The sequence below is a fragment of the Marmota flaviventris genome, chromosome 13, assembly GCF_047511675.1.
Source record: "Marmota flaviventris isolate mMarFla1 chromosome 13, mMarFla1.hap1, whole genome shotgun sequence".
Lineage (NCBI taxonomy): Eukaryota > Metazoa > Chordata > Mammalia > Rodentia > Sciuridae > Marmota > Marmota flaviventris.
In genome coordinates this window covers 41,165,018-41,408,810 of record NC_092510.1, presented here as the reverse complement: position 1 = coordinate 41,408,810, position 243,793 = coordinate 41,165,018, and the positions used below count along the sequence as shown (strand labels likewise).

The 243,793-nt window shown below is 37.3% G+C and overlaps 3 protein-coding genes, 1 long non-coding RNA gene and 1 other non-coding gene across 6 annotated transcripts; 3 read left to right on the top strand and 2 right to left on the bottom strand.

Annotated features, from left to right (window-relative positions):
* The first annotated feature begins 2,292 nt into the window (after positions 1-2,292).
* On the top strand, positions 2,293-113,914 carry LOC139701511 (uncharacterized). The gene is made up of 4 exons (XR_011704040.1): positions 2,293-2,404; positions 95,347-95,425; positions 106,832-106,895; positions 112,967-113,914. It is a non-coding gene; the product is annotated as an uncharacterized lncRNA (long non-coding RNA).
* Pdcd1lg2 (programmed cell death 1 ligand 2) lies at positions 57,287-125,427 on the bottom strand. The gene is made up of 6 exons (XM_027943076.2): positions 125,373-125,427; positions 109,153-109,221; positions 92,656-92,961; positions 83,075-83,344; positions 79,419-79,553; positions 57,287-57,746 (listed from the first exon to the last, which is right to left on the bottom strand). Exons 2-6 carry the CDS (start codon positions 109,205-109,207, stop codon positions 57,733-57,735), a joined length of 780 nt encoding a protein of 259 aa, XP_027798877.1. The 5' UTR covers positions 109,208-109,221; positions 125,373-125,427; the 3' UTR covers positions 57,287-57,732.
* Positions 125,428-142,461: 17,034 nt separating this feature from the next.
* Positions 142,462-142,539, top strand: Trnaa-agc (transfer RNA alanine (anticodon AGC)). The gene has a single exon. It is a non-coding gene; the product is annotated as a tRNA-Ala (tRNA).
* Positions 142,540-152,609: 10,070 nt separating this feature from the next.
* Cd274 (CD274 molecule) lies at positions 152,610-171,710 on the bottom strand. The gene is made up of 8 exons (XM_027943097.2): positions 171,652-171,710; positions 170,183-170,291; positions 166,756-166,821; positions 165,596-165,937; positions 159,872-160,156; positions 157,762-157,863; positions 156,062-156,121; positions 152,610-155,003 (listed from the first exon to the last, which is right to left on the bottom strand). The coding sequence occupies exons 3-8, from the start codon at positions 166,805-166,807 to the stop codon at positions 154,981-154,983; spliced, it is 864 nt and encodes a 287-aa protein (XP_027798898.1). The 5' UTR covers positions 166,808-166,821; positions 170,183-170,291; positions 171,652-171,710; the 3' UTR covers positions 152,610-154,980.
* Positions 171,711-185,997: 14,287 nt separating this feature from the next.
* On the top strand, positions 185,998-239,127 carry Plgrkt (plasminogen receptor with a C-terminal lysine). Of its 2 annotated transcripts, XM_027943105.2 has the most exons (5): positions 185,998-186,088; positions 189,075-189,161; positions 232,175-232,305; positions 233,069-233,178; positions 238,750-239,127. In XM_027943105.2, the coding sequence occupies exons 2-5, from the start codon at positions 189,081-189,083 to the stop codon at positions 238,869-238,871; spliced, it is 444 nt and encodes a 147-aa protein (XP_027798906.1). In that variant the 5' UTR covers positions 185,998-186,088; positions 189,075-189,080; the 3' UTR covers positions 238,872-239,127. The 2 variants fall into 2 exon arrangements, with proteins under 2 accessions (XP_027798906.1, XP_071456715.1); XM_071600614.1 differs by lacking the exons at positions 185,998-186,088; positions 189,075-189,161 and adding an exon at positions 207,994-208,102.
* Positions 239,128-243,793: the final 4,666 nt, after the last annotated feature.

The window sequence follows — 243,793 nt, the reverse complement described above, 5'->3', positions numbered from 1 at the left end:
TATTTGCAATGGAATGAGGAATTTCCTTTGGAGAATAATAAGTAGAATTATTACTGCAAAGCTCCCTAATCCCTCTTATGTATTATTACTGAAGGCAACAGGCACAAGCACATGAGCCAGGAAGATCCCTTGGAAAGGAAGCAGGCTTGAACCCAGATCTGAAATTACTAACATGCATTCCTTTGAGAAGAATTTCAGTTGCATAAGAATAAATTTTAAAAATGTGCTTCCAGGTTACAAGTCCCTTCACTTCTCTGGGCCTGGAGACTTCTTTTGTGAAAATAGAACATTTGAACTGCTAGAGACATTTTGTGCCTAACATGGAAAGTGGAAATAAAAAATGACGATATTTCTTTATACTCAGGAGGTCTGTGCAGGGCCCATGACTCCGCTGACTCCTTCTGGATCTTCATCTTTTCCAACTCTTGGGTCAGGTGTGTGTTTAACTCCCTGATAAATGGTAATACAGGCTGGGGATGTGGCTTGGTGGTAGAGAACTTGCCTAGCATGTTCAAAATCCTGAGTTCAATCATCAGCACTGAAAAAAATGGCAATAGAGGTTTGGAGGAGGTTAGGGACTAAGTATTCCATCTATACTCAAGGGTTCTAGTCTGTCTTCGATTTTCCACTCCACATTCTTATTGCTTGTCCTGTGGATGTAAGCTCCAGTGGCAGACACAGAAACAACAGCCTCACATATGCAGTATAACCAGCTCCTATAATTGCATAAGCTAAATTGCTATAATAAAAACCCCTTATTATGCCCGTTTCTCTTAATGATTCTGTAATTCTGAACCAAACCACATTGATACATTTGGGATATTTTTTAACTATTACAGGAAATGCTACTACAAATATTCTTGTGTGTTTTCCCGTACAAGAATTCCTCTATAATACATACCTGAGAGTATATATTGCTGGATTGTAAGATATGCAAATGTTCAATTTGGTAAGATACTGCCAAGTTATATTACAGGGTGATTGTGCCAATAGATACTCATACTAGCGTTGCTTAAGTTTTCCCCTTGATGGGTGTTTTTGCAGCTACTTAATATATTAAGCCATATATATATATATATATATATAGAGAGAGAGAGAGAGAGAGAGAGAGAGAGAGAGAGACAGAGAGACAGAGAGAGACAGAGAGAGAGAGAGAGAAACTAGGAATTGAACCCTGGGGTACTCTACCACTAAGCTACATCCTCCACCCTTTTTATTTTTCATTTTGAGGCAGGATCTGGCTAAATTGCCAGGCTGGCCTCAAACCTCAGCCAAATTGCTAGGATTACAGGTGTGTGCCTCCACAACCAGCACAATACCTCTTAATTTTCATCCATTTGAAGAGTATGATTTTTATTTTTAACATTAATTTACATTTATATGATGACCAATGAAATGAAGAAACTTTTAATATTTTCCTTATTAGTTCATATATTCTCTTCTGCAAAATAACTATTCATGCCCTTGATCCATTTTTCTGTGGCATTGTTGGCCATTTAATTATTGATATATAGAAACCATTCTTAATATATCCTGGAAACAAACCTTTTGGAATTTTGGGCCATGGTGTGTTGAGCTGGCTTGTAACAGTCTCCGCAGAGAGATTTTGTGTATCTCTTCCCAACTGTACCATCATGTTGGTGGCTTGGAATAAGTCTTTCCATTTTGGAAATCGTCAAATTCAGACAATAGCTCCCCACTCTGAAAAAGCTGTATTCTGTTTATATTTTTTATTTTTTAGTTTTAAATTATTTAATTATAAAGCATAGTACATGTCTATGTGTGTCATGCTGGACAGTGGCTAGAGGAGAAATGCAGATAGTATTTTTAATGTCTTATAGAAATTTTTAATACATATCTTTGAAATGATCTATACTTCCAATGAAAAACAAGAACAAAACCCAAACAAAAACAACAAAACACAACATTGCATTCTAGTAAGTTTCTTTCTTTCTTTTTTATTCTTCACATTTTTAAATTGGTACTTTATAGTTGTACATATGTTAGAATTTGTTGTTGCAGATTTGGACATGTACGCAAGGTAATAATATAATTTGGTCAACATCACTCCCCAGCACTCCGCCCCGCCCCCCGCCCCACCCCCTCCCCTGCTCCCACTCCCTGATTTCTTTCCACTATTCTACTGATCTGCCTTGGATTTTCATGAAACCCTTCCCCCACTAAACCCCGTTCTTGCCCCTCCCCCACCCCGCCACACACACACTTTCTTTTCCTTTTTCCTCTCTAGCAAAAGCTGAGTTGTAAACGTTTACCAGTGTACTGATAGTTACATAGGTTGTAAATATCTACTCCTGGTTTTTGGCATATCCACAAATTCTTTTTTGGATTCTCTTGAAGAACATAAACCCTTACTCTAGTCAAAATTGTCAATCTTCTGTTTTAGGTAAGTTGTGTACATATGTGCGTGTTTGTCTGTCGTCTTCTCTACCACAAGTCATAAAGGGATTGCTCTATATTTTCTTCTGGTTGTTTAAAATATCAGTTTTCACATCAAAGATTTGAATACATCTAGAAATGACTTTTTATGTAATTGTGTCAGCTAGGAGTTCATTTCCTTTTCCTGATGTTGTCTCAGCACCACTTACTAACTAATCCTTCTTTTCCACAATACAGACAATACCATCTCTGTTGCATATTATGTTCACATATGTGTGGGTTTGTTTCTCTCCCATTATCTATTAATGCACTTGTCTATTGCAGCATGAGTACCACATTCTCCTCATTATTATAAAGTCTTTAAGTAGCAAAAGGTAAATCTTCTTATTTTTCTCTAAAAGTCTTTGTTGTACTTTTTATCTTTGCTCATTCATACACGTTTTTGAATCAGCTTGTCAGTTTCTTAGGAAAAACATTCAGTGTGATGTGGAATTAAATTACATTCAATCTATTGAGCAAATAGGGAAGAACTTGTAACCTTACAATAGAAAGTCTTCCTATTGGACTGTCTTTTATTTATCTCTGGATTAGAACTTCTTTGATGTTTTAAATAGAGTTTTAGAATTTATTCCAAATAGGGCTTGTATAACTTCATTAGATTTGACTTGTACTTTTCTATTGTTATTATGAACTAAGAGCATTTTTTCCCAAAATCATAGTTTCTGATTATTTGTTGCCGATGCTTAGAAATATATTTGTGGGCTGGGGTTGTGGCTCAGCGTACAGTGCTTGTCTAGCACGTGGGAGGAACTGGGTTCCATCCCAGCACCACATAATAAATAAATAAATAAAATAAAGGCATTGTGTCCATCTACAGCTAAAAAAATATTTTAAAAAAGAAATATATTTGTGTATTGGTTTTCTATTCAGACATTGATAAGCTCTCTTATTAATTTTATTAATTAATAATAAATTAAATTTCTTATTAATTAATTATTTTATTAATAATAATTTATCTGTTGACTCTTTGGGAATTTCTATGTAGACAATTATATTTTAAAAAGTAAAGATACTTGATAACTTCTATCTTTTACTAATCTTTGTTATTTTTCTTGCCTTAAGGCACTTTCTAGAAAATCCAGAATAATACTGAATAGAAGTAGAACTTCTTTGTCTTGTTACTGATTTTATACAGTCTGCTTCTATTTTTTGCATCTCTTGAGATTATCATGCTTTTTCCCCCTTTAGTCTGTTAATGTGATGAATTTTATTTTTCTATTTTCTAATGTTTAACTGCACTTGCATTTCTGGATAAATTCAACATGTGGTGTATTATCTATTTGAAATAAACTCTTGGATTTGTTGTATTGGTATTTTATTTGAATTTTGCAGTTATATATATGATAAAGATTGGCCCTTAATCTATCTTTCTTCTTTCTTTCTTTATTTATTTTGCAGAACTGGGGACTGAACACAGAGCATCACACATGCTAGGCAAGCATTCTTCCACTAAGCTACACCCCAGTCCTTTTGTTATTAAATTTCTATTATGAAACACAGTCTCCCTATATTGCCCAGGCTGGCCTCCAATTTGTGATCCTCCTGCCCCAACCTCCCCAATAGCTGATACTATAGACATGAGCTACTGTACCTGGCCAAAATATTTCTTTATTACACAGTTCTTTGGTTTTGATATCAAGGATATGTTAATTTTATAGAATGAGTTATATCATAGTCCTTTCTTTCCCCTTTTTTCTGAGTTGGTTTTAAAGATTGGAAGAATCTCTTTCTTGGAAGCCTGGTATAAGTCATTTTTAAAAATAGCTGAACTAAATGTTTTCTTTGTGGGAATATTTTAAAGTGTTGATAGCATATCTTTAGTAGTTACAAGACAATTCTGGCTTTTATTTTTTAGTAAGTATTCATAAGTTTTATCTTTTCAGAAATTTTTTTCATTTCACTCAAGTTTTCAAGTATTTGGTCTAATTTGATTAAAAGTAGTTGATTAAAAATAAATCTTTGGTTGGGTGCAGTGGCACAAGCCTGCAATTCCAACTACATGGGAGACTGAGTCAGGAGGATTGCAAATTTGAAGCCAGTCTGGGCAATAATAAGAGAGGAAGAAAAGAAAAAAAAATCTTTGACTTGCCTTTAATTATGTTTCTTCAAATCCTAATATTGTCTGTCTGTGCTTTCTCTTTATTCCCCCTTTGGTTAATTTCAGCAAAAATTTCTGTATTTCCAAAAGAAAGCTTTTAATTTTTGTGGATTCTTTATTTACTTTGTGTGTGTGTGTGAATTTCTGTTTTTATCTATTTCTTTCTACTTTGATTTTTCTGTTTTTATTCTATTGTTTCCACCCTAATTTCTTAAGTTGAACATAGCTTACTAAAATTTTCAACCTTTCTCCTTGTCTAAAATAAGCATTTAAATTAATAAATTTCCCTTAAAGAACCCCTCAACTGTATCTTACAGAACATGGTAGATAGTATTTGCATTAGCATTTGGTTTTTACTATTTTAAAATTTCCAGAATTATTTTTTGACCCAAATTATATATTAAATAAGTTTGTTTCAATATTTTCAAATTATGGAGAAACTTACAAATATCTTTTATTATTGTTTTCTAACTTAATTGCTTTGTGAGCACAAAATGAGGTCTGTGTAATAATTTATTGAAACTTCCTATATGGAATGATAAATGAGCACTTTTTGTAATAGCTCAATGAATATTTGAGAAAATATGTGCATTTTTCAAGTATTAAATGTAGGATTTAAAAAAATCTATTCATTTAGTTGTGTTAATTGTTCCTTTTAAATCTTCTATATTTTTAATATTTTGCTTAGTATAATCACCAGTACTTGAGAAATATATTGGAATCTCTCATTTCAGTTTTTAGATTTTATAATTTCTCTTTGTAGTTCCATAAATTTTTCCTTCATATAACTGAAACCATTTTACTAGGGGTAAATTTAAAAATTATTTTGCTGTATCTCTCTGTTAAGTAGAACATTTTATTATTAAATGGTGGCTCCTCTTTAATGATACTTATTGTGCCAAACTCTATTTTTAAAATAAATTTGTTTATTTATTTTAATTAGATAATTATGACAGCAGAATGCATTTTGGTTCATTGTACACAATTGCAGTGCAACTTTTCATTTCTCTAATTGTACATGATGTAGTGTCAGACTGTATGTGCAGCCATACATATACCTAGGGTAATGATGTTCATCATATTTCACTATCTTTCCTGCCCCCATAACTCCTTCCCTCCTTCCCTGCCCTTTGCCCAAAGTTTCTCCATTTTTCCCATGCCCCACCCCATGGGAAAAACCTACTTATCAGAGAGAATATCTGGCCTTTGGTGTTTTGGGATTGGCTTATTTCACTTCGCATGATATTCTCCAACTCTATCCATTTACCTGAAAATGCCATAGTTTTACTCTCTTTTAATACTAAGTAATATTCCATTGTGTGTATATGCTACAGTTTCTTTATCCATTCATCTATTGAAGGGTATCTAGGTTTCTTCCACAGTTAAGCTACTGTGAATTGAGCTGCTATAAACATTGATGTGTCTGCATTACTATAGTATGTCCTTTGGGGATAGATGGAGAAGTGGGATAACTGGGTCAAATGGTGGTTCCATTACAAGTTTTCAAGCAATCTCCATACTTCTTTCCAGAGTGGTTGCACCAATTTAAAGTCCCACCAGCAATGGATGAGTGTGCCTTTTGCCCCACATCCTTGCCAACACTTTTTGTTGTTTGTATTCTTGATAACTGCCATTCTGACTGGAGTGAGATGAAATCTTAGAGTAGTTTTGATTTGCATTGTTCTAATTACCAGAGATGTTGAAAATTTTTTATATATTTGTTGATCAGTTGTATATCTTCTCCTGAGAAGTGTCTGTTCAATTCCTTAACCCATTAATTGATTGGGTTGTTGGTTTTTTGGTGTTAAATTTTTTGAATTCTTTATATATTCTGTGCCGCAGTCTGGCTGGGCACAAAATAACCGAGCCACCACACAGCCTTGTAGATTCAAACAGCAACTCTTTATTCCCGAACTCTCACCGACACTCTACCCACACTTCCTGTGAACACCCTGCCTCCACCCGGCTCCGAGCACCAATTCTCTCAGAACCCCGCGAGAACTCAATGGGAACTCCAAAGGAGCGGGCGCCTGAGGCAGCAGGATCCGCCCTAATCCTGGAGCCGCCCTAATCCCTGAGCAGGGTCACCTTACAACCCAAAATGCCATGCGTCATTCCTACTTGGCTATGGCTCTCAGCAATTCTGGAGATTAGTGCTCTATCTGATGTGTATATGGCAAAAATTTTCTCCCAAAATGTAGGCTCTCTCTTCACCTCATTGATTGTTTCTTTTGCTGAGAAGGAAGCTTTTTAGTTTGAATCCACCCCATTTATTGATTCTTGATTTTATTTTCTTATGCTTTAGGAGTCTTATTAAGGAAGTTGGGGCCTAATCTGATGTGATGAAGATTTGGGCCTACTTTTTCCTCTATTAGGTGCAGGATCCCTGGTCTAATTCCTAGGTCCTTGATCCACTTTCAGTTGAGTTTTGTGCATGGTGAAAGATAGAGGTTTAGTTTCATTTTGCTGTATATGGATTTTCAGTTCTCCCAGCACCATTTGTTGAAGAGGCTATCTTTTCTCCAGTGTATGTTTTTGGCTTCTTTGTCTATATAACTGTATTAATGTGGGTTTGTTTCTGTGTCTTCTATTCTGTACCAATGGTCTACATGTCTATTTGGTGCCAATACCATGCTGTTTTTGTTACTATAGCTTTGTAGTATAGTTTAAGGTCTGGTATTGTGATGCCTCCTGCTTCATTCTTCTTGCTAAGGATTGCTTTGGCTATTCTGGGTCTCTTATTTTTCCAGATGAATTTCATGATTGTCTTTTCTATTTCTATAAGGAATGATGTTGGTATTTTAATTGGAATCACATTGAATCTGTATAACACTTTGGGTAATATGGCCGTTTTGACAATATTAATTCTGCCTATCTCAGAACAGCAGAGATCTTTCCATCCTCTAAAGTCTTCTTCAATTTCTTTTTTTAGTGTTCTATAGTTTTCATTGTAGAGGTCTTTCACCTCTTTTGTTGATTCCCAAGTATTTTATTTTATTTTTTGAGGCTATTGTGAAAGAGTAATTTTCCTAATTTCTGTTTCAGTGGATTTATCACTGATGTACAGAAATGCATTTGATTTATGGGTATTTATATCCTGCTATTTTGCTGAATTCATTTATTAATTCTAGAAGTTTTCTGGTGGAGTTTTTTAGATCCTCTAAGTATAGAATTATGTTGTCAGCAAATAATGATAGTTTGAGTTCTTCTTTTCCTATCCATATCCCTTTAATTTCTTTCATCTGTCTAATTGCTCTGGCTAGTTTCAAGGACTATTTACTGCTTTTGGTGTTGGTTTCTTCCTCTTTTTCTAGGGCTTTGAGATGTAATGTCAGGTCGTTTATTTGTTGACTTTTACTTCTTTTAATGAATGAACTCCATGCAATGAACTTTTCTCTTAGCACTGCCTCCATCATGTCCCATAGATTTTGATAAGTTGTATCAAAGTTCTCATTTACTTCCAAGAATTTATCTCCTCCCTGATGTCTTCTGTTATCCATGCACCATTCAATAACATATTGTGTAGTCTCTAGGTGTTGGAGTAGCTTCTATTTTTTATTTTATCATTGATTTCTAATTTCATTCCATTATGGTCAGATAGAATGCAGGGTAGTAACTATTTTTTGTATTTACTAAGATTTGCTTTGTGGCATAACATATGGTCTATTTTGGAGAAGAATCCGTGTGCTACTGAGAAGAAAGTATATTTGCTCATTGCAGGATAGATTATATATATATATATATATATATATATATATATATATATATATATATATATATATAATCTGTTAAGTCTAATTTATTGATTGTATTATTGAGTTCTATAATTTTTTGTTTAGTTTTTGTTTGGAAGATCTATCCAGTGGTAAGAGAGGTGTGTTAAAGTCACCCAGTATTATTGTGTTGTGGTCTATTTTGTTCTTATAGTTGAAAGGGCTGGTTTGACATACATAAATGACCCATCATTTGGGGCATAGATATTTATAATTGTTATGTCTTGTTGATGTATAAATTCCATAAGAAGTATGAAATGTCCTTCTTTATCCCTTTTCACTACCTTTGGTTTGAAGTCCACTTTATCTGATATGAGGATGGAAACCCCTGCTTGGTCCATGTGATTGGCATATTTTTTCCCCACCATTTCACCTTCAGTTGTGGTTGTCTTTTCCTGTGAGATGAGTCTCTTGAAAGCAGCATATTGTTGGGTCTTTTTTTTTTTTAATCCAATCTGTCAATCTATGTCTTTTAATTGATGAGTTTATGCCATTCACATTCAGTGTTATTATTGAAATATGATTTGTATTCCTAGTCATTTTGGTTTATTTTTGGTTTTCAACTTGACTTGCTTTTTCCTTTGATTGGCCTTTCCTTTAGTGTAGTTCCTTGCTTTGCTGATTTTTGTTGTTGTTTTTCATTTCCTCCTCCTGGAATATTTTGCTGAGAATGCTCTGTGTTGTAGGCTTTCTTGCTGTGAATTCTTTTTAACTTTTTTTTTTTTTTTTAATCATGAAATGTTTGTATTTTGTAATCAAATGTGTAGCTTAATTTTGCTGGATATAAGATTCTTGGTTGGCATCCATTTTCTTTCAGAGCTTCGTATGTGTTGTTCTATGATCTCCTGGCTTTGAGGGTCTGGATTGAAAAATCCTTTGAGATACAAATTGGTCTCCCCCTATATGTGATCTGATTTGACTCTCTTGTGGCCTTTAAGATTCTATCCTTATTCTGTATGCTAGGCATTTTTATTATAATATGCTTTGGTGTAGATCTGTTTTAATTTTGTACATTTGGTGTCCTACAAGCCTCCTGTATTTGATTTTCTAATTCATTCTTCATGTTTGGGAAATTTTCTAATATTATTTTATTGAAGAAATTGTGCATTCCTTTGGTTTGAATCTCTGTGCCTTCCTCTATCCCAATAAATCCTAATATTTGGTCTTTTGATGCTATCTCATAATTCTTGGTTATTCTTTCTTTCATGATTTATTATTATCTTCACTGTGTGGTCAACTTTATTTTCAAGATTGAATATTTTGTCTTCATTATCTGATGTTCTATTTTCCAGGTGATCTCTTCTGTTGGTGATGCTTTCTATTGAGTGTTTTATTTCATTTATTGTTTCCTTCATTTCAAAGATTTCTGATTTTTTTTTCAGAATCCCTTTTTCTTGAAGTAATCTTTTGCTACCTATATTTGCTCCTTTACCTCTTTGTTGGTGTGATCAACAGCTGCCTGTATTTGCTCTCTTATCTCTTCATTGGAGTGATCAATTTTTGCCTGTATTTGCTTACTTAGGTCATTCTTTAATTAGCAGATCATTTTAATTATGTTAATTCTGAACTCCTTCTCTGACATTTCATCAACTGTGCTGTCCATGGATTCTATTATGGTTGTATCTTGTTTTGTTTGGGGCATTTTCCTCCCTTGTTTTTTCATGTTTTCTATGTGTCTCCTCCCTTTCCTGTAGTGCGGATCTGAGGTATTACAGTTTCTACCCTATAATCTTGTAATGTCCCTGCAGATTACCTGCACCTCACCTTGATGTTGGGCTTGTAGTCCCTGGCTGGTGTTCCAAGATAAATGGTACTGCAACTAAAGGTGGTGGAGGCAATAGCAAAGGTAACTCGATAGCAGTGGGAGTGTCCCAAGATTGCTGCAACCACTTTTAGATATGAGGCTGAAAGAGTGGGTTGCCTGTTTGAAGATGCAATAGCTACCAGGCCCTATCTGTTGTCCCAAGGTGAAAGCTACTTCGTGGGGAGGGCTATGGCAATGGCTGTAGTGTCCCAGATGGAGGTGGCTAGGCCTGGGCTCCGGTGTGAGTCTGCAGGTTGACAGGTTGGTCCTGGGCTGCAGGGTGGGTCTGCCAGTTGGCAGTGTGGTCCTGGGCCAAACCTTGGCCTTGGCTCCTGTGCAGGTCGGCCCCAAAGTCAATTGTGTGATTTTTAAGATATAATATTCCCCACCTTATTTTTTGGATAATATTTGCTTTTATAAAAAATATATTTCAGTTGTAGATGGACACATAACTTTATTTATTTTTATGTGGTGCTGAGGATGGAATTTAGTGCCTCACATGTGCTAGGCAAGAGCTCTACTACTGAGCCACAATCCCAGGCTTCCCCAGACCTTTTTTTTTTCTCCCCCAACTTTTATCTTTTTTCTGTCTTAAGTTTTGGGTCTTTCTTTTGAAAGACTATGTATTTGGAGATTTTTTTTTTAATTTGCTTTTTGGTCTAAGCTATATTATATCTTATCTTTATGGTTAAACCATAAAATTTAGTATTTTTTGCATTTTTATTATTTGCAATTATTAATATATTTATACTTTTTCTACTATTCCATTTTCAAGTTTCTATTTTATCTACTTTTATTTTGTTTCTTTTTCTCTTTTCTTGCTTTCTTTCTCACTGATAATGGTATTTCGCTTTTCCAGTTTTTTTTCTTTTCCAGTTTAGAAGTTATTTAAATTCTCTTTATCTGAAAATTCACTATAACACCTTAGAAAAAGCCTTACCCAAGTTTCCCTAGCCTAATAAAAAAATGTGCTACAGTGAATTTAAATCTATGTTCAGCTTTGTGTAAATCCAAGCTTAGAACAGAGAGTCTGCTGTAGTCATATCTTGGCTCTTCTCTCAATAATCTCACATCTTGTGTGCTCCCATTATTTAAATATGTAGGTTATACAACTATAATATTTCCTACATTACTAAAATAATTAACTGTCATAGAAAGCAGACATTTCCATAAAGAATGAAAATAAACCTGAAAGATTCAGGCAAGGATGAACACCAGATATTTACTATTATTATACTCACTTCTTTTCTAGCTCACTATGCCTTCATGTAACGCAACCATCCCTCATCAAATGAAAGCACGCCAACATTCTCTCTAATAGAAGATTCAAAGTTCCTGTCAGGTGTGGTAATCCCAGTGGCTCAGGAGGCTGAGGCAGGAGGATCACAAGTTCAAAGCCAGCCTCAGCAACTAAGTGAGGTGCTAAATAACTCAGTGAGACCCTATTTCTAAATAAAATACAAAAAAAGGACTGAGGATGTGGCCCAGTGGTTAAGTGCCCCTGGGTTCAATCCCTGTTACCAAATAAATAAATATAATAATAATAAAAGTTTCAAAGTTCCTTTATCTGTTGGGTTAGGTCATATTCACTTTCCACTTAGCTTAGTCACATTCACCCTTTGCTATTCTGTAATTGAATTATGAAATATAAGATTAATTCTACTATATTAAAATAACCACACAAAGGAATATTGTACAGCAGTGACAATGAACATATTACATACAACAATATTGATGTATCTTATAGACATAATTTTCAGTAAAAAAAAGATAAATTCCAGGAAAATATATATGGTAAAATTTCATTACACACATTTAAAAGCACAAAACTGTGGAAGAAAGGCATGAAAGAAACCCCATGCTCTGTTTGCCAAGCAATAAATCCTGGCTTAGGGTTGCATCCAACCCAAAGAAGAGGGGGAGGCTTTTTCCTAATTTTCGCAAAGGTTCTGGGTGGGCTAACTATGACTTTGGATAGATGTACAGGTGTTGGTAATGCTCTAATTCTTACATTTAGTGATGGGTTCATGGTTTTTATTTTAGAATTTTGCCACTTTCAACCTATCAATTGTAGTTTGATTCCCTAGAATCATCCTTTGTGAACTTGTATATCCTTCCATATATTTGAAGACTTGTAAGTGTTGATAAATACACATTTATTCTTTTGTAAAAATCACAATGAAAACATTCTATAATGTTGCATTGGATCATTTGTCTGTTTAACAATATATCTTGGAATTATTCTGTATCTACATATATAGATATACTTCATTTTAAAAATGACTGCTCAACATTCCATTGTATGATATACCATTAGTTATTTAGGCAGTCCTCTGTTACTGAGACATTTTGGTTGTTTTCTATATCTTGCTTTTATGAAAAATGCTGCAATAATTATTCCTTTACAGGTGTTTTTGCCCACATGTATGATTATATGCGTAGGATAAATTCCTATGAGTGGAATTGCTGGGTCAAACAGTATGTACTTTGGCCGACATTGCTGGATTGTTTTTAAAAGCTATGGCACCAATCTGTACTCTTATCAATACAGAAAGTGCTCATTTTCCTCACAGAAATATACTTTTTGATTGTTATAAAGTGATAAATTAAAAAGAAGATCATTGTTATATTGATTTTCTCTTAAGAAAAAGAGGTTATATCTTCAATGGAGCTGGGTGTGGTGGTACACGCCTGTAATCCCAGTGATTTGGGAGGCTGAGACAGGAGAATTGGAAGTTCAAGGCCAACCTCAACAACTCAGCAGGGCCCTAAGCAACTTAGTGAGACCCTGTCTCAAATTAAAAAATAAAAAGGGCTGGAGATGTGGTTCAGTGGTTAAGCACCTCTGAGTTCAATCCCTGGTACCAAAAATAAAGATAAAAACATCTGGGAATGCAGGGCAGAGAAATTCTCTTAGTGGGGAGTTCTTGAACAGGCCCTGTAATAATAGAATTATGACAGTTGAGACAGAGGCAAGGGAAGAAGCAGAGTATGGCAATGAGCAGGAGCGCAGAGGGTAGATGATTGCTCATAAGTAACCTAGTTTGTCTAAAGCAAAGTAAGCACAACCTGTATAGTGAGGGCAATAAGCCTTGCAGGCAGCAAGGAATCACTTAAGCAAGAAGTGCCAGACCCAGCTCTCCATCACAACCCCTATGGACTTTTAAAAAACATCAGTGCCAAGCCTCTCCTCAAACCAATTAAATTATAATCTCCAGTAGGAGCTTTCTTCACTGAGGATATTTTGTAGTCAGGTTTGAGAATCACTATATTAAGGACAAATGAAGAGGGGAGTGACAAGGTCAAAAGTGAAGTTGCAGAATATTTAGTCCTGCATTACATGTAGATTACCTTTAACAGTTTGAAATAGGTTGGGGAAAAAAAATCACAATTAGAAATTGTTGTTCGATTAATTTCCTCTGTCATTTTAAAAGAAAAAAACACCTATTCTACATCCAAAACAATATATATTTTTTCTTTTTAAGGGACAAGATCCTTCACCAACTGGGTGTAATTCACAGTGAAAACTACTCACATACCAAGTGATGTGAGGCAGAGACAGCCAGGCTGCCCCAGAATTCCCCTGCAAGAATGGGTCTCAGAGCTGGGTGAAGCATTGTCTTGACACTAGGTGGAGCCATGGATTGAAATTAGATGAAAAACTGGTGTTTCAAAGAAATATTGTTAGAATTTGAAAAAGGGAAAGAGAATTGGAAACCATATACTCTAATCCCTCGTATGTCTTTTAATTTTTGTGTGTGTACAAAAATCATCTACTTTCCTATAAGTTATGTATTCATAATAATTTGCAACTTACAAACTAATGAGGCAATACTGTCGGCATAGGGAATTCTCTGGATGCTTTCCACATCCACTCTACCCCACACATGAGAAGCTCATCTAAAAGGATGCACTGATGATCCCCTCTGCCCTTGAATTTAACAAATGTTTGTACACTGAGAAGCACTTAGCATGACAGCCAAGGGTTATAAATGCACAGGGACAGAGTATGTGGGTCAATAGTGGCTGGGTTCATCTAGGGGATCCTGTGGCTTCTATCCAGTAGCTTCTTCTACACCTAAAGTTCTTTCTAGATTCAGGTCTACTTATTCCTCTCATTCCCTAGGACCTAGGATGGCATTGATTTTTGTCCAGCTTGCTCAGTGGAGAGTGTGTGACCATCCTTTGTTGGGTGCCTTATCCCTGTCTACACCTTTGGAAATAATTCTGTAATTAAACCCTCCTCAGTTATGCTTTTGGAGTATGCCATGTTTTTCTTGTTGGGATCCTAACTGATGTAATCTCCTTCACTTCTCTCTTTCATACCTATCCAGTTGTCCTCCCAAAGCAACAAATTCTTTAGCTTTCCTATATTTGGGTACAGAAAAAGCAAAAAGGAATATATACATTCCTTTCACCCTTACTTACTCAATTATTAAATATCTTTCAGTTTCATTTTCCTCATACATGAACTAAGGAGAAATTATAGGATACTATACCCAGTTCTGTACCATAGTTTGGTTTCCACATAAAACATCCTATTAATCATTCTATGAGAAAATTTTCCTTATTTTTTTTATAGCTTCATTATATTCTATTTTACAGATATGCTCTCACTTTTTAGTCAGTCTCCTATCAATGGATATTTAGGTTATTTCCAGTTATTTGCTATTATAAACATTGTTATAAGGAATAACCTTATGCATAGGTAATTTTAAAAATACTCACTTTATGTCCCGAGCCTTATTCTCTGGGTCACTTCTAGAAGGACAGATAGGCTAGTTAATTTTTATTCTTTTTCTCTGTAAAATAAATTAAGCTAAAAGGAATAACTATTATGTTTTCAAGCTATAAGTTAGCTATCTGATCATGAACATTGCACATCAATTTTCCTTATTTGTAAAATCTAAAGGGATGATGTTAATTTCCATTCCAGCTCTATTATCCCAAGGTTTCATGTTGTCTCTTCCAAAGAACAGAATTTTTCATACAATGTCTTGAAGCTTTCTTTCTTTGCTTTAGTAATGTTGGTCACACGCCCAGCAGAGAAAATGCTAAGTCACGGAGTAGCAGTTGTTTTTTTTTTTTAATAATTCAAGATCATTTTGGTGAATTCCTGTATATGAAACATGCTATTAGCTGTAAAGTACACGCAAGGAACTTCTATATTGGGAGCACATGACCTGTCTTTGTTTGAGGCAGATCATGTGAAATCAATACCCAGAAGACCTTCTTTCCTGGGCTGGCTGCAGTAGAGAGCAGGGGAAGGAAATGCCACACCTAAGGGACTCTTCATGCAAAATGAAAAAGAAAACTCCCTTTCCTCCCTCTAGCAACAAGAATAAAGTATTAGTCTCCATCTCCTCAGATGGGGAGGAAACAAGGCTTCATGGGCAAAAAGCCAGTTTCTCCCATTGACCTCAGGAAAGGGAATTGTTAGTAGACTTTATTGAATTTAGCATTCAATGACTTAAGCAGCTGATTGGGGGAGGAGGGTGGGCAGAAGGAATCAATGTGATTTTTCAGTTGGGGAAATAGATTGCTAGAAGAGATGATCAAGTATGTTGGAGGTATGTTGGACTCTGTCTGGAGATAGACCTCCAGGTTCCAACTACAGCTTTGCTACTTGCTAGCTCTGTGACTTGGGGAAAAATTACTCTCCATGCTTCATATATAAAATGGGGACATAGTGGTTTCTAGCTCATAGGACAATTATGTTATGAAGATTAAATAAGCACATAGATTAGCACCTGACTTGCAGTAAGAACTTAATAAAAAATGTTTTTTTGCTACTATTTTTACATGTCAAGAATACAGAATACAGCTTCAAAGCAATTCCACGCCATACAGGAAGAAATTCAGCAGTCTATTATGTAGTCATCACTTCAGATTTCTTCTGAAAACTAGGTAAAGAAGCAAAAAAAGAGGAGCTACTTTATAAGGAAAATGTTACAACAATCAGAAGAAATATATCATAACTGGAATTATAAGTAATACATTTTCCACCCAATCTTCTTTGAAAGGATGAATCTGAATTACTTGTTAATAATGTTCTGGGGTTTCTTTAACTTTCCTGAATGGATGTGTGTGTGTGTGTGTGTGTGTGTGTGGTGTTTGCCCAATAGTATCTGAGAAGTTTCACTTGTCTCTTCTCCAAGATGTAGAAACAGCAAATAACTGTTAAACCTTTTTAATCTGCTAGAAAAAAATAAATCATATGACATAAGATTTGAACTCTCTTCCATTGTAAGTAAATATAAATATTGGCATATTTTTAAATTGTTTATTTTGCTATGTAAGATTTCTGTATTATTTTATTTACGCCATTCCACTGATCCTCAGAGTGATGAGAGAATGGGCTGCATTTGGTTCACTTAGTGAATATGGAGCATGGCTTTTTGTGTGTTGATTTTCTTTGTTACTTGAAAAGCTACAGCAAGATATTGGTGAGTTTGTGCCTAGCTGGTGGCATTTCCAGGATTACTTGTCTTTTGAATCCTCCTATTCTTTCTAAATTTTTCTAAAATAAACAAGCATTTTTAAGAACTGAAAACTTTTAAAAATTAATATTTGCTATTTGGCTTATTTTCTTAAAAAAGAAGAAAGGAAATGAACTAACTTGACTGCCTTCTAGAAATGACACAGAAAATAAGTACACAAAGTCAGCATTTATCATTGCCTTAAAAACAGGAAATTTTGCAATTGTCCAGTTCTTGATACCAGTATAGGTAGGTTCTTGGGAGGTCATCAGTGTTGAATTTCATAATGCTAATATCTCAAAAATACCTAATCTCTATTCTTTTCAATAATTCATTCATATTACCCCTAGAAAAGGGGACTAGAAAGTCTTTTAGATGTAAGGATTGAAGAGATAATATGAAGTCCCAAATGCTAAATAGACTGCTACACTTGTTTTGAAGCTATGGACACCTGGGATTAAATGTTGAAAAGAGAAAAATGGAAATTTTGATATTTTACCCTATTTTATTTTCTGTGTGTGGGAACTATTTAACTTGGGTTTTGTTTTGAATATTATTTTATCTTGAAGTCACATGATAATATACAGTATTCAGGATTCTCGGTTCCTCTTACTGCAGAACCACAGTTGTATCTTTAGTAAACAGCCTGAAGGAGAATGAGGTGATATAAAAAAGTCAAGCCCAGGTTGGGGTTTTGCAAGATGTCAGTTTGTTTCTCAGAGGTATCTTTTTCAGAGTTGCAAAGTAAAGTTCTGGATATTTTGGCCAAGGAGTATTAACCTTTTGCACTTCCTTATTTTATCAACGTCATTGATAGCTGTAAACTCCCTGCAAATCCAGTGCCTTCTGCATTTCACAGAGCACCACACAAGTCCCAGGTAGACACAAGATGACTAAGTCATGGTCCCAACTTCTGAGAGTCTACAGTCTTCTCGGAGAGACACTCACCTGGACACAACTGAGGAGCTCTTGCAAAACATATCAAATATAGACTATTTAAAGGTTGTATTAAGGTACTGATTCATCTGGGTTGTGCCTCAACAAAGCCAAGAACCTCAGCAGCTGGGGGAAACTCACTTATTATAATCTAACAAATTCTCAATTGTTGCCAAATTCAATCTAAAAGAAAAAGTATATAACACTATTGACAATAATTCTGATACCAAATGTGTCCAAATCTGTGGTTTTCTTTCCATGTCAACAACCAATTCCCCAACTCTGGGGACACAAACTGGGTATTCTACAGTTTAGTTCACTTCTTATATTACCTGAGATTAGTATCAGACCCCACAGGTTAAGAGTTCAGTCCTACAGGACTTCCCTCACTTCAAATGCCAATCCCAAGTCAGGCCTCCAATATTTCAGGCTAACTTCAGGCTACAAATCATGGGTCCCCATAACCCTCTCTTCAGGTTTAATTTCTTCCTATACTGGCTCCAAGAACCCAGGGAAAGAACTGCTTACATGTACTTGTTCACTATGAGGTATATGAGAAAGGATAGATAGAGATGAATCCCTAGATCAATAGATACATAGAGTAAGATCTCAAAGAATCCCAAGCATGGGAGTTTCTGCCCCGTAGAGTAGAGATGCAATATTCTCTCAGCTCATGGATGAGTTCACTAACTCAGAGCTCTTCAAATCCCACACTTAGGGATTTTTTATGATGTCGTCTTCACATAGTTATGATTGATTTTTGTGTGTGTGGGGGGAGGTACTGGGGATTTAACCCAGGGATGCTTTACCCCTGAGCCACATCCCCAGCTCTTTTTAAAAACTTGACACAGTTCTTGCTAAGTTGCTTAGAACTTCACTAAGTTGCTGAGGCTGGTCTCAAACTTGCAATGGGATTACAGGTATGTGCTACCATGCCCAGTTCATGGTTGATTATTAACTCTATTTCCAGCAGCTCTCCCTTCCTCAGAGGTGGGGTGGGGTTGAAAGTTCCAAGCTTCTAATTATGACTTGGTTTTTTGGGGAATCAGCCTCCATCCTGAAGCTACCTAGGTACCCACCAAGAGTCACCTCACAAGAACAAAAGATGCTCCTGGACTCAGGAAACTCTAAGGGACATAGGAGCACTATGTAAGATACTCCTGACACCTCCATCATTCAGAAAATTACAAGGGTTTTAGGAATTATGTATCAGGAACCTGGGGCAGAAACTAAATGTATATTTCTTGTGACATCACACAGCCCCTATAAATGAATAAAAATATAAATTTTCATTTCTAATGTAAAAAAGTCCATAGTTTTGTCATGATCACCTTTTCTAGTTCTGTGAATGCTTTACTGTAGAAAGTGCTTTCATTACACTCTAAATCCTATGACCAAAATAACATCCTCTGAATTTTTCATCTTTCCTTAGATCTGAAGAGATATGAAAATTTGGTGTCAATCCTGGGCAGCCTATTTCTATGCTGGTTCTGAGTCTTCTAGAGATTCTGACTTTGGTCTTTATACTTCTTTTTACTGATCTCCATGACAATCCTTTTCATAAAATGGAGCTTTGGTGACTTTGCCTTCTCGGTTGTACATTAGCATGTCCCTGACCTCTTACAATTTAGTTGGCATACCTTTAGGACCAAATGGAATTATTTTCTGAGAATTCTCTCAGTAGCTCTGTATTTCTTTAATCATTCATTCATTCAACAAATATTTCATTGAACACTTCACTGTGACAGGCACTATGCTTGGAGATGGAAACATAAAGATGGATGAGACTTGATTGCTTCCTCAAGGATCTAACATCTTGTGAGGAAAACCAAGTGTGAATTAGACAAAGTCATCCCTTCTTCTTGGAGGCATCTCTGTGACAGGGCTCAGACTTGGCAGGTGAAAAACAGGATGGATTTTAGTCCCTTCTTTCCTCTTTGGCCTGGAGCCCTTGTGTAGGGCATAATCTGAACAACACCATGCTAAGGACTCAGACATGGAAACAGTGTATTATAGTGTGGTGTGAAGAGCTCAGAAGATAGAGTCTAACTGATAGGATGGAGAGCCAGGGGAGGTTTCATGGCAGAGGTTACATGTGAGCTGAGACACAAAGGAGCTCATCCAGTGAAGGGGAAGGGAGCGAAGTACAGAGGATGTACAAAGCCTCACAGGTGTGAAAGCATTTAAAGGACTCTTTAAGTCATTGATGATGGCTAGAATGCCATCCCCAGGGCGGAAGGATGAAGGTGGGAGAGAGATGGTTACCAAATGAAGCCGGAAGACATTATAGCGATGATCTAGGACACAGACTCTAGGTCCTTGCTATTCAAAGTGTGGCACAGGGCAACACTAACATCACCAGGAAACCTATTAGAAATGCAGAATCTTAAAAATAATGCAGAATCTGGGACCCTGCCCAAATCCTACTGAATTAGCTTCTATATATTGATAAGGTCTCTGGGTAATTCATGTGCACATTAAAGTCTGAGTAGCACTGGTTTAGGTGAGAGCTTATGTAAACCAGAGGTTTTCTCTGAAGCATATTCTGCAGGTATTGCCAAACACTGAATTTCCCTTACTCTTTCACATGTCTTCTGTCAGTAGATTTACCTTCAGGTTATCTCAGTGACATTAAGTGTAAGTCCCAGTTATGAAAGACAGAGACATGAAGAAATTAACTTGATTTTAACAGTGAACAAGCAAATTAAAATAAATGAAAGAGAACATAGAATTTTATGCTTCTTCTTTCCTTTTCTCTCCATCTTTTTTTCTTACTGCCCAGCCTTGTTTAACCTGAATCTCTTCCTGGGTAGAATAGTAATCCTAGTCTAGAAATCACTCTGGTTGGAAGGAGGAATGATCAAGAAGTCTTCAGCTGGAGGAGGCAGTATCTGAGCATACCTGGGGCAGCTGGGGACAAAAAGAAAACAGAAACATCCCTAAAATATCCTAGGAAGAAGGAAAGGTGACTGTCATCTCTACTTAGCTCAGTTTCACTCTCATCTCTTCTGCTTTGTCCATTCATCCAGCCATTCATTATATAACATATGTATTGAACACCTCAGATTTTTCAGACAATGATACCTGCATTTTCCTAGTAAACACAGGACTTTCTACACTTTCAGATCTCCCAAGAGACCCTAGCCCTTCCTCAAAGCCCCTAAATGCACCTTTCACCCTGCCCTTCCTAGACCACACTTTTCTCCCTGGTTCCAGGTGGCTCATCAAAACACTAATCTAGAAAGATACAAGGTTTCTATTTTCTGCTAAATACTCTACCTGTGGACTTCCAGGATTCTTTTTCAACTGAAGTGGGAAAAAATTCAGGTTTAAGCAGAGCTTTAGCACCTGTGGGAGATTATTATTAGAGTTGATTGAGTGAGAGAGTAGTGTGGTTTTGGTAGGACACTGAGGTCATAGCTTAGGTATGTTCTACAAACCATTGATTAATTTCCCTCAAAAGAAGGCTGGGTAATCCTAATGACTTGGGAGGCTGAGGCAGGAGGATTACAAGTTCTAGGCCAGCTTTAGCAATTTAGACACCTTCTCGTAATAAAAAAAGGGCTGGGGAAAGTGTAGCTCAGTGATAAAGTACCCCTGAGTTTAATACCCAGTAACTTCCCCACTGTCCTCCCGCCAAAGAAATTTAAGTAAGTTTGAGGTGCACAAAGAAAGAGCAAAAGAGAAATAACACTAATTCCCTCTAAACAATTTCTGGAATATCAGCATAGAAAACTCATAAGGTTTTAATAGTGTCATTAGTCTGATAGAAAATCACGTTACCACAAAACAGGAACAAAGGAAAAGTATAGAGGAGAGGGTACAGTGGTATTTTTTTTTTTGACTTTTTACATCAAGTTCTTTAATAAAACTACAAAAAAACTACTTTGAATGCTTACCAGAAATTTGTAGTTTTGCTATGTTTCTCTTTCTCTCTTTCCCTCTGATATCTGGCTTCTCTAAAAAGTATGTGTGCAGGGCCGGGGAGAGGGAAAAATTAGGGGGAGAACATGCAAATAACAAGGTTCTACCCTAGTGCCACCAGAGTCAATTTTAATTCTTAAGATTAAAAATAACACTTACATAGCAATCATTAGACAGAAATATAATCTAGGCCTTCAAATCTCTCTTATTTCCCTTAGAATATTTTTTTATTGGTTGTTCAAAACATTACAAAGCTCTTGACATATCATATTTCATACATTAGATTCAAGTGGGTTATGAACTCCCATTTTTACCCCAAATACAGATTGCAGAATCACATCGGTTACACATCCACAATTTTACATAATGCCCTATTAGTAACTGTTGTATTCTGCTACCTTTCCTATCCTCTACTATCCCCCATCCCCTCCCCTCCCATCTTCTCTCTCTACCCCATCTACTGTAATTCATTTCTCTCCTTGTTTATTTTCCCATTCCCCTCACAACCTCTTATATGTAATTTTGTATAACAATGAGGGTCTCCCTCCATTACCATGCAATTTCCCTTTTCTCTCCCTTTCCCTCCCACCTCATGTCTCTGTTTAATGTTAATCTTTTCTTCCTGCTCTTCCTCCCTGCTCTGTTCTTAGTTGCTCTCATTATATCAAAGAAGACATTTGGTATTTGTTTTTTAGGGATTGGCTAGCTTCACTTAGCATAATCTGCTCTAGTGCCATCCATTTCCCTGCAAATTCCATGATTTTGTCATTTTTTAGTGCTGCGTAATACTCCATGGTGTATAAATGCCACATTTTTTTAATCCATTCATCTATTGAAGGGCATCTGGGTTGGTTCCACAGTCTAGCTATTGTGAATTGTGCTGCTATGAACATCGATGTGGCAGTATCCCTGTAGTACGCTCTTTTAAGGTCTTCAGGGAATAGTCCAAGAAGGGCAATAGCTGGGTCAAATGGTGGTTCCATTCCCAGCTTTCCCAGGAATCTCCATACTGCTTTCCAAATTGGCCGCACCAATTTGCAGTCCCACCAGCAATGTATAAGAGTACCCTTTTCCCCACATCCTCGCCAGCACTTGTTGTTGTTTGACTTCATAATGGCTGCCAATCTTACTGGAGTGAGATGGTATCTTAGGGTGGTTTTGATTTGCATTTCTCTGACTGCTAGAGATGGTGAGCATTTTTTCATGTACTTGATGATTGATTGTATGTCCTCCTCTGAGAAGTGTCTGTTCAGATCCTTGGCCCATTTGTTGATTGGGTTATTTGTTATCTTATTGTCTAATTTTTTGAGTTCTTTGTATACTCTGAATATTAGGGCTCTATCTGAAGTGTGAGGAGTAAAAATTTGTTCCCATGATGTAGGCTCCCTATTTACCTCTCTTATTGTTTCTTTTGCTGAGAAAAAACTTTTTAGTTTAAGTAAGTCCCATTTGTTGATTCTTGTTATTAACTCTTGTGCTATGGGTGTCCTATTAAGGAATTTGATGCCCGACCCCACAATATGTGGATCGGAGCCAACTTTTTCTTCTATCAGACGCAGAGTCTCTGATTTGATATCAAGCTCCTTGATCCTTTTTGAGTTAACTTTTGTGCATGGCGAGAGGAGGGGATTCAGTTTCATTTTGTTGCATATGGATTTCCAGTTTTCCCAACACCATTTGTTGAAGATGCTATCCTTCCTCCATTGCATGCTTTTAGCCCCTTTATCAAATAAAAGATAGTTGTAACTTTGTGGATTGGTTTCTGTGTCCTCTATTCTGTACCATTGGTCCACCCGCCTGTTTTGGTACCAGTACCATGCTGTTTTTGTTACTATTGCTCTGTAATATAGTTTGAAATCTGGTATCGCTATACCGCCTGATTCACACTTCCTGCTTAGAATTGCTTTTGCTATTCTGGGTCTTTTATTTTTCCATATGAATTTCATGATTGCTTTATCTATTTCTACAAGAAATGCCATTGGGATTTTGATTGGTATTGCATTAAACCTATAGAGAACTTTTGGTAATATCGCCATTTTGATGATGTTAGTTCTGCCTATCCATGAACAGGGTATATTTTTCCATCTTCTAAGATCTTCTTCTACTTCTCTCTTTAGGGTTCTGTAGTTTTCATTGTATAAATCTTTCACGTCTTTTGTTAGGTTGATTCCCAAGTATTTTATTTTTTTTGAGGATTTTGTGAATGGAGTGTTTTTCCTCATTTCCGTTTCAGAAGTTTTGCTGCTGATATACAGGAATGCCTTTGATTTATGCGTGTTGATTTTATATCCTGCCACTTTGCTGAATTCATTTATTAGTTCTAGTAATTTTTTTGTAGATCCTTTTGGGTCTTCTAGGTATAGAATCATGTCATCCGCAAATAGTTATAATTTAAGTTCTTCTTTTCCTATTTTTATGCCTTTAATTTCTTTCGTCTGTCTAATTGCTCTGGCCAGTGTTTCAAGAACTATATTGAATAGAAGTGGTGATAGAGGGCATCCCTGTCTTGTTCCAGATTTTAGAGGGAATGCCTTCAATTTTTCTCCATTCAGAATGATGCTAGCCTGAGGCTTAGCATAGATAGCTTTTACAATGTCGAGGTAAGTTCCTGTTATCCCTAGTTTTTCTAATGTTTTGAACATAAAGGGATGCTGTACTTTGTCGAATGCTTTTTCTGCGTCTATCGAGATGATCATATGGTTCTTATCTTTAAGTCTATTGATGTGGTGAATAACATTTATTGATTTCCGTATATTGAACCATTCTTGCATCCCAGGGATGAATCCCACTTGATCATGGTGCACAATTTTTTTGATGTGCCTTTGTATCCGATTCGCCAGAATTTTATTGAGGATTTTTGCATCTAGGTTCATCAGAGATATTGGCCTGTAGTTTTCTTTCTTTGAGGTGTCTTTGTCTGGTTTCGGAATCAGGGTGATGTTGGCCTCATAGAATGAATTTGGAAGAGCTCCCTCTTTTTCTATTTCCTGAAATAACTTGAAAAGTATTGGTATTAATTCTTCTTTATAGGTTTTGTAAAACTCCGCTCTATACCCATCTGGTCCTGGGCTTTTCTTGGTTGGTAGTCTTTTGATTGCTTCTTCTATTTCATCCATTGATATTGATCTGTTCAAATTGTGTGTATCCTCCTGACTCAGTCTGGGCAAATCATATGACTTAAGAAATTTATCGATGTCTTCACTATCTTCTATTTTATTGGAATATAGGTTTTCAAAATAATTTCTAATTGTCTTCTGTATTTCTGTAGCATCTGTTGTGATATTGCCTTTTTCATCCCGTATGTTAGTAATTTGAGTTCTCTCTCTTCTTCTCTTCGTTAGCATGGCTAAGGGTCTGTCGATCTTATTTATTTTTTCAAAGAACCAACTTTTAGTTTTGTTAATTTTTTCAATAGTTTCTTTTGTTTCAATTTCGTTGATTTCCGCTCTGATTTTAATTATTTCTTGCCTCTGCTCCATTTGCTGTTGTTTTGCTCTTCCTTTTCTAGGGCTTTGAGATGAAGTGTGAGCTCATATATTTGTTGGTTTTTCCTTTTTTTGAGGAATGACCTCCAGGCGATGAATTTCCCTCTTAAAACTGCTTTCATTGTGTCCCATAGATTCCGATATGTTGTGTCTGTGTTTTCATTTATCTCTAAGAATTTTTTGATTTCCTCCTTTATGTCTTCTGTAACCCATTTATCATTCAATAACATATTGTTCATTTTCCATGTGATGTAGGATTTTTCCTTTCTTTTTTTATCATTGATTTCCTGTTTCATTCCATTATGATCAGATAAAATGCATGGTATTATCTCCACTCATTTATATTTACTGAGGGTTGCCCTATGGCATAATATATGGTCTATTTTTGAGAAGGATCCATGTGCTGCTGAGAAAAAAGTATATCCACTTGATGATGGTTGATATATTCTATATATGTCAGTTAAGTCTAGGTTATTGATTGTGATATTGAGTTCTATAGTTTCTTTATTCAACTTTTGTTTGGAGGATCTGTCCACTGGTGAGAGAGGTGTGTTGAAGTCACCCATAATTATTGTGGTTGGTCTATTTGATTCTTGAACTTGAGGAGAATTTGTTTTATGAACGTCACAGCACCATTATTTGGTGTATAAATATTGATAATTGTTATGTCTTGTTGGTGAATGGTTCCTTTTAACAGTATATAATGTCCTTCCTTATCCCTTTTGATTAACTTAGTCTTGAAGTCGATTTTATTCGATATGAGGATGGCCACCCCTGCTTGCTTACGAGGACCGTGTGCATGGTATATTTTTTCCCAACCTTTCACCTTCAGCCTGTGTATGTCTTTTCCAATCAGATGTGTCTCCTGGAGGCAGCATATTGTTGGATTTGTTTTTTTAATCCATGTTACCAGCCTATGTCACTTTATTGGAGAGTTTAAGCCATTAACGTTTAGAGTTACTATTGATATATGGTTTGTACTTCCTGCCATGTTTGATTATTTATCTTTTTTTTTCTAATTTAGTTTGTTTCTTCATGATTAGCTTTCCCCCCCGCTCTCTGTCTTTACTGAGGCACTTCCCACTGATGGTTTTGGTTATTGTTTTTCATTTCTTCCTCGTGTAGTGTTTTGCTCAAGACGCTTTGCAATGCTGGTTTTCTGGCTGCAAATTCTTTTAGCTTTTGTTTATCATGAAAGATTTTTATTTCGTTGTCGTACCTGAAGCTTAATTTTGCTGGATACAGAATTCTTGGTTGGCATCCATTGTCTTTCAGTGTTTGAAAAATGTTGTTCCAGGATCTTCTTGCTTTCAGAGTCTGTGATGAAAAATCCGTTGTTAACCTTATTGGTTTACCCCTGAATGTAATCTGCCTCCTTTCTTTTGTAGCTTTTAATATTTTCTCTTTGTTTTGTATATTGGATATCTTCATAACAATGTGTCTTGGCGTTGGTCTACTGTGATTTTGTGTGCTCGGTGTCCTGTATGCATCTACAATTTGTATATCCGTTTCCTTTTTTATTTCTGGAAAGTTTTCTGTAATTATTTCATTCAGCAGGTTACTCATTCCCTTGGTTTGAATCTCTACACCTTCCTCTATCCCGATGACTCTTAAATTTGGTTTTTTTATGTTATCCCATATCTCTTGGATGTTTTTCTCATGATTTTTAACCAGCCTTTCTGAGGTGGCTAGACTCTTTTCAAGATGATATATTTTGTCTTCATTATCTGACGTTCTGGCTTCTACTTGCTCCACTCTGTTAGTGATACTCTCATTTGAGTTTTTAATTTGGTTTATAGTTTCTTTCATTTCTAGAATGATTGTTTGATTTTTTTTATAATCTCTATCTCCTGATAAAGATGCTTAACTTCTTCTTTTATCTGTTTATGTAATTCATTTTCAATGTATTCTTTCACTGTTTGAATTTGCTATTTCGTATCCTCTTTAAGGTTCCATTCCATCTGTCTAAGGTATTCCTTGAGTTCCTTATATGACCATTTTTCTGATGACTCTAGGTCCTCCTGAATATTTAGGCTGTCCTACATTGTTTGTAGTCCTTTTCTTCCTTGCTTTTTCATGCTGCTCATGTTACTTCTAGTTCTGTTTGACTGCTGAGTTACTGTTTACTCCTATAAATTTATTTGATGCTTGGGAGGAAAGGTATTAGAAGGGAAGGGAAGAAGTCACTAAAGAGAATGAGAGTAAGCAGGTAGAATTCAAGGAAGGGGGAATAAGAGAATTGAAAAGAAATGAAAAGACCAAAGAAAAAAAATAGAAAATAGAAAAGAAAAAGAAAAAAATTTTTAAAAAAAAAATAATAATAAAAAAATGAAAATTAAAATTAAGGCTGGTTCAATATACGGAAATCAATAAATGTTATTCACCACATCAATAGACTTAAAAATAAGAACCATATGATCATCTCGATAGATGCGGAAAAAGCATTCGACAAAGTACAGCATCCCTTTATGTTCAAAACTCTAGAAAAACTAGGGATAACAGGAACATACCTCAATATTGTAAAAGCAATCTATGGTAAGCCTCAGGCTAGCATCATTCTGAATGGAGAAAAACTGAAGGCATTCCCTCTAAATTCTGGAACAAGACAGGGATGCCCTCTCTCTCCACTTCTGTTCAACATAGTTCTCGAAACACTGGCCAGAGCAATTAGACAGACGAAAGAAATTAAAGGCATAAAAATAGGAAAAGAAGAACTTAAATTATCACTATTTGCAGATGATATGATTCTATACCTAGCAGACCCAAAAGGCTCTACAAAGAAACTATTAGAGCTAATAAATGAATTCAGCAAAGTGGCAGGATATAAAATCAACACGCATAAATCAAAGGCATTCCTGTATATCAGCAACAAATCCTCTGAAATGGAAATGAGGACAACCACTCCATTCACAATATCTTCAAAAAAAATAAAATACTTGGGAATCAAGTATTTTAACCTAACCTAACCTAACAAAAGAGGTAAAAGACTTATACAATGAAAACTACAGAACCCTAAAGAGAGAAATAGAAGAAGATCTTAGAAGATGGAAAAATATACCCTGTTCATGGATAGGCAGAACTAACATCATCAAAATGGCGATATTACCAAAAGTTCTCTATAGGTTTAATGCAATGCCAATCAAAATCCCAACGGCATTTCTTGTAGAAATAGAGAAAGCAATTATGAAATTCATATGGAAAAATAAAAGACCCAGAATAGCAAAAACAATGCTAAGCAGGAAGTGTGAATCAGGCGGTATAGTGATACCAGACTTCAAACTATACTACAAAGCAATAGTAACAAAAACGGCATGGTGCTGGTACCAAAACAGGTGGGTGGACCAATGGTACAGAATAGAGGACACAGAAACCAATCCACAAAACTACAACTATCTTATATTTGATAAAGGGGCTAAAAGCATGCAATGGAGGAAGGATAGCATCTTCAACAAATGGTGCTGGGAAAACTGGAAATCCATATGCAACAAAATGAAACTGAATCCCTTTCTCTCGCCGTGCACAAAAGTGAATTCAAAAAGGATCAAGGAGCTTGATATCAAATCAGAGACACGCCGTCTGATAGAAGAAAAAGTTGGCTACAATCTACATACGGTGGGGTCGGGCTCCAAATTCCTCAATAGGACACCCATAGCACAAAAGTTTATAACTAGAATCAACAAATGGGACTTACTCAAACTAAAAAGTTTTTTCTCAGCAAAAGAAACAATAAGAGAGGTAAATAGGGAGCCTACACCCTGGGAACAAATCTTTACTCCTCACACTTCAGATAGAGCCCTAATATTCAGAGTATACAAAGAACTCAAAAAATTAGACAATAAGAGAACAAACAACCCAATCAACAAATGGGCCAAGGACCTGAACAGACACTTCTCAGAGGAGGACATACAGTCAATCAACAAGTACATGAAAAAATGCTCACCATCTCTAGCTGTCAGAGAAATGCAAATCAAAACCACCCTAAGATACCATCTCACTCCAGTAAGATTGGCAGCCATTATGAAGTCAAACAACAACAAGTGCTGGCGAGGATGTGGGGAAAAGGGTACACTTGTACATTGCTGGTGGGACTGCAGATTGGTGCAGCCAATTTGGAAAGCAGTATGGAGATTTCTTGGAAAGCTGGGAATGGAGCCACCATTTGACCCAGCTATTCCCCTTCTTGGTCTATTCCCTAAAGACCTAAAAAGAGCATGCTACAGGGTCACTGCTACATCGATGTTCATAGCAGCACAATTCACAATAGCAAGACTGTGGAACCAACCTAGATGCCCTTTAATAGATGAATGGATAAAAAAATGTGGCATTTATACACAATGGAGTATTACTCTGCATTAAAAAATGACAAAATCATAGAATTTGCAGGGAAATGGATGGCATTAGAGCAGATTATGCTAAGTGAAGCTAGCCAATCCCTAAAAAACAAATGCCAAATGTCTTCTTTGATATAAGGAGAGTAACTAAGATCAGAGTAGGGACGAAGAGCAGGAGAAGAAGATTAACATTTAACAGGGATGAGAGCGGGAGGGAAAGGGAGAGAGAAGGGAAATTGCATGGAAATGGAAGGAGACCCTCAGGGTTATACAGCGGAGGGGGTAGAGAGAGAGGAGGGGAGGGGAGGGGAGAGGTGGGGAGGGGGGAGGGTGGAGGATGGGAAAGGCAGCAGAACACAACAGACACTAGTATGGCAATATGTAAATCAATGGATGTGTAACTGATGTGATTCTGCAATCTGTGTATGGGGTGAAGGTGGGAGTTCATAACCCACTTGAATCAAAGTGTGGAATATGATATGTCAAGAAATTTGTAATGTTTTGAACAACCAACAATAAAAAAAAATGAAAATTAAAATTAAAAAAATAAAATTAAATTAAAAAAAATTTAAAAATCAACAACAAAAAAATGAAAATGAAAAAAAAACCAAATTAAAAAAAATTAATAAATGCAGTCTTAGAGTTTGATTAACTTCTCTTCCAGTAGGTGGAGCTGTGCCCACTGGGCCAAGCTTCTCCTCTCAATAGGCGGGAACCAATCACTGTGCAGCAGCTCTTCCTCCCAGACTGGGTGGGTCTCCAATCCTGAGTGCCTAGGGCCTTCTCTTGTGTCTAGTCGCTTCCCCACTTTTCCTCAAGTCAGGCCCCTCTCACCGGTGCCGCTCACCACAGCACTGGCTACACGCCAGGTCTGCTGCTCCTGGGAGCTCTGTTTTCATGAACGCCTGGGCACACTCTCCCTGTTTGCCATTCCCTCAGACCCTAAGTTTGTGGAGCTTGGGGCTGAGAACCCCCAGCGAAATTGCTTGCCCTCCGGTAGCCACACCCCCGGTAGCTGGTGCAAGGGACCTCAGTTGTCAGCACTGGTGGGAGCTGTAGCCGGGAGTTCCAGCCGCGAGTCCCGCACCACTCCTGATTCCCTCGGTCTGGCTATCGTGCTCACGGGAGAGCTGGGAGGGGCCCTTAAGGTTTCCCCGCTGTGTGGAGAGGGATGGCTAGGGGATTACACACCTGTCGCCGCTGATTTCAATGAATTTATCTCCTCCGCTGCGTTTTGGTGTCGTCAGTTCTCTGCCATGGTGGTATCCCATGCAAATGGTGACAGTTCGTTCCCTTTGCCGGGTGACCAATGCAACGGGTGGGTCCTGACTGTCTCTCCCAAGCCCCGTTTCAATCCTGTGGCCATTGCCTATGAAGGTTCGGTTGGCAATTACCTCCGTAGGATCAGAAGGGCCGACCAGTTGTTTCGGCGGGATAGTTAGTGCTGAGTCTCAGCAGTTTGGCTGCAAGAAGCAGGTGAACGGGAGCTTGAATGCAGCAGATCTGGGCTAGGTGTGTGTTCTGAGAGGCCCAGGCTGTTCACCCCAGATGCACGTCAGCTCAGCATTGCCTAGTGATCCTGAGCAAACAGCATTTAGACAATTTACGACTTCCTATGCCCGCGCAGCTGAAGAGGTCAGAGACTTGATCTCTCTGCGCCTGCCGCCATGTTGGATCCCTTAGAATATTTTTAATAATTAGAGTTGTTTAAACAGGACTGAAGATTGCTTGAGTTAAAAAAAAAAAAAAGACAAAGCCGGAAGAAATAGTTGAAAACTAATTAGTAGAGGATGGAGACTACATTGAGGGTCAAGGGGCTCAGTTCGCCTTAGAAAGAAGCTGTGGGAAGGCTATTGTAACTGAAAATGTGTGTCCAAGTGTGATCCATGTGTATATGACTATCCACAACTTATTGGTCTACAAAGATGTAAGGGCAGAAACTGAACTGTTTAGATATTTTTGGAGAGATGTGACAGCAATTTTAGGTCTACTGAATCTAATGATAGAAAGTTTCTGTTTTATATGTGTTGGCTTATTTCTTTTCTCTGATAAATTATTTTTAGTGTGATTTATATAAACATTGGTCTATGAAGTATTGGTGATTGAGAAAATCCAGTACAGTTCTCTACCACAGTCCATTTGAGATGGCTAGTCTAGTTTGTGCTTTCAGGGCTATGTCACTATACAACACCAGAGGACACCATCCCCATGTCCAATGGCTCTGACTTCTTATCATGACAATGTTTCAAAAGAAGCCTATGAATTATCCACCTATGACAGCAAATGTAAACATAATTTTGAATGAGCGGAAGATATTTTGTAAGCGTAAGTTGTCAGGTCCAGATGTATAAAGCAACTTGTGTTTGAAACCTTGGTTTTAAATTAAGCTTTGGCAACTGTTTTGAGTCCCCAATACAGAAAGATATCACCTTTCTATGCCTATCACATAAGAAAGCCTACAAGGTCTTGCCATGATCTGGCTGAAACTGACTTTTTCCTTTGTGGAAGTTTTCTAGGCAGAGAGAAATTGTTTGAATGTGGGCACATTCAGTTAAAATTTGAGGTCAGTGTTTACTGACAGGTAACCATTTATGTTTGCTTAGAAATAGTAAGCATTTCTCTCAATGCATTTCTCTTCTTAATTATGATTTTTAAAATGGAACCGTCCCTCATTTTATTTTTAATAGCTCATTTTATATAACAATGTAAAGGAGAAACTCATCAAATTGCAAAAAAAAAGTTCAAAAGTAAATTAGAAAAACTATACTTTGAGCTATATGCACAGTGGAAGAAAATCAGTACTTTAACATTGAACCTTTCAGACAGGAAATAAAGGGTCTATAAGTAACTTAGCAGCCATGGTACATCAATCTAGCAACTTAAATATAAACTGGTATAGGATACAGATAAGAGAACAAACTGGATATATGTGGATGGGAAAAAAACATTTAAAGCAACCCAATTTATCAGGGAGTATAGTTAGGGACTGTATGTTTAGTGCCCTAGAGATAATGTGCACAGTGGTGGATAGATGATAGATAGTGACCTAAGTGTTCTATTCATGTCGTGTAATTTCTCGAAAGGTTTGGTGAAACCCTAGGCTTGTTAACTAGGGGAAATATTGTGATTCTGGTCCTCTTTGTTGACTTAATTATGTTTTGATTAGATTAATTCTAAAACACATTTTCCTTTGTGGGATGGTATCATGAACTTTGGAACTGGTTGTACCTGTGTTGGGCCCCCCAGATAATTACTTACCTACTGGTTGTATTACTTTTGAATAGACTCTCAGTTTCTATTTCTCATCAGCAGAACTGGGATAATTCCACTTGTCTTGCCAAGCTGTTGTAAGGGGGTTAAATGAAATAATTCATGCAGAACACCCTACTCTGTATTTAGCATAACACGCTTCCTTATGTGTTAATTTCTTATTCATTTCATCTGGGCACCATGGCCCAAAAGTTTGGGAGAAGGATGAATGGTAAAGAAGGGAGGCAAAGAGAGGATGAGAGCACATTGCCTGGGATTGGCCAACTGAGGTCCTTTCAAGTGAGCGGGTTCAGAACATTGTATCCTAGAATGTGTCACTTGTATTTTTAATGCCTAGGGTCCTAGTGTCATGGAAGTCTGCCCAGCTACTTTGTGAGTTTGATTCAAACCATTCACAAAACCCATGTGGCAATAGAGGTGTTCTGAGCTCTCTAGCCTTCAAGGGGCCACACTTCTAATTAATTCCCAAATAACTTTGAACCTCATCCCCTTCCATAACTGAAATAAGGTCAGTCTCTGACTTCTCCACGAGGAATTCCCAAGGAATGCTTACCACCAACTATTGGGACCCCATTGGTAGCTCAACTTGTAATGCCAGAGAACAGACTGTAACATTTAAAACAATTTTTTTTTTCCTTGAGGGAGATGTGGACTAGCATAAAGAAATAGCAGGGGGGCTGGGGATGTGGCTCAAGTAGTAATGCGCTCGCCTGGCATGGGGCGCTGGGTTCGATCCTCAGCACCACATAAAAATAAAATAAAGATGTTGTGTCCAAATCATAGAATTTGCAGGGAAATGGATGGCATTAGAGCAGATTATGCTAAGTGAAGCTAGCCAATCCCTAAAAAACAAATGCCAAATGTCTTCTTTGATATAAGGAGAGTAACTAAGAACAGAGTAGGGACGAAGAGCATGAGAAGAAGATTAACATTAAACAGGGATGAGAGGTGGGAAGGAAAGGGAGAGAGAAGGGAAATTGCATGGAAATGGAAGGAGACCCTCAGGGTTATACAAAATTACATACAAGAGGAAGTTAGGGGAAAGGGAAAAATAATACAAGGGGGAGAAATGAATGACAGTAGAGGGGGTAGAGAGAGAAGAGGGGAGGGGAGGGGAGGGGAGGGGAGGGGAGGGGAGGGGAGGGGAGGGGGGATAGTAGAGGATAGGAAAGGCAGCAGAATACAACAGACACTATTATGGCAATATGTAAATCAATGGATGTGTAACTGATGTGATTCTGCAATCTGTATATGGGGTAAAAATGGGAGTTCATAACCCGCTTGAATCAAAGTGTGAAATATGATATATCAAGAACTATGTAATGTTTTGAACAACCAACAATAAAAATTAAAAAAGAAAAAAAAATTAAAAAAAAAGATGTTGTGTCCACCGAAAACTGAAAAATAAATATTAAAATAAAAATTCTCTCTCTCTTAAAAAAAAGAAAGAAAGAAATAACAAGGGAGAAAAAAAATATCAAACATACGCCCTACCTCTACATCATAGGAAGCCCTGTCAGCTCCTGTCCCCTTCAGCTCTTGTCCCTCTATCATGTGGCAAGGATCAATGTTCCTATAGACAATAAGAATCTATTGACCATGCCTCCCCTTCCCTGAGTAAACAGTCTTAGTGTGGCAATTATACTCACAGTAAACACACCTTGTTTAAAAAAAATTTTTTTTTTTTTAGTTTTCAATGGACCTTTATTTTATTTATTTACATGCGGTGCTGAAAATCAAACCTAGTGCCTCACACATGCAAGGCAAGCACTCTACCACTGAGCCACCTCAGCCTAAGACAATTTTTTTTATATCATCAGTGCCTTTTATGTACAGTGTTTTATCTGATAAATGCAGCAGGAGCTCAATAAATTTTTGTTGAATAAATGAATGAATGTTCTGCCTATTCCAAATTAGGATCATGGCTTTATATTTATGTGATTAAAAACAACTTATATTGTTCCCTTCAATCATTCTCAAATGTAAATTTTAAATTACCCATTTATTGTACACTTAAAAATCTATTTAGTGGGTTAAAATTTTCCTTCTACATAAATAATTTAAATAATATAAAACTTGAAATAATATCTTTTCTTTACCCTCACACCCAACTTCTTAATTCTGCCAATTAAAATTTCATGAAATATTTGGCCTCAGTCTAAGCTGGTGTACTTCATTACATGGGGCATTTACTGTTGAGAGTGTATTTCTGAAAATTCTAGAATTTTCACTTTTACATAAAGTCTGAACAGATTCTATTATTCCACAATATAGTTTGTTTTAAACAAATTATTATACTAGTGGCTAATCGTTACATTGAGATCTGTCCATATGGCTATCCACTAACTGTAATAGATTCTTTAGTACATTATCTTTAATCTTCCCACTAATGCTGCCTAGTAAGTTTCATTATTTTATATATGAGGAAACTCAGGTTCAGAATGATTGGGCTGTCTCTGGTCATGGGACTGGTTAGTGGCAGACCCAGGTCTGAACTTTGAATTCTCAAGGCAGTGGGAAAGGATCATATTAGATTCAACCAGAAGCTTTATAAAATGATTCCCATTTCTCACTTCCTTGACATTACCTCTTAATGGTTATGAATCTTTGTAGAAGTCAGCTATTTTTTTTTTTTCTGGTGAGAGAGGGCAGAATTATCCTTTAGTGTTTTGGGTGGTAAAATGTCTAAGAACCACCACAACGTGCCACGTCTCTAATCTGCCTTCCTTTGTTTGAGGCTCCAAAAGAAAGTTCTGAGAAATTCTAGCTATTCACTCTTACTAACACTTCCCAGGATGAACCCCACTTAATTCTGTAAAAGTCCTGCAGAAATTACAGAATCCTATTGCAGAAATTCATGGCACTTGGCTGAACACAAGGTTCTGTTTGACTTACCTCCAGTCTTTGTAGGATCACTTTTCCTTCCTTGGTTCTGGTGTCTCCATTGATCACACTAGTCTCAGCGACAAAAGAGCCAGTATTTCACCAGGTTAAAGCCTCTGCCATGGGGCCCCAACTATACCCATATTCCCAGCTACTTTGCTCATTTTATTCATCCTATGACAACTATATGGTAAGACATCACCTATACAAAAGGTCAGAGAGGGAACTTTTGTGAGGTTATATTGAACTTTTGAGACTAAGAGATCTATGAAATAAAGGGTTTATTGAACTGTTAGAAATGCTAGCCAAAGGTGAAAGGACTGTACCGTGACTGATTCTCTAATCTCCTAGCAGTAAGGCCAGATAGCTCTTGGGAAAAAGTCCACTGGACATTAGTCAGAGTGTTTTATGATGAAATTTTGGGGAGAAGAAACATAAATCATTTATATTGAGCCTATATTGTCTATGGACAAGAGGAGCAGGACCACAAAAAGAGGGAAAACTCTGAGGATAGTCCAGAAGGAGAAGCTTTTGCTGCTTCTGGATTGGTTATTCTAAAGGCAGAATGTGGCTGCCTTCATGGTTGATCTCAGCTTACAGGAAAGGAACATAGAACAGTTTTTCTTTTTATGGGTTCATTTAGCTGAAGCTCCGAATTAAAAAGAAATTTTCATCTCTTCTCTTCTTCCATTCTCTGGCCTGTATCTTAACTTAGGACATCCCAGAATTCTTCCATCATCAGCGATCAGCAAGCCTGGAAGACAAGTGATGTTTATTATCTCTGCATTCCTGGTGTCTAGTACAATGCTTAGCACCAAATGAAAGGCAAAATATAAATGAAAATGGACGATTGGTTGGTTTTTGCATGAATGCAATTTTCCAGGATAGCTCTGGACTCTACTTCCCTAGAAATGGTCCTTTCCCCAAAGTCTTGATATACTGCTCTTGTGGGGCTAATAAATAGCAACTAAAGAGCTTCTTAAAGTCTAAAAAGACTTGGAATCCTAAAAGAAACTATCTCTGCAGCTGAGTGGTGAGGCATAACAATGGAAAAATGAGGGAAGAGACTGTACAGGGGAAGGTCAGGGGTGTCCCAGCATGCCTGCTACCATGCCCAGGTGTAGTCACTTATTTTAATGACTGATTCTGCCTGCAGGCAATTCATTGAACAGTACCACCCCTAGTTACTGCCTTAAAACCAAGCCTAGAATTACACATCATACTCTTCTAGCCCTGACATCATATAGTAAAAGACGAATACTTTCTATTCTTTATAAGTTTCTCATCCTGCTTCATCAGCCTCATTTTATCCTTAGATTACAAAGAAGGCTAAAATCAGGATATTTTGGGTTGAAAATGGAGTTGAAGAAAAAAAGAAGAATTATATTCAGAAAACAATATGGCTCTCACTGACTTCAGTTGATTGAGAAAATTTTATTTGGGGATAAGCTCTTAAGAGTCAAGTCGAAGATCAAAGATTTCTGTCTCTGTTATCTCTGTGATACATGAATAAGGCTACACCCAGGACCAGGTCTTCAGGGGAAGGTAGAGCTAGAAGGGCATTTACAGGCTATTTCATTTTATTCTTCTCTAGAAACTGAGTCTCAGAGAAGTAAAGTGACTTGTTTAAGAATCATATAAACTTAGGGTAAGAAAACCTTATAAATTCACCACCTAATAGAAGAATACCTTCTAGAACATCCTAGAAAATGTCAGTTTTAGGCCATGTGAATATTGCCAGGAGCCAGGAAATTAATCTTTGATGAACAGTAACAGTTGTTAGTGAGTTCTTTCCAGTTTTGGGGAAATTTTACTTTAATGTAACTTGCACCCATTAATCTTGATTCTTATGTCTTCCCTTGAGAATCCTTCTCCAGGAGAAGTACATCCAGTTTCTTCAGGTATTCCTAGTCAAAGGTGATTTATGGCCCCATTGTTGTATTGGGTGCCTATTTCCAGATCTACTCTGTTATGCCAGATTCGTGGGACCCCAAAAGACCTCCAGGAGCCGAATCTGATGCAATCACACAAGAGTCTTTATTGCAAGCTCGAGCCTGGACTCACAACCGTTCCCGACGCAGCAGTCCCAGGGAGTGAGTCCCGGTCCTTTGTCCAGTGAGATTTTATAGGTTTTGGGGGGATACTCTATGCGTCATAACCACACAGCAAATCACTCCATACCGGGGGAAAGTCAAACAACAACTCTTAACATTGATTAGCACATTCACTGGCGGGAACAAGTTAGGTAGGGGTGATTGGTTAGTACAAGAAGGGGATTTCTTTGAACTGATTGGTTTAGGCCATGAGGGGTGTACGTGCTAAACTACATGGTTTCCCAACATGTTATCAACCACCATAAACTACTGGGGGGTCATCTGGCATTCCAGGTATTTCCCTGTCTCATGCTGATTGGAAGTTGCTAGGGGGTTGCTATGGGTCCTCATCTAGGCTAACTGAGTCAGGGACACCTGGCGCCGTAGATCTCTCCTGTTATTTGTAGAGAAACAACTCAGCAGGGTATGTATGTGCCTAGGAGTGCTCTGTGGTTTTTTCCAAGGACAGGCCTTGAAGTAGAAGCTGCTATTATTTATTTTTTAAAATGGAGTCAAATCAGTTTCTCAACTCCAATTTATTAATGTTCCAATTAACAAGTGGGGCCAAAAGTGAACAAAATACCCCAGAGGCAGACTGGCCTAGATGTGCCAGGTACAGCACATATTCTTCCCAGTTCTGAACAATATTCTACTATGAGTGTTGCTGAAGTTCACCTTAGTTATTTTAGCATTTGGATTTCTACTCGACCTACACTTAGAGGTATGGAAAATTCAGAAGTAAGATACGTTTGTATTATTTTATATTAAGCCCTGAACTTTTCCATATTAGCTTATAGCAAACAAGCTTCTTCAATCTTAGGTGTGTGGATCAAAAGCAGGACTTTATATTCCACCTCCTTGGTTTTGGCCTAATGACTCAACCTGGTATTTTAAGTGAGAAACTATTCTGCCCAACTGACTATCCCTCCTTCTTCGTTAATCTTCAGAATTTATAAGCTCGTTTTCTGTGTCTTCATCCAAGTCACTGCTAATAGAGAGGTTAATAGAAGACAAATTTTTAATAGTTACTTTATCAGCCTGACCTCCTTTCTCAACTATATTAACTTATTTACAAGTGTATACATGCAATACTTAGCTCTGTGCTGAGGTATTTTGTGTCTATGACATCTTGCTAAGCTACCAAACTGGCAACTTCACTTAAAAAGAAACAGAGGGCTGGAGTTTTAGCTCAGTGGTAGAGTGCTTGTCTAGGATGGGTGAGGCCCTGGTTTTGATCCTCAGCATCACATAAAAACAAATAAACAACAACAATCAAATAAATAAAATAAAAGTTAAATTCTTAAAAAGAGAGAGAGAGAGAGAAATGAAATAAGTTGGGAAAGTTACTTAATTTCTTTAAACGTAAGTTTCCTCGTCCATGAAAGAAGAATATTTGCTCTACTCACTTTACCAGGTGAACCTAGTGAGGCTCAACAAGTGTTATAGTTGAAAATCTTTGTAAACTTCAATGTGCCACAGAAATCTAAATTTTATCTTTGTGATTTGTTACTAATGTTGAGTGAAATTAGTTGAGGTTTTCTGTGCTTCCTGCTTACTTCTGTTTGCAATGCCTGACAGCCTGTCAGTAACTGGGTTTCTGATCTACCCTGCCTCCTTCTCAGATCTGTTTCCTCTGATGCCCAACACATACCCAGATTCTGACTTAACTTGTTTCCTTCTATTGCCACTTGCAGTTTCTGACCTGGCCTGGCATCAGGACTTGTTGCTGGGAGGCACAATTGCCATGTAGTAATTCCATCTCTGGACTGACTTCTCCACTTGGAGCTTTGGAGGTGTCCAGCTGCATCCCCAGCACTCAGGGCACTGAATTTCTCCAAAGACAAACTGACCAAATGAAAAACAAGCCAAGGTTGCCTTCATTCCCACTTTCGTATCTTTGCCTGTTTTTGTACTGTTGTGGACAGACAGATGGCCACAGAGATAGCCAGATGAATAGTTAGAAAGATAAGTAGACAGAGAGACAGGCAGATCAAATAAAATACCATATGTGAAAGAGAGTTTGAAATGTTCTTGCTTTGCCATTGATCCTCATTTATGGCTGACTTTCAACAGGTATTCGCTGACATGGCTGCATTGTTGTAGCAGATAGAATTGGATGGGAAGTGCCGACCAACTCAAGCACCCTGAGTGTTCTCCATTGCCCTGGCCACCCCCTGGGACTTGTCCCTCCTCCAGGACCCTCAGATTTCCTTGAAGTCTAACAAACAAAGGAGTAACTCCTGCCTCAGTAATGAGCTTTCAGGATGCTTCTCTAATATAAGCCAGTGCTTGTGATTGGCCAGAGCCACTGCTGGGCAGGTTACTGAGTTTTTCAATTTCAGCCCAGCTCTCAACTACGTATCTATACCTTGCTCATCCTTGGAGATTTTTCCAGGCTCAGTACATCTTTCATTCCCTTCTCTGCTCTCTTGTGTTGCTCTTTCTCCTAGGGTCATCCCACCCATTATGAATTCCTCTAGGACTTAAAATTTCTTTCCATTTGTCAAACGTGGATGTGACTGGTCTTGTTTTTTACACAACCAAGTATGTGTGATGTATTTCTCCAGTTTAACTTTCAATTCCTCAAGATGGAACATATCAAATATATATTTTGTATACTTCACAACACACACCTGATTGGGGGCTCAAAAATCCCAAGACAGAATGTTATAGACCCTGGGGATTGGATGTTTGCCATACAGCACTGCTAGGGAGGAGTGCTGTTGAGGTATGTGGTGGAGGATTTAAACTTTTCATTTTGATTTCTGGGGATGCAGCTAAAGCCTGTCAGACTGGAATTTTTCACTAATAGATTTCAAACATCACATTCCACCAATTTAGCACTCATGCATTGAAGCTGTTCTTTCCTTTATGTCATTCTGAAAATATTTATAAGAGTTTTTGTGTTTTGGGAAGACCCCTCTCACCCCCTCCAGCCTGTGAATTTACTGCCTTTAGCATGGTGGTTCTTTAGGACTTCTCCCCAGAGCATTCACAGAAAGGACGCCTGCAGCTCCTCCTGTCACATGGGCCTCATATGCTCTGCTGCAGCCCAGTCACGCATTGTGTGCACAGCCCCCCCGCCCCACCCCCCACGCAATGCTGATGAGGCAGGCAGGATGCTGGCAACTCTAGTGCCTTTTCAAACTTTCACTTGGTCAACTTTTCTTTTAGTTTCTCTTTAGATTCTTGTGAAAATACGGGTGAAAGCTTGTGCCTGGCAGAAGGGAAAAAACACAAGTTGTGCATATAAAAACTTTGCCAAAAAACCCCATTATATCTGGCATTTGTGTGCCCTTTTGATTCTCAATAGGCAGACACTGAAATTCTAAAATGTCAGAATGTTCAATCCCCAGTCCCCACCAACACACAAAATAATAATAATAAAATGTCAGAATGTTTTTAAAAAATCACTTACTGTTTAAAGATTTCTTTCAGATTAAAAATGTTTGATGTTTTTTTTTATGCTTTTTGAAAAAAGAATATTAAGAAAATAAAAATTGCTCACAATCTCATGATGCTGACAAAGAGTCACAGTTCTTACCATTCTAATTTTATAGTTGAGAAAGCAAAGGAGAAGAAGGAAGGAGAAAAGGAAGGTAGATGAGCTTTTGACTTTCTTCCTAAACTTTTAAAACAGGACTCTCTGGAGGAATTTCCCCAAAATTTTACATTTTAAATAATTTAAAACAAAATTTTTAATAAAAATATTTTACTAAGGTATTATAACTATATTGCAAAAATATTATAATTCTTCTAAGGGAAATTCATACCCTACTACTTGAACAAAACTCTCTTGATATTTTAGTATGCTTCTTTCTGGCCTTTTGTCCCATTCTTAATTTTTTTCTTATTTGTTACTTATTTATTTGGAATTAACATTGTACTTGAAAGGATTCTAAAGCAATAATTATAAAATCAATCACATCATTGCTCCACTGATTCATTCTCCCTCCCTCCTTTTCTCTCTCTCCATATATATCTATATAAAAACCTTTGCTTATTATCTTCTGGGATCCTGTACTTTTATAATATGTTGGATAAGAGGATATGGCTTTTGTGCATGTGTGTGAGACTTGAAATTGAGCCCAGGAATGCTCTACCACTGAGCTATACCCTAGTTCTTTTCAATTTTTATTTTGAGATAGGTTATTTCTAAGTTTCCCAAGTTGGCCTTGAACTTGTTTTCCTCCTACCTGAGCCTCTTGAGTGGCTGGATTACAATTGTGTGCCATGGCTTTGGTCTTAGTTAGCTTAGATTTGAATCTGGCTCTACTAATAGTGTGAACTTGGGAAAATTTAAAGCAACTTTGTCTCACTTTTCTCATCTGTGCAGGGAGAATCACATCCTCTCTACCCAGAGTTGGGAGGATGAAAATAGATAATGTTTGTAATTTTGTGTTGATCTCAGTATGTGCTCAATATATAGAAACTATTTTTTTTTCACTTAAAAGTGATATAACACTTGTATTTCTATGTGATTTTTTATTACTATTGTTGTGGCTAGGTAGTAGTTTGTAATACAAATATCATATGCTATGACCAACTCACTTTCATTTCACTTGAGAGGTTATTTCCAGTTTGGGGAAATATAGATAGTACTGTAATTAATATATCTTTTCATATAATACTCCTTTCTATTTGGTCTACTTATTTTCTTTAGAAAAATCCTTGAAATGATGTTTCTGGGTATAGTTGGGTCTAAAACTTTGACATGGTCTTGCTACATATCAAAGTATATATTTTTTAGATCACTTTTTAAATATGTAGTTTAGGAGTAATCAAGGTAAGAGTTTTGTACCTTGCTCTTTTCATTTAATATTATGGCAAAGTGTGTGTGTGTGTGTGTGTGTGTGTGTGTGTACACACATATATATGCACAGAACCTGTCTGAGTTTGTTACTTTTTCTACATTTGTATTATTTTCTTAGATTAAAATATATCTGTAGGCATAAAATTATTTGAACAAATGGTATGGTATGTCAAATTGTATGGCCTCTATCTATAAATTGTTTTCCAAAAGAATTGTACTGATTCATATGGTTAACAATTTATGGTCTACCAATTTAACAACATATTCTAAATCATTTATTTGTTGTAATTTAAAAGGATTTACCAATAGAATGGTTGAAAGGACCTGTTTAAGTTTTTTCTCATTTAAATTTTAAATTGTCTGGGAAGTTAAGCATTTCATTTTTAAAATTTTAAAGCAAGGGGAACTGAGATATTGGAAAGTTGCCTGATTTAACCAACAGCCTGATTGCATTCTTCTTCAGTAGCTATAATTCAACATTCTGGTCATTATTTGCTTCCTCTGTACTTCTTGCAGCTGTTTTAACATGGAATTCTATTTTTATAGGATAAACAGAACTCAGCAGAAATCATGCTACTCTCTTTTAGTTTACTTCTCCTAAGAAGATCCTGGCTTTTGGGAATACACAGATATAGACAAGATATGTTATAGAGGCAACTGATGTCTACCATACCATCTTTATAGAATAACAGATTCTATAAAAATGGCATCTCAAGTTATTTTCTAAAAGGTAAAAAAATTTTGCTCTGTCAATAAACTCATAAATAGACAAAACAAACAAACAAACAAACTGGATTGTGTTGACCAAACTCCTAAAATATATTTTTATAATAACAAATGCCATTGGCATGCAGATGCAATGTTGCTTCAGAATCCTCTTCCTATAGAAAAGCCTATATTCCCCCCCTCCCCCGGTACTTGTGATTGAACCCAGGCTTTGCAAATGCTATGTAAGAATCTACCACTGAGATATATCCTCAGTCCCTTAGAAAAGTCTATATGAGAAGTCAAATTATAATCAGATTTTTCAGAAGTCATAGAATCAACAGGATGGTGTGAGAGGTGGTGGCAGCTGTGGCTGGAATGATTTTAATGGCTACATGAATACAATGCATTCATCAACACTGATAGGTGGTAGAACAAGTGGTCCTCATGTAGAGAGACATTTCTCCATTGGATATGCTCAAGATTCACTATTACATTTTTCCATCTTGGCCTCTTTCCCTAGACTCATGCGTATAGGCCTCAATTCAATTGCAAAATATTTGTTAAGTATCTTGTATGTGCTAATCATTTTACTGGGCTCTGGGACTTCAAAAATAAATAGAAATAATAATTCCTGCTCCTAGGTACCTCACAGGCTGTTGTAGAAAATAAAAGACAAATCTAATTACAAAATACTAACTGATGAGGGCTTAACTGTGTTACAGGTTGAGGATATCTGAACTCTTGGGCTGAGATACTTGGCTTGTAGGATCTTAAGATTTGGCTATGCTACTTACAAGTGTATGATGTGAGTAATTTAATGTTACCAGGCCTTAGTTAGCTTACATGTGCAATGTAGATGATAACAGTTCCTATCTCATGGAATTGTGAAGTTTGAATGATGACTTTTGTAAAGCTACTAGAACAATGTCTATCACATAGTATGAAAGTTAGTTATACAGGAACATACCTCAATATTGTAAAAGCAATTTATACTAAGCCTCAGGCTAGCATCATTCTGAATGGAGAAAAATTGAAGGCATTCCCTCTAAAATCTGGAACAAGACAGGGATGCCCTCTCTCTCCACTTCTGTTCAACATAGTTCTCGAAACACTGGCCAGAGCAATTAGACAGACGAAAGAAATTAAAGGCATAAAAATAGGAAAAGAAGAACTTAAATTATCACTATTTGCAGGTGACATGATTCTATACCTAGCAGACCCAAAAGGGTCTACAAAGAAACTATTAGAGCTAATAAATGAATTCAGCAAAGTGGCAGGATATAAAATCAACACGCATAAATCAAAGGCATTCCTGTATATCAGCGACAAGTCCTCTGAAATGGAAATGAGGACAACCACTCCATTCACAATATCTTCAAAAAAAATAAAATACTTGGGAATCAACCTAACAAAAGAGGTGAAAGACTTATACAATGAAAACTACAGAACCCTAAAGAGAGAAATAGAAGAAGATCTTAGAAGATGGAAAAATATACCCTGTTCATGGATAGGCAGAACTAACATCATCAAAATGGCGATATTACCAAAAGTTCTCTATAGGTTTAATGCAATGCCAATCAAAATCCCAACGGCATTTCTTGTAGAAATAGAGAAAGCAATCATGAAATTCATATGGAAAAATAAAAGACCCAGAATAGCAAAAACAATGCTAAGCAGGAAGTGTGAATCAGGCGGTATAGTGATACCAGACTTCAAACTATACTACAAAGCAATAGTAACAAAAACAGCATGGTGCTGGTACCAAAACAGGCGGGTGGACCAATGGTACAGAATAGAGGACACAGAAACCAATCCACAAAACTACAACTATCTTATATTTGATAAAGGGGCTAAAAGCATGCAATGGAGGAAGGATAGCATCTTCAACAAATGGTGCTGGGAAAACTGGAAATCCATATGCAACAAAATGAAACTGAATCCCTTTCTCTCGCCGTGCACAAAAGTGAATTCAAAATGGATCAAGGAGCTTGATATCAAATCAGAGACACGCCGTCTGATAGAAGAAAAAGTTGGCTACAATCTACATACGGTGGGGTCGGGCTCCAAATTCCTCAATAGGACACCCATAGCACAAAAGTTTATAACTAGAATCAACAAATGGGACTTACTCAAACTAAAAAGTTTTTTCTCAGCAAAAGAAACAATAAGAGAGGTAAATAGGGAGCCTACACCCTGGGAACAAATCTTTACTCCTCACACTTCAGATAGAGCCCTAATATCCAGAGTATACAAAGAACTCAAAAAATTAGACAATAAGAGAACAAACAACCCAATCAACAAATGGGCCAAGGACCTGAACAGACACTTCTCAGAGGAGGACATACAGTCAATCAACAAGTACATGAAAAAATGCTCACCATCTCTAGCTGTCAGAGAAATGCAAATCAAAACCACCCTAAGATACCATCTCACTCCAGTAAGATTGGCAGCCATTATGAAGTCAAACAACAACAAGTGCTGGCGAGGATGTGGGGAAAAGGGTACACTTGTACATTGCTGGTGGGACTGCAAATTGGTGCAGCCAATTTGGAAAGCAGTATGGAGATTTCTTGGAAAGCTGGGAATGGAGCCACCATTTGACCCAGCTATTCCCCTTCTCGGTCTATGCCCTAAAGACCTAAAAAGAGCATGCTACAGGGACACTGCTACATCGATGTTCATAGCAGCACAATTCACAATAGCAAGACTGTGGAACCAACCTAGATGCCCTTCAATAGATGAATGGATAAAAAAATGTGGCATTTATACACAATGGAGTATTACTCTGCATTAAAAAATGACAAAATCATAGAATTTGCAGGGAAATGGATGGCATTAGAGCAGATTATGCTTAGTGAAGCTAGCCAATCCCTAAAAAACAAATGCCAAATGTCTTCTTTGATATAAGGAGAGTAACTAAGAACAGAGTAGGGACGAAGAGCAGGAGAAGAAGATTAACATTAAACAGGGATGAGAGGTGGGAGGGAAAGGGAGAGAGAAGGGAAATTGCATGGAAATGGAAGGAGACTCTCAGGGTTATACAAAAGTACATACAAGAGGAAGTGAGGGGAAAGGGAAAAATAATACAAGGGGGAGAAATGAATGACAGTAGAGGGGATAGAGAGAGAAGAGGGGAGGGGAGGGGAGGGGAGGGGGGATAGTAGAGGATAGGAAAGGCAGCAGAACACAACAGACACTAGTATGGCAATATGTAAATCAATGGATGTGTAACTGATGTAATTCTGCAATCTGTATATGGGGTAAAAATGGGAGTTCATAACCCGCTTGAATCAAAGTGTGAAATATGATATATCAAGAACTATGTAATGTTTTGAACAACCAACAATAAAAAATTAAAAAAAAAGAAAGTTAGTTATAATGATAAACTTAATTAAAACTCATGATGGATACTGGAAATATAACATGGCAATCTAATGTTTTAATCCCAGAACAAGGAGAATGTGGTCCAAATCTTTCCTAGCACTTAAACACATCCACATCCCATGACATGTAGGAAGTACATTATCAGGAAAGATAGGATGATCACCTTCTGCAAATATGATAATTTGTCTCAAATATAGAAATATTTTCCTTAGGGTTATGGTATGATAGTGATGTTTTTCTTAGAGTAAGAAGAATACATCTTCTCATATATTCTGGCAGAAGTCCATAGAAGCATCTGGATACTTCCAGTATCTCAGCCCAAAGAATATTGCTTAGATTAATCCTTTCTTCCTTCCTTTCCTTCCTTCCTTCCTTCCTTCCTTCCTTCCTTCCTTCCTCCCTCCCTCCCTCCCTCCCTCCCTCTCTCTCTCTACAGGACATTGAACTCAGGGGTGCTTAACCACTGAACCACATCCTCAGCCATTTTTATACTTTATTTAGAGACAGGGTCTCACTAAGTTCCTTAGGACCTCGCTGAGTTGCTGAGGCTGGCTTTTGAACTCTTGATCCTCCTTGCCTCAGCCTCCTGAGCCACTGGTTTTACGGGCATTCATCACTCCCCTTTCTTTTCTGAAGATGCTAACCTTCCTTGCTTGGAAACCTGTTATAAGCACATATGAGACAATGGCCTTGGTGAGATCCTTATTCTTTTTAAGTTCCAATGGTCTTCAGGATTTTCCTAGAATTAGTTCCAGGGCATATTCTGGGGGACAAGAGCAGAGTTTGACTTGGGAGGAAAAGGCTTTTATTCCAAAAAACATCATAAGATTTAAAAAAGATTTGCAGTAACAATATATGTAGGGATGGACCCTACAGGTATTAGACCAATAATATTGGATTGGGACCAAATTTAGGTAGCCCTGACATAATAAACTTTCCAGAGATTTTTGGATTTAATGCTGTAGATGGTTAAAGTACTGACTCTGAAAAAAATCATACCATTTTGTGTATCATGCCTTCATGTCATCTCTTAACACACTGATTCTTGGCATGGCTATGTGCTTTCTTTGGCCAACGGAACATTAACAAATGTGATGTAGAGACTCGAAATGTACTTGCACACTGCAGCTTTCTTTTTATTTTCATTTTTGGACAAACTTCCATGATGAAAAAACCTGGACTAACCTACTGGAGACATAGAGCTCAACCAACAACTAGCACAAACTCTTAAGACAGAAGTGTGGTCACCATCCTTCAGTAGAACTGTCATTTAGCTGCAAATATGTCAGTGTGTCCATCTGACACCACGTAGAGCGGAAATGATTTGCTCCCACTAAGCCTAGCTCTAGTTCTTAACCTGAAGAATACATACATAATTGTTGTAAGTCACTAAGTTTCTGTGACTTAATTTGTTCTGCAACAAAATTAACTAAAAGAAATATACTAATTTGAAAAGAAATGGATGTATTTGCTGAAACTTGGACTCAGTGGTAGGCTACATTTGATGATATTGAGAGGGCAGAACTTTTCTGGAATAATGTACAGGAAGGATTGTGAAGGATTAAGAAATAGAAATAGTGGAATAATTTATGCATCTTTCTTCACTCTTTTGGGCCCTGGAGGAGCTTATGAGTAGTTGCTTCACTAAAGCACCAAGAAATGAATTACTGAGGGGAGTCCCTGGCAACCCAAACACTTTCATGTGTCTGTTTTCTATGGGCCAAGGATGATGCCAGGAAATGTCACCACTTAGATGGGCTTCCTGATTTCAGTGGAAATGATGAAATCCTAGAGTAATAATCAGAACTTATTTCTTAGGAACTCTGATAGTGGCTGGCTCTAAGAATTAAATAGATGAGCAAACTACTGAATCATTACTTCATCTATAGAAAACAAACCAGACCTGACATGCCACAGTTGAAAAGCAGAGCTTCTTCCTCAATTACAAAATTGGTATGAATCAAAATATATTTTAAAATTTAACCATTTCACATCTAATAAAAAAATTTTAAAATATGATTTTAGAGATTTATTCTAAGAGGATTAAAAATCTTCTAAAATCACATAATATAAAAACAAATATGAATAACCCTGAATTATCCAGATCATCTATACTAGTATTTCATAGGTAAGTTTCAACATAAACTTGAAAAATATTTTTTTTTGAGATGAGATCTGACTGTGTTGCCCAGGCTGGTCTTGTGGGTTTAAATGATTTTCCTGCCTTAACCTCCTTAGGGCTTGGATTACAGGCACATAACGCCAGCATAGCTGTATAAACTTGAAAGAAAGCTGTTATTATTTTGTGCAAAAATTGACATAATTTATTAACAGAGCTCAACATATATTTATTAAGGTGAAAGGAAATCATGTTTCTTGATGATTTTTAGGTACTAGATGCATTCAATAAAATAATTCTGTGAGAGAGGTATTATTATTAGGGTATCTATATACAAATAAAGATATTAGGCTTAAACAAGTTAAATAATCTGCTAAAATATTAAATTATTAAGTAAATAGATCACACAACTAGAGAATGAGTGGGGGAGGGGAGGAGTACATTAAGCATGAATTAACTTCAAATTTAAGAATGGGCACAGGAAAAAGTATGATTTAGAAAAAAACTTGAGAGTAACCCAAGACATGAAGACTTAAATTACCAGGAAGTATCAATGTTTTAACCTGTTTAAATAGTGAAATTATATTTGAAAAAAATCCATTGTTGGGACAATATGCCTATAGCAATGTAAATGGATACTTATCAAAAACACACTTTCTTCCTGCTAGCCCTGGGGTACTGCAGTATTCCTTGGAGTTCCCTGTATTCAGTCCATATCTTTGCAAAAGTCCCTTCAATTATTACTCAAATTATCCAGTTCAATACGCTCATTGATATATTATACTATTTCAGATAATATATGTCTTTTTACATCAAATTTCCTTAGAATGGATGCCAGAACACTTTTAAGTGTTCATACGCTAACCCCATAAATCCCTTTTTCTGGCATCCATTCTAAGGAAATTTGATGTAAAAAGACATATATTATCTGAAATAGTATAATATATCAATGAGCGTATTGAACTGGATAATTTGAGTAATAATTGAAGGGACTTTTGCAAAGATATGGACTGAATACAGGGAACTCCAAGGAATACTGCAGTACCCCAGGGCTAGCAGGAAGAAAGTGTGTGTGTGTGTGTGTGTGTGTATGTGTTTTTTTTTGTGTGTGTGTTACTTAGGCATCCAAGCCTGAAAAGGGGAGAGAAGGGAGCAGTTACTGAAAGATAACAGGAGTTATCCACATAGAGGAGGTCATTAGATAGGAGCTGTGACCGTTTGTTGGGAGATTTATCCAGCTAGGAGTGACCCTGGAGTAGAAGAGGAATAATCCTGGAGTAGAAGAAGAGCCTGGGTAATAAATACCCATCATCCCCTTTCTCTCATCCTCTGATCTCTTATCAGTGTTTCCATTGGCTGAACCTAATCAGAAGCCAAAGGGCAAGAGATCCTGTTGTTATAGTCCATAGTCCATGTAAGTCAGTCTCACGGGGCATAGAGCAGGGTGGAGAATGCTGGAGAGTGGAATCTGCAGGGGCTGATGGAAAATATCCAGTCCCAAAACTTTCAACTAAAGTGGCAAAAACATCAGCATCAACCATAACCTTCCATCAATAGTGAGATGGTTAAACTGTGTCGCAGATGCTCAGTAGAATACTAAGCAGCCATTAAAAATTATAATAAGGAAAACTAGCCAGCAACTTAAGTATAAACTTATTGTACAAGACAAAATTTTTATTTATTTATTTTTTTTAAATTTTTATTGTTGGTTGTTCAAAACATTACATAGTTCTTGACAAATCATATTTCACACTTTGATTCAAGTGGGTTATGAACTCCCATTTTTACCCCGTATACAGATTGCAGCATCACATCGGTTACACATCCACTGTTTTACATATTGCTATACTAGTGTCTGTTGTATTCTGCTGCCTTTCCTATCCTCTACTATCCCCCATCCCCTCCCCTCCCATCTTTTCTCTCTACCCCATCTACTGTAATTCATTTCTCCCCCTTGTTTTTTTCCCCCTTTCCCCTCAATTCCTCTTGTATGTAATTTTGTATAATCATGAGGGTCTCCTTCCATTTCCATGCAGTTTCCCTTCTCTTTCCTTTTCCCTCCCACCTCTCACCCCTGTTTAATGTTAATCTTCTTCTCATGCTCTTCCTCCCAACTCTGTTCTTACTCTCCTTATATCAAAGAAAACATTTGGCATTTGTTTTTTAGGGATTGGCTAGCTTCACTTAGCATAATCTGTTCTAATGAAGACAAAATTTTTAAAAGAATAAAAAATTATATGTTACAGTTTTATTGAAATTTATATTCATAGATGAACAAAGCAAAAATAAACAGCTAAAATGAAAATACTTGTGATTGGATGATGAGATCATAGGTGGTTTTTGTTGCTTGCTCTTTCACAATTCCTCAAACTCTCCCTAATACTATTTTTGCTCCCATTGTAAAAAGCACTTAAAAAAAGATGTAGAACTCATGTACCTTTTTAAAGAATTGCTATTATATACTTTTTAACCAATCATATTAAAGTCATTAAAAGTAAGAAAGTTAAGTATAGTTGCTCTCCTTAACATGTAACTAGTCTCAGAGCCAATCATGCAGGAGGCACTAAACACATACAGGGTACTGTGGGAGTGAGAAAACCCCACTCTCTCCCTTACCTTCCAGAGTGCAGGGGGAAGAGAAAGCATGTGCTCAAATCCCTCTGATCCCAAACTCAGAAAAAAAATGCTTTTCAGAGAGGGATAAAGAAAGCATTGCTGTGTCCAAAAGAAAGAGAGCTCATAGTTGAAGAAAACTGGAAAATATTCACTGACAGATAATGATGGACAAGATTTTTCCAGGGAGTATTGATGAAAGGAAGTATTCAGGCTAGAGAGGACAGTACAAGCATACTTACAGTCCAGTGAGCATTTTGACTTTGCTGGAAGTTGAGGCATGTATCAGAGAGCCTGGGAAACAAACCCCATGCTATATAGTTAGGCTAGAAATTTCCTGGAGAATATAGGTTCCCTTAGGATTAGGACTTAGAAGAAATTCCCTGCAGACAAATTAGCTTGATAATGTCATGAGCATTACCTATTGGCAAGGGATCATGGCTGATAAGTATGGGGATTACCAGTGATATTTGATATTTATCAGGCATTTACTATGCACCACACATGCTAAATGCCTGATAAAGAAAGGTGCTAAGTTCGTTCCTTCCTTCCTTCCTTCCTTTCTTTCTTCTTTTGTAGCCATCTTAATATCTTTGTCATCTTTATTTTTCTCCCATTTACTGTAGAATACAGAGTCCTGGATTTTTTGGTCACAGATTGGTAGCCTGGAACCCAGGAGAAGCCCCAGACTCCTAACAGTGAGGCATGGATATTTTGCTATTACATCTTTTTAAAATTAATTTTCTAAAATTTATATAGGACAGTGGAATGCATTACAATTCATATTACATATATAGAACACACTATTTCATATATCTGGTTGTATACAAAGTATATTCACACCAATTTGTGTCTTCATACATGTACTTTGGATAATGATGGCCATCATATTCCATCATCATTTCTAACCCCATACCCCCTCCCTGCCCCTTCCAACTCTCTGCCTTATCTAGAGTTCATCTATTCCTCCCATGCTCCTGCTCCCTATCCCATTGTGAATCAGCCTCCTTATATCAGAGAAAATATTCAGTATTTGGTTTTTTGAGATTGGCTAATTTCACTTAGCATTATTTCCTACATCTCCATCCATTTACTTGCAAATGCCATGGTTTTATTCTCTTTTATTGCTGAGTAATATTCCATTGTGTATATATGACACATTTTTTTTATCCATTCATCTACTGAAGGGCACGTAGGTTGGTTCCACAATTTAGCTACTGTGAATTGTGCTGCTATAAACATTGATATAGCTGTGTCCCTGTAGCATGCTGTTTTTAAGTCCTTTGGATATAGACTGAGGAGATGGATATCTGGGTCAAATGGTGGTTCCATTCCCAATTTTCCAAGGAATCAGTATTCCATACTGCTTTCCATATTGGCTGCACCAATTTGTAGTCTCACCAGCAGTGTATGAGTGTACCTTTTCCCCCACATCCTTGCCAACAGTTATTGTTTGTCTTCATAATAGCTGCCATTCTGACTGGAGTGAGATGAAATCTTAGAGTAGTTTTAATTTGCATTTCTCTAATTGCTAGCGATGATGAACATTTTTTCATATATTTGTTGATTGATTGTATATCATCTTCTGAGAAGTGTCTGTTCAGGTCCTTCGCCCATTTATTGATTGGGTTATTTGTTTTTTGGTGTTTAGCTTTTTGAGTTCTTCATATACCCTAGAGATTTGCTCTATCTGATGTGTGAAGGATAAAGATTTGCTCCCAGGATGTAGGCTCTTTGTTCACCTCACAGATTGTTCTTTTGCTGAGAAAAAACTTTTTAGTTTGATTTCAGCCCATTTATTGATTCTTGGTTTTAATTCTTGCACTATAGGTGTCTTATTAAGGAAGTTGGGGCCTAATCCCACATGATGAAGATTAGGGCCTACTTTTTCTTCTATTAGACACAGTCTCTGGTTTAATTCCTATGTCCTTGATCCATTTTGAGTTAAGTTTTGTGCATGGTGAGAGATAGGGGTTTACTTTCATTTTGTTGCGTATGGATTTCCAGTTTTCCCAGCACCATTTGTTGAAAATGTTATCTTTTGTCCAGTGAATGTTTTTGGCACCTTTATCTAATATAATTGGAATTTTGTGAGTCAGTCTCTGTGTCCTCTATTCTGTACCATTGGTCTACCAGTCTGTTTTGGTGTCAATACCATGTTGTTTTTGTTACTATTCCTCTGTAGTATAGTTTAAGGTCTGGTATAGAGATGCCACCTGCTTCACTCTTCCTGCTAAGGATTGCTTTAGCTATTCTGGGTCTCTTATTTTTCCAGATGAATTTCATGACTGCTTTTTCTATTTCTATGAGGAATGCTATTGGGTGGGATTTTGATCAGAATTGCATTAAATCTGTATATTGCTTTTGGTATGGTCATTTTGATAATATTAATTCTGCCTATCCAAGAACAAGGGAGGTCTTTCCATCCTCTAAGGTCTTCTTTGATTTCTTTTTTTAGGGTTCTGTAGTTTTTATTGTATAGGTCTTTCACCTCTATTGTTAAGTTGATTCCCAAGTATTTTATTGAGGCTATTGTAAATGGAGTAGTTTTCCTCATTTCCCTTTCTGAGGATTTGTCACTGATATACAGAAATGCCTTTGATTTATGGGTGTTGATTTTATATCCTGCTACTTTGCTGAACTCATTTACTAGATCTAGAAGTTTTCTGTGGATGCATTTAGATATAGAATTGTATCATCAACAAATAGTTCTAATTTGAGTTCTTCTTTTCCTATGTGTATCCCTTTAATTTCTTTGGTCTAATTGCTCTGGCCAGTGTTTCAAGAACTATGTTCAATAGAAGTGGTGAAAGAGGGCATGCCTGTCTTGTTCCAGTTTTTAGAGGGAATGACTTCAGTGTTTCTCCATTTAGAATGGTGTTGGCCTGGGGCTTAGCATAGATAGCCTCTATGATGTTGAGATATGTTCCTGTTATCCCTAATTTTTCTAGTGTTTTGAACATGAAGGGGTGCTGTATTTTGTCAAATGCTTTTTCTGCATCTATTGAGATGATCATATAATTCTTATCTTTAAGTCTATTGATGTGATGAATTACATTTATTAATTTCCGTATGTTGAACCAACCTTGCATCCCTGGGATGAATCCCACTTGGTCGTGGTGCATGATGTATTTGATATGTTTTTGTATTCAATTTGACAGAATTTTATTGACATCTTTTTGCATTTATGTTTATTAGAGATATTGGTCTGATTTTTTTATGTGTCTTTGCCTGGTTTTGGAATCAGGGTGATATTGGCCTCATAGACTGAGTTTGGTGCTGCCTCTTTTTCTATTTTCTGAAATAAATTGAAGAGCATTGGTATTAGTTCTTCTTTAAAGGTCTTGTAGAACTCAGCTGTGTATCCATCAGGTCCTGGGCTTTTCTTGGTTGGTAGGCTTCTGATGGCATCTTCTATTTCATTGCTTGAAATTGATCTGTTTAAATTGTGTATATCATCCTGATTCAATTTGGGCAAATCATATGACTCTAGAAATTTGTCGATGCCTTTGATATTTTCTATTTTATTGGAGTATAAGTTTTCAAAATAATTTCTAATTATCTCCTGTATTTCTGTAGTGTCTGTTGTGATATTTCCTTTTTTATCATGTATGTTTATGATTTGAGTTTTCTGTCTCCTTCTCTTGGTTAGCATGGCTAAAGGTCTGTCAATTTTATTTATTTTTTTTCCAAGAACAACTTTTTGTTCCAAGAACCAACAATTTTTTCAATTGTTTCTTTTGTTTCAATTTCATTGATTTCAGCTCTGATTTTAATTATTTCCTATCTTCTGCTGCTTTGGGTGTAGGATTTGTTCTTCTTTTTAGTACCTTTCTTATGCTGCTCATTTTTTAGATATGGAAATTGTTGCTTAGAAAGGACAACTGACACATCCGAAGTAGCATACCTCATGTATAGTGAATCTTAGGTTTGAATTTCTGATGCTAGAACCTGCACTCTAACCCATGCTTTGTATACCTTCTTAGAGAGAGTAAAAGTGAAATTAATACTGGACCAGTGAAGAGACCACAGGATGCATGAGACTTATAAAATCCCACCTTAGAGTCCAGTCTGGTAGGAAATTAGGGAACATTAAGGATTATAATAAATAGAGTTTCATTGTCCCAGCTCTATCCTATCCACTGAACAGGTAGCTTTAACTTATCTATAAAGTGGAGACATTAACAGTGCCTTTTCCAGCGGGGTTTGAAAGAATTCATTCCAATAGTATGTGTAAAGTGCTTAACAACACTGGTCACATAGTAAGTGCTTGATAAATATTGAATGTTAAGATAGCACACTACAGTATAGAACATTTCTTACATGGGGACACACACTGCCTTATGTTCTCCCATGACAATCCTGAATTTTAGGATACTGGATTGAGTACTCCTTTTGCTATTGTAGTATAGAAAATGGCCCCAGTGTAAGACCAAAGACTGCAGTATTTTGAATCCATTATGCAATTGGGTTCCTAGAGTAAAAGACAATCACCTAATCCTGATTTGTCAATCAGGATTCAACATGCCAAGCACATATCTGGGAGGTGTACGGATGTGCTTATTTCCCAGGGAGAAAACCTTGTCTGCCTGTCCTTTTCTCTGTGACACTGGAAAGTGCAGCAGGGTGGGCTCCCTGGGCTGCTTCCTAACCCCAAACAGGAAGCCTGGGAAGCAGCCCAGGAACCCTACTCTGCTGAAAAAGGTGCTGCTCAAGAGTGTCTCCAAGGCTTTCAAATCAATGGGAGCCAAATGGCCTGACAGAATATTAAATGTACTAACTTTAAAGGGGCCTCAGGAAGCTATGAAGCCCAAAGTAGAACATTTAAAACACTCTAAAGAATGAACAATTGAGCTGGGTGTGTTGGTGGTGCACCCTGGCAGTCCCAGAGGCTTGGGAAGCTGAGGCAGAAGGGATTGCAAGTTCAAAGCCAGCCTCAGCGATTTAGGGAGGCCCTGAGCAAATTAGCAAGACTGCCTCAAAATAGAAAATAAAAAGAGCTGGGGATGTTGTTCAGTGGTTAAGAGCCCCTGGGTTTAATCCCTGGTACAAAAAAAAAAAAAAATCCAAGTTTCGTTCTTCAGAGGCATTTTCTGACTTATATAGACAGACATTGAAGAAACTAGGAGGTTAATTTGTTACTCATTTCCACCTTCCTTCATTCATATTAACCCAAATTCTGCTCAGTCCATGTATCAGTTAAAGACTGTGTTTTAGACCTACTAACCTGAGACTGTTATACTAGTTCATGTACACATTTGGACAGTTCATGGATCAATTAATGCCCTGAGCTTTGTGGCTCCAGCATAAAGACCAAATATAAGACAAATAACCTGTTGTATAGACCAGTCACTCTTCCCTTCAAGAAACATGATGGGAACCCACAGGGTTTCCATACTACTAATCATCAAACGTCTTGACTAGAGAGCACCACTGTTTCAACAGCATGGAAACTGAGGCACTGAGTTTAACTGAGGTTAAGTTTAAAATTAGACAAAGGACCAGGAAAAGAGGCTTAGTTTGGGGCTTTGACTACTACTCATCTGAAGTCTCTGCCTGTTAAGTATTTTTACTTTATACCATTTATTTCTAAGGTTAAAGAAAATTTTTCTTAAGGGAAGATATAGTTAAAAAAACATTTTACATGGTACCATTTGGACTAAAAATATTTTGTGATTTAGACCTTAATAAAAAAAAGACTCAATTGCTTTTTTCTATAATTTATGTACTTAATGTATACTTAAATGCTTTCTAATCATTAGAACAACTTCAAATACTATCAAGATTCTCGGAAGCCATAAAGAATGCCAGTTATGGCTTGAGTTGGTACAAAGCCCTGTCTGTGAGCTTCCAGTCTCCAGAGGAAGTAATAGATAAAAATAACCACTGGCAATCTTTTTTTTTATATAACTGGAAATTTCCACATCTGCTTCTGACTTGCTTTGGAAAGTTAGGGGGAAGTGACTCTCTTTGCTTTCAGTCTAGTAGCAAGAAGGAGCCTCAGGACACTCACTAAGGGCCAGATTCCCATGGAGTAACTTTCTTTTTTTCATTTACATCTTTTGATTTATTTAGATTTTCTTAGATTATTTTCTTTTTTATTATTAGTTGTTCAAAACATTACAAAGCTCTTGACATATCATATTTCATACATTTGATTCAAGCGGATTATAAACTCCCATTTTTACCCCGTATACAGATTGTAGAATCACATCGGTTACACATCCACTTTTTTTACATACTGCCATACTAGTGTATGTTGTATTCTGCTGCCCTTCCTATCCTCCATGGAGCGACTTTCTAAAGTGCAGTAGTGTTTGTTCAGAGCCACAGGCTGCAGAGACAAGAGCCCCAAGCAGTGAAGGGCTGGGCTATTGAGTTCCTTCCTCTAAGTACACCATGGCTAGGTGCTGTCCAGTCTTGCTGCAGGCTCTTGATTAAAGTGTTGGGTGATCCAAAGATATTTGAAAAGTGCAAATGGCAAACTCTGCTTGCCAAGGGATCCTTGTTCAGTTTCTGGAAGACTCTTGAAGATGTGGTATCAGCATTCCAGCTCCTAAGACTATAGGTTCAGATCTAGGGAGAAGAGTCCACAATTAGGAAAAAAAACAAAACAAAACACATTCCTGAGTAGAAAAATATATCACCTCTCAATAATAGACTGAAGTAAGAAATTACTTTAGAAAACACACATCTGTCTGGAACCAGCATGGTTCAAAACCTTTCATCCCACCCTTTCTATTACTGCCGTAGTCCAAGTCTCCTCCCAGATCTATTGTAGGAGCTTGTCCCTCCATTCTAAGAGTCCCAGACACTTCAGTAATACTGGAGCACATTTCATGGAGCTTGCTCTTGAAAATCCTTTACAGTTCCTTATTGCACCAGATATTTTTATTAGTTCCTGCAGATCCATTCTTCACTCGCTCTCCCTGTTCATGCCCCAGGATGATGACATTGTAGATGGTTGCTAATGACTTCTGCTCCTCTTCCCTAGGTCTAAACAGAAAGGAAAGGGCACTTGAAGTCTCTTGATGTGTGTGTGTGTGTGGGGGGGGGGGGAATTCTGAGGATTATGAGGCTAAATAAGGTGGGCTTTGGAATAAAAGGGTAACATGAGGGCTACATGATTTTCCAAATATGTTCTGAGAAGCACAAGGTAGCTCAAGACCCTTGCAGAAAAATATAGTAGGGTATTTATATTCTACTCCAATTTCATCACTTTTTTAATTAAAATTTTTTTAGAAATTTTAATTGACTCATAATAATGACATATTTGTGGGGTACAGTGTGATTTTCAATACTGTATACAATGGACAATGATCAGATCAGGGTAATTAGTATACCCATTACCATTAATATATCCCAATATTTATCATCTCTTTGCTTTGGGAATATTCAACTCCTCTCTACTAGCTATTTCAAAACATACAATACTGTTGTCAACCATAGTTATATGGTTGTGTGTACCTGGTGTCGCCACATGAGCTTTGCCAGTACATGTCTGCTCACTTTCCTCATTCATAGAAGGAGAGACTGGTCTGCTGATCCCTTAAGGGTCCCTTTCAGTTTGCAATTCACCTGAGTGTATTTGTGCAGCCAGGCCTTGCATTTTTTTTTTTTTAATATTCTGAATTCTGCATGCTTGCCTGAATTAGTATTTCTGAATTGATCTTTTCTAAATGGTATGACTGTCTTCGTTTTCACTGAGACTAAATAGTTTTGTCACTACTGTGTAAATTAATCTGAAACTTAACTTTTTAAGTAACTGGAATGATCTGCTTGTAAGATGATTCCTTTTTTGCTTTTATCTTCAGTGTACCTCCTTAATTCTTCAGCTTGATTGTCTTGTGCGGTAAATGAAGTGTGATCTTGTGACTAAAGATTTGGGAAGACTGGGGCTGGTGGGACCTTTTATTTTCAAATAGTGGCATATTATCTGAGTCACAGACTCCATTATCAAAAAACGAACAAGGACCAGGTGTTTATCCACGATATCGTGGAGAAAGGCATCGGGCTCCATTGCCAAAAAATGGACAGGGGGGCCCAATGCTCCAGGGCCCAAAACCACAAATATACGGAGCACTGGAGGAACCCAGCAACTCCATCAGGGTAGTGCCCAGGACACATTGTCCATCAGATCCCTCATCAGACAAACCAGAGGGAGCGCAGGGTTGGACATCTGCGCCTCCGCCAGAGCAGTACTAACTCCAGAGATGGGAGTTCAAATCATTCCCACAGGGGTGAAAGGACCTCTTCCCAAAGGAACAGTAGGCTTATTATTGGGACGCAGCTCTTCTACTCTAAAAGGACTTATGGTAAGTCCTGGGGTAATTGATCCCGATTATGAAGGTGAAATAAAAATTATAGCCAGTTCTCCAAAGGGTATATCAGTAATTTCACCAGGAGATAGAATAGCACAGTTACTAATAATACCCAGCCTACATGATAAATTTTCCAGTCGTACTGTAGAAAGAGGTTCCAAGGGATTAGGCTCCACAGGTGTAGATTGGGCTATGCTTTCTTTAAATTTAGATTCTCGCCCCATGCTAAAACTAAATATTCAAGGACATGAATTTAATGGGCTACTGGATACAGGTGCAGACCTTAGCATCATCTCTCGTCAAGAATGGCCAAAACATTGGCCATTACAACAAGCCACTCAAACGCTTCGAGGCCTAGGAGTGGCAACTAATCCCCATAGAAGTGCAATGGAAAGGCAGCAGAATACAACAGACACTAGTATGGCAATATGTAAATCAATGGATGTGTAACTGATGTGGTTCTGCAATCTGTATATGGGGTAAAAATGGGAGCTCATAACCCACTTGAATCAAATTGTGAAATATGATATATCAAGAACTATGTAATGTTTTGAACAGCCAACAATAAAAAATTAAAAAAAAAAAAAAAAAAGAAGTGCAATGGTATTAGATTGGAAGGATCCTGAAGGATGTGAAGGAACTATACAGCCATATGTATTGGATCATCTTCCCGTAAATTTATGGGGACGAGATGTCCTAGATCAATTAGGTTTGACATTAACAAATAACATCAACCAAAATGCACCCACTATTATGACTAGACAAGGTTTTAGGAAAGGAAAAAGATTAGAAAAACAAGAACAAGGTATAGCAGCACCAATACAAATAGATCAAGGAACAGACAGACATGGGTTGGATTTTCAGAAAGGGCCACTGAGACAATAAAAATTACTTGGAAATCAGAAAGACCAGTATGGGTTCCTCAGTGGCCCCTGACTAAAGAAAAGATACAAGCAGCCCATGACCTGGTCAAACAACAATTAGCAGAAGGACATATACAACCTTCTGTATCTCCCCATAATACTCCCATTTTTGTCATCAAAAAGAAATCTGGTAAATGGAGATTATTGCAAGATTTAAGAGCCATTAATAATGAGATGGTTATTATGGGACCTGCTCAATCAGGGATTCCTCAGTTGTCTGCTTTGCCAAAAACCTGGTATGTTTTAGTTATAGATATTAAAGATTGTTTTTTTTTCAATTCCAATTCATCCTGAGGATAGTCCACGTTTTGCATTTACTATCCCTGCATTAAATCATGAAGGTCCTGATCAGAGATATGAATGGAAAGTACTCCCTCAAGGGATGGCTAACAGCCCAACTATGTGTCAAATTTATGTTAACAAAGTAATCCAGCCACTTAGAAATCAAAATCCTGAACTACAAATATTTCACTATATGGATGATGTATTATTAGCACACAAAGATAAAAACACATTGCTAGAATGTTATGCCACACTTACAAACTTATTAAAAAATTATAATCTAGAGATAGCAATAGATAAAGTACAATTAAATTTTCCAATTAATTATTTAGGAGTTCTATTATCCTCAACCATGGTCTGTCCACCAAAAATTCAAATACGAGTAGATCAACTCAAATCACTTAATGACTTTCAAAAGTTATTAGGAGACATAAATTGGATAAGGCCTTATTTAGGTATACCAACAGGAGAGTTGGGACCTTTATTTGATATCCTAAAAGGTCCATCAGATCCAAATTCACCCCGAATGTTAATGCCTGAAGCAAGAAAGGCATTAAAAATCATTGAAACATATATGGAAAATATGCATTTGGATAGAATTGATATAAGTTTGCCTTTATTATTTATTGTACTACCAACAAAAAATATTCCTACAGGAGTATTTTGGCAAGAATGTCCATTATTATGGATACATTTATCTTATTCTCCTAACACTATTCTTACTAGGTATCCTGAGGCTGTAGGTCAATTAATACTCAAAGGAATAAAAGCAGCAAAGGGAGTGTTTCGAATTTCTCCCAATAAAATTATTACTCCATATACTATGAATCAAATTGATGAGTTAGCTAATGAGTTAAATACTTGGGCAATAATCATGTGCAAATCTAATGTTTCATTTGATAACCACTTACCATCTAATCCTTTATTGTCTTTTTGGTCATTGCATCCTGTAATTTTTCCAAAAATGACAAGAAAAACACCTATCATGAATGCTCCAAATATATTCACTGATGGGTCAAATAATGGTACAGCAGCAGTAGTTACCCCTGATCAAACTTTTACATTTTTAGTACCCAAACAATCAGCTCAAAAGGTAGAGCTTAATGCAGTTTTACAAGCTTTTGTGATGTTTAAAGATTCTGTATTTAATTTATTTTCTGATAGTCAGTATGTAGTTAATGCTATAGTATCTCTTGAAGATGCTGGTAGGATTTCCCCTTCTTCTACTGTTTTCTCTTTGCTTTCCACTATACAAAGTCTAATCTGGGACAGAAAAGATCCATTCTTTATAGGACATATCAGGGCACATACAGGATTGCCTGGAGCCCTTAGTTTGGGCAATGATTTAGCAGATAAAACTACACCTGACATACATATTTTCTCTACACTAGAAGAAGCTATAAATTTTCATAAAAAGTTCCATGTCAATGCTAATACTTTACAAAAGTGCTTTAAAATAACTAAGGAACAAGCTAGACAAATAATAAAACAATGTCAAAATTGTGTGACCTTTTTACCACAAGTTAATCTTGGAGTCAATCCTAGAGGATTGATACCTAACCATATTTGGCAGATGGACGTCACACACTTGCCAGAATTTGGAAAATTAAAATATTTGCATGTTACAGTTGATACTTCTTCTGGATTTTTGATGGGCTCCCTTCATGCCGGAGAAAAAACTAAAGATGTTATAGCTCATTGCTTACAAAATTTTGCCACTGTGGGTGTTCCAAAACAGTTAAAAACAGATAATGCCCCTGGTTATTCTTCTACCTCTTTTAAACAATTTTGCTCAACATTTGGCATTACTCATATAACAGGAATCCCATACAATCCACAGGGACAAGGCATAGTTGAAAGAGCTCATCAAACTATTAAAATGTACTTATTAAAGCAAAAAGAAGGAATTGGGAAGGGGTATATATTCCCCAAAGATAAACTTAAAATAACCCTTTTTACTCTAAACTTTTAAAATTTGGATTCATCAGGACTTAGTGCTGCGTAAAGGCATATGTGTCCAAAAAATGTACATAAGCCCAAGGTACTTTGGAAGGATATTCTAATAGGACAATGGAAAGGTCCTGACCCAGTAATTGTCTGGAGTCGGGGGTCTGTTTGTGTGTTTCCACAGGGAGAACAGCAGCCGATTTGGATTCCAGAGAGATTAACCAAGGTCCTGACCCAGTGATTGTCTGGAGTGGGGGGTCTGTTTATGTGTTTCCACAGGGAGAACAGCAGCCGATTTGGATTCCAGAAAGATTAACTAAAGCGATTTCTACAGACCAAAAAGAAGATGATTTGGCTCAAATCCATAACAACTGATATCCAAAACTCCAGTTTGGCTATTCTTACATCTGCAACAGAACCAGGATGCTTTTTTCAATATCTATTTTATTATTGCCCTTTGCCATATCATGAAGTTGTATTTTGTTTTTTGAGCTCATACAGACCTAGGTTAATGTTTTGCTGATCAGTTCTATTTTTTGACTATAGAGTTTTTAAACATTGCAATGGAGATTTCACCTGTAAAAAGTTATAAGGCTTTTACTATAATGTTATGTGTTGTATGTATTATATTAAGTGTGCACACTTGTGTTTTGTGTTATATGTTTGAATGTATGTATGTCCATATATCATATATGATGAGCGCTCATGATAAAATGGATCCAAATATTTTTTTTTCACGTGATTTATATGGTTTAATTTAAATTGGGTAAACAACTGTTGAGGATTGTTTTAATATGTAAACAAAAAAGAAGGTTAACAGATCTGTTTGTTTACTTTCACCTTTCCTTTTCATTATATTTAATAATTCTCTTAAAGATAATGTAAATTGTTAAGAAAATTGTTTTCTTTTAGTGCCTTCTGTAATGTTACATAATTTTTTCTTTAGCCATTATTGCCAGAATTCCTATCTTCATCCCAGTGCCGGTGAAGACAATGTAAATTGTTAAGAAAATTGTTTTCTTTTAGTGCCTTCTGTAATGTTACATAATTTTTTCTTTAGCCATTATTGCCAGAATTCCTATCTTCATCCCAGTGCTGGTGAAGTCAAAGATAAAACCAATCTACAGCTTCTACAATAGCCATCACTGAACTGCTTGCAGAACTTGCCTGGACACATTGTGAGCTCACCTGTATGCATTGTGAACTATCTGTTGGTGCAGCGACTTGTGGTAGTGTTGGGGTATTTTTGCTGATGATGTCATTGGTGGTACAATTTTTCCAAAAGGAGCCGTCAATTGGCTTGGTGTATCTTCCTCCCTTCTGCTTGTCATGATCGTCCAGCTAAAATTTGGGGGCCAACAGAGGTGAGGCAAAGAACCTCATCACCCCCGCTGGTACAAAGACCTCTCCACAGGTGTGGCTGTATACTGGACCGGTAGTCAGTGATGGGTAAGATCCAATTGCAATGGTACCAACCTAAGGACCATATGTACTATTGGACAACCTAAGGCAGGCACGGTCCCTAAGCCACATGCTTGTTGTTTAAACAGAGAGGGGGAGATGTTGAGAGCCACAGCTGAAGGGGCCCCAGCAAACTTCCAGCTGCCAGCAAACTTCCAGCTGCCAGCTGATGATTGGCTCACAGCGGCCCCAGCAACATCTAGCTGATTGGCTCCTCTGCGGTGATGCTCATTGGGCTGTTTCCCTGCCCTTTCAGACCACGGAGCTGCTCATTGGGGGACTTTTTTGGCTCCGCCCACATGACCCAGCCAATCGGCCTCAAGAGCAGGAGGATTGTGGGAGGTGGAGAGAAGCTTGTGTGGGAGAGAGAGGCTTGTGGAAAGCCGGTGGTGGCAGTTGAGGCTCTGAGGGTTTTTCCTGAGAGGCTGTTTTGTTTGGCGTGTGTGGTTCTAAAAATAAAGTTAGTTTCTTTTGACAAGTGGCTCCTGATTGTGCCCAGCCAGACTGCGGCATTATCATCTCTTTGCTTTGGGAATATTCAACTCCTCTCTACTAGCTATTTCAAAACATATAATACTGTTGTCAACCATAGTTATATAACTGTGCTATAGAACAAATGATTTCTCCTATGCAACCATTAACCATTCTCTTTCCATCTCCCTGTATAATTATTAGTCTCTAATAACCACTATTCTACTCTCTACTTCTATGTGATGAACTATTTTAGCTTCCACATGTGAGAATATGCACTATTTGACTTTCTGTGCCTGACTTATTTTATGTAATATAATGTCTTCCAGTTCTAGCCATGTCCCTACAAATGACAAGATGCATTCATTATGGCTGTATAAGATTTCATTGCTTATTACAGCACATTTTCTTTATCCAGTCATCCATCAATGGAAAATTAATGGATTTCATACCTTAGCTATTGTGAATAGTGCTACAGTGAACATGGCAGTGCAGGTATCTCTTCACCATGCTCATTTCCTTTCCTTTAGCTATATACACAGTAGAGTAATTGATAGATCACAGGGTAGTTCTATTTCTAGATTTTTGAGGAACCTGAATACTATTTTCTATAATGGCTCTACTAATTGATATTCTCACCAACAGGGTGCAAGAGTTTCCCTTTCTCCACATCCTCGCCAGTATTTATACTTGGTCTTTTTTGTTAAGAGTCATTCATTTTTACTGTAGTGATGTGACATGTCATTGTGTTTTGATTTGCATTTTCCTGGAGGTAAGTGATGTTGAACATTTTTTCATATGTTTATTTGCCCATTTTTAAAGTCAGATTCTTCCCATTGTTGAGTTGTTTGAGTTCCTTATATATCCTCTATCACTGTTTAAATCTGCATTATCTATAAGACTTCTGCTCATAATTTACTTTGTAATGGAAAAAGAAAACAATTGGGAACCACTGGAGTAGGAAAGAGGAAAGGAAACACTGGTAGTAGAGTGCTGAGTTTGCAGTTAGTTCCAGGTGGAAGAACAAAACAAAAACAGAGAATGGGCCTTTTGCCAGGGATATATAGAAAGCTGGCTCCTTTTACTTGAATTTTAGCACAAATTATACCAATGAGAATAGTCTATTGAGTATCATCTCTAATATTTGATTGTAAGAATATTGGATGACTGATATTATGCTTAATTAATTCTTATAATTTCCATAAGAATTATCTGAAACAGAGTCTTACAAATAGTAGATGCTTAGTACAGGTTTGTGAGCAGAAGAATAAATGAAAGAATAGCACTATCCTGAGAATTGCAGCATCTATTTTTCCATCACTATGTTATTCACTTATTATTTCTTAGTTCCAATATCACTATTTCTAAAATAAGAAAGCCAGATTACAGGCTCTACAAGCTCTAACAAAGCATGGTTTAATGACCAGAATAATCTCTTTTTGAAAAGACCCATGATACATATTTATGGCATCAGGATTGACTCCTAAAGTATTACTGCTTGATAGCCTACTTGTCTGCATCAGAGCAAGAAGGCATAAGTCTAAGAGCAGCACAAGTGAGGTTAGATGAAAAATAACTTCTACAAATGCAAAGGTCATTGTACCACAGATGAGGACTCAGAGGGCCTGTGTGGCAGATCCAATTCTACCCCTTAAGTTTTGAGATAATTTTATACAAGTCACCTCATCTCTTATGTCCTTGCAGTATATTCATCTTTTTTAATGTAGCTGTGCTAGAAATCTTTGCAAGACAACTAAGACATGTTTTGTATCTTTAAAAGAAAGTATAACATTGCCTTCTTTAGAATTGATAGGGGACCTAAGGAACAGTCTTATACAATGCATTAACTACTGAGATATAGAGAGGTGAGTAGAAGATCTCTCTTTATTTAAGAGGCATCCCTGGGTATTTAAATAAAATATGTTGGGACATTTAAAAATGTATTAAACGTATTAAAGTATGAAGAAAATTCACAAAGTAGAAAACCATACAAGATTCTATATCCCAAAGACAATAATTCTTGACATTTTCATAGTTTTCCTTCTTCTTTTTGGAGAAAGTGGTAAGGTGAACATGTAAAAACTTTTAATAGAACACAAATGATATAGTAGATTTTTATATACTACCTTTTTCTACTTTTTGTTATATAGAAATAATTTTTCTACATTATTATTCTTCAGGAAGGAAATTTTAAATGACACCATATAGTTTATTGAGTAAAGGTTCTAGTTTTCCACTGTTGTGTCAGTCAGGATATATGAGGTTATGCTGCAGTAACAAACAACTCCAAAATCTCAATTTAATAAACAAAGTTTTATTTTTTTGCTCATGCTCCATGTCAACTGAAGGTCATCAAAGTTTTTCTTCTAATTTTTAGTTTCTAAGAGACTGAGACTGATATAGCAATTATTACCTCAAATATTTCAGGTTACTAAGTCAGATGGAAAACAAACAAACAAAAAAAAAACCCAGCAGAGCACATGGTGGCTCTTAGGTGCTTTCATTTAATTTACCAAAGCAAGTAACACGACCACATAACTACAATTGCAGGGAAGTTCAGTTCTATCATGTACACAGGCAAGAGATGCAGGAAATGATGAAATAGCACAAACAACCTCCATGCCCACCATGGAGGAGGATGAGAATGAATTATCTCTTTGGAAATCTCTAGTTTTATTTGAGACTTTTCCCTTTACAATATGAAAATAAAAGCCTTGAAGGTCCATCTGGGGAAATTGAGGAGAGTGGATTTCCATAAGAATAAGAACATGAAGCAATTTTTCCCAGAATTACCTAGAAAATTAGGGGTAGAACCACAGAGTGGAAAACACCACTGAGCAACTGAGCCCTGCTGGGCACTCTCACAATAACCAGATCTAGCTTCAGTTGCTGAACCTGTGACAGATCTGGCTTCAGTTGCTGACTTGTGAAGTAAAACTAGTAAACCCTTTCTTTCTTTAGTGGGAAGGGAGAATATTCACCTAAATAAAAGTCTGTCAGAAGTATGTGCGATGGACATGCCCAGGACAAATTCAAAGAACCCATCTCTCAAGATGATGCTGAGTCAGAATATGAGGGTAGAGGATGACTCTCAGGCAGCCTGGAAGTGGACACTTCCTCACAATGGAGGATTTAATGGTCAAGTTGAGCTGAGTTGGCAGAGAATGGGTATGGGAGATTGAGAGTCTACAGCTAGCAAGGCCTAAAAAATATCACAATATTAGCTGTGGCAATTTCTGGAAAATACATCATATATTATTTTAAATATTATTTTTAGTTGTTGATGAACCTTTAATTTTATTCATTTATTTATATGTGGTGCTGAGGATCGAAGCCAGTGCCTCATACATGCTAGGCAAGTGCTCTGCCACTGAGCCACAACTCCTGCCCTGTACATTATTTTAATATTCTTTATAATTTTTATTTTTTCTTTATTTTATTTTCCTTATTTTTATTTGTGCATTATAATTATATATAATTGTAGGATTCCTTGTAACATATTCATGCATGCACATGAATATAACATTAAAATTTGGTCAATATTGTTCCTCAGTATTTCCCCTTTCCCTCATTCTTTTTCATTTTTATACTCAGAAAAAATATATATAGTAGTGAGCCAAATTCGGTCAAAATCAATCATCTTTAAAATTTTTGCAGAATACACTATAAGATACACAGCAAAGGGATAATGGGAAAATATCAAACTTAGATAGCTGCATTAACACTACTATCTCACTTCATTACACTGGCCAAGTAAACATAAAATATAGAAACGTGGTTGTAGCCAGAAAATAATGCTGTAATCATGTGCTTCAGAGTGGGCTAGTCTGTGTGTTCAAGGTAGAGGCATGAGCTGGGAGACAGTCTTATAGATTAAGCAAGGGAGGATAATGTGGTAGGTAGGTGTGGTTTCTGCACTTGAGTACTTGGGTCAATTTGCTGGGCCTAGTATTTACTAGACCTTGGGCAAATTATCTAACTTCTTTGTGTTTAGTTTTGACATCTATAAAGTGGAGGTGGAGGAGTATGTACCTAAGCAATTGCCAAAAGGATTAAATGAGTTAGTATCTCCAAAGTAGTTAGAACAGTAGCCTGGCATTGTAAACATAAAGTTAATTATTATGGTATCTTAAAGTTGACCCTGCAAGAAGTTTGAATTTGGGTAAGCAAGAGGATCATGGAGGGCATTCCAGGCAGCAGAGCCAACATGGGCAAAAGCAGAGGTGGGAATGAGTTTGGCAAGGGAAGGAGTAAGGATGGCGATGGTAGAAGCGGTGGGGACAGCTTGAATTGAGGAAAGTTTTTGTTGAGGGGTATAGATGAAATTGACTTAGTAAAATGTGGCTGTCAAAAGGACGGAAAAATCTTGGGAAGAAATTTAGATCTGGTCCATCTAAATGGAGAAGAAACAGACATGATAACGAAAACAAGGTTTGGTGGGATTGGATCTGGCAGTGGTGTGCTGACTCTCCCTTAAGGGTTCTTCCCCAAACTTTCTATAAAAAATTAAAATCCTCATTAGGTGTTGTCAAAGAAAATAAAATATTAGATAAGTCAAACTATCTCATGATTCCATTTTATTGAGAAATAATTTTCAAAATTTTGGTTTTGATTTTGTCAAATCCTTTTGATTACAAGTTTTCTTCCCCTCTAGATTTACTCAGATGTTCATTTTTTGAAATACATAGTAGACTCTGGAATGACAGAGGTTTTCTTATTGCTGAGAGTCTGAGAGACAGTGAGAAAAAATTCTGCTGAATTAAATGAAACCCCAAACAATCTTCATGCAAATCTGGAGTGGCAGGTTCATGCATGAGCAGGTATTAGACAGTTGCTGTTAGACAATTACAGTGACCAGATAATAGATGGTTATTTAACTTCTGTTTTTAAAGGCTTGTGCAATTTTAAAGATCTAACAAGGCAACTTTCTCTAGCTAACGGCGAGGCCTAGATTGCCACCCCACAACTTTCCACCTCCCGTCTCTTGCCTAATTTTGGTGTCACAGAGTCCAGTTCTCTGGTCAAATGCTAGTCTAGAAGTCATTATGAAAGTTTGTAGCTGTGACTAACATTTACCAACAGCTAGTTTTTATTTTTAAACTCTTCTTAATTAACGTAGATTACATTCCACAACACAGGTGCTTCATTCAATCAGTTGAATGCCTTCACAGCAAAAACAGATTTCCTACAGAAGAAGGATTCTGCCTTAAGACTATATAACATGAAGATTTTGCCTGAGTTTCCAGCTTGCTGGCCCAGCCTACAGATTTCAAACTTGCCAACCTCCACAATCTGTGAACCAGTTTTTAAAAATGAATCAGTCAGAGACAGCTCTCTCCCTCTGTCCTTCTCTTTCCCATTGCCTCCCCCACTATTGACACCATTTCTATGGGGTGCCCTTGACTCCTAAAAACAGACACCAGTTTCCTGGCTATTCAAATACTAGGGTCCAGACTTAACCTCTTCTCAAAATCATTATCTTCATATCCTGTTCCTTTTCTTTCCCAGGAGATATTGGCCAAAATGCTAAATTAGTTCTTGCCAAAGAGTTAATGACTGGTGAATAATATAACAGGAACTTAAAAAGTATCTACTAAATCTAACACATTGGTATTTGTCTTGACAAAAACCTTAAAACATTACTCTGAATTAAAGCGAGCCATTTTTTTTCTATCATTGCTGATCATTAATCAATATATGAATTGTATGCAGATCTAAACAGGATTGCAAAGACTTAGGCTAATCAGAAAATAACTGAATGCAACTGAAACAATATAGAACACAAAATAATGTATTAGATAAGTGTTAAAATATGTATGTACACGACAAGAATGTAAATACACACATAGTTATCTTTGAAGAAAAGAATACCTACTCATTGCTATACCCCATGATTTATTCTGGTCCCAAACCTAAGGCAATGTCATTCATCCATCACCATACTCCTCACCTAGAAGTGGTCCATCACACCATCCTCATTTTTGTTTCAAGCATCCTTGGCCTGAGATAAGGTCTATTTACCTTTCTGGATTTGGTCCCGATTTCTCAATTTACAGATGACAAAACTAAAATCTGGAGAGGCAATAGATTTTACCTATGGTTCTGTAGCCAGCTCACAGAAAAATTCAAATCTAAATCTCCTGAATTTGAAGAGCACTTTTTATCCCTCTAGTACTGGGGATTAAACACAGGGTCACTCCATCATTGAACTACACCTCCAGTCCCTTTTTATTTTGTTTTGTGGCAGGGTCTTGCTAATTGTTCAGGTTGCTCTTAAACTTGTGAACCTTTTGCTTCAAACATCTCAGGTAGTGAGGATTACAGGTGTGCTCCACCATATTTGACTATAAACACTTTTAAAGATAAAAGTAAATATTTCAGGAATAAAACAAAAAGTATGGAGAATAATATAGTGGATATCTGTATACCCACCTGTATATGCAGTTTAAGAAATGAATTTCTTAAAACTACCAGATTCATAGTCAAGAGTCCTACGTTTTCTCTCATATGTGGAAGCTACAGAGAAAAGAGGGGTAAAAAGGTGGATCTCATGGAAATAGAAGGCAAACTGGTAGAGCAGAGGAAGGGAAACAGGGGGAAGAAGGAGGGGAGGGAAAGGGAAATACTGGGGAATGAAATTGACCAAATTATTTTATGTGCATGTATGACTATGTCTCAATGAACCCCCATTATATGTATAAATTACAATGCACCAATAAAAATTTTAAAATGAGGTTGAATTTGGTGTTCATCATTGCTATGCTGGTGTTTAACTTTTAATTCATATTAATATTTCCCATAAAAACTACTGAAGAATTATTTGTGTTTTTTTAAACTCTTTATATAATAGTGATTATACTATCTGTATCTTTCTGTGATCTGTCTTTCCTCTCAAAATTACATTGTTTAGGGGCCAGGATTATGGCTCAGTGGTAGAGCACTTGCCTAGCATGTGTGAGGCACTGGGTTTGATCCCCAGTATCATATAAAAATAAAAACAAATAAGATATTATGTCCATCTACAACTAATATATACTATATATAATATGTATTATATATTATATATATTAAAAATTATATCATTTAGACATATTTATCTAAAAATACACCTAGGTTTTGGTTCTTCCACTTCAATTACAGCTTAGTTAAGTAATCCTATTTATCTATTCTATTGATACATATTTGATTGTTTCCAATTTGCTGAAATTGTAAGCAATGGTACCAAGAACCTTTCTATTTGCATCTCCTTGGGCATACATGTGAACATTTTCTATGACATATATCTAAGTGGCCCTAACCTCCTAATCTAATGTCACATCTTCTTAGATAAATGCCAGGGAGAGGGAGAGGCAGAGAGGAGAACATCAATGTCTCATGTCCCTCATTTTCACTCTCTACCTCTGCCAGACGGGAGAGAGTATGACTGTATGTAATTGGGGAAAAGGGAAATATTCTCTTTTTTAAAAATTTAACTTTTAATCAAGATAGTTACCTTATTTTGAATTTCAGATGCCATTAAAAGAAGGTCTGAGATTTTTCTGTTTATAAGGAATAGTATTTGTTAAATATGCTTGGTAACCTGTTTACCCAATGAAGGTATTCTCTAATAGTGCAATATTTAGATCATGTGGTAGTCTATGGTTTAAGACATTTAGGATATTTAATATACCCTTGTGTGTTCCCTGATTCCTCAGATAGAGAAATTTCTTTCCTAATTGCTCAGATTTTAATCCCCTTTTCTGGTAGCATTCTCTCTTTAGGATTGAGGTTGCCAAGTGATCACCCATAAGCCATATTAATCTATGGGCATGTTTAATTTGGCTTGTTTGGTTTAAAATATTTTCAGCCAGCACTTAATGAATAACAGATTTTATGTAAACATCTGGATTTTCATCTTAGCAATGACAGGCTAGCTGATAGGCCATATGTTCTCCAGATGGCAGGAGTCCCCACTACTCCCTACCTGATTGTACCAGATCCTTTGCATTCATTTCATCACCTTCCCAGCCCCAATGGGCATCTGAGTTGACCATCTCCGCTCTCAGGCCTTTCAACATTTCTTCCCTATAATAAGCAGCTGAAGGAATTGCTTATACAAAGGTTCTGAGCCCACAAAACACAGACAAAAACTGTTGCCTTTCCTGGAAACTCATCTTTAGGCCAAGAAGACTTTTATAGGAGTCAACGGTTTCAGTTCTTAAGAAATGGATATTTGATCAGGCCTGTAAGTCCTAATTGGAAACTTTAATGAGTCAAGATCTCATTGCTGATTCAGAGAAGGTCAAAGTAAGGACCCAGGCCCACCTGACCCCAGAGCTCCTCTTCCACATGGTTTATATTTTCTGTTCAACCAGCCTGAATGACTTCAGCAGCGCCCCGCCTTCTGACCTCCACATTCATTCTTCTTCTTCCACAAATTCCAGCTCCAAGCCTGATAGCCTCATGAAGAGATTTCTGTTCACCCAGTATTGCTCTTGAATCATAGCCCTCAACAGTATTTCTCTTAATCATTGTTGTAAACATAAAGTTGTTGACTGTATCCAGATTGAGTATCTACTCTTTGTTGGCAAATTTTAACCATGCTAACTTTGTGAGCCCAGATCTCTTGTGCAGTACGGCCTAGGAGAGCTTAGGAATAAAGATTGAGCAAAAAATAGCATGCTTGCTTTGGGGCTGAAAATCAGACACCATCTTTGTTCTCCAAGAAATATATGGAGCAATGCAGGATAGCAAGATTGAGCTTCAGCGGAAATGCCACAGAACAGGGAGATTGTATATATGCTGAAACTATTCAGTTGCCTTTCATGAATTAATAGAAGAATGCTTGCAGTTGCCCCTCTGTACCCATGGGTGTTCATGTTAGTGAGTTCAACCAACTATGAATTGAAAATATATATTTTTAAAGATTGTGTTTATACTGAACACGTACAGACTTTTTTCTTATCATTATTCACTAAACATTATAGTATAACAACTATTTATATAGTGTTTACATTGCTTTAGGCATTACAAGTAATCTAGAGATGATTAAAAGTATATGGGGGATATATACAGGTTTATCTGCAAATATTATGCCATTTTATGAAAGAGACTTGCACATCTACTGATTTTGGTATCTGTGGGGTGTGGGGTCCTGGGAACCAATCCCTTATGAATTCAGAGGGGTGGTTGTATCTTTTAATTCACACTAAGAGAGAAAAGGGAGTGAAAAAGAAAAGCAAACTCATGCTTACTCACAGCTTTGTTCACTTCCCTCTTTACTGTGGTGACAGATCTTTTTGTTGTGACTGAATTAATAAAAATCCCAGAAATAGAATGAGCGTTGGGGTAAACATCAGTCAGTACTTAGGAAGGCTGTTGTTCCTAGCGATCAGATATGAAGGACTTCGAAGAATGTGATAAGGAAAGTACGGAGAAGGGAAACTGGCCACTTCCTGTCTCCAATCTTTAGGTGGGGATCAAAGAGGGCAACCTTGGTTGTAAAGAAAAAGAATGTCCTCATTAAACATCTGAAAAAATGCATCTGTGTAGTGGGCATGCAACCTACCCTACACCATCCCCTTGCTCTTAGGTGTGCTGTGGTCTCTGATTTTGTCCCAACCTGCTACTGCTGAGGAACACCATGTGATTAATAAAATATCTAAACCCTCTCCATTGAGTCCTCCAAGTTCTTTCTTTGAGATTAGTAAACATTATATTGGGCTTTTGCAGCCCTGGTGTTGAAAAATGAGAAAATTATTCTGTTTATAGATTAAACTATGGCAGAAGGAAAATAAATCCATATATAGAGTTCCAGATGTCCACTGTGGTTTGGGACCTCAGACTGGGTAATACATAATGTAAAATCTGGACTCTAGGCCAGGACTCTGAACAACAATAACAACAAAAAAGTAGTTCAGTTTCTATTCCTTTGTTTGCCCTTGGATTCCCCCAGGCACTTAGATGATGAGGGGCTGCAAATTTGGTATATAATCCAAGAAATGTTGGGTTCTAGAATATTCTCTCCCTTCCTTCTATCTTAACTGCCACTTCCCGCCTTCCTTCCCTGGCACAGAGCAGAATGTATGGTTGCTTAATTTGAAGTAAGATGTAAATGACTGATGATTTAAAGTGACTAATATAGCAAAAGCACAAGTTCGTTGCTCACCACTAAATCCCCTGCTTTCATTTCTTCCCCTGATTTTACATGTCGCTTCCATTCTGATTCCCTTCTAGGGCTTGATGCTCAACTCTTGCCCTTGCCTGGGTTCCTGAATTCCATCACTGTTTCTGCTTTTGCTCTGTTCACCAGGTTTTTAGTAATTCCATCATAACTATCCTGATCTTGCTCAGAATTTGAGGGACTCTACCCAGCATTGTAGCCTCCCTTAATGTTTGCATTTGAAAGGAGTTCAGTGGTTACCCCAGAAGAATTGATTTTGAATGCTGACATTTTCATTGGAGGCCTCTTTAATGCCACAGGTCAGTGCCACTATTCTCTGTGGGTCTATGGCAACCATAAACCAGCAGCTGTGGCTTTTGGTATAGATTCCTGTAAAGCTCTGGCTCAGTCTTCTAGGCGGTGCTACTCAGAGTCTGGTCTATAGGCTACTGTGGGCAAACTGTTATCAGCCTATGATAAACATAGAAATTGAGTGTAAACATTTAGAAACTTTTGGAATAATTCTCTTATTATTTTCTCTGATGGCATTTTTTGAAATTTAATATTTATTGCATCTAATAAAAAATAAAGTTTACTGTTTTATGCTTTTGTTCCTTCCATTACATTTTTAGTAAGTGCTTATTATAAAATATCAACATACTGGAAATTAAAACAAACTAATCCTTCAACAGTGTCAAATATGGTAGCCCCTGGCTGCAAGTGGCTCTTGAGCAGTAACAATGTGTGAGCAATTAAAATATAATTAATGAATTGAATTTTTATTTAAATTTAAATAGTCATTATATTGGATAGGACAGGTCTGGCATATTCATCAGCATATAGTAGGTTCAATGTTTACAATTTTATTAAAATATTAAATAAGTCAGATAATGCTTTTAACACTGGGCACATATTGGTGAATGAGAGGAATACAGTCCCTGTATTCATGAAACTTAAGGACTAGCTGAAAGCAGAACTTGACACTACTTTTGCAACAGAAATTGTTAGCTTCTTCTCTGGAACTCAGCAGATCACCTGGGGCCCTTAATGGTTATCTTAGGAGGAAATGGTAAATAGGATCTTTTATGGACCAAGAATTTCTGCCCTCCCAATCCACCTTAGTGTGCAGAGTTGGTGGTGAGGCATGGGTAGCTAAATCTGTTTAAGAGCCAAGGAGCCTCCTAGAAAGAAAGAAATTGAGACTACTACCTATCAACTTTAGTCTTCAAAGGATTAATAAGTTTAGGACAACAATGGCCCTAAGAGGAACTCAAGAGAAGGAAGTGAGGACAAGTGTCTCATGTTCAACACAACAAGTGTGGAAGAGGCTGGCTGTGCACAGCTGTGGTTAAGGCAGGAAGCCTCCCCTGCCTCTCTAGCCCATGAGGGTCTTGCTTTGGGACCAATGGTAAAGCATATGAGGGTGAGCCATAGGAATTGTAATCTGGTATCATCATGGTCTGCATGGGAATCTGGACCTGCAAGGGTACCTTTTTGCAGTGGATGGAGACACCAGAAGAGAATAAAAATTCTGTACAGCAAGAGTAGAGTCAGAAACAGCACAAAATTAGGGCTCTCTGGTGGACTGACCTAGCTCTCCAGTAGGCTTTCTGCCTCTTTGGAAAGAGCACTGGCCCTGTAAACTGAGAAGGCTTCCTGATAGTTTGTGGGAGGTGGAGAAATGCATGCTGTATGTGTGGGGTGAGACATTGATCTTCTTGCTAAGATGAGCAAGTGGGTGCTTGAGGGATTAATTAGAAAACTAAAAAGAATGCAATGCATTTGTAGCCAAAGCTATCAAAAGCAGGTTCTAGACATTTACTTCTGTGCTGAGTGTATTGAAAGAAGTAGTCAGTGCTGTGGAAGCATACGACAAGAGGATTTAATTTAATAGGTGTGGCAAGGGGGTAGAATTGGGAGACTGATGAAGTGACAGCTGAAATTTAAAGGATGATTATAACTGAGGTAGACAAGAAGAAGGCATTTTAATAACAGAGGACATCATAAAAGAAAGTTCAGAATTGACAGTGGGGTGCCTCTGGGGACTAGAAAATCCTCTATGGTGAGAGCTTGGGCAAGAAGGGTGGGTGATAGTGCTATAGTCAAAGCTGATATGAGTTAGATGCCCAGGGCTCATTGGGACTTCATCCAGTGAGCAAAGAGAAGTCACTGAAGAGGTTGAGCAAAGGAGAATGGTAGACTTTTATTAAAGCCTATTCTAGCCTATTCTCATCTAGAAAGGAAGAACAGATCATTAAGGAGGTGTCAGAATTAGATGCATGGAGATCACTTAGGAGAATTCTGCTGTGGTCCAGGTTGAACACATATGTGGCAGTGAGGTTGTGTTAAAAAGCTGTAAATGTTCCTTCTTTTGCTGTTTCCCATTTATACGTAGAGAGACCATCTCAAGCTAGTCGTGGTGGAGCGCACTTTTAATCATAATGATTTGGGAGGCTGAGGAAGGAGGATTGTCAGTTGCAGGTCAGCCTGTGCAACTTAGCAAGGCCCTGTCTCAAATAAATAAATAAATATTAAAAAAGTAAAAGTAAGTAAGTAAATAAATAACTGACTGGGAATTGTGGAACAAATTTAACAAAATTACACTGTGTATATGTATGCCACCGTGAATTACAACTTTATGTTTATAAAGCACCAACTTGAAAATAAATAAATTAAAAATAAAAGGAAGACCAGTAGAGTAGAGGAAAGGGAATAAGAGAGAGGGGAAGAGGAGGGAAAGAGAAAATATTGGGAACTAAAATGGGGCAAATTAAATTCCATGCATATGATTATGTCAAAGTGAACCCAATTATTATTTATAACTATAATGCACTAATAAAAGCATTTAAAAAAGGGTGAGAGATGTAACTCAGTGATAGAGCACCCTTGGGTGCAATTTCCAATACCAAAAGAAAAATAAATAAATAAAAGAAAGACCATCTCAAAGTTGAGTGATTTGCTTAAGGTCATAGGGCCAATAAATGGCAGTGCCAGATCCGCCTAGCTTTCTGACTCTGGTTAGAAAATCTGTCCACAGAACCTATAGTTCTTTGCTCTAGTCCATGGCACTCAAGGTTGTGTGCATGGCAGACACATTTCTACATGTGTCCATGTATCTTCCATACAAGAAAGCAGGTCTGAATGCAAATGAGCTAGATATGAAGGGGTGTTATTAGATGGACAACCATGATTTCCCTCTGGTTCATTAAAAAGAAATGTTAACAAATTTAGTCACTTAACTCTTACTAGTAACAAAACTTTCTCAATCACAGTTGAGTCTTATATTCCAGTAACTCTGAGCTACTGATATCCTCAGTAATTTTCAAGACAGAGGTGATACCATGCTCTGTCTTTGAGTGTGACTCTATTCCATTCTGTCAAAGATAGCCAGAATAGAAGTAACTAAAGGGTCCTCAGGTCTCAGGCCTGGAACCTTGTTTACAAGAGTCATGTATGTGGGAGCCAAAAGAAGAAAGGCAGAAGGTAAGACTTCAGTGAGTCGCATCTGCCACAGCCCTCTGAGAGCATAGATTTGTAAAATGATTTTATTTAAAAGTCAAACATATATTGAACAAACACTGGAATTCTTCCTCTTTTGCCATGAAGCACCCTTCCCTTCCACTTTCGTTGTCTGCCTTCTCCCTCTTTCCTTCCCTCTCCTCCTTCCTCCCTTGGTCCTTCTTTCTCTCCCCTCTCTTTTCTTTCTTCTCTCTCACTTTTTTCTTTCTTTCTTCTCTCTCTTTTGATAACAGTTTCTTGAATTCTATAGTTAGAGGGTTTTTATGGTCACATTCAAGCTAATATGCGTAGCAGAATGGACTAACAGAGCATGATATATGATAATATAGATGATGGTTTATATATTCTTCATAGCAGATGAGAATACAGAAGTAAATGTAGAATAACAGTCACTAAAAACATGCCCAACCACCTGCACTAGTGCTGCCCCAAATTCCTATCGAATCATTCTCGTATGTCACTTCTTTTTCTATAGACAAGGCCAGTGTAGATCTTGGGAGAAGTTCACTAGGTGCTGACGAAGGGATAGCCAGACAGGCCTGCGTACATCCTGGGATTTTTGCAGCCAGGACAAGGACACCAAGGAAACCAAGGTCAGACACACTAAGGACAGAAGCAGGAGTAACAAATGCTCTGTTCAGGGCTCAAAGAATACAAGCATGCCCTGTGCCAGCCAGCACAGCAGAATGGGAGTGGGCTGGTGAGAACACATTGGGTTAAGGAGGCATGCCAGGGGGAACTGCTGAGACTCCCCAGCCTCAAATAGCCTCACAATCAGTTCTCTTTTCCTTTACTCAGACAGGGGATTCAGATTCCTGGGGGACAGGGGACAGTTTTAACCTGGCTCAAGCCCAGGATGGGGAAAAGAGGTATAAAACTAAATGAATCTTCAGAAAGACTCCTGGACACCTCTCACCTGCATCTGATCACATTGCTGTCTCCATTGCCAAAATGACATTACTCTCATCAGTCTGATGAAAGTTTTTAGCTCCAAGAATAAAGCCTAGCATGTTAGCTATGGGAACAAAACTTTCTCTTTAAAAAGCTCAGTGTATGGAATTTACCTCACTGATGACTAGAGCTATTGTAGGGAAAATAATCATCAGGATGAGCTCAAAGCTCTGTCTTGATTGGATTTCGTGCAGACTTCCCAGCCCACTTGATTACTGTAAATAAAACTTACCTTTTCTAGAATACAGCTTTTGGCAGAGTGGTTTTCTCATGGCTATCATTGTGACTATGAAAATTAAAATAATGATGCAGGAAGGGATGAGAATGAACAGCAGAGAAGTAGTAGGGATGTTGGGTTTCATCTGACCTGGGTGAAGGAAAGAACCAGAATCTTATTACATGGCAGTTCAGAAATAGACACCAAGTTGGCCATATGAGTGGATTTTAACCAACACAGCCACTGTGTTGAACCTTTACTTAGTTACTGTAAATGCTCTGTACATCTCAGCTCACGTATCTTCATGAAAACACTATGAGGTAGGCTTAACTGTAATTTTACTAGTGATGAAAGGCTGAGAATTTTCCCAAAGGTAGACACCAAATGACTTAGCGGAGATACAACCTGGGCTGTCTGCTTCCAGACTCCATGCTTTCTGCCACTCTGATATACCTATTGTCTATCTATCAATCAGCCAACCACCAACTTTCTTTTTTTTCTTCCTCTCTTCCTTCTCTTTCCTCCTTTCCTTTCTCATCATCACCCTTCCTCCCTCTTTCTGGTGGGAAAGTCCCTCAGTCCAAAAATATCTCTACCCCCCCCCACCCCGCTTACACACACACTAACAAGCATTCAAGTGCTTAAGAATCTCTACCATTGCTCAATTTCAAGATCCTTTTGAAAGAGTAGAACATCCCAGGCAGTGGTAATTTAGTAAATTTGGTGATTCCTGCCTTAGTACAATGACTAGAAATGACCCTTGTCTTGGCTAATCAAGATCATGGAACCGAGGAAGACATCAACTTAGTAAAGGAGGGAGATGAGAAGAGCAGTGTTGGAGGCTGTGGAAAGCCTTGTGAGGGAGAGCTCTGGGTAGCTACAGGTTAGAACAGGGGTCTCAGATGGATAAAGGACAGGACTGTAGGGGTATTCACAGTAGGGAGATGAAAGGCTACCAGGTTAGGTTGTGTCATTTTCAAAAGTCTGAGTTTTGTCTCATGGAGCAACTTACACAGAATAAACATAACAGTTTCATCCAGGAGAAACTGGACAAAACTGTTCAGGAGAAAGGGCTCAGTCCTGCCACCTGCCTCCTTCCTACCTTTTCCTTCCCTCTCTTAACAAAGTGTCATCTGAAAACCATAGATTGTTTTAGCTGAGAAGGGATTAGACATTATTTAGTCCTAAGACTGTCATTTTAGTTGAAGGAGCCTCAGAGATGCCTAATAACCAACCCATCTGCGGTCTTCACTTTCAAGTCGGTAACAGAGCCAGGGTGGCATATCCAGCCATGTCTGACCCAGAGCTCAGGCCCCTCAGATACCATCCCCATCCAACATAGGACAGTGAGAGTTAAGAAAGAAAAGAATAAAGAACCTGTTTGGATAAGCAATGTTGGATAATGCATATTGACTACAATCTTCTTTACGTCTAGGAAGTGCTTATGAGGCACTTGCTGCATTTAACATTGCAAGTAAGAAGACCGGGCTCCTCATTGTCCCCACAATGGAAGGGGTCTCTGCTCATTGCCTGGGCAGGTTCCCTCAGAGTCCCTTGCACATGCATAAACTCTACTCATTCCTAAAGACTTTGCAAAATTGAACATGCTAGAACATCATCTACGTGGACTCTAAGTATTTGGAGGATAAAGGCCTTATCTAAGTCACCTCTGAATTTTCTGCACTACAGCACCAACCATGTATATTTACATGTCAATAAAATTTGTCATGCCAAATTGATGGGCTGTGTGTCTAGTCCACCTAGTTGATTTTCCTAGCTATTAGTTACCTTGTGGTAGACTGAGGGTTATCCCTTTAGACCATCCTATCTTTCTCCTTAGTATTAGTGCATTATCTGAACACATAGCTTCTCAGAGACAGCATTTCCGGTACCCACTGAAGTTAGTGTAAGATAAGTTCAAACAGAGAAGTGGTCTTCTGGATCTCAGCCTTAAAATATTGGATATATCTCCATTCTTTTTCCTTTTTGAGGATCAAAACACAGATTTGGCAGTGACTCTGCTTTGACAATTCAACATTCTTGAGAATGGAAGAGCAACAGAGTAGAAATAATCCGGAACATTGAATGGATTTATGGATGTAGTTGATTAGCTGCTCTGAACTACCTTCTATCTCAGAATATTGCATGGGGAGAAATATATTTCTGCCTTTTTTGAGTTACTGTATTTTTGGCTCTCTTCATTATAGCAGCTTAGGCTGTATCCTAAGATATATCCTTCTAGATTGTTTTATAATAATTGAAAGTTCTTTAGCAATGATATAATGATGCAGTGGCAAAAATGTTTGTCTTGTTTTACCCCAGTCCCATGCATTCATAAGGAAGTCATAATCTTGCTAGAGGTGCCATGTTTTTTTCCTGTTTCCTCCCTTTCTGAGTGCTAAGCCCTTTCCAAGATACTTCCTTAAATCATCATGATAACCTTTTGAGGTATCCACTATTATTTACCCTCATTCTACACCTGAGAAACTAATTTCTAGGGTGACTAAGTAGTATGTTAAAGTTCTCAACATTTGAAATTCTGTCTTTAGAGACCATGTTCTTGACCACTGCCTGGAGTTACCTCTAGGTGTCCTAGGAGGCCTTCACTTTTCTGCCAGTCCCACAAAGGTCTTTTTATAGTCATTTCCTGTGCTGTAGTCCAGTTACATTTCCAAGGAATATGCAATAACTGGCTAAGCACAAGAAATCCTATGAATTCATTCCTCCCTAACTTCTGATTGAAAGTTAGGATGTTCAGTCATTCGTGCTAGAGTTTCAGGCACACCTCACACGCTCTCATTTCTGTGTTTGTCTTATTCATTGACTTCTGGAGAAGCTTGTGGTGGTTCACAGCAACCATGAGTGAACAGCTTGATTTATAAGAATGAGTAGAAAGGGAACAGTCATAAGACAACTTGAAAATAGCTTTGAGAAAAAGAAGCAAGGCACCTGTTGGAGGATGTGTGAATTTTGGGTTTTGTTGCTGGTATTTGTGCCACAAATTGGGACATCATTTGGCTGCCTTGATCTGACTTCCAATATAGTCTGGTAGTTGAGATAATGGGACAAAAACCAAGTCTCGAACCCATCAACCCAACATTGATTGAACAATTATTATTAAAGGCAATGCACTCTGCTTTTCATTTAGTCTAGCTATGGGACGAGGTATTTTCTAATTCTTGTCCACATCCATTCTCTCCATTTTGATACTCTGCTCTGAGACCTGGTATGGCTGACCTTTATGGAAGCCATCAGTAGACTCCATTGTTCTCAATAGAGAACAATGGGTTCAGTCAATGGGAGGCACTGGCAGGAAATTGGAGGTGGGAGGAGAACAAGGTTGGAGTGACATTCTTCCAGCTTCTGCCCTTTGTAGTCGCTGCAGCTGGCAGTCTCCCTCTTCCGAAGAAGGTTATATCTCCTAAGTGATGCTGTTCCTACAGCTGTCTCCTCCTGGTTCCAGCAGCTTCTTCAACAGTGGTAACAGTTCCCTCAATATTGATGCCCTATGTCCTGCACTATCCTTTGTAGTTTTCCTAAATTCTGATCACACCTTCATAAACAGTCCTTTTATTACACCCTCCTCAAATGACTTACTTTGAGTGTGCCACCTTGCTCTTGCTTGAACTCTGTCTGGTAGAGCTAGGAGGTGGGGCCAGGGCAGCTCTTACCTTGAGGGTCAATGATGGCTGAAGTAAGTTCTTTCATCTTAGCATTCCAGAATATGCAGCTGAAGTTTCTGCCAGGCTGTGGCTTTAGGCGCAGAACACTAGTGACTTGGTAGAAGCCTTCAGGGGTCCTGGTATAGCTGGTATTGGCAGGAACACTGACATTTGACCAGGACACTTCTGCTAGGGGATAACCTCTGGCCTGGCATGTGAGTTCCACCTCATCTGTCCCTGTGACCTTGAGGATGCCAGTATCTATTTTCTTGTAGGAAGCTGGACAATAATGAAAAAGAAGTAAGTCTTTCATTTCTTATTTCGGTAGAGGTGTGTACCCAATACCATGTGAAATGAATAAAATTAACACTATTAATATTAACTAATAATATTTTCACTTTTATTCTTGGTACACTCACACACTATTGGTGGGACTGCAAATTGGTACAACCGCACTGGAAAGCAGGTTTTTTTTTTTTTCCCCTAAAAACCTAGGAATGGAACCATCATTTGACCTAGTTGTCCCACACCTCAGTATATATCCAAAGGACTTAAAATCAGCATATTACAGTGTACAGCCACATCAGTATTTATAGCAGCTCAATTCACAATAGCTAAATTATGGAGCCAATGTAGGTGCCCTTTGGCAGATGAATGGATAAAAAAAAGTGTGGCATATATACACAATGAAGTATTACTCATCCATTAAGAGGAATGACTTTATGACATTTTCCAGTAGATGGATGAAACTAGAGACTGTCATGCTAAGTGAAATAAGTCAGTCCCCAAAAATTCAAAGGTTGAATGTTTTCTGATATGTGGCAGCTAACCCACAATAAGGGGAGTGGGGTAGAGAATAGAAATTCAGTAGATTTTACAAAGGGGAATGAAGAGAAGGGAGAGGAGATGGGAATAGGAAAGACAGTATAATGAATTGGACATAGCTTTCCTATGTACATATCTGAATACACCACATTGAATCTCACCATCGTGTACATCCACAGAAATTAATTAAAAAAATAAACTATGAGTAAATGGCCAAAAGAACACTAGAGGGAAGAGAGTGGGGGTGGGAAAAGGGAAGGAGAAGGAGAGGTACTGGGGTCCTAATTAGAATAAGATGTGTTCCATGCTTGCATAATTATATAAAAATGGATTCTACTATCATATATAACTAAAAAGAATGAATAAAATAAAATAATAAAGTTTAAATTATAGAAATAAATAAAATAAAAACCCTTTCTCTGTCTTGGATATCATATTGGTTTACATACATTGAATTATTTAATCCTTACTATACAATAAAAATTTAAACTATATGCTGACCCTTGGAGGTAAATTAAATTCATATTCTTAGTGTGTAAACAGAGAAACATCAGGGGGACTTGAGTATATGCTTCCTGCCTTCTGCGTTAGAAACACCATTGCAGGACGATTCTTCATGTAATTACAGAAGCCTAGGGTGGAACAACATGAACAGGAATATTTTTTAAGGTTAACTGAAGATAGAGAGGTTGAGTATCATGCCCAGAATCATGGGGATAATAACTGGAGTAACCAATATTTGAATATTGGATGGTTGTGATTTGATCTGAGCAGCGCTCCAAGCTACCACACAATGTCACTTCATATAGTGCTATAACTTATCTCACAGCTGGGGGCTGGAGAGAGGCTAAGGGGCAGATAAACAAAATCACTATATAATCCCATATCTCATTTTATTCAGTGCTTTTTAAAATATTATCAATGGAAAATTTACTTTATAATTTGTCCCTTTCTCTATTCTATTTGAGATTAAGAGAAAACACAAATATATAGGTAATGTCTATAGTCAAGAGTTGGATTTATTTATTATGTACTTCTCAACACACATACACACACACACACATACACACACACTTTTGTACAGTTCATGCTAAGTGAATTAACCACGTATGGTTCCCTAACCTCTAAAAAACTAAGATCTAAAATGGACAAAGGTGATATGGAAAGGGACAGAAAGATATAAGGGCAAACTATTCAACAACTTAGGCCACTTCTGAAAATAAACAAATATTAACACCATTTAGAGATACCAGGGAATGTGGAAAGTAAACTGTTGATTTTGGGTGAGGGAGCCAGTATTGGCTTTTATTAGGTAGGAAATATTTCTTTAAGAAACAGATTTCAGGGGTTGAGGTTGTGGCTTAGTGGTAGAGTGCTTGCCTCACATGTGTGAGGCACTGGGTTCAATCCTCAGCACCACATAAAAATAAATAAATAAAAATAAAGGTATTGTATCCATCTACAACTAAAAAAAAAATAAAAAAGAAATATATTTAAATACAATCTCTGAAGTAAAGGTAACCTCAAAGTAAAAGCAGTGTGATAAAACTACTACTTTTTTCTTAAATTTTTGGGGATACACATAGGTAAAAAATTTGTGAAAAGTGATTCACATTACAATAATAACAACTATGTGGAAAACATAAATATGTATAATTTAGTTAATCTTTTCTATGTGTTGATCTTTGTGCCATACTACAGAAGAACATAAATATTTGCTCTCCATACATTTTGACCTCTGCTAACCTTCCTTTGTGTACTTCATTTAATGATGTGCTAATTTGATTCCTTATACTCAAAGACACCCACTGAACTGAGTTCTGCACCATGAAGAACTGTTCATAGCCTATAGGTCTTAGGTCTCTCTCTTGAAATTCTAATCTCCACGGGGCAAGCAAACCCTGCTGGGCCTACTGTGTGTGTATGTGTGTGTGTGTGTGTGTGTGTGAGAGAGAGAGAGAGAGAGAGAGAAAACAAAACCTCACAGGGGTGTGGTGGCTCTAACCTATAATCCCAATGGCTAGGGAGGCTGAGGTAGGAGGATAGCAAGTTCAAGGTAAAACAAACAACAAAAAGCAAAAGCCAAAACCAAACATCAAAAACTAAACCTTTGGCATTTTTTCAGCTTCCATCTGAGCTTGGAGCATTTTTTTGGTGGGGGGCGGAAGTTAAGCCAAGGGCCTCTTGCATGCTAGGTAAGAGCTCTACCACTAAGCTATACTTCTCCAACCCTGGGGCAGATGTTCTTATCCATGATGAGTGAATAGTGAATTTAGAGTCTGATCTGCAACTCTGGGTTCCTAGATTAAGATGAGGGAGCAAGAAAGAAGAGGTTTCCTATTCTAAGTCACATTCTCCAGTGTAAATTACCCCAGAGAAAACCCCAAGGGAGCAGAGGAGGGGGAAATCATGTGCTCATCAAACCAGACATGGTGTTCATTTCCCATTTGGTGTTGGATTCTCATGTGCATCACTTACTTATTCCAGAACTTAGAGAGGAGCTGGGGTTAGTGACTTTAATACCTGGATGCAGCCCCATAACACAGATGTTATCTCAGTTAAACTATACACTTACCCTTGGAGGTAAATTAAATTCATATTCTTAGTTTGTAAACAGAGAAACATCAGGGGGACTTGAGTATATGCTTCCTGCCTTCTGCGTTAGAAACACCATTGCAGGATGATTCTTCATGTAGTTACAGAAACGTAGGGTGGAGCAACATGAACAGGAAAAAGAATGTTTTCCTGAGAGATCTAGTAGGATCCAGGACTAGCAGCTGAAGAAAATTAGGTTCTGAAGCAAAGGACTTGACCTAGTTAGACTCATCAGTCTCCTTAGAGCCAAATTTTGGCTGATCTCTAGCAATCACACAGTATCTGAAGCATGCATTTAGAGTGTTCACTTTATCTCTTATGTTATTTATCTACATTTATTTTCCCTTGATTCTCTTATAATCACTTAATCCTATTCTATTGTATTTCTATAAACTCTTTGGTCTTTTGCAGAACAAAGTCAAGAAAATGGATAACTTAGAGCAGTGTGTTGTGTGTGAGGGTCCTGCTAACTTCTGTAGGGTGGCTTGGGACAAGCAGTTCATCTTAGCAGCTGAGGTGAGACCACCATTGAGTGGTGATTTCAAAACTAGGAGGGCCAGGAATTAGGAGCTTGTCTGAAGCTTTAATTGAGATATATAAATGATGGGGCAGATGGAAAAAAGGTTCAGCTAAAAGAATCAGCAAGGTTTGGAGAAAGAACAGAAGCCCACATCCTACATTACAACATCCAAGATTGCTCTACAGTCTCTATTTTATTTGGGAAGTGGCTGAAGAGGTATTATATCAGCAACACATGATGGGGAAGCTGGATGGCGGTTGATATTCTTCAGAAAAGATGAGTAAATTTTAGAATTTCAAAGATGGAAGTGGTCTTAAAATTCTAATTTCCTAATTCCTAATATCTTCTGCAGTAACTCTGCTAGATAACTATCTAGATGAATGTACCATGTGCATTTGAAAATAATGTATATTCTGCAGTTGCTGGGTGTAAATTTTATAATATCAATTAGTTCAAGTTTGCTAATTGTATTGTTTAAATCTTCTATGTTTTCTTTCTTTTATTTATTTTTTTGTGTGTGGTACTAGGGATTAAAATCAGAGGTGTTGTTCCACTGAGCTACATCATCAGCCTTTTAAAATTTTTATTTTGAGATAGGATTTTAATAAATTGCCAAGCTTGGCCTAAACTTGGGGATCCTCCTGCTTCAGGCTTTGGGGTAGCTGGAATTACAGGCATGTGGCTACCATTCCCAACTTCTTCTACTGTATTTTCTGGTTTGTTTGTTCTCTCAATTATAATAGAGATGAGTTGAAAGCTCAAATATGATTGTAGATTCGTCTCTTTCTCCTTTCAGTCAGCCAATTTTTGTTTGAAATTTTGATAGTAAGTTGATGGATGAACACACATTTAAGATTGTGTCTCCTTGTAGGATGGATTCTCTTTTTTTCCATATTTACTTCATTTATTTTCATAATTGTCATTTACATAGATATACCAGTTTGTTAAGTTGATCCTTGTTCCCAGTTAATACATAATTCTAGAACAAACGTATTTGAACATAAGTCTTTTTGCAAACCTGTAGTTTTGCAGTTTATTTTCAAAAAAGGAAAGAGAATGCCTTAAATATTTTTACCAAGACTTTGAGTGATTTACCTCAACACTCTTGCCAATGGCACTAAAATTTTAGTCACTTTACTGTTGAAAAATGGAATTGCATTATTGCAGGACCGATTCTTTTATCATTATGAAATACTTTTTATATTTAGTAGTACCTATTTTTTCTAATCCTAGTAATGAGATAGATAGTTAACTTTTAGTTAAGTACAACCTCAAATGGAAGCTCCTCCTTTATCTAGAAGCAGTCTTTGCCTGGATTAGGCAGTCTTGATCAGGACTAATAAGCAAGTTAAACTTTTATTGGGAAGATCATCCTTACACAAAGTCTCTTTGTAGCTTCAACCCATTGGTAATTGTTTGGTTTAGTATCACAACATAAGGTAAGCACAGTAATTGATAACATGGACTTCAGAATCTGAGGGGTTTTCTTCTTCTTCTTTTTTTGGTACCAGGGATTGAACCCAGAGATGCTTAACCACTGAGCCATATCCCCAGCCATATCTCCAGCCAGTTTTATTTTTTTCTCTTTAAGTTGCTTAGGGCCTCAATAAGTTGCTGAGGCTAGCTTTGAACTTTTGATCCTTGTCTCACTCTCTATCACATTGACGCAAATGAGAAGAAAAAATGTAGTTTTGCATGTCTTGGTCTTGAGGATCCAGGCAAATTTCTAGCAATCACTGAAATAAATCTTTTAGAATTGTTTTCCATTCGCTTGTTAAACAGCCCGAGAGAAGAATTTGATTAGTTTGCAATTCCCAGGAGCTTTTCTCCCTTTGAAATTCAGGACATTATTTTCTTAACTCCAAATTTCCTTATCATCTTGTTTCCCCAAGGGAAAATAGACATTGAGAACAGAGATATAGCTCTATGGTAAGTCATGTTAGCAAATGCTTTCCCTGGCCTTAGAGACTTAACAGTTGACCTTTTCACTTCTGCCTTGATTTTTCTTCCACTGCTAGTCCTGAGCCCTTGGTCTTCCTGTTCTTTAAATGGAAATCATGCTGTCTCTTCCTGTACCTGTTGAAGTTACCCTCTTGTCCATCTTGGGCTTTCTTTCTTTCTTTTTTTTTTTTTGGCTTAAAGTACTTCCAAAAACATCAGCAGATTCCTGGTGTTAGCTCTTTCCTGTACCAATCTCCACCTTACTCTGATCTGTGTGGGCTCCTTGGCATCATACCCCTCCTGGTCTGTTTGACCTTGTGTACTGTTTACTTCAGCCAGGCCCCCTGCCATAGATTGTTCCCAGTCAGAAAAATAAGCAGAAACCACAGCCCTTTATTATATTACCTCTTCTGGATGCTCTAGCCATTACACCTCACATTTCTCCTATCCCTTTGAAATCAACTCTCTCTTCACTATATTTAATGTGAATTGCTATATGGACATTAAAGAAGGTAACATAAACCTATTTTCAAGGTTTATGCCATGAATTTTAAGGCAAAAGTCCTCCAGTCCTATTTCATTTATGGGAACCCTCACTGGGGCACCAGATCTACCTTGCTTCCTTTAGAAGTCTCTGATCAGGAGAAGATACTCTTAGGTGCTGGTCCTAAATATTTATTTTGCTTGCATTACTCCTAAAAGAACTAAGAAACACTATGGTCCCTCATTAATTCTTAGAATTTTTTTATAAGTTTCTATATTGGAAAATTAGAATTTTAATAAATATTTATATTATATTTTTTTAGTAAAACAACTATTTCATTCTTATATATGCACATAATGGCATCTAAATATTAAAAAAACTGTCTTTTTTTACACACCACCATCCACTGAAAAATACAGAGAGAAATTGTTTTCTAATGATCAGAGCTTTATATTGTATCTTTTCTTGAATCTCACTTCTTATTTTAATTTCCCCATAGAAGTTATTTTTTTTTCCAGTGCTGTGATGGAATTCAGGGCCTTAAACGTGCTAGGCAAGCACTCTACACTGAGTCACACCCCTAGCTCCAGAAGTTTATCTTGCTGAGACAAATATTTATATTTGACAGCTTTTTGATTTATCGTCCTTATGCACCTTGCAATAAAATATGTATAGCTACTGAAGTTAATATTTTTCTTATAACTATGAGGCTTTAAGTACTCAAAAGTTTTCTTCTGCACTGAAATTTAATTTCCATTATCAGCATATATATGATTACAATGTAAAATGCTATGAATATTGGTAGTTATTCAACATGAAAGATACAAATTTCCTGGAAAAGTTTTGCTTATTTTTCAAATTATTTCTGAATCCGAGGATGCATATGTCTTAGGGTTGGACTGCTCCAACATGGTAGTATACAGCATTCTTTCTCTTTCTAATTTTTATTTTCTGTAGCTAGAAGATTTGTGGGATCTTGTTCATATGAGTAAGTTGATGGAAACTGGGAACAGTTTTGTTCTACTTATGTATGTCATTCTTTGAATGACATGATTTATATGGCAAAGATTACTCAATTTTGATTATATGATCATCATTCTATTTGTGCTTTCATCCATTTTGTTAAAAGCAGAAAATTTGACACCATCTGCTTTGCAAAACAACCAGTTAGTCATGATGGTTCCAAAAGGTGTGGGTATTTCTGTTCACTCTTGTTTGGTACTATGGAGGTTTAAACCCTGGGGCAATGGACTACATTTATGATGAGGTAGAAGTGAACTTTTTAGGAAGTGGAAGAAAGCAATAAAAAAAGGAAGTGTTTTATGGGAACCCCAACAGTCTTGCCTGGGAGACATATTCTGAGGTTCATCAATTTTGGGAAAGAGTACTTGGGGAAGATGAGAATCTAGAAACTTACTTCCTAAAACTGACTGTGCTCATGCATTGCTTAGAAAGTTTTCATGTTCTTCATGTGCTCCAACGTGCATTGCCTTAAGGAATAAATCTCTCCACACTGGAGAAATCCCTGATCTAGCTGAGGTAGTAGGCGAAATGCCTCCCCAGGAATGAGAGGCAGCCCTGTGTCTGAAAGAATGGTGTAGCCATCCCCCAACTTCTCAAAGACCCTAGACATTCCATAAATAGGGATCAATAAACATGGGGGTGGTGTCAGCGGTGCAGATACTCTAGGACTTTAGGGGATCCTGAGACTGCACGGCTTTCTTTCCTCATATGAATTGAATTCAGACTAACATCAGTGTTCTCAAGTTCCTCCATGTTGATGCCAAGTGGTAGGAAAAGCAATAAAGAGAAAGCGGGTATGTGGCTTTCCTCTTGACACACCGATGGTTGAAGGATGGGGAGGTCAAAAACGATTTGGGTTTTTAAAATAAATCTCTGGATACTTTCTCTATGCCAGCCACCATGTCCAGTTCTTTATGTTTATTCTCTTTTTGATGCTTACAACAATCCTATGTGGTAGGAGCTACTATTATCCTCTCACTGATAAGAAAAACACAAGGTTATGAAAGGTGACACAGGTGAAGTCAATGTTCATCCTTGTGCCTAATCTTTCTCTTATGTCCTTCTTTGTTCTGGATCATAGTCACATCATTGCTGCCCAGGTCAATAGTATTTGGGGGCCAAAACCCACAGAACATCCAGAAGGCAGATCCTCAGAGGCCTAATGAGTGGGGTGGGGAGGGCTAGAGAGCCACCGGCAGTTTAGCTCAGAAGTCTATCAATAAGCCAATCAACAAGCTGATTCCAATCTTTCATAGTTGTTAAGAGTCTTGCTCAATATGACCTTTCCTAGAATAAACAAGAACATGAAGAGTCTCTTCAGATTTAGGTTCCTGGCTCTTTTGGGGTAGAAAGAGATCCAAACCAGAGAAATGGGGACAACTATGGGCTTAGCCAGGCTCTCTTGGGCCACCCACTTTACTTCTCTGGACTTTGGTTGCCTCATCTGTGATAGATAGGAGTTGGGCTTGAACAATGTTTTCCAAACTTTTTATAACCCAAAGTGGGAAAGAGAGGGAAAGAAATCTTTAAGCCATGACTCAAAACACACACACACGTACACACACACCTGAAACAAGAGTTTGATTGTTTTTGTTTTCATACTGCTGGGGATTGAACCCAGGGGAATTCTACAACTAAACTACATCCGTACCTTATTATTATTATTATTAAGACAGGGGCTTGCTAAGGTGCTCAGCCAGAAACAAGAGTTTTTAAAACAACACTCAGCCCTGCTCCGTAATAATTTCTGACCTATTTATTTATTTATTTATTGGGTGAGGGGAGAGGAAACACCCATCTGGTTGCTTCTCACTAACTTGATATTTTATCACAATTATAGTTGGAGAACTATGGTTTCTGGACTATAGGAATAACTACAAAGAGTAGCTGACTAACTAAGCTGGGAATGTTCCCTGAAAGAACTGAGTTTGGCAAAGCTTATCTTTGGCATCTTCCCACCTTTTGGGATCTTGTTTTCCTGGCTTATTCTAGCCTCATTTTCTTTCTACAAATCCGACTCCTGTTTATCCTTACTTAGCTGCTTTATATTCAGGTGTCAGAAAATATTTCCAAGCAGGTACTTCCCTCCACCCCCTCTAAAAACAGCTGTCTCCTTAAAACCCTTAAAATAGGTTTCTGTTATTGGCAGCTAACACAACTGGAGAGGTGACTCCATGAATTCTAGCCCTTGAAAGCACTCACCTTTGACTTCCACAGTCAGGTACTTGTAGTCCAAGGCGAGCCCGCAGATGATCAGGCAGAGGTACTGCCCTGCGTCTCTCACTTGCACTTGGGGGATGTGGAACAAGGCCTTCCCCAGGGGCAGCTGCTCCTCCAGCAGAGTGGCTCTCTCGCTGGGTGAGGATGTACCATTCTCCACCCTTTGAAAACTGGCTTTTATTGCTTCAGGTTCCGTACAACCTTTAGTGTCAAAATCACACTCGAGGGTCACATTGCTGCCATGGTCTACTGTGTACAATTTCTTCGGGACTGTCACTGTGAATAAAGCTGAAAGGGAAAGACAGCTCACTGTTGCCTGCCTCTACTTGACGGTTCAGTTCTTCCAGAAAGGGATCTGAGCCCCATTCCACCCCCATTTTCTGGGAGATACCTATTGTCATCCGGGCCTTCTTTTGGGCTCCTCTTTCTCTTTTGCCCATTCCAGCAAAGCAAGGGTGGAATTCTTGGTCCATTGCTCTGAGTTGGTGAACATTCCACCCATGTACCCGATTGCCCTCCTGCTCTTTCCTGGGCACCCCAACATGAGCTTCTGATGGACAGCAGTGGTTGCTTTCCACAGCATCTCCCACCTACTCCTCCAGTACCCTGTGGTCATTCCAGATCGTCCCTCTTGGGAGAACAGAATCTCTCCTTCTCACTCCCTGGCCATCAAAGTCTGAGTCCATGTCCTTAACGGCCTTCACACCCTATTATCTGGGCTCATTTTCTTCAATCTATCTCATTTCTTCAAGAATGATCAATTCATGCCTTTCCCTGCTAAATATTACTTCCCTAGCCAGTGATAGTAATAAAAATTATCACTTGTAGAGTTCTTAAACATTTCTGCTGACACATTATCTCATTTAGACTTCCCAGGAAGTGAGGTAGGCAGTAGTGTTATCCTCTTTTTAGAAAATTAAATTGAGGCACATTAAAGTTAAGCATCTTGCCCAAGATTGCACAGCAAAGATCAGACCAGGGATTTCTTTAAGTCACAAATGCTGTTGAACACCACATCATACAAACCCACTGTGGATGCTATTTTCTATTAATAAAGGGAAGAAAAAAAATGAAACTAATTTTAATGTGTATCTACTATGTGCCAAGCACTGTTAGGCACTTTATGACTGTATCATTTAACCCTGAAAATATGACCATGAAAAACATATTATCATTAAGGTTGAATAGTTAAGGAAACTGGCTCAAAGAAATTGGCTCCTGAAATATTGTTAGTAAGATTAATATTCATAACCAGTCAGGATTTGACTTCAAATCTGTAGTTTCTGCTTAGATAGTATCTCCCAAAATGCAAAGCACATATCAATAGAAGTATATATAATTCTAGATGGGGTAGAATCAAAGCCTAAAGAAAGAATTATTTAGAGAGAAATTTATCCCCTTTCAGAATGCACTTCAATCCCTTAAGTACACTTAATTTATAACCAGACTCTTATACCTTTAATGATTGTTCTTTTTCCTTTTAATAAAACAGGAAGCTTCCAGGCAAATAAGTGTTATCAGGATGGAGTTTAACAACACTATTTTATTTTAATTGCATTTACTTTGTTTCTAGCCTACATTTTATTAGTACAAGCAAGACTGAATTTCCAAGTACAAAGGAGCATCCTGTCTAGCTAAAAAAAAGCTGAATTGATTTAAATAATTCTGTGAAAACCATAGTATAAAGAGTAACCAAACATGGCAAAACTAGTGAAGGCAGTGTTTGCAATCATAAAGCATGAGACACTGCCCCAAATTATTCTGCTTCCATCATTAATGAATAGGGATCATTATGATGGAGTATGGAAAGATCTGGAAGTAGTTTCCTAATCATCACAAATTAGATCAAATTATGTTCGGTAGAGTTTGCTTCATTCATTCATGAATTTATTCAATCAAATTGAAATCAATCAAATCAAATCATTCTCTCAAAAAAATATTGGGGGGCCTTCACCTAAGCATTTGCCATTTCTGTATAAAATGTGGTATGGGAAGAGCACAGCACTTAGTGTGTTCAAATTCTGCCTTTTTCAGGATTAGCAGTCTTTGATCAGGAACTCAACACTTCCATGAATCTCAGTCTCCTTTTTGTAAGATGAGGTTAATATTTACTTCTCAATATCATGGTGAAAACTGGACAAGATATCTCATGTGCAGGGCTCAGGTCTGGTAACTAGTAGGTACTTGGCAAACTTTGATACCATGTTTTAATTCTTGGGATAGTAGCAAACCATATATGGAAAACATGGCCATTCTTTATTAGTCAAAATTCTTTTTACTAACCAGGATAGTTTATTCCTGACAAGAGTTCACAGCACAGTAACTTTTGGGTTTCCTGCTTGAATGATTCACAGTACAATTTTCTTTGGATTCAAGTTTTTCCTCCCATTGAACTGAAAGTCTTGGATGGCAATAACCAAGTTGAGTTTGCTTTGATATCACTCAGTCCTTGACACGTGCTTAGTTCCATATAAGGGTTTAGCAAATAAATGGCAGAAAGAGAGAGAGAGAAAGAAAGGATGAATACCAGAGATGGTATGAACTGGCATTCTCAGTCTCCACACAGCACAACTGATAGTTATCTGCACCAATGGGCTTTATAAAAAAATGACAGATATGTTTATATTTTGTCTACACTCCCTGTTATAACCACAACTTCGACTCTTTCTACAGAGATCTATGGTACAGAGAGGAGGTTCACATGTGACCACTGTTCTTTTGTGCAAGATGGGATCAGGGCCAAGGTTATCAGGTGAGTGTTTTTATATACAACAATGCTAATCACATCTGGGCTTGCTGACCCAGAAGAGAAGACCTTGGGATAATATTTATGAAAAGGGACACTGTGCTTCAGGATTTCCTATATGATTCCACTTTGTAGAATCCCCTGCATACTGTAACCACAAGGCTTCACATAATGGGACCATAGTCTCCTTAATGGGGCCCTATTAAGGGTAGACCCCTTTATGATGGGTACCATCTCTACATCCTCAATTCCCTTATAATTAAGACACTCTGCTTGAAAGAATCATATTTATTTATCAAAGATATATTAACTATCTTCTGTTTGTCAGGTTCAGGAATTTTCTACTACTTTCACTCTTCTCAGTACTTCCTTCTTTTATTTTATATTACATGATAAAGCAAGAAAAATGGAAGGTGATAGGGGTATGCAGGGAAAGTTAGTTGCTGTGTCTTATTAACAAGAAGAATCAGAGATTTGGTTGTCGATTCTATTGACTGCATTTAGCAAATTTATTTATCACACAATGCTTTCTTTACCACACGAACAAGGGAACATCTGTAACTTCCTCTGGAATTCCCCTTAGAATACAGCAGAACTCCCCTCTTTACTGTCTGAGCTCTAGATAAATGTTTGTTTTCTTCTTGTTTTTCTCCTCTGCCTCGTACAGGGTATATGTTAAGGGTTGTAGACATAAAGTATGCTACCTTTCAGATAGGTGATATTTTTTGGCTAGTATTCACAAGAGAAAAGAGTAATGAATGAACATAAGTCATGTCTATGAGTACCTTGGAACAACTGAGGTTAATTTTTATTTGGTATAACTTTGTCTCAAAACTTCCAATTTGCAAAGCTTTGGGCTTGATTGCCTCCTATAAAATGAGGAGATTAGGAAATGCAACACACTTGAAATCCTAAAACATTCTTATTTTTTATAAATTGCATAGGAAATCAAAACACTTTTGCAGGCAATTCTGTGAAGAGGCTTTTCTCAAGCTTGGCTGCACATCAGAATCACTAAACAGAGGCCTCAACCTCAGCTGACCCTGGAATCACTGAGAAGCTGTCTTGGTCTGTTCAGTGTTTCTTTAACAGAATACCTAAGGCCATGTCTTTTATAAAAAAGCTCATGGTTCTGGTGACCTGAGGGTCCAAGCAGCTTGGCACCAGCCTCCTTGCAAGGGCCTCCTGGCCCTATCACAACGTGTAGGAGAAGCAGAAAGGGAACTGGCCGCATGCACAAGAGGCCGAGCACTCATGCACAATGATCAGGGTGGCTTCATTTTATAACAGCCCATTTTCATGACACAGGCTTAGCACATTCATGAGGGTGGAGCCCCCAGGACCTAATTACCTTCTACTAGGTCCTACCTTTTAAAGATTCTACCACCTTAACATTGCCACATGGAGGACCAAACCTGCTGGATGTGAGCTTCTGGGAGTAAACTATATCCAAACCATAGCAGAGGCTTCTAAAAAACACTAATGCCCAGACTCTGCTTTGGCTCCTTTAAAATTAAATTATTTCAGGGGTGAAACAAGCATTAATTTTTTAAGAACAATTTTCCTGGGAGTTTCTAATGTGCAGACAATAGTGAGTAACATTAGACTAATAAAATACATGTACTTGCAAACTCTTTTTACCATCTTTCTAAAGTGTTGTCCTCAGCTTTACCTGGAAACTAGTTAGAAGTGAAGAATCTCAGGATTTCTCCAGATCTAGAGAATCAGGATCTGCATCTAGTGATTTATATGCACATTAATAGTTGAGTAGCAGCATTATAAAACCTGTCTGCATCTGGACTGTTACCAAATTGGAGTAATAATTAACACTTTTTAAACACAATAAGCCAGCTGCTAAGCTAACCCTAATGTCATCATCTCATTTGATCTTGCCAACACTTCTGCAAAGTAGGAATTACTATTTATATTTTAAAGATGAGGAAACTGAGGCTTAAAGCAGTGATACAACTTATTCATTGTCAAAGAATAATGGCCATGTAATTAGAATTCAACATCATTTGTGTGTCCTCAATCACATCATCACTATGTTCCTAATGACTCTATAGATATATTTCCACTGGCAGTGTATGTTATACCCATGAGTGAGATAAATATACTTTTTAGCTTTATGTTAAAGAAAAGATATTGTTTTCTTTTCATGTCCCACACATGAGTTACTAAATTAAGCAAGTTTAACTTCTGAAGTTAACAAATGAGAACATTGGGAAGTTTCCACAACTGCATATTTAGTGGGCAACACAGGTTTTCTCATTCATTTGGGGCTCTTAAATCAATGAAAGGGCAAAGGACTTAGTGAAAGCATGAAAAATTCATATATTCAAGTCTCTTAGTCAGATTAAAGCAGCTAACTTGAATAATGCTGTAGTCTTTTTGAAAATTCTGAGGGAAACTTTGCATTTTATTTGCAACCAGTCATCAATGAGAGTCAGCACCTGTCCCATCTCCAGGAAACACAAAACAAATCATTTGCATTATTTCCCCAAATAGTTTTCTCTCCCAAGATAGCTTCCTCTTTAAGCTAATTATATATTTTTCATTTAACATCAGAAGCTTAATTTATTTTTCAGACTTCCTATATGATGTACTTGAAAGATGAGAGGGGGCTGGAGGGCTGCTTTACACAGCTATATTCTTCAGAAAATTCTGCAGTTTCTGGTTTAGGACAAAATCCTGCTCTGTGTACCTGACTTATGCTATATTCCATGTATTAGCACTGTATGGAGACACAATAATCCTGCTCTCTTAGAAATCCTCTCCCCAACTTGATTCTTCTCTTTTGTATCTCTCAGCAGTCAGTAAAAGTAGTGGAAGATAGGCCAAGTAGAACAACCCAGGATCTGATCTCAGCCCCAGAGTAACCTCCGTTACCCATGATAATGAATACTTCTTGTTTTCATTCTCTGAAGGATGAAAAGAGGGAAACATCAATTGAGAGAAGGATGACTAGGCTTTTTTCCCTTCAAGACATAATAAAATGTAAAAATAAATATTACCCTTTAATCATTTTTCGGTTACAAGATATAATTGGGTTTTGAACAAATGTGTAAGAATAAAAAGATTCAACTATAAAGTTACAATAATCAAAAGAGGGTGCTACTGGCAAAAGGCTAGATACAAATCAGTGGAGCAGAATAGACATTAGAAGTAGACCTACGTGTTGGGGCAACCATTATGGAAAGTGGTATGGAGATCCCTCAGAAAACTTGGAATGGAACCACCATTTGACCCAGTCTCTGACTTCTTGGTTTATACCCAAAGGTCTTAAAATCAGCATATTATAGTGATGCAGCCACATCAATGTTTATAGCAGTTCAATTCATGATAGCTAAACTATGGAACCAACCTACATGCTCTTCAACAGATGAATGGATAAGAAAAATGTGGTATATGTATGTGATGGAATATTACTCAGCCTTAAAGAAGAATGAAATCATAGCATTTGCTGGTAAATGGATGGAGCTGGAGAATATCATGCCAAGCAAAAGAAGCCAATCCCCAAAAAACAAAAGGCAAATGTTTTCTCTGATATGTGGATGCTAATTTACAACGGGGTGAGGCTAGGGAAGAATAAAGTTACTTTAGATAGAGGGGAGTGAAGGGATGGGAGGGAGTCTGGTGGTAGGAAGGACAGTAGAATGAATCAGACATTATTACCCTATGTAAATTTATAACTGTACGACTGGTATGATTCTACATCATGTACAATGAGAAAAATGAGAAATTATACTCCATTATATATGATGTATCAAAGTGCATTCTACTGTCATGTATAACTAATCAGAACAAATTAAAAAAAGAATAGATCCTCACAAATATGACCAAATGATTTTTGACAAAGATTCAATAGCACTTCTATGGAGAAAGGATAGACTTTTCAACAAAGACTGGAGCTACTGGATATCTATATGGAAAAAATAAACAAGTCTCAACTTATACCTCACACCCTATACAAACACTAACTCAAAATAGATTATAAACTTGAATGTAAAATATATAAACATAAAATGTTTAGAAGAAAATCTTTTAGATTTTAGTCCAGTGGCTAGCCAGAGTACTTAGATACGTCACCAAAAGCATGAAACATAAAACATTCATAAATTCAAGTCCATTACAATTAAAATGTTTGCAAAGACCCTGTAAAAGAATGAAAAGAAAACCCACAGGCTGTGAGAAAGTATTTACCAAGTACATATCTGATAAAGGATGTAGATCTGTAATATAGAAAACTCTCAAAACTTTTCCTGAAAATAAACAAACCAGATAAAATTTTTTCAGTGATTTGAACACACAATTTACCCAAGAAAATACATGGATTGCCAATAAGCACATGAAATTGTGCCTTACATTATTGGTTATTAGAAAAATGCAAATTAAAACAATAATGAGATATTTTTACACATCTATTAGAATGATGTAAAATAAGAAAACAATGTAAGTGAGAATGAGGAGAAATGAAAACTCTCGTGTAATGCTGCTGGGAATCTAAAAATCAAACCTATGGAAAGGTTTAATAATTTTCTATAAATTAAATTATACTTCTCATATGACCTAACAATCCCACTCCTAGTTGTTTATCCAACTGATTTGAAAATGTATGTTCACATAGAAATGTAGATGCAAGCATTTATAGCAACTTTATTTAAAATAACCCCAAATGGGAAACAACCCAAATGTCCCTCAATTAGGAATGGATTAACAAAATATGGTACCTGTATACAACAGACTACTACATACTTACAAAAAGAAATGAACTATTGATACATACATACAATGATATGAATAAATCTCAATTGCATTTTGCTAAGTGAAAGAAGACAGATACCAAAGCTAATATACAATACACACTGTACACATGTATGGAAATATCACAGCAAATTCCATAAATTTGTATAATTAATCTGTATTAATAATAAAAGATAATTATTTAAAAGCATATCAAATGAATGATCTCATTTATATGACATTCTAGAAAGATTCATATTTTGAGGACAAAGAATAGGTCAATGGTTTCTGGATTTAAGAATTGGGAGAGGAAAATATCAAATATCAGAGCATCAATGTATTGTGATTGGGGACTTTAACACCCCACTTTCAGCAATGGACAGATCCTCTAGACAGAAAATAATAATAAAAAAAAATAATAGAGTTAAACTTCACCCTAGACCAAATGGATCTAACAAACATCTACAGAATTGTTAGCTAAGTGCAGTGGTGCTTACCTGGAACTCCAGCAATTTAGGAGGCTGAGGCAGGAGAATCACAAGTTCAAGGCCAGCCTCAGTAACTGAAGCCTTAAGCAACTTAATTGGATCCTATCTCAAAAAATGAAAAGGGCTGGGGATGTAGCTCAGTGGTAAAGAGCCCCTAGGTTCAAACCCCAGTTCAAAAGAAAAACAACAAACAATTAAATAAACAAACAAAAAATGGAAACTACGGGCTGGGGATGTGGCTCAAGCGGTAACGCGCTCCCCTGGCATGCGTGGGGTGCTGGGTTCGATCCTCAGCACCACATAAAAATAAAATAAAGATGTTGTGTCCACCAAAAACTGAAAAATAAATATTAAAAAATTCTCTCTCTCTCTTTCTCTCTCTTCTCTCTAAAAAAAATGGAAACTACAAATCAAAATCGTTGATGAATATAGATACTAAAACCCTCAACAAAATACAGGCAAATCAAATTCAAGAGGAAATTAAAAATATTATTCACTGTGATCAAGTGGGATACATCCCAGGGATGCAAAAATAGTACAATATATGCAAATCAATAAACATGAACACAATTTCAATGGAATAAAGGACAGATGGACTTCCAAAATGATAGAGAAGATACATTCAATAAAATCTAACATCCCTTCTTGTAAAAACTCTGAACAAATTGGGCATACATATAAAGAACATGCCTCAACATAATAAAGGACATTTATAATAAGTCAACAGCTAATTATATCGAAAAGGAGATAAGCTAAAATCTTTCTAAGATCTGGAATAAGACAAAGATGATCACTTCCACCACTTTTATTCAACATAGTGCCAGAAGTTCTAGGCAGAACAATAAGGCAGGAGTAAGAAATAAGGGGCATCCAAATTGGAAAAGAAGAAGTCAAATCTTCACTGTTTGTGTATAGAAATACCTAGAACTCCACTACAAAATGATTAGAAGCAAGAAATGGATTCAGAAAAGTTACAGGATACAAAACCAAAATACAAAAATTAGTAACATATGACAATAGTGAAATATCTGAGGTAGAAATCAAGAATGCAATCCCATTTACAATAGCTGCAAAAAAAATCCCTAGGAATAAATTTAACTAAAGAGGTAAAATATTTCTTCAATGAAAATTATAAGCATTGATTAAAAAAATTGAAGATATACAAAAAGGGGGAAAGACATCCCATGTTAATGGAAGATTTGATGTTGTTAATAGTCTATACTATCCAAAGCAATTTAGAGACTTGATGTATTTCCTATCAAAATACCAATGGCATTCTTTTTTAAAATTAATTAATTAATTTCTTCTATTTTGTTATACATGCCAGCAGAATGAATTTTAATTCATTGTACACAAATGGAGCACAACTTTTCATTTCTCTGGTTGTACACAAAGTAGACTCACACCATTCATGTCTTCATAAATGTACCTAGGGTAATTATGTCCATCTCATTCCACCATCTTTCCTATCCTCACACCTCCTCCCTCCCCTTTGCCCTATCCAAAGTTTCTCTATTCCTCCCATGCTGTCCCCAATCCCTAATAGGATCAGTGTCCAATTATCAGAGAAAACACTGGACTTTGGTTTTTGGGAATTGACTTATTTCACTTAGCATTATATTCTCCAACTCCATCCATTTATCTGTAAATGCCATGATTTATTCTCTTTTAATGCTGAGTAATATTCCATTGTGTACATATACCACAGTTTCTTTATCCATTTATCTATTGAAGGGCATCTAGGTGGGTTCCACAATTTAGCTATTGTGAATTGTGCTGCTATAAACATTGATGTGGCTGCATCACTGTAGTATGCTGTTTTTAAGTTCTTTGGGTATAAACTGAGGAGTGGGATAGCTGGGTCAATGGTGGTTCCATTCCAAATGTTCTAAGGAATCTCCATACTGCTTTCCAGATTGGCTGCACTAATTTGCAGTCCCCAGCAATGTAAGAGTGTGCCTTTTTCCCCCACATCCTCGTCAACACTTATTGTTGTTTATATTCCTAGTAACTGCCATTCTAACTGGAGTGAGATGAAATCTTAGAGTAGTTTTGATTTGCATTTCTCTAATTGCTAGAGATGTTGAGCATTTTTTACATATTTGTTGATCAATTGTATATCTTCTTCTGAGAAGTGTTTGTTCAGTTCCTGAGCCCATTTTTTAATTGGGTTATTTGATTTTTTGGTGTTAAGTCCTTGAAATTTAACACTTTTGGTCCTTGAAACTCTAGCCAGAGCAAATAGACAGACAAAACTAATTAAAGGGATACAAATAGGAAAAGAAGAACTCAAACTATCACTATTTGCTAATGACATGATTCTATACTTAGAGGATCTGAAAAATTCCACCAGAAAACATCTAGAATTAATAAATGAATTCAGCAAAGTAGCAGGAAATATGAAATCAACAGCCATAAATCAAATACATTTCTGTACATCAGTGACAAATCCTCTGAAAGAGAAATTAGAAAAACTACCTCATTCACAATAGCCTCAAAAATATATATATTTGGGGATAAACTTGATGAAAGAGGTGAAAGACCATCTCTAATGAAAACTACAGAATACTAAACAAAGAAATTAAAGAAGACCTTAGAAGATGGAAAGATTTCCTCTGTTCTTGGATAGGTAGAATTAATATTGTCAAAATGACCATACTCCCAAAAGCACTATACAGATGTAATGCAATTTAAATCAAAATCCCAATGACATTTCTAGAAATAGAAAAAGCAATCATGAAATTCTTTTGAAAAAATAAGAAACTCATAATAGCCAAAGCAATCCTTAGCAAGAAGAGTGAAGCAGATGACATCACAATTCCATACCTTAAACTATACTATAGAGCAATAGTAACAAAAACAGCATACACCAAAATAGACTTGTAGAACATTGGTACAGAATAGAAGACACAGAGACAAACCTACATAAATACAGTTATCTCATACTAATCAAAGGTACCAAAAGCACATATTGGAGAAAAGATAGTCTCTTCAACAAATGGTGCTGGGAAAACTGGAAATCCATATACAGCAAAATGAAATTAAACCCTTATCTCTCATCATGCACAAAACTCAACTCAAAGTGGAACAAGGACCTAGGAATTAGTCCAGAGACACTATGTCTAATTGAAAAAAAAGTAGGCCCAAATCTTCATCATGTTGGATTAGGCCTCTATTTCTTTAACAAGACTCCTAAAACACAAGAAATAAAATCATGAATCAATAAATATGATGGATTCAAACTGAAAAGCTTCTTTTCAGCAAAATAAAACTAATGGCATTCTTTATGTAACTAGAAAAAATAATTCTAAAATTTACATGGAACCACAGAAAAAAACCCTAATAGCTGAAGTCATTTTTAGCAAAAAGAATGAAGCAGCTGACATTACACTACCTGAGTTCAAGTCTATTACAGATGTGTAGTAATCTAAACAGCACAGCATTGGCATAAAAACAGACACACAAACCAATGGAACTGAATAGAATGCCTAGAAGTAAATTCATGTATTTATAGCCAATGAATTTTTTACAAAAGTGCAAAGTCTTTTTTAATAAATGTTGTTGGGAGAATTGGGTATCCAATTTTATGCAGAAGAATGATGCAATCTCTATCTCTAATCAGTTACAAAGATCATCTCATGCTATATTAAAGATTTAAATATAAGACCTTCAATTATGAAACCACTAGAAGAAAGCAGAGGAAATGCTTTAGGACCTTGGACTGGGTAAGGATTTTTTGTCCTAGACCCTCAAAACACAGGAAATGAGAGCAAAAATAATCAAATGGGGTAACATAAAACTAAAAAGCTTCTGAACATCAAAGAAAACTCTCAAGAGAGTGCAGATGCAACCTATATAATGGGGAAGATGTTTGCAATGTATACAGCTGACAAGGGGTTTATATCTAGAACATACAAGGAACTCCAAAAACTCAAGAGCAAAGATCAGATAACTCAATTTTAAAAATGGACAGTAGATCTAAATAGACATTCCTCAAAAGAAGACATACAAATGGCCAACAAGTGCATGAAAATGACTCAACATCACTAAGCACTGGAGAAATGCAAATTAAAACCACAGTGAGGTATGACTAATACCTCAACCAGTAAGAATGGCTAATATCAAGAAGACAAAAGGTTAACAAGTACTGGCAGGGATGTGGAAAAAGGGGAATTCTCGAACACTTTTGGTGGGAATGTAAATTAGCTATTATGGAAAACAGTATGGAGTTGCTTAAAAAATTTAAAATAGAATAATCATATGATCCAACAGTTACCCTTTGGGTGTATAATCCAAAAGAAATGAAATCAGTATGTCAAAGAAAAATCTGTACTTCCATGTTTGCTGCAGAACTATTTACAGTAGCAAAGAAATGTAAACAACCTAAGTGTCTGTCAGCTGATGAACAGATAAAGCAAATGTGGTACACGCGCATGATAGAATACTATTCAGCCATAAAAAAATGAAATTCTGACATTTTCAACAACATGGATTGAACTGGAGATCATTACGATAAGTGACATAAAGCAAGCATAGAAAGACAAGTGTCACATATGTGGACTTGTCTTCATATGTGGAATCTAAAAAAATGTTGATTTCATAGAAGTTGAGAAGAGAATGATGTTTACCAGAGGCCAAGAATAGTAGGTAGGGCAGGGGGAGGGATTGTGAAGAGTTGATCAACATATCTAAGACTCAGATAGGACTCACTGGATTACTATTGCATGATATGGTGACTATAGGTGTAGTATACATTTCAAAAAGCTAGAAGAAAGGATTTTGAAAGTTTTCACTGCTAAGAAATGATAAATGTTTGAAGAAATAAATATGGTTAGCCTGATTTAAACATTATATGATGCATAATGTTTGATACTATACATAATATCTCATTAATATGTACATCTTTTATGTTTTTATGTATTAGTAATTTTTTTTAATTTGGAGGAGGATTTCTCATTTGGCCAATGATGGAACTGTTCTGGATCTTGATTGTGATGGGGGTTTATACGACTACACACATTTGTCAAAATTCACAGATGAATTTTATGTATGTAAACTTAAAAATTAAAAATATGAAAATGTTCCTAACATTTTACTTCAGACTTTATAGATAATTCAGTACAGCATGTTTGGAGCCTACAAGTAAGAAAAGAGTTAATGATTAGTAGTTTACTGGAATCATATTTCTAGTCAACCTTTGTTGCTGTCTTTGGGAGGCACATTTTTTTTTCGAGCATTAATCCAGGAAAAAATTGAAATTACTGCAGTGCCCATCAGTAGGGAATTGGTTAAGTGAATCACAGCATGTTTAATGAAATATATAGTCATTTAAAGTTTTTTTTTAAAGGGGGACAGAAAGGATAGTGCTATGGGGAGTGTTTGGATAGATTAATCAAGGCATGGGCAGATGAAGACATTCTGGGGAATTGGCAAAGATCCACTTCTTGATAAGGGTGGTGCTTATAAAAGGGTTCAGTAACATTAAGCTTTACATTTGTTTCATGTGTTTTTCTGCATCTATGGTATGTTTTACCACCAGAAAATTTTTAAAAAGAAAAATTATAAAAAACTATTTAATTAGGACTGGGTTTATGGTAGAGCACTTGCCTAGCATGTGTGAGGCACTGGGTTTGATCCTCAGCACCACATAAAAATAAATAAGTAAAGTTATTATGTCCATCTTCTGCTAAAAATATTTTTTAAAAAACTTATTTATTTAAGTAAAATGTACATCTGTGACCCTACCACCCATCCAAAGAACTGGAACATTACTAATAAGACATATCTACCAGAGGTAATTGACACTTGCACATTGTGCTTTGTCTTATATGTATATGTATGTTTTAAGTAATATATTATTTATAAAAATGATATTGTGCTATATACCATATTTCTGGGCTTGACTTTTTTTTTAGGCTCAACATTATGCAATTCACATAGATAGATGCAGTGGCATGTTTTGTAATTAATTTATTTGCTCACAGTATAATATTCTATTTTGTTCATAATCCATAATTTCTTTATCTATTTTCCAGAATGCCTGGGTTGTTTTTTTTATTTGAAATGATGAAATGCTGCTATAAGCATTATTTTTAAAATTTAAAAATAGAAATGTATGCAGAGAGTACTAAGGCATTATATTGACACAATTCAAATATGGTGTTTTTCCTTTTCAATGAAGAGTGCAGGTGGAAGGTTGCACAAGGAACAATGAAGTAATGGGGTCTTCAGTGTGGCCACCGAAGGTATGACTCTCCCAGGAGCAGGATGTGGTAGCCTGATTGCTCTCATATGCTTTTTTAAGGGTTTCTTTTATTTTCAAAATTATATTTTTACTATACAAATAATTCCTAAATTCAATTTTTTGTTTAAAAGTTTTAAAATGAGTAAACATGGTGGATAAAATTGTCCTTTCTACAGCATCCCAGATCTTTTTTCCCTTACCAGAAGTAAACACTCAGATTCTTTGATTTCTAGGTGTTTCAGTTTTCTTTCATCTTTGAAATGCAAACTCTTTAATTAGGGAGATGTGAAATGACAAGGTTTTAAACCACCTCCTGAGGAGAAGGCATTCTAAAAATAAGGCATTTAATGTTTGTCTGAACTGAAATTATCGGCAGTGTGGAAAGCAGAGTAAAATTCTGAGTTTGTGGAAAATCAAGGAAGTAATTATTTTAACTTCTTTTTGGTTAATTTTTCAACTATCATCCATATGTTTTATTTTTTGAAATGTTCAGAATGAACTTTCAATAGATATCTATATTCAGATCTATGTACAAAATCTATTCCCAAGTTGGAAGACTTATGAATTTGTCTTCCATATTTGCTTACTGCCATTGTTGTAGCCCAGTAAAGTAGAAAGGACAATAAATCTGTTGAAATCTTTCATGTACCACCAAACTATGTAATTTTAAGAAAATTAAATAACTTTCTCAAGTCTGTTTCTCCACCTTCCCAATGGTTATTGTGAAGATGAAATGACATATAACATTGGTAAATTGCCTAGCATAGTGTCAGGTATTTAGTTCATGTCCTTAGTAAATATGATCTCTATTCCCTATGCCCTTTAGTATACCTAATGGAGAGCTAGTGCCTTCTCATTGCCTTGTGCTGTTTACCTTAAAAAGAAAAATTCTTTCTCTTCAGAAAGATCAATGATGGATTAAAAATGTCTATCTCTCTTTTTTTTTTTTCTAGGAGAAAAGACCAAAACAAAACAAAACAAAAACAAAAACACCATTGAGCATTTAAACTACAAACCCACAGAGGTTGCACAATCCCCAAGGTTTCACCTGAAGCACTCAGTCCTCTCAGGGGACAGGGAACTCTAGTTTCAGACCCTTCTTTTGAACTTTGGTCACACTAATTACTTTATGAAACTTGAAGCCCTTCTGTATAAAGCGGGTGCTTGCACCTTTTGCATGTCTCTAAAATCCCAGCCAAGTAGGATTCCTTGCAAAGGAAACAAGGTGCTTCTTTAGCGCGTACTGCTGGCACAGGGTAGGAGGAGGCAGAATATTTGAGTCTTCCTTTGAGGAGGGTGCCAAATCTATGTTTCCAGGACCAGAAAAGGCTGGGCAGCCCAAGTAAGGGAGTGGAACATAGCTGAGAAAAGAACCATCTGGGGCCACCTGGACTGGGAAAGAAAGCTCTTCAAAAGGTTATCAAGTGCCAAAGGGTTATTTGTCAACCAAGAGCAGAATGTTAGGTGATTTCCATGGGATTAGGGCTGCTACCACCAAGGACTTTATCCCCCTTTCCACCTCTTTCTTTCTCTCTTACCTCCTGTCATTTGACCAAAATGATTCACTCCTGGTCCTTACTGCACACTCTAAGGGTCTGAAGTCTGTTTGCCAGGAAAACAATCAGTTCTTAAATGGCTCCTTTCCACTTGCCCACATCCTTCAGTAGATGACCCATCTTCAAGTCTAAAGGCAGAACCTTCAGATGCATTATTCACTGGGGCTTTAGGAAGACTCTGAGTTTTCAATTCAAGTAGTCCACATTAAGGTAAGAATGACCAAAGGCTGCTACTGTTGCATTTTAAAAGAGCAACTCACATGAAAGTATAATAATAGGTAGAATGTCTTCAAGAGACCCTGCACTAATAAAGTCCTCTAGATGTTTTGGACCTTGTCTACTCACTCTCCCTGCCACAAGGGAAGGGGAAAGCCCCTTGGCATTTCACCTTTAAGAAACTCGTTGCTGATCTCTAGTATCAGTTCAGATGCATGTGGCCTGAGTAGTCATGCCTTCTTGTCATTACTCTTATTGGATAATGCGGATGGATGGATCAATATCCTCAGTCCCCATTTTTATAAGAAAGGGACATTAGAATACACAAGCCACCCTGACACGATTCTTTTGCTTGAAGCAGCCAGTAATCATACTTCCCCTCAAAGAAAGCCTTCAGCCTGAGGACCACAGGCTCGTTATTGGCCTGAGTGAGGGGCCACTACCTACTCCCCTCCAGGACCCCTCCCTCCCTTTGTCTTTTCTTACCTGCTGCCTGATGAAGCTGCGATCCTAGGTTCAACACTAGCAGGAGGAAGAACATGTTCTGTATTTGATCTGAAATAGACAATTGAAAGTTTCAGAGCCTAACACAGCCTTCCTGGGCCTCATGATTTGGTGATTTGCTTACTCCTGAGAATAGGGTAAAGACTCATAAATAAATATTTTGGGGGAAGGCATAAATGGCAGGGGAGCAGAACTGCAAAGAGAAGTTGTAGTTTGACTGTCTGGAGGATAGGGGATGTAGCGTAGAAGGAAGTGAGACAGTCTTTCTCAGTCCAAACGAGAAGCTATTCTTCCTATTCTAATGGCTTTTTCTGAAGATGAACCAGTTTTCATGAGTTGCCCACACTGGTGGTTATCTGCACCTCTTTGTGTCTGCCACAAAACTTTACATCATACTCCCCATCCCCCCAATAGCAGGCCCTCAAATACCAGATGTGTCTTGTCAAATGGATAATGCACACCACCTTCTCTAGCTGGATTGGAAATCAGGGGATTGGATATTTGAGAACAGGGTTTGGTAGAAACAGAGCTGTGTTCTCAGTAAATACTTGCTAGTTGGCTGAGTAGAATAGTAGAGCTGTCTTGAGTGCTGCAATCCATGTGCCCATCATGTGACTTATCTCTTACCAAGAGGTTTAAATGGAGAAGATGGAGAGTAGGTTCTGATGGGGGTTGCCCCACCTTGGTCCTGCTCTACCTCCTGTGCTTCTACCTTTGATCCCAGGCTTTTTTCCATCCAAAGGATGGCCTTAGTTGAAGGGAAAAGAGACAGGGCACACACAGCTATTTTATCCTCAAAGGGACTTTACAACTTTTATTAGCAAAGGGACCATTTCTCAAGGAAAATCTGTTGGAGCCATACATCTGAGGCAATAATGGCAGAGATACTCTGAGTGTAATGGAAAGTCAGTTGAACATTTGGACCAGCAGAATGACATGACCTCATTTACATTTCTAAAAGAGGGCTCAGCTTTGGCTAGGGAGGAGAGGCAGTTGGTAACATTAGAAGCAGGAAGATCAGTTAGGAATATCTTTGCAGAAATGATGATAGCTTGGATTAGGTGTTGGGGCTAGTGAAGGTGACAAGTAGTCTGTTGAGGCATTTATGCATTTTTCTTTGTCTTTTAAGTTTATTCTAAAAATTTCAACAGCTTTATGAAAGTATAGCTGACATACAAAAGAAAGCAATTTCTTAAAAAAGAGAAAGTAATCTCTGTGTGTGTATGTGTTTAAAACAGACTTTTAAAATTCTACAATACAATTCAGTGGTCTTTAATATATTCACAGAGTTGTGCAACCAATACCACTATCTACTTTTGGAACATTTCAATTACCCTAAAAGGAGCCATACTATTAAAAGAAACTCCCCATTTCCCTGTCCCTCTCTCCATAACCTCTAACTACCCCTAATCTGCTTCCTGTCTCTGTCAATTGCTTATACTGGTCATTTCATATAAATGGAATCATACAATGCATGGCTTTTTGTGACTGGCTTCCTTTACTGAACATAATGTTGTCAAACTTTATCTGTGTTGTAACACATCAATACTTCTTTCTTTTTTTATGATTGAATAATATTAAATTGTATAATATAATGCATTTTGTTTATCCATTCATCTGTTGATTGATACTCAAATTTTTCCACTTGTTGACTATTTTGAATAACTCTTCTATGAATATTCATGTACAAGTTTTGTGGAGATATATATGTATGTGTATATATATATATATATTCTCTTGGATATATATATGTATATATATATACATATATATCTCCAAGAGAATATATATATATATGTGTGTGTGTGTGTGTGTGTGTGTATGTGTATGTCTAATAGTCATTTGAAATGCCTATTAGACTGGCAAGTGGAGGTGTTCAGGAGGCAGTTGGATAACAGGTCCAAATACATAGTGTGTGTGTGTGTGTGTCTATATATATATATAAATAAATTGCTGGCTCAAATGGTAACTCTGCGTTTAAGTCTTTGAGGAACTGCCAAACTCTTTATCAAACATATGTTTGAAAATATATTCTCCCATTTTGTAGATTGTCTTCAAAGCTTTTTGATAGCATTCTTCAAAGCATAAATGTTTTAATTTAAAATTAACTTCAAAGAACATATAAATTTAATTTTGATGAAGTTCAGATGATCTACTTTTTTCTTTTATTGTTTGTGCTTTTGGTGTCATATCAAGGAAACTGTTGCCTGATCTGAGGTTACAATAGATGTAAATCTATGTTTTCTCCTAAGAAATAAATATATTCTAGTTCTTATACTTAGGTTTCTGATTCATTTTGAATTAATTTTTGCATATGATATGAGGTAAGGCTCTAAACTCATTCTTTGGTACATAGACATCCAGTTGTTCCTGAATAATTTGTTGAAAAACTATACTTTCTCTATTGAGTTGGCTTGGCACCTTGCAAAAAATTGCTTGACCAGAGATGTGTGGGTTTATTTCTGGACCTCCAATTCCGTTTTCATCTCCATTTCTCCTATGGGAGTACCACACAGTAGTGAATACAATAGCTTTGCGGTAAGTTTTGAAAACAGGAAGTATGAGTCCTTCAACTTTGTTCTTCTTTTTCAAACTCCCCCCCACCCCCCACCCCCGCCCTGTCCCATTCTGGCTCCTTTGAATTTCCATATGAGTTAGAATGGGCTTGTTTATTTGTGGGGGAAAAAAAGTTGAAAATTTGGTAGGAATTGTATCAAATCTGTAGATCTGTCACAGGAGAAGAGATGTCTCTGGAGAAGGGTCCAAGGAGAGGGGAACTCAACTCAGGATAAGAAGGGTTCTTGGCATAAGTGATGGGAAAGAATTTCAGCACGAGCCATACAAAGGCATACACAGAAATTTATTTAGGAAGAAGATACACATTCAAGAGAGAATGTAGACTGTCTCGAGAGCAAAATGGAGAGGCCTGAAGGAAAAGCAGGTTTAAGAGAGGAAACTACAAGTTATATTTCATGTTTGTATGATTTGAAATGCCTATTAGACTGGCAAGTAGAGGTGTTCAGGAGGCAGTTGGATAACAGGTCTAAAGCTTGAGAAAGAGATAACTTAAGAGTCATCAACACATAAGTGTTCTTTAGATCCATAAGCTGCATGACATTGCCTATGGAGAGACAGGGAAGTGAAAGTAGACAAAACTGACATGTGCGGCATTTCAACATTTATAGATCTTGGTGAAGAGAGGGCATCAGCAAAGAAGACTGAGAAGAAGGGTAACGGGGCAAATGATAGTATATATTAACCGTATCCTTCGATCTCTGTATTCTAATGCTTGATTTCCTGGAGGCTTGCTGATCCTAAAGGGGTTGCCCTTCCCTAGGTTAGCCAGTTACAAGAAGTAGGAAACAATATGCACATGAACACACCTTTCAATTGCAAACCAACCAACCCAGAGTTCATACTCTCAACCACTTCCTTTATTGTGCCCTTCCACATTTACAGTTACCAATCACTTGCCCTAATCACCCCAACCCCAGAAAAGTAGAGAGAGCTCCTATGGTCCAGGGCCTACAGAAATCATTCATATTAGTCAACCATGAATCTGCTTTCCTTGTCTCACCTGCTCCTTCTTATGGAAACCACAGTAAAGGTGCCTGCCCATGTGTCCCACATACCTCCTTTGCCCCGTGACTGATCTTGGCGCTTCCCTATGTAGCCCCTGCACTTGCATCCTTTTTTCTTGGGATTTTGAGTATAACAAACTATCTTTCCAATGGCTGAGGGTTGGCCACATGGGACATAAATTCCTTAAGTAACAAATGCTTAAATTGTTTTTCAGGAAAGGCCTTCCGAATCCCCTCAAGGACAATGTGATCAGCTGTTCAAGAATGGACATGTGCAGAAGCAGCTAGCTCCTCTGGTCAATGACCTTTTGACGTCAAATGTTCCAAATTCCCTGCATAGCACATAACTCCCTCAGGAAAGAAAGATGTTCCTTCTGAGGCACAGTGACCATCTTTGCCTTGCAGAGGAATCTCAAACTCCCTCTTCTTGACAATCAATCAACAAGCAGTTTCTCCCTTCTCCCTCTCTGTAAATTTGCATTTACACAATTTACATCATTAAGGATGTAATTTGTGCATCAGGGAGACAGATTTGAGCCTTTCCCCCCTCTGCTCCTGACTTCCTTGCCAGGTGACCTTCCAAGAAAGTTATTTCTTTTTGCCATAATATCAGCTTTTATGTACACAGGCAATGAGACCTTGTTTGGTATCAATGACAGTTGCCTCCTGATCTGTTGGCCTCACCATATATAAATACTAATAAAACTTACATTTTAAAACACGGCACTACAAGGAAGGAGCGACTGATAGAGGTAAATGTTGCTGCAAGTTGGATTTAGTAGTATGGAAGTCATCCATGATCTTGACAAGTGCACATGAAAGTTCTAGTTACATTCAAGAGGTAAAGATGTAGAGATGATAGAATGTAGCCAACTCTTTAGAGAAGAGTGTTACAAAACCATGAAGAGAAATGAATCAGTAACTAGAGGGAAATGTGAGGTCCATAGTTGGTTGTACTCTTGGTTTTATTTTCAGAAATATGAGACAGGTAACAAATGGGAGCTTTCCACAGGGAAGTGCTCATGGCACACCTAGCTGAACTTGACAATAGTCTTCCTCATCAAAATGGAAGTATACCAGCTGGGCCCTCTGGTACATGCCCATAATACTAGTGACTTGGAAGGATGAGGTAGGAGGATTGAAAGTTCTAGGCCAGCCTGGGAAATTTTGTGAGACATTGTCTCAAAATAAAATAAAAAAGACTGTGGATGTAGCTCAGTGGTAGAGTGCCCCTGGATTGAATTCTTAGTACCCACCCCCGCTCCCCACACACTAAAGAAAATGTAATTTGAAAAGGTATCATCATAGGCACTTAGCAATTGTGAGCTGATTAGCACTTTTAAGCACTTTTGAGCAGCACTTACCAACTTCCTATTTTTAGAACATGAAAGAATGACATAACATAGTGCTAGTAACAGAAAGGACTCCTGGATGACCCATCTCTGGCTTTAACTTCTCCTTCTTCCTTGCCCATCCAACGGGACTTTCCTGACATACTGTGCCCTTGGCAAAACTGAGGGACAGACATTGTTACAAAAGTACTTTCCAACCACAATTCTCCTGTATTAAACTTTCTTCTAAGAAAAAAATGTGCTCCGTGAAATGGTTAAGAGCTCAGTCTCTAAAATCAGACACATCTAGTTTCAAAGTCTGGGCTTACAAATTATTAGCCTCTAACACCTTGGACAACTTGTGAAAACTGTGTTTTATTTTCCTGGAATACCAATAATAATAATAGCCACCTCAAGACAGAATCTTGAGGGTCATCTTCAACCTACTCATCTCTCATCTGCCAAATCCAGTCCATCCCTTAGTTCTGTTATTTCGGAGGCAGGAAGATAGATCTTCCATACATAGCCAGGATAAGGGTGTTGAAGAAGGACAGGGGACACCATGCCAACCTGAAAGAGACATTGGGTCTGAAGGACATCCTGTGACTTGCTCTCCATGCATTTAACCACAATATCTTCTTCTGACCTAGAATACCTGTTTCTATTCTTCACATCTTTAGTCACTGCATCCCTTCCTTAGTTATTCTTGCCCTTACCCCTAGCAACAGCCAACCAGAAGCAGACCTCTACCTGAAATGCTTCCTCTAATATATGTGTCAAAAACCACCAGGTGAGAACTGACCTCTTAATGATGTAAATAAAGGATTGAAATTATGCATTCCTGATTGGTTTATTAAGCCCAGACCTTGAAGAGCTTGATTGGTCCATGCTGATATCCCTCAACCCACCAATCACCTTTGCTGGGTCATCAGATATGCCTTTAAAAACCCCGAGTCAACAGATACCTGTTGGCATCCCTCTTGGGGCCCCTCCCTTTTGGGAACTCTGCTTCTTTCTATTACTTTAATAAATCCTATTATTTTGCTCTCATCCTTGTGTCCCTGGATTTCATTCCTTGAATTTGTGAGACGAAGAACCCAACTGCTTAACTTCCGGTTACATTTCTACCTCTTTGATGCTGCTTAGATGACCTCTGTTTTCTGCATCCCATTACCATAACCTCCATTCATCTTCTTGTCATTTTTCGTTATCTCATTGCAGAGGCTCCTCACTGCTGCTTTCCCTTCTTGTCTTGCTTCCCTCAGCTCTATTCTCCATTTACTGAAGTAGAGGCCAACACAATTGGAGTCATGCTCAACTCTTTTCTTCTTTCACCCTATATCTAATTCACTAACAAGTCCTGCGGACCCTTCCTTCGATTATATCCAGAACACGACCTCGTCTCACTGTCTTCTCTGCTTCCTTATCACTCAGTGCCATTATCATCTCTTATGGTGTTGCAACAGTCTGATAATTGGATGCTATGGTTCTAATCTCAGCTTTCTAAAGTTGATTTTTAACACAGCAGACAGAATGATTCTTCAAAAATATGAGTCAAATCGTGTGTGCTGATGGCTTAACATTTCACACAGAGGAAAGTCCAAAGTCCTTCCAATAGCCCAAGCAAGAAAGAGCTCTCTTTTGGGCTCCATCCTTTGGAAGCTTCCACTGTGGCCAATCCTCTCCCTGCAGTGTAAGGTGTTTGAAGAACCAAGAGGGCTCCTCTGGAAGCTTTTACCTTCCAACCCCATCTCTCACAATCGGGGTCTTTGGGACTTGGAATTCCCTGTCTGAATGGCTCTAAGCTTGCTCCCAGGCCTGTGTGTCTTCCTTCCAAGATCCAGCTCCCAAGGACAGATCTGGCAGTGTGCCAGGTTCCACAATCTGGACACCTTCATTGCTCTTTCTGGTAATGTTGTATTTTGCAAAATTGTAACAGCAACTCTACCCTCACTTCAGCATTTTTAACTTTCCTTACCCATCTCTTAATTCCCCAAAGCTTTCATTATCATCTAATATATCATATAATTTACATCTTTATGATATTGTCGCCTATCATACTTCATATGAATGTAAGTACAAAGAGAATAGTGATCTTTGCTTTGCTCATTGTTATGTATTCATCTCCTAGAACAGTAAGTAGGCCCTCAGCATTTGTTGAATGAATTACCCCTTTATACAGTAGGCAAAATAATGTCCAGAATAATCAAATCCAACGGTGTAATTTCTGCTTGAAGGACTTTAACAGCTCTCATTATTTAAAAAGTCAAGTCTTCCTTAGTATGGCCTGCAAAACCTTCCCTAATCTGGCCTTCTTGCTTCAAGCACATGGAAATATAAGCATTTTCTAAGAATAGGACCTCATGGCTGCTTTGAAAATTCTAATCTCATTTTACTTTTACTAATTTATTTTTCCTGTACCTCAGTTTTATCATAAACTTTAAAAAAAATTGTAGTGCATATTATACTTTTTGTTAAGAGGACTTACATCTTTCTACTTCCAACTACCTTAGAGGATCCCCTCCTCCTCAAATGTATCCTATTTCCTTCTAGTGTTAGTACCTTACTCTTTGCTGGTATAAGTTGCTATAGTTCTGTCTTCCTTGCTAAAACAAGAGCTCCTAATACTGAATTAGGTTCTCATAACTTTGTTGAATGAACAAAGAAATGAATGGTTGCATGTGAAGGATATAGAAAACAACAACTCCCCAGGGGAAAAGGGGAACCACTATCCCTAGGGAGAAAGGAGGACAATGGGTCCAAGGGAGAGAAGCAAAACAATATGCTTTGCACTTTTACCATTTCCCAGCAACAATGGGCTTTGAACTTTCACAACTGCTTCCCCTAACTTGGGCTTTGAACTTGCACAACTGTGACCCCTGCTTATCCAACTGATGCATTTTGCTATGATTCAAGTCTCACTTAAACCTTATAAAAATCAGACCCCTCTTGTAACCAGTTGCCATTTTCTCTCCTGAAAATGTGCCCTCTGATGCTTAACTTCACCACTTAATAAAAGTCATCACTGATCTGTTAAAATCTGGTTATTTTTGCTTTCAACAAGCACGACAACTTAGCATCATACTCAGGAGTTTGAGACTCACTTTTGGTTGGCTCCTTCCTCTTTAAGAGAAACCTTAATTTATTTACTTATTTTGGAAAAATCTTTCCATCAACTAGTGCCACTTGCAATGGAATGGGCCACTAATGGGATGGGAGATCACCATCCCTGGACTTTTAAAGAAAAGGGTCCATGTTGAAACAAGGGTTTCAAACTTAAGAAAACAGTCAATGTTGAATTTTAGGGATGGTGATCCTCTTTCAACAGGAAGATAACTTGCAACATTGTCACCAGTCCTAGGCCAGAGGCCTGACTCTGGGGATTCTAACAAATCAGGTCTGGCCACTTGTCCCCAAAACTGAATAGAAAAGGTAATGGTGAAAAGAAGGGAAGAAACTTTGATTAATATGTTCATATTGGGAAGGCAAAGCAAGATCTGGCACCTTAGCCCTGTCTTCAGGGTGCTGACAGGAGCTTTAAGTATAAGCAGAGGAAGAATTGGGGCAGGGAACAAGAGATATGCATAATTAAGAACGCTTGGTAAAACTGTGGTCTGGTGGATAATTATTTCAGTTTTGGTTCTGTTAGGTGGCTTTGGAAAAGTTTTTTTTTCTTTGTTTTTTAATTTATGAAATGGATTTATTGTTTGACTCCTTTTCTCTTCTTTTAAAAGAATTTTTAAGTTCTTTCTAGGTAGTTATACATGATGGTAGAATGCATTTTGACACATTGCACACAAATGGAGTATAAATTCTCATTCCTCTGGCTGAACAGGGTGCAGAGTCACATCAGTAGTGTAGTTATAAATGTATGTAGGGTAATAAAGCCCACTTCATTCCATCATCCTTCCCACCTCTAAACCCCCTCCGCTCCCCTCACTCCCCTCTGCCCAATCCAAAGTTCTTTCATTATTTCCTACTGCCCCCCACCCGCCATTATGGATCAGTATTCACTTATCAGAGAAAACATTTGGCCTTTGGTTTTTTGGGGTCTGGCTTATTTCACTTAGCATGATATTCTCCAGCTCCACCCATTTACCTGCAAATGTCATAATTTCATTCTTAATTAAGGCTGAGTATTCCATTGTGTATATATGCCACATTTTCTTTATCTATTCATCTGTTCAGGGGTACCTAGATTGGTTCCATTGTTTACTTATTGTGAATTGAGCTGCTATAAACATTAATGTAGCTGTGCCACTATAGTATACTGATTTTAAGTCCTTTGGGTGGGATACTTGGGTTAAATGGTTGTTCCAGTCCAAGTTTTTTTTAGAAATCTCCATACTGCTTTCCATAGTGGTTGCACCAATTTGCAGTCCCACCAGCAATGTATGAGTGTACCTTTTTCCCCACACCCTTGCCAACATTTATTGTTGCTTGTATTCTTGATAATTGCCATTCTGACTGGAGTGAGATGAAATCTTAGAGTAGTTTTTCTCTAATTGCTAGAGATGTTGAACATTTTTTCATATGTTTGTTGATCAATTGTATTTTTTCTTCTGTGAAGTCTCTGTTCATTTCCTTAGCCCAATTTATTGATTGGGTTATTGTGGGGTTTTTTTTTTTTTTGGTATTGTTTTTTGAGTTCTTTATATATCCTGGAGATTAATGCTCTATCTGAGGTGTGTGTGGTAAAGATTTTCTCCCATTCTGTAGGCTCTCTCTTCACATTATTGATTGTTTTCTTTGCTGACAAGAAGCTTTTTACTTTGAATACATCCCATTTATTATTTCTTGAGTTTACTTCTTGCACTTTAGGAGTCTTGTTAAGGAAGTCAGTTCCTAAGCTAACATGATAAAGATTTGGGCCTACTTTTTCTTCTATTAGGTACAGGGTCTCTGTTCTAGTGCCAAAGTATTTGATCCACTTTGAATTGATTTTTGTGCAATGTGAGAGATAGAGGTTTAATTTCATTTTGCTAAATATGGATTTCCAGTTTTCCCAGCACCATTTGTTAAACAGGCTATCTTTTCTCCAATGTATGTTTTTGGCACCTTTGTCTAGCACAAGGTAACCATATTTATGTGGGTTTGTCTCTGTGTCTTTTATTCTGTACCATTTGTCTACATGTCTGTTTTAGTGTCAATACCATTCCATTTTTGTTACTATTGCTGTGTAGTATAGTTTAAGGTCTGGTATTGTGATGCCACCTGCCTCACTCTTCTTGCTAAGGATTGCTTTGGATATTCTGGGTCTCTTATTTTTCCAAATGAATTACATGATTGCTTTTACTAGTTCTGTGAAGAATGTCATGGGGATTTCAACAGGAATTGCATTAAATTTTTATAATGCTTTTGATAGTATGGTCATTTTGACAATATTAATTCTGCCTATCCAAGAGCATGGGAGATCTTTCCATCTTCTAAGGTCTTCTTCAATTTCTTTCTTTAGTGTTATGTAGTTTTCATTGTAGAGGTCTTTCACCTCTTTTGTTGATTGATTCCCTGGTATTTTATTTTATTTTTTAAGGCTATTGTGAATGGGGTAGTTTTCCTAATTTCTCTTGCAGTGGATTCATCATTGATGTATAGAAATACATTTGATTTATAGGTATTGATTTTATATCCTGTTACCTTGCTGAACTTATTAAAGTATGTATTCTCAGCCGAGTTCTACAAAGGCTTCAAAGAAGAATTAACACCAATACTCCTTAAATTATTCCATGAAATAGGAAAGGGGGAACCATGCCAAACTCATTCTATGGGGTTAGTATCACCCTGATACCAAAATCAGACAAAGATGCATCAAGAAAAGAAAACTTCAGAATAATATCCCTGATGAACATAGATGCAAAAAATCTCAACAAAATTCTGTCAAATCGCATACAAAAACATGTTAAAGAGATAGTGCACCATAATCAAGTGGGGTTCATTCCAGGGATGCAAGATTGGTTCAATATACGGAAATCAATAAACATAATTCATCACATTAATAGACTTAAAGTCAAGAGTCATATGACCATCTCAATAGATGCAGAGAAAGCATTTGACAAAATACAACACCTCTTCATGTTCAAAACACTAGAAAAACTAGGAATAACAAGAACATACCTGAACATTGTAAAAGCTATCTATGCTAAGTCCAAGGCCAACATCATTGTAAATAGAGAAAAATTGGGAGCATTCTTTCTAAAAACTGGAACAAGTCAGGGATGCCCTCTTTCACCACTTCTATTCAACATAGTCCTTGAAACTCTAGTCAGAGCAATTAGACAGACAAAAGAAATTAAAGAGATACAAATAGAAAAAGAAGAACTATCACTATTTGCTGATGACATGGAAAAGTTCTTGTTTCTTAAGGAGGCAATTTGCACTTGCTACTCAGGATGATCTATGAGACCTGTGATTCTGAAAGGGGCAATTGAATTCCTATGAATTGACTGCTCCTGCTTGAGGGGGAAGTTCATCATGAGGATTTTCTAGAAGGTGTCAGACAACCACTGAAGACTCAAGGTAGCACTCCAGGGGTCTGATGTAAAAGCTGACAGTAGAATATTCCTGAAAATCTTGTCTCAATCTTGAAGGAAGATAGACAAAGTAAATTTAGGGCTAATAAACCTTGTACTAACAGTTTAGGTGAACACTCCTTAAATGATCAACATGCCTACATGCAGAGCTAAGCAGGTCACAAAGTTTAAGGTCATAAAGGAGAAATACAAATGAAGGCAGAGAGTTCAAGCTTTATCCTGTTTTCAGTAATTCATTGGGCAGCTGCAGGCCTAAATAAAGAGACACTGTTTTTGCAAAGTCAGCCTCTCTAATCCCTGTTACAGAATGTTTCCTCAGGTTTCTCAAGCCCCCTACCAAACTCTCTTAAAACCCTGGCCAATCTGGATAAAACCTTATCTCATCTAGATAAAATCTTTCCAGATTGTCCAGGGTTTCCAGTTTCCTTATGGGAGCCATGATTTCTGAAAGAGTAGTGTTTTAGAGCCTTTAAATTTAGGGAAGCAAAAATAAAATTAAAAAGTTATGGAAGCATGAACTCTTTAATACCTAGGCAGGCAATGCCTGAAAGAGTTTCTTTAGAGAACTTATCCGATACATGGTCAAAATTGATGACTTCATCACATAATTTGCAGAGCATGCACTCCTTCAGCTGCATGAGCACTGTGATGGTACTTCTCCAGGAGACAAAACAAACAAATTCAAACAACCACTCCACCTCCTAGGTCTTCCATTCTAAAATTCCCTTGTGTTTTATAAATAAGTCCTTTCTGTCCCTTCCTGTTTGGCTGTCCATTTTCATCTTAACTGTATGGGGGTGGGGGTAGAGACTGTAAATCAAAAAGTTGTCCAACATCTCTGTCTCTCAGCTAAACCATAGATATGGAACAGAAATTCTTGTGGATCCTTGGACAATACTTGGTAAACAGCAAAGCATTCTTCACATTCATTGTTATTATTAATTATAAAGGAGGGTGACCAGTGATCTTTGATCTAAAAATTACACTAATCCTATACGACCGACCACTGTTTTTCACTGGCCACATTAAGATCTTACCTAAGGAAAAAGACTACTTGGTTTTAAGACTCACAAGGCCCCACCTCCTTCATTAAACCTACTCTGATTCTCCTAAGCAAATATTTGCTAAACCATTGTACTTCCAGGGCATTTTTTAAAATCTACTTTATATTTATTGGTTTATATTCAACTTTCTCCCTAGTAGAATTTTAGCTGTTATTTTGCCTATTTCTATCCAAGAAATACTAATATCACTTTATTTAATTGCATTGGGAATTTTTATCTTTCCAGAGAATTCCAGAAAACTTTGGTACATTCTGATAAGAGGTTTGTAAACAGAACCTGAGAAAAACTTTTTCAAGCCCAATTTGCAAAGTACCAAAATCATAGTAGGTGCTGGCAGTTTCACTTCTTGCTTTCGGTAGGCCTTGCTTTGTTCTCTCTACTGTCTGCTGAAATCTATTTCCAATGAAATTTGTTGTGCTGCAGTAGAAAGTGTGAATTCTTTATTTTCTTCTTCGTTTCTTCTTCTCAAGAATCTCAAGAATCCTAGCAAAGCATTCCTTTGATTAATGATAGCCAGCATAAAGGATCGTATTTCACTTGGCATTAGTCAACAGGAGAAGTGATCAGATCATGTTTGCTTAATGCTTCATTCTTTACTGAATATTGCCAGGCTTATCTCATTTGGCTCCTCCCTCCCCATAAGTGTCCAGTACAGCCTTGGGTATTAATGGAGATTTATGTAAATACACACCAAACTGAACTGACCACTGTTTTTGAAGTCAAGTGTTTAAGGCATAAATTGCACAGCATGTTTTAAAATAATTTGATCTTGAATGCCTTTAGGCAAGTAATGCAGAATGGATCCCAGATTCTACCACTCCTCATTGTATTATACCTAGCTCTATTCAAATATTTTTTGTTACCTGCCAGTCCCTATAAGCATTTAAGTTTTTAGGAGTTCTTTGTTAGAGCCTGTGCTCTCCTCTCATAGATGTATGTGTAATTATTTGATCTTTAAACCACCTGTGGAATAGATAGACTACCTTTCGTGGTACACTTTTACGTTCAAATTGCATCTTAATTTTTTAGTCAATAAACACTGAGCTTCCAGTTTTTGCAAGCCTTAATATTAGATTGTGGAGAATTTACAGAGAGTTTCATCTAAGATAGAGTCCCTGCCCTAGAAGATATCATAACAGTTAGAAGGTTAAACCTTGCAAACATGAAGAATACAATTCTTACTAGAACTGGTGTAAAAAGAGTGATAGAAGTACAAAAATCCTGGAAGCTGTCTAGAGGAAGAGAGACTTCCCAGAGGGGTGGAATTTGAACTGGCCCTGGAAACACTTGTGAGATTTGGAGTTAAAGTTACTTCAGTGGTCACTGCAGATGCAAATGCACAGGTGAGTTGAGGGGACAATGAAATTTAGGTCGAGATGAGAATGTCAAGGGATTAATGCCAGGCACAACCTCCAATGGAGAGAGAGTGACAGTCACTCAAAAATGGAGTTACAATACCAAAGAAGTGTTTGGAAAAGATTAAATCTGATTATTTTTTTTTCCAAAATAAAAAGGAGCAAACCTTTAAGATTTTGGGGGGTGGGGATGGAACTGAAACCATGCACTCAATTAGGAGGTCACTGTATTCATCCACATGTTTGATAACCAAGCCCTGACACTGAGTCAGAAAAGCAAAGCAAAGGAAAGAAAAATGTATTATAAGACAACCGGCAGGACAACTGGCAACTAATCAGTCATATGAGAGAGACTGTGATTTTCATAAGAATGGGAAGTTTTACTCCATGTATGTATGATATGTCAAAATACATTCTACTGTCATGTATGACTAAAAAGAACGAATACAAAATATGAAAAAAACAAAAAACAGAGACTGGTTTTAAGGTAAGACTATGGAGACAATATTGGAGCCTTGGAAGGTAGGGGAAAGAAATATAAAATGAGGAGTTGGTTTTAGAAAGAAGGCAATGAGTTGGATGTGAGTCATGGATAATGCACAGCATTCAAATAAAATGTAGGTCTAGATTCTGGGAGATAATTTAGGAGATGAGATTGCAATTGCTTTATTACAGAGTAATCCTAGCATGGTACAATCAAGGCACATGGTATATTTTGACATTGGCATGTGGAATAAAAATGACACAAAATCTGTGGGTCAGTGTTTAATGCATTGTAAAACATGACCTATAATACTATCTCTGAGGACATTTCCACCATCTCCTTTTAACATCAACATCAAACACTGAATATTTTTATGTTGATGTGTATATTAAACAAACATTTTATTTTGGTAATTCGCCTGCTGTTAGACCAAATAAATTATTGCAGCAATTCAACAAGTTCCCAATGACTATGTATTGCTATGGGCCAGGTAGTTGGGACTCAGAAAATCTTAAAAGTGTGGTCCTTGTCTTTGAGGAGCTCCAGTTCATTGGAACATGGGGAGAAGACATCTGGAAGCAGCAGGCCAGGAAGAGCCTGCTGATGTGTGGGAAGCCAAGTAAGGAAGGCACGCAGACCAGATTCCTGTGGCCAGAGTGGCCAGAGCAATATTGTTCATCCATTTGTGGGATTACACGTTGTAAGAGAACTTGGAGGACATACAGGTCAATCAGTATTTGACTTCTGATGAAACAGAGAGCTCTGAACTTCTTCATGCTGAGAATATGTACTGTCCCCTGGCCCTCCTGGGCACCAGTGACATGTTCTCTGCCTGGCACGGCACAGCTAGATCTACATACTTACTTCACCTGGCTTTTGTTTCTATAAATTGTAACTGCTTCTGTAGGACCAGAAAAGAAGGAATCTTGGTATTTCTCTCCAGTTTGATTAAGTTGCATAAAATTTGCTTTTTCTTTTTATGTTATTTGCTTACTTCTTATGAGGTGGCTGAATCCAGCCAACCAAGATCTAGATAGGTTCCCTTAACTTAGATGCCAGTAACACTGATAAAACTATCTGATTATGGCTCACACTGAATGATTTTACTCTGCATTTTGGCAATTTGTGCCTGTGATTCCCTTCCACAGAGCCATAGAATTTCAGGGCTAGACGTACTGATTAGTAAGTAATCAAGTTTCACTTCTCCACCTCCACCCCCTCCCATGTGAATTTATTATTTCACTCTTCTACTATGTAAATCCAGAATAACAAGAGTTAAAATTATCTTTAATTTTTATATGAAAAAAATAAGTCTTTAAGTTGGCCCCAAATCATGCTTTTGTTATATAGTAGTTACCTCTATAAGTTAGTGAAATAATAGTTTCTATGTTTTGTTTTGTTTCCTAACAGCTTACTCTTAGAGCATTGCTTATAAACACAGGCCAGCCTAGAGAATGGCCTGTCTGCCAAAAGGATCATCACAAACAGATGTCAGTTGTAGAAAAACATTTTTAAATTCTTAACAATTAACCCTTCAAAACCTCTAATTTGAGAGATATATCAGGAATAAATTTTTCTAGAGTGCACATTTTCGGTATAGAAAATATTGTACCTCAAAAAAACTGTTCAACAAGAATAATAAGCATTGGGGCAAGTGAGAGAAATCCTACTATTTGGGGAACAGAAGGAAATTTGCTTGTTTATACCCCTGAGCATAATTTCTGAGGCAGAATTCCTCCTGCCTCTAACAATGGAGAGCAAAGAGATGCCCACACCTCCTCCGCCACAGCAGCCTCACTATAGTCTACAACACAAACTCAGAAAGTACAAGAAAACCTCAACCCACTCAGTACTCACATAGACACTGTGTACAGCTCCTCAGGAAAAGACACAAAAGAAAAGCAACATACAGTTGCTATCGGCATCAGATTTCTATTAAAGAAACCAACAAGCAGAGTAGACAAAACCAAAACCAAAGCAATCAGCAAGAAGTAGCATCAGCCCAGGATCCTCTTTTGCTGGGATATAGGAGGTGTAATAAAGATCTGTAAAAATTTGGGGTTAACATAGTAAGCAAGAAAAGATGCAATCAATCACGTCAGCCCTGCTCTGCTTTCCTGTAATATGAGGGTAATTAAAACCAGAACAGGTTCTGGGGAACTAACTGATGGGAGCCCAGACTAGGGACAAGGTTAGTTTTGCTTTCAGTATTGCTTCTCTGCAAGCAGATGGCCTTGAGCTGTGTCCCTGATGAAACTGGTATATCAGTTTCTCCACCAGGAATAGGGGAAAGGGAGGGGAAAAAGAACACCAGCAGGTCCCAACCATGTGCCAGGAACTTTGTATTGTTGTTTTTATCCATTTCCTAGGGATACTATAATAAATTATCACAAACTGGGTAGCTTAAAACATCACATGCTTATTTTCTCACAGTTCTGGAAGCTGGAGTCTGAGGTCTAGGTGTCACATGCTCCTTCTGAAGGATCTAGGTAAGAAGGCTTCCCTGCCTCTTCCTGGCTTCCTCTCTAAGTGGTGCTTGGCAGTCTTCACTTGGCAGTCCTTGGCGTCCCTTACTTCATAGGGGCATCACTCCAATCTCTGCCTCTCTCTTCACATAGCCTCTTCCCTGTGTATCTCTGTATGTCCTCTCCTCTTCTTACAAGGACACCAGCCATCGGATAATTGCCCACCCTAATCCAGTATGAGTTTACCTAAACTGATTATATTTGCAAACCCTCTATTTTCCTTCTGAAAAAGTAACACTTTTTTTCCCTCCTCTTTGTTCTGTATCCTCTTTTCACTCCATCCCTTGTGCAAGAAAAATGGTTTAAATGTTTCCTTAGCTTGTATTACTCAGTAATATAACTATACTCTTCATTGCTGCAATGACTGTAAATGGGAATGGCTGCCTTAACCACAAGAAAGGGGTCCCTGTTCTGGGAAGCTGTCCTTCCTTTGGGGACTCCACCCAGGGCTTATGTGTGGACCTGATTGGAGATCCCCACCCTCCTTTTCCAGCGGCAGTGACTGGCTGAAGAATAGACACACAGTCCCTGATTCTAAGAGTTTAGAGTTGTGGCGTCCACACCCCACTCCACCAGAGTGCCGATCCCTCTACACACCCCTCTCTCCTCTTCCTCTACTTCAAACTTCCTCCTAAGGGCCCATCTTACCTATAGTCGTTCCTTTGGGCAACGCAGCACTTTTTCTAAATGCTTATGTTTTAGGAAACTATTCATCTCGGAGCAATGGAAAGCCCAGGTACTTTCATATCAGGGCCAAACAAAACTCAAACTAATGTCTCAGCACACTGGCCTGCCTCAGAAAATCTATATGCCTAAAAAAACTACCAGAGGGGTAGATATTAAGTGTTGATGGCACTTATGAGTAGAGGCCTTGTATGTGATTTTGCAGTTGCTTTTAAAAATTGTCTTACATTTATTGCTTCCCAGGAACACAAGTTACATAGAAATAATGTTTAAAAAGCAGCAATGGAGAGTATAGTTAGATTACTGAATAATACAAGCTAAGAAAACATTTTAAGAGCTCACAAAGGGTTTATGTGTTTCTAATTAATTTTAATTACTTAATAAACTATCCATAAGTCCTTTGCTAAGTTCTTAAATTAGAAACACACATATGCTCTTTTCTTTGTTCGCTTTATAAATGAAGGTCACTGAGAGGCATAGCTATTGTATGTTGTGTGTAGAATCAGAACCTTCACACTACATTGATACTTGGTAATACAAATATTAGGATTTAGACCATAAAAACATCATATTATTAATATGCATAATAATGATCTCATTGGTGTATGCAACCAGACTACTAGGCCCCTTCCATTTATAGAAGTGAAAGTTGAGGCATGGAGAAATTACAGACCTTAACCAGGCTCACTCTGTTAGAGAGCAAGCTATGCCCTGGAGTCTAATGGTAGTGGGGGTCTGCCACGACCAGTGCTTGCAACCTTGCCTGAAGAATTTCAAGGCATTGATTGCCCTTTAGTTGTGGATAGGAGGTTATTAGAAAAGAAAGAGAAAGGGAAAAGAGGGGCACTCTCAAGGGAGAAAGAAGAGAATGGGTCCTCTCAGAGAGGTGAGGGGCAGCCCTCTTCCTATACTCCTGTTTATTGGGGGAAGATTCCAAGGACGTTTCCCAAAAGACTGGCTCAGGTCCACCTTTCGACTTTTGACTAATAGTAGGATTGTGTCAGACTTTCAGGTCCCCACTGTGAATTGTCTTACCACATGGAGAGGAGATTTTACTATTATAATGACATGCTAAAGATCCAGGCAACTCTGGGTCACTTTGGACTGTGCTGACCAGTAGTTGGAACTTGTTCTTACAGATTTCATGGTTGGGGGGTTTTGCTCTATTTATCCTATCTCCATGAATCTGCAATCTGGTCTGTGTAGTCACCAAAGTGCCCCCTTCAGGGTAACTTGTGCTCTTCTTATCAGTAGGGAGGAATGTTTTGGACTACATTTCTCCTAAAGATAACAAGTTGTTTACTGAGGAATATAGCATATCCTATTGACTTGAACCAGGCAGGACCAGAGTGGTCTCATGTAAATTGCCTTTTTTTCCCCCTGATACTGGGGATCAAACCTAGAGGTGCTCTACCACTGAACCACACCCCCAGTTCTTGTTTATTTATTTATTTGTTTGTTTATTTTTTGAGACAGGGTCTTGCTAAGTTGCTGAGGGTCTTGTTAAGTTGTTGAGGCTGGCCTTGAACTTGCGATTCTACTGCTTTAGCCTCTTGAGTTGCTGCAATTACAGGTGTGTGCCACCACACAGGACTGGTAAATTGCTTTTGTTTTGAACAACCAATTAAAAAGAAAGAAAGAAAGCATGCCTAGAGGCTTGGGAGGTTGAGGCAGGAGGATCGCAAGTTCAAACCTAGTCTTAGTAACTTAGTGAGACCCTAAGAAACTTAGAAAAACTCTGTCTCCAAAAAAAAAAGGACTGGGGATGTGGCTCAGTGAGTAAGTACTCTGGGTTCAATCACCAGTACCAAATAAAAAAAGAAAAAAAAGAAAGCATGTGAGTGTTAGAGCAGTAAGGTCGAGTCTATAGAATTACCTCCTTTAACTTCATGTTCCCTCTGCTCATATCTGTCTGCATATCTGTCTGGTACCTATTGAGTGTATTGTAGCAGGAGGAAGAAATGCTACAACAATTGTTTTTCTTTCTAAATTCAGTATCTGTTTTAAACACAGTGCAATACAAAGGATGCAATGCATGGAATGTGATGTGATGCATATGTTTCAGTGAAGCACCTAGAACAGTGCCTGCCACACAATAAGCACTAAATCAATGTCAATGAGTTTAAATCTGAAAAATAGTAAGTCCAGTCTTTCCCTTTTCACCTGAATATATGGGGTGAGGGGCGTGGAGCCTGATATACACAGACAAACTGACACAAACTGACGAGGATAAGAAAGAAATGCACTTAGATTTTTGGGAAAATGGGCAAATGAGACGTAAGGCAGAGGCAAGAGCTGAGAAGTCAGCAGTTTATTCAGAACTAGCATCAGCAACTTTTCCAAAGTCAAGAACCAAGGTTCTGATGATATTTCAATCTGAAATGTGATGAAAGGTCAGTGTCCTCTCTTGAAAACGGGGACCAGTGATTCATGACTGGGAGAAGATCATAAGCAGCTGGGGATAAAGAGAGGAGGAAGGAGGAATTCACTTGAGAGCCAGCCTGAAAATTGGCCTCTCTTGTGTCATAGCCCAGAAACTGGAGGTAGATCAGTCTCTTGAAGCACATAAGGCTTGGGATCCACCAGGTCTTTGCAACCTGTTGTCAAGGGAAAGGAAGGAAAGGTGTGAGTGGGAGTTCTGGTCAGAGCAATTGAGATGCTTGCTTTCAGAAGGACAGAAGTGTAGGTTTGGCTTATTCATTGAAGAGAACTTCAAAATAAAAGGAGGTTTATTGTAAGTGTAATAAGTTAGGGTGTGAGATGAGGCACTACTGAAGCACTCTTCCTGTCCCAGCTCCACCCCACCTCCAAGTCATTGAAAGTGAAGAAATACCCAGGGAGATAGTTCTTAGTTAAGAAAAAGTTTTCAGAGCTTACAAAGGCCAAATTTCAGTAAGTCAAATTTCATGATTTCTTGAGTCTTTCAGGTGCAGGGGTGGAGCAGGGAGTGATGGCAAGAGAAGAGAGGGGGAATGTGAGAGGAAAAACAGTTCCACTGGCCTTTAACAAGGAAATGAGTGGACTCTTGTGACAGGGAGAAGGTTCTAGGTGCTTGAAGACGCAAACTGTCCTCTTCCCCTCTCATTCTTGGAGAGAAAAAGGGGGTGCTATGCATATACCCCTAAAGTTTGAGAGCGCCTAACAAATATATTAATACTAACTTTTTACCCAAATTTTCTCATGGTAGGAAGTTCACTGTATCTGCCATGCCTGGGAGTGTGAAGGGATATGGGGTTATACTTAGGGATGAAGAAAATGGGAACAGCTCTCATCCCAGGCACCTGAAACCTAGGAACTACCAAGACACCAACAGTCAGTATGGCTCTGGGTTATGCAGAAGGGAGGGAAGCCAGTGGTACAGACAGCCAGGAGCTTATCAGAAGCCAATAACAGTAAATGGAGCCAGGCTGAGACTAGATATTTCCCTCTCTCACTCCAAGACCACAGGGCCACCAGTGTAGTTTGTTTTGGGAGGAAAGAGTTTTGGAAAAGATACGGGATTAGAATTTTAAATGGGACTCAGTTAAATGGGACTCTTCAAAATGTTAAACATGGAGTTACAGTATGGCCCAGCATTCTCCTCCTAGCTATATATACTCAAGAGAAGTGCAAATATATGTCCACACAAAAATGTCTACACAAATCTTCATAGCAGCATTATTCATAATAGGCAAAAAGTGGAAACAACCCAAATGTCCAGAAACTGATGAATAGGGAAAAATGAATTATGGCCATACAACAGAATATAACTCAGTCTTAAAAAGGAAAATGAAGTTCTGATACATGATGGGGATGAACATTTAAAACATTATGCTATGTGAAAGAAGCCAGTTGCAAAAGACCATATATTACATCATCCCATTTATCTACAGAGTAGATCTATCCATACAGGCAGAAAATAACTAATGGTTGCTTAATATTGGAAGATATGAGAGGAAGCAGGTAGGTGAGTGTGGGTGACTGTGAAAGGGTACCAGGTTTTATTTCAGGATGAAAATGTTTAAAATTTGATTGTAGTATTGGTTGTACAAAACTAAAAAACATTTAAATGGGTGAATTATGTGGTATGTGAATTATATTCCAAAAGCCATAGGAAACACGGGACTGGTCTGAGTCATAAGTGACCTGTACATTGTGAAGGTCACTCACTATCCTATAGGCTAGGAGGGTTTGACAGAATACTAGTGATAATAGTTATTAGAAAAATAAAATATTTCAATGAATTGAGTTCCTTCAGACCATTTGGTGACACAAGGATGGGCAGGACTTGAAACTGTCAGAAATAAGGTAATACCAATGCCATCTGCTTCCCTTGCTACCTCTCACAGTTCACGGAGTTTCTCTTCCCCTCTGCTCATCTCTACCTATGAGAGATGCTGAAAGCCAGGTGTGGTGGCACATGCTTGTAATCCCAGTAACTCAGGAGGCTGAAGCAGGAGGATTGCAAGTTTGAGGCCAGCCTTAGCAACCTAGCCAGGCCCTAGGGAACTTGGTGAGACCCTTTCTCAAAATGAAATGGGCTGAGGATGTAGCTCAAAGAGAGGCAGGGAGGGAGGGAGGGAGGGAGGGAGAGAGAGAGAGAGAGAGAGAGAGAGAGAGAGAGAGAGAGAGAGAGAGACCAAAGAAAGAAGCAGACAGAAAGAAAGCAGGCCTGACTAGCATCTTGGTTCCAGTCCCTTCTGCAGACTGGGTTGTGGTCCCAGCCTCAGGTTTGGCTGGATAACCATGTATCCTTAGCATTTTCTGCTCAAGTGGTTGGCTGTTACATCAGAGGGCTGTATGAGTAGTGGGGGCCATGCTGACCCAGGCCTAACTTAATTTGTAGAGCAGTGAGATCAAGGTAGACCCAAGGAATACATGATCTGGAGCCTTTCCTTTTCTTTCCTGATTTTTGCCTCAGGAAGGCCAGAGGGAGACAAAGTCATGGGACGGGACATCAACACCACACCACGGTATGCTGTAAGATGAGAGCCCAGCAACTGGGGGCTGATGAATTCCAGAGTTAGCCGCTTCCCCAAGGTATTGCCTTGACAGAGATAATCAGGACTACAAGTGGTCGCAGGATTAAAGTGAGGAAGAAATTCACCTCCTGAAGCTTGGACCGACATCCCTTGGCTTTTTGACCTGGGCAAGCCAGGTCGAAAGGTGAAGTGCTTGGGCCAAGGAGAATTCTAAACTTAAATTCAGGTAAAGGAAATCAGAGGTTCTCATAATGACTCATTGGTTTCAGATGAGATTAAAAAAAAATTTGTTTTTCAGTCAATTTTACAGTCAAAGGTGAAATGTAGCCAGTTGACTCGTGTTTTGAAATTAGGTCAGTGATTCCCAAACCTGATGGTTTCTGGCTGCACATCAGAACCCCCTAGGAAACTTCAAAAACAGAGTTACCTAGGCACTACCAAAATCTCCTAATTCAAAATATCCAGGGCTGAGTTCCACGAATCTGCATTTTCCAAAATGTCAGGTGGTTCTGAAATAATCAGCTCTGCTCTTGTTTGGGGATCAGCATTAGGTAATCCCTGGGCTTGATTTTGCTGGTAACAGCAATTCTTGAAGAGAAGTAAGTAAGATGGAGAAAAGGAAGGTGAACATCCAAAGACAAATTGTGCCTATTTCAAGATGTGGCTTATGTTTCTCTGTACATACTTAGAATTTCTTTTTCCAAGACAAGCTGGTATCATGATCTGCAATTTACCAATGGTAGTAAGGGGTTGAGGAGGGAAATATTCAGATATAAATGGATGCCCTCTAAAATGCCTGAATCAAGAGACAGAGCATTGTAATTATAAATTATATCTTATAATTTGTAAAGAATGCCTAGAATTACTTTCTCTCTCTCTCTCTCTCTCTCTCTCTCTCTCTCTCTCTCTCTCTCTCTCTCTCTCTCTTTCTTTCTTCTAGTACTGGGCAATGAATTCAGGCGTGCTTTACCACTGAGCTACATCGACCATCCATTTTATTTTTAATTTTGAGACAGGGTCTCACTAAGTTGCTGAGAGTTTTGGTAAGTTGCTGAGACTGACCTTGAACTTGTGATCTTCCTGCCTCAGCCTCCCTGAGTAGCTGGCATCACAGGCACTCGCCTCCATGACTGGCCAGCCTGCAAGTGCTGCTTTCCTTATTACTCTGTTATCACAAGGCCATGTGACTGTATTTCTGATTCACTCAATAGAGGATGTTTGTTTATTGAATGTTATATTCTAGAAGCTGGGAACACAAAACTTCTTGAGACATTGTCCCTGACTCCAGGGGACAGTGGGGAGAATGACAAATGAAGAGAATTTTCATTGAGGGTGGTGAATGCAGGGACAGAGAATACCTCTCTCAGCCTTCGCTGACAGCCAGCCTTCTGAGGGACACTGGGGCTTGTCTCATAGCCTGAAACAATGGGATGTTGATGGTATTGGGGGGGGGCAATAGATGTGTCTAATAGGTCCCTAGTTAGTATGTAAGGTGACTAATTCTAAAAGGAATGGCTTGGAAAAGTTTGCTTCATTATACAGAAGATGAATCTGAAACCCTGTGGAGTTAAGTAAACAGGTGGCTTGTGGGAGATTGAAGAGCAGCCACTTCTGCCTTTTCTGCTCCCTTATCACTCTGGCTCCTGCTCAGACCTGAGTACCTTCCTTTCATCTCCTGCAGATAGACCAGGTGAGCTGTATGCTGAGCAGCACAGGGATCATGATCGGACACATTGTTTTCTTGTTTTTGGTACTAGAGATGGAACACCAGTGGTGCTTAACCACTGAGCTACATCCCCAGCCTTTTTGTCTTTTAATTTTGAGAGAGTGTCTCGCTAAGTTGCTTAGGGCCTTGCTTAGTTGCTGAGGCTGAGTTCAAACTTGTGATCCTCCTGCCTCAGCCTCCCGAGTCACTGAAATCACAGGCATGCGCCACTATGCCTGGCTGTGATTAAACATTTTGGAAGCAGAGCTTTGTCCCATCTGTTTTATCCCTTACCAGTCCAGAGACCTTGAAAAAAGGACTTCTTCTCTTGGTACCTCTCTCATTATCTATAAAATGAGGATCATAAAAAACTTGCTTCATAGTGTTTTTGTGTAGATTAAATGAATGGATACAGAAAAAGTACCTAAAATAGGCCTGCTGCCACATTGTAAGTGTTCAAAATGTTAATTATTTTAGTTTTATGCTATTACCTGGTTGGTGTGGCTATCCCAAGATCATATTCCCCAACCATGATTAAATTAGCTCATTTTTTTTCATTAAGAATTTAAATGTAAAAGTTTCTTTATTCCCAAGAGCACAAAATAACACATTGTGCTATTATGAAATATTATTAAAATTTTAAAAAAAGTATAAAGAGAAAGTAAAGATGACCCAAATAACAAGCCCCAGAGGTAATTGCTATTAGTATTTTTATAAACATAACTCTCTATGACTCTTTGGACACATTCATAAAAATTTAATTTTAATAAGTGCCATTATATCAGAATCAATTCAATGAACAGCTTTTATCATTCAGCAAAGGTTCTATAGACACCTTTTCATGTCAATAGTTACAGATCCCATGCTTATTTGTGGAGATTAAGAAGTACTTCATTGTACGGTGTGCCATAATTTACTTAAGCTATTCTCTATTGGTGGCCATCTAGGCTGTTTCCAATACAGTACTGTTGCTACTACAAAACAATGACCACAAAAAACTCTGCACAGCCAGCTCTGGGAACTTGTCTGAGTATTTCCTTGGGGCAACTTGCTGTAAGTGGATCAAGGGTGGATACCTATGGACACATGTCCCAATAGAGGAACTTACATATTGGGAAAACAGTTCAGCTAGTCAGCTGGTTTGACAAGAACTGACATGGTGTGGCTTTTGCAACCACTCAGGGCCTGGCTGTGGGAACACACATGGGCTGATGGCCAATTTGTGGGAGGGCAATTTCTTACTATCTGTCCTTGCCTATAGGCTTCAGAGATGTCATTCCTGTGCTATCAGGTAAATTTTCAGACCTGAGAGGGAAGTCTATAGGAGAATTTATTGACTTCTTTGTCAGTCCAGTGCCCTACAATTTCTCTGAATTTCTGGCTTTTCTAGGAAATCAGGTTAGGGAAGTTCAATTGGTTGAAAAAATGTCACATAACTTTTGAGGAACCTTCTGTGGGTATAATGTCCATGGGTATTTTACTCCAATCAAGATTAGGGCAGATTTTTGCAGGCACCAAACTTCCTTATCCCTTGGGAGTAATCCTGAGCATCTTCCTCAGCACATGAAGCTGGAGTGTGAAGCAACACACAACAGTGGTGGCCAGGAAGCCCACCAGCTTCTACTGGCTGAAGATTAGCAAAGGGTGGACAGAAAGTGGGAGGAAAAGCCAGAGGAGGACTGCCTCAAGGCTTGGCCAGATCCTGATGGCTCCTCTCATAGGTGGGGGAGGGGAGGAAATGCCTGAGCCCCCAGTGGAAACCAGAAGTCCACCAGTCTACATATTTCTCTTCAGCCTCCCTTCCGGACCCCTCAGAGGGAGACCTAGGGTAGAGCATTGTGTCACACAGGCTTGGGGTGGTTGAGGGGTAATCAGAGAGGACCAGTGGGATGTGCTACCTGCCTTCACTTTCAGTTATTCCTAACTGAGACAAAAGCAGAAGTTCAGGCTAACTTCTACAGAGGTCTAAAAAAAAAATCACCAGGGCAATTCCAAGTGCCCTATATGTTTTAATCCATCTAACTCTCACAACAATCCTGGGAGGGAGATGCCCTCATCGATTCCCATTTTATGAATAGGAAAACTGAGGCAAGAGAGGGTAGACAATTTGCTGAAGGTCACACATCAAGTGAATGAGAGAACTGAGATTTAACCCCTATAATCTTGTTTCAGGTTCCTTTTACTTTCCATTGCTTCTCTCTATCATTATGTTAGTGTTGGTAATAATGGGCATGTGTCATTCTATCTTTGATCAAATACTCCCAAGAAAAACAGATTAGACATGCCAGTGACTCTAGAGAACTTAATGGGATCAATCTGGAGCCAGTTGATCAAAGTGAAGTCTCCTAAAAGTGATCAAAAACTGATCCAACAAAGATTTTATGGATCTACATCTGTTTGTGCTCCTCATCCCCTTGCTCACCACTCCCTAGCTTCCCAACAAGAGTACTGATTGGAGCCCTACCTGGCCTGCGACTGGGAAAGACAACAGCATCTTTAGAGAACAATGGAAATTCCAGCTAGAGGATTTGCACCAAAAGTAGAATGCATGGTCCATCTTTGCTTTTACTCTTTGTCAACTCTAGTTTCTTACCCTTTTCCTTCCTTTTTCTTGTGTCCTTTCTTCATAGGCTGCAACTATATTGTATACAATAGACACACCATGGATTTGTTTTGTATGTGCATGTTTTGTGTGTGTGTGTGTGTATGTGTGTGTGTGACATACAAAAATTTTCTCCATGGATTTTTAATGTTCTAGAAGTGTTAGTAAGTCATCTAATTTAATAAACATTTTACTTCCATACCATGTTTGAAATTATGACCTCACTGTCAAGACAGATAAATGATTGGGTCAAATGAGGTACCTAAAACTGTCAGGGGCCCCATCAGACTGGCTGAGCCATCACTGGATATACTAAGAATGAAGAGAGGCAGAAGTGACCAAAGAGTGGACAAGCCAGCAAGCCATTTTGCAATGTACAGGAAAGAGACTGGCATGCTGGGAGAGTTGGTCTTGAGAGGGACCACATTTTTATTATGAATAAAACAGCTTCTATATTCACTCCCAAGAAATTTTAAGGATAATCATGGTATTTTGATTTGACACAAGCCCACTCACAAAAGATGTTTGTCTTCTTTCTGATGTGTGTGCCTGTGGGTGGGGGTGGGGGTGCATGCATGAACACATGCATGTGTAATGATTCATTTCCAGTAACATTTTAAAGTTCAAACCAAAGCATTTTCATAATCACCCTGACCTTTGAAGGAGTAGCTTCCTATTTTACTTCACCCTGTCCACATTCATTCCTCAATTCTCTAGTTGTAGCCCTTCCCTTCATAGCAATAGAACTTGAGACTTTTTTTTTTAGGTACTGGGATTGAGCACAGGGGCAGTCTATCACTGAGCCACATCTCCAGCCCGAGACTTTCTTGATTCTGTCTACACATTTGTGTCCCTTTCACATAATCCAGGAAAAATGTCAAAGAGAAACTTCTTTTTGAGATCTATCATCTACAATCATCAATTATTCCTTGTGGCAATTTGCATTTTATGGATCTACTTTCTCTCAAGTCCCAACTATTTTCCCAACTTAATACTTTTAATTGAGAAACACCAACACACTGGAGACACAAGAGGGACATTTCTTTTCTTTCTCCCCCCACCCCCTTTTCTTTTTGGTAATGGAGATTAAACCCAGGAACACTTAACCACTAAGCCACATCACCAGCTCTTTTATTTTTTATTTTGAGATAAGGTCTCACTGAGTTAATTAGGGCCCTGCTAAATTGCTGAGGCTGGCTTTGAACTCAAGTGATCTTCCTGACTCAGCCTCACCAGCTGCTAGAATTCCAGGCTTGCATCACTATGCCTGGCAGGGCATTTCTTCTTTTCAGGTAATATAATGAAGTTATTTTGAGGACAAAGAAAGAATCTGTTCTAGGATTCTAGGACTGCCCAGGATATTCAGAAAGGATTTAAGGATATTGACAGTGGACTATAATATGCAGCAAAGGGCACAGATAAGAAGTGGGGCTAGAAAGAGGAGGGAAATAAGAACAGAACTTGAAGCCAGAGCCTGCTCCTTTCCCTGGGCACGAACCAAGAAGAGGGTGTGCTTGCTGCCAGGACCCACTGGCTTTCCAGGGCTGAACCACCGTCAGCCTTTTCCAAACTGTGACAACAAACCCCTAGTGTTCTCTCTGCTCCCATGCCCCTGTAGTGCACACCCCCACACATCACAGTGAAATAGTCTCCTAAGAGTCAGATCAACCATTCCTCTACTTAGCACCTTCAACCACTTCTCATCACCTTTAGAACAGAATTTGAACTCTTTATCATGGCCCTTGGGGGTCTACATGATGAGCTTTAACATCTGTTTGTGCTCCTCATCCCCTTGCTCACCAACTCCCTGGCTTCCCTGGTCTCCATTCGCTCCCTTAAACTTGCTGAACTCAACTCCACCTTAGTGCTTTGGTGTACATTGCACTTACCTGCTGGGGATATACTACCTTTAGTATGGCTAGCTCCATTTAAATGTCACCTTTTCAGAGATGCCCCTGTCCCACCCATGCTGTTTAAAGTTGGTTTCCAACTCTGTTATCCTTTAGGTTGGATCTTTATTGATTAATATTTTGCACTTACATAGCTACTCATTTGTTTATTTTGTATCTCCATACCTACCTGCTGACTAGAATGTGACTTTTATGAGGTAGGAGCCAGGTCTTCTTTTATTTGCTTTTGTATCCTTAGGGTCTTGTTCCAAGCTTGACATGTAGCAAGTGCTCAGTAAATATTACTTGAATGAAAGAATATCATCTCTAAGCTTTTTAAGCCAATCTTGGACAGCTAGCAATTAAAATTTCCAAGACTGGTGGTCAAAGCAAAGCAACTTATTACTTGATAAAACAACTATTTTGGTCTTAAGATGAAAGGGAGATTTTTCTTAATGTCCTCTGTCCACTATGTAGTAAAATGAAGGATTCCTCAAAATTATATTTATACTATACCCAATAACCAGTTTAAACAAGTTATTTTATTAAAATAACCTCAGTAGAGTCCAATAATGTTATAGACATTACAATTTAATGTATTCTCTGCATTAGAATACCAGGAACAAATGTGGTGTTGCTTAAATGCTCAGCTATAGCTAACTCTATTTCCTCTTTCCCCTATCTGTCTTTCTGTCTGTATATCTACATCTATAATATATATACATATATATATATATATTTTTTTTTTCTCGTTCTTTCCCTCTGGGAAGCTAGACTGCATCTCCCAGCCCCCCTTGCAATTAGATATGGTCATGTGACTAAATGCTAACTAATGGAATATGAGAGGAAACTGCACTATTTTCAAACCCAGCTTGTAAAATTCTCCCAGTGAGATTCTCTATGCCCTCCTAGTCCAACTAGTCACATGGAGCTTTCCAAGAAAAACATAAAAACCATGTGTTAAAGATAGCAGAGTCATTGTCCATCTCAGTCCTTGAATGGCTATATGGGGCAGACTGCTGCCTAAGTAAATTTTGATCCTTCCTTTTATATATATGAATTTTATCCCATGCGTAAAACAGAACATATGTATTCTTTTATCAACTTATATACATTCTTAACATATATTAACTCATGCAATTGTCCTAATATGGGAGATGTAGAAGGGTGCAGTTAGCCAGGGCAAGATGACAAATGAGATAGTCGGGGGCAATACCAGAACAAAGGATCATAGAAAAGTTTTCTAATGAGGTCAACTTTCTGGTTGACAAAAGTGCTTGTGGACACAAGTGGGGACCCAATTCGACAGACACTTTTGTATTCATGCCCCTAAGCAGGAAATCCAATAGAAAAAATAAAATAGACATGAGGACACAGGAGGCACCTATCAATAGTAAGAAGAGCCTAGACAGGGGAATAAATAAGGAAAGGAGGAAATTCCAGAGATCACAAAAAGAACAAGCCAAAATTCTCCCACCAGCCTCCTGGCTCTGGTGCCCCTTCTCCTTGGAGAAGCCTGTTACTGTTGCTTTTATAATAAACCTGCTCTTGCTTGCTGTCTCTGTGTCCTATTCTTCAATTCTTTGCTGAGCAGAGATGACAAATCCATCACCCCTAGACAGCAACATTAACAACTCTAGGAGTCAGATACTATTGTTGACTCCATTACATAGATGCAGAAATAGAGACACAGACAAGTTAAGTAACTTATCCACAGTGAGATAACCTAGGAAGTAGCAGAGCCAGAATTCAAACCAGACCAGATTAATGCTAAAGTACATGTTCTTAATCACTCTACTCTTTTATTTCTCTAATAGAGTTTTGTTAAACTCTTGGTTGACTCAGGTATAAAACAACTAGCTAAAGAAATAAACAAACCAAACTTTAGTCTTTCCAACATATTTATATTTCCTAGGATCATGGGAAATACTTTCACATTGGCCTGGATTATCTTGGGTCACTAAGACATTGTTTGTCCACAAGCTTGGTGTCTGTAAGTCTATGGGTGTAATATTGGGTGCATTAATATTGCATTTCTTCCTTTTGTTTCATCAGTCTTTTAATAAGGATGTGGAGTCAGAGAGATGATTCTATGAGTAGGGTATAGATCTGGGGATAAGGGTGGGAAGAAGAGTTTGAATTACTGACATGCCAAGATATTATTTGGGTAGTGGGAAAATAACCACTTATTTTTCTTAGTTAGAAAAACAAATCCATGTAACACAGCCTAAAAAAGATCAAGAAACAGCTCTAGAGGATTACTTGGCCTATGAATCAACTGAATGATTTAACTGAATAAATAAATTTACAAATAACCACAAACAGTGTCACGGCTATATTGAAATACAAACCTGCTTGACAGACTGTATGGGACTTCCCTACACCATTACCTTGTCATCTCTGTAGCTCCAGGAAGGTGTTGCTTTTACCTGTGTAGAGCCCAGTGGGGTAAGGAGTGGGATCTTATAAGGAAGGACTTGTTAAAGAGTGGCCTATGGGCCAAATCAGGTCTACTGCTTGTTTTTGTAAACAGAGCTTTATTGGAACACAGACACACTCTTTTGTCTTATCTTGTATGTATATGGCTGCTCTTGTACTACAAGGGTAGAGATAAGTAATTGTGACAGGACCACATGACTCTCAAAGCCTGAAACATTTACTATCTGGACTTCTACAGAAAACATTTGCCCACACCACTGTTATAAAGGACTAGGGAGAAGAAAGGATAAAGGTTAGTTTGGAGTCTGATTGTGGGAATCTCAAATGGGGAGGTCAAGGTTCAATCAGAATGAAGCCACCTGTGCTCCCTGACCAACAAATTACTGTAATGTCAGAAGTTGATGATATCAGAAGTTAGATGAGATGAGGTCTGCTGGGTGTAACCTGGAACCAGTGCAGCCATCTTGGTACCAGGTTGGGTACAGAGTCAACAGACCAGTAGGGTGGGACCAAGAGAACTTCAGAGAAGCAGAAATGGTCATTCTACCTGTATATTTCTTATTTTAAGAGATAATGACCTTTCTTATTGTTTAAGCCAATATGAAGAGTCTGATTAAAAATCAAACAAACCCAAGAGAAAATAGTAACAGTGAGTTCACAGGAAGCACTGGACACAAGATTCTGTGAAAAGGGCTTTTAAGTGTATATAAAGTTGCACCATGGGGAAAAGGGAGGAGTAAAAGATAGTCCTGAGGATTTTAGCTCTGGTAACTGGGAAATTGAATAATAATTAACAGAAATACAGAAATGTTGAGCATGACCCACAGTCTCTGCTTTGGGCAGGTTATTGTCCCATAAGTGAGCCAGACTGAGACAACTGACATTCCAACAAGGAATCTGCTTTTTATATTACTGCGTGACTCTATTCCCAACATGTGATAATATGATCTCTACACATTCTAGGAAGGCACAATTATATTTAATATGTGTTTTTATTATAAGGGTTTATATTACAATAGAAATGGAATGTAGTTTTATCATGATGGGAATAAAATTATCAGATGGGAATAAAATCTCCTTCTCATAGGAGGAAGAATAGTAAGAGTGTAGAATCTTTTTATAAAATCAAAAACCACTGAATTTATGGTAGAAAATATGCACTGAAAGCTATATGGGTAAGTGTAATTCAATTCCATTTTTTAAAATAATATGGTAAATTCTGTATTCAATTGCTTTTAAAATGATGCATAAGATATTCAACAGATTAATGATAAAAACATACTTTTATAATTATGGAGAGACAAACACATATAGAGAGAAGATGGAGACTGAATGAAGACTTGGGGTAAAGGTGAGAAAGAAAGAGCAGGAGAGAGTGATGGTGCTATTTTTTGTGTTGCATATATACGCACAGGATGGGTGCCTTGATAATTGCCATGGCATGGCGAGGGCTGCAGGTGAGAAATCATACCTCAAGTGTTGTCTTGGTTCCAGGAGGCAAAATTCAAACTCATAAATACTATTTAAAAAAATTTTTTTTGTAGTTGTATACAATAACTTTTATTTATTTATTTATTTTTATGTGGTGCTGAGGATCAAACCCAGGACCTTGCATGTGCGAGGCGAGCGCTCTACTGCTGAGCCATAACCCCAGGCCCAATACTATTTTAATGAAGTTTTCTAAACATAAAAATAAATAAGCTGATCAATGTAATAGAACAGAGTCCAAACACAGATAAAGTTAGATAGATAGAAAGACATAGATACAGACATAGTCACCTGGTTTTGTGATAAAGGTGACACTGCCATACAGTGGAGGAAACGATGATATTTTCAATACGGTAAATGGCACAGGGGAGTCATCCATATGAAAAAATATATTTTAACGCCTATCTCACATCATATGCAAACAACTGATTCCAGAAGGATTGCAGATCTAAATGTGAAAAATAAAACAACATAGAGTTTAAAAGAAAAACTGGAGAAATCTTCATGACTTTGGAGTAAGCAAAGTTCGCTTGAACCAGTACACACATAAAAAATGTGCTAGCCATAAGGAAAAAATTGGCAAATTGGACCACATAAAATTAACAACTGCCATTTGTCAAAAGACTCCATTAAGAGAAGAAATAGGCTGGGCTGGGGGTGTGGCTCAGTGACAGAGCACTTGCCTAGCAAGCAAGAGGTCCTGGGCTTGGGTTCAATTCCCAACACCTTCAGAGGGGAAGAAAAAGAGGGATCTTAAGAGAAAGGTAATAGGCACCCACAGAGTGGGAAAAGATATTTTCTTTTTTAAATTTTTTTATAGTTATAGATGGATAGTATGCCTTTATTTTATTTATTTTTTTATGTGGTGCTGAGGATCAAACCCAGTGCCTCACACATGCTAGGCATGTGCTCTGCCACTGAGCTACAGCCCCAGCCCAAGATATTTCCAACTCATGTATTGGAAAAAGGACTTGAATCTAAAATCTGTTAAGAATTTCTACAAAATAGAAAAGATAGTGACTCCTTATCCCTTATCATTTTTACCTGTAGGATACTTTCCAAGTCTCCCAGTGGATGCCCCAAACCACAGGTAGTAAGTACTAAACCCTATATATAATATGTGTTTCATATATATATATATATATATATATATATATATATGATGAAGTTTATAAATTTGGCATAGTAAGGTATTAAAACAATAAATAATAACATAGGAAAATTGTATCAATATACTGTAATAAGTCATATGAATGTAGTTTTTTTCTCTAAGTATCTTATTGTATTATAGATTTTAGCAACCTTAGCATACAATTCCTTTTCTTTCCTGAATCAAGAGCTTTTTACCCTTCTCTTAAGAAAGCATGTTATTCCTTCTCTTTGGCATAGTCAAATTTCCTGCTTTGGTGTTGTTATTAAGTAAAATCAGGGTTACTTGAACACTAACATTGCAATACTGTAATAGTCAGTCTGATAACCAAGATGACTGCTCAGTGACTAAAGAGTGTATATAGCAAGAGTACACTGGATAAATTCACATCCCAGGTGGAAAGAGAGAGATAGCATATGATTTCATGCTTCAGTGGTTTGTGTTTAGATTTTTGATGAACATTTATTTGTCTTTTGTTTTGCTTTTGGACAAGTAGGAACTGAACTCATAAATCAAGGTAGTGTGTTTCCATCTTCACGTCTGAGTCATTTTTGCATTTCCCATAATGCCTAGAGAATCCGGTAGGCACTCAATGAATGTTTAACAGAGAGGTTAACTTATCATGTAGGATTGTTGACATCTTTCTGTTAGAAACCAAACCAGGTCATTGTTTTTTTATGTTCTGTTTTCATTTTGACTAAAGAGTGGACAGAAATATTTAACTTGAGGTATAAAAACAGCAAATGCTTTCCATTAGAAAGCTGTTTGTTCTGAAATTAGCAAAGTGAGGCATCTTTTTTAAAACAAAACACAGTTTATTCAAAACAAACTTCTACTAAATTGCCCGTAGATTAAGTTATGTTATCCTGTATAAGTAACTTTGGCTTTGCCACAGCTCAGCACTTATGGATGATAGAGACCCAAATAATTCTAAAAGGAACTGATGCTGGAATTTTAAATGTGCAAATTGAAAAAGAAAAAAATAGTTAATTTTGACATTATGAAAGATTATAAAATTACTGTATATCAATTTAGATCTTCCACCTGGTGCATTTTAATGCAGTTGTTTTAATTTTTACTATAGATACAAGAGTTAAACACTTTAATTTTCAAAATATTTAAACATTTTAATAAATAAAAACATTCATTAAAAGCAGTTTTTAAGTCGCCCATAACAGTAACAATCTGGCTGGATTTATCATTCTTGGACCTTAAAATAATTTAATAAACCATTTCTTGGTATCAATAACATCAATATACAAATGAATTTCAGGCTTTCTAACTACTGGGCATTATGCTAAACTCTTTAGATATGCGGCCTTATTTAGTCCTTATTTTTTCCCAGAAGAAGAAAGTCTCAGTGAAATGACAAACACAAGGTCATACAGCTAAGAAAACTGGAGTTTGGGTCTGACTGACTTCAGGCTTTCAATGCGTTCTCCTCGTCTCAAATATGAATACATGCCTTAATACAGGTGAATTTTCTTTTTCTTTTTTTTAATTTTTTTTTTTTTATTATTTAATTTTTAGTTTTCGGCGGACACAACATCTTTGTTTGTATGTGGTGCTGAGGATCGAACCCGTGCTGCACGCATGCCAGGCGAGTGCGCTACCGCTTGAGCCACATCCCCAGCCCCTGAATTTTCTTTTCTGTCATTGTCACTTGGAATAAAACAAGTCTTAGATCAATGAGTTTCCTGGTATGTACAAATAGATTTTTTTTGTTGTTGTTTGTGGGGTTTGTTTTTTGCAGTTTTTTACTAGATACCTAAATAATGTTAATCAAGTTTTGAAGTCCGCAAAGTGTCTTAGAAAGAGATCATTATATTTGATTTCATACACTTTAACAGTCAGAACTTGCTTGACGCTTGCTAAGTCATCTCTGTCCAGAAAGAAGAGATAGATGATTGTTACAAGAAGCCTACTTTTGGCCATATGCCATTGTTGATGTAGTTTTTTTCCCCATTATTTAGCCCTGAAGTGGCATTTTTTCAATTTTCACAATAACAACAAAGTTTCTCTTAATCAGTTTAATTTATGCAAATTTTGTTGTCTGTTGCATCACTTCTCCTGATCTTCCTCTTTATTCTTCTCCATCACAGAGCATTGAGGTGAAAGCAGCTTTGTGTGTCTCTGGAAGGCTGGATACTTGATCTTAAGGGAGGCAGCCAAAATTTCCCATGAAGAAGCCAAGATGCTGAGACGGGAAGCCTAGGTTTGGAAGATTTTGATAGCTATGAATAGCCCCAAAATGCTGACCAAAAGCCTCATCTCTGTCATGCTGAAATTTCACTGGCAAAGGTGTATTAAATTTAGTTATCAGAATGCATGAATATAAATCAAGATCATTCTTGCAAGCTTTCCCAAGGTTCAACTCTCTTAATTTTTTTATGTCTATGGAAGCATAAATCTTGGGTTGATTTGGTTCATTTGTTCTTGTATAATATGATAATATCATTTATCAGCATGCAGATCTAAGCCTACAATTGCTTAATTGAAGGCCATAAATAAACTGATCATGCGTCCACAAATTAGAGGCTATGTTGGGTGTGAGACCAGCTTAACATAGGGAAAAATGAAAAAATTATTGATTCAGTTAAGTCCAGACTGAAATCCCAGGATGACTAAATTGAGCTTTTTAGACTCTCTCATCTCTAAAGTTTGTATTTGGCCTCATACACCACTAAGAGTTATAAGGCAAATAATTGAGCTTAGACTTTTAAAAAATTATAATTTATTTGGAATAGATAATATGTTCACTAGTTTCAAAAATCAAAAGGTACAAAAAGACATATAGTAAAATTCTCCCACTAGGAACCCAATTTGCCCCCCGCCCCAGGCAAGTAGTTTTATTTGCATATGGTTTTTGTGTATGCAAGCAAAAACACATATGACTTTTTTTTTTCCCCAAAGTGAAAAGTTTTTATCTGGAAAGATACATAAAGTACATAATATACAATCTCAGTGTACAAGTATTCATACTAGGACCCAGTATGCAAACTAATTTTCATAGTATGCTTATTTTATATATAATTAATATAGTGCACGGTACCCTTTGTTCTAGATCTTCCTTTTTTAATCAACAAAAAATATATGTTTAGAGATCTGCTTCATATTGGTACAGAAAGAATTTCTTACTTGTTTTTGTGGCTGTGTACTATGGGCTATGTACTTTGGATGTGCCACCACATTTATTTAACAAGTTCCCTATTAATGGACATTTGGGTTGTTTCCAGTGTTTTGTTATTATGAACGAAAATGCAAAGATGCAATGAATTTTCTTATATGTGTGTCATTTTAATACACATGAAAACAGATGTAGGATAAATTTTAGAAGTAGAATTGCTAGGTCATTTATACTTTTTTGTTTTGTTTTATTTCACAGTGCTGGGGCTTGAACCCAGGGCCTCATACATGCCCTGGGTTTAAGGCATACCACTGAGCCACATCCCCAGCCCTCAATTATACTTTAAAAAAATTTTTTTTTAGTTATACATGACAGTAGAATGTATTTTGGCAGAATATACATATATAAAGTATAACTTATTCTATTAGGTTCTCACTCTTGTGGTCGTACATGATGTGGAGCTACCCTTGTCATATATACAAATACAAGGCTAGGAAAGTTATGACCAATTAATTCTATTGTTTTTCCTATTTCTCTCCCACATCCTTCTCTTAATTATCCTTTGTCTAATCCAATCTATTTCTATTATCCCCCTCCTCAACCTCCTTTGCTTTGGGTTATGATCCACAAATCAGAGAGAACATTCAGCCTTTGGTTTTGGGGTACTGGCTTATTTCACATAGCATGATATTCTCCAGTTCCATCCATTTACTGGCAAATGCAATAATTTCATTGTTTTTTATGGCTGAGTAATATTCCATTGTGTGTGTGTGTGTGTGTGTGTATTTATCCATCCATCTGTTGAAGGACATCTAGGTTTTTCCATAGCTTGACTATTGTGAGGTGAGCTGCTATAAACATGAATGTGGCTGTAGTACGCTGTTTTTAAGTCCTTTGGGTATAGACCAAGGAATGGGATAATTGGGTCAAAAGGTGAGTCCATTCCAAGTTTTCTAAGGAATCTCTATATCGCTTTCTATAGTGGTTTCACCAATTTGCAGTCCCACCAACAACATATTGAGAGTATCTTTCTCCCCGCATTCTCACCAATGTTTATTTTTGCTTATATTCTTCATATCTGCCATTTATATACACCAATGATGTATCAGGTAAAAGAGAAATCAGGAAAACTATCCCTTTTACAATAGCCTCAAAAAAATATTTGGGAATCAACAAAAGAGGTAAATGAAAACTATAGAACACTAAAGAAAAAAATTGAAGAAGATCTCAGAAAATGGAAAGATCTCTCATGTTCCTGGATAGGCAGAATCAATACTATCAAATGGCCATACTACCCAAAATGCCATATAGACTTAATGCAATTCCTATAAAGATCCCAATGACATCCTTCACAGAAATAGGGAAAGCAATCATGAAATTCATTAGGAAAAAGAAAGGCCCAGAATAGCCAAAGCAATCCTTAGTGTGAAAAGTGATGCAGGAGGCATCACAATATCAGACCTTAAATTACACTACAGAGCTATAGTAATAAAACCAGCATGGTATTAGCACCAAAACAGACATGAAGACCAGTGGAACAGAATAGAAGACACAGAGATAACATCTACATAAATACAGTTATCTCATCCTAGACCTAGGCATCATAAATGTACATTGGAGAAGGGATAGTCTCTTTAACAAATGGTGCTGGTATAACTGGAAATCCATACATAATAGAATAAAATTGAACCCCTATACCTTACCTTGCACAAAACTCAACTCTAAGTGGATCATTAGACTAGAGAAGCTGCACTTACTAGAAGAAAAATTAGACCCAATTGTCCAACATGTCAGCTTGGGAACCAAATTCCTCAACAAGACTCCTAAGGCACAAGAAGTAAAATCAAGAATCAATAAATGGGATGGTATCAAACAACACAGGAAGCAATCAATATTGTGTACAGAGATCCTACAGTCGGGGAGAGAATCTTTACCACCAGTACCTCAGATAAGCATTAATTTTCAGGATATACAAAGAACTCAAAAAACTTAGCACCAGAAAAACAAATAAACCAATCAATAAATGGGCAAAGGAACTGAACCAACACTTCACAGAAGAAGAAATATGAATGGTCAAAAAATATATAAAAAAAATTTAACATTTCTAGCAATTGGAGAAATGCAAATTAAAACTACACTGAAATTCCATCTCACTCATTTATACTTTTGATAGTGCCAAATGATTCTTTCTAGATGTGGTACCAATTTACATTATGACTAGAAGTGTAAAGAGCACAGATTTTCTTTGTTATGTTTACCCTTAATGAAATGTGAAGCAGACTCTTTTGTGAAGGCTTCCTAGGCCCTAGGATTCTCTCTGCTTTAGTTTGTTTTGTGTTGCTGTACCCAAAGTGGAATCTGAGTACTTTATAAAGAAGAGAGTTTTTTATATTCAGCTTGTGGTTTTGGAGGCTGAAAAGTCCAAACTGGGTGGCTACAACTGGTGAGGGCTTCATGTGGTGTCACAACATAGAGGATGGCATCACAGGGTGGGAGCCTGTGTGACACCAGCCAGCAGCACATGCAGAACTAACACAGCCAGAGAAGAAGCAAGAGGACAAATAGAGGAAACTGAGCTCGCTTCAGGTAATTTATCCAGCCCCTGAGAACAAGAACCGAGAACAGCACTCCTGCACTCTCCTGAGACCTAACTCACTTTCTGAGAAAGGCATCAATCTCTCTTAAAGCCTAACTACCACCTTAAAGATCTTAAAAGTCCCACCACCACCAATGTTGGACTGGGGACCAAGCTTCAGCATATGAATCTTTGTGGTACAAACCACACACAAACTATAACATTTTCTCTCCTCTACTTCAGTATTGCTGTCCTCTCTTACTATTTGAGATGTTTTCTCAAAGTCTCATATTCTCTATTATTTGAACTATTACTTAATTGTTCATGAATTTATATATACCATCTCCTCAGTTAGACTGTAGACTCCATGAGGACCTAAATGTTTCTCTGAATCCCTCACAATACCCAGTAAGTGCTCAGCCTGTGGAAGACACCCAGTGAGTAACTGTTTCATTGAGATGTTTATAGTGGAATTGTGGAAAAGCCAAGTGGAAATTCAGGTATTAAATGGTAACTGTGTATGTCTCAGCTTTGTCATGGGGTAGGGAAGGGAAATGTTTATCTGATCCTCAGAGAAGGAGAACAGAGGTAGAAAGAAACAAAGAAAAATTCCATGTGTTGAGATATGCTGAAATTCTGCCACAAAACCTGCTGGTAAACCCATCTACTTCTTCAGCCTGGAGAAATTTAAATTTAAAGACTGGGTAGATCTTAGCCTCCCTTTCATCAAGAGATCTTAACATTCCTAACCTCTCCATCTCACCTTGGTAACCCTAGCCTGAAAAACTGATGTGGGATTAAGTCATGAGTGAGATTTCTGACTGCTGACCAAGTTCTGGACTGTACTCTCTTCTCTCTTCCTGGCAAGATAGGGTTAGCAGTTCTCATCTTGCTTTTTTTTTTTTTTTTTTTTAATACTGAAGATTGAACCCAGGGACATTTTATCACTGAGCTACATTTTCAGCCTTTTATTTTTTTACTTTGAGACAGGGTCTTGCTAAGTTGTTGAGGCTGGCTTTGAATTTGTATCCTCCTGCATTAGCAGGAGGTGTGTGTTACCATACCCAGCAGCTCTCATCCTATGCAAGAAACCTCCTAGAAAGGTCACACTGACTGGAAGGAGAAAGTTGGAAAGTTGTGTTTAGTGATAGCGCTTCCTTGGATTGAAATGGATTTATAAACTTCCTGCAATTTTCTACTTTAGAATTCACAATCAGACCTGAGATTGGTGACAACTGGATATTACATATGATAGTTTCACAACTATGAATCTCAGAACCATATATTTTAGCCATGGTGTGGCCACTTATTGCCCATTCAAAATTAATGTCTTATTTTTATATGCATTACTTATAAATGGCCATTTTATGTTCTTGTGTTGAGGAGAAAAGATGTAAGTAAATTTTTAGCAAGAATGATAATAAGAACTTTTGTTTTCCTTCTGTTCCTGCTGATGGGCAGAATCACAGTCTCTGGGACAGGAGTCCCCTGTGTTTCTCCTTTGCTAGCAAAACAATAAAACTTCTTTTTCCTTTTTTCTCAAAAAGAAAAAAAAAAGAACTTCTGTTTTTAAAACTTCCAAGTAATATCACTATACACTTTTTTGCTTTTTAAATATTCCAGTTTATTTAATGTTCCTGATTTGACTCTCCAGGCAAACACAGTGCCTTTATTTGGTACAACTCCCTGTCAGAACCTAGCATTAAATGAGATAATGTATGAAACACAGTGCCTGGAATACAGTATACATTCACCAAATGGTAATAATCATTGTAATTAATTAATGATAAGACCCTGCCACTTACACTTACTTCATTTGGTCAAAACTGACTTCCTTAAAAATGTAAATGATTCTGGGTATTTTAAATTACAACAGCGGGTAAGTTGGTTTATTATAAAAAATTTCTTGAAACTTTGGGAGCCTAGGGTAGGGAAAAGTTCTAAAAACAGGATAATCTGTCTTCACAAATTTGATCAGGGATATCAATAGTGCAAAGTCATTTCTGAATTCTCAGCTTTAAAATAGTAATAATCTTTCTGTGCATGGTGGTGCATGCCTATAATCTCAGAAGTTATAGACACTAATGCAGGAGCATTGTGAGTTCAAATACAGCCTTAGTAATTTAATAGGGCCCTAAGCAATTTAGCAAGATCCTGTCTCAAAGTAAAAAATGAAAAGATGCTGGGGAGGTGGGTGGCTCAGTGGTTATGTGTCCTTAGGTTCACTCCCTGGTTCCCCCCTACCCTGATAAAAAAAATAAAAATAGCAATAATCTGTAAATTTTCTAAAATATTTAGATAAAAATATATTTACCTGCTTATGGCAGACAGCCACAGCTTGAAAAGTGGCTGGAGGAAAGTTTAATGAAAGCTATGGCTCATTTTCAGTTTTTTTTTTTCACTAGAAGTTGAACCCAGAGTCTCCTATATGTCAGTCAATCACTGTACCACTGAGCTACATCTTCAGCTCTCAGGTTATCTTTCCTATGCACAAACCCTCCCAATGTCACAAAATTCCAGCTGTAACTATGATCACCAAAGCCAGCCAGGAAGATTGTTTCTTTATGTTTTTCCCAGATAAAAATGGTGAGATATTGCTGGGTGTACTAGGGAATGTGCATATAATTCCAGCTACACGGGAGGATAAGGCAGGAGGATTGCAAGTCTGAAGCCAGCCTGAGCAATTTAGTGAGAGCCTGTCTCAAAATAAAATAAAGGGCTGGAAATATAGCTCAGTGGTAAAGTGACCTCAGTTTCAATCCCCAGTACTGGAAAATAAACGAAGAATCTAATGTATATTTATTAGAAATAGCCAACATCATCCTTTAAAAACATCTGATTCAGAGAAATGATCAAAAGCCTCATTAAATTGAATTTGATGACTAAGTACTCAAACGAGATGACACATTAAAAGATCCATTCTTCCTTGAATGATATCTTGTTTTAAAATCTAGATGTTTTTCATGGTTCTACTCAATTCTTAGACCTTCATCCTCAATTTGGCCTAGTTCTAGGTTTCTCAGTTCCTTTTTAAAACCTGGAGATTGAAATACGTCTAGCTTTATGTGCCTTAGCTTGTACATCATGTTTACACATCTGAGAAGGGTGTACTCTGGGAGGAAAGCCCCTTGATTTCCATATGCCTCTTGAGTCTCCCTCCTTATCTCCTATCTTCTCTCCCTCAGATCTTCAATATGGATGACAGAATTTTTTTTTTTTTTTATTGTACTGGGAGTGGAAGCCAGGAACTCTTAATTTCTGAACCACATATCCAGCCCTATTTATTTATTTAAATTTTGAGGCAGGCTAAGTTGCTTAGGGCCTGGCTAAGTTGCTGACACTGGTTTTGAACTTGTGATCCTCCTGCCTCGGCCTCCTGAGTTCCTGGAATTACAGGTGTGTACCACTGCACCTGGCAGAGTGACAAAATTTGTATTTTGTCTTGGTATTGTCCTAAAAGAAACCAGAAAGAAAATAAAAATTTTCAGTTAATTATTTTAAAAAATGAATTATTTTGATTTCTTTCATTATGTAGGATTCAAGAACATGCTGTGTAAGCTGGGCATGGTGGCACATGCCTATAATCCCAGCAGCTCTGGAGGCTGAGGCAGGAGGATTGTGAGTTCAAAGCCAGCCTCAGCAATGGCAAGGTGCTAAGCAACTCAATGAGACCCTGTCTCTAAATAAAAAATGCAAAATAGGGCGGAGGATGTGGCTTAGTGGTAGAGTGCCTCTGAATTCAATCTCTGGTACCAAAAAAGAACATACTGTGTAAACCCAGAATCTATTATCTATCTATCAATCATCTATCCATCCATCCATTCAATATATCTATGAAGAGAGCTGCAGATATTCCAAGTAACTTTTCCTATTGGTAGGTAAAACTGGAAGTGCTTTATACAACACCAAGAAAATAAGACAGTGGACATATTGGCATAATGAGAAACAAAATAAATATTTTATTAAATTAATGCAGGTACAAACAATTACAATCAAATATAGAATTAGATGACATTTCTGCATATGTAATTTACAATGAAACACAAGACAACAGGGTTAAAGTGCTTATAAATCCAACACCACGAGGTGTTGAGACTTAGGAATGGAGTGAATGTATGGAACAAATGAATGTCTTGCTCATCCACAGTCTTTGTATCAAACAAAGGACATTGTCACACAAATTATTGTATAAATAAATAAAGTAGAAACACATAATATAAGGGGTTCTGTTGGAGACTTTGTTTCTTCAGTATTGACACGTGGCAACAAAGAAGATGCTAATAAATTGCCAGGAGTGAAGGAAAAGTTTTGAAAGGTCATCTGAATCTCAGTGCCTCTGGAAAAAAATATCTTATGAGGCCCATGTAGGGATAAAAGATGATGATATTATAGGGTTTAAGCAGAGAAAATGGTCCCTTTCTGGTACAGACAAGGGTCCAGGGTAGCCAGCAGCCAAGGTACTTTGCTGGAATTTCCAGAAATAACATGTAATTATGCAAGTGCAACATTCAAGGTGAAATTTATACTAAGGGTGTGGTGGGGCATGCCTGTAATCCCAGAGGCTGGGGAGGCTGAGGCAGGAGGATTGCAAGTACAAAGCCAGCCTCAGCAATTTAGGGAGGCCCTCAGCAACTTAGTGAGACACTGTCTCAAAGTAAAATATAAAAAAGGGCTGGTGATGTGGCTCAGTGGTTAAGCACTCCTGATTTCAATCCTTGGTATAAAAAAAAAAAGAAAATATATTTAAAAAGTTTTTGACATGTTTCTTGCATAAAGAGTTAATAATAAGGCCATTGCTAGGTACAATGGTACATACCTGTAATTCCACCACAGGTAGCAAACACAGGAGGATTGCAAGTTGGAGGCCATTCTCTGCAACTTAGCAAGACCCTGTTTCAAAATAAAAAGGGCTGAGGGTGCAGATCAGATCAGAGATAGAGAGTTTATAGGGCCCTGGGTTCAATCCTCAGTAGAAAACCAAACCAAACCAAACCAAACAACAACAACAACAACAAAACATCTCTGCCCTTCAATGCTGAATTGACTCTGGATTGACTCACTGTAACCTGAGAACCCATGGGCATCACTGTGCAAACATAAAATAAGCATAAATGGAGAAAAAATAAAAAGAAGGTGCTAAAAATACCACACACTACATAGAGAAGTATGGTAAAGACATATCAGGGATAAATATAATGCTAGAAAAGGAATTCCAGAGTTATTTTCCACAGTTTTTAAAAAAATACTGACTTCCTATAATCTAAAAATTGCTTTGATTATTATCATGTTTATGCAACTGATATTTTGTCTTGCTCACTTCTGTAGACTCAATGCCTGGCCCAATGCAAGGCACATGTATCATACAAAGATATTTAAACACTTTTTAAATAAACACATTTCTTAAAATAGAGATATTAATTGTATTCCAAAAGGACAGCAGATAAATTGAGGAAATCTGAAGACTGCTATTTACTGCTGTGTACAAGCTACTTAATCTCTCTGTTTCCTCAGCTGTTAAATGGGTATAATAGTGGTTGTGATGACAGGAATACATGAGATCATGTGTGTATAGTACCACACAGTTATAAATCTGATATTTAAAGGGAACAGATTTTGCAGCAGACCCCTGAGGTCTGAGAATAGGATTAGTCAAGTCAAACAAAGTATCAATAAGTTATATAAGGTCAAATCCTATACAAACCAATGGCTTATTTTCTATGCTTCCAATTTGTAATGTCAGTTACAGAGAATACTAGTATCTAACAAATACTAGATGTTTCACTGAACACAAACAAGCAGTTAAGTATAGAGTTTGGTGACAAAATTTTAACTTCTACTATAGTATGTCTTCAAAAGAAATCATTCATAGCCACAGTCATATGACAAGACCCCTCAGACTGGAAATAAATAGAAACAACTCATTCTTCAACACTGTTGCAACACGAGGAGGTGGAGAAGACAAGGAGAGGCAAAGGGCACTTCTGCAAGAACATCCATGAAATCAGGGATCCTCAACCCACTTTCCTAGCATGAGTGATGGATGGTTTGCTTGGAGACGCCTCATTCAGAAGTGTTCTTTGTCCCTTTTACATGCACCAACAAGTCTCTCAGCTTATGTTGAAGTGCCCAGGTTTCCTTCCAGGCTCCCCTTTCTACTCCCATCTTTCTTTGTTCTCCTCTTCTTTCCCCAGGTTCTATTTTCAATATTTGGGCCTTTTAATTCCAACATCATCAGCAGCATCCCATGGGCCCTTTCATCCGTGAACTCCCAAACAACAGGAAAAGAATCCCTGCTTGAAAAATGTAATTTTCAATGCTGGTTACGTCTCTTCAAACTGTGTATCTGAAGAATGATAACAGTATATTAATTGCATGGGGTCAGGGTTCTGGAAAAACAAGAAATTGACAAGAAACAAAACTCATATTTTCTAACCATTTGATCAGTTTTCAATAAGAGAAAGAGGCAGATTATATTTATGCTCAATTACCCTTGAATGATAAAAGATGACTAACTTCTGGTTTGCTCGGGAATGTCCTGGTTTTAAAACTGAAAGTCTGATGTCCCGAGAAACCCCCAAGTTTTGAGCAAACTGGGAGGGTCAGTTCCCTAGGATGACCCACATGTAGGCTAATTAGCTTTACAGAGCAAATTAACCACCTGATGAAACCTACCTGGGCTTTTTAAACTGGGGCTCATTGTTAAATTTTGTTTCTAACTACATTAAAATGAATTAGAAGATTTGATATAATTGTTTTAAGTTCTATCAGCTGGATGAGGTTTCTCTGCTGTTTTATAAATGTAGGCATTTGTAGCAAAATGAATTGAAGCAGATAGGTGAAGAGTAAGGGTCCATGGTCAGGTTAGTGGGCCCACAAACTTGGTTTTTGGTCACAAGCGGTGTATTTTGGGGTACTTTTCATTACCTTCATGAACCTCTGTTCTCTGCCCTAAAATGGAGATAATTCTAGTATTAGAATACTAGAATTCTCTCATTCTTTTGGTGTGTGGGGGGAGGGGATTAAATGAAACACTATATACCACACACTAATCAGTTAACAGTGCCTGATATGCAACACTGTAGAATTAATTATCCACTCACTTAAGTCAACATGGTCCCCTGTGGCAGGAGATGTTGGGATGCAGAACAATAGAAGGTTAGTGAAGAGAAGCTGCCTTCTCCTTTCCCCTCTTGTCTCCTCTCTCCTATGGAGGGTCAGTCCTAAACCTCCTCAGAATGGAAGGAGTTCTTAAGAGTTGTGAGGCAAAGAGGAACCAGCAATTCCAACAACCAGCCTTTTCCAAAAGGAGGGGAGACTGTGATAGACAGAATTCTCCTTGTTATTACTTTAGTTTTTTTATTCATTTTCCTTCAACTTCCCAATTCTTTATGACATTCTTACCATTTTGCTTCCTTGAGTTTATATCTTGGATGCCACCATTCTCCACATCTAGCATTCTCACTGAAGAAAGAGAAATAATTTTCATTTTCATGTAGTACAACACCGTACCTTACACAGTGACTCAAGTTTAAACTCCAGGTTCCTATGAAACATTTTTAATTCCCTAGAAACTCAGGTGAATTTCCTTATTCCAAGGTCCAAACCCACGAGGTTAATTAATTCATCAGTTTAGAATATATACTTTTGCTCTTAGATTTTCTTTAGGAGTATATACTTTCATTTCCATCCTTTTAAAAAGAAATGGACCATATTCTGAGGCACTTTATTGGTTTTCTGGCCATTCCCAATGCCAACTAATCTTTTCTCCAAGGGAATATTCAAAATGCAAGTTGGTAATAATCATTTCCTCGTGCAAATCCATTCCGTCTCTATACCTCTCTGTTACTGAAACTTGACCCATATATTCTGGCTAACTGTCTCAGTTCTGTTAAGGGCCTACTCTTTGAAAATAACTGATCTGTACTCATTCAGTTACATACTTTCTCAGGTCCACCCACCCTCCTAGGGGGTTGTGGGGAATTTCTAAATGAGTATTGGAATTCCCTTCATATTCTACTTCCCTATGTGACATCAGACACCTCTATGTGAACATCATCATTGGATCTCTCGGTACATAATCTCAAAGTATTGGGGGAAGTGTTTACTCTGAATCATCTTAGGAGGAAATTATTTGAATATACTCATTTTCTTGCATTTTAATAATTCCCATGGGTATGTAAATAAATAAGCACATGCAATTTGTTTTTAAAATTATGTAACACTCTCCTCCAGAAATCTTGCAGTATACTCCATGGTAAATATATAGCTCTACAGAAGGAACTATTTATTTCTTAGGAAACTCAGAAATGAGCTCAAAGGCTGGGATTGTGGCTCAGTGGTAGAGCGCTCACCTAGCCCGTGTGAGGCCCTGGGTTCGATCCTCAGTACCACATCAAAATAAATAAATAAAATAAAGATATTGTGTCCAACTACAACTAAAAAATAAAAAAAAAATTAAAAAGAAACCAGCTCAATATAATGTTGTAACTAATATAAGACTCAAATTCAATGGAAACCAACAGGAATTTAAGTACATTCTCTTCTATAAATTTGTGGTTATTTGCATAGTAGAAAGAAGCTGCATGACACTGAGTTTTCTTCAGCCTCCATACATGCCCATTCTTCTACCTCTTGCCACTATACACCCAATCTTCTGGCAATTCCACTCAGCTTCACTGTGATTGCTATTAACAGTCAGAAATCTTGGTGCCACCGTGCAAAGCCAAGCCAATTTCCTTGCAGACATTATTCAACTCTCACCCTTTGAAAATGCAACTACAGGGTTCAATGCCACCCTTCAATATAGGTGTAGCAAAATGAGCAGCATTGAAGGAAGAGATAATACCCAGTTTCACTCAGTGGCAAAGCTAAAATCCATTTGCATAATTGAAAGTGGGCCCTGAGAGGGAAAGCTAATAGGAAGGCAGCATAAGGCAGTACTCTAACATTCTGAGTGGGATAGATCCCCCCTGATGGGGACTGTCCTATACATGCAGGACATTTAGCATCTCTGGCTCTGCCTATTAAGTGTCACTGTGGCAACAATGAAACCTTCACAGACTTCACATCCCCAGGGGAGACCATTGCAATTAAAGAAATACCATTTTTTCTTAAGCAGAACAGGATTGTCAATGCTGCACCAAAGCAAAACAGGACAGCTCCCAGCTTCACAAAGTGAGTCCTTTGAAGTAATGTAGATGGTTCTGAAAAAGAAAACAAGACCAAAGAGAAAATTTTCATGGGAACTAGTCAGGGAAATAATCATCCCTTGAAGTTTAATTTAATTTAGTTTCAGGTTAATTTTCTTAAATCCTGAAGCTCCTGGCTAGAATGATGAGATTTCTCTGACAAGAGAATAGAAGTAGCATGGAAAAGTGGAAGAAGGCCTGGACTTGGACAGATGGACTTGGGACTTAATTCTGGCCCCACTGGCCAGCTTTGAGATCTATAGCAAGTCCTTTAACCAGACTACAAAATGGAAAGGCTAAGAAATTTCTTGTGAGGTGAAATTTCTTGTGTGGTGCTTACGTAGTACCACAGGGAATGCCTGCTCAATATTAAATGGCAGAATGCACTATGTTACTTTGTCTTACATTCTTTAATATAGAAGTTGGAAGTCTACTGTACATGGCAAGGATGGCCCACTGTGGAACCTGGAAGGCCAAATGGCACTGTTCAAGGATTTTCTGCCTCTCCACATCCATGGTCATGAGCAAGGACCAATACTTGTTATCTTTTTCCTGAGTTTGAACACCTTGGGACACCATTGGTTTCTCTCACCAGTTTCTCTGTCTGCAGTCTGATGCAGGGGCTAAAGGGATCCCACAGCACATGCATGCTTGGAGACTGCTAACTCCTCTTTCACCATAAGTCTGTTCTTGCTTAACCTCACTATCAGCTGAGACCCGTGATTCCTAACTTCCTACTTTGAATTTTAAAGTCACAACAGCAGCTGGACTTTGTTTATAAAGCCTGTTGGTTTATAAAGCCTGTTCATACATATTTTGAGTCTCAAAACAACATTACAAGTTAGGCATACCAGGTAAGAAAAAATCCCCAAGTTGCAGTTGAGAAAACAGACTCATAGCCGTTAGGTGACTTACTCCAAGTTGCCACACAAATAAGTTGTCATAAGACAATTTTTAAATGGCAGGAGTCCACTAATACAGCTCTTAATTGAAGGCCAATCCCAGAAACAACATCTCTATTTTTTAAAGCCTTTTCGCTCTTTTTGTTTAAAAGAGCACCCTGGATTGGTTTTTCAAATGGGTTGACTTTTCTATCCAATTTTCCAGTAGTTTTCTCTGAAGTACATGGAGTTTTTCTGTCAACATCTATAGGGGGGAAGGGGCAGTGAAAAGCACTTCTCATCAGAACACCTTTGGGTTTGTACTAATCATCATGCTTATCCTCCTCACTTATTCAAATGGCCCAAGACTCATCAGACATTGTCTCCTATTCTACCTACTACTGCTGAGTAGTGGGAATAAAAATACTTGAATTTGTGCTCACAAGGGTCTCAAATCATTTGCATGTACTATAGCTTATTTTTCCCCTACAAAAACCTTGCCTTATATATATACCCCCTTCAGGGAATGTGGAACCCACAAAAGTCTAGTATTTACCCAGGAACATGCAGCCTTTCATTCTATGGTCCAACCAGGATGTCTTGAGTTGAAAACCTATAGAATAGCTTGAGAGAGGCGCATGGGGAGAAAGGATCTCCCACATTTGGAGTAAGATAAAAAAGTACATTCCCTTTGCTTCCTGGCATAGAAACTGTGTTGAGAAGGGAGCAGCTCTGATATGCTAGACTTTGGATTCCTAAAACAAGTCCTGAATTGAGTATTGTTCTCAGGTTCCTCCTGATGCCCCAACTACAAGAGCATTTCCAACATACAACTGGATTGCCTCTTTTCTTACCTGTTTCCTGGATAGTATGAACTGTGTCCTATTCTTCTACAAATACCCAATCCTTAATATACTACGTGGCAAGTAGGGAATATTCCATAAATATTTGCTGAATGTGTATTAAGTAGCATTATGACTTGGATGCATGGAAGTGAGGGAATAGCATAATGGCATACATTTTGTAAGTACTATGCTATTCTTTCATTCAACCATCACTGAATGACTATGATGAGCAGGCATAATGGTAGCTGTTAGGGGACAGCGTTAGACATGTTTTAGTAAACACATTCAGAATATTACCTGGGATGACCAATTCAGCTGTATTGTTTTCTGTGAAACTTAATCTCTTAAAAGTACAGTAGAAAATCTCATTAGCTGTTGTGTTGATTCTCAGTGTGCTGGTCACATTGAAAAACTTCTCTTCCCTCTGGGATTTGGTGATGGTGGTTTTAGCACTCAGTATTTGGTGGTCACTGCTTGTCCAGATGACTTCAGCCTCAGGGTAGCCCTCAGCCTGACATGTTAGTTCATATTCAGAGGTGACCGGATCCATAGAAATTATTTGGCTGATCTCGCGGTATGGGGCTACGTCATGAGAAAAAAAGAAGTGAAAGTTTTCTCTAGACATGTGTCTTGGTGTTGTCTACATTAGAAACTATCAATGCAGGCTGATTCTCAGAGAAATAGGCTTCATGGTCAGCTGTTTTAGCAGTAGGGAAGCCCTGCCTGTTGACCTCAACACTTCTCTTCAAGCACAGGCCAAGTCTGAGCTTTAAGAAACAACTGTCTTGCTATAAAAATCATGTTGGTATATGAATACACGAACCAGTGTAACTCCACATCATATACAACCACAAGAATGGGAAGTTATACTCCATGTATATATGTCAAAATACCTTCTACTCTCATGAATAAATAAAAAGAACAAATAAAAAATTTAAAAACTATGTTAATATATGTATTGGACTCAAAATATAGACTAAAGTAAACTGTCATCTTTAAACAAGTAGTCTTTCTATTCAAATAAAGACCACTTAAAAATGAATCCACTGAAATGTCTATTTATTCACATTTTTATGTTTTTCCCAGCAAAATGCTATAGCTTTCATAAACGGCTCTGTTTCTTCTTAAATTTAATCCTGGATATTTCCTTTGTTTTATTGTAAAGCTGTCTTCATAAACATGAACCTTTATAGCTAGCACGCACTATACCTTAGACTTAATTGAATAAACTGATTTTGATAGTCATTTACTTGTTCAACTTTGAGACAATGATCAGAAGTTAGATTTGAAAAGACATACTATGTCACTTGTGAAAATTAATACTTGTTCCTAGTGACCCTTTGTAAAGTTTAAGTACATTTTTAAATTTGAGAATGGATTAAGATCTACAAAAAAGTTGTAAAAATAATAGTTACTATATACTCCTTACCAAGATTCCCTCATTATTCACATCTTACATTACTCTGGTACAACTTCTATGACTGAAGTGCCAACGTTAGTACATCACTATTAACCACATTCCATCATTTATTCCATTCCACCAACTTTTCCCGCTCTAGGATCCCATCTGGGTTACCATAATATGATTTAAAATTTTTTTTTTTATGTTTGCTATTTTAGTACATCTTTTAATTATTATATTCATGGCAGAAAGTCTAATTAGTTTTTAGATAATTGGTTTGAGAACTTTTTAGGATTAAGATACTCAGTCTGCTGACTATTCTAGTAGATTGTTTAATGCTTATATATAGCATAAGATTTATATTCATGTTTACTCATTACAAGTACATCAACATATTTTTAATTCTGTTGACATAACCATTGCTTTATACCTAATACTTTAATGAACAACTAATCATCTATAACTCTCCAATTCTTTACCAAAGACATAACAAAAGCTTTGTGATATAATACTTTCACAGAGATTTAACAAAGCGACTAGCTTAAAACAAAATAAATAAATAATGATGTGATGTTTTGGTGCTCTTAAATCAAGGAAATCACAACCAATTAAATCAATATAATTATGATTTTGAAACACACACAAAAAATTGGGCCATCCATCTTTTAACTGTCATATTTAAAGACCACTTAAAAATGAATCCACTGATTATACTTCACAAACTGCTATTAACATAACAGGATCAAGTTCACATAGCACAGAGCTTGGTTTATGGGCAATTAGAATTTCAACCTAAACTTACTCTTAGTGATAAATACTAGGGTTAAAATGCTTTTGCCTTTTTTTTAACCCTTCTATTATCATTTTTAATGGAAGAAGGGTGAAGAAGGATGCTGTTTCACACAGAGGAGCAAGTACACATATGATGCAGCCCTAAGAGCTAACAAATGAGTGGTTCACTCCACAAGGACTGAGTACATAGCTGCGCATTAGTCCCTAAAGTGGGGGCACATGTGTGAAGGTATGGGAAGAAAATGCTAGAACTTCCACTTATATGCATTTCTGTCATATCAATTAAAAAATAATTTAAGCTTCACAAGCTTTGCTTTTTGACACTGGGTCTCAGTCAGCCACACAGGGGTCTTACAGGAAGAGGACTTTCACAACACCAAAGGGAGAATGGGGACCCAGTTTGTACTTACTATGGATTTTCAAATTCTAATATCTACTTTTAACTAATATTCTCATGAAATGAACAACTAATTAAAAACTTTTCCACAAAGAAACCAAGAATTGAAGATAATACTAGTAATTTAAATACAAACCAAAAGGAAATGTCAGAAGGGATTTTTTTTTATCAACTACTTTATGAGGTTAAAACAATAAAGACCTAATTGGACTTGACAAAGTGTGGACTAAAATCCTCAAGATTATCAAGACTGTCTACCTTTGCTAATGATGAATTTTACCCTAAGGTGCATTATGCCTTGCCATATAAACTAATGAGTGAAGCATCTCAATTAGCAAGATATTAAAAGTACTGCTTGGTAATTTTACTTTACCTTTTGAAATGTCTATTTTTGTATATTCCTAGAACATATCATGTACCATATGAAGTTGGTGAAAGTCATCCTCTTTGCCTTTTAAAATGTCAATTCCTTATAATACAATCTATATATTAGTACAAAGTATATTCTTTATAATTATACACACATTAGTTTAAAATGTTTTACAATTTTTGCTGACTTCTGGTTTACTAGATCTAGAGCACTATGCTAATGTTGGTTGATCAAGATTAAGAAAAGTTCAAAGTAGTTTTGAAGTCATACAACCTGATATACATGCCAGAGGTATAAAGGTAGGCAGAAAAACATGATTATTAATGACAGATTTTAGAGCCAGTCTGCTTGGGTTTAGAACTCAGCTTTACCACTTACTAGTCTGATGGCCTTGGATAAATTGCTTGATTTCTCAGCCCTCAGTTTCCCCATTCTTAAAATGGGAAGAATAATGCCACATATCATTGAATCTAAGATACCTATCAAAAGTACACATTCAAATTTCAGAGCTAGTAAAATGTGAAAAATATTCACCTTACACAAGAGTCATGTTGAAGATTAAATGAAATGATTTAGGCAAAAAAGCTTAATACAGAGCTTAACCCATAGAAGTGCTACCCAAGTGTTAGCAGTAGTACTGGTAGAGCTGCTTCTCTTCCTCTTTTAATACTGAAGTGTACTCTTGTGGCAGTTCCTGATGAACACCATTGGAAATAAATTTCCACATATTATAACCTGTTCACAAAAGGTGCAATAACACCCAAAGTGATAAGAATTGAGTTAATCCAAAACCAAACCTTTCCAAATTTCACTTTTGAAATGCTTCACTTATAAAGCCCCGTGGTGAGTAAACTCCCTGTGGGGAGCTGTGTTACCACATATTTGCAGTGATGGGAAGAGAAGTCCAAGAGCATTACTGTGAAATCATTTGCATAAGGAGGTGACTCAGTAGTTCTATTTCCTTAGGTTGTGCAAGTGTAGCCACCAAACGTCCACAGGTGGCAGTGCCTCAGTGCAACTGAAGCTTGGTGGCTGGCTTGTTCTCAACACAGAATGTTGAGACTTGCTTTAGCTCAACTCATCTTCCTGTATGCAAATAACAAGATGGTTTGGGATGAGAGGCTAATTTATAAAACAAAATGGAATGGCTTAACAAACCAGGTGTCAAATCTGCTTGGTCATTTGCTTTGCTCCATCAAGGACCCCTCCTAGGAAAAACCTTCAGTGCTAGAAGATCTTTTATTATGTTGAAGAGATATTATAGAGCCCCAGATAACCTGGTATAAACTCTTTCTCATTTACAAAGTCAGCCATCTGCCTGCATACTCCTGACAGGCTGATCAGAGACCTTTGGAAACAGAAACTTAAACTCTATGCTTCCTTCTTCCTGACTGCCAGGTTGATGTTCTTTCACCCCATCCTAGATCTAGCAAGCTTATGGCTTAAAGCTTGCTAATTTATTTAATTGCCTTTGAACACAATAGATACCTAATATTGCTGATGAACCCAAGAAAAGTTGACAATTTAAACAACCATATCCCAAGTTTTTTTTCCCATGACTGTCTTGAAGGAGAAACAAATGGTAAAACATAATGAAAATCAAGTCTACTTCATGAGGCAAGTGACATTTTCTTAACATCAGTAGCATTAATTAAGCCAGCATCAGACACCCAGTAATGTGCCATAAAATGGATGCATTTCTCCTAATCACTATATAATTTTATTTTTGAGTTTATAATTATCAGTGATCTTTCATAATAAATCTAAATTTTCCTGTTTATATCATGGACCTTCAGATTGATGATAGTTATCTTAGGAATAGGAAGACCAAGGGGAGATGAATGAATTCTGGTAAATATGGGGAGTATAAGAATAGAAGATCTGCCAGGCGAGGTGGTACATGCCTATAATCCCAGTGGCTGGGGAGGCCAAGGCAATAGGATTGCAAGTTCAAAGTCCAGCCTCAGCAACTTAGCAAGACCCTAAGCAATTTAGCAAGACCCTGTTTTAAAATAAAAAATAAAAAGGGCTGGGGATGAGGCTCAGTGGTTAAGGGCTCAATCCGTGATACAAAAACAAACAAATAAACAAACAAACCAGAAACAGAAGATCCTTTGGGTTTTTTTTTTTTTGTTCTTTGTGGGAGTTTGGATTAGCTGCTCATTCCTGGGATCTTTTTACCTCTCAATTCTATGAAACTCAACAGTGAAAGCAGAGGTGGTCAGCTAAGGTGCTTTCCTTCCCTTAGCTAGTACCAACCCAATACTTTGAACTCTAGTGACCTGATGACATAGTTATGGGTCAGTACTCAGGAATTAACACTTACAGTTCCTCTTCAACACTCCAAGATAACACTGGTGCATACACTCTTAAGATAAATACATGCTTGGTGATCAGAGTTTGTTGGCATCTCTGGGGACAAATGGCTTTCTTTATACTTGATGTGATTATTTTTTGCCTTCATAGATTGGCTTAAACTGTTATTGAATGTGAACCTAATTATGGGATTTGTTTTAAATATATTTATTGGGGTTTGAGACATACAGACATTCCAAGGAAGGAAAATACAGCAGACCTAATAAAATTAAAAAACAGCAATTGAATTAAAATAATGAAAAAAAACTTCCAAAAGGTTATGCAAATAGTATTAACTATATTTGCATGCTGTGAAAGATAGTGGTAAAGGGAGGAAGGAAGCTTTTGCAATTCATTTTATTCCTTTCCATAGCATCCAAATTATTTGCAGGTACATGTATTGCTTTTATAATAATAAAAAAGTAAAAACTGGGAATTTATTATGTGGAAAACTGAACATACTGTATAACATGGCTCTGTGTTACTTGACTCTGGGTCACCAGTGACTGACAAATAAAAGGTGCTCAAAGAAGTACTCACTAGATGAGTATATGAATGAATGAATGAATGAATGAATGAATTAGTGAACAGGTTGCTGGTATTCTGTTGGAAATTAAGTCTGAACTTCTAAGAATGATAAGCTCTGAACACTTGGGATATGTTTTTCATTAAGGTTTAGCTTTCTTTATCTACAATAATTCTTACCATTGACTTTCAAGGTAATCCACTTGTAGTCTGCACCACCATAGCTGATCATGCAGCAGTAAACCCCAGCATCCTGCAATTTCACATTCGTGATCTGAAGGACAGCATTTCCCTGGTAGAGCTGGTCTTTCAACAGCCAGGCCCTCTGCCTGTAGCTACTGTGCTGAACCTTCAGGTCTTCTTTCCCATTCACAAACTGAATAATTTCCTCATCCTCCTTTCCCCAGTAGACAACTAATGAACCCAAGTCTAGTTGTTTTTCTACTGGGAATTTGCATTCGATTGTCACATTGCTGCCATATTCAACTACATACAGGTCCTTGGGAACAGTGATACTAAAGGCTGAAAAGAAAGATGGCAAATCTTCAGAACATAGAAAATTCCTTAAAACATTTACAAAATGGGTAGAGGGCTTGCAATCACCTTATCTGGTGAGTTATAAGATAATTATATTTAAGGATTTTAGTTCCTTAAAATACATGTTTTATCCAGTGGGCTTGAAACATGTTTTGGGACACTATTTCTGATCCCTGCATTAGAATTATAAAACTAGCTAAACAAGTTGCCCCGCAATTTGTAAACATACATTCCTGTAAAAATATTATATGGTGATGGAGAACTTATAACCACAGAGACCTATTTTCACATGGACATCCCCAGAATGTTCTTTGCTTTCAACACAGCCTGAGTGGTAGATTTCATAATCTTCTCTTCTTACTCCCCCGCATTTTTGATCCATTCTCTGGTCAGAGGTAAGTGGATATGGAAATTTAGAGAGGGCCCCAGTATGTTACCAGTGCTGTATTACCCTTAAAACTTTGATACACACTAAAATTCTTCCTTAGAATATTTTCATCAGGAAAAGCAGGTCATAAGCAATATCAACTGTGATCCTGGCTTTGTTTAATACAAGCAAATAATGTACGTATAGGCCATTTCTCTAGAAATTTTCAATAAGGTATTCATGGGAAATCATTGAATTTTGTTTCTTTCAGTTTGTCTGTCTTTATACAATGACACAGGTGATTTTTTTTTTAAATGAAATAAGTAGACTGTTCTCTCTATACAAATTATGTCCACTTAAAATTATTATTTAAGTTTTTAACTCATGGTTAAAATAGTTAAAATACAGAACCTAATGAAAGGATTTGGTGTCTTACCGTTCAGCAAATGACAGAAGGATGTGAATATAAAGACATTAAACATCCTCATCTTTTTGCAATGACCTAGTTATGGAAAACACAAAAAGAAGACTGCTTTATTCAACAGTTGAACACATAGCACAACAGGAGGGCACTTGGCAGTTCTAAGTGAAATAGTCCTGATAACCAGGTGATAACTGATGTCTAAGTGTGGAACCATAGCAGGGGAATTTGGAAGTTAAATACCTTTATTTAATAGCACAGAACCACATAAAGCCAAGTGAATAGAGTTACTGTGATGAGCATTTTTAAATTTGGTTACAGGCCTGAAAAAAAATTGTAAATTGTAATGTACACTCAACAAAAGCCAAGAAGAAAATACTTTGCCCAAATCCTCTCAGCTATTTCATGTTTTCTGTGCGGTAACTTATCTAGAAACTCAAATGTGTCCTATGCAAAAATTTCAAAGTAAGGAAAATTTGACTTCTACTTCTCACCTTCCAATATTTTTTTTCCTTCTATGACTAAATATTTTCATTTTAACCTTTGGCTCTTCAAGACTTCCACTCTACTATAACAAGTAGGCCAGATGCATCCCTCAAAATCTTTTATGCCTCTCACTTATTCCAAACTACAAATCCTACTCTCTCAATAAACAGAATTTGTTAGTTACAAGAGATGGGAAGATGAGAGAGTTGGTCAATTTATGTTAAGATATGAATGTCTTGTGGTCACTCTCCCAGAGTCATCTATATTCATTCTTTTCTTCATTTTGTCATCTTGCTTAAAGTTTTACTGATTTTTTAATTCAGCAAACCATTGACTGAGCACTTCTTCTGTGATTGGCACTATTTTAGGAACTGGAGATATAGCAATGAATATAAAAGAAAAGTCATTCTTCTCTTGGAGTTCATATTCAAGTAGGGGAGGAAGAGAAATTTGTGGTATTTCAGCCATGCTATTTATTTATTAACACATTTTTGTCTTTTGTGTTATATTTATACACTTTGATAAGAAAGTCAGTATCTCTCCAACCTCTATATAAATACACACAATTAATCAATGCTACAGATATATAAAGCAGAAGATTAATGTTCCCAATATATAAATAGCTCCTAAAAATCAATAAGAAAATTACAGTAACCCAAGAGTAAAACAAGTAATAATTTCTAACATACAGCTCAGAGACTAAAAAATACCAGTAAACATAGGAAAGGATGGCACCAATAAAATGTATATTTAGGATATAAGATACCATTTTCACTTATTAGCTTGACCAAAATTACAAAGATTACTAATGTTTGGTGTTTATAAGGACATAAACAAATAGGCTTTCTTGCCCATCAATGGTGGGAAGGAGAAGCTGTATATCTTTTTTTCGAGGGCTATTTGGTAATCTTTTTTGAAATTTCAAATGTATATGTCTCTGTGACCTTTCACTCCTCTCCTAAAAATCTATCATACAAACCCACAAACAAATACATACAATAATATATGTAAAGACATTGCATTGTTAATAATAGCTCCAAACAGAAAAAAATACCCTAGATGGTCTGAATGGTTAAATAAATTTTGTTCTGTTGATATGATACCATTAAGGATAGAATTCAGTACATGTATATGTATTACTTTTGCAAAAGGAGGCATAGAAAGAGAACTTCAGAACAGTATATGAAGCAGAAATCCATTTTTGTTCAACAAATAAAAAGTATGTGTATGTGTATATGTGTGTGTGTGTGTGTGTGTGTGTGTCTTTAGACATAGGAAATGTCCAAAATACCGACAATGATCATATCTATGAGTGAAATTAGAGGGAAGGCAAGTAAGTTTTCACCCACTTATAGTTTTTAAAAGGAAGAAAAGACAGAAAAAGGATAAATGGGATTGTGATTGATTTCATCAGTGTTTTTCTGAGTTTTCAAATGAATAATGGTTTTACTTTTCTTATCAGAAAAAAAATGATGAGTTTTTGGCAAACTAAAGTGTTATAATGGAAGAACCCCAGAAATGGAGTCCAAATATTGAGGTAGAATAAGGATATTAATCTAATGTTTTTCTTCATTATAAATTTGATATAACCACATTACAGAAAAAAGAGAAAGGAAGGAGAAAACCCCCTATTTTATCACTGTCATGCAGGGACATTTAGTAATAAATAACCTGGAAACATTTTTGGTTGTCAAAACGGGTTTTGGGCAGGGGAGAGTTGTTGCTGGTATCTAGGGGTGAGGCCAGGAAGGTGCTCTGAAGCACAGGACAGCATTCCCACAGAAAAGACATATCTGGCCTAGAAAACAATAAGTGCCAAGGTTGAGAAATTCTGTGACCATTATATTTCAGGAAAATATTTTTCTTTCAGTCTTTTTCCCTATGAATCTTTAAAAGAAGAGAATGTTAACATACATTTAATATTCATTTTTTATTGAAGGTTATGATAAATGTTTTCCATTTGGTGTGTGATATTCATAGACATTATTTAATAGTCTCCTTTTATTCATTTATTGTTAGGTATCAAATTATTGCCAATTTAAAAAAATCACAAGTGTTGTGTATTCAGAAACTATTTATTGAGTGTTTATTATGTGCCAGGCCCCAGGTTAGCCCCTAAAGATAGATTTCCCCCAAAAGAATTGCTGATCAAGGAGAAAAAATATTTTCTTGGTTCTTGACTTATTCTGGAAAATTGGTACCATTATATAGTATATTCATCCACCTCTGGCATTATTTAAAATTATTTTCCTAATTTCATTACTGAAAAGTACAATTTGAATTTTTTGTGGGTTTGTTTATCATTTAGTTCTTTGGGAATTATCTGATAATTTCTTTGTATAGCTATGCTAACATGTTTCTTTCATATTAAAAATGCATATATGAAAATATTAAAAATAAAATGAATCATCCTCTTGCTAGTTCAAGGTGCACAATTCTTATTTCTTTCCTCTCCAGCTACACTGCAGATGAGAAGCAGAAATATAACTAATCCTTTGAGGACACAAAGGTTGCAAAAAATGAGGCTGCAGCATCTGAGTGTCTTTTCGTTGAGCCAGTATTGATTACAGCACAATTATAAAATATTAATGTGATATTATAAACACAAATATGTTTATCAGGCAGTAGAGGATTTGGGATACCCCTAATTACAAGCAAAGCACTGTTGAATAAAACATAAAGACACTAAATTCACTTGTGGGTTACAACTAATTTTGAAAATGTTTATGGCATACTCTGGTGGAGTTTTAATCCTTTAATGAATCTGGTTGAAATTTTAGATGCAATTAAAGTTTACTGAAGGTGATTGATTAGATTTGATATTTACCTAATTCTTCATCATCCCTTCTCCTCTAAGGCTTTGTTCCCTTGGAGTGCAACTATCATGAGTGGGAGAAGAAAAGGGGGAGGAAAGAGACCATGTAAATAAACGTGTTCTTTGATCTCTAAAACTCACATGAGAGTAGTTGGTCCAAGAGAACACTGATATCTTCTTCTGGTAAGAAACTGACCTTGTGTGAATTCCCAGACAAGAGTGGACACTTTCACGAGCAATGAAATGTGACCTGGGGAAGAAACAAGGGCTCTTTCAGGATGGGGAAGTGGGTTTGCCCCTGGGAGAAGTCCAGTACAAACACCAAGGAAGTGATACCATGTCTCTATCTTCCCAGGGTAGGACGGCTATGAGGAAGATGCAACAATGCAAGTTTTCTTTCTCAAAAGTAAAAGCAAGGACTAAGAGAGTTGATCTATCAAATCTTTAGTAAATTTTTAAGCTCTATTAAACTGTACTAAACCTCATCCCCCTGCCCCAGTCACACTGAATCACTCTTGTACAATTTCCCCATGCGACTTCAAACCCCCAAGCTATTTCTCAGGCTTTGTGAAAGACCATACTCTGACTGCTATCATGTAGCTTCCACCTATCACTTTCCACGGAAAAAAAATCTACTTTTTGTTTTTTCTTCAGAGTATCATTGTTCTCCTTATATATTGTTGACCACTGTCATTGTCAACTGGTACATCTTTTCTGGAAGGCAATTTTAAATATTCATGAAAAGGTCTTCCAAATATACAAGACACTGACTATTAACACTTCTACAGTTTATCTGAAGGCAAAAATTGGCAATTTCCTAGAGACTTATGTACAATGGTTTGGTGAATGGCTAGCGTAGTGAACCCTATGAATAACCATTATGTTCAGCAATGGGAGAGTAATCTCATAATATTGGTTCCCTAGCACCATGAAATGCAACAATTAAAAAATATTTTAGAAGGCTACTTAATTCATAGAAAAGCATTCACAGTTAAATATACAATAATAACAACTAGTTAGAACAATGGTACTTTTACTCCTTGTGTTTTAAAGCAATCCCAAACTGAATTTAGACACAGGTCAAAGTCAATGTATCTAAGAAATGTCTTAACATTTTTATTCTTAGGCTCTTCCACTCTTCCTCCAGGATTCCCTTTGATCTTTCAAGCAGATACAGCAAGAAACTTAGGCCTTTGCGTCCTGGATCTCAAGACTGGAAGGGACCTTAGGAGATGCTGAAGGTGGGATGACTTACCCTGAGTCATATTACAAGTGATAACTTAATGTTGGACTAGAACCCAAATGTCCCGGTTTCCAATCTAGTAATTTCTCTCTAGACCCAGCTACCTCTCATGACCGTATCCGTGCACATGCACTCACATAAAAGATTGACATTAGTGCAAAACAACAGCAACTGTCAAAAGGCCAGATATATTGCCTGTTTTTAGGTCTTAACCCTACGATACAAATGAGTTCTGCTGCACCACAAAGTATCACACTTCCCATTTCCCTCTCCTCTCTCCATCCCAAAGACCCTGTCTTTTAAATGCCTCCTGTAGCGACCAGAGACACCTGGAGTGGGTGCGGGGCGGGAGAAGGACGCTCCCTACCTGCGGGTGGGGAGACTCGTGGCTGGCTGCGCAAAGAGTCAGGAGCCGGTACCCAAGATTAAGCGACCAGGGGATGTAGCGTGTGTGCGCTCTAAAGACCTCGCAGGCGAGAGGGCGTCCCCGCCCTCTGGCACAAAGCTCCGCCCCAGGGCAATTCCACTAGGTGTGTGGGCTTTTCCCAGCCTGCTGGGTTCTTGGGATAAATAAATGTGAAAACGAAACGAAAAGTGAAACTTTCCAGCCCCGCTTTTTCCTGTAAGTAAGTAAGGTTTTCATGAAGAACAGCGCTCTACAAGTGAATTAAATGGATATTCTCAAAAGAAAAAATTTTTTACAAAGCCTCCCAAACACATGAAAAAAAATGTTCAGCATCATTAGCAATTAGAGCAAATCAAAACTGCAGCTGAGATTTCATCTCACACCAGTCAGAATGGCAGCCATCAAAAACACAGTAATAAATGCTAGAGAGGTTGTGGAGACAAAGGAACACTTTTACACTTTGGTGGGATTGTAAATTAGTATAACCACTGTGGAAATCAGCATGGCAGTTCCAAAAGACTAGGCATGGGACCACCCTATGACCCAGCAATACCACTACTCAGTATTTATCCTAAAAAATTAAAGTCATCATACTATAGTGAAAAAAAATAGGGGAGGAAGAAGAGGGAAAGGGGAAATACTAGGGAATGATATTGGCCAAATTGTATAATTATATTGCGTGCATGTATAAATATGTAACAAAAATCCGGCATACAACTATATGTGCCAAAAATGTGTAAAAAAAACAAAAAAAAAAAGAATCTAACTTAACTACTCTTAACAAACAGTGCCCAAAACTAAAATAAACTTACATCTATTATATCTTAAACAAAAATTTAAAATAAACAAACACCTGAAATCACAAAGATTTTAGTCTTTGATTTTAGGTTCTTTTTTCTTACTCCAGGACATCTTAGTAAATTCTACTGTCAGGTTCTGCCCCGTTCTAATAAGAACCTTTGGAAGGTGACTGAACATCTTGATATTACTTGATATACCTTGGTACAACATATACACGGTAAACAACAGACTCATAAGGCTTTGGTTTTTACTCTAGAAAGTAGTTATGTGTGTATAATAGGAAATATATTTTTAAATTGTGGATTTTTGTGACTTCCTCAAAGTTCCTCGACATAGTGAAACTTCAATTGCTTTGTCATTAAAAGAACTTCCCATCACAAGCTGAGCTATATACCTTTTAAGAATGCTCTGGATCCTTGCTATACTACCATCTTTGGGATCTAAGTTGGGGAAGCATATTCTAGATGATGAATAACACCCTTCTGGAAACTCTGAATCAGAGGGTATTCCCCAACTGAAATCATGTGACTACAATAGAGTATGGTGTCTTAATTTACTTAAAAATGCCCATTGTTGGACTTCTAAGTCTTTCCTTCCTTCCTCCTGTCCATCAATTGAATTCATTTTCGTTTGCCTTTCCGGCTTATTCATTTCAACTACAATTCAAAATACTGCATGATGAATGAATATTGAGATTGCCTTTGGCTTGATTGTGGCATATGCTTCCCCAGTACAATTTTTCACACAAGGCATTACAGATTTTTATTTTTTTAGTACTAGAGATTGAATTTATGGGCACTTTACCACCGAGCCACATCCCAGCGCTCCCCTTTTAAAATTTTTTTAAAATTTTGAGGTAGCCTCACTAAGTTGTTGAGGCTGGCTTTGAACTTGAGATCCTACTACCTCAGGCTCTGGAGTCACTGGGATTATAGGCCTGTGCCACCATGCCTGGCAGATTTTAATTTTTAAATACTGAGGATGATACTTCCTTAGAGATCTGGTAGGAAATGTGGGATTCTCTCTGGTATCAGTAAAATTGTAACAGACTTTGAAGACCCAGTTCCAGTGCTCCTTCTTTCAAATAGTTTTTGAGGCCATATAATGGAATAGAACAGGTTTCCCAACTTAAGGTCTAACCTGTGATAAAAATATAGACTTTATGTGGTAATCTAATTTGCACATATTTGTGTACAGGTGTGTTGAGTGTACACACATATATAAACATGTTTCATGCAACAGTGGCTGTGTATGTAATTAATACCTCTGACATTTTCTTTTTAATGTTTAATTTTTCTAAAAATAATGTTCAAGATCCAGGAAATAGACTTCATGATCTGTTAGTTCAGTCATCACTATTAAGATCTTTAAAAAAATGGCTCTAGAGTCACCTACCACAAGCCAGCTAAGTTATCTTGGTCAAATAGTTTACCAAGTCATCAGGATTAGATCATATTCTCTTGGATAGTATTTATAATCTATGAATCCCTTTTAAACCTGGAAAGAGGGATGTTTTGTTTTTTGATTATTTTATGAAAGGTCTACACAAATGATTAGCAGGGAAAGCAGGAAGTGAATAAAATTTGCCTTTCTCTGAAGCTGTTAGTGGGAATTGAAGGTATTTACTCAGCTTGTGCTTAGGGATTTGCATATTAGTAATCTGAGGATTTGTGTTCTTTTTTCATCTATTTCATCTCTTTCTTCTCTTCAGCTGCTCATACTCCCATGCAATTGATCAAACTTCTTAATGAGGTTTTTGGTATCCTCCAGAAATAGAAAAACAGAATGTGCCTAGAAAAAGAGAAATTTCATTTATCAGCTCTAAAAATATACATAAATCCAAAGAACTGGGGTTTTAGGAAGTGTTATCTTGAGAAACTGTGTGAGTTTTATGATTTGGGCAAAGTGGATGGAGAAGTGCTGAGACAGAAGAGCAGTGACTACCCAAGGGTTGAAAAGTTAAACACCTTGGTCACCTCAAACGTCACCATTTTCCATTCCCATTCACTCCCCTCATTCATTTTTAGAGGTAAAAACTCATCATTGCCAATGTGCTTCCCTTCCTCCCCCTCCTCCTCCTTTTCCTCCTCTTCCTCTCCCTTTTTCCCTTCCTTTTCTCCTTCTCCTCCTCCTCCTCCTTCTTTTTGGTACTGGGAATTTGACCCAGGAGCACTTTACCACTGAGCTACATCTCCAGCCCTTTTTATTTTTATTTTGACTCTGGGTCTTTCTAAATTGCCCAGGCTGGCCTTGAGCTTATGATCCTCCTTCCTCAGTCTCCTGAGTCACTGGGATTACATGTGTGTGGTACCATGCCCTGGTAATGTTCTAGGGTCACTTGCATCATGGTTGACTTGGGGTAAGTGTTAAGATATTGATTCTAGAGCTCTGCCATAGACCTGCTACATCTGAACTATGCGGCAGGATGGGGTGGGGGTCTTGGAAGTTGACATTTTAATACTGTTCTCAGGTGAGTGATGTTCATATTGAAATTTTGAAAACAGATGACTTAAGGTTTAAAGGGGGAAAAATCAAATCAAGAATTCTTTGTAAGGACAGTTCCAGCTCTTCTTCTTCTATCTAATTTGATTTAGATTAATTCACCTTTCACTCTGCCTCTGTGTACTCCACTTGCCACTTTCTTCCCTTAAACAAGAGAGATGAACCTCAAAACAAAGCAGTAACAACAAAAATTGGCAAACTGCTTCGTTTGCATCGAATATTTTAAAATCCACTTTATTATATGAAAAGACAATGTTCAGATTTATCCCCATTTTCTATTTGAATTGTGCAGGGTGGTAAACCACTACCCTCTGCAAAGCCCATTTTTCTCCCACTGTTCCCATTCCAACCCCTGACCTTGGTTGTCCCATCTTTGCTAAAGACTCCTGGAGCAGAATACTTAAGCCGGGTTCCACAAAACAATAACGTAGATTTCAGAAGTTATTAACATGTGGGGACCAGAGAGTAACAGCTGTCATCACCTGACACTCAGATGCTTCCCTTCTTAGTGCTGTATTTATCTCCTTCCTCTCCTGATGTGTGGTAGAGCTCATGCCTTTGTTGAGGAGCTCCCAGGTCACAGGGACTCAAAAACAAAGTCTCCAAAAATATTCCCTGTCCTTATCAAGTGCACAAAACTATGTATAAATAGTTATGAACTAGGTAAATACTGTGAGAATTTGGGAACACTTTGTGGTCAATGCTTTAATTCCAGGGATTCTCGATAAATCAACAGAAAGCCACTAAATAAGAGTTTGCAGTAGGGAGATGAGTGTTTAGGAGATGCCGGGAAATGTTTTGTTGATTTAATATCCTAAATAACCTAAGTGAATGTCATACAAATGAAACAGCTACTCATGGGTCATCTACTTGATGTAAGCCCACAACTTGGTTTAAATGTCTCATATAGAATGATCTCCAGAAGCATTATCTTATACTGACATTTGGTTGTAAACTGATAAAACATGACTCGCAAACCTAAAATTCTATGAAACTTCTACTTTGAAGGGAACAACTACTTTTGGTTTGGTTTTGGTATGAGTAAGTATTTATTCAAAGACCAGTTATGGTTACCTCCACGTGAATTGGAGCACTTTATATCTGCTCTGATGTAGGCTCATCATAAAAGAATGAGAAGTAGTTTTTTCCTTTCCCCACCTTTTCCTGAAAAGGCAACAAGGCCATTCTGTTCTGAGAGAGGTACATTCCAAGTATAAATTAATGCATAACAATTTCAGATACCAAAGAGTTCTACTAAAAATAAAAAAGAATTAGAATGTAGGAAGAATAATGCAACAGAGTGTGCAAGTGTGGTGTTCACTCAGTGGTTAGGGAATACATAGAGATGGTTTTTGAGAAATAAATTGTGAAGATAATCATGAAAAGATCTCTAGGAACAATATATTTTAGGAAAGAATAGGTGCAAAGACTATGTAAGAGCCAGGGGAGGAGCCAGGCAACTTTCAAGACTGGAAAGATCATTGTGTCCTGAGTATAGAGGAAAGAAAGGGATGGTAGATTAGATCACATCTTGAATGGCCTTGAAATCTTGGATAGAGGATAGAGGCTGGATTCTAACTGCAATTAAAAGCCACTGGATAGTTTAAAACACAAGAACCTAGTGGACATTCTGAAGTTTGGAGTTTACAGGGGCCTTATGTTCATGGAAGCTGAGAGGTCTTTAGGAGTGATTGCTGTAAACAAATTTCAAATGACAGTTTGGAAGTAGAATCATTAGGACCTGTTGATAGATATTAGTGATATACTCTTCCAGAGTAAGGTACCACAGCCAGATAACCTATACCAGTCTTTCATCAAGATTATATGAGTACTCTAAAGAGTCTGAAAACAAAAACAAAAGTCTTCTGTTACATTGACAACTGGGAAATTAGCAATCAAGAGACTAATAATTTCTGAAGATAAACTTACAACCCTTTCTGGAAATAGAGAGGAAGTTGGTGGCAGTTGCTGGGAGTGGTTCAGGGCCTTAGCCCTGCTCCTGGGGCTTACTGTTAACCAGGCTGGGAAATAACTGCTTCCCTCAGAAGTTGAAGAAATTGGTGGGGAATGCCAGGTCAGGTAGGAGAGTAGAGTTCTGAGTAGAGGTTAGAACATTTCTTTGACAAAGTACACAGAGGGAAAGCCTCATTGGCTGAACAGTGCCATTGGCCTGGGCATTGGCATTAAGGCAGGTGCATATGAACTTAGGATGAATCATTCAGGGCAGGGAGGAGACTAAGTGGAAAGCATAGATTTCATGATGCCTGTGCATGGACAAACCAAATAAAAATGTGAATTAGAGTCTAGAGTTATAGACATCTCACAATCTCAAGGGAAGGCTCTTAACCCAGAAGTTTTTGTTGATTTTTGTGCTAGTAAGAACCGACAAAGCAAAGGCTGAGAGAATGGAGAAGTTGGGGGCAGCATTTTCAGAGTAAGACAGAATAACAAGATTCCAGGTGAGTGAGAGCAATACAGAAATACGTCTACCCCATTAAGTTTAACCTTTTTTTAGGCAAGTCCCTGGGGAATGCAGAAAAGCAATTTCTCCCAACACAGTGAGGCCTAGCTTAGGTTTGGGTTGGAAAGGGTAGCCCTATTTTACTTCTGATCATAAAATTGGTCTCAGTAAGATCATTTGGTATCCATTTCCCTATATTTAAGACTCCCAATAGATACGGCAATAACCAACCCTAATTTTCTTGGTTTTGGTAAAGGGGATAGTTAATGCCTGCTGTAACTGCGAAAGTTTTAACAGGTTAATTCCTCTTTTCCACATGTTTTTAGAGGGCAAGAGGAAGATGGTGAGTTGGCATGGGGAAGAACAAGCTCTAACATTGACATGTTTGGTCACAGGTTGGCTTGGAAGAACTCTGATGGACACTTCTAGGCCAAGCTGTACAGTACTTTCAATAATGATTACCATAGAAAGAGGAGAAAAAGAAAGAAGATGAGGTCTAGATTTGGTTTTTTGGTGTCTTTCTTGTGGAGAACTATTTAAAAAAGGGGAATATATAATGTAAATAAGATAGGAAAAACTAAAACAAACTTTTCCCTACTCTCATATGCAACACAGCACAGAACACTTAAGATCTCCAAAGTGTGCATGGAGTTTTCCCTACACACCAAGCAGTTCTCCAGCAGATATGGATTAAGTGTTCTAGAATTCAATTAAATTCTGACACTATGGGGAGTTATAGAAAAATCCCACAATTTACGGGCCCAGCCCTACAGGAGAGCTCCTACTTCAGGGAACCCTGAGTCTAGGCCCTTGGAAACTCTGACAGACCAGCTACGCATTGTGGTTTCCCATGACTTTCTCCTCAGGTTTGATTAATTTGTTAGAGTGGCTCTCAGAACTTAGGGAAACAGTATACTTACATTTACCAGTTTATAGTAGTGGAAATTACAAATGATACAGATGAACAGCCAGATAAAGAGGTACACAGGGTGATGTATGGGGGAAGGGGCAGGGAGCTTCCAAGCCCTCTGAAAACTTCAGGTGTTCAGCAACTCAGAAGCCCCATGGACTCTCTAGATCTTTATGGAGAATAACGAGATTCTTCACACACACATCAGCAACTGTTAACTCAATCTTCAGCCTTCTCCCCCTTGTGGAGGGTGGGGGTTGGGCTGAAAATTCCAAACTTGTGATCATGTCTTGGTCTCTGATGACCATCTCTTATTCAGGACCAAAGACAGTCAGTCCTGTGACTCAGGAAATTCCAATGGCTTTAGGAGCTCTATGTCAGGAACTAGATTAAAGATAAGCTATCAGAAGAAAAGATGCACCTACTACCACTGTCCCTCAAGAAATTACAAAGCTTTAGAAGTTGTGTGCCAGAAAATGGGGATGGAGACCAAGAGTGTCCACAATATCACAAAAAAAAAAAAAATAAGGTAGATCATTTTACTCATCAGTCTTCGGGGAATGTTTTCTGTAAAAACAGAAGCATTCAGGTAGAAGAGTAGACTGAATTTCTCAAGGCTACAAGAGACTGAGTTTCACAGACTGAGAACAGTGTCATGTGAGTTTCGTAAGTTTCAGAAGGAAGTTAGCAGGGTCCTAGTCAAGTGGTATGGTGACATCACAGGTGAGAAAAAATATAGACACAAGCAGCTACTGTGAGTGAAAAAAATCTGGAAAGAGAAATATCTAAAGAAGATTTTAAGAGGTTATGCTGTACAGAACATTTGATCATTCTGTAATGCTTCACCAGTAGTTTTCTTAGAATGCTATTGCATGCTTGGACCGAACTGTGTGAATTCTTGGTTTGATTCACATTATACTCTAAAATATAATCGTCCCTGCTCAGAAAAGCTTTCCTTGACTTTCCTGCCCACTAACATGAGTGTCATTTCCAATACTGTTTTTCCATGCCAAACCTCAACAAACTATATCAGTACTTTTTAAATTAATAAAACAAAATGCAATAATCATAACAATAAAGATTAAGAGGAGCAGTGATACTAAAAGAGGATTTTTTAAAAATGTCAGATACTGTCTTAGTGATTTATATATGTTAGCTTATTAAAATGTAATAACAATCCTATGAGGAAGTTACTATTATTGGCTTCATGTTAGTGATGTGGAAACTGAGACATACAACTTAAGAAATTATCTAAGCTTACACAGCTAGAACAATGGCACAACTAGGATTCAAACCCAGACATTATGTCTCCAGTGTCTGCTCTTAACACCTACAAAGGATTGATTGGTGTCCTTATTCACTGCTAGTGGCATTATATATTTGTTTAACTCCTAAAAGTTAAACCCAGAGTTATCATATGCTATAGAAATTTTACTCTTACATATATACCCTAGCAAACTGAAATATGTTCACATAAACTTAGTATTATTCATAATAGCAAAAAGTGGGAGCAATTTAAATATCTATCAATTTTGAATAGATAAAACAAAATGTGGTGTATTTACACACTGGAACATAAAATGAAGAACTGATACATGCTATAAAGTTGGATGAACCTGGAAAACCGTATGCTAAATAAAGGAAACCAGACACAGAAGATCATTCCATTTTTATGAAATTTCCAGCATACGCAAATCTATAAAAACAGAAATTAGATTAGGAGTTACCAGGGCCTAGGGAAAGGGAAGAATGGGATTGACTGCAACTCACTAAGTTGCTTAGGGCCTCACTAAGTTACTTAGCTAGCTTTGAACTTGTGATCCTCCTGCCTGAACTTCCCAAATTGCTGGGATTACAGGCATGCAACCCACCCCATCTCCTCCCAGTCTTGAGTTTTCTGTAGGGGCTGATGAAAACATTCTGGAATTAAGTAGTGGTGATGCTTGTACAGTTTTTAAATATGTTAGCCACTAATTACATACACTTTGGAGTGGTGAATTTTATGGTATGTAAATTCTTCTTCAATTTAAAAATCTTTAGGCAGGGAAAATACAGGACCTAAGGAGTTCTCTGCTGACACATAACACATTGTTCCAAGGTGTCACTGTTGAGGAATGCAGGAAGTCCAAACAAGGCTCCTACAGAGTTTCTATGATGATTGTCTGGTCCAGATTGTGCTCAGGCTACAGTCGTGCCCCAGAATTGGAGTGAAAAATTAAAATTTGGAATTTAGGGAACCCCATTCCAGAATGGTTTAAAAGAGCATTTACCCTCAGTCCCACACTTTGCAACTACTTGCAGTTCTTTACAAGCTGAGGTTCTTGGCTAAACTGGTTCTCAGATTAATGGCAGAAGCTTCATACTCCTGTGAAAACATCCAAAGCCCCTCCCCGCTTTTGTTTTTGGTACAGAGGATTGAATCCAGGGGCGCTTAACCTCTGCCCTTTTAAAAAATATTTTATTTAGAGATAGGGTTTTGCTGAGTTATTTAGGGCCTTGCTAAATTGCTGAGACTGGCTTTGGACTCCTGATCTTCCTGCCTCAACCTCCTGAGCTATTGGGATTACAGGCCTGCATCATGGTTCCTGCACACCCTTTCTTTTAAGGCAACTGTTTTTTATTATCATACACATACTTCGTAGAAAAAGAAATGCTTCAAATAGGTCAGGAGACTATGACAAGTAATGCAGTTTGTACATGTCACTCTATGTACCTGTGGGAGCAGAGCTCTCTCCATGATGGGGAAGCGGTTGCACTTGTCTGATGTCCCTTTGTAGACACATTCCTGGGCACACTTGGCGTGGCCCGTGGCAATAGCTTTTCTTGCAGACAGTACATCTGCTCTCTTTACAATCTGCAGGAACCACTACTGGTGCAGTCACAGTTGGGGTCTATTTCAAATGGAAGTGAGTCAGTGCCCAATAGGAAGGATGAATAGGCAGAGGTGCTGCTGGAGGTGTGCTCTAAGTCCATTTTGAACCTTCAAACTCATTATTTTTTTTAAGATTATTTTATTTTTTAAGACTTTTTAGAAGGATAGAGAACTATTGAACAATTTTACCATCCTGGTGTAAGGAGTTTCCATTGAGTGGAGAATTTTACATTAATTTTCTCTAAAGTATTATATTATTTAATCCAGTATTTCTAATCAAAATACAAAAAGCTACATATACATTAAGATGCCTATTATGATGTTCTTCCCAATAGAAAAAAATCAGAAATGTTAAAAATGGAAGTTGTTGTACACACATCTTCTGAAAAATCATATAGTTGTTAAAAATCAGTAGTATGAATGTTATGTACATGAAAATTCTCATGCTATAATGCAAGATGATAAAAAGCCCACATTTGTATGTGTGTAAAAATATAAAAATGTATATTCACAAATTCATATAACTGGATGTAATCTACATACCAGTTAAAATTATATGTCACTTGGTATTGAAACATTTCCTTTAATCATTTTAGCCCACATTTCATAAAATGTGTCCTATAGCTATACCATGATTTTTCTCAATTCCCTAGGCATATTCTCATGGTCATCTTTTTCACTTACATTTTGAAATTATGACCAATATCCTATATGTAATATATTTATAATTGTATATATAATTTAAGGTATAGAGGGTTTGCAATCAGGATTGGAATTTTATTTGTTGGCTCAACTAAAGACATATCAATGAAGACAATATTTAAAAGGCTGTGGAGTAGGTTAAGAGAACCATCAAGCTGAGGTCTCTAGAGAGTCTAGTAACAATGGGAAGCCTGTGTCATGTCTAGGCTGTAGCATAAGGTCAGAAGTATGTCCAGCGTCCAGTAATCTGGAACAATGGAGGAGGGAATACTTGTCAGGAGGTGCAGTTGTGAAGGAACATAGCCACCACCAGAGAAAGAATGGAGAAAACATACCCTGATGCCTCTTCCTTCCTGTCTTTCATCTCCTGCAAAAGCCCCAAAGGGATACCAGCTGGGGAGAGCCCAAGTGATGCTTTCCTAAGAGGCCATCCAGTGAGTACAAGGAAGGGAGGAGAATGTTTATAAGGGAAGGCAAACTGAAGAGCCAGAGAGTCTATGGACTTTACCATCCAGCATCATTCTTGTCCTTTGCTCAGATGAATAGGAAACTGATCCCCTACTCACAGGAATCATGAAGTGTGACTAGTGTTAAACACAACAAACTTCTATAAGGCTTCTTGAAGCCTTCTCCTCACTTAGACTTTGAACTCAGGCTCCTGTGTTCTTCCTTGCAGAGTCAATTTTAGCAAGAATCCTGCAAAGACAGTTTAAAGAAAATTCCTTGGATGTGGATATATGATTACCTTCTATATCGGATCAAATTCCTCATTCTCCACTACCTCTCAGGCAATCTCTGATCATTCTTACCTGCTTTCATCAAGAATTTTTAGATCCGTTTAGTAAGAATTCCCACTGTCCTTCATGTCTCCACTTAGTAATTTTTCATCCACTGACTGCTTCTACCGCCCTTGTTTCTTAGCTATAAACCTCCACTTCTCCTTGCTATATTTAAAGTGGAATCCAGTTCTCCACAGAGCTCCTTTTCCCTCCTATTTCAGTAGTTCAATTGTTTAAAAGCAATTTTTATTCCCTTAACTACTGTCTGGCTCTGATTTTCTTTATTTTTTTAAAATATTTTGTTTTCAGTTATAGTAGAACAAAATACCTTTATTTTATTTATTCATTTATTCTTATGTGGTGCTGAGGATCGAATGCAGCGCCTCACACATGCTAGGCGAGCACTCTACCGCTGAGCCACAACCCAGCCCCTGGCTCTGATTTTCTGTAAGTCTCATCAGCTACCACATTGCCTTGAGTTGAGGTCAATTCAGGTGTTCTCTCACTTAATTATTAAATTATATTTGTCTTCACCAGTACTCTTTATGCAAGGTAGCAGGAGAAAAGGGGCAGGGAAGGAATAGTGAATTAACACTTTATATGTGGAGCTACTATAATTCCTGCCTTTCCAGTTTCTTGGCTGAGCTAAAGTTGATAATCATAGCTTCCTATTCATTCATTCATGTTCCCTCTGCCCTCTGCCAGCACCTTGGTAGATCAGGATTTTTTACCTGAAGTAGTAATATAATACTTCAGTTTTTGCATAATCTGAAATTTAATTGGTCCCAACTTTACTGGCTTACTGCAGTCATCTAATGATCATTATTATTGTTCATGAGAGGATTAGGAGATACCCAATGAATCTCTGGTTGTCACACATAGTTCTCCTTGCCCTTCTTGAATAGCTGCAACTCAATTTCCTTTTAGTAATTGGGATCAATCTTCTCAATTTTGTCACTATGATGAACCAAAATTACCAGAGGGCACTTCCAACTTCCAATTCCCTAGAACCATGTCTGGATTCTCCAGTAGAAGCATTTCTTCCTTTTGAACTAGGACTTTCAAGCATGACAAACCCAAGATCAGAGAAATGGTGTACTGCATATTTTCTGGTTTTCCCTCTAGGCATTGCGCCTAGGAGCCTGACTACCATAGACTGCGTCAACCTGACTTCCTTGTCTTCTGGATGTCATGTGGATCTAGCCAATGGAAGACCTGACAGGATATGGGAGCATGGAAGGACAGAGAAGTGGGCCTTCTATCTTCACTCTGTTTCCACTTTGAAGTGAGGTCCCAACAGCGGCTACAACTATAGAATCTCATCCTGCTCTGCCAAAGGTTGGCATTGACTGCTTTTCTCTATAAACAATATGGCAGCTATTGGGTAACCTCTCCTGTAGCTGCAGCTTCAAATCTCACCTGGTTTTGGTAATTTCCCCCTCTTTCTCTCCTTCAGACTTAGAATTAGTAACAGTTCTCATTGTTCTGGCCACTACAATTTATTAAATCCTTTATGCCAGACAGTTTGTCTAACTATATTATCTGATTTGGTCCTAATAACCCAATAAATTAGATGTTTTTAATTCTATTATAGATAGAGGTGATAATGTGAGAGGGTGACAATGACAGCTGAAAATTGAATCTAGGTGTGTTCATGCCAGTATGTGCACTCAAACACTACTCCATGCTCTCAAATATTACTTCCTACTTTGTGGAACAGTTTAACATCCCTTAAAAATTTAAACTTCCTCATGGTTTTGCTCCTAACAACACACTCTTGCTCCCACAACTGGAAGTGGGGATGTTGTTGCAATTTTCCCATTCAGTCATTGAACAAATAGTGTTTGAAAGCTAAATACTGAGGGCTGGACCTTTCTCAAGGCCAGAGACTAGTGAAATCCATTTGAAATCTATGCTACTACCCCAGGCCATTTGATAACAAAAGATAGCTCTTCAAATAGTCTCTCAAGGAGGCTGGGAGAGAAACTTGGTTTACTCAAGATAGAAATTGCTGGTCTGAATGAAAAGTGGGCATTTCTCAGAGGAGCAGAGGATAAATATGGCTTTATCCAAAAAAGAACCCATAATTCTGGTCAAGTTTGTTCCTTTTGTGTATATATATTTTGCTACTTGAATGGTGGCAGCTTTCCAGCTGAGGAAACAGGCACTTATTTGAGATTTCCATTCTACTTCTTCTGCCTTAAAAACAACTGCTGACATTTTTAAGATGAAATGTAACTGGCAAAATCAAGAAAGACCATTTAAGCTCACTAGATGTCAAATATCAGCTACAATTGCAATGGTGTAATACCCCTATTAAATTAGCCAGTTAGTAGAATGTACACATATGTATACAAGTGTATACATATGTGAATATATATACACATGCAGAAATGCCCTCTGCCTTACCAGGTAACAAAAGCTCCAAGAGGAAGGATTAAAACTCTTTCTATGTGATCAACTGTTTTGTTCCGAGACCCCAACTCATTAACTAAAACTGAGTGTTTAATAAACATCTGTTATTTGAAAACTTGCCAATGAAGTCATGGTGAAGCTGAAGTACATTTTCAAAGAACCTGTTTTATAATGTCTTTCCACTTTTCAAGTTATTTCAGAATACTTTTTATCTTTTTAACAGTACTAGTTTCTAAACAGTAAACTATATAAATTGACCCAGTCCTTCTTTTAAAAAAATTAAATATTCTGATTATGGTTTATTTTTAATATATTTTTCTGTCCTTTATTTAGCATTGCAATGTACTTATTTATATCATGTTTTAGGTTTTTTTTTTTTTTAATACTGGGGATTGAACCCAGAGGAAATTGGCATGAATCTACATCCCCAGTTCTTTTTATTTATTTATTTGTTATTTAAAAAATCTTTTATTGATTTTATTTTTAAAAAAATACACGACAGAAATAGAATACATTACAATTCGACATCATGTTTTAGTGCACCTTACAAGTCGAATATCAGGCCAGAGAAAATTGCTTTGTAAATATAAAAATGTAAACAAAATACAAATTCCATTACCAAAAAAACCCCAAAACAACAACAAAAAACAAACAAACAAACAACAACAACAAAACGACTGCTGAGTTGTTATGTTTTTGAATTTGCCTCTTCGACACACCTGTTCCACTTCCATTCTCGCCTCGACCGGAAGAATACGCCGGCTTCTGTGACGATTGCGGGCCCTTTAAGAAAGCCAAGGGCCGCACTGATTGGCTGGGGCTCTTAACAACTGTCATGGCCAGCCAATCCCGAGGCTCTGTGGGCAGGGCCTCGTCCCCGCCGCGGTACTAGGGGGCCCTAGCTTGCAGGCCTCGGCAGCCATCACCTGGTCACCGCGCCCCTTTACTCATAGCCGGTGAGTGAGCGCCCGCCGCGGCCGTGTGGGGAGGGAGGGTCGGCACCGCAGCGTTGGCCGGCGCAGTTCCCGGGCCGGGGCTGGAGAGGCGGCTCTCCCACTGCCCCTGGTGCTGATAGCTATTGCCAACCTCATTTCAGAAAAGCTGGTTCTGTTTGCATTGACTTGAGGTCTCTTTGTATTGTTAGAATGGAGTTGGGAAAAGTCGCTGAGGAAATCAGCATGCCACTTGAGGGGAATGTCTCAATTACAGAAATTGCGTCCAAAATCGAGAGTGGAGATTATTACAGAAAGCCTCCTGTCACCGGGTTGAAATTTGCAGAGGGGGAATGGCCTAGTTTGGATCGCAGACCTTTATTGAAAATGATTGTGATTATGTGACCAGTCATAAATTCAAACAATTTTTTTTTTTAATCAGGAAATAAGTGCAGAAATTTGGATGTTAGAAGTCATGGAATTCATTTTCTCTCTCTGAAAATCAAATTCAGGTTTCCAAGGAAAGACTGCCTGGATTGTGCAATTCTCCTCAGGGCAAATAAATCTTCCCTCAGTAATCTATAGGACAGCCTAGATAGGGCTGGAGCATTACAGACTCTTCGAGGTCTCACAAGTAATGAAGGCAGAAGAGATCCCAAGTCAATTTTCTCAGCCTTCTGAGACTCACCTGTGTCATACATTGTAAAAGTAGTAAAACATTTGTAATCCATGATAAAGTGTTGGATTTTTGACAGACTTATCTCATAAAAAATCAATGAAATAAAAGTTATTTCTATTGCTTATTTTCTGATAAATTTGTTTTTGTAAGTGGGAGACAGAAAGTTGAGAATATTCTGAACATCTTAAGGAACACTCCCAGACTTTGGAAAATGGATTGGTTATCAGTAAGAAAAGGGAGGAGGTTTGAAAAACTCCATTGAGGGCGAAGTTTACAAGGTGTGGCACACAAATTTTCAGGTGTAGTCTCTCGAAAGAGAGATTTTCTTTCTGCCCAGCTTCCACCTTTAACCCTTCTATCTGGGAGTGTCCCATAATCTGTCTGAACTATAAGCCCAGTCCCAAGGAAGCAAGGCCCAGAAAGAGGTAAATCTAAATCCTAACTTTATAGAATATTTCTCTTCTCTAGATGATTGACATGAGGACTGTCCCACTTCAGGGGAGATCCCACCCCCTTACAAACAGAAGCACTCTAAGGGACACAGAATGGTGACATACAGAATGTGTGCATAAAAACTAGAGGACAAATGTTTTCTTTATGTTTGCAGCAGATGTAAAAATTCAATCATTCTGTACATATGCAGAAGAAAAAATAATAAGGAACGGCAATGACTTGAGCCAAAGTTCTTGTACTGCATCATTTGCTTTATGCAAACACTGTGGGAAGTAGACACCATGGAGACTGTCAAGATGGATAACATATTGCTGGAGCATTTTAGGCAAGTTCTAGGTCTGCTGTCTGGTCTGTACATGGGGTGCTAAAACTTTTAGAAAGAAGAGAATTGCTAGTTCTTCTACCTTCATTAGGTGGCTTCTATCTTTGGCCACAGGTGTTGGAGTGGAACAGAGGGAGAGAACCTTATGATTACCCAGGTCTGTTCTGGGTCCTGTCTTTTCTCTTTTGCCCAGTTTTAATGCTGATTCTGGCTCATTGGCCCCAATAATTCTAGGCTGTGTCCTTAGCCAGAACACAGGGAAGCCATTGAAGTCTGGTTTGTGGCTCCCACTCACCTGGAGCACCATTGGCAGGGGTAAACCATTCTACCTGACATTAAATACCCCCTCCAACATCTCTTAAATTAGCCAGAACCCAAGATTTCCTGATATGGAAGGATAGGAAAATAGGAGCTGTCTGGGCTTCTTAGAGAATACTTGTGACTCCTGGATATGAAGCATTAAGTCTGGCCACCCTCACATGAGCTCCACCACACTATTCATCAGCCTACTAGAGGGGAGCAGTATCAGCAACATTGTTGAGGAAGGTAGAGAAGTTGTGACTTTCCCTGGGTTTTCCCATCTTTTAAAAGTAAAATCAAGAACTAAGTGTATTCTCTATCTACCCAATTGGATAGAGAAAAAAATTTGGAATTCTGACCCACCCAGAATTGACAGTACTTCTCAGGGAAGATTATAAAGTAGAGGATAAAGATGATTTACATGTTGGTTTGACTTAGGATTTTTGACTTTATTATGGTGCAAATGCAACATGTATTCAATAGAAAATATACTTCAAAATTTGAATTTCAGTCTTTTCCTGGGCTACAATATACAACAACCATTCCGTTTTTACTTTCAGTAAAGTATTTAATAAATTACATGAAATATCCAGCACTTTGTAAAATAGGCTTTGTGTTAGATGACTTTGCCCAACTGTAGGCTAATGTAGGTGTTCTGCATATGTTTCAGGTAGTCTAGGCTAAGCTATGATGTTGGATGGGTTAGGGATATTAAATGCATTTTTGACAATGATATTTTCAATTTATAATGAGTTTAAATAAGTGACATGTTGAAGAGGGACACAAGTTATGGCAGGATTAATGTACTGACCTTGAGACACCTAAATCTTCTTAAAACACAAATTCAGTGAGCACAGAAAAATCTGTTCACAAGATACTCAAAGTATGTTCTGATTCAACTCTCCAGAAATGCAAGTTTTATTGTCCACCTGTATAGTGGGTAAGAGGATGAGTGCTATCCAACCTGCTCTCAAGATTTATAGCAGAAAGAAAAACTAGGAAATATATACTTTATAGAGTAGAGAGAGATTTTGGAAATGGTCTGATCCAATCAGCTATACTTAGGTGAGTAAATTATGGCCAAGATGGTTAAGCTGGATGGCTAATAAGGAGTAAGGACTAGAATTTACACTGTGTTCTAAGTCAGAAGTTTTTCTTTTTTCACTTTGTCATAAGGTCATGGTAGCCCAAAGCAGGGCATGCAAGGATGTACATAGTATATTATTTAAATTTTCTTTATATGTTTTACACTTTAGATCAAGATGGGGTTTATATTTTCAAAATCTATGAATGAAAACATGAAAAATCAACAAGAGTTCATGCTTACCCATGCCCGACTTCAGGTATGTTTTGAAACAATTAAGCTATTATGTTGTTACAATGGTTAAGTTCTACCACTTGTACTTCGGCTGTTCTTTTTGATCTTCCCCTTCCAAAAAATTAAATAAAAAACTTAAAATGCTCTTGGGGCCTCTTCCTCAAAGACAAGATGAAATGGATTGCTAATAATCTGGTGAATGTCCTTGTTTAAGTCTCCAATCCAGACACTTGTGTCAAAATTTCCATTCTGTAGAAAGAGATAACTACTTAAGAGTATGATAGGTGGAATAATGCCCTCCCCAAGATATATGTGTCCTAATTCCCAGGAACTGTGACTATGTCAAGAATGTTACCTTGCACAGCAAAAGAGATTTTATAATGTGGTCATCTAAGGAGTTTGAGATGGGAATATTATCCTGGATTATTCAGATAGGTCCATTGTAATCATAAGAGTAAAGAAGGAAGGGGGTGGGGATTTTAAGGTACTGTACTGTTCTACTTCTGGCTTTGAAGATGGAATCAGTTGGGATTGAGAGCAAAGGCATACAGGTAACCTCTAGAACGTGGAAAAGACAAACAGATTCTGCACTGTAGTCTCCAGAGGGACCAAGTCCTGTCAGGCCGTTTTGTACTTTAAACCTCACAACTATAAAGTAATAGATTTGTGTTGTTTTAAATCATTAAATTCTTATAATTTTTCACAGTAGCAATAGGGAACTAATACAGATAATGATACTTTTACATCAGATTATACAATGAGTAGATAAAAAAAGATCCAAGCACAGTAGAGGGTTGTCCAGTTGCCTAATAAAAGTTGTCAAAACGTACATTGAAATGTTGGAATTCAAAATCAAGGGTTAAAAGTTTGACCCAAATTATTTTCTTAAGATTTTAGATAAAGATTTCTAGGTCTCGGTTATCCTTTATAGTGCCCGGAGTTGAAGGTTCTACTATGAGACAGTAGAGCTAGTGATTTAATGAGGACCAAAGCCAGACTGCCTGGATTTGAATCCTAGTTGCACCCATGACTAACTGTATAAGTACAGATCAGTCTCATGATCTGTACTCTAGAGGTAATAACATTCCTCCTCAGAGAGATGTTTTAAGGAATAAAGTCAATATATATTATATAAATCACACCTCCAGTAGTTAGAAAAGTGCCTGTAGGCATTAGGGTATATTAGGTATTGCTGTTGTTATTGCTACTAAAGACTGATAAGAGTGTCCTGTGCAAGATAAAGATTTCTTTTGGGGGAATGGAACAATTGAAAGAATGGAAAATTGAATTATTATAACAGAGCAAAGTGACCTACAAGAGACCAAATATTAGATATTTAAATCAGTCAAGTATGTCAGATACTTAGAACATCCTGGTCAAAGATCTTTAGAAACTATAGTTCCCATGATGGTCAGGGTCTGTGAAAGGTTGGGGAATTTTAGCCTAATGGAAAACTCATTACAGAAGCCCAGAGACGCCTAGAGCAGAGATGGAGGACTTCATTACTTACATCGTAGAAAGCAGCATAATCATGATGTTGGTGTTATTTCCCCATGCCCTGCAAGACTCATGGAGGTGACAAAGATGGGCAAGGACTAGTTGGGTGCTATACAGTGGATTTGTGTCACATTTGAGGAATGTTTAGCTTCTGAAATCTACTGCATTTATAATAAGCCATGAGCAAGGAAGGGGTGAGGGCAAGAAGAGAGGAAATTTCTTTTGTCTCATTCCTCAAATGGCTCACTGAAGCACAAGCAAGAAATGACCCATGTAAAGAGCAGTTAGGGCCTTCATTCTCGACCTAACCTGCAAGAATGTATAGGGACATTCTGGGCTCATGATAATACCCTGATTTGTCAGATTCTGGGAACAGCTTTGACGTTTTTAACACTGATCCCAGTGACCAGGTGTTACAAAGCTGGGGCTGAGGCCAAATGGTTCCAGTGTAGATACTGGTTTTCAGCTTAGCTGAACCAAAGGTGAATCCAGGCATTTAGGGAAATATCTGTTAGGTCCTGTTAATCTAGGACCCTATTGAGATGGCAGTATTGTCTTAAATGGAAGAGTGGGGTGGGGGATAAAGTTTTCCCCAGAGAGTGGTTATTACTCTCTTATGCAAAACTGAGATATGACCAGGCCAGTCATATTCTCAAACACATCATTGTCTTTGAAGTTTTATTTTTTAATTTATTCTTTTTAGAGATACATGACAGTGGAGTGTATTTTGACATATTATACATGTGTGGAGTATTAGTTATTCTAATTAGTATCTGATTCTTGTGGTTGTACATGGTGTGGAGTTTCACGGTGGTGTATTCATATAGGAACATAGGGCAGTTATGTCTGATTCATTCTACTGTCTTTCCTATTTCCATTCTCCCTCTCTTTCCTTCATTCCTCATTCTAATCCACTGAACTTCTATTTTTTCTTCCCACCTCTTATTGTGTGTTATCATCTTTATATCAGAGAGAACAATTGGCCTTTGGTACAGTATTATTTCCACTCAGCATGGTAGTCTCCAGATCCATCCATTTACTGGCAAAAGTCATAAAGTCATTCATTTTATGGCTGAATGATATTCAATTGTGTATATATATCACATTTTCTTTATTAATGCATCTGTTGAAGGGCACCATGGTTGATTCTATAGGTTGGCTATGTGAATTGAGCTGCTATAAATATTCACGTGCCTATGTCACTGGGATATGCTGATTTTAAGTCCCTTGAGTGTATACCAGGAGTGGGAATAACTAGGTGAAATAGTGGCTCCATTCAAAGTTTTATGAGGAATCTCCATACTGCTTTCCATAGTGGTTGCACCAATTTACAGTTCCACTAGCAATGTATACATGAACTTTTCCCCCTACATCCTTGCTAACATTTATTGTTACTAGTATTCTTGATAATTGCCATTCTGACTGGAATGAGATAGAATCTCAGTAGAGTTTTGATTTGCATTTCTCTAATTGTCAGAGGTGTTGAACATTTTTTCAAATATTTGTTGATTGATTATTTCTTCTGTGAAGTGTCTGTTTAATTCCTTAGCCCATTTATTGATTGGGTTATTTTTATTTTATGTGAATTTTTTGAGTTCTTTATATATCCTTGAGATTAATGCTCTATCTGAGGTGGATGTGGTAAATATTTTCTCCCATTCTGTAGGCTATCTTTTCACATTTTTAATTGTTTCCTTTGCTGTGAAGAAGCTTTTCATTTTGAATCCATCCCATTTATTGATTCTTGATTTACGTCTTGTGCTTTAGGAGTCTTATTGAGGAAGCCAGTTCCTAAGCTGAAATGATTGAAAGTTGGGCCTACATATTATTCTAGTAGGCCCACTGGTCTATTGGCTAGGACCTAGAAAATGAACTTGCATTGCTCAAACCAGCCAGTTTATGGCCCTTCTCTTGTTACTGCAGTCTTGGCTAAACATTACCAAGAGTATTTAGTGCTATTTCCAGCAGGTGGCGATGTTGTACAAGGCATTGAGCCTCTTTGCAGGTCACCTTTCATTTTCCCTATTTTTTCCAGGGAGCTTACAATGTTTCTGTAAGACCACCTGGGAGGGGGTCGGACATTCAGATCCTCTGGTTCACTATGGGTTTTATAATACAAACATGTAACACATCAATTTCATAAAATATTTGTATGCAGTGGGAAAGGGTGGATATTCAGTACAGTATTTTGAATTGGTTCAAGGTCCCTCTAATTTTCCTTCTTCAATGTAAACTTTGCTCAAACTTTACCAGTTGAATCCAAGTTCCTCAACACCCATCTCCCTGCCCATTTGGAACACAAAAAAAAAGAGTTTAACATAAATACTTCAGGGGTTATCATATCAGGAGAGTAGGCGGGTGGGGGAGATCGGGAGTACACAGGGGTAGGAAGGACTTTTTGTTCTTTGACTCCTCATCACAGAATGGACACTCCTGTGTGCCCCTGGTTGTGTTCAGGGGAATTGACTTTTTAGCCTTCCTTGGTACCACAGTGCTTTCGGTTGGTCCTTGGTAACCTGGGCCATCTTGGTGCATAACACAACTCTCCATGGGACCAAGTAGACTCTGGCACCTGCAACCAACAGAGCCATAAAAGTTGGGTCCTTCCTCAAAGTTCCCCTATCACACCCAGACTTCTTCCTGAAAGATCTCAAGTTGGGGAGGAGAGTACACAGAATGAGGTTCTGAGGGCAAGGAAGTTGAGAAACAGCTTGGCACAGGAAAGCAAGTTTTTGTATTTACTTTTAGTTTCAAGTGGCCTCTTGCCACAGCTCAGCAAATACATTTCTAATGATTTCAGTTGACCCAAAGTTCTATATACTCGTCCTTGACACCATTTATTTAGGCTTCAGGGACCTCTTGCTTCAGCAGCTGCAGCCACATCATGTTGCCTTTGGCTGTGGAACCTGCTGCCCTATTGTCATAAGAGCATCCTTCCTTTCACCAACCCCAGAGGAAAGCATTGCCATAACTCAAGAACTATTTGGGCAGCTTGTTTCAACCCTATATGTTTATTTATTTATTTATTTGCAATACTGGGGATGGAGCCCAGGTCCTAGTGCAAGCAGGGCAAGCACTCACCACTGAGCTATATCCCCAGCTTTCAACCCTAAATTTTGTTGCTCAATCTCACTCAACACACAGGACAGTGTGTTACTTTACCCTCCTGTCTATGAGAGGAGAGAGAATTTGTTATGAGATCTTAGGGATTTTACTCACACCCTCTAACTCAAACAATGAGAGCCATTATCTTTTCCAGAAAGCCATATCTCAATCATCATCTCACTCTTGTTGCCCAAACTGGTTTTTACCTGACTTGTAAATTAGCAAGTTAGCTTGTCATGATTTTACAGATGCTTGTGGAAGACCTTATTCTCACAGCACAGCACGCAGCATGTTGGCAGCAGTTTTCCATGTACTGCATTTCCCATGGAGGGGATGTAGGTGAGCCTAGTTGGAGGTTGAGATAAATACAGTGTGTTTGTGACATAACTGAGGAACACTGGGTCTTGTGAAATCTACCACTTTTATTATATGTGTCAAGCAAACCTGCAATTTAATGAGGAGGAGATGCTACCTCATTGCTTAATGCTGCTAACCACAACTATGGGAAAGTGCCCAAAGAGAGAGCTGCATCCCTGTCCTACCCAGTAAGAGCTGCAGGAAGACCCAGAGATATGGGGGATTGATTCTCCTAACATATGTGCTGGTTAAGAAGACTAGTTTTTCCATTGGTTGTTATTTCCTTGTTGATTATTATTTATCTGTTAATTTCAAGGAAGGATGGCCAGGAGAATATAGATAATACAGTTGAACAAGTCTTGGAACCCTGAAGCTACTTGAATAAGTTCTGATCCTAATTTGGGCAGCCTTGAGAGAAACATAGTAATAGTTTTGGAAGATCAGGTTCATCCTTGAATGTTCCGTATTTAAAAGAATTAAACTTCCCGATCATTCTTAGGTTTAGAGCTATTCTTTCTTTCTTTTTTTTTTTTTAAAGTATCATGAAGTATTTGACACAACAGAATATATTTATAATAAATGTTTAAATTATGAAGTATAGTAAAATGAACATCAACTACCCCTCCACTAAACTTAAGAATTATGTTATCACAATACTCTGGAGCCATATGTAACTTCTTCCCTACTTGTTGAGTGACTCCAAACTGCTAAAGCTAGGCTGTACTTGACCTTCTGTCCCAGAAGTCCGTAGGACAGAAGAAGACCCTGCAGTTGTGATGACATGGACCACTGGAATGGAGAATGACTTGTCTTTATAAGATATTCAAAAGAGAAATACAAAAATACTGATTGAAATACCATGCTTAAATAATATATTTAGCTTATGATTATATGTGTGTGTTGATTATTTTTTTAAGGGAAATGATAGAATAAATAAACAAGATTTTTATTACAGAAAGCATAATTACTTGAATCCTTAGTCTAGTGGGTTTTATTTCTACTTTATTTGTAAAATAAAAAAAACACAACTCAATAATTACTTATTATTGTTTTTTCTTTCATGGAAAAGGACTAAAATTAGAAATTCAGCAACATCTCCTATACCCGTGGCCAGGTTCTCAATCCTGGCTGTACATTTGGTTCATTCAGAGGCTCTTGAATATTTAGGTCTTGCCCCAGACCAGTTGGATCCCTCATGGCTGTGTGTGGGTGTCATTGTTGATACTTGAAGCTTTCTAGGGGGTTCATAGTACACTGCCCAGGATGAGAAGCTTTGTCCTTTTCTTCTCTGTGATGTTACATAAACATAACTAGTGATTGACAGTGATTTTATAAAATCTATGTAGCAGATAGAACCAAATAAGTTTTCACTTCATAGTAACTTAATCATGAAATTAATCATTGGGGTCTGGTCAATCAAAAATTCTAAGTCTGAAATTGAAATGTTTTCTTCTATTGAAAGATGGAGGGAATTCACACTCTTAGTTGTAATGATATTTTCAAATCATGAGCAATCTTCAATTTCCCACTAGAAATTCCCTTTTCTAACCTCTTATTGAAGATGATAGATAGGTAATTAGCAAGCTTTCACTCCTATAAAAATGAATGCTTTCTTAAAATGCCACTAGGTGGCACACCTAAACCAATTTTATTTCACTTCATTGTCAGAAAAATATCTTGCTGTTATGAAATAGGATGGAAACAGGAAGTCTAAAGCAGAGAGACAGAACAGATTCCATAGGTCCATGCTATGCTACATTGCTATTATAGTTAAAGATTAGTTGTGCAGTGAATAAATATTTATTCATTGTTTGTTACAAAGTTTGGGCAACAAACTGAAGATTAAAAAACAAGAACAAACAAAACAAAACAGAACAAAAACCAAAAACAAAACAACAAGAGCAAAAAAATCAAGACAAAAATTCAAACCAAAACAGAACAAAAACCCATGAAAAACAGACTTTAACCTATATAGTAAAAAAATGAAGTCAGGATTTAGAGACTCCTTTCATTTTCCTTAAAAGCACATGAAAGACATTGTTCCAAATGTACTAATAAAAACAAAACAGTTTCAAACACATACTGTGAGGCTTTTCTTAGCCATTTCAATAGTCATTTGTCCATTTCTATAAATTTCTATGGAATGCCTAACATGTGCCACATGATACTTTGCTAAATGGATTTCTTCTTCCAAGCAATTCTTGCTTTTGTCCAAGGGGCAGTGGCAACCAGAAGTTTCAACATCGTGTTCAGAACTGAAAATTCTGTAATGTTTATGAACCAAAATTGAGTTGGTGTCAGATATTTTCAAAGTGCTAGAAGATTATGGAGCAACATCTTCAGTTTTGAGAGGAAAACCCCCTCATTCTATATTTAGCTACATTGTACATACTGCAGATGAAAAGAGAAATTCAGACATGCAGATATTCAGAAAATGAATCAACTAGGTGTTATTGAAAAAATTAACTGAAGTTGTATAATGTTGCCAATTAATAAAGAAATATTAAGAGCTACCAGCAAAATCTAACTTGCTAATGTGCATATAGAGGAGAGGAAAAGGTATAATTTTAAACCAATATTTTGGCAATCTTGTTTCTTCTATCACATCTTCCTTTACCTTTATTATTATTATTTTGGTTTTGGCTGGAATGTACTTTATGGGAAATTTCAACGTAACTGTAAATACTTCAGTATGAATCTCCAACAGATTGTATGCTATACCACAATGCTATTAGACAGATCAATTGGGGCTAAAGATTAGTGGAGCAGTGACTAAATATGTTTACTAAATATTTAACTAAATTTACAATAATTCTTTTCTATTGTGATCCCTCATCTCAATTATCTCATACATGTCTTTTTATAATTGTTTGAAATAAGTATCCGAGCAAGTTATTTTTTCTTTTGTAATAATTTTATTTATCAGTCTTCCTAAAGTCTGTTAATCATATCATGGAAGTTGCCCCCAAACAGTTTTCTTCTCAGTTTCTCCATCACACTTGGTTAGTAGGGCTCCCAACTCTTTCTTAATTTGTGACAATATCCCTTCCTTTTGACCTGCTATAACATTTGTTTATTGAAGAAGCCAGGTCATCTGTTCTAAGCAATCCCCTGATGGCTTCCTCATTAAATTATTGAACATGTTCTTCTGTCCTTCTGCCTGTCCTTCCTTCTTCCTAGATGCTGGCATAATCCAAGGTTTTGCTGAGACTCAGGCTCAGTTTTTCTTTTCCAAGGATCTGTTAGAAGTGGAGCTTGTACATCACACCACAAGCACACAAGGCCTGGTTGTCTTACTCTCAGTGATGTCGGCCTGACCTATCCCTTATAAAGTTCCCCACCAACCTGTAATTGTATGACTTTACTACCCATTTGTGATCATTGCCTATATATATTACTTCATTAGGGCTTGAAAAATGGTGATTTAAAAAGATTCCTTCTTTCTGTATTTATTAGCTGGAAGTTTATTAAGAACTTTTCTTTACTAACTATTGGATATCGCAAAGTCAGTTGGTACAGAAAGCACAAAATGAATTCTTGACCCTTTCCTTTAATTTAGCCATTTTCATAATAATGAACTGATATCAGAGCAATATACATATTTAACAAAATAATTTTTTTTATTTGTATACTATGATCATAAACTCTTGATGTATTTTAATTAGTTGCAGTCATCATTATTTTTGATGCTCAAATTGTCCCAGTTTTGGCTGGGGGGAGATCTTTCAACTTGACATCTGTGTCCTTTGGATAAGACCCAATCAATATTTGATTGTAAGCAGGTCTCATTTCCTACATTAAAGTATATAGCTTAGTAATAAGGATTATTATACTTTGTGTAGTTGCTCTGAGGTTTAAATGAGGTGATACCTGTGCAGGAATTTAGCACAGACCATTGACCCCATGTAACACTCAGCAAGGTCAGTAATGTGAGCCAAACTTTTATTACTAGCAGTGTCATTCATTTACTCACCATATATTTGTGAAGCCTTGCTCTAGTCTAGGCAGTAATTTGGAAGGTGCATGATGCTGGCCAAGTCCTTCCCTCATGGATCTTACATGCCAACAGGAGAGCAGGCACAAGCCAACTAGCCAGAGTGTGTTATGGGTATCAAGTTCTGTGAGGGAAAAAAGCAGGTTGAGGGTGTAATTTCAGGAGAATGTGGATTGGTGGGGAGATGCTATTTTCAGTGGAATAGATGGTGAGGACCTCTCAAAAAGGTGACATTTGAGCAGAGCCTTGAGGGAACTAAAAATGTAAGCCAAAAGAAAGTCAAGAAAAGATGGTTTTAGGCAGAAGGAAAGCAAGAGCAGAGACTTGGAGGGGGAGAACCTGTGCTGAGTTGGAGGAGCACCAAAAAGACCAAAGACCGGGTACCCTGAGCTCTGGAAGTGGCGGGGTGGGGAGGGGATGTGGGGGGGGGGGAGAAGGGGACAAGGTCAGAGGCTACATAGGGCCATCATTCAGCATAACTGTTTTGAAATGTATTCTGAGTGACCTGGAAAGTCATTAAAGGGTCTGGTGTAGAGGAATAGCATGACCCAATGGTTTTTGTGACATGAAATATATTTGCTTTTTCAAATACATAAAAATACAACAAAATAACTTTCATAAGAAAGAACACTATAAAATTGCCTAAGCCCTCATAACTCCAAAGTCTGTCCTTCTTGTGCCCTCCCATCTGTTTTTCTTTTTGATTTAGGTGGAAATTTTGCCAGCATCTTGAACTGGAAAGGGCTTTGTGTTCTCAGAAAAGCAAAACAGCACAGCATGCACTTTGTGGACTTGGGGTGTCAAGGAACCCAAAATGTAGAGTAGGTGGTGAGAAGGTGAGGAGAGTAGCCAGATCTTCTGCAGGTGGATAAACGAGAGAGTAGGTGGCAGGTGGATGCAGAGCCGGGAAGTGTCAGGGGATTTAGCTAGGAAGTGCCTTGAATAAAAGGGGCAGACTGATCACAAGTTCACCAGGACCCTGTGGGGCTGTGAGGAGGCGTGATCAAATTTCTATGTTTGTGTCTCCAACTATCCTCAACTTATCCTCTGGGACTCATTTATATCCATGCTCCCCTCACCCACTATCTGTTCCTAGTCTCCCCGTGTCACTTACCCATAATCATTTTTTCTGAGGTCTTTTAAAAAATTGTGATAAAATATACATATAAAAATCACCATTCTAAAATGTACAATTCAATGGCATTTAGTAAATCTACAATGTTGTGCAATCATTGCTAGTTTTTAATTATTATTATTATTTTTTTTAGCAGTGCTGGGGGATTGAACCCAGAGCCTTGTACATGTGATAGGCTAGCACTCTAGCAACTGAGCTATATCCCAGGCTGTCACTACTTACTTTTATAACATTTGCATCACCCCAAAAAGGAACCCTATATCTGTAAAGCAATCACTCGTAATCCCTCCAAACCCCAACCCCAGCTCTTGGCAACCATGAATCTGTTTTCTGTTTCTATGGATTTGTCTCTATGGACATTTCATATAAATTGAATCATACAGCACTTTATATTTGTCTAGCTTCCTTTACTTAGCAAATGTCTTTCCAAGATTCAGCCATGTTGTAGCATGTATCAGTACTTTGTTCTTTTTTTTTTTTAAATGGCTGAATAACATTCCATTATAGATGTATCACATTTTGTTTATCCTTTCATCTCTTGGTGGGTATTTGGGTTGTTTCTACCATTTTGCTATTGTGAATGATGCTGCTATAAACATTCTTGTACTAGGATTTTTTTTTTTTTTGAACACTTGTTTTCAATTATCTTGGGTAAATACTAGGAATGGAATTGCTGAGTCATGTGGAAATTTTACGTTTAACTCACTGAGAAACCACGAAATTGTTTTCCACAGTATCTGTACTTTTTAAATCTCTTTTTACATTCCCATTATATGTAGAAGGATTTTTCTGATTCCTACCAATACTTGTATTTTCTCCCTTCTTCGTCTTTCTCTCTGCCTCCTCCTCCTTCTTCTTGCCATCTAGTGGGTTTAAAGTGGTATCTCATCGTGGTTTTGATTAGAGTTTCCATAATGAGGAAAATATTGAACTTTTTTATATGCTTGTTTGCCCATTTGGATATGTCTTTGGTAAGATGTCTGTTCTGGTCCTTCGCCCAGAAGGACAATTTTAAAATTTGAAATTGACAATTTTAAAATTGGGTCATTTGTCTTTTTATTGTTGAGTTGTAAGAATTCTTTACATATTATGGGTACTAGATCTTTGTCAGATACACAATTTGTAAATATTTTTTTTCCTAATCTGTGGGTCGTATTTATTCAATGGTGTCCTTTGTAGTACACGTTTCTAATTTTTGTGAAATCCAATTTTTCTTTTATTGTTTGTACTTTTGGTGTCATATCTGAGAAACTGTTACTAAATTCAGGGTAATAAAGATTTGTTCCTATTTTTTTCTTCTAAGACGTTTAAGGCATTATCTCTTACTTTGGTTTTTGACCCATTTTTTAGTTAATTTTTTATATGGTATGTGATATAAACACATACTGCATGTGACTATCCAGTTGTCCTAGCCTGAGATCCAATCATTTTTTAAAATTCCTTTTCTTTATTTCTTTCCTTTTCTTTCTTTTCTTTTCTTCTCCCTTCCTCCCTCCTTCCTTCTCTTTTTCTTCCTTTCACCAGGGGTTGAACCCAGGGCACTTAACAACTGAGCCACATCCTCAGCCCTTTTAATTAGTTTATTTAAAAAAAAAATATATATATATATATATATATATAGCCATAGATGGACACAATATCTTTATTTTTATTTATCTATTTTTAATGTGGTGTGAGGATCAAACCCAGGGCCTCACACATGTGAGGCAAGTACTCCATCACGGAGCCACAACCCCAGCCCTTATTTTTTATTTTGAGACAGGGTCTTGCTAAGTTGCTTAGGACCTTGCTAAGTTGCTGAGGTTGGTTTTGAACTTTCATTCCTCCTGATGAAGTCTGTTCTTTATGAGCCTAAAAAAGTTAACTACCATGCAGCAAAGATTTGGGGTTACAGACTAAGTCCATAACTGCCTCAGATGAAGATCCTATCTATGTAACCCCTCATAGAGGAAATCTTGACTTATTAGTGGTCTTTGTCTAGGAATGATAGGGAGTGAAAATGAAACAATTAGGAAGATTGTTGGTGCCATAGACACATGTCTACAAAGGCAAATGAAGGTCAAGCCACCAAGCTGACTCTTTGCTACCTGCCCCTCCCATCCAGAAAGTGGGACCAAACACTTATATTCACTTCTCTGAGGGGGACACACTGGTTCTAGGGTTGTTCACAAACTTAAGTGAAACCAGTGAATCTAGTTATAGAAAATCAAAAGGCTTTTCTTTTTCTTTTTTTTTTCTCTGAAGCTATAAGTTTATTTTCTGATTGGAGTGAACCTTATGTTGTTTTTAGTCCTTTATTGCTTAAGCAAGAAGGAATCGGTCTTACTCTTTTTGAGACTTAAGATTATGAAGAGAGAGGATGACTGAACTTTCAGGCAGGTTGGCAAGGCTTCAGGTTCTCACTTACAGGGTTTAAGTCCAGGGTATGACTGCTAAGGACTGTGGATTCATTTTCTTTTGTGTGTAACTGGAAGGTCACTGGCATTAGAGTCAGACACATCTGGGTCCAACCCTGCCTTCATCACTTACTGGTTGAATGACTGTGTCAGGCAGCTTTCTGTTGCTGTGGCAAAATACCCCAATGAACAATTTAAAAGGAGGTAGGATTTTTCTCAAGGTTTTCAGTTTATGGTTACTTGGCTCCATCATTCTGGGCCTGTGATGAGGCAGATTATTATGGTGTGGAAGAGCACAGCTTCCCACCTCATGGTGGCCATGAAGCAAAGCAAGAGGGCTTGTTTTTGTAACAAAGCCCCTTTCCTGAATCCCATTAAGCTATGAATCCATAAATGAATTAATCCATTCATGATGTCAGAGCCCACATGATCCAACCACCTCCAAAGACCCCATCTCTATACACTGATAACATTGCAGCCCCAGCCTTTGATCCTCTCCCCCCTTTCCTGGGGGACATGACAATGACTGTGTGTAAATAACATAGGCTTCTTCATCTCTAAGATGGGACAATATTGAAGTACTAGGTCGTGTGGCAGTATATGCTCAATAATGTTCCCTTTTTTTTGTTGTCTACTTTCCTCTCCATTTGCTCACAATCACTATTTTATTCTTCTATCTCGAATTTCATTTTCCCATTTTTCACTCTTTGTCATCTTTTTTTTTTTTTTTTAAACTTCTTCATCCCTATACCTTCAGTTTTAGAGTAAGCACATGCTCTTCCAGTTCTCTCTCACCACTGCCATGTAGGATATTTAGCACTTTAAACAATCAATCCTGGCAAATGGCTGAGGGGCCAATTTGCCTGTCAGCCCACAGCCTTTCTTGGATCTCTGGATCCCCATGGGCATGCTTAGCTCTGAAACACTAGGGAACATTTGTGAGTGTTCCCTCCAGAGCCATGGAAGAACCAGGGACATTCCAAAAGTTTCCTGTGACCTGACCTAAAGAACATGGTGTGTTCCTTTGTGTTCAACTTGTACAAAAATGGAATTTCTGCTTCTTCCATCCTTTTGTATAAAAGATATTTCTGGGTTCTCATGATTTTTTTTTTTTTAAGGAAACTTCAGAACAAAACATTCCCAGTTTAAAATGAGTTCAGTAAATAGCAACGTGACTTGGGTGGTATGTCGAATATTGCAAAGAAACCAGCACAAAGTTAGGGAGTTACTGAGTAGAGATTGTACTGAATCATGTATTTAAAGCTGATTGATTACAATCATTGCATAAGGATATTTCCTGTTTCCATATTTTTTTTTTTGTCCAGAGATTTGACATCTATTCCCATACTTATCATTTACTTTGTAACTATTTACAATCTGTTTGTAACCATATTTATTTTTTAACTGGAATTTTTTTTAAAGTTAATGATTGAAAAATCATTGCTTACCTTTAATAGTTTCTAAGACTTTTAAGTCTGATACAAACCAGAATTCTGAACATATTCTCTCATGCTGCTTCAAATCATTATTTCATATCAATCAGGCAACCACTATGTTGGTTATTTTGTTTGACTCCACCCTTACCCAGCTCCATTTCCTTTCTCCTTCTGCACTAGAAGTGCTAGTGACTTCCTGTTGTTGCCAGACTCTGGTGCCTTCCTATCACTGTGGTTGCTTAAACCCCATCACACTGTCCTTTAATTAAATTCTTTTTAGTTACACTGTTTTCAAGTCTAAGAGGGCGTGCACTCTCTATTTCCTGTTGATATTGAAGAAGATAATGAGCATGTTCATGTTTTTGTATAAGCCATTATCTGAAATTTAAAAGGTACCTGCATTTATCATGAGCACTAAAAAGGTAATATTTTAAGTTAATCTCAAACTACAATAAGGTTTCTGGCAGTTGCAAATTTAATGTGATGCTTATAAGACTGCTTCAGATAAATACCAAAATTATAAATTAAAACTTTAGACCTGTCTTTTCTATAACTCTGGTCCCAATTTAGTTCTCTGAACTAGTTGGTGATTTCTTCTTTGATTCCCACATTGCATATGTACATTAAATAAAATAATGATTGTTTATGCTGACCACAGAGAAGAGACCTAGAACTCAAGTGTGTTATACAAAATTTACAATAAAGCAGCTGATTCTTTAATAAAATTGATGTCCCTTTTCAGTTCTAGATATGGAACCACAGATACATTACAGAACTACAACTTATGTACATACTGGGAAAATAAGATAGACTAAATGCTGTTTTCCAAATACCATTTTATTTAGTTATGTAATAATTAACAGTATGACATCAAGCCCAAGTAAATTAACAATATGACATCAAGCCCAAGTAAATAATGCTGATTTATTTCAAATGAGAGTGGTACATATTGGTTCCTAGGTGAAATCCTCTGCTTGGGGGTGGAGGAGACAAAATCTTCTTGTTCGTTTTTAAAGCTTATTTGAGGCTCTGGAGCCATTTTTTGCCTTGCTCTTGGATCTAGGCCATACTGTGGATCTGTGTTATTCCAAATGCCTTGCAACAGACCTTAGTGTTAGACAAAGTTTTAGTGTGAACAAAAGTTTTAGTGTATTTTTCTAGAGAAGCATATCTACAACAATTTTTCCGGTCCCTTTGATATTAGAACTAGTTATTGCCTTAATTATGATTTTTATGTTTGTGGCTTCTGTTAATTTCTATGTCTTAAGTTGACAGCAATGTTGGTTGCATAGATTGGGTAATGAAATAAAATCATTTATACTTGAAAATGACAACCTTAGATGCTCACTTCTGTTGCCAAAAATAACAATAATGAATGAATAAAAAAAAATTAACAGGGTACAATGAAGGTAAGTTATAATTTTTCTTGCTTTCAAAAATCAAGTTTGAAAGCCAAAATCTAATTTTATTATTTTAAAGTCAATTATTTTATTGTCCTATGAGCTTGGATTCTGGAGTTTCGAAGGTAAAATCTATCTAAATCTCACTTCTGTACTTATCCTTAAACTTAGACAAGAATTTGTAAAGTAACACCTCAGGATGTTTCCGAAAAATATGTCAGAATTACCTTATACTTCTGCCTAGCAGTGTGTTGGAGCATATTGGCATTTTCATTTGAATTTTCTTATTAATGTTTATGTTAAAGATAGAACCCCAAGAAGAATATTCTAAAACCAAGTTGTTTATTCAATTCTTATTAAGGACAGCTGTATGCCAGGCCCTGTGCTAATGAGGATCTAAAGATAAAAAGACAAGGTTTAGAAGTTTTATGGTATTTGTGTGTTCTGAAATAGTTCAAATTACTTTACATGGTATTTTTCTTGGAAGAAGAGATAGTTGGATTATATTCAGTAAACAAAAATTTTGTGTTCTCTGAATCTATTTTGTAAATTAATGATGTTAGTTTTGGATTTACTGGTTAAATTCAAATATTATTTATTGAAGATAAATTAGAAACATGTGGGCCATTATATTAGAGATTTTTTTTATAGTAATATGAATGTATCATTTGGGATCTGAATTTTTGTTATATATGGAAATACCCGCTTGATTTTACAATTATTGTTGGTGACTTAAATGTCAATTTTTGTTATAAAATAATTATTTCTAGTTATGTACTTAAAATAAAGATATTAATTTGAAGCCATGTTTGTTTTGAAAAAAGCTTGAACATGAAGACCTCAAGTTTTAAAAGCTATATTGTAGTGGGTTTATGAGTGATTTTCCTCTCTTGAAAAACTCTGATTATATATTATATTTATAATGTATATAGTTATATGTTTATAATGTATATAATGCAGCAGCAGACCTATACCTTAACAGTAGCAACTCTTACTCAGCCCACAGACTTCTCATGAATCGTTCCTTGCACATATTATAATAAAAATCCAAACCACCAAAAGGTCTATTTGGCAATGAATATTTTAATTTGATATTCTGTTCATATTTTTAGCATTTAGATATTTGCATATGCAAAGACTTTAGGACACTAAAAAGCAAAGGAAATTTTATTCAGTTAGTTTTAAAAGCCTTTTAATATTATTTCCTTTTTTACACAGTGCTTTGTTATTTGCTCTTTTCATAAATAGAGCTATTAGAGCTTTCATTTTCAAAAGCCATCATTTACAAATGCTTTCTTTCCTTTTTAAAAGTATGCTTTTAAATTTCTCCAAAGTTTTATGGTATAAAAAAGGGTATTTCAGATGTGGACCTCTCCAGTGAGAGGATCTCAAAGGCATAGCTCTTTGCTTTATATTCCTCATATTTTATAGTGGGTTGGGGTACAATGTGGTAGAAATGCCAGCATACTCATAGAGTCACCAAAATTTTATGAAAAGTTAGAGCACCTAAATATTAATCGCTCAGAAATCAAATTGTTTTCTGTGGGCTTCCTTCCTCAAAAAGACTCAAAGCAGTTGCTAGAAGGAGGGAAGATCAATGCTCACTTCTTTCAGTTTTCTTTCCTTCCGTTAGAAGGCTTGTGCCAATTTTGCAGGTTAACAAAATTCATTTTTTCTCCCTGGACCACTTGATGTGTTCTCTTTAGGCAGTTCAGCTTCTATATTTCTTCTGTGATTAAAGATTATATTTCTTCTGGAGGGTCTCTGGCATGCTCAAGTTCCACAACTGGGTGGTAGGTTTCTCATTCTTCCTAAATCTGAGCAGCAAAGCATTTCTGGAGCATCCCTATCCCTGGTGTTTCCCTTTTGATGGGTGGGATTGGGGAATGGGTGAGGATATTGCTGCTGCCTTATCAGCTTGCTTGCAGTCACAAAGAGAATCTCAATCTTGAAAGAGACTTTATTTATTGTTTACCCTATTTTGCTGTCCATCTGCGGGATAATCTAATCTCCTTGCTACATGTCCTCATAAGATGTGGTCCAGACACAGCTTTAACCTCTTCCTTCATATTTCGATTTCTCTGCTATGAAGTTCATATTTACATAGTCTCAGCTATGCCTTCCTTCAAGTTTTATGCCTCCCAGTTCTAGTTTTTAAATAAATGGAAATAAGGTAGAGAAAGAAGTGCCCAGGGCTCCAAAGGGCTGCCTCAGAGTCACATTTAGAAATGGGGAAGAAGCTCACAAACTTTAGGGGTTATGTTGAGTGCAACCAGAATCAGCGGACATTTGCTGTCTCTTTGTGCCCTTTGAATTCAGTGACCTCAGGTCAGCATTTCAGACAACTACCTGTAGTGACTATGCTCCTCCTGACCCAGCCAGGCTGGACTTGGTTAGGGAAATACTTACAAGCCCACTAACTGCCTGATCCTTACTTCATCCCCCCTTTCATTCATTCATTGATTCACACATTTCACAAATATTTATTAAACATCTATTTAAGGTGATGGGGATACAACAATGAACAAACAGATTCACTGCCCATATATAGCCTTCATTTACTTTATTTTCATATATATGAATGAAAAAGCTGTCTCTGAAGGGGAAATATCTGAACAGAGGTATAACCTGAGGTCTTTACCTGAGTAAAGCCTTCATATTATTTTAAGCCAATTATTTCAAAAGCTTATCTAATGTGGTTTCTAAGATTTTTTAAAGATATCTCCCTATAACCCCACTTTTCCTATACTTGTTCTTAAACTTAAGCAAAAATTAGAAAAAACATTGCCTCAGAATGTTTCTGGAAAAGTGTCAGAATTATATTTTACAACTGCCTAGCAGTGAAATTGACTGTGTTGGCTTTTTCTTTTGCTGCTTCTATTAATGTTTATATTAAGGATAGAATCCCAAAGAGAATGTTCTAATACTGATTTATTTAAGTTTTGTTTCTTTTAAAGTTTTAGTTTTTAGTTTATTTTTAAATTTCATTTTTGATACTGATTTATTTATTCAATATTTCCTTGGCATTGGCAGACTACCAGACCTTGTACTAGATAATGAGGATATAAACATGAAAAGACAAGGTTGAAAAGTTCTACTATGTTTGTATGTTCTGACGTGGTTTAACTTATTTCATGTAGTGCTTTTATTAGAAGAAAAAATATTTGGATTATGTTCAGGAAACAAAATTTTGAATCTATTAGGAAAATTAATGATATTAGTTTTAAGTTCATAGTTAGGTTCAGTTCAAGTATATTTACTGAATGTAAATTATAAATGTGGGGAACATTGGATATTTATTTATTTTTTATTTATTATGTTATTTAGGATTTGAAGTTTTGTTATTTATGGGCACATTTTGATTTTTCAATCATTGTGCATTCTTTTGATGCCAAATTGAGGTATATTTTTAGTTATGTGCTCAAAAAGGAATATATTAATTTTTTTGGGGGGGTGTGGTGTCAGGAATTGAACTCAGGGGCACTTGACCACTGTGACACAGTGAGCCACATCCTCAGTCTTATTTAGTATTTTTTATTTAGAGACAGGGTCTCACTGAGTTGCTTATTAGCACCTCAGTTTTGCTGAGGCTGACTTTGAACTCATGATCCTCCTGCCTCAGTCTCCTGAGCCACTGAAATTGCAGGTGAGTGCCATCACTGCTGGCAAAATATATTAATTTTAAACAATATTTGCTTTAAGGAAATTTTGAGCATAAAGATCTCACAGTTTTAAATGCTATAACAGAATGGCAATTATGAGTAATTTGCTTTTCTTGAAAAACTAAAAATTTATCTTACTATTTACACAAACAAGTGAACAGCACAGTGAACTGAAATTCTAGATTTCAGTTAGCTTAACATTAACTACTGGGCTGGGCTTGTGGCTCAGCAATAGAGAGCTCGCCTAGCAATTTCGAGGCCTTGGGTTTGATCCTCAGCACCACATAAAAATAAATAAATACAATAAAGGTATTGTGTCCAACTATAAAAATAAATATTAAAAAAGTAACTACTGCTAATTTTCTGATTGAGAATATATACTTTAATTCAACTTTTGTTCATATTTTTAGTTTTAAAATGTTTGTATATTTAAAGTTTAGGGTACTTATGAGCAAAGAAATCTATATTAGGTTAGATTTTTTTTAAACCTCTAAAAATTAATTCATTTCTAAGTAATATTTTGTTTCTATAACCCTTTAATAAATATACCAGTTAGAAATTTCATATTTGAACACTGTCATTCACAAGAACTAGATATCCAAATACATAAAATATATAAAAAAAATACCAGCAATCTGTCTGTTGTGAGAGATAGAAGGAAGAACAAGTAATCCCAAGAAACGTGGGTGAAAGTAAATGAACATAGCGATAGTTTTGTCTTCTTCATGTATTTTGTGAGACGAAAAGCAACCTAGTGGTAAAATGCCCCCTGGCATCATGTCACCATATGGTGCTTCCTTCTAAAAAAAAATGTAAAACATGATATAATTTCCCAGAAGTTTTATAGTGTAAAATGAGATATTTCAGATATATTCCTCCATGAGAGGATCTAAAAAGCACATCCATTTGCTTTATGCCATTCATATATTCTATTGTGAACTTGGGTGTAATGGGGGAGAAATTCCCATCATGTTCATAGCTTTACCAAACTGAAAACTTAGCACATCTTAATATTAAGACTTAGAGATGAAATGTTTGTTTGTAGACTTTCTTCACCAGGGGCACTCAAAGCAGTTGCTTAAGGAGGGAAGATCATTACTCACTTCTCTCAGTTGTCCTTCCTCCAGGTGAAATGTTATGTTACTTTCTTGGCTTAACAGAGTTAACTTTTCCCATGGATCACTTTACCTGTTTTTTTTTTTTTTTTTAAAGTTTAGTATTTATATCTTTCTGCAATTAAAAGTGCCTTACTTCTAGAGAGTTCCTGACTTGTTCATTCTGAAGTTTCAAGACTGGTCTTAAGTTTCTCATTCTTCCTTAATCTGAGCAGCAAAGCATTTCTGGAGCATAACCTCTGATGTTCCCTTTTTGTAGGGGTGGCAGGGTTGGAAGTTGAGGATTCAACTTGTTGCCCTATCAGCTGGCCCAGCATCAGAAAACCTCACAGTTGAAGGGGACCCTGTTCAGCTGTCTGCTCCTGGTTGCTCATAATTCACTGGATTAATTAATCTCCTGCTACCTGTCATCAAATGATATGGTCCAAGTTCTGCTTTATCTTATACATTTGAAATTTGGTAACTTTTCTACAACATTCTTACATGCACAAATCTCAACTATGCTGTCCTTCAGATTCTAATTTCCCAGTTCTTTTTCTTATTATATTAAATTAAATAGAATAGACAAGGGAGTGATGTGAAATCCCTTGGGTGCCTCGTGCTAGGAACAAAGATAGGAAGAAGCTCATAAACCTCAGCAGGTTTGCACCACAGCCAGCCAACACTCCCATGCCTTTATTTCCCATGAATTCAATGGATCTCAGAGCGGCATCTGTGATAGCTGCCTGCAGCAGGTGCTCCTTCTCCCAAGGCTCCAGCAAGAGTGGCTTTCTTTCTTTCTTTTTTTTTTTTTTTTTTTAGGGGAAATACCTCAGCTCCCTCCATGCTGACCACTACTTCATTCTTTTATTTCTTCATTCAGCAAATACTTATTGTATATCCATCTAAAGTAGTGAAATACAGACTTGAACTAAGTCACTGCTCAAATGGAGTCTACTTTTAAATAGGAAAGATACAGATAAACAGACATGAATACTGTTGGGTCCAGTAAAGTCATGTGATGAACACTAGAGAGGGATGTGGGATTCAAGGAAGACCATTCTCTGAGGAAGAAGTATTTGGGCAGAGACTTGAATCAACTGAAGGGAAAGCTATGAACCAGATGGAGGGAAAAGAAATAGCATTTCCTTTTGTCATCTTACATGAAAGTACATAAGTTCATTTAGTAATGGATTGATCCATCTGTCACCACCAATAGTGAGTTCATAATTTTGTGTCCTCGTCCTCACGTTCATACTTAGCACTGATATATTTGTATTTAGGGTAGAGGTTAACTCAAAACAGAATGTAAGAATAATATTAAAATTTAAGTATATGTTTAAAACTGTGATTTTGTTTTATTCTGATTTAGTAGAAACATATTCTTATTTTTGTCTTTATTCTAATTGTGAAGTATGAACCATTTCAAAATTTACAGCACAAAGAATTGTTTTGTGGTCTCTCAACTCACTCTTAAATAAAGTGCCTAATTTTCGTAGATAAATCATTCTAATCTTTGTTGTTTATTTAGAATAATCCAGTGCTGGCTCCTATATTCTATAATGGACCAATAATTATGTAAATGTAACATAATAATACTTATTTCTACTCAGACTTCCCTCATAGTTTACCCAGATGGGAAAATTATTTTTGTTAGGTTTTGTCTCTCCTATAAATTTCTCTACTATTTTTAATGTTCCTTGTGTATTTCCTGTTTTCAGTTTTTCTTGTCAAGAGATTTGAAATCTATTCTAATTTTTGTATGGGGTACAGGCCATAGAACTGTACTGGAGGTACACCATCTTAATTATTAACTCTATTGCTTTATTAAGTTTTCTTGTTTGTTCTATAAGATATTTAGCTCATTCTAAATGCCATGCCACACACAACATCATTGGACAGAGTTTCAATGTGAACAAATTAATGCATTTTTCTAAAGAAGCATAATTGTATCTGCAACTATTTTCAGCCTCATCTATTTAAACTTATTGTCTTTATTATTTATTTATATCTTTGATGGGCTTCTTCTAATTTTCATGATTTGAGCATAACAGGAGGTCTATTGTACAAATTGAGTAATGGAACACTAAACTTGTATACCTGAAAATGAACAGCCTCAATACTAACATTAGTCACCTTCCCCACAAACTAGGAGTAATAATTAAGGCCAGCAAAAGAAGTTTTTCTTTCCTTAAAAAATATTTAAGATAAAATGTTATTTGATTATTTCTAAGACCATTATTTAAAAATATTATCTAATTTGGTTCTTAGGGTTTTGAGGCTAAAGTCTCCCAAGACCCCAACTTCTATCTTTGTTCTTATACTTGAGCATGAATTTGCAAAGCAATACCTTAGAATACTTCTGGAAATACATGTTAGAATTATATCATATTGGTGACAAGTAGTCATTAAACATGTTATAGGCCATTAAATATGTTAATATTTTCATTTGTCTCTTCACATTAATGTTTATGTTAGGGATAGAACCCCAAAGAGAATGTTCTAATAGTGATTTATGTATTCAGTATTTATTAAATGTTGACTATATGCCAGTCCCTATACTGGTCAATAAGGATATAAAGATAAAAAGACAAGATTAAATATTTTTATAATATTAATTCATATGTTCTGGTGGTTCAAGTTATTACACATAATACTTTCATTGGAAGAAGAAGTATTTGGATCATGCTTAATAAACAAAAATTTTAGCTGGACCCAGTAGTGCAGACCTATAATTCCAGTGATGTGGGAGGCTTAGTTTGGTTCAGTTCTGGTATATTTATCATAGACAAATTAGAAATATGGGGGTCATCAGATTAAAAATTTATTTCTTTATGATAATAAAATTGTGTCACTTAGTATTTAAATTTTTATTAAAGAAGGGCACATCATTTGATTTTTTTAAAAATCATTGTACATAATTTGAATGTAAGCTTACAGTGTAAATAATTATTTTCAGTTGTGCATTTAGAAATTTAAAGTCATATTTATTTTGAGGAAATTTTGAACATGAAGTCTTCAGAGTTAAAAATTATATTTAGTGAGAAAATTATGAGTGATGTTTTTTCTTGGGAAATCTTTTTTGCAAATATGTTTTCTTTTTAGGCATGTAAATAAATAAGACAAAAAAACACAACAAAAGTTGCAGTTATAGTTATGAACCTTAACATTAGCAACTATAACTGCTCAATTACTATCTTTTACTTTGAAATAATCAACATGCCAGAGTGGAATATTTGGAGATGAAATGATTTTTGAACCCCATTACTACTTGGTGGCATAACAATGCATGATGCTATCTATAAAAAATATTTAAACACTACATAATTTTCCTAAAGCTTTATGATAAAGATGAGGCATTTCAGATGCAGATCTCTCTGTGAGAAGATCCCAAGGGCACAGCTAATTACTTTAAATCACTCATAGTTGTAATGGGGTTGGGTGCAGTGGATGAAGAATGCCCGCATGTTCATAGTTTTATGAAAATGAAAGCTTAGTGCATCTTAATATGAAAAACTCAGAGACTAAATTATCTGTGGACTTCTTCAGGTTATGGCTTGTGCCATTTTCAGGGCTTCATAGAGCAGCAAAGCATTTTTGGAGTATAAGCCCTGATAGTTCCTCTGGGGGAAAGAAGGAGGAAGGTGAGGATGCACCCACTGCCCTGTCAGCTCATCCACAGAGAACCTCACACCTGAAAGAACGTTATTCGTGATCTGCTTGCATTTCTTGCTGTCCACTGACTGGATATCCTAATCTCCCTTCTACGTTTTTTATTCATACTGATCTCAACTATGCCCTTCTTTGAGTTTTTATGCCTCCCAATTCTAGTCTTCAAAAAAAAAAAAAAAAAGGCAATAAATTGGAGAAAGAAGGGACTCAGAGTGGGGTTGGGGGAACAGGACTAAGACAAAAATACCTTTCAGTTTTTGTTATAGTTTGAATATGAAGTGTCCCTGCAAAGCTCCAATTAGTGCAGAAATATTCAGAGTTAAAATAATTGCATTATGAGAGCTGTAATATAAACAGTTCATCCTAGTTTGAATGGACTGACTGGTAAGCAGGTGAGACATGGCTAGTGGAGGTGGGTCACAGGGGATGTACCCTTTTTTCTTCTGACCCCTTCCCTGGCCATGACTCCTTCCTCCCCATTTCCTGGCTGTCACGTCCTGAGCTGCTTTCCTCCCCCTGTCTTCAACTTATCAGCATGTCATACAGGCTTTCTGCTTTTACTTCCCAGTAGTTAAAAAAACCTGTTATTGCGTCAGAAAGTCTAGATTGCTAGACGTTTGAAAATTTCACTTAACAAAGGTAACATAAAAACTGATGTGTTCATAGTTCATTAGGAAATGGTTGTATGAGATTTATGTTTATAATAAAAATAGCAATGCTATATAGAAGGCTGGTCTATGGAGATGTTAATTTCTATAGATTTATCAATCAAAGAAAAATACATCCCAGTAAAATGTAAGATGATTTTCTTCTCAAATCATTCAACATCTGTATATTATTATCATGATTCAGTTTTTAATGTATATATATATACACGTGTGTGTGTGTGTGTGTGTGTGTGTGTGTGCATGTATGTATTCTGCTGCTGCCCAGTGAAGTCAATGATTAGAGAGAAAGTGATGGGAGAAGATAATAAGCTGGTAGAGAGAAGATGAAGAATTGTGACCCAAATTCCATCTTGCTAGGCATCACAGGTGCAAAAGTTTACATGGGGTCTTTGAAGAATCTAATTTTATCCATACCCAGACAGGCACTAGATGATCTAATTCAGAGCAGTAATTAGTTCTCTTGACTTGGTTTGGATTTTGTCCATAGGTCACCAGGTGTTCTAGACATTCCTAGTTTCTGCAAATTCAAAGAAAAATTACTGATTATGAGGTTGGATTACTGGTATTATTCTTTGATCTTTTCCATTATTCTTCTTTATAGGCAAAGTTGACATTATGGGTTAATTATTTAGGAAGTAAGGCACAGAAGAGGGAGGTAAAATAGAAACAGTGAAAAACAGACAAGCTGGAGCTAGCAGCGAGTTAACCCATCCATCAGCTTTGGCAATTGGTTTACATAAATATATTAACCTTAAGTATCTACTCAGAATTATGTTAGTATGTTATTGTCAGCATCTATTGTACCTTGACAAGTATCTCTTAGTTTATCCTCATAGCACATCCCAGGAGTAATCCTGAAGAGATTAGATGATATATCTGTTACTATATTGTCTAAAATGTAAACAGAAGAAATCCAAAGGCACAAGAGTTGTGCATGCATTCTTAGCATGCATGAGCCTTGATTTGTTTAAACACCAATTTCCCAGCATTGTTCTAAGAGATTTGCTGCCTTATCCACTTTCTTCCTCTAGATGTCAGTACAAATGTTAGAACTCTAAGAGGTGAGAGCCTAGGAGATGAGCCTAGGATTGTCCAACACAGAGAAACATGCCCTCCCTTCACTTTGCATTGTAGCAGTGGGGGTGAGACAGTTCATTCAAATTACCTGTGGGGCTTTTTCAACCAACATTCCTAATAAGTTACCCACTCCAGTGCATCTTGGCTTACTAATAGTTTGAGGACAGTTAAACTGGACAAAGCATCATTGTGATTGAACACATCAAGATACCTATGGGACTGTCTGCTTTGTTTCTTGGTTCCACCATGGTAAAAGGGCAGACTTACTCTTACTTCAAGGCCATAAAACCTGAAGGACAGTTTCCAAAATCTGTGTCCCTTATCACAGAGCAATGAGGAGAAAGCAGAGCTGGATCTTCTACAGTTTATTAGCTCTACTGATCAAAGACTCTAATAGTCAATGTGGCAATCTTTTTGTATCCAGGTGTACAATTCATTATGTGACAAATGAGTTTTGTGTAATCTTCTGATATGAAACCAAAGTATCCTACCATTAGGAGAATTATTGTGATAAACTAGATAAACTAGTCTTGGCAGCAGTTTATGACTTCCTTCCCTTATCTTTATTTTATCCTCAGGCAATGTTCTGTGCTATCTTGGCTGTTATCTGTTTCACCCTGAGAAATCAAGTATCATAAACTGCAATTATTCCAAAGAAAATTAATCCTATTCAGATTTAGCACAAATGAAAGCCATTTTACATGATCCAAGACAGCCTCAAATCAATGATTTAGTTAATGATGCTATAAGCACACACAAATGCTTAACTATTCCAGTCAAGTTTTTAGGGTCTTCTGTGGCCAACATAAATCTGCAAAGTATTTTTCCATCTATTGGGTTACGCTAAATGTTCTTTAGAACACTTAGAAAATGTGCTGTTTTGTTATTTAAGATGGGCAAATGAAAAAAATATCCCCAGTGTTACAATTTTCTGAGTGTTGAATAGTCCATTAGTAAATAAAACTTTTTAGAAAAGATTTAATTATTTTATAGTTTAAAGACATTTAAAAATTCCTTCCTTTTCCACTTCACACATCCCCATTTGATGTGAATGATGAAAAGCAACAGTATTGTAGATTTGACTTGGCCCTGTCCTCTAATATTGGTGACATCAGAGCTTGCTTTTTAGCATATACTATCCTTAAGCCTCACAAAAGTTTTTCAAGGAATATGTTAGTAAATGCATTTTATAGGTGGAAGAGTTGCATCTTAGAGGAGTACCATGGATGTCTGATTTGAAGATTGGGGTCTCTCTGGCTCCAAAGTAATAGACCCCAATTTGATTTGATAATTGTGTGAGTCAGTTTTCCATCACTGTGTCAAAAACCTAAGAAAATCAAATTAAAGGAGAAAAGATTTATCTTGGCTCCTGGTTTCATGGGTTTCTGTCCATGGTCACTTAGCCCTTCAGACTTTGGGTGTGAGGTGAGGCTGAACATCATGGCAGAGAGACATGGTGGAGCAAAGCTGCTTACCTCATGATGGTGGGAAGGAGAGAGAAAGAGGGGGTGGGGGAGGGAGGAAGGGGACAGAGATAAAATAAACTTTCAGAGGCATGGTCCAAGTGACCTACTTCTCCCAACTAAGTCTTACCTCCTAAAGTTTTCACTACCTTCCAGTTATGCCACGAGCTGGGGACCAGTTCTTCAATATATGAGTCTTTGGGGGATATTCCAGATCCAAACTATAACAGTGATTTATAGCATGCCAAAGAGAATAAAAATTGTAGAGGATAGATAGGAATGACGACATTGTGTCCTCTTCTACTCTTGAACACTGTGGTTATGGAATCCAGACAGGAAGTGTCTCCAGGCCCTCACAGCCTCCCTCTTTGACTCTTTTTGCCAGAGGTTCCTCTTCCCCTTCCTTTGATCTTTCAGATTCTGAAAGTTGTCCAGCACCAGGCTGTCTTGATCAATTCAATAATGGTGTCAACAGGTTCAGGTCTTCCCTGCCAGTCCCATGGTTTTGCAAGGCTACTTTTACATGGAGAAAGGCAAATAGAACATAATAAAGTCTGAATTAGACACAGAATTGGAAATTTCTGGGATTTTTTATAATAGCACCCTAGCCTGAGGCAGACAAACGCTGGCACCTCAGTTTCAGAGCCTCTTAGACAGCCCGCTCTGATTGGTCTGACTCCGCTGGGGCTCCTGAATGAATATATGACCACAGACACCTTTTGGCCATGCTACAACCTTCCTACCCTTTTACATTTCAGGCCCCAGGCCACCCTCAGGCTCTAGGCCACCCCCAGGCTTTGTCTCATGATACATTACTCAGATAGTGTCACTGTAAACTATGAAAGTTCTTCCTCCTCAAACCACATGACATTTTATACTGATTAAAACACACACACACACACACCCCTCACAGCTGGGCTCTTCCCTGGAGTGATCAGCAAGGCCATGGTGTTCTCCTGTAGAATATAGAAATGTCACAGGTCATCATCAGATAAGGCCATGCCGTGACCATGATGCAGTAAGACAAAAAACAAGAGCATTTTGTAACCATATTAAAACACAGAGGACAACATGAATGTTGTCCAGACTACAGTGGTCACCAAGAATCCCCATTCTGGCTAATATGCATACCACTATATCTTTACTGTTTATCACATGGACCTGCTTTGTCCCTCCTGCTTCTAGTGAAGTCATAAGATATCCAGTCATAGAACAAATGCCATTTCCTGATGGGACCCATTCCAGATCATCTATCGACCATTCCCAAATCACTTAACAGAAGTCTATGTCCTATGGGAAGTTCTTTCTAATATCCTTTTACTGAGGCTTCCCATAGTTTCTATAGTGTGTCTCCTTCATTGCAATAATGTAATAAATTATTACATTAATGGCTTTTCTTACTGTAGGTATGTTCCTGGTGTCTTTAGCTGGAGGATACTGATAATACAATGATGCTATACTAAATATCTAATTCTTATTTAGCATTTACCATGTGCTAGGCACTATTGTTAATTCTTTGCATATATTGACATTTATAATCCTTGTAACAAATTTTGAGATTGGCACTATTGCTATTCTTATTTTTTACATGAGGAAACTGAAACATAACTTAAATAGCAGTCCTGTTTCCCCAAAGAGAGACATTTCCTCAAAAGTTTGGGCAGTATTTAAAGTATAGAATAGGCCAAGAACATTTCATTTCTCTATTATCTTCAGGATCTGAGTGACTGAGGGCTCATTCCCTAAGACTAAATGGGGAGAAGATCTTCTCTAATTGCTCATTCTAAGTCAAAACCTCAAGGACTGAGGAAAGAGGAAAAGAGTGGACAAATTTGTGAACTTTATTTTCTTCAATGCAAAAAATATGATCTTTTGTTGAGAACAATGAGTTCATGTATAGATTTTTTTTTTTTGGTACCAAGGATTGAACTCGGGGTCACTCAACCACTGAGCCACATTCCAGCCCTACTTTGTATTTTATTAGACAGGATCTCTCTGAGTTTCTTAGCACCTCTCTAAATTGCTGAGGCTGGCTTTGAACTTGTGATTCTTCTGCCTCTGTCTCCCGAGCCACTGGGATTACATGTGTGATCCACCACACCTGGCCTTGTGTAGATTTTTATGCATCTTCTTTATATGTTCTGTGATTATTGGGGGCTTTCTTTGACACAGGAATGTTTTAGATGTTCACTAATCAATAATATGCTTATAATATCTCAGAGACGTCTTACTTAATTTTTCAGCACCTTTTGATACAGCTGATCACTAATTACTCCTTCCTTGAAAAACACTTCTCAGTTGTTTCCTGGAGCTCATGCTTTTCTGCCCCCGTCCCCACAATGCCATCAATCTCAGTCTCCTTTGCCTCCACTTCTCTCTGATGGTTGCACCTTCCTGGAGTAGCCCTGGTTCAGTTTGCCATTGTCTTCTCAGCCAACAAGTTTTATGTCTAGGCAATCTTGTTCAGTCTCATAATTCCAAATGTGTTTAAATTAATATTTATAACCTGAACTTTGACCATAACTACAGAGTGATCTATAAGATTGTCTACTTGACACTTCACCTAGATGTCCATAAACATCTCAGACTAACATGTCCGAAACACAATTCCTCATCCTTACTGAACTGAATATGCTAATTCTGTGGTGTTCCCCAGTTCCATAAATGACACTATATGCTCCCCTTTCTCTTCCATACCTTTCTCCAGTCCATCAGAAAAGTAATTTCAGTCCTAAATTCCAAACATATCCAGAACCTAACCACTTTTCACCACTTCTACTGCCATAGTTCTGCTCCATTCCCTGATGTCTTGCCTGGATTAATGTTATAGCTTCCTAATTGGTCTCCTCGTTTTTATCTTTGTCACTTTAAAAGTTCTTCTTTTCTTCTTATGCTAAGGTATAACATAGACACAATGAAGTACATAAAATCAAATGTATAATTTGATAAATTTCTATTTATATCTATAAAATTTCTACCCAGATCAATAGATAGAACATTTTCAGCCCCTGGAAGACTTCCCCCTGCTTCTTCTCAGCTAACATCAACCAGTATCCAAGAACTGTAGAGGGAACTCTCCAAGATCTGAGACTATATCCTACTTGCAGGTTAGTAAGTTAGTCCTGCATAATTTTATGAATGCTGGCAGAAGAGACAGCAGTCCTGGGTCAGAAGAAGGACTTTATTATACATGTCAGTAGCAGTGTTGAGTGTGTTAGCATTGCCTTGCATTGGTTCCCTGTGCCCTCAAGTCCCATGGGAGCTATGTGAACAGGGCCAGGAAACATGTGGATATGCAGTGGGCTCTATTACAGGAGATGGTGACTGAGCTAAAGGAACCCAAATGTTTTATAATGGACAATGATCTCGCCCATCTTTATCTCCTGAAACAGATGTTCTCTGTTTTCCAAGGCTTTTTCTAAACAGCATCCTTCAAAATACAATCTGGAAAAAAGGAAATTAATGCCTTTGCTCACAAGGCATACAGAAATGTTGGAGACCCTTTGAGAACTGCCTCTCAACAATGTCTTTTGAACAGTAGATCACAGATTTTGGCTGCCTTCCTCTCCCTTTGACCATCCCTTCCCCATAAGATTTTTACAAGCAGACTCTCTTTTTCTGTTTTCTCTAGAACAAACATACAGGTACTATTAAGACATCAATTAAGGTGTCTTTTTCAACCCAAATAATTTATCTAGAAGGCCACAAAAATAACAAACATTAGGAGAGTTATAAGTTTATACCAATTCAAAAAAAGTTATCATAATATTTATTTGCTGTCTTAAATTTTATAGGCTAGAGAAGCATTTATTGAGATATAACTATGAACTATTATAGAAATAATAATCACAATGTCACTTTTTTCCTCAAAACCTTCCACAAGCTTTTCATATCACTAGGAATAAAACCCGGGACATTCATTTACAACAACCTATAAAATCCCATTGACCTGTTCTTCCTAGTCAAACCCCCATTTGACCTTATCTCACCTGTCTCCCCATCTCTGACCTTGTCTTCCCTCAGTTTGACTGTTTTTGTTATTATTCTTATTAAGTAAAGGTTTGAGCAAGACCAAATATCTGAGAAAAATTAACTCATTTATCAAAATTATTATATTGTGTTTATAAATTTAAGTACTACACCTTGGGGAATGGGGAAGAAATTCAAATTAATTAGGTACTTTCTGCGTGACAGAAGCTATGCAGAGTTCTTGTGCTGGAATCTGCACTCTGTTTTTTGTGTGGGTGGTGATGATTATGTTCTGTGTGTTAGTGAAGAGTAGCTATGAATTTCTAACTCATGTCTCAATTTGGTACATTATGATCTTAGCTCTTTTTTCATGATGTGCTTACATATAGTCAGTCTTTCTTCATCTTATATCTGTACAGGTTGGTTTTCCTTCCACAGATGATTTGGACTAAACCAGTATGCTATCTCCATAAGTAAGAATTAATATGAAAATCAATCTCACTCTTTAGTGAGATTTTGACTTTCTCTGCTGGTTACAAGCCACTATCCAAATATATCATTGTCCTGGTGTGATTTCATTCTATTTCACATCCAGCCAATTCTCATAAAGTGTGGCATAGCATGCACTATTGGCTTCCTCCTTCCTTGCTAACAGAACATCTAAATAATGGGGAATATGAATTATTTTATAAATTTTACCTGAAATTTTATAGAAATTATTGTTTTACTCAGATATAATTAAACATTTATCCTATCTAGTTTTGATCTGATCACCTGTACATTTTTTTATGTCCTCAATTTCCTTTTCTAGTGTCTTGCTAGTTTGCCATTCCTCAGAGTAGTGTCCTAGGGCCTTCACTTCTAGGGCTGCTTTAACAAATGTGGTGACTTTAAACAGCAGAAGTTCATTTTTTCACAGTTTTGGAGGCCAGAAGTCCAATGTGAAGGTGTGTCATCGTCATCAGGACTATGTCTCTACAAGGACTCTAGGGAGAATTGTTCTTTGCTTCTTCCCACTTCTGGTGGCCCCAAGTTTCTTTGGCTTGTGGTTGCTTCACCCCAATCTCTGCCTCCATTTTCACACATTTCTCCTCCATGTGTCTTTTGTAAGGATATTTGTCAATGAATTTAGAGCCCAGTGGGATAATCCAGGATGCTTCGTCTCAAGATTCTTAATTACATCTGCAAAGATTTCTTTTCTACATAAGGTCACATTCTTAGATTCCAGGGATTAGGATGCACACATATTTTTTTATTTCTTTGCTGGGGGCATCATTCAACCCAACACAGGGAGCCGATTCTTCTCTCCTTCTTTTCCTAGATCCAGTTTCTCACCAGTTCCTACCCATTCTATGCCTTTTGGAGCCCATCTGTTTTCCCCCATTTCTACCATCCTACTGTGGAAAAATTCCTAGTGGTCTGCCTGCACCCAGTTCTGTTCCCCTCCGTTCTATTCCACACAGTGTAGCTAGGGGCCATTTTAAAATGCAAATATAATCACATCACTGTTGTTTTTGGTGGCTCCCCATGAAGTCCAACATTGTCAGCATGGCCTTGCAAATTGAAAGTAGGATCAGAGAAGCCCTCATGAGAAAATGCAATTTGGTGATAACACTACCACCCAAGCCCTAGAGTTTTATTCTATTAAATAAGTTAGTAGAATGGTATCTGGCACATAATAACTATAACATTCTATAAATATTAGCATTTTTTAATATTGTTTTAAATCCCATGTCTACATTAAGAATGTATCAAAATTTATTGAACTATTTCATTATTGGTAGGTATTTAGATGGCCCCCATATAATAAATATTGCTAATACTGAAAAGTCTCATACAGATGTCTTTAATCAGATATACAAATATTTCAGTAGATATCTTCCTAACCTAAAATTACAGGAGAAGAAAGCCCAAGTATTTTGTCTTCTGGTGCTGCCAAATTATCCTCAAAACTCCCGTACTCATTTGTGTGTCCCACTTGCAGTATTTGAGTTCCCTTTTCATATTCTCTTACTAAGACAGGGTATTGCCAATTTGTATGTATATGATAAAAAATCAGATATGCATATTATATAAATTTTATTTTTCTGACTACTAATGAAGTTTTGTATTTATTTTGTATTTTTTTCTGTGAAATGTTTATTTATACCTTTGCCCTTTTTTCTACTGTGTTAACTTCATTTTATTGATTTGCAGATTTATTATTTGCTAAACTTCTTTTGTTTCTTATATATTCATATATCTGATAAACTGAAAGTATGCATTTTATGTATGTTTATATAAACATGAGTTTATATTTACACGTATGCACATACATACACATATGTGGATATTAAGTGCTTGAAATATGACTAGGGCCACTGATAAACTTAATTTTTAATTTTAATGTAAATACCTAGATATAGCTAATGTCTACCATATTGAACACGTTTCCATAGTAACTTTGGATGTCTGGAAGGTAAGACAATTTTCAAAATTACCTTTTCTTTTCTTGTATAGTTTTTCCTCTAAGTATATTTTACAGTGAGCTTGTCAAGTTTATTAAGGTAATTTCTGACAGAATTCTGATTAGGATTTTTGTGGGAGTTACACAGTATTTGTATTATTGATTTTTAATGGTTTTGGCACATAGGAAATCTTTAACTTTTGTCTGTTGATCTTACATTCATCCATACAATGAAATTATATTGTTGCTTCTAATAGTATTTTTTTAAGTTAATTTTCTTGAATTCTTATAGCTAGACAATAATTATCCAGTTGTCTTAATTTTTACTTTTACTGCACTACAATTAAAAAAAGGCCTGAATTTATTGGGACATTTTATTGTGGTATATTACAATGTTCTCTAAATATTTGTAAAGAATATTGTTCTATGTTTGTTGAGCATAACACATATACACGATTAAGCTTGTTAATTTAATTGCTTAAACCCTCAATTTTCCTACATTCAAAAAATTAGATCTGTAAACTTGTAAAAGGGGTAGCTATTTTTTTATTGGTTGTTCAAAACATTACAAAGCTCTTGACATATCATATTTCATACATTAGATTCAAGTTGGTTATGAACTCCCAATTTTACCCCAAATACAGATTGCAGAATCATATCGGTTACACATCCACATTTTTACATAATGCCCTATTAGTAACTGTTGTATTCTGCTACCTTTCCTATCCTCTACTATCCCCCCTCCCCTCCCCTCCCATCTTCTCTCTCTACCCCATCTACTGTAATTCATTTCTCTCCTTGTTTATTTTCCCATTCCCCTCACAACCTCTTATATGTAATTTTGTATAACAATGAGGGTCTCCCTCCATTACCATGCAATTTCCCTTTTCTCTCCCTTTCCCTCCCACCTCATGTCTCTGTTTAATGTTAATCTTTTCTTCCTGCTCTTCCTCCCTGCTCTGTTCTTAGTTGCTCTCATTGTATCAAAGAAGACATTTGGTATTTGTTTTTTAGGGATCGGCTAGCTTCACTAAGCATAATCTGCTCTAGTGCCATTCATTTCCCTGCAAATTCCATGATTTTGTCATTTTTTAGTGCTGCGTAATACTCCATGGTGTATAAATGCCACATTTTTTTTTATCCATTCATCTATTGAAGGGCATCTGGGTTGGTTCCACAGTCTAGCAATTGTGAATTGTGCTGCTATGAACATCGATGTGGCAGTATCCCTGTAGTACGCTCTTTTAAGGTCTTCAGGGAATAGTCCGAGAAGGGCAATAGCTGGGTCAAATGGTGGTTCCATTCCCAGTTTTCCCAGGAATCTCCATACTGCTTTCCAAATTGGCCGCACCAGTTTGCAGTCCCACCAGCAATGTATAAGAGTACCCTTTTCCCCACATCCTCACCAGCACTTGTTGTTGTTTGACTTCCTAATGGCTGCCAATCTTACTGGAGTGAGATGGTATCTTAGGGTGGTTTTGATTGCATTTCTCTGACTGCTAGAGATAGTGAGCATTTTTTCATGTACTTGTTGATTGATTGTATGTCCTCCTCTGAGAAGTGTCTGTTCAGGTCCTTGGCCCATTTGTTGATTGGGTTATTTGTTATCTTATTGTCTAATTTTTTGAGTTCTTTGTATACTCTGGATATTAGGGCTCTATCTGAAGTGTGAGGAGTAAAAGGGGTAGCTAAATTTTACCATTATTGCTAATAACTTGTAAATTTTTCCTTTTTTAAAAAAATAGTTTTGCTTTATATATTCTAAAGCTATACTAAAGTCTAAAAGTTCTTTACTAATGTATCTTTTTGTGTGTTTAAAAATTTTTTTATTTGTTCTTTTTAGTTATACATGACACTATACTGTATTTTGACACATTATACATATATAGAGTATAACTTTCCATTTTTGTGGTTATACATGATGTGGAGTTATGCTAGTCATATATTTGTATATGAACACAGGAAAGTTGATTCCAACTCATTCTACTGTCTTTCCCATTTCCATCCCTTCTCCCTTCCACTCCAGTGAATTTTTTGATTTATTGTATATGCTTTCTATAGTTTTACAGTGTACAGCTCAATTAATTTTTATAGATTCAACAAAACTGTAAGCCTCAGCTCGACCCCTTCTCATTCTTTCCTTTACGTAAGGATAATCTCTATCCCGACTCCCAGCAGCATAGTCTATTCTTTATCTTTACACATTGGATTCCTAGGTTTGTAGTGTATTATGCTGACTTCTTTTGTTTCAGCATTGATTGTAAGATTCTTTCATCTTGTGCACAGTGCCAGCAGCCCCCTTGTGGGCTACCTTAGTGGGACCTAGAACTGCAAGCCAGCTAGAGAAATCCTTTCCCTGAAGGCAATTTCCCTTCAGGGATACATGCAGAAATAGGGAAAGCAGACTCTGATCATATGGATTACGTTTTTTCTTCTGTCCTGAAAAATTCCTTTTATCTTCCACTTTTTAATGCATCTTGCTCCTTCTCTATTATACTCTTTGCTTCCATCAGAAGTCTGATAGCTATTGGTTGCCTGTTAACATGCATGATGAAAAACTAGGGAGATTAATGTAAGTAGCTAACTTGAATTTTCTCTGCAGTCTGTGGGCTTTATGGAATGGGCAACATGGGATAACAAAAAAAACTTCCCTTAGTATGGATGAGCAAAAGTACCAATTTATAAAATAATAAATGGCAGGAGGGTCAGGGAGGTAAGAGGTACTAGGGACTGAAATGGAGCAATTTTCTTCCATGCATATGTGATTATGTCAAAATGAACCCCACTATTATGTTTAGCCTTATAGCACTAATAAAAACATTGAAAAAAAAACACCCTGAAGAGCAAAGATTGATACTTAGGTGGAGCATGGTGCCATATTTCAGGTCCCAGTGTTACTGCTTCTCTTTTGTTTTTTTTCTCCCTTCTCTGTTGGAGTACACAATTGCTTCAAAAGAACCTCTTCTATCTTTGACCACGTACCCTAGAATGGAGCTTTCCCCAAGAAATGTTCCACTTTGGAGAAAAATTTGGCTGGGGACAAGCAGTCATATCTGTGTGTGTTGAAAGGGAAGAGTATCATTTGTCATTGCATAGGTAATCATTAAATTATGTCCCAAATTTAGAGCTTCTCCAGCATTTTTACAGACAGACCTACTGGTCCTCCCCATAGCATTAGATTATAGTTTCTTCTCCTCTGGAGTTACCATCCTTCTGATTGCATCTGCTTATCTATGGCCACACCCCCTGAACATGCCTGATCTTGACTGATTGCATCTACTTTATCTCTTTCAGAACTCAACATTTCTGGCTTGCTGATGTCATCCTTCCTTGTTTCCCAGCACCATTATGGATTTATACTTAAAAAAATGTTATTAGTTCATATATATGTATATATCAATATCAAAAAAAGTCACTACCAGTAATCCCTCCTACATTTCTTCTTTTTATTATCATTTTTATTATAAAGGAATGAAACAACTCATAAACAAAATTTATGTAATGCATATATATAGAAAGAAGAAAAGATTACCACAGTGCTACCCAATACAGCCATGCTTACCATTTCTTCTTATTTTTTTCCTGTGTTACATTTATTTTTGTTTAGTTGTTATCATATTCTATACATTTTTGTATTAGGCCTTTTGAGTTGACACTGTCTTATCATTTTCTAGTATTGTAGACAGCCTTTACAATGTAGATTGTACAAAGCTTCAGCACATTTAATTGTATAAAGATTGCACTACTTATTCACTTCCCTGTTGTCAGATGGAAAAATAGACATCTACTTCTCAGGCACCCTGGGTACACATTCATTCTGAAATGTTGGCTTAGCAAATTTGTTTTCTTTCTTAAAAAAAAAAAAGAAAAAGAAAGAAAGAAAGAAAAAACCCCAAATGTAATATTTTTGATTCATGCATGAACCAAAATTCTGAAAGAACAAGAGGGTCTGTCTATAATCATAGCTCCCTTATACCCCTCTCTCCAGGTACCTGGTTCATCTCCTCAGATTCAACCACTATTACTAGTTTCTTAATAGTCTTTCAAAGGAAGTACATAGTTAGGCATATTGGAATGAGTGAATGAGTATGTGTGTGCACACAAATGACATGTGGTTGCATAGTATACCCTCTTTATACTTTACTTTTCCCATCTAACAATAACTTACAGATTTTTCCACATCAGAACATATAGATACATAGGAATAATGATAATGATGATAAAAATAAAAACAAAAAAGAAAAGGAAAGGAAGAAGAGGAAAAAAATTAGTGTTTACTGAATGGTAACACTGCTGGAAAGTGAAATTACTAGATTGAAGAGAGGTGCATTTTAAATTTAGTTGTTTATAAAATCAACTTACTATTTCCACATGCTATTCTCATTAATAATAAAGTCTTCAGTATGCTGAAGTATGCTGAAATACCCCTTCAGGTGTTTACCATGATTATCCACATTTATGATTAAACTGAGATACAGATAGATTAAGGGATTTGCCCAAGGGTGCAAAGCTAGTAAGTGGTAGTATCAGGACTCAAATGTTGTCAGTGTTACTGTGAGGCCTGCACTCAGCTTCTGCACCAGGCCTCTTCCTTGTGCAACCATCACCAGCAAACATCTTCAGAACATACTCATTTTCCGTAACAGAAACTCTGTTCCCATTAAATTCTACTCCCCATTCCCCCCAGTCCCTGGAAATCACCATTGTATTTTGTCTCCATGAATTTTAGTACTTATTTCATATATAAGTGGAATTATATAATATTTTTCCTTTTATGATGGCTTTTTATTTTATTAAGCATAGTGTATTCAAGGTTAATCCAGGTCGAAGAATGTGTCAGAATTTCCCTCCCTTTAAAAACAAATACTTCATTATACAGAAAGCCAAAGATATTTGAGATGGCACTCATATACCCTGTCCATTCCACCTCTATTTTTGATATTGGTTCAATTTTTGCAAGTTTACTTACAGTAGACTGCAAGGTTGAGTTTAGAGCAGGCAGGCTTGGGTTTGAATCTCAGACCTGCACTTATTAACTGTAACCAAAGGGAAATCACTCAAACTCTGCTCTTAAGTTACCTCAACTATAAATTGAGAATAGTACCTTAAGTGTCAGGGAATAGGTTGTTCAACTTCCATTCCACTCAAACTCCCTTACAACATGCCTATCTAACAACAGAGGCTAGAAGCCAAAGACAAGTTTCCCAAACTCCCCTGCAGTGCGGTTTCACATCTGGCCTGATTCTTCAAGGGAGTTTGTAAAGCCCTGAAGGAGACTTGGGAGATAAAGGCACCCTTCAATGAGACTTGAGAGGTGAAAACACCATTGAAGGTGACGTGGGCGGTGAAGTAGGTGAAATAGGTGGTGTAAAGGCTTTGAGAAGACATTGTGTCTTCTTGTAAGCACTGTAGTAGATGTGACTGGTATTTTGGGAGTCATGGATGTGGAGTTTCAGTATTTGATCCTGAGCATCTGTGGAGATGGCAGAAGCTGTGTGGTTCCCCCAGGGTAGTCTCAAGTTCTGAATGAGTTTTTCCTGGTTATGTTCCTGAAAGTGTAGAATGCAAACTTATTTACATGGCTCCCCCCAAAATTCTTAAGCTTCCAAACATCCTATATTAATTTTGTTTTGTTTAAGCTAGTGGTAAGAGTGAATTCCATTGTCTGCAACTCAGAGACTAACCTAGGATTTTGGGGAAAAGTTGATATATGTAACTAGCACAGAATTTCACATACACTGTGACACAGATTTTTATTATTTTTTAAAATATTTTTAAAAATTTTCAGTGGGCCTTTTATTTTATTTATGTATTTATAGTGCTGAGAAACAAACCCAGTGCCTCACACATGCTAGGCAAGCACTGTGCCACTGAGCCTCAACCCAGCCCAACAAAATCATTATTATTATTTAAAATTTTATCAGAGTATTATAATTATACATAATAGAGAATTCATCGTGATATATTTGTACATGTACTCGGTATAAATTGGTCTACTTCATGCCTCCATTCCTCCCATTTCTCTCCCCTTCTCCCTCCCCATTCCCTTTCTCTATACCACTGCTCTCTATTCTATTTTCATGAGGTCTCTTTTTCCTTCCTTTTCCCTCTCTAGCTTCCCTGTATGAAAGAAAACATACAAACACTGATTTTCCAAGTCTGACGTATCTCACTTAACATGGTGTTCCATCCAGGTGCATCCATTTTCCTGCAAAAGACATAATCTCATTCTTTTTTTTATGGCTGAATAAAACTCCATGGAAGCCACATTATGATTTTTATGTGTATCAGTTGCCATAATAAATTAGAAACAAGCATCCTGGTTTGCTTAAGGGTTTTCTGATCTTTTTAAAAATTATTTCTTGATTCTGTAACTCTTTGATGTATGGATTGCAGAGTAGAGCTCTTAGCTTTGTACATTGTTAGAATTGACAGTCGAACATTAAATATTAAACTAAGAAGTCTGTACTCTTTCAAATGGGGGACATCCAGGAGGAAAGAAAACATCCTTATGATTTTTACTTAAGTTCTAGGATTGTCTTAACCTCAGTTAATAGGGTTTATAACATACCAGATACTGTTTGGAGCTGAGGCTTTAAAGAGTTTTTGATAATAATTTAGAAGTTTTGGATTTTGGGGGAAAGTTTTATTGGAGAGTAGTATTAGAACCTACATCTGAGTATTGGGTGTGCTTGTTGGCAAAAGGCTGTGATCACTTCTGTGTCCTCCCAGTGACAGAACTAAGTTGGTGTATATGATTACACCAATTCATTTTGCATGCATATCTGAATTGTTATCTCTCCAAATGCATCCACATTAACCTAACCATGAGTTCAGACTGATGTCATGACTCTAATCCATGACCACATGGTTTATTCTATCCTTTTCCCCTTGCTTGTTTAAAATCTCCAATAGTTAGTAACATGTCTCCCACCATCTGCCATCAACTTCCTTGTTTGCTCCTGTCCAGTAGACAGGTAAAACCGTTTCAGAATTGTTAACCTATACCTGTGAGAAATATTTTTCCCAAATAGAGCACAATGCTCATGTTGTTCTTTTAATCTTCAGTTCTATAGTTTCTAGACAAAACACTATTTTCCAGGTTAGTTAGATCATTCCTTTCCTTCTATCCCTTCAGTGAGGTTATATCACACATTTGTAATACGATCAGAGTATTTTGTCACAGTCTGTGTTCCATCTTGTATCCCATGACGACTTCTTCTTCTTCTTCTTCTTCTTCTTCTTCTTCTTCTTCTTCTTCTTCTTCTTCTTCTTCTTCTTCTTCTTCTTCTTCTTCCTTCTTCCTTCTTCCTTCTTCTCCTTCTCCTCCTCCTCCTCCTCCTCCTCCTCCTCCTCCTCCTCCTCCTCCTCTCTCCTCCTCCTCCTCCTCCTCCTCCTCCTCCTCCTCCTCCTCCTCCTCCTCCTCCTCCTCCTCCTCCTCCTCCTCCTTCTTCTTCTTCTTCTTCTTGACTTCTTGGATGATTTATAAAATTTGTCTACACTGAGGTTTGGTCTGTGATGTAAAGTTGTATGCATTTGATAGTGTTGTATGTTCATTATAATAGGACAATACTGGTTAGTCCTTCCACCCTTAAAAACCCTCATAATTTTTGAGAGTTCCCAGGTCATTCATTCCAGAATGTTAACTCAGCTTGATCTTTGGTAGAAAAAAACAAACAAACAAAAAAACAAAACTTAAGCTGTGAGTTAGTTCTTTTCAGGCAATGCTTCTTAATCCTGGGTGCCCCCTGGAATTCCTGGACGTCTTTTAAAAATACTTAGACCTGATTCCACCTTCAGATCCTGATTTAATGGGTCCCACCTGGTTTAATTGGTTTGGTATGTGAGTCTGGGCATTGGAACTTTGAAAAACTCCCCAGATGCTCATGGTGGTAAACTACGGTTTAGAACTACTAATCTTGAGTTCTTCCATATCTTGTTTGATCCAGATGCCTTTTGATCAAAAACATCAATGATTGCTACATTTACATAACTTTGGGAAATGATATGAAATATCATCTAAATTTTGTGAATAAGTAACACAGCAAGGGTGGATTTCATACACTAAATAATCATGTACACAAAACACATTATTTATTCTTTACTCTCTGAGCTCAAAATGAACCTCTATTTCTACTGATGAGGGCAAACGGAATTTTGATAAGTCAAAATGATTTAATTACTTCAATTTAAAACTCACTTCTCATACTGAATTTAGTTTTGCCCTCTTTCTCTGTTCATTTTTTTTCCTTGGAACAATCTAGGTTTGAGATCAGATATTAGGGGAGGCATATCTGGTAGAAGCAGGCCTTTTTGCTGTTATTTTCTATTTGATCAACCTGGGCAGTACCAGGTGATTTTCTCTGAGGGCATCTAGTCATGTTCCAGGCTGGATTAGTCACCACCTTTACAGATTTGGGTGCTGTGAATCCTCTGAGATCCAGCTGTCTTCTCAGTCTCTAGCTTATAATCACTACCAAGTATCTGTTTTGGGGTCCCATGGCAACTCTGACATGCTACCTGCCTTAAATTTTTGTATTTCTCCTGTGCCCCTCTCCAGGTGACATGGAAATCTTGCAGACTTTCTCCACACCCATTGATAAATGAGAGAGACTATGCCTGGATATGCCCCAGAACCATTGCTACCCTACTGTAGCTGTCCCCTCTAAGAATTCTCAATAGGAGGCAGGGCCACAAATCCTTTTGTTTGTGAACCCCAAGTCCATCTAAGGTTTGCTTTACATTTCCTGGTACTTTAACCCCCAAGAAATCCCCAAATAGCTAAGACTTATCTTATATGGAAACTCTCATTCTCCTCTCCCAGTTCCTACCCACTATACAAAGAGGGAATGGCAAGGAAACTGAGTCATGCTATTACTCTTTCATCATAAAACCTAGACTTTCTGTCCTCCAGAGTTACTATTGATATGCAGTCCCAATATTTTAGGATTAAAAAGCCAAAAGGAAAACAATACTTTTGTCTCTCTAGAGTTGGATTCTCTTCAAATAATAGGCTTGGGATTTCAGTCTGTTACTTCTTTGTGTATTTCCTAAAAACGCACTCTGATATTCAGACTCCTGTGTTCTGAACTATTATTTGCTTTATGTTCCAAAGAAGCAAAAGGCACTGACTAAATTGGCAAAGAACTTGACACAAGAAAAAAAAAAAGAGGAAAAGAAAAATCTCCACTGATGTCCCCAAATAGCACCTCTTTATCTTCATGTCACATTGTGATATGGATCTGATGCTCAAAGTGAATCTCAATCTGTAGTTGGATGGATTTGGAAGGCAAAATTAGTTTCATGCAAGTGGTAACAATAAAGCCAGATAAGATGTATCTATGTTTAAAAATCCATAGATCTTTCCTCACATATAATAGAAAAAGTTGAACATATATTTGAGGCTTGGACCAAATGCAATTAAGACCTCAGAAAGCAAACATGGAATATCAATATCTATTCTGTATATATTCCAAAATTTCACAGTCAAAGTAACAGTTGGGGATCAGTGTCCAGAGGGACTTTAGTCAAAGTCTATTGAGATTAAAAAAAAAAAAAAAGGACTCAAAACAATTAAGAATGAAAATCCACTGGAAAACCAGATTATCAACTCTGTGTTTAGATTCAAAGACAAGTAACCACATATTGTCTTTCATTTTGTCCTCAGCTGGAAAGGCAGCTAACGTTGCAGAATGAAATGAGGGAAAGACAAATGGCCATGCAGGTTGCTTGGTCTCGGGAATTCCTCAAATATTTTGGAACATTTTATGGCATTTCAACCATCTTTTTAACAGCTGGGTATGTTTTCTATTTACTTTAACATTTTTTAAAAATAATCTGCTTCTTTTGTCTTTACTATAATCACATTAATTTGGCAAAAATAGGACTTTGGTCCAAACAGTGTACATGTAAACAAAGAAACCTCTTATTGATTAATCCTTGGTGGTAACTCTGTAGAACCAGCTTAATAATAGTAAATCCTGCCTTTAGTTCCTTAGATTTCATCTGTCCTTTTCTCCACTTTGTAAATTAGGGAGAGGACTGACTTGACACCAAGATAGGGGGCCTTTGTGGGTTTATCTCTGCAGTCCCTGAATGGTAGCTCTTAATCTTCATCCATTTTAAAAACAGGAATTTGAGTGTCAAAGTCAAATAAAAGTGAGCAGCTGATGGTGCATACCTGTAATTCCAGTGTCTCAAGAGGCTGAGACAGGAGGATTGCAAGTTCAAAGCCAGCCTTAGCAACTTAGCGAGGCTCTAAGCAATATAGCAAGACCCTGTCTCAATAATTAAAACAAACAAACAAACACACAAAAAACAGGATGGGGATGTGGCTCAGTGGTTAATTGCCTTTGGGTTCAACCCTTGGTACTGAAAAAAAAAAGAGGGGGATTTGGGGTGAGGGAATTCTTATTTCCCTACAAGATTTAAATAAATTAAATAACTTCTGCCATAGAGGGCATTCTTCCAGAAAGCAGGTATCTTTTTTTCTTCAAGTATGGATCTATGTATTTACAGGTTATTCCTTGATAATGTTTTTTTTTTTTCATTCTTGAAACAGAGCAATAAAACAAAAGAAGCCAGCCTTCCTCTTCCCTATAGTTCCATTAAGCTTCGTCTTCATCTATCAGTATGACTTGGGCTATGGTACTCTTCTACAAAGAATGAAAGGTAAGTCTCCTAGAGATTCAGGAGGCTAAGACAGGAGGATCACAAGATTGAGGTTAACTGCAGCAATTCAGCAAGGCCCTAAGAGGCTTAGCAAGACCTTGTCTCAAAATAAAAAATAAACAAAAGGGCTGTGGATGTACATCAGTGGTAAATCACCCCTGGGTTCAATCTCCAGTACATATCTACTTATTAAAACTTTCATTTTAGTGACATCCCAGTGGTAGCATAAGGTAAGTCATAGTGGGAGTATTGACACCATGGAAAACTTTAAATGCCAAGTCAAGGCTTAAATTTTTATTTTGTTGATCTTCTATATCAGGGGTTGGTCTAGCTCACTATTTTTGACAATAAAGTTTTACTGAAACAAATCCGTGCCTACTTATTTTTTCATTATCTATGACTATTTTCTCATGACTATGAAATAGCTGAGTCATTGAAATGGAGACATTTGAACTCATAAGCCTAAATGTTTTACCCTTCATGAAAGTTTGCCAACCCATAGTCTAGACTTCAGAAATAGATGAAAAAAATTGCCAAATAATAGTAGTAATTAAGCTAAATTGTTGTATCTGTAGCCATTTGTTTTAGTCAGCTTTTTAGCTGCTGTGACTAAAAGATCTGACTGGAACAATTATAAAGAAAGAAAAGTTTATTTGAGGGTTCACAGTATCAGAGTTCTCAGTCCATAAAAGGCTGGCTCAATTCCTCAGGGCTTGAGGTGAAGCAGAACATCCTGGCAAAAGAGTGTGGGAGAGGGAAGCTGTTCACATGATGATCAGAAAGCAGAGAGAGAGAGAGAGAGAGAGAGAGAGAGAGAGAGAGAGAGACATCTCCACTTGCCAAATACAAATATCTGCCCCAAAGCCATGTTCCAGTTCCTACCTCCTCCAGCCGTACCCCACCTGCCTTCAGTTACCACTAAATTAATGTCATCGGGGGATTAATTCATTGATTGGGTTAAAGCTCTTGTAACCCAATTATTTCTTCTCTGACCTTCTTGCCTTTTCTCACATGTGAGTTTTTGGGGGACACCTCACATCCAAACTATAACATTCTGCTCCTGACCCCAAAAAACTCATATTCATCTAACAATGCAAAATACATTTAGTCTATTCCCCCTAGACTCAACAGTCCTGAGACTGCTCAAAGTTCAAGGCTAAAGTTTCTTCTGAGACTCAGGGAAAAGTTGCATTATGGGTTCCTATAAAAATCAAAACAATTTACAAGTAACCAATATATAATGGTACAGAGTAAACATTTCCATTCAGAAAAGTAGGGGGCCTAGATAGAAGGGATAGGACCAAAGCAAGACTGAAAATCAGCTGGGGAAATAAGTCCGGTAATTCTGTGTCTGGCATCTGGAGCCGTGTCATTATGATGTTCTCTCCAAAGGACTTGTGTAGATCTTCTTCTGTGGCCCTGTTTGTTGAAGCCCAAGTGGCCTTTCTGTTTGCTTGTCTCACCTCTATTCCTGCAACTTTCCCAAGATGACGTCCCCCATTACTGGCACTTCTTGGGGATCTCCACTGCAGCTTTGGGTTCCTCCTCAAATCTCCACACATTGTCCTCTCAGGGAGTGCTTGCAGGACTCTGACCCTTCTGCACTTTGCCTGGCCTCCAAGGCCTTCCTCTGAAATCTCAGTGGAAGCCTCCATAACCCCCTAACTCCAGCATCCTGTAATCCTGCAGAATCAGCACCATGGGTTGATACCAAGGTCTGCCACCATCTCGAGCAGTAGCCAAGTCTCCAGGGACCTTGGCTACAGCAGCCTATGAGTTCCTGGGTAGCTGAGCATGTTGAAAAAAGCTTCCTAGGCCACCTTGTGCAAGAAAGGTATTCCACTGGTCTTATCTCAAGAGAATTTTTACTTTTTCTCCCTTGATATTGAGATGGATGTAGTCTTACCAGCTCCTGAGATGCCCTCAAGCTTTCTCATTGTCTCTGGGCAAGGTCTCTAGCATTTCTTTAGTGGTAGTAAGGTCTGCAACTTCCTTAGTCCCAGTTTTTCTCCTGCCTTTCAAGTCCAAGTTTTTCACATCTTTCTGCTCTGATTTTTGCTCCAGATTATCGTAGTAAATTTGGCTAAAAAATGACCAGCAATGTCTGTGTCACCACCTGAGTGGTATGCTGTCTAGAAATATCTTCTGCCAGATTAGGAAGTCCATTGCTTTTGAAATCATCTTCCCAGAAAGTCTCTGGACATGGGCAAAATTCAGCCTACTTCTCAGTCAGACCATAACATGAATGGCCTCTACTCCAAATTCCAATAGTGTGTTCCTTTTTCTCTTGAGCCCTGTTTTCACTGTTCACAGTCCTATTGGCATTCTGGTCTTCTGAGCTCCCACCGGAATCGTCCACTAACCTTTGCTTACAATAATCTAAAGCATTTCCAGCTTGCACTGCTAACCATCTCAGTATTCCTCATACCAATTCCAAAAGGCTCCAAATGCTGATGAACCACATGGTCACTCTCGGGACCAATTTCTGTTTTATTCAGCTTTTTTGCTGCTGTGACTGAAAGGCCTGACAAGAACAATTTTAGAGGAAGAAAAGTTTATTTATGGGCTCATGGTTTCAGAGGTCTCAATTCATAGACAGCAGACTCCATTCCTCAGGGCTTGAGGTGGGCATTGGGGGCATGGCTTTGGGATATATATTTTGTATATATATATATTTGTATTTGGGGAGTAGAGTCTCTAGCTCTGCTTCTGATCATCATGTGAGCTACTTCCCTCTGCCACACTCTTCTGCCATAATGTTTAGCCTCACCTTGAGCCCTGAGGAATGGAGTCTGCTGTTAATAGATTGAGACCTCTGACACTGTGAGCCCTCAAATAAACTTTCCCTCCTCTAAAATTGTTCTTGTCAGCTCTTTCAGTCACAGCAGTGAAAAAGCTTAGTAGCTCTTTTATATTGTGAATAGTGTAAAAATGCAAGAAAATATTCTTCAGGTGTTTAAAAACTATTATCTGATTTAGCAAAGTTGTTCACAACATTCTCAAATGAGTGAAGTTCCAATACAATCATCATTGTTTCACTTTTGTTCTACTCCTTAGTGTAAATGAAAACATTAATCATCATTCATGTTGAAATTATACTCTCTCATCAACTGCAAATATACTTTAGTTATGGATTCAAGAGTTCCACAAAAATCAGCAAAAACGTTCAGTGAGAATCAATTTGCTACATGGAATTTATGATCAAGAGTATTACATGCTTTATTGTATGCTATATATATATGTGAAATTTATAGTAAACAGGTTTATTTATTTATTTATTTTGAGAGCTGGTTGTTAAATACTCTCTGCAATAACACTATTCTCACAGGATCCTGGCTCTTGCTACCTTAGAAGATGGTGCTGCTGCGAAAGAAGCCATTCCTGTTCTAGAGAGATAGGGTTGCCCATTAGTCTAGGACATAAGTGTCTCCCAAATTTCTACCACTTCTCCGAGATTCACACTCTAATAAAGATTCCTGTGTCCCTTCTTTTTAACCCTTCAATACAGAGCACATTGATCATGGGCTTTACCAACCTGTCCTGGGCCATGAGCCTATCATTGTTCTATTATACTGGTTTGGTATGGCAAAGGAAGAGTTGTACACTCCTCTCCAGGTATTGGGAGTAAAGAGCAGAACATTTCATTCCCAGGCCTAGGGAGATGGAGGGGTTCTTCAAAATTTCCATTTGAAAATGGAAAATGCATTTTCCACACAGAAAAAATGTTCATTTAGACTCAGGTACTATTGGTATCATGGTTTAACTGTATTGTGGGCTAAACAGTTTTTGTAGATAGCCTTGAAATTGATTGATAGCATTACTACTGTGTTGCATTCTGAGTTCCAAAAACACTAATTTATGAATTAACTTTTGGAATATAAACTCATTTTAAGATGGAAACAGTACACAACTTATTTACAAATATTAAATTTCATGTCCATTGCCTGATCAGTTTCATATTACTCATCTGCTTAAGAATTCACTAGTCTATGCTCAAATATGCCTATTTATATGGAGAATAGAATTCTTAGTGCCTTGTAAAAGATGATTTGTAATATTAAGGAATATCAATTCCATTGTATAGCATTCACTTGAACATATTACTAAAGGAAAGCAAGTTTTTTTTTTCCTAGAAAAATTTGATTATCTGTTTGGAAATTAATTTTATCAATCAAAAATTTCAAATTTCAAGGCAAATTATGTGAGTTTCCTTTAAAAATATTACAGCTTTAGAATCCATCAGGAAACATCACAATAGAAAGTTGAGATTATGTATTTTCCCCTGCTAATAGTGATGATTCTAAAATATGCAATTCCTGCTTGACTGAATCTTACATGGAAAACATCTAGTCTTTCCTCAAAGGCCAACTATTTATATATAATTTTATTATTTTTTTACTTGGTATTTAAAATTGAGGCAAAAAAAGATGTTGGAAGATAGTTAAAATGTTCTTATAATTTGAAAATTGTAGCCTGCTTCATGGGTTTGGAGTACAATTAAGAAATGATAAATGAGTAAGGTCATAGATATGCTAAGTACCATGATTTTAAAATATACAATGTATAAATGAATACAAACATCAACCTATGCCCCTAAGTATGTACTTATAAATTGTCAATAGAAATTTATTAATTAATTAAACAGTGTATTAAAAGAGGAGTACGTATAGCAAGCAGTTGTCTTCATTCATATGCAGGGTTATAGAATGTCAACAACAAATTCTTAAAATTTTTGTTAATTTGTTTTCAGAAATAAAAGCAAATGTCACTGGGCCCAAGAAATTACTACATTGTTTAGTTCTTGTTTGAAAGAGGAATTATTTATAAAAAAGGTATATACACCAGGCACAGTGGCACATGTCTATAATCCCAGAAGCTTGGGCGGCTGAGGCAGGAGGATTGCAAGTTCAAAGCCAGCCTCAGCAACTTAGTGAGGTCTTAAGCAACTTAGTGAGACCCTGTCTCAAAAAAATATATAAAAATGTCTGGGGATGTATAAAAACAATGTACATGTGTGTGCCTGCATGTTTACAGACTACAGAATATTTAATATTATTTTGGGTGTTTGTGAGTGATTTCAGGTCAAAACATAGCTTTCCTGAAAAATTAGAATTTTTAGTAGAATTGACTTTCTCTCCTGTCACTTCATTTATATTAAGGGACAACAGGAATGACTGTAATTTCTGCATCTCATTTCATCGTGAAATGGAGAAATTACATAGAGTTCAGACACAATTAATACTGATGATCCTGGCTTTGGTTCAAGGAAAGAAATATTGCTCATCTTGGTGTTCTTTCTCCTCTCATTTTCAAATGCTGTCTTATTTCAAAAAAATTCTGGCATCTGATTGGTCTACAAGTTTCAGAATTCATCATTGTGTTTTCTCTGGTATGCATTGGTGCATTGCATTACTTCTGAGGAAAATGGGTGAAAAGTTTAACTGTGGGATATGAGGACATGGCCCCAAATGGTGTTACAGCTTGTCATAGGAACACAGCAATCAGGCCATCTCACAACATGCTGATGACCACTTTGTCACCTTGCATATATCTATCTATGCTTTGTTTAAGGTGAAGCTGAGGACATACTAGAAACAGAAAAGAGTATGCTGCAGCTGCCAAAAGGAATGATCACTTTTGAAAGCCTTGAAAAAACCAGAAGGGAACAGAGTAAATTTCTCATGGACAAATGAAGCAGGGTTTACCCACTGACTCTCAAAGCACAGAATTGTTGGCTTGAATCATGGTTTTTCATAATTTTTTTAAATGCTCAAGATTTTGATATAATGGATTTTATTTTGAAATAATAAAATGCAAGATGAATTTTGTTGAAATATTTTAAAATAAAGTTTATAACATTCAACACAAAATCATGGGGGTACTCCAAAAAATTTTACATTTCATATATATGTGTGTTTTATAATTGTCTAAATAAAAAATAATAAATTATACTGCCTGGAAGCAAATATCCTGCTGCTTACAGTTTTTTTTTTTTTTTGGCACATAAACACTCTGCATCACATTCAACTGTTACAGGTGATTCTTTTGTTTCAATTTATCAATAGTGCCCTGTCCCCACATAATAGCAAACAACCAATATCAATGACTAACATGTATACTGAACTTGCTATGGAGAGACTGTTTGGAGTGTTGTGTACATGTTCTTGTAATAATCCTAGTAAGTCCATGAGGTATCATTTTATGAATGTTGGAACTGGGGCAAAAAGAGGTGAAATTCCTTGCTCAAGGTCATACATGGGTAGAGTTTGGATCTGAACCTCAATAGTTTGGCTACACTGTTTGTATTGGAAAAAACCTTGAAATAGTTAGGTCTTATATTGAACATGCAAAGAAGTGCTATGAAACACAAAATGTGGCAACATTCAAATAATGACTCAGAACATAGTTGAGAGAGGTAGAAGGAGGTTGATTGGAATGCTTACCTTTTAAATTTATTTTAATTAGCTATACATAACAGTAGAATGCATTTATGCACTTTGAAGTACATGGATGGAATATACTTTCTCATTTTTTCTGATTGTACATGTTATAGAATCACATTGGTTAATTTGGATTCACTGGGAAACCTATACTTCTATTTATACTATTCCTTCAGATGTATACCCTGCATATATTACTCTCATTCCAATGGTATTTATTGAAGGCTACTGTGTGACCGGTACTGTTGTATGCAATGGAGCTATATCAGTGAAGAATAAGAGAAACCCACATCCTGGTTATATGAGTAAGTTCTGGAGAGGGGTGGGAGAACAAGGGAGGGCAGCAAACTAACATGAGATAAACAACGTTATTTTTTGTGGTGACGAATGCTTCAAAGGAAATGGAACCAGATGCTAAGAGAATGATTGGGAGCATAGGGTAGGGCTTCTTTAGATCTAGAACTGCAGACACTGTGTCTCTGCAGTGGTGACATTTGAACTGTGACCTGAATGATGACTAAGCCAGTCGTGAAGAGCAGAGCAGGGTGTGGGGTCAGAGAAGGCATCTCTAGGCAAAGAGAAGAGATATAGGAAAGGCTCTGAGACTCCATATGTCCAAAGAATGAAAGAAAGTCAGGGGGAGTAGCAAGTGATGAAATCTGAGGGTGGGAGCAAGCGTGAATGTGATGGGGACCCTATCTTTAAGGAGCTGATGACATATCAATGTTCATGCAATTACAATTATGTTGTAATTGTAAGAGAACCTTAGGCCAAGTCTCAAAAGATGCATATACATTCTCCACAAAGAAAAAGAAAGTTGGATGAATGGTATCTCAGGAAAAGGAGCTTGAACAAGTGCAGGACCATATGTGCAAAACTCAAAGGATCATTCTGCTGTCTGGGGCAAGGGACTTTTCAGCTGGGAAACTGTGTGTGTGTGTGTGTGTGTGTGTGTGTGTGTGTACTGGAGATTGATCCTAGTGAAACTCATCACTGAACAACATTTCCAGCCCATTTTGTCTTATATTTTGAGGCATGATCTTGCTAAATTGACCAGGCTGGACTTAAACTTGTTATCTCCCACATAGCTGGAAATGTGGGATACAACTGATACCATGCCTGGCACATGTAGGAATTGAAAGAAATGAACCTAGCGACACAATTCAACTCCTGGAGGGCCTTGGATGTAACACCAAGAACTCCTGAGCTCTAATTAGGGTAATTTGAGTGAAAAAATCCAATTTTGGATTTTTACCAGGATTAGTGGATTGGAAGGGAAAAATCCTAGAGTTCAAGCAATGACATAAGATAGAGTGGTCCACTTGAGCACTGACCGGAGGTCCTGAATTAGGGGTTTGGCCTTGAGGATACTCTGAGGAAAAAGAAAGACGAACAGTGCTAGGAAACTAATTTGAAGTCATAGAGGGAGGAGAAAGCAATTTCCCATCATTTAATAATGGGTTAACTGGGGACCCTGGAGAACATAGGAACAAAGAAATGGTAGGAAGAATACTGGTAGCTAATGGGTGCCTAAAATGATTTGTAGACCACGTCAAAATCTGGAATTGTATTTTTCCCCCCTTAAGTTCAATCATGTTATCCAAACTTTCCTGATATACTCTAGCCAGGGCTCACCAAGTATAGTTTTGAGGCTCTTACAAGTGTTGACCTGGCTAAAGACCTTACATGGGGTTTGTGCTGGTGTGCACCATAACTAGATCCTGGGACCCCTAGGAACCACCAAGCCATTCACTTGTATTGATTTATCTTGGCATTAAAACTGAGTTCATTCATAATTCTATCTCAAGAGAAGCACTGCTGATAAGCACACTCACACATGAATTTACGTTTTTTTTACTTTATTTTAATTAATTAATTAATTAATTAATTAATTTGGTGTTGAGGATCGAACCCAGGACCAATCATCCTCAAATTATTCCATGAAATATAAAAGGAGGCAACCTTCCAAACTCATTCTATGAAGGTAGTATCACCATAATACCAAAAGCAGACAAAAATACATCAAGGAAAGAAACCTTCAGCCCAATATCCCTGATGGATATAGACGCAAAAATTCTTAATAAAATACTGGAAAATTGCATACAAAAAGCATAGTGGGGTTCATTGAGGGAATGCAAGTTTGGTTCAATATACAGAATCAATAAACATAATTTATCACATCTATAGACTTAAAGACAAAAATCACATTATCTCAATAGATGCAGAAAAAGCATTTGACAAAATATAGCATTGTTCACATTCAAAATACTACAGAAACTAGGGGTAGTAGAAACATACCTCAACATTGTAAAAGCTATATATGACAAACCCAAGGCCAACATCATTCTGAATGGAGAAAAATTAAAAGCATTCCTTCTAAAAACTGGAACAAGACAGGGATGTCCTCTATCACCACTTCTATTCAACATATTCCTTGAAATTCTAGCTGGAGCAATTAGGCAGAAGAAAGAAATTAAATGGATGCAAATAGGAAAAGAAGAGCTCAAACTCTTCCTGTTTGTCACGACATGATTCTATATTAGAAGATCCAAAAATCTCCATAAGAAAACTTTTATAACTCATAAATGAATTCAACAAAGTTGAAGGATATAAAACTAGCACCCATAACTCCTATAATGTAGTATCTGAAAGAGAAATTAGGAAAACCATCTCATTCACAATAGCCTAAAAAAATACTTGCAAATCCGTCTAACAAAAAATGGAGGACCTCTACAATAAAAAATACTTAACACTAAAGAAAGGAATTGAAAAAGACCTTAGAAGAACAAAAGATCTCCCATATTCATAGATAGGCAGAATTAATAATGTGAAAATGGCCATACTCCAAAAGTGCTGTAGACATTCAATGCAATTTCTATTAAAATTCCAATAAGTTCTTCATAGAAATAGAAAAAGTAGTCATGAAATTCATTTCCAGAGAGTCCTACCCAGGTCTACCTCTTGACTTTTGACTGAGACCAGGATTGTATTAGACTTTAAGTTTCCAATGCACCTGGTAAAGATTGAAGGCAACTCTCAGTCACTTTGGTTCATACTGACAATTTTGAGGATCCCATTTCCCTGAATTCTGGAATCTGGTCTATATAAGGGTCATAAAATAAGATCTACCCCTTCTCTTCAGGGTAACTTGTACTCTTATTATTGGCATAAGGAACCTTTTGGGTTTACAGATAATAGGTTTATTGCTGAGGAATTTAACATATTCTATTGACTTAAGCCAGGCAGGTAAAAATTGCTTTATTTTATTAATAAAATAAATGACAGCAGAATGCATTATACTTCTTATTACACATATATACCACAATTTTTCATAATTCTGTATATAAAGTATGTTGACACCCAATTCGTGTCTTCAGACATGTACTTTGGATAATGATATCTATCATGTTCCACCATCCTTGCTAATCTCCTGCCCCTCCCTTTCCCTCCCACCCCTCTTCCCAATCTAGAATTCATCTATTCCTCCCATGCTCCCCCTGCCTACCCCACTATGAGTCAGCATAATATTTTTTTATTTTTTAAAATTTATTTATTTATTTTACAGTAGAATGCATTTTGACATATAGTATACAAATGGAGTACAACTTCTCATTCCTCTATCTGTATATGGTTCAGAGTTATTCTAGTAGTGTAATCATACATGTATATAGGGTAATGTCTGTTTCTGTTTACCATTCTTCCCATCCCCACAACCTCATCCCTTTCCTCATTCCCCCTATACAAACCAAAGAAGAATGAAGGAGCTGTGGTAAATTGCTTTTTAGAAGAAAGTATGTGGGATCAGCAGAATCAGCCCAGTTCATAGAATTATCCCCTTAACCTCATGTTCCTACAGTTCACATCTATTTATTTTCTATCAGTGGTGATGCTTATAAATCTGGAACAGTTAAATCCAAGTCTCAAGAGCTAGCAGCAACATTGTTGGGTGAGTGACTTAGGACTGTTTCTTTTGGGGTGGTTTCCACATGTCCTGGTTTCCTGATAGTCTGCATAGATCAGCTCCTTCATTGAGTAAGACTTTTTTTTTAAACTGAAATTATCAGATTTTATTTAGCATGCCAATACAATTAATTTTGATAATCAATTAATGTGTACAGTTATAAAAATGTTTGTTGCTATGTATAAAGTATATCAGAATCCTTTAAACAGCCAAC

Coding starts and splice junctions, on each gene's coding strand:
- Pdcd1lg2 (XM_027943076.2), bottom strand. CDS start 109,207: ATGTTCTTCCTCCTGCTAGTGTTGAACCTAGGATCGCAGCTTCATCAG. Junction 92,962..109,152: donor GCAGCTTCATCAGGCAGCAG/GTAAGAAAAGAC, acceptor TTTCCCTTTCAG/CTTTATTCACAGTGACAGTC. Junction 79,554..83,074: donor AGCCATCATTGACCCTCAAG/GTAAGAGCTGCC, acceptor TCCTTCACCCAG/GTCAGATGAAACCCAACATC.
- Cd274 (XM_027943097.2), bottom strand. CDS start 166,807: ATGAGGATGTTTAATGTCTTTATATTCACATCCTTCTGTCATTTGCTG. Junction 160,157..165,595: donor GATTACCTTGAAAGTCAATG/GTAAGAATTATT, acceptor CTCATGACGTAG/CCCCATACCGCGAGATCAGC. Junction 156,122..157,761: donor GTTCTGCTTAAGAAAAAATG/GTATTTCTTTAA, acceptor CTCTTTCTTCAG/TGAGAATGCTAGATGTGGAG.
- Plgrkt (XM_027943105.2), top strand. CDS start 189,081: ATGGGGTTTATATTTTCAAAATCTATGAATGAAAACATGAAAAATCAA. Junction 189,162..232,174: donor TTACCCATGCCCGACTTCAG/GTATGTTTTGAA, acceptor TTTTGTCCTCAG/CTGGAAAGGCAGCTAACGTT. Junction 232,306..233,068: donor ACCATCTTTTTAACAGCTGG/GTATGTTTTCTA, acceptor TTCTTGAAACAG/AGCAATAAAACAAAAGAAGC.